This window comes from Nansenia antarctica, assembly GCF_963989245.1.
Source record: "Nansenia antarctica genome assembly, chromosome: 1".
Taxonomy (NCBI): Eukaryota; Metazoa; Chordata; class Actinopteri; order Argentiniformes; family Microstomatidae; genus Nansenia; species Nansenia antarctica.
The window spans coordinates 54,663,060-54,951,417 of NC_137674.1; the positions used below are offsets into that span (position 1 = coordinate 54,663,060).

A 288,358-nucleotide genomic window follows, 5' to 3' on the forward strand; every position below is an offset into this window, starting at 1 on the left:
TAGATAATAAACCAAGGCACTTTCACCACTGTTCAATTTTAGAAAAATATAATACCTTGAGCTGGAACAACTTAATAAGGTATGCAAATATATGCCTTGTTTATAAAGTCACTCATGACATGGCTCCACCTCCATTTGTTGGCCAGCGAGCGGGAACATCTCGCATCATGAGGGAGGTCACCAGTCTGCCTGGTCACAGTCACAGGGTCACGAGAGTGGAACTTAATTCCAACCCACCTCAAAGAACTGAACACCTACAGGTCGTACAGTTCAGCCATCAGTTAAAACAATGGATGATTAACACACAAACCTGTCAGAACTGAAATGTTACATGTTCTATGTTTCTGTGCCATGTCCGTTGTTGTCTATGCTGAACGCTATAATATATTACAGACATATTATGTCTGTACTGTGTTTCTGTGTGTTACTGTGTTGTCGCTACTGCTTGCTTATACTGTGTTGTTATTGTATGGGGTTATCCATTTATCTTTTTTTAAATGACCTGTCTTGTATTTGATGATTTATTATTTCATGTAGAGTATTACCTTTGCTATGTATGCTTTTAAAAAAAAAAAAAAAATGTTTTTAAGATTTTATCCCTTTTTCACCCAATTTAGTATCCAATTGAACCCAACCTAGCATCCAATTATCCCCTGCCTATTGCGAGGGATCCGCCGCACGACTCCGTGGCCGGCAGCCCCAGAGGAGGCCGCCAGGCAGACTAGCTGACTGGCTCCTCGAGCCCAGCACCGTTATTCCGGCACCGCTGTTGCGCGACGGATCCTTGTCCGGAAATATTCCTATACCGCCCTCGGGAGCGGCCGCTCAATATGCCGCTCCCTGTGTGTGCCCCGGCCATATCCGGATCTGGCGAGCTGGGATTCGATCCCAGTCCCCGGTGGGCAGCTTGCACTAGTGGCTAGTGCTTAGACCGCTACACCACCGCGGGGCTGCTATGTATGCTTTTACTGTGTAATGTTATTTTTTATAATTGGCGTGGGACTATGGATGAAAATTTGCCTTCTGGGTAAATCTGGTGTATTTACATTTTTTAATGTTCATTAATATGCATTGTCCCTTTACAAATAAAATAAACATAAACATAAATATTGCATCACAATCAAAGAATATCATGACAACGAAAATATCTGGAGACAAACATAGCAAGCATGTATAGAAAGCTTCATAAGATACGGTAAATACAGCTATTTTGGCTCAGCTAGATAGCTCTTGAATGTTAATTAAACACTGCCAGACTGCCAGCATTGAACATAATAAAACCTCGCTCTATTGAAATGTTTGCTCTTAATGTTTGTTGCTTTCACCACTACACCACCTGTTTGGCTGACCTTTCTGTTGTGTGTGAAGGAGTTTAGTATCAGTCTTGTTTGTGACATCATCATCTAACGATCATGGACCACCACCTTCATATTACCATCCAGGATTGTCACAATCTATTGGCAACATTTAGCTAGGTATGTAGTGTACCTCCAGCCCGAATACTAGCTCCAGCCCTGACGGCCAGCTCCAGTCCAAACCCTAACAGTCCAAACTCTAGCTCCAGCCCTAAGGGTGGCTCCAGCCCTAACTCTATCTCAAATGTCTGACCATGTGTCAATCCTCCTGATCCCAGCCTACACTACCATGAGGAAAAGTGCTCCCATCACCACTAAGACTGTCAGAACCTGGCCAGAAGGGTCCGCTCCACTGCAGATCTGCCTAAATGACACCTCATGGCAGGAATATGAGCATGAGGACCTCGAACAGTTCACGTCTTTGGTTCTGAACCACATAGTGAACTGCACCAACTCAGTCACCGTGGACAAACGGGTCCGGGTCTACCCCAACACGAAGCCATGGATGACTGGGAAGGTCCAAAAACTGATCAATGAGAGGGACAACGCCTTCTTCGCAGGGAAGGGCACACTGCTGTACAGCACCACCAGGGCTAACCTAAATCGCGGCATCCGAGAGGCCAAGGCAGACCACAGAGAGAAGATTGAGGAATGCTTCCTGAGCAACGACTCCAGGCGGATGTGGCAGGGGGTTCAGCACATGACAAACTTCAGAGCCAACAGGCTCACAGCCGCAGAGGACGACCCCCTGCTGGCGGAAAAGCTGAACTCCTTCTACACCCGGTTCGACGAGGGGCGAACGGAGGTAACCACAACACAAACACCACTCTCTCCAGCTCTCAGCAGCCTCACCCTCACAGAGCATAAAGTGAGACGCGTGCTGAAGGCGGTGGACCCCAGGAAAGCCTCTGGGCCGGATGGCGTCCTGGGACGGGTGCTGAGGGACTGCGCCGAGCAGCTGGCCGGGGTTTTTACCAACATCTTCAACCAGTCCCTGTCCCAGGCCACCATCCCACCCTGCCTGAAAACCTCAACTATCATCCCAGTCCCGAAGAAAAGCACGGTGAGCTGCCTAAACGACTACCGCCCGGTGGCACTCACACCAATCATCATGAAGTGCTTCGAGAAACTAGTCCGGGCCCACATACTCACACGCCTCCCGCCCAACCTGGATCCATACCAGTTCGCCTACAGAGCCCACAGGTCCACAGAGGACGCCATCTCGACGACTTTCCACGCCACTCTATCCCACCTGGAGAGGGGAAACAGCTACGCGAGACTGCTCTTTGTGGACTTCAGCTCTGCCTTCAACACCATCCTTCCAGACAGGCTAGTGACCAAACTACTAGACCTGGGACTATCACACTCTATATGTGCATGGATCAAGGACTTCCTGTCCGGGTGGGCTCCCACACCTCCACAGCCCTCAGACTCAGCACTGGGTCCCCCCAGGGGTGCGTGCTAAGCCCCATCCTCTACAACCTCTACACCTACGACTTCACCCCCGTCCACCCCAGCAACTCTATCGCAAAGTTTGCAGACGACACCACCGTGGTGGGCTGCATCTCGGGGGGGGGACGAGGCGGCGTACAGGGATGAGGTAGAGCAGCTGAGCAAGCTGTGCAAGGTTAACAACCTGCTGCTGAACAAGTCAAAGACCCAGGAAATCATCGTGGACTTCAGGAGGAAAAAATCTGAGGTCCAGCCCCTGCTCATCGACGGAGAGAGCGTGGAGAGAGTCTCAGCCCTCCGATTCCTGGGGGTGCACATACAGGATGACCTGTCCTGGAAGAACAACACAGCAGCCACCATCAAGAAGGCACAACAGCGGCTCTACTTCCTGAGAGTCCTCAGGAAGGAACACAACAAGCAGGAGATACTGGTGGCCTTCTACCGCGGCGGAGTGGAGAGCATCCTCACCTACAGCATCTGCAACTGGTTCTCCAGCTGCACAACCGCGGAGAGAAATGCGCTACAGAGAGTCGTGAGAACAGCCCAGAAGATCACCGGCGCCCCCCTCCCAAGAGCTGTACAACACACGCTGTCTCAGGAAGGCCTCCAAGATCTCCAGAGACCCAACCCACCCTGGGTACGAACACTTTGCCCGGCTGCCCTCGAAAAGGCGGTACAGGACCATGGCCGCAAGGACAAACAGACTGAAGCACAGCTTCTACCCCAGGGCCATCCAGGCCCTGAACACAGCAAAGACCTAGGTTCTGGGCCCTGGACAGTCTGGACGGATTGATGGCAGCTGCTGGATTGAAAAAATCAGGTGTAGTGCTGAGGCACAAATATGTACATTTCAAGCCTGCAAACTGCGACACTTTAAATTAATGTGCAATAACACTATGTGCAATATGACAACCCTAGTCGTCTATCTGTACAGTATAGTATAGTGGAAAGCGTACATAGCCTTTATTTATGTAAACCAGCTCCTTTACCTTCTTGTTTTTTTCGTTTTTTTTTCTTTCCTAGCACCAGGGGAGCCCCCCCTCCCAAATGTCGTTGTTTGGTACCTGTACTATAGCAATGACAATAAAGACCATTCATTCATTCATTCATTCATCTCCAGCCCTGACTGCAGCTCCAGCCCTAACCCTATCTCCAGCCCTGGCTGCAGCTCCAGCCCTAACCCTATCTCCAGCACTAACTCCAGCTCTAACCCTAACTCCAACCTTAATCCTAGGTCCAACCCAAAGCCTAGCTAACCCTAAGAGAAGGTCCACCCCTAATCCTAGCTCCAACCCTAACCCTAACTCCAGCCCTAACCCTCCGACAACACCACCAACAGGATTAAATGAACTATTTTATCAAACACATCATTGCAATCACAGACATACCTTGAGTGCTTTTGAGTTTTAATCAAATGTTGAAAATGACATGAATCATATACGGTATATATAAATATATAAATGTGAAAAAGATAGGACACCCCATGAAAACCATGTCATGTTGAGAGATGGATGTAATTTAACTAAACAAATACAATTGTAAAATGTCATTAATAGAAAAGTTAGGACACCCCCACATTTATTACTACTTAAAATGCCTAAAATTAGAATCAAGTGCACCAAATCAGGTGAAAATGATTAGAACAGATTTTACAGGAGCATTTAGTTTGATATGCTCTTGGTTGTTGAGTGAGTATCACCATGTCGTGATCAAAAGAGCTCTCTGAGGCCTTCAGAATGAAGGTTATATGCGTATGAGTTTGCGAAGGGATTTAAACAGGTGATGAAGCAGCTTTCATGCAATGTGTGCCGAAACAGTTTGGTGTCTGATGGTGTACCAGCATAATTTTCTGAAAGTTACCACCAATTGACCTTGAAGAACAATGGAGGTGTGATGATTCCATCCGTAGGTAGTGTCAAGGTGATCCACTCAGCAGAGTGCTGCATTTAAGTAACCACAAACATTTCATAAGCAGCTCATCAATGCAGTATGTCCCTTGTAAACCACATGGTCTGACATCGGTTCAGAGGATGTGTTTAATTTTTATGACCATAATATTGAAACTCAGGACAGCATTGACATTCATCACTTTGGCATCCTGTCATTAGTTGTCAGCAAGTTCCACAAGTTGTATATTAACCCTAACATTTTTATTTTATTTTTTTATTTTACCTTTATTTTACCAGGCGAGACAATTAAGAACAAAATTCTTATTTACAATGCCGGCCTGCCTCATAAGGGGAAAGGGGAAGAGGGCTGAAAGATAAAACATGTTAAAAACAAAGCACTTAAAACCACAATTAAATCGACAATTGAATGAGATGCCACAAAACAACAATAAGCATTTAACACATGTTTAACACATGCATGTAACACAAACAATACAACAAAAGCACTAACGGACATCAAGAATGGAATACAACAGTAAGCACAAAAAGCAGACAGGCAACACAAGACAATACAATACAACAAAACGCACTGGGACACAGCCAAGCAAACACAACAATACAGCAATAAGCACTGATACGCAGTCAGGAAAGACAATAATACAACAATAAGCGCTGGGACACGACCAATCAACACAGCGATACAACAGACACTAAGACAGCCAGTAAACAAACCAATACAACAATACACACTGAGACAGTCAAGCAAACATAAATACAGTACAACCATGGGCGTCACCACCATATATTTGGGGGGGGACGTGTCCCCCCCACCTTTGAAACAAGGTCGTTTGGACCCCCCCACATTTGCCATCAAAAATATGTTGCATGACTGGTCAGCGTTATTTTCATTGCTTCACAATCAAATCCGTTCCACTTTATGAGTAGGGGATTGCCCATATCCAGAAGTCCACTCCGCGTTTTACTTCTGTTTTTAACACGGCAGCAGCAGCATCAGACACGGAAAAAAATTTCTAAGAAGAGAAAAGTAAGTCATAGTCATCCAAGTTTTCCCGTGAGTGGCCAAACAGCAACATTGCGTTCTCCCAAGGTCAAACACAGCCAGCTTTTCTGATAAGAATGTTAGCACCTTATGAGACATTCTCTGTATTAGCAATAGAATTAGCATAGCCTACTAGCAACCAAATACGAGCTAGATCAGCTATATGGCACTAGCAGTTTTGTTAGGCATTACTAGTGCGGTTAGACATGTTTAAATGCAGAACAGACACAGGCGAAATGTCATCAAAAGCACAGAATGGCGACAAACACCTCACAGTGCTTACCTGTCCTGTCATTATTGCATCTCCTGCCCGTGTTCATTGCCCTGAGCATTTGCACTATTTAATTTGGCCATTGCACCCACCCAAAGAATCAATTTTGCATCTGATTGCTTGAGCTAGGGTTAAAAAATAAGAAGAAAACACCTGTTCCATTTATTTTTCTATTTCTAAAATGCTTGTGATTGTATTTTTTGTATTGATGATTGTATTTCTATGTCAAATGTTCTATTAGAGAAAAACAATATGAACAAGTGCTCAATGCATCCCCATTTCTCCTGATATAGGTGGTTGAGAGTGAGAGTGAGTCAGAGGCAGGGGCAGCAGGCAGGGGCAGTGGAGACAGCTCTAATTCACTCTTTGATTTTTGTTTGTTTGTTATAGTTGTATGTTCTGCAATGCACTGAAGAGGGCTACGTTTGATTGTAATAGGCTCTGAGTAGCCTAGGTACATATTTTATGTTTCCTCATAACTTTTTATTCAATTTGTTGACTCAAAGTTACCTCATTCTTTTCTAATTCACTCTTTGATTCTTTTTGAATCTTCATATTTAATAAAGTACCCAAGTGTCAGTGTCAGGCCTCTGTGAGTTAAACCAAAACATAATAGTAGTCAGTAATTGCAGACCATGCCAGCTCCAAGGGAAAACAAAGAAAGAGGGAGATTATTTTGGGTGTAAAACGCACCAGAATGCAGGAAATTGAATCTACTATTTAAAAATTTTCGGGGGGGGGACCCCCAGACCCCCCGAAAAATAAGTGTCCCCCCCACATTCAAAAAGCTGCTGACGCCCATGAGTACAACAATAACCACTGAGACACAGCCACCAAATACAACAACAGCGATAAGCACTTACGAAACAGGCCAACAAACATTAGAAAACAGTATTAACATTAACACAGAAAAGCTTAAAAGCAGAGAATGAGCAGACATGAGCGTATGGGGGCATAAAAACAAGTGCAGGTGGACAGAGGGGGTGTGTAAAGGGAGTGATACAAGTGCTGCCCTACAGAGAAGAGAAGCATGTGCAAACATTAATCCTTAGAACAAAAAGTGTTCACATGTTGCTGAAAAGTGTGTAACGAACCAGACTAATAGAACCCAAGTGCAGACACAGACAGGAGGTAGATAAAGTGTAAAACCCAAACTGGATGTATTTATTAGGAGAAGGGAGTGGGCCAGAGCTTCGACAGAAGCAGGCAGGTAAGGAGGGCAGCAGGCAGGTAATTGATTGATTGATTGAAAACCTTTATTGTCCCCAATGGGGAAATTTTGTTGTCAAACAGCTCAGTTAGGGCAGAAAACATTACGAGGGCAGGCAGGCAGGGCAGGGCAGGCAGGTAGGTAACGAGGGCAGCAGGCAGGTAACGAGGGCAGGCAGGCAGGCAGGCAGGGCAGGGCAGGCAGGTAGGTAACAAGGGCAGGAAGGCAGGGCAGGCAGGTAACAAGGGCAGGCAGGCAGGGCAGAAGGTAGCCTGGTGGGCAGGTAGAGCAGGCAGGGGTGTCGGCCAGGACGACAGGTGGACAAGGCTGGTAGGGCAGGCAGGCAGGCGGTCAGGACTGGTAGGGCAGGCAAGCAGGAGGGCAGTTCTGGTAGGGCAGGCAGGCAGGTGGACAGGAGACTGGAGTAGGCAGCAGGAATCAGGCTGGGGTTCTATAGGCACTGGGAAACAAGGATGAATAGGTAGCAAATACTGGCAGAACAGTATCTTGAGTAGAGGGCTAGAAACGCGACTGACTGTGTAATAGAAGCTACGATCTGGCAGAGTGGTGAAGGCTGGACCGGGTCTTTATGGAGGGCTAACGATGTGTAATGATGAACAGCCGGACACCTGACTCCACTCCTGCCAATTAGAGGCCCTGTCCACACCTATATGTTTTTTTGATAAACGTTTTTCGTATATAAAAATATTACCATCCACACCAGCATGTTTATAAACAATGTCTGTGTCCACATGCATACGCATGAACGCAATATAAACGCTGTCATTGAGCATTCCACACCAGTAGTTGGCGATATAATATTATCCCCATAGCCCCGCTGGCCAATCAGACGCCTCTGTCTCTCAATGTTCTCGATCATTTACTGTGCAGTTATCTGTAAACAGGTTAAAAGTCCAGTTAACAGTGAAAGAACTAGAAGCACTTTGTTCACATCCATTTTCCTCGCGTGTGTAGCCTCGAACACCGTTGCCTGTTGTAAACATAGTAGTTACTGGTGCCAGGATATGACGTTGGAGGGAACAGCAAACAGCTGCAGTGCGCATGATCATAGAAATCTACGCGCATGATGACGTAACGAATACAAAAAGCTCCGTCTATCTCGTCCACACGTCGAAAATATACGGCGAATATACAGCGTTTTTAAACATCTTCACTCTGGCAGGCGTTTTTAAACATCTTCGTTTTCAGAGGGCAAAAACTCGTTTGCGTCTGGACGAACCCCCCAAAACGAATATAAAAATCCACGTTTTTCAAAAAGAACATATAGGTGTGGACAGGGCCAGAGAGAGAGATTGAGGCCCTGTCCACACCTATACGTTTTTTTTGATAAACGTGGATTTTTATATTCGTTTTGGGGGGTTCGTCCAGACGCAAGCGAGTTTTTGCCCCCTGAAAACAAAGATGTTTAAAAACGCCTGCCAGAGTGAAGATGTTTAAAAACGCTGTATATTCAACGTATATTTTTGATGTGCTGCACAGTGCTGGGCTTCAGGCGGTTTCTTTTTTTGTTGTTGACGATTTCACCTGCTTTTGAAAAGATCCTTTCACAGGGCACAGATGAAGCTGGGGTACATAGAAAAACAACGGCAAGTTTATACAAATGTCCCGAATCGGTCACGTGGTACGGCCGGCAGGCGAAGCTTCGCTCTTACCATACGTCATCAACACATGCCTCGATACGCGCACCACAAAAATCTGCCTCGGTTACTCGACACACGCTACGAAGCGTCGGCACGGAAGGACACATCACTACCTTCAGGCGTTGTTTTTATTCTTTGTAGTTGTTTTTGTTTGGGGTTTATTTGGGATTTATGGATTTAGTTTAGGATTAAGTTTTGTTAGGTAGAATTTAGATTAGTTAATATCACAGGGTGCTGAGTATGTTTGTTTCCTCCTTTGATTTAGGTTTATAGCATTCCTTTTGTTTACTTAGTAGGTTAGCTTAATTACCTTGTTTAATGCTATCTTAGTTTCTCTTAGTCTTTTTCTGCCACCCTGTGTTTGTTTAGGTTAGTATTAGTATTAGGCATGTATATGGGTATGGGTATTTATGGGTGTGTATTTTGTAGTGGCCCACTAGTTATTGTAAATAAAGAACCTTCTTGTACTGGCATCCAGCCACTCTGTCCTCTTTAAAGTGGCTTCTTGGTTTATGGCTTTGCAGCAGAGCTTTTGTTATGACATTGAGACGTCGTAGAACTTCAGCCGTAACACAAGGCACACCAAGGGTGATCAATTATTGCCTTGCAGCACACAAGCCTCAACACTGTTATTCTATTCTAGATTGTGAGATTTATTGTCTTTTTTTATAAGTCTTTCCCCTCAGATTATGTATGTTTTTCCTTATGTATTTTATGCCTTGTTTGATAATAACTAGCTTTTGTCATACATTCTGTAGGAAAAGATGAGGGCAATGGAAAAGCTGCTGTGCAGGAGGTGGGTATTTCATTGGATGTAAATATTAACTCGTGTTCATTGCTGATAGGGTTAGAAGAAAGAAAAAAAAATGAATTTTGAGTGTCACTTGTTTGAATATCCTTGTTTTGTGAGAAAAAAAAATCTTCTGATCCAGCCATCCAATGTGATGGAGTCAGTGCAGGAGCCCATGCCTGCCTCTCTCCCACCCAGTGCAGAGGAACAGGATGTTGGAGGACCCTGCTCCTGCCTCCTTTGCCACCGAGGTCTTTGTGTTCCGGGTCCTTCAAGCCCGTCCCCTCACTCCCCAGTCGGCAAACATCTTCCTCACCCGAGGCGTGTGTTTCTCCTCTTCCTTCGTCTCATCCGGCTCTAACTGTTATGTGTTTTACTAGAAGCCTTTGTCAGTTATGGTTGAATCAGGTTAACTTCCATCAATCTGAACTTAAGAGTATGCCAACTCTAAGGAGGTCTGAGTTGATGAGCAACAAGCCACAGCTTTAGGACTGTTTCTCACCTGTGCTTATGTTGTGTGGTCCTTTCCTTTGTGCTAACTCAACTTCTCCCTCCCAGCTTTGTGTTGCCCTCTGTTCCTCTTTTCGCCACTGACCTGAAGTCCATAGCTGAACCTAGTGGCCCTTCACCCCCCAAGTCTCCTTCACTCCCTGCCTCGTCCATCTCCCACTCTGGCCCCTCCAGCTCCAGCCAGTCCACAGGAGACATGACATGAGACATACTTCAGGTGAGATGAGGCTGCCAACTGAAGCCCCCCCTCACCATTTAGTGGTTCTGACCTGTAGTGGTTTTATTGTGATGTGCTACATTAATGACTGTCCATGTGCCCTTCAGATCAGTGAGACAGCCTGGTGCAGCTGTGTAATCAGTGGTTCCCCAGGGTGGAGGACACCTCCATCCCAGAAGAGAATGAGTGACTCCCCACTTAACCTGGGTGGTGTTCAATAGGCACATATAGGATGAACTGTTTTGAAACAAAGTTCTTATAGGACAATGTCAAAGGCAGTTCCTTGCAAAAGTTTGCCTGCTGAACTCAACCACACCTATACTGGGTATATTTGTCTCCTCCCCGGTCAAACTCCACATTGTCGTCATCTATCGCCCCCCAGGCCAGCTCGGTGACTTCCTAGGCGAGATGGATGGCCTTCTCAGCTCCTTCCCTGATGATGGCACTCCGCTCGTACTATTAGGTGACTTCAATTTCCAATCTGAGAAGCTTCTCTCATCTGGAGTACTTGACCTTCTCCTCTCCTTCGGCCTTACCCTGTCCCCCTCTCCTCCGACTCATAAGGCAGGCAATCAGCTCGACCTTGTCTTCACCAGATCTTCCCACACTTCCAACCTTACCGTTACCCCTCTCCCAGTTTCTGATCACCACTTTATATCCTTCTCCCTTCCCCTCAAAACGTCCTCTTCCCTCTCAGCCTCTAACCACTTAAGACCCTCTCGTCGTAACCTACGTACCCTGTCCCCCATCACCCTCTCTTCTTCTGTCCTATCCTCCCTACCCTCTGTCGAATCCTTCTCCCTTCTATCCACTGATGCGGCATCCTCAACCCTCCTGTCCGCTCTCACCTCATCCTTCGACACCCTCTGTCCACTAACCTTGAAGCCAGCTCGATCCTCTCCTCGAGCTCCCTGGCTCTCTGAAACGCTACATGCTTGTAGACTAGAGCTCAGAGCAGCTGAGAGGAAATGGAGAAAAACTGGCCTTTCTGATGACCTTAACCTCTATCACTCTCTCCTTGCCAACTACGCCTCCTCGGCATCAGCTGCTAAAACATCCTACTATCATTCAAAAATACATTCTTCTGCCTCTAATCCTAGAAAACTGTTCTCCACTTTCTCTTCACTCCTTAATCCACCTCCTCCCCCTCCTCCTTCCTCCCTGTCCGCCGATGACTTTGTCACCTACTTTGAAAAAAAGGTGGACGACATCAGCAGCACCTTTGCCCCCCCCACCGCTCCCTCCTCCCACTAACAATGTTAACACTGTTCCCACTCGACACTCGATCTCTGGCTTGTCATCTTTTTCCCCCCTCTCCCCCGATGAGATTCTCACACTTATCACATCAAAGCGGGCAACCACATGCCCTCTTGACCCCATCCCCACCCCCCTTCTCCAATCCATTTCCGCCGACATCCTTCCTTACCTTACCACCCTAATCAACTCCTCCCTATCCACAGGATCTGTCCCAGCGGCCTTCAAAATAGCCAGAGTCAAGCCTCTCCTCAAGAAACCTACCCTTGACCCATCATCTGTCCACAACTACAGACCTGTATCCCTTCTCTCCTTCCCTTCCAAAACCCTTGAACGCGCGGCATCTAAACAACTGACTGACTATCTCCGGAAGATGGATCACTTAGACCCCCACCAATCCGGCTTCAAGGCTGGGCATTCCACTGAGACTGCGCTCCTTGCTGTCACGGAAGCCCTCCACTCTGCCCAAGCTTCCTCCCTCTCCTCTGTTCTCGTTCTCCTTGACCTGTCTGCTGCCTTCGACACAGTCAATCACCAGATCCTTCTCTCCATCCTCTCAGACCTGGGCATCTCTGGCACCGCACACTCCTGGTTTTCTTCCTACCTGGCGGGCCGCTCCTACCAGGTGACCTGGAGAGAATCGCTATCTTCTCCACGAACCCTCTCCACTGGAGTACCCCAGGGTTCCGTCCTAGGGCCCCTACTCTTCTCCCTCTACACCAAGTCTCTTGGCTCGGTAATCTCTTCACATGGGCTCTCCTACCACAGCTACGCAGACGACACTCAACTCTTCCTGTCCTTCCCCCCGTCTGATGTACACGTGGCAACCCGTATCTCAGCATGTCTCGCTGACATTTCAACTTGGATGGCTGACCACCATCTCAAGCTCAATCTTAACAAGACCGAGCTCCTCTTCATTCCCGGGAAAGCCTGCCCTCTCCAAGACTTCTCCATCACAGTGGAGAACTCTACTGTAACCCCCTCCCTGACAGCCAAGAACCTTGGAGTGATCCTGGATAACCGACTTTCCTGTGCGGAGAACATTGCAGCAACGGCTCGCTCCTGCAGATTCTTCCTCTACAACATCAGAAGGATACGACCATTCCTTACCAGAGAGGCAGCGCAACTCTTGACCCAGGCACTGGTCATCTCCCGCCTGGATTACTGCAATGTACTCCTGGCTGGGCTCCCCGCTTCAGCCATTAGACCTCTGCAGCTCATCCAGAATGCTGCTGCCCGGCTGGTATTCAACCTCCCCAAATACTCGCATGTCACCCCTCTCCTTCGCACCCTGCACTGGCTCCCGATAGCAGCTCGCATCAGATTCAAGGCCCTGGTGCTTGCATACCAGGCAGCTAAAGGGACAGCCCCTGCCTACCTGAAGGAAATGGTAACCCCCCAAACCCCTGCCCGCTCACTCCGCTCCTCCACCTCGGCTGGCCGACTGGCCCCACCTCCTCTACACAGCAGTCGGGCTGCCCGATCACGTCTCTTCACAACACTGGCTCCCCGCTGGTGGAATGAGCTCCCAACGGCTGTCAGAACGGCAGAGTCACTACCCATCTTCCGTCGTAGACTGAAGACCCATCTCTTCAGGTTACATCTTAACTGCTCCTCCTGAGACATCTTCTGACCCTCACCACTACGTCTCCTAAAGACACCCGCTTTCCCCTCTACTGTGTCCCTAAGAACTTCTATTGCCCCCCTTGTACTGTTTCTCAGTTTCTCCAGAAAAATAATAATAAAATAAAATAAAATAAAAAGTTTTAGTAGAAGGCGATAATAGGGAGAAGGTTTTTCCTTCTATCAGTGGCCCCGGGCCCGAGCTAGAGTACTCTTCCTGCAACGAATGGTGGACTGCTGATTCACATGCTTAGGATTCAAATGTATTGATTGTAAGTCGCTTTGGAATAAGGCGTCTGCTAAATGCCAAAAATGAAAATGTAAATGTAAATTTGGTAGTTGAACACCTTTCCTAACTCCCGGTAGCAGCTTGGAGAAGATTCAAGACCCTGGTGCTAGCCTACCGGACAGTAAAGGGAACAGCCCCTCCCTACTTGCAAGCAATGGCCAGCCCCCAAACACCTGCCTGGTCACTCCATTCTTCCACCTCAGCTGGTCACCTGGCACCACCGCCTCTGCGAAGATGCAGCCGTCGTGCTGTTCAGTCACGGTTATTCCACTGTCTTGGCGCCCCGGAGGTGGAACAAGCTTCCCACTGCTGTCAGGACTAGTCACTACCCATCTCTTCAGGCTCTATCTTGACAGACCTCTTCACCCCCCACCTCTTCAATACCTCTTCACCCCCCACTAGTCCGCTGTACAGTTCCTTTACTGTTCTTCTAGCATTTGACTGACAATGGCACCTGGTCCTATAGCATAGATTTTTGCTTATGATGGCTGATGTATAGATGATTCACTTACTTTAGACAAATGTACTTGTAAGTAGCTTCGGATAAAAGCGTCTGCTTAATGTCAAAAATGTTAATATCAAAATGTAGATAATTCATAATACTTTATTTCATTGATTTCTTTGCATTTAATTAAATTCTTATATTATTATATGATCTCTTTTGCAACCAAACATGTCACAATACAATTGCAATATTCAACGTATTGTTGTTTTTAGTATTTCTAATACTACGATTAGGATTACTATTACCCACAGTGTTTTACTACAATGAATGTCATGCCAATAAAGCAAATTAAATTTAAAGACAGAATATGACCATTTACTCATTTCTGCCAGCAGGGGCCACTGTAGCAGGCCTTTTAGTATTCTGAGATACATGAGCAGACTGTCTGTCACAGGAAGGACAACAACGAATAGTTAAAGGCGAATGAGGTTTACTAAATTAGCCACACAAGCACACACACTCTTGAACAATCACTGCCCTTGCCTCCAAACATGCACTTTTGCCAGTGTGTGTGTGTGTGTCTGTGTGTCTGTGTGTCTGTGTGCATGTTTTAATAAAATGATAGAAAAGCATTCAGCTCTGACAAGCAAAGTCAATTAACGGAGTGTCAGTCACTGTGATCTCCCGTGGATAGAGAAAGGTTGCCCGTCGCCACCTGACATGTCTCCACACTAATGGTGTGGGTCTGTCTGTCTTTCTGTAATTCTCTCCATCTGACTGCATCATTATGTCTCTCTCTCTCTCTCTCCTTCTCTCTCTATCTCGCTCTCTCCCTCTCTACCATTCCTCATTGCATTCAATGCATAGAAATGAGCCTTGCCCTCTGTTTTCTACCTCCACTAGCCTCCCCTGACTCAGGGAGAGAGAGTAGGTGCGTTTCCATAAAACATTCAGATTCGCATTTCGAGGTGATTCGCATCAGTTTGAGATGATTTGCACGTGACTCAGCTGTTTCTGCTGTCTGCGTCTCCCTGGGTATTCCCTTATATTACGCATGTTGAAAACATCTCTGCTAAACTTGTATTAGATGGCAAACAGCAAAGAAATGCCACAATATGCCAGGCAAACGAGATGCCCAACAAAGGATTTGACAAACCCTGGCCCATTTTGCACAACAAGTGGAAGAGTCTGAAGCAGCGGAGACAGGGTTGCCAGATGGGCTGGGTTTTTTGGTGGATTTGGCGTTTTTTAGACTGGTTAGGCTGGAAATTGTCAATCCCATCTGGTAAACCTGAGAGGAGAGTCTACAGATAGTATGTTTACAGATATCGCACTCCTGGAGATGCACCCCACAAAAAAATAAAGCTTTATTGTACTACATTTTGTATGTGTTTTTTGCATTGCAGTTGGGAGAGTTCTTTACATCAAACTATGTATATACATGTAAATCCTGACGAAATTACGTTTTACGTAGCCTAGCTTATTCGCTCCAACCAAGTTAATGGAAACGCTCCACATTTCAGAGAGAGAGAAACAAAGACATAAAGATTGCACAGTCACATGGAAAGAATTGCAGAAAGACAAACAGGGTATGGGTTTGGACCTGACATGAAATAACACATTTTTTCCAACTCAAAGGGTTAGCAACTCAAGACATACTTAGCAGAGGATGGCTTCAATCAATGAACCTCTGGATTATGAGCCCAGCAAGCTTCATCTGCACCACTCTGCTTTCAACACCTGAGGTGGGACTTGAGCCCACAATTCCTAGCCTAGCAGGCCAGCGCCTTATCCATTACTCCATCAGTGGTTTGGGCTATGATACATGAGCGTTGCTATGCAATATGACTGGTGGAGGGCCTTGGACCTGACATGAAATAATCCCTTTTTTCAACTCAAAGCCAACTCAAGACATACTTAGCAGAGGATGGTTTCGATATATTGACCTCTGGGTTACGGGCCTAATACGCTTCCGCTGCGCCACTGTGCTTCTCCTAAGATATACATTTACATTTACATTTTTTGCATTTAGCAGACGCCTTATTCCAAAGCGACTTACAATCAATACATTTGACTAAGTGAATCATTAATCCACCAGTCGTAGCAGGAAAAGTAATCTAGCTAAGGCCAGCAGCCATAGGCAGTCGTCGTGAAGGGTGCGAAGGAGGGGGATAGTTCTACATGTAGAATTCCAAAGGGTGGCACATGCCAAAAACCTTGATGTACGGGGTAACCGTCTGCCACAAACGTATTCCGTTGGATTAGCATGGCCCCTGCGAAAGGATGACACGCAAATTCGTGAAGCGCTCCATCTTTTGCTTGGACAATGATGCCACAAGGTTAAAGAGCGGAGTGAAAACTGAACAAAAAACATGATGTGGTGCAGTTGGCCTTCAGGGATTAATGTGATGATAAAAGACCCATTCTGTCTTTTTACAGACAAACAAACATGTGCAAACATGTTTTTTAAGGAATGAAAATGCAGGCTGCACGAAAAAAATGCTTTGTCTCCACCTTTTTTCTCTACATGTAGACTTCCACAGGGTGGCACATGCCAAAAACCTTGATGTACGGGGTAACCGTCTGCCACAAACGTATAAAAAATTCTTACCAATAGCTTTTTCCACCAATATGTTCATATAGGTGTCTAGTAATACCTCTCAAAAGATGCAAACTCAAATCCACTGGGAGCTGCCTAAACGACTACCGCCCGGTGGCACTCACACCAATCATCATGAAGTGCTTAGAGAAACTAGTCCGGGCCCACATAGTCACACGCCTCCCGCCCAACCTGGATCCATACCAGTTCGTCTACAGAGCCCACAGGTCCACAGAGGACGCCATCGCGACGACTCTCCACTCCACTCCTGGAGAGGGGAAACAGCTATGCGAGACTGCTCTTTATGGACTTCAGCTCTGCCTTCAACACCATCCTTCCAGACAGGCTAGTGACCAAACTACTAGACCTGGGACTATCACACTCTATATGTGCATGGATCAAGGACTTCCTGTCCGACCGCCCCCAGAGGGTGCGGGTGGGCTCCCACACCTCCACAGCCCTCAGACTCAGCACTGGGTCCCCCCAGGGCTGCGTGCTAAGCCCCATCCTCTACAACCTCTACACCTACGACTTCACCCCCGTCCACCCCAGCAACTCCATCGTAACGTTTGCAGACGACACCACCGTGGTGGGCTGCATCTCGGGGGGGGACGAGGCGGTGTACAGGGATGAGGTAGAGCAGCTGAGCAAGCTGTGCAAGGTCAACAACCTGCTGCTGAACCAGTCAAAGACCCAGGAAATCATCGTGGACTTCAGGAGGAAAAAATCTGAGGTCCAGCCCCTGCTCATCGACGGAGAGAGCGTGGAGAGAGTCTCAACCCTCCGATTCCTGGGGGTGCACATACAGGATGACCTGTCCTGGAAGAACAACACAGCAGCCATCATCAAGAAGGCACAACAGCGGCTCTTCTTCCTGAGAGTCCTCAGGAAAGACCACATCGGACAGGAGATGCTGGTGGCTTTCTACCGCTGCGCAGTGGAGAGCATCCTCACCTACTGCATCTGCAACTGGTTCTCCAGCTGCACAGCCGCAGAGAGGAATGCGCTACAGAGAGTCGTGAGAACGGCCCAGAAGATCACCGGCGCCCCCCTCCCCTCTCTGGAAGAGCTGTACAACACACGCTGCCTCAGGAAGGCCTCCAAGATCTCCAGAGACCCATCCCACCCTGGGTACGAACACTTTGCTCGGCTGCCCTCGAACAGGCGGTTCAGGACCATGTTCGCAAGGACAAACAGACTGAAGCTCAGCTTCTACCCCAGGGCCATTCAGGCCCTGAACACAGCAAAGACCTAGGTTCTGGGCCCTGGACAGTCTGGACGGATTGATGGCAGCTGCTGGATTGAAATCAGGTGTAGTGCTGAGGCACAAATGTGTACATTTGAAGCCTGCAAACTGCGACACTTTAAATGAATGTGCAATAAAACTATGTGCAATATGACAACCCTAATAAGGTTGCAGAGAATAGGAAATGTTAGAATAGGTATAGCATAGCATAGAGTACAGCACAGTGTTTTATTTGTATAGTATAGTGTACATAGCCTTTATTTATGTAAACCAGCTCCTTTCCCTTCTTGTTTTTTAGTTATTTTTCTTTCCTGGCACCAGGGGAGCCCCCCCTCCCAAATTTCGTTGTTTGGTACCTCTACTATATCAATGACAATAAAGACCATTCATTCATTCATTCAAAATCCAGGAGAACCAATCCCAGTGGGCCTGGACGAAAAACATGAAAAATGCAAATGCTTCAATATTAGCTTGTGAGATGTCAAACTAGGGGTTTATTGAGGTGCTGAATCTATTACAACCACTATTTTTGAGAAATGTACACATGATCACAAAATGTTACATTCATAGGCTTATGTCGCCCTGAGGCTTTCAGGGTGTCATCTACAGTAGGGGTAATAAATGATTCCAATCATTCAGTTTGAATTAAACTTGTTCAAAAATATTTCACAAAAGAATACAACATTGGATGTTTGTACACTGCAGATAGCACAGAACAAAGCAGCTAGACTTGCACTCTGTTTCACAATACACACAAATATTCTGGGCATGCACAAGAAACTCTCATGGCTAACCGTGGAAAAAGGGCTCAAATCCAGTATACTGATTTTCTTTAGGAATGCAATGTATGCAAATAAACCACAATACTTATCAGAACAGACAATAACATTGTAGTTATAGAATATTAGGACGATTTGGTTACCATCTTCCAAATTTTTTATTTACACCATCAAATCCTTGATTTGTCCTGTTTTGAAGTTCACCCTACTCATCCACCACCTGAGCATCTTCCTCATCCCTCTTTTCATCTGTCTGGTTGATGTTCTGGCAAGAGTTGCCATGACAATTGCCACAAGCTGAGATCCACCTGACTCCTTGCTTTTTACAGCTGCACCGGAGTGTGCTACAGTCCCCTATACAGTTGCAGCTAACACACTTTAGGAGATAGTTCAGTGCAATGGGGTCTGTGGAAGGGACTGGTGCATAACCTTCCTTTCCCAGTTTCCATCCGTACTCCATGACATCCAGTGATGGACTTTGAAGCATTTGCCAGTCTCTTGTTTGAAGGTTAGCCCGGAGAGAGTGCTGTGATGCAGCTCCTGTAGTAGAGGCAGTTTCTCTGTTTTGATGTTCCCAGCAGCAGCCCGCTTGCTGAAGATGTCAAACCTCAAGTTGTCCAAGTCTTCAGATGGTTTCCCGTGGAACAGAAGCTTGAAGAGCTGGCTTTGATGATTTTATATTTCTCGGCTCGGGTGTCCAGGAACACATCCATGGCCCTCTCCGCTTTGTCGGTCTTACAGAGCTTGTTGAGCAAAGTTGGTTTGCTAAACCCTGAAATTGAGGACACTGTATCACAGCCAAAAAAGCAGTGCAGGAAGATCAGACACTTTCTGTGTTTCTCTGGTAGGGCCTCCCGGATCTTTCCGACATCGTAAGATGTGTCTTTGGCTGTTGTAAGGAAGATTGGATGGTCTGCAGCATGATGGACCAGCATAACCATGACATCTGTGTCCTCAGCCCTCACCTCAACAGCCGACTCTCTTGCCTCATCTAGAGCTGCCTGGACGATAGAGGTGTCTGCATCATCGGAGCATTGCTGTACTCTGATCCCATTCCCTGGGAACGTCTCAGCAAGTAGCGAAATAAGCTGGGATTTGCTGCCTTTGTTGTCACGGAACTTTTCTCTTGGGATGATGCTTTTGATGTCTGGACAAATCAGAATGTCACAACATGCATTCTTTGTTCTTCTTAGGTGATCATGGTCCTTGGTGGAGCTGCCATATCCATCAAAGACCACTGTGATCCGGAGTCGCTGGCTCCCCATGGACTTAACAAATCGGAGGTAGCTTTCGCAATGAGGTTTGGTGAGGTTTGCCTCCCACTATGCAGGAGCCACCCACCATCAATCACAAGACTTGTGCTGCAGGGAGGTTTTTCAACAGGTTCCACAGTGGCTTTCAGGAACCTTCCGAGGGCAGCCTTGTCTGGCTTTTGCATCTTCTGGTTCTTGTCAAAGAGATACATAGGCTTGACTTTGCGCTCACTAATGATGATGATGAGCCGGTTGTGAGAGCTTGAGTGAGTCAATGACCAGCTTCTCCCCATTGACCTTGAGTCCAGATCTGAGGCTTGCTTGGTTTCCATTGTATCCAAGGCAGTCTTTCATCCATAATGGCCTGTATGGCTCTGCCAACCTCCTCTGCCTGGTCAGCGTTGACGGGGTCTCCGGGAGTGCTGCTGGAGCCTGTGGAGAAGGATACTAGGGTCTTCCTGTCCCGTGTTGCATCATGGGGTTGACTTCTTCCAACCATCTAACTATGGCGTCAACAGTTTTGTTGTCCTTCTTTATCTGGGCTCTTGTGAGTCTGTGTGGATGGGCACTGCACGTTTGTTCATTCCTCTTTCCAGCTGGTGAATGAATGAGAAGTGGTTCAGGGTCTGAACCCAAGACTTGTGTGCAGATTCATTCCTGAAACGGCCTCTGCCACCGGAGGATTTGGCCTCACACATTAGTGTGGTTACGATTTTGATGTCAGTCCATGTGCCTGACCGTTCATGGTCTGAGAACCTGACTGCATGGTTGCTGTACATAGTGAACTTGGCAAGAGTCTCCTGTAACATGGGACTATCCTGTTGCTGCTGCATTAGCTGTACACACAGCCTTTCTCCCTTGGCATACTGATGGTGGCCTGCTGCTGCAAAGGTGTTGAGCATTCCAATGATGCAGCTGAGATTACCTGCATGGTCTGGGACACGCTCACTCCTGATGAACAACTTGATGAAGTCAATTCTGCCATAGTACCAAACCCAGAGTGCTGGTGTCCTTCCTCCTTCAGCCAAGGTCTTCAACCTCTCCGCCATCCTCTCCTCAAACACTGTCACTATCCTTGGTGTGATTGTTGAGCCTGTTTTCTCATCTTTTGTCATCTCGATGAAGTCCTCCATGTCTTTGTACTCCTGCTCGCCTAACACAACATCCCTCAGCACAAACATGGTAATTGCAGCAGATGCAAGAAAGTGAAACCGGATGTGAGGATGTGGTCTGCTATGTTGCTGCTTGGGTAAACAGGCTGTATTATCTCTTGCAGACCCGAGTCTGCCATGATCACTCCGATGGAACCCAGGAAGCTTTTCAGGAGGTGAAACCCATCTAATCTTGTGATGATTGGCAGGTTACACTGGAGGACTGTCTGAGTTGCTTTCAGCCATATTGGCAGGTCAAACGTGATGACGGCAGGAGACACCGGCTTAGGCACTGTATTAGAGTAGTGTTGGACGACATAAACCTATGAATGTAACATTTTGTGGTCAGGTGTGCATTTTTACAAAAAGAATAATGGTTGTAATAGATTCAGCACCTCAATAAAGCCCTAGTTTGACATCTCACAAGCTAATATTGAAACATTTGCATTTTTCATGTTTTTCCAAATTAAATTAATGGTTGAATATTCAAAACACTACAGCTCGGCCTCTGGTTGACATACAGACACGCGGATTTCGCTGGGGGGGGGCAGGGTGATGACACACACACTCACACACACAAAAAACGTCAACTCGGCCCCTGGGGGACGTAGAGACACAGGGTCTTCGCTGGGGGTCGTAAGGGGGTGACCCAGACACACGCACACACACATACACACACAAAAAGGACAACTTGGCCCCTGGGGGACATAGAGACGCCGCACACACACACACACACACCCCAACCCCACAACTTGGCCTCTGGTTGGGCTAGAGAAACGCGGTCCTCGCTGATGGGTGCAGGGGAGTTAGCTAGTTAGCTAGCGCTAGTTAATTAGCACTGGTTATCTAGTGCTGGTTAGCTCGGCCCCTGGCCACTGACCTGCCCCCTACTGGCTGTGAGGGGCAAGCACACTTCACAATTTCCACAGGAATTGTCTCAGTCTAGTTATGTGTAGTTATGTGTTTTTAGCATGTTGATGTTCTATCAGCATGTTGTGATGTTATAAAAACGCAGTTAGACGTTTGTAGCGATGTGCCAACAGCCGGTAGCTGTTAGCAGCATTTGTTTGCTGTTTCATTGGTCACTTTTCTCCCACTGTTTGAGGTGGACCAACATTCAAATACGCGATTTCAATGTATGACATCATTTGAAAGCTTACAATCTGTAGTTTCAGAATATGTAAAACGTTCGGACCCCGGGAAGACTAGCTAATGTCATGGCATTAGCTAATGGGGATCCTAATAAACAAACAAACAAACAAACATTGCACTGGCTTTGCTGACAGTCTTCGGATCAACCTATCTGTGTGAGCAGATATTCTCACGCATGAAGAGCGTGCTGAGCCTCTCCCGCTCCCGCAGCCGTTTGACAACTGACCACTCTGAAGCTTGTGTGCAACTTAAAGTGACCAAGTACCACCACCAGATAATGGAGCTGAGCAAAGGAAAACAGGGCCAGGGGTCACATTGACTGGTAGGCCTGTTTATTCTTTAGCATACATGGCTTTGCGTATAGCTCTTTGCTGAACATTTTTGTTTATGTAGTGGTTTGAATAAAATTGCAGGGGGGTATTCCATCAACGTCACTAAAGGAAAATCCAGGCTTATATTTGGTAACTCATGAGATTTATCAAAATAAGCCTGGATTTTCCTTTAGCAATGTTGATGGAATACCCCCCAGATCTGTTGGTCTGTTTGGTTTGGTTTGATGTCGAGTCATAATTAATGTTGATATTGTGGTTGGCACACTGATTAACAAGAACATTTATAAATGGCACTTCATATCAAAAAGGTTGCCTAACCTGCCCCAGAGGGTGACTTATTGTCCAAAGCTTCACTCTCCTCAGACCTTGATTCCTATTTGCCATTTCTAACTGATGGGTTTGTGTCTATTGTGGACAGTGAAAAAAAGGTGCCTGTGAAAGTCCTGCGGGATACTGCTGTGTTTGACTCATTCATTTTAGCCTCGGCTTTGCCCTTTTCTGATAAGTCAGGGACTGCATATTGTTGCTCATAAAATACGGGGATAAATAGTAGCCTATAATGAAAAATAACATGGATCAAAATCACCTTTCTAAATTGATTAAAGGCAAGAATATAGCTATATTTCCTGATTTTGAAGTATTACATAATTTATGCAAAGTATGCTAATGAGAAAAGGTTGCATGACAGCACCATGGTACTCTTAGATCACCCTTTTAAGTTAACTTCGAATTGCTCATTAGAAGAGCTGTACAACACACGCTGCCTCAGGAAGGCCTCCAAGATCTCCAGAGACCCATCCCACCCTGGGTACGAACACTTTGCCCGGCTGCCCTCGAAAAGGCGGTACAGGACCATGGCCGCAAGGACAAACAGACTGAAGCTCAGCTTCTACCCCCAGGGCCATCCAGGCCCTGAACACAGCAAAGACCTAGGTTCTGGGCCCTGGACATCAATCTGGACGGATTGATGGCAGCTGCTGGATTGAAAAATCAGGTGTAGTGCTGAGGCACAAATGTGTACATTTCAAGCCTGCAAACGGCGACACTTTAAATGAATGTGCAATAACACTATGTGCAATATGACAACCCTAGTCGTTTTATCTGTACAGTATAGTATAGTGGATAGTGTACATAGCCTTTATTTATGTAAACCAGCTCCTTTCCCTTCTTTTTTTTTTCTTCTTTTTTTTCTTTCCTAGCACCAGGGGAGCCACCCCTCCCAAATTTCGTTGTTTGGTACCTGTACTATAGCAATGACAATAAAGACCATTCATTCATTCATTCATTATGGATGGATGGATGACAGCAGAGACTGAACCCAGAACAATTTATAATGAAGTGAAATTAAACATTATATTATTGACGAACATTATCGAAGGCAAACTCAATGTACAAAGATAGGGCTGGCAATAGCTCCGCAGTAGAGCCGTAACAGAAACGCTGTCAGTAGGGAAGACGTGACCAAAAGCCAGCAATTCCGCCACGCACCCGCGCCGCTGAAGTAACGTTGTTGGTGAATTGAAATTGAGTGGAAATGACATTAAAAAAAAAAGATACTTTGTTTGTACTTTTTATAAAAGGTTGTGCATATATTTACCATTTACATATAATGGCATCCAACTGTAAGTGTGTGAGCCTGGTCGCTGTAGCTGTGTGTTTTGTTCTTTAAACAAGCAGCACGACATTTCTAACATTCCACGTCAACGTGTGACATCATCATTTACTACACGGCAGTGCGCGAGTGGAGAGATAGGCTACTGTAGCCATCCTTGCTATTCATTCTCCTCAATTTGTCGTTTTTCAAACCAGAAAATATCACATACTTTGTGTTAGTGTATGGAAATTGCTTATTTTAAGCAATATTGTCAGATTGCTCGTCAACGTGAAAGGGTGGTAGGCGGGCTGTTGCGTGCGTGGTGTCATCTATTTGTATTTCCCTGCACTCGCTGGCCAAGAGGGTAGCTAGCTAGCTAACTAACTAAGTTGTCGTTTGCTTGGATTGTCTGGTCTCTGCAAGCAAGAATTGGTTGGCTTACTGCTAACATCATGAACTCGCTTTAACGTGTAAGTAAAGACTTGCTTTGTATTGTTAGCCAGGTAGCCGATTGTATCGTCAACACACTTTATCTGACGGTTATGTGCTTGTATTCATATAGCTGTCCTCATATCCCACTCAACCAGGCTTGGGAATCACTGTCGACGCTAAACTATCTATCAGGTTTCCAAATGTGCCTAGCTAGCTTTCGTAGATAATTCAGAAAATGAATTATGAACACACAAACACACAACTTTTCGTTTGTATGTTTTGATACCGATATGATACTGAACGTCGTTCTACATTACTGGCATCCAATTCCAGCAGTTAGACTGATCCCACCCAAGAAAACATAACCAGCTGGCTTTAGCTTCGTAGCTAAGCCCCTCTTTGCTAAGGCCCATCTGGATTGGGGTAGCTAGCTGTACTACTAGTCAGAAAAACAAGGTTTCTTTTACTTGGTTGTCACTGAATTCCGAAGTGACAACGCTTAATTCAGATCCAAGATACCTAGCTAATGAATCATGATGCCTACATTTCATTTGTTTTTCGTCTAGCTTGTTAGCTAACGCCCAAATAGCTAAGAGTTAACTAGCTATTAACAACAGCTGGATGGAATAAGCTGATACTTGTCAGTGAATGTGTGTGTGTTATCTAGCTGACTAACGTGCCGATAAGACTTCCACTTGACACTGTCAGCTAACGTGAGCTATGTATTGACACACATGCCCCATGTTTATCACAACGATAGCTATGTTCTAGCTTTCATAGGCAGGATACCCAATGAGTTGCTTCTCTCAGTTTACCAAGTTAAAGGCCGTGTCAACTTACATCACATTTCCCCGTTGGTACACTAGATAACTAGAAGAAGATTGATGAAATTGACTATTTGGTATTCTTAATCAGTGTAATGCTTTAAATGCCATTACTTATTATAGAAGTAGCAAGATAACCTAGACTTGGTCCACTAGCTATATTACAGACGATCATCAGTCTCCTTGTCTTATATTGCAGATGACCGAGGCCTGGGTTGGCCCACTTGAAATCACAAGATTGTTGTTGAGTGCTCCAGCTAGCATCCCTTTGGATAATAGAGCAACTGAAAGACACCACAGCCTCTGTTGCAAGTCGGATGTTCCTCTGATGCCCATCTCATTCTGACACCGACAGAGTTGCCAACATGATGCCGGTGAGTATCTACCTTTTTCCCATGCCCTGCTTGTTGTTGACACTGATGTTTATCCAAGAAATTAGAACAGAGTAACGGTCTTTGCACACTGATGTGTTTTATTACGTCTGTTTAAAAATAAATAAAATAGAACTCATGTTGTGTCAATCATGCTTGCACACACACACGTTTTTTCCACGTCCGTCAAAAGCCTTTTGAAAGTTGTTTTTGACCACTCCACCATGGTGAAGTTAGAACTGCACAACAGTTGGATTAATGCTTACAGAAGTACATGTCTCAAGTATTATCTCGGCGGTTAGTCAAGTGAAAGAAAAACAACATACAGGTGATGATTCACACAATATAATACCACGAAAGCGTAGGGCACTAAACAATAACAGTCATTTGGATAGCATCATAGTCAAATTCAGGCAGAAGGGCAAGGTCCGGGCAGAGGCACACACTGTCACAGACTGCAGTGCCAATGCATCATATAGGTACATAATTCAGCATGGTTATAGGTGTTTCTTTTTCTATTCTCAAGTAGTGACAGGAGCACAAAATCATCCTCACTGCTTGATGACTCCATTCTGCATATTGTGAAATTTTGCAACATCAATGTAACAAAAACAACAACATTGGACTCTAATAAAACGCATCGGAGGGCACTGTGCAAGGTCTCTGTGCTAACGTATTTTTTTTTCGGATGACGGATTATGCATACAAAAAAAATGCATCAGTGTGCAAAGACCTTAAGACTCATTTATAAACTATAGTGCAGGTGTCTTGCTTTCTTACTCAATACAATTTTACCCATCATCTATTCTCCTGCTCTGCCTTGCACTGTTTAAGGGTCTCCAGAAAAGCCACATATTAACTGACATAAGACAACCAATTTAAAACCCGTCGTGTGACGCAAAGAGGATGGTGATACAGCTTGCCTGTAAGATCCTGCACCCCCCTCTCTCATCTTTAAAGCAGTGTTCCATCTCTGATCTCAGTTGTTAAAAAATAAACATTAGCGCAATGGAGATATTATTTTTTCTGTCATTTAGAATTTCTATATCATCATTCTGTTAAGTACTGATACTGTTAAGTAATCCAATTTGTTAGTCTCTGGGGATACCCTTTAAGCGTGCGATTAAGGTGGAGAAAGTTGGGATAATCCTATGGCTCAATGTAGGAGGGGCAGCACTCCCACCATCCAGGCAGTTTGTTACTTTAAAGCAGTCAATATGCTGAAAGTTTGCTTTGGTAAGACAGGATACACTAGTGGTGCAACTAGTCAATTCGATTAGATAAGCAGATTTTTGTACTTCGGAGCTAAGATGTGTGATGTTCACTTTCATTCAGATTAATTTCTGGAGAGCTTTTGGGTTTCATCATTCAGCTTGTAATAGCAATACATTGTTTGCATTTACAGCCATGGCTTAAAACAAAGGTGTTTTCATAACCAAATGTGGATTTTCTCCTGATGATACAAATCAAGAGTGTAGAGAATAAAATGACATAGGCCTAATTGTGTAATGTTACTGCCACATTGTCTATTGGTATTAAAAAGGTATAAATAATAAGGTGAACAGTAGGACACATTTCATTGAAACTCATTCCGTTGTCGATGCACATAGATATTATGTAAGTATATATTATCTATGGTCTGGCAGACTAGAGAAGAGTTTAATATTGTTATGACATGTTCGTTGCGCAGAAATTGACTGAATGAAATTAATTTTCTTCGCCCTTCTGTTGGGGGTTTCACTGACCATTTATAGGCAACTATGGGTGTTAAAAAGGGTGGGACAAGATGCTCGTTCATGTGTGCAAAATGTACAGTTTGATTGTGATTTATAAAGGGAAGCGGGTGTCGTGCGCACCGTTTTATAAATCCGAATGTTGGAGTGCGTAAATGTTTTTGCTTTGCGTACGTACCCAAGCTGTTTACGCCAATTCTACGCAAAGCTTTCTAAATGCGGCCCCTGAAGAGTAGCTCATGAGTTGTTTCATTTTGGAAAAGGACAAAATGTGTCTGGTTGGAGAAATTCAAAATGATGTCCTTGGATAAACCTTAATCTCGAACAAATCATGTCTTCATGGACACTTCATAAAATGATGTTAGACAGGGAAATGTGTGATAGAAATTGCATAGAAATTAACTCCTAGCGATATTATGTTTCTCAGTTGGTTCCACGCATTTCAGCAGTAGGCTATACGGACATACAGTGCCTTCAGGGGTATTCAGACCTCTTCACTTTTTTCGCATTTTGTTGTGTTATAGTGGATTGTAGTAATTTATAATGGATTAAATTAAAATAATTTGCCATCAATTCACAATACACCAGAATGACGAAGTGAAAACACATTTTTAGAAATCTTAATTTATAAAAATTCAAATACATACCGTATTTTCCGGAGTATAAGTCGCATCAGTCAAAAAAATGCGTCATGAAGAGGAAAAAAACAAGTCGCATTTATTTAGAAATTGATTTAACAAAATCCAAGACCAAGAACAGACATTTAATCTGGAAAGGCAAGTTTATTCAACTACACAATAGCACACAGAACAACAGGCTGAACAGGTGTCCGGTATGTTAACGTAACACATTAACAGTTATTCAGCTACAGAATAGCATAAAGAACATACCTGGGAGGCTGAATAGGCTAATTTAACATAACAAGCCAGCGAGTCCAACAAGCAAGTTACCGGTAAGCAAGTTCACCAAGCTCCCGATCTCATTCCACATCACTGAATATGATATATGAATATGATATATAAGTGAATTTGATATATAAGTCGCAGGACCAGCCAAACTATGAAAAAAAGTGTGACTTATAGTCCGGAAAATACGGTAAATGACTCGTATATTAGTATTCAGACCCTTTGCTATGACACTCTTAACATTAGCTAAAATACAAAAATGGCATCAACAAATCACTCATAGGGCTTTCACACACCGCCAAGGCTCCATGCCGGTTCCGGTACCCGAACCTAATCTTGAACCGGCCGGTGCATTGAGATTGAAAATAAATTGGTTCGGAACAAAAGTTCCAGAAAAGGAACCAGAAAATAGTGGTTCTCAAGCGGGAACCAAAAACTAGAACCGTGACGTTGTCAGTGGGTGTGTCATATGACACATTCTACACAAAAATGTCACAACAAGATGGCAACTACTTCACTGGAACTGAGGATGTCTTCCGCTACAGTATCTGAATTAAACACTATTTTGTATGAAAAAAACAAGACACTTTCTAAACACGTTCCAGTGTTTCTTCCAGGATTTTTCACATTAGTGGCGGAGCGGTTATCTTTCGCGCGCGCAAATTGTTTTCCGCGTGCACGCGCATAAAACGCGCACTGGCGCTCAAAACTAAGACGTAGTTTCACCAAAAACTATAGGGTGGCAACAATTATAATTTCTTAAATAGCGGTTAAGTCATTAAAGCCGAGCAGGTGATTTTATATAGAAGGTGATCAAATACCAATATATCCTACTAGAGATGCTCCGATCAGGGTTTTTGGTGCCGATCACCGATCACCGATCACTGGAATCAGTGATCTGCCGATCCGATATCACCGATCACCGATCACAGCGTCGAAAATGGCAATTGAAGCATTCTATTTATTGTGTAGCATTATTTATGTTTTTAATTATTCTTAACACCATTGACATTGTATATTAAGTATTCAAATGAAATTAGGAGATGAGAAAGTATCATGAATTGACGACCATCTGTTTTATTGAATTCACAACCACCTGTAGCTTACTTCAGGAAAAACAAATAAAATGTGAAAATAAAAATCATAATAAATAAAATGTACACTGTCACATCAAATGTGCAACATTCCACTCGAATGAGAGGAACTAGGGGCTCTTAGAGAACTTGCTTATACTGTAGCTTTCCTGAGGAACAATAAACATACCCAAACTAAACTGCAACATAAACAGGCTATAGCCAAATATAAAATACTGTTTCAAGTCAGTCAGTTTCAAGTCATATTTAGGAGGAGATAAGACAGCAAGTCAGCAATAATCAATAAAACAAAAAACCAAAACATTGCACCTAAGGAGATTTCAGACTCAAACCTTACTTCTGATTAAGCAGCATCACTGGCAGATTAGCCTTGAGAAATACAAGCATCTCAGCGTTTTTGGCACTCAGCCTGTTCCTCTTATCATCTAAAATATGTCCTGCTATGCTGAAAAGTCGCTCGCTATCTACACTTGTGCAAGGTGCACAGAGGAAGACCTAAAACTCACGCGCTAATAGTTGTTGCTATGGGCCAAGTGACTTCCTGCTCGCGGGGTCACATGACGTCGCTGAACACTACCTACACTACGCTCGTGAAGTCGCGCTGGAACTCTGACCAGCACTCGTGGAACGCCTCTCGTCCAATCAAAGCACTCGGTCCCTTTATGACGTCGAGCCCAGTGTGCGCTTCGGCGCTCTCTGAGCGAATCGACGAACGCAGCAAATGCCGTATGATATTCGTGGTATTGAAAGACCTTGCGTGCGTCCCTCCGCGAGGTATTTCTTTTGAGCAGACATTACAAACGGCATATTTGTTGTCTCTTTCCGACACTGTGTAATATTTCCAGACTGGCGACGCTATTTTGTAAACTGATCGGTCGTGTTTGATCGGCCGTTTTGAGAACTCCGATCAAAACCGATCAAGGCCATATCGGCCGATACCGATCGGCGCCGATCAGATCGGAGCATCACTATATCCTACAGCTGCAGCGGAACATGCGGAACGCGCATTACACACACACACACACACACACACACAGAAAGATCAATACGAAGTAGGCCTACATGAGAGTACACGTACACACACAAAACCGGCTAACGTTACTCATTAACTGTTTACACAAGTACAATCACAGTGTGACAGTCAGACGGAGCATTCGGTAAACAACAACAGCAAGGTAATGCTATCAGTTGAGTTAAAGAGAACCAACCCCGCGCATATTGCTATGAATAGTTCGAAGCTAGGTGCTTGCACGTTAGGTGCGAGAATGCTCGGTTAACCCATTAGCGGGAACATTATTTGTTTCACAAAATAGGCTGATTTAATTGACCATGAACATCAGAGACATACATTACGAATGTTCATTTAAAATACTCTAGGCACGTGCCGTGAGCTTTTAGATTGCGTAAGCATAAGATATAGACAGTTTCAAGGAAATGCAATTGTGATGCCCTAGAACCCGCTAATAAACTGTAGTGTCACTTTGTGATCAGATTACCAAAAACAAAAAAAAACAGTTGCCCGTTTCGACTATATCAGGGGTGCTCATTGTTCAATCTTTTTTGAACCAAGATCTTTTCAAAAAAGTCAAGTCAAGTCAAAAGTCACTTTATTGTCCCATCACTGGGAAATTTGTATTGGGCTTACACCCCACAGCAGCCAACAAAGAGCAACAGACAATACAGAATGGCTAAAAACACAATAAAACAAACAAACGAGGCAGCAGCGAGGCAGCCCGGGTCGCTACAGAGCAGCGCCACCGGAAGTCAGAGGTTGGTGGGGTGGTGTCTCTTTCGAGTAGCCAGCCTGCAGAAATCTACAAGTCCAGTTTCAACATCGCAAACGCACACATGCACAACACAGACACACACCGTTTCCATCCTCCATAGTAAACTCACAACACACTTTCTTTTCACACTTTGTCACATAGGCACTTGACATCACATCACAAACCCTCCCTCTCTATCTCTCTCAAACACTTTTGGTCCAGAAGGCACGGACAGCGACATTAGGCCTATCTCAGCGATTGATTAAGCAGCTCTCTGATTGATTGATTAAGCAGAGGAAGTCTTAAATAAGAAACCATAACCAGCAGCACAGCAGTACTCAAACCATATAAACAAGCACAGATCGCCACCAGCCTCGCGAATCATATAAATCATATAAACCGCTCATACCAGGCTTGCTGTAGCCCCGAGCGACTCTCCCTTTCTGGGTGTGAAGATCGGTGAGCACTGGCTTCGGCTGGCTTTTTCCAGTCCAGTCTACGAAATCCCTTTAGGTCGCTGACAGTAATGTCCATATTCACAAAATCAAGCAAGTTATCCTTATTGATTATTATTATTATTTAGATCGTTTGAGCTAGGTAGCATAAGCTATTCTGCCGGGCGAGAGAAAGTAGTGTGAAACTTAAGTGAACTTGAAAGTGATAAGAGCCAATCAGTAGCTCTTATCGGAATGAAAGACCTAACTGTGTTTTGCCACTGTCCTGTCTCTCATGCATCATAGTTGCTATCATCACAATAATTCTGGTGTATTTTACGTAATCATAGCTGTAGCCTTGGACAGTTTTTGATGTCAAATGATCTGTAGATTTGGTTTTGCTGCAGCACCGTCAGCTCCGCTTATAACAAGCTCAGATCGTTTCCCATTAACTAACATTAGTGTGACAATCTGTCTAGACACTTCCCCTCGCCCTATAATTGGCAAGAGATGAAATTTGATTTCTGAGTGTAGTCCAGGCCCACTACTCCCCTAGAACAGTTTCATTAGTTCCTGCATAGAAGATTGACAAAAATAGATTTGCAAAAATAGATTTTACTATAGCCAAATTGTTAGAACTTTACTCAGTTGTATTTTTTCCGTACAGTGGTCTGTGGTTTTTCTCAAGGTGGTGAAAAAGGTTTGTTGTGTTTCCATTCTTCGTCCCGACTATGCGGAGGCACGTCCTACATAAGACATCGTTCTGGTTCACGTCCTCCTTCCTGAATCCAAAATATCTCCAAACAATGGAGGTGGACTTATTTTTAGGTATGAGATTTGCAATCGTGTTGTCAAGGACATTCATATTTATTTTGTTTTCGCGCCGCTGTGCGTCACTGTTGCGTGACAGCAGCACGTTTTTTGCCTCGCTCACGGCCAAGCTCGCTTATTGGTTGGCATTGCTGTCGATCTAAGGAAACCATGAAATGAGGTTTGTGGTTGGCTGTACGTTTAGGGAAAGTGTAAAAACGTATGTTTTGATTGACTGAGCTGTACATGCTGGGGGAGATTTATATCGTCAATATTGTTGCCTTTCACAATATTCATATTGCGCATGCGAACATCGCGATGACGATACGATAACGATATATCGTGCAGCCCTAGCGGTTAATGTAGAGACTTTTTTCAGAGTGGTTTCACCATTTAGAAAATACATTTAAATATACTCTCGCTATTTCGGGGCTCCAAAGGTATTGGAAAATTAATATTATTTTTGCCTCATGTTCCCTCTTCAGCAAATTAAAATGAATGTTCAATTGGATTTATATCTGGGGATTGATCTGGCCAATCTAGACCTGTCCTTCTCGGCCCTGAAAAACTCCCTAATTGCTATAGCTGTATGTTTGGAGCAACTTCTGACCCAATTCCCACGAGAAAAACATGTCTACAATCTTACTCCATTAATTTAAGACAGAGCATGTTGTCTTTGCCCAAAACAAGGTGACAGTTACAACAAGAGGGAGCCCATACATTTGATTCTATTCATACCACCATACCAATCCGGAAAATGTATTGTCGATGAGGACTTTTTCAGTTAATTAAATTCTTTAGAATGAATAGCCAGGTTTTCAACCCTGAGGCAGACACATTCCTTGCTTTAGAAATAGTTTTCATAGGCCAACACACAAGGCTGACCAAATTAAAACATAATCATAATACAGTAGTTGCATGGCAAAATATATTCAAGGGTGGATATTTTACTGGTTCACTCCAGTGCTATCAGCCCCCAAATGGCCTTATAAACCTTTTTGTTTCTTTGTGGGTCCTACACACACACACACACACACACACACACACACTAGGGATATGATGTGATTGGAGTGGTCAGTAGTGATGACCATGTGAATCACTCAACCAGGAAGCAGGCATTGCACACGTCTCTTTCTCCCTTTCTTATTGTTCCCTCTCTATCCACGGCCTATGTAGCATGATATTGGACTTTCTTTCTCTCTCTCACTTCTTCACAAATAGGATTGCTTTCTTGAAACAGTGGGGAAAACGATCGAAGTCCCACTTTAGTCACTGTTTTATGGTCGAGGCTCCGATGGGGTTGGCCTCGCCAGCTGTCCGTCTCTGCCCCAGCCCGCCCACTCTCATTAGTGGTGTGTCATAGCTACTACTGTCACCAGCGTGGCCCCGGGGTTCCTCCTTCAGGAGGGGGGCTCGCTGACGCACCTCTCCCTTTCTCTCAGTGTTTCTCTGTCTCTCTCTCTCTCCCTCTCTCTCTCTTTCTCTTTCTCTCTCTTTTTCTCTCTCCCTCCCTCTCTCTCTCTCTTCACTCTGTCCCTCCCTGGGTGATCACACAGCAAGCCTCCCTCCCTCCGCAGGGCTCTGTATTGCTGCTGCGTGCCCCAGCACTGTGCTTTAGTGTGCCCCAGTGCATTCTTGTGAATCTCACCAGTGGTGGCGGAGCACTAACTCTCAGGCGGGCTACAATGAAGAAGTTTGTGACCATAGTGCTCCGTGGCCTCGTTAGCCTGTCGAAGGACCACACCACCCGGGCCAAGGAACGCCACCGACTGCTGAAGAAGGAGGGCAAGAGGAGACGGGCAGTGGTCAAAGAGGCAAAGCCAATGGGCAGGGGCCACTCTGGGAGGGGGACTAGTATTCCTTTCGAGGTGAGATCACTCACTTGCTCCAGTCTTGATTCCGGGGCTGCACTTGGATACCATCCAAGATTCCTAGTGTGTGTAGTCTTGTCTGTTTTAGTATTGATACATGATGACCAGATGACACTTATATTTTATGTCTCGTATCTTTTCATTTTTTCCATCCTCCATCCTGATGCATAGGTCCCTATGTTTTGGAAGATGGTTTTACTGTTTTGCATGTCTAGGAACACAAACAATGACAGGTGGCAGATCACTAGTACCTCAGAAGCCTTGTGCTTAGTGGATCTGGAGAGGAGAGGAGAGCTACTGGGCTCAGCGGTTGAGTGATCGCACTAATTGGTAGCCTAAGCGCTGTTTTGCATGGGTGAGAACTCACATAGAGTTACACAGAATTAGTACCGGTACTACTATTTCAAGACTACCCAGACTAACTAGCCATGTAGCTCACTAGCAATGGCTAGATGTTATGACTCGTTAGCCAGGCTAGACCACAACAAAGGCATTGCATAATAGCCCCATGATATGAAATTACTTCATGCTGTCAGACTGGGCTGTTTTTAGACTTTTTTTGCATCTTCTGTAAAGAATTTGCTATATGTTTTTAAGCAAACATTTTTGTTTGCACAAGTTGTTGGAGGGCTGCATTTCCTTTGCCTGCTCCTAGATTTGTTGTGCCTCAACTAGCCTAATTCCTCTGTCGTCATTATGACAAACATGACAATGATTTTTTGTCTTTTTGTCTTTTTTTTTAAAGAAGAAGAAATGTTTCACGTTTCACCAGCATTGCATGTCTTGGAAAGATGTGGATTCAATAGCCAGGGTCAAAGTAGCACAGTATCATTCTTTCAACACTATAGTCACCAATAAGCTTCCTTGTGTTGTCACCGCTGGTCTATTTGTGTATGATATAATCTGGAACAGAATGAGTTGGTCAGTAGCCATGATATGACTAGCCTTCTTTATGTTTGTGACTAGCAGCATGTTTTTATTTTTTATTGATGCTACCCATATCAGGGCTAGGTTTTAAGATGCTATCCATATCAGGGCTAGGTTTTAACTGTTCAGAGACAAGCCCTACCCTCTACTCCCTAGACACCGAATGTATATTTGAGAAGATTACACAGGTTTAAGCATCTGGGCTTTTGCCAAGATCATCAGTTACTTGCATTTGCCATAGGCTCTGTTTTATTGCACTTAGGCTAATACAATTGGGATTATGATTTCATCTGATATATTGATGTGGAGAGAGGTGGATCTGCAGGGAGAAGCTGCATTAGAAGCACTGAGTTTGCTCTTGTCCTGTGCCAGTGGTAATCTTTATCATCACGGTTGTTCCGGTTAATCTCATCCGTGTGAGTGAGAGGCAGCGCGAGAGGTGACAAAACTCTAGACCATATCTATACAAACATAGCCGATAGCTATAGAGCCATTCCCCTCCCCCACCTATGGCAATCAGACAGGGCTAGTCTGAAGAGGGCATCAAGGAGGCCAAGCTCAACCACAAGCTGCGGATCGAGGAGCACTTCCAGAGCACCTCAGACCCCCGTCCTATGTGGCAAGGCATCCAGTCCATCACTGACTACAAACCCCGAAACACAGCCCCCACCAGCACAGCGTTCCCACCCGACGAGCTAAACCACTTCTACGCTCGCTTCGACCGGGACAACAAAGAAACAGCCACCAGAACCACATCTACAGTCTGTCACTGGCTCAGGGAGTCGTCAAGGCAACAACCACCATGCCTGTGCCAAAGAACTCTGCTGCAGTGAACCTGAAGGACTTCCGCCCTGCTGCGCTCACGTCCGGCCCCATGAAGGTCTTCGAGAAGGCGCTCCTGGTCCGTGTAAAAACCCAGCTTCCCCCTGGACTAGACCCCACACCTACCGCAAGAACAGGTCGACGGAGGACGCCCCCCCCCCCCCTTGGTGATGATAACTCAGCATTAAGGGTTGGATTGGGGGTAAGACCCTGCGACATACCAACGTCATGTCCAGGGGGTGTACATAAAGTCGCCTCACGCTACGGAAACAGAGAGATAGGCTCCTGCCCTATGGGCCATTAGGCTCAGGAATCATCGGTTCTCAAGGCTACCTCTATGCCTGGTTCTTGCTCTCTCTCTCTCTCTGGTGTGCTGACACCATCCTGCTCTCTCTCCTTATCTCCCTCTCTATCCTCCTCTCTCCCTCTTTTGCTGTCAACCAAAAGGCAAACATAACAACCAGAGTATTTATAATTTAATAAGAGGTATAAATTGATCCATATCAATTTATAACATAATTTTAATTGAATATTGGGTTGCCGTGGGCAATGCAGTCAGATAATGTCATTTTGACCATACTCTCTCACCTGAAAAAATTGTCCATCTATAAAAAAGACAATTCCAATGAGTGAGGGTTTGTTCCAATGCTTCAATCCACTGTCCATGTACTGTAAATATACCATTATGGTATTACCATAAAGCCCATTTCTAGCAGAATAAGAAATATTGTATATCTTATAAAATATATAAAATAATAAAAGTGCATCCAGTTAGCTCTTTAGCTGGTAAGTGTGCAGGTAGACTAGCTCATCTCATCACCTCTGAGCTAGCTAGCTACCTTGCTAGTTCTTTGACACTATTCACATCATGGAATTATAGTCAGACTCTTTCTAGTCAGAATAATAACGACCAATTTGAACCAACTTTCTCTGTCAGAACACTCAGCAATTATATTTGCTAATGTGTCAACTTGCTTACTTTCATCTGCAGACATCTCACCCTGCAAAAACTCTCACTTCTTGCGCGCGTGCACCCGCGCAAAAACAACAACAACTATTCTCCAGCACTGGCACAGCGCGAAGCGAAGTGTGGAGATAGGTCTGGCTATGCGAGACTACTGGCAGACTAATGTTACCAACGGGTTTGCCACTCACTGTCGCTACACTGCCTTGCTAACACCGAACTCTGCTTTAGCTCAGTAGCTAACTTTACCTCAGATACAGTAGTAGTCTACACTACAGCGTATCACGTGACGACGTGTTGACAGACGGTAGCAATTTGATTGACAGCTGATATACATTTTTTTGTGTTGGAGGGGGTGGGACATCAGTATTGGATTGAAATTGGAGAAGGTTTCCACTGTGAATTTATTTGTCGTTGTTTTTTTTGTACTCTACATACCGGTAGCGTGTACGTGTTGGAGACCCATGGGCTAGGGCCTACTCTGTTAGGAGTGAGATGACAGGAAGAGCCTATTGACACCAGACTGGTGTTGGTCACTGATGTTGTATCCTGCTGTGAATGATCAGGTTTTTCCACGACCACCGCTGTGAGAATGTAGGCTAACAGTTTCTCTCTCACACAACCCCCGCTGTGCTCTCTTGAAGGATTCTAGCACCCAATACTCAGCAGGGGTGTAGTGCTGTTTTTTGTGTGCCGGTGCGCTCCTCTCAAATAAATGTTATCATTGTAAAAGCATCCCCTCCACCCTGTTCTGTCGTTTCAGGTATGGCAGAATCATTGGTGCTAAAATTCATAATCCTAATTTGGATGAAGGCAGTAGGTTTGGGAAGGAAAAAGTGCCTTTCAGTTTTCAGCAACTTTTTTAATCAGCAGTTTGCTGGCTCCCGAGCCACAACATGGACAACCCGCTATCCTGCGCCAATTTAGTGCCACGTGTAAAGGATGGAGCTTAGATACGCTGTGGCTGGCACAATGGACAATGTAGGAGGTCGTCGTTCAGACATATTACTTCCTAGTCAGATAAAAGCCTTTTTTCTTGCTTATTTTTTAGTTCCTGGCTATTTAGACAACAAAGATTACTAAAAACTTGCTGTTGCTGTTGTGGTTTCCTTTTTATGTTGTTTTTGTAAAAAAAAAAAAAAAAAATTCCCACGGTATCTTTTTGATTATTTTTCTTTGGCTGCCAGGAACATTCATTGCTTCAGTAAACGATCCATAGGTTATGCGACGTAAGGAAATATATTACAAGGTTCAACAAACTGCTATGTGATGTTATTTATTGTCGAAATCATCACAATGCAATACAAAACTCTGACTATCTAATGCCTACATTTATGGTTTTCCATCCCTGGTATATAATGACTAATAACCTGAATTGTAACCTATTCCTGCCTTACTGTATACGACAACATAAGTAAAAAAGTAGACGGCTGGCCTACGCTTCCCAGCTAGTTGGTTAAAGAAAAATAAATGAATAATTCTGGATGTTAATATCCATACATCCATTCATATTCCAACCCTGATTCTCACCCCTCTCCCTCATTTGGGAGACTCTGACTCAGACTGCTGTTTCTCTGCTACCTTTCCCTGGCTCTCTCCTCCTCCAGAGCCTCTGGCTTTCCTGCTGCTTAGCCCTAACTTGCTGCTGACTACAGTGATTTGATTGTGCCAAATTTAACACAAGTAAAAAAAACGACATAAATCTGGTAAATTAATATTATGAAATTCCGTAGCTGTGTGTGCTTTGAAAGCTACTCTTGACCTTGTTTCATAAAGTCTGGCTCTTTTGCTAAATGTTCAAACTATTAAAAAAACAAATATACATTTATGTTATCACACACCTCCAGCTTTTCAACCTAACTTTTTAATTTGTAGTTAAATGATCTACTGCAACTCTCCTCAATACTCCCCACCTCCCTCAATACTCCCACCTCCCTCAATACTCCCCACCTCCCTCAATACCCACTACAGCTGTCTTACTGTTTGCTACAACATTTGTTCTCCTGTTCTTTCTAATACTACGCTGCAAAGAGACTCCAACTGCGTAATCGCGAATTGCATGGAAATGTGTCTTCAAGGGCGTATTTAGCAAACTACACCGTCCTATCCTGTGTTTGTAGCACACTTACCTTGAAGCATAAAGTGTTAGTCAGAACGTGACATCGCAAACACCAAAGCACACAGTGTCGTACATAAGTCGCATGCTCATTAACATAAACGAGCCACTCTCCATGGAAAGACTCTAAGAATGAGTTGGCTCACGTTGTTTGCGTCATTGATCGGTTGTCGTGATCGGCGACTAGAAAGCATTATCGGATTTCCCCAATCTCATATTTTTACTCAGTATTGGCCGATTCCGATTGCTCACCGATCGATCGGGGCATCCGTAATTTGCGGCATTCACCATGTAAAAAGATTGTTGGTAGTTCAGGGCTCTACGCTAACCTTTTTCACTAAAATGTTAGGGGCACACAAAGAAATTTAGGAGCACAGTGAAAAATGTAATTATAACACATTTTTATTAGTGATTTTGCAATTTTTGCACCAAAATCACACATTGGCCCATGCCTACAGCCCTACTAGACGCAGAGTTGATGGCATTGTATTATGGTAACTAGCTGTGTCAAGTTCTCCTGGTTAGCAGCATGTTCATTCATTCATCCATGTCATGCCTGTCAGCTAGCAGCTAGCAGCCCAGCCAGGCTTTAGGGCTAGGTCTGTCAGCTAGCAGCCCAGCCAGGCCATGCAGAGGTCTGTCTCCATGCTGCCCACCTCCCTGCTGCTGGGTCAGGCTACATCAGTCACACACGGTGGCCAGACAACTCCACATCTAGGGGTATTAAACTACCCCACATCCAGATGACCAGTCCCCAGCCCCATGCTGCCCGGGGTGGTGACATGTGGAGGTGGCCAGCCCAGCACGGTGCCTCTGCGGCGGCTAGCTGTTAGCACACCACCATCCCCGGGGGTCCCACCTCTCTGCCACACTCAAGTACAACATGTTGCATTTTCATGCCATTAGGCAACTTGCTTCCTAGGGTTTCCTAGGATTAGAGATGCATTTGGACTTCTGGAGTACCTCCACTACTTTCAATGGGTTCTGAAGGTCTGAGAGCTTTCTACTTTCTACCCTGGGTAGTTAACCCTGGTTGTAACCTTGGGTTCAAATCTGGAGTGTGTGGGACCAAATCTGTAGATGTGGTGAGCTAATGAAGCTAATGAAGCTTGAGATGAGAAAAGGGCGCTTGTCTCTTTAAGGCCCAGGAGGGAGTTAGCGATTAGCGATGTTAGCTTAGCGCCAGTTTAACAGAAGTAACTTCACTTTTAACATGACTTCCCGTGGTCGTAGCGGGCTGGCTGACGGCCTAAAATGTGGCCACACGGTTCGCGCAGATTTACTTTTAGAATAAAAAAAAATAAAATAAAAAAAAATAATCGGTACTCGCACGTGTGCTCGTGAATTTATTTCTCTAGTCGCACAGATGTATTTTTAGTCGCAAATGCGAGTGAAAAGGTCGCACTGTAGAGCCCTGTGAAAGAAAGTGAGTTATTATTATGTAAGTAAAGTTTAAGATGGGATGGATGAATGGTTGGTTGGTTGGTTTGTTGGTTGAATGGATGGATGAATTGCTAGAGGATGGATAGATAAAGAGATCGAGATAGGGGGGGGTTGTGAGGCACTGAGTGAGGAGACACCTTTTGCTTACCTTGCGTATGCCTGGTCCAGTTTGTTAGGTTGTTTCCAGGGCTATTCCACGAGGCAGGTGAAATGGACAGGTGTGAAACAGGGTCGACGGGCTCCAACTCCTACTGTTGTCAGGGTTACCTGCCACATTGACTGCGTTGGCAGCAACACCATACAGCAATGTTTTACACTTGGAAGTCTGTTTCAACAAATCCACACATGGGAGATAAACACCCAACCCAGAGATACCCTATTTATCAAGACAGTGGAAAGTCACTTATTTTATCTAGTACACCGAAATGTGTTGTGTGTGTACCATGCATTAATGTTATATTTTTGGAGGGTTTATGACCATCGTTATAAAGATTAATCATGGAAAGAAAAGTCAGTAGGATTTCCGTTTTTCAGCTGATGGGGGGGGGAAAGTAATGAATTCATGAATTAATAAAGTAGATTGGTCAGTGGCTGTCCGTGCCCGCCCAGGTTTGCTCGTGTGGTGGCTGTGGCTCTGGAGGTAGAGCCGGCGTAGGCGGTTCGATCCCTGGCTCCTCCTGTCCACGTGTCGAGGTGTCCTTGGGCAAGACACTGAACCCCAAACACATGAAGCGCATCAGACACTGAAAGGCGTAGGGCGGCGGTGTACTGACACATGTTGATGCTACGCCAAGAGTCCAATCAAATCAAAATCTAATCAAGTCAGCTCTAGATGTACTTTTGTTTTTAAGCATTGGCTCCCAGGGAAAGCCCATCAAACCAATGCATACACAAGCTGTGGCGTCAAGTTGACAAGCTATCTACAGTGTGCTAGCAAGAGAGCTAGTAAAACCTAATGCAAGGCTATATATATATATCTTTTAGCTAGCAACCTAACCTGATGCACTCTTTATCAAGCTAGCTTCCAGTTCTCAACAGAGAATATGTATGTATTCTGGGACACTTGCGAGAGGTGCTTCCTCTCCTAAATGTACAACTTCCATAGTGTTGTTATTATGTACCCTCATAATAGAATAGATACAAAAAAAGGCATTATTCAAGATTAATATTATCGATTAGAAATAATTCTAGACCTGAAAACCCACCAGGCCCCTCACCCCACTCACCACATCACATGTACCATATACCCCACACACACAACTCCTGACCATGTCTCCCTCCCTCTTCCAGATGATCCTGACGGTGTACCTCAGTGACGGGGAGCAGGCGCTGACTGAGGTGCCCATCACTCCAGAAACGTCATGCCGTGATGTGGTTGAATTCTGTAAAGAGCCTGGCGAGAGCGGCTGCCACCTGGCTGAAATGTGGCGAGGCAACGGTAAGAGAGACATTTTATATGGGCCTATAGTGCCTTGGAAAAGCACCCTTTTACAGCATATGTTTTTTCTAATATCGTTAGATGACGACAGTCCTTAGTTTAATACATAATTGGCCAAAATAAGCTTTTGCTCATGGTAATAGGGATGTGTGCCCCTCTGTCCAATCAGGTAATTTCTTGACAATTTCTTTGGGGCCCGTTTATTTTTTATTTGTTTTAGTAGTGACTAGGAATACAGTTGCAAGAAAAAGTATGTGAACCCTTTGGAATTACCTGGATTTCTGCATAAATTGGTCATAAAATGTGTTCTGATCTTCATCTATGTCACAACAATAGACAAACACACTCTAAACTAATACCACACAAAAATGATATGTTTTCATGTTTTTATTGAACACACCATAACAGGTTCACATACTTTTTACATAGATCCATCTCTTTAAAGCACCATGTCCAAACAGATGTGGAAAAACTGGTGACCCATTTTTTTCGTCTACAGGTTGTATATTTAGAATTGCAGTGATTTTAAAAAAAGGGCAAATGTCAGGCCTCAATTTGTGATTGTGAGTGTGTCTACAACTAAAACGTCTCAATCACAACATGACAAATAGGGAACATCCAGCAATCATGGAGAATTCTTTCATCCAGCAATCATGGAGAAACTGGGTCTGATAAACACGCTGGCTGGATGCTTTCCTCAGGAGTGGTCTCCCGTAGCCAAACAGTGATGACAGAGACAGAGCGTGGCCCCCATCCACATTCAATCTCTGAAGAGATGTAGACTGATGAACCCTGCTTCAGAACAGCCCAGCCTCAAACAGAAACTCCTGTTGTTGACTCCAGCTTGTAGAAAGAGACAAGCAAGCGAGGAAGGCATCCAGAGCTGCCTTTTTCTTTCTGCCTCATTACATTGTGTGTGCGTGCCAGGAGTCAGCTTGAGCTGAGTAGATGAGCTAGCTTATTACTTTTTAAAGCTTTCATGCCAGTCTGTTGAGTGGAGAGATGCTGTTCACCCCCACTAGTACCCTTGTCAAACTAGATAGCAGCAGGTTTTCAACAAGTGATGGAAAAGATGAGGAAGTAAACGGTTATGCTAAGTGCTTGTAAACATGTTTGCCATCTCAGTTTCTCTCTGTTACTGTCTTTGTTTTTGCCAGTGGCTATTCCATATTTGCTTTCACTCTTTCACCATCCCTCCTACCCACTCTCGGCTCTTTCTCTCTTTCCCTGTGTACGACAGTGTTTCCCCTCTGCCTTGGGGGGGGGGGGGTGGCATGGACTGTGGCATGGACCCCCCCCCCCCCCCCCCCGTGAAGATAACTCAGAATTAAGGGTTGGATTGGGGGTAAGACCCTGCGACATACTAGTGTCATGTCCAGGGGGTGTACTTGTACATCAAGCCGCCTCACGCTACGGAAACAGGAGATAGGCTCCTGCCCTATGGGCCATTAGGCTCGAGAACCATCGGTTCTCAAGGCTACTTATGTGGTCTTGACTACCTGTCCACTTTCTCACCTGGTTCTTGCTCTCTCTCTCTGGTGTGCCGACACCATCCTGCTCTCTATCCTTCTCTCTCCCTGTTTTGCTGTCAACCAAAAGGCAAACATAACCAGACTATTTATTATAGAGGTATAAATTGATTCATATCAATTCCTAACATTATTCTAATTGAATATTGGGTTGATGTAGTCATTTTGACCATACTCTCTCACCTGAAAAATAAATTGTATGTCCATCTATAAAAAGCAGACATTTCCAATGAGTGAGGGTTTGTTCCAATGCTTCAATCAATTGTCCATGTACTGTAAATATACCATTATGGTGTTACTATAAAGCTTTAAACCAACTTTCTCTGTCAGAACACTCAGCAATTATATTTGCTAATTTGCTAAATTTGCTCATTTGAACTTGCTTACTTTCATCTGCAGACATCTCACCCTGCAAAAACTCTCTCGCATCATGGGCGCGCAAAACAAAGACAATTTCTCCAGCCAAAGTGAAGTGTGGAGATAGGTCTGGCTATGCGAGACTACTGGTGGACTAATGTTACCAACGAGCCCATGGGCTTGCCACTCTCGCCAGATTCAGCCTGTACCCGTAGCCTGTACCCATTAAGCCCATGCCAGGCTTTGAGTATATTTCCTTAAATTAAATAATAAAAACATAGTATAAAAAAAGTAGTATAAATGAAAAGTAGTATAAATGAATTATTAACTAGTGTAGTATCAATCAATCAATCGATAGACATTGGCCATATCATTGGATACATCAGATTTAATGTTTTTTCATATGGTGTTTTGAAATTGGATTTAACTTTATTTAAGGAGATATCGCATGAACACTATTGTTGCACAAAATGGAACCTCCTGGAATCCACAGCCTTAAACATGAAGCATTGGTATACTATGTTTAAAGTGTGACCATTTTGTTTCTTTCTACCCTAAACCTAACCCTTTCTGTATTTGGCCTCATCCCAGTCGATCTCTTTTCCTCCCTCTTTGTCTCACTTAAGGTTACAGTGTTTTGTCCAGCACTTAGCCCAGATAATAGAGAAAGCAGAGGGGGAACCACTTGACAAAGCCCATGCTGGTTTCTTTTTAGGTTACTACAGGTTCTGTTTGTAACTATTGTACCGAAACCTTCTGCTTTTAGTGCAGATAAAATAAAGTGGTTCTGTTCCCCAGGTAGTGAAAAGGTTTTAACCACTCTTGCCTCTTTTTTTTTTTGTCTCTCCCTTTCTTTCCCCCTCCCACAGAGCGAGCTATCCCCTTTGAGCACATGATGTACGAGCATCTGCAGAAATGGGGCCCACGGAAACAGGAAGTCAAGTTCTTCCTCAGGCATGAAGACTCACCCACTGAGAGCAGTGATCAAGGTGGCCTTTCTCTCTGTGTCTGACTGTCTGTCTGTCTCTCCTTCTGCTCTCTGTCGCTTGTGCCTTCCTGCTCTCTCTTTTTTCTTTTTCTTTTTGAGTATTTCCCTTTGATAATGCAGCCTTTTTCAAACACAAGATTGTTTATGTCTTTCAGTTAACAGGGATGCAAGCAACTTGCTTTTTGGCGCTTATGTGAATCGTGGATTTGGGGGGGGGGCGGGAGGTGGTGACAGACGAATCTCCTTAACTATTCCTACAGTATACTGTATTCCTACAGCCTGAATGGATTGCGCCTCAGTGGTCAGGACTTGCTGTGAACCGGTAACGTTACTCCGTTTAGCGCAGTTTGATTGGACCGTCAATACTAGCTCTGTAGTTTTTTTTTTCCTAACGTTATTGTATTCCGTGTCAGAGCAGCTTCTCTTAGCTACACCGAGTCTATATTAACGTAAGCTATTAAGCTAGCTAGCTTAGCTACGTTAGCTTAACTGGACCTCAAGGTTTTCAGCAGGTTCGAGCAGTTCAGCATTATAGCGTTAGCTAGCTGGCTACATAAGTTAACTCAGGCTGTGTCCACCAATGAGCTGTATATTTAGCTAAACGGCACCAAGCTAAGGTAAATAGCTAGCTAGTGTTAGCTAGTGCTAACGTTCACCATCTCTGTAGTCAGCTCTAAAATACTGCGAGCCAGTGGACACGCACCTAATGTCATAATTCCGTTTATAACAGCAGTTAACGTTACACTGCTTTCATTTTCAGAATGAGGGAATTTGATGAGAGCGATGCAGTTCATGTGCCACAACTGGATGCAGGGAGCAAGTGTAGTTGGAAGTAGGGATGCACCCAAAGTTCGGCCACCGAATGTATTGGGCCGAAAGTAGCACGAAAAGAAGCACATTCGGTGTGAAGGCTATTGAAAGAGCTATTGACTGATGCCTGCCTACTGCCAAGTCATATAATTACAGCAAACATGTCGGCAGTTTGGCATCTGTCCTCTGAACGACAACGAGAGGCACATTCCGACATTGACTTCCATTTTCGCGATTTCAAAATAAAAGCGCGAGCTAAGCGTTGTTGAAAATCAATGACACATCGCTATTCAACTAACACAGCTTGTTTTGTGAGCCTGCTAACAATGTAAAGTAGTGTTATAGTTAACTAGGTAGAGTGGGGATTACTCACCGAATTCAATGCATTGCAATATGTTGGCTAAGATAAATGCCACAATTCAGGTTAAGTCAGTGAACCATAGGTTCCCACTGTCTGACCAAAAAAAAAAAAAAGAGATAAAAATGGACATGCTAGATGTGTATTATGCACAAAAGAGATTAATTATGGAGGAAAGGGTGTGCTTATCACACTGTCAGATAGAGCTCCACAGACAGAAGGTGACCACTATCATAACAACACAAAGATGAAACAGCTCCTCGGAATTAAGTCATAACCGCTTTTTAACACTATAACACTAGCCCCTGCCGTACCGCTCCTCCGCCTGCAGTGTAGTTCTCTCTTTTTTCACTATAGTTGTGTTTGCATCCCTGAGTTAAGGAGGAACACATTGCGCACACACACACACACACACACACACACTACACACACACACTCATACCCTGCCTCTTCAATAGCTGAACATTCAGCTTGAGTACATTCAAATGCCTTCTGTTTATACAGTAATCAGAACGTATGGATATGGACTGGCCCTAACTCTTTCATGAGGTGAAGTCTCAACCTGGATTTTACAAGCCATTTTTCTGCCTTTCAGTGACCTACATTACCATTTCTCTCGCCAATCATATACAGTGGGGTGCAAACATTTGGCCACCCCTGGTTTAAATGTCTGTTACAATTAATCTCCTAGTGATTAAAAGAAAACCTGAACACTAAATGCTACAAAGTTAAACATGACTCCTTTCTGCAAATGTTAAAGTAAGGTTTCTTTTTATTAAAATTTTTCTGAGTATTTAAATGATAAAAAAGGAAAAGGGCCCTGAGCAAAAGTTTGGGAACCCTTTTGGATTATTCTTTGTTACCTTTTGAGAAGATGATTACTAAGGCCCAGACCAAGGTGATTTACTCGTTAGGGCTTTAATGAGTCAGGTGAATATAAATCCAACTAGGCTATATATTCTGAAGTAACTCCATGCCTTCTAAAGTATCCAACTGCGGTAGCTGTTATGTCTGGTGTTAAAAACCATGGATTCCTCTAAGCAGTTGTCCAAGGATGTCAGAATCAAGATAGTTCACTTCCACCAGCAAGGAGAAGGCTCTAAAAAAACTCTCGCAACATTTCAAACTACCCTAATTGAAGTCAAGGCAAGATCTGGAAGACCAAGAACAATTTCAGATAATAGCCCGAGATCTGGTGAGAAATGCTCAGAAGAACCCACACATCACTGCAAAAGAGCAGCAAAAAAGAGTAGCAGACACCGGTGTAGTTGTTCACAGGACAACAATACAGCGTACCTTAAACAACAAAGACCTACATGCCATGACCTCAACACCAAAATAGGCGTTTGAAGTATTCAAAAGAAAACCTTGAGAAACCTCAAGCCTATTGGAACAATGTGCTTTGGACTGACGAAACCAAAATTGAACTTTGAAGATATGTTTGGAGAAAAAAGGGAGAAGCATTTGTAGAGAAGAACACCTTGAAAAAAATATGATTAAATTAAAATAATAAAAAAAATATATATAATCTTGCTTTAAAATGTGATAAATGTAATGTTTAACTTTGTACCATTTAGAGGTTAGGTTGGGGTTTTCGACTTTTATTTTTTTTGGTGGGGGGGCGCCTTGACAGACGTTGACACCCCCAGTCCCTTTTCCGCTCAACTTCATCTAACACTGCGGAATGGGTTTCTTGTGAACAATAAATCTGATAATCTTTCTCCTTCAACCATGTAAAAACTGCTCTTCTATTCTTATAATCTACTAAACAATTCCAGTTATTGCTAGCTATACTTATTTCACCAATTGCTGTAATAATATACAGGTTTCTAGAATAATTACCACTAATCCTGCTAGATTTCTACCAAAAAGTACCATGATAATCATCCTGGTGTCCCTGACATCTACTAAGTGCCTAACTGTCCTGTTGTCCCTCCCCTAAAAATCGCTTCCCTTTCCTGAAACATGCGCTAAAACCTCCCATCTTGGATTGCCACTCTTATGTCGTCACTTTCCAACCACTAACTGCGTGATACTCCAATAGGAAGCTCATCTTCTCTATGGTCACTCATCTTAAAAGGCTGATAAAACATTATCTCACACTATGAGATCATTTTACTTGTCAATAACTTAACAACAATAGAAAAGGTCAATGAACAGAAAAAAAATAAATAACCAAGAAATAAAACAAAATAAATAAATAAGAAAACAAAGAAAAACACGCAAGAAAAAGACAGTAACAACATCAACAACAAACATACTAATAAATATAGCCACAAGTGGCAATTAAGGGCGCAAAGGTTAACCTCAAATTTGCTACACATCTCTGTTACGGCACTCTCTGGTTGTCGGTTGTGCTTCTGAAGAAGGCCCCCAATATCTTAGGCCCTAAGCCAAAGTTTTTCAGCCGCCTGAGATGAAAGAGGTGACATTTTAGGTGCTTTTTTCACCACTTGGTTAGTGTGTTCATGTGAGCAGGTGAGGTCATTGGTGATGTGAACCGCCAAGAACTTTATGCTGTTAATTCTCTCCGCAGCACTCGTTGATGGTGATGGGGTCTTGTGCCTGCCTCTTTTTCCTGAAGTCCACCACCAGCTCCTTGGTCTTGTCAGCGTTGAGAGCGAGGTTATTTGCCTGGCTATACTGAGCCAGGCAGTAAACCTCAGTTCTGTAGGCCGTCTCGTCACCGTCGGTGATCAGGCCAATCACTGTTGTGTCGTTGATGAACTTGATTACCGTGTTAGAGCTGTGAGTGGCCGCACAGTTGTGGGTGTACAGGGAGTAGAGGAGGGGGCTTAGTACACAGCCTTGGGGGGATTCCAGTGCTGATGGACAGAGAGGCGGAGGTCTTAGAGCCTATCTTCACCACTTGTTTTTGGTCCGACAGGAAGTCCAGGATCCAGTTGCATAGGCTGGGATTGATGTCTCGGTCCCTGAGCTTGCTGTAGAGTCTGAAGGGGACTATGGTGTTGAATGCTGAACAATAGTCTACAAACAGCATCCTCACATAGAAGTTTCTCTTATCAAGGTGGATGAGGGCTGTGTGTAATGCCGTGGCAATGGCGTCATCTGTCTTATCTGTTTCCTCGAGGCAAATTGGTGAGGGTCTAGGAAGGGTGGCAGCTCTCTGTAGATCAGGATCTTGATAATCTTGTCAAAGCATTTTCATACTATGGGGATGAGAGCAACAGGGCACCAGTCGTTAAGGCATGTCACCTTACCCTTTTTCCGTACCAGGATGATGGCAGATGACTTGAAGCAGAAGGGCACTATGCCCGTGGAGAGTGAGAGGTTGAATATGACGGTAAAGATACCAGCCAGCTGTTCTGTGCACGCTTTAAGCACCCGGCCTGGGATTCCATCCGGTCCAGCTGCTTTGGCTATATTAATGCACTTGAAAACCTCACGCATGTCTTCCTCAGTGATGATCGGAGCTTCTGTTGTGCCATCTGTGTTGTGAGTTGTCTCTAGACAGCTTCAGCTTGTGCTTGTAGGCGGACATAAGGAGGATAGCAGAGTGATTCCCAGAACAGAGTGTCCACTTGATCCAGGCATTTATTTCCCTGTGTGTTTACATTCATATGTTGAAAGAACTTGGGTAAAACGTTTCCCAGCAACGCTTGATTGAAGTCTCCTACCACTATTAGAGCAGCCTCTCGGTGTCTGTTCTCTATGTTGCTAATAGTCCCATACAGTTCCGCTACATTCATGTCGGTGTGTGGCGGTATGTACACTGCTATGCACACAACAGCAGTGAATTCTCTCGGTAGCCAACATCGACATCATATGGTATTAATTTTCCGGGGAGCAGAAAGACTTTAGAGCATTAACATTACCTGTTTTGCACCAGACGTTGTTAGTCACGAAACATACTCCACCTCCTTTGCTTTTCCCCGAAAGTTCCTTTGTTCTATCCTCGTGGTACACAGAGAAGCCTGCGGAAGATACAGTGTGGTCCGGTATAGATTTGCATAACCACGTCTCCGGAAGGCAGATAATATGGCAGTCCCTTGTTTCTCTCTGGAAGGAAATCCTCGCCCTTAGGTCATCCAGCTTGTTGTCCAGGGATTGTACATTGGCTAACAGGATACTGAGGAGTGGAGTTTTACCTTCTCGCTGCATAGCTCTGACCAGTAAGCCGGCCCGACGAGACCGTGTCTCCGGCGTCTCTTTTTTTCCGGTGGATAGCTATCAGTCCTTCCTCAGCGACCCGGGCAAGCTGGGGCTCCCAGTGAAAAAACTCTGGTTTCTCGAGTAATATCCCAGTCTCTTATGTTCAGAAGTGTCTCTCTGTCATTACAAGTTAAAAACACAATTAAAAACAATAAAATAGAAAAACTGCTGCATGTTTCTGTCGAACGCATCCAAACACAGCTGCCTTCCACAGCGCCTACTTGGTTACATTGTGTCTCTAGGACAAACGGTTCCAAAGTTATCGCCTCCCAAAGTTGAAAAAACTCAACATGTTAATATAGCGCCCCCTTATGGAATTTTTCTGAATTGTTGTGAGGGTGTGGCCTGGGGTCCTCTACGTGCCTACCAAAAAGCTAAAAAGTGACCAATATTTGTGAGTCATGGCCCTTTTTCATGAAAACGGCAGAAGGCTGAATAATCGAAATGACATTGAAGACCATTTTTAAAAATACTTTTTGTTATTCAAAATAGAGAAAAATCTATTACGGCAAATAATAGAAGACTTGCGCCCTAAAAATAAGTAAACACCATCCAACAACACCACTATCTTGATACACTAACAATAGCTACATTGACCTCAACACCAACAGCCACGGTACATCACACAACCAGTTTCCTTTGTAACTTAGAATTGTCACTTGTGAAAAGTTTTATTATCTAGTGTCCACCAAAATATATATAGATAATGAAGTGTACACAGTGGTCCGTTAGTGCTTCTTTGCCTGTCTGTGTGCGGCTCTTTAATCCGTTCATTAAAAGTGTTGGTGTGGCGCTCCGAGGCCGCGTTCATAAATTCGCTCTGAGAACGCCGGAGCGTCCACGTGACCGCCTCTTGTCCAATCAAATGACTTGGTCCCATTATGACCCAGTGTGCGTTCCGACGAATTTAAGAACGCGGCTTCTGTGTGTTGCTGCACGCTTCTGTAACCCGACACAACAGGTGCAGCGCACTCTGTGTGTGTGTGTGTGTGTTTAGCGGATGTTTGTGTTTCTGGCTTCTTGCGTACTGAGACACAGTTCACACCAGGGGAGTATTCCATCAACGTCGCTAAAGGAAAATCCAGGCATATTTTTGTATAAATCTCGTAAGACTTATCAAAGCGAGGCTTTTTTTTTTCATCACCCTCGAGGTAGGCTAACAAAACAAAAACAAAAATTGTCGCTTTGTTGTTGGTGGTGGTCAGCAAATTTGCACAAAAAAATCAAATGGCAGCGAAGAAAAGTACTGCTAAGCGCAAATTAGAAGATGAACACGGGAGGTTTTTAGCAGAGTGGGAGAGTGAATATTTATTTGTGGAACATAATGGAAAGCCATTCTGCCTGATTTGCCAAACATCATTGGCACATTGCAAAGCTTAAAATTTCCAGGGCCTTTTCAGCACACCGCATGGTAACATTGACAAGGAATTCCCAAAAGGTACTGAACTTCGCAAGCACAAATGAAACAGCTTGAAAAGTCAGACACAAAAACAGATCAAGTTGTTCCAAAGATTTACCAATCAATCATAGACAGTGACACTTGTGTCCTATTTAGTGGCCTGGAACATTGCATGTGCTAAAAAGCCATATAATGAAGGAGTGTTTGTGAAGAAATGCATCACTGATGTAGAAATATTTTCTCCAGTAAATGACACACTGAAAAAGATGGCCTCAGACATCCAACTGTCACGCCACACTGTTGAACACAGAATATCGGACATAAAGTCTGCCATTGAAACAGAATTACATTCTGATTTCAGAAATGTGAATATTTCAATGTCGCATTGAATGAGTCTTGTCTGTCTGTCTGTCTGTCTGTCTGTCTGTCTGTCTGTCTGTCTGTCTGTCTGTCTGCTAACACACTACAAGCCAGTAATACATTACATTCCAACAATTACTGTGGATCTACGTGCACGACAGAGAACCTTTGTTTAAAGTAAAGTGGTCATGCCACTTAATTAATGTGTGCTCTGCCAGCATTAATATTTTGCTTCAAAGACATGATTTGGCAGATTCTCCAGGCATGATTGTTTTAAATTTGGGTTATTTAATGAAGTTGAATTTGGTTTTGGAATTTGAATTATAATTATATTCAATATTCACAATGAATTAGTTTTGTTCTTATTTGTTGATAATTCAATGTGACAACTTGCCTGACGTAGTGTAACAATTTACCCGCTGATGGGGCAAATTGTCACAAATGAACACTGTCTATTTAAAGGTCTACAGCTCCGTACTGAAATAAGATATGAAGATATAATCAATACAAAATATGTGCCCAAGACTTCATTCTTTCATTTGGTATGACATTTATACCATTGTGATGTATTGTGCCCAGTAAATGTTGGACAGCGTGTGACAACATATACTAGGGATGCACCGAAATGAAAATTCTTGGCCGAGGCCGAAGCCGAATTTAAGGAAACACTTGGCCGAATACCGAATACCGAATGTGTATCGGCAGTTTTTAATTTTATCATTGCATAAACTAAATACATTTTGCTTTTTATTCATGCTTCTCAAAGAAAGAAATTGAGATTTAAAAAAAATAACTTTTATTGAACATTCCAGCAGACATCAGTCTATACCAACAAAGCACAATAAATAAAATAAATCAGTCAAATTAAATGTTTTTGTTTTCCCTGAATAGCTGCTGAAAGAAAATCTTTGTAGGCCTACAACAAAAAAGTGCATTGGGATAAAAGTGCTTTGAGCCTACTTTTTACTAGGCTACTTCTTTTCGTAAAAGACCATATTTAACATTTTAACAAAATGTTTTAAACATTAGAAAACAAACAAACAACATTATGCCTATACTTGACTGACTGCTCAAATTAAATCTGTCTGTATAACGTATGTATATAACTTATGTATGTGTAGCTTGTCAGCTATGGCATGTCAGTTACACAATATATAACAAAAATGTGCATAGGGATAAATAAAACAAATGAATAACTGGCTGCCCTTTAAAACAATATAAGCCTACTTATTCAGGAAAAGTGGCAGGTTCATCGATGCCCAAACTGCTGAAGGCTCTGGCCAAGGAACGGGCTGCAAATCTAACGTTGGTATTAACTCAAACAATCCAGACAAAAAATCTAAATATTTAAGTCCATGGTGTAGTGACTACATTATGGGTTCATGTTCTCCTCTTACTGTTGGTTGTGTAGTGGGAGGGAACCAGTTCTGGCACTAGGGGCAGAGGGGAGGATTATTAACGTTGCAACTTCCTGTTTAGACACAACAGTTTTGGTGATCTATTTTCTGGTCCTGTACTGAGAGTACAAGTTGTTATTTTGATTAAACAGTTATCATTACGTTGCCTACGTCTTTCCTTTTTCCTCCGGCACTACACTGGTGACCCCGACGTGGATTTTTGTTAACGTAATTGTGTACAAAAACCAGCGAACGAACATTACAATCCTGCAAAATGTCCGGGCGAGGAAGACGTTCAAACCAGCGGCAGCCATCACCATCCCCTGTCAGGGTAACGCGTGGTGCGCACACTCCCACTCTCAAGCTACCAGAGTTCTGGGACTCAACGCCTGCTGCATGGTTTGCTATTGTAGAGGCACATTTCAACAAAAGTGACATCGATGACGACGACGACCGGTACAACCATGCTGTGGCAATGTTGGGCAGCTCCACCGCAGCTCGAGTGGTAGGTTTTTTGTCTGCTCCCCCGACGACGAACAAATATGAGCGCCTCAAGGCCCTGCTTCTAGAGACATTTGAACTGTCCACTGCGGAGAGGGTGCGTCGCCTATTTGCCATGTCGGACTTGGGTGACGAGAGGCCTTCTGCGCGCATGGAGAGGATGCTAAACCTGCTCGGTACAGAAGACCCCATGATCCTCTTCACAGAGCTGTTCATGCGCACATTGCCAGCTCAAGTTAGGATGGCGCTGGCCAACACCGCCATCATGGAGCCCCGCGCCCTGGCCAGGGAGGCGGACCGGTTCGTCTTGGCCATGCCTCAACGGTCCCCCGACCTGCTCGCTCCCGCGGCCGCCCCGCCACCCGACCGTCGCAGGAGAGCGAAGGATGACGCCAGACCTTCTGGCCAGCAGGGTAACGCTGCGGGCCATTGTTTCTACCACGCCACTTTTGGCGCCAAGGCCAAACGGTGCCGCTCACCCTGCACCTTCGGACCGACGGGAAACGGCGGGGCCGGCACTCAGTAGTGGCCCTGAGCGCTGGCGTCACCAACAGGCTGCTCTTCATACAAGACACCGCCTCTGGTCGCAGTTTCCTTTGTGACACAGGTGCCCAGTGGAGCATCATTCCGGCAGAGAGATCGGATGTGGCGAAGGAGGAGCGTGGTCCGCAGTTGGCAGGCGCGGACGGCACACCTATCTGCTCTTATGGCACTAGGGCGGTGGACGTGTGCTTCGGAGGGCAATGCTTTTCGTGGGATTTTGTCATAGCGGCTGTCACATTTCCCCTCCTTGGTGCGGATTTTCTGTGCGCCCACAACCTGTTGGTGGACGTGGGGAACAGGCGCCTGGTCAACTCACAGACTTTCGCTTCCTTCGCCTGTACGCAGGGGGAGGCGGTCTACAGCGGGTGGTCCAATACGCTCGCCGAAAGTGACCAGTACCTTCGGCTGCTCGCCGAATTCCCCGACCTTACCAAGCCCACCTTCTCCGCGCCCACGGTGAAACACGGAGTGGAGCACCACATCGAGACCGAGGGGCCTCCCCTCCACGCCAGGGCCAGGCGCCTCAACCCGGAGAAGCTGGCCATCGCCAGGGCGGAGTTTGCGCATATGGAGCAGGTGGGCATCGTTCGGCGCTCGAGCAGCCCCTGGGCGTCTCCCCTGCACATCGTCCCTAAGTCAGACGGCGGGTGGCGCCCATGTGGGGACTACCGCCGCCTCAACGACGCGTCCAAGCCTGACCGCTACCCGGTCCCACATGTCCAGGACTTTTCAGCGAACCTGGCAGGCAAACGCTTCTTCTCCAAAGTGGACCTGGTACGGGGGTACCATCAGGTGCCGGTGCACCCCGAGGACGTCCCTAAGACGGCCGTAATCACGCCATTTGGACTCTTCGAGTTTCTGCGGATGCCGTTCGGCCTGAAGAACGCGGCGCAGACCTTCCAACGCCTCATGCACTCGGTGCTCCGGGACCTACCATTCCTCTTCGTCTACTTGGATGACATCCTCGTCGCAAGCACCACGGAGGAGGAGCACCTGTCCCACCTCCGGGCCCTTTTCACACGGCTCAGCCAACATGGGCTGATTGTCAATCCGGCGAAGTGTGAGTTCGGACGGAACACCATCGACTTTCTCGGGCACCGGGTCTCCGCAGAGGGGGTGACCCCCCTCCCCTCGAAGGTGGAAGCTGTCGCTGCTTTCCCGCGCCCCAGCACAATCAGCGAGCTCAAGGGGTTCATCGGGATGGTAACCTTCTACTATCGCTTCCTCCACCACATCGCTCACATCCTGCGGCCTCTGTACGATGCCCAGAAGGGCAAGACTCTGAAGCAGCCGGTGGACTGGACGGCGGAGCGTGTCAAAGCCTTTCAGGACACCAAGGCGGCCCTGGCCCGCGCTGCCATGTTGGCCCACCCCTCGCCCTCGGCACCCACTGCTCTCACCACGGACGCCTCTGACTTTGCTGTGGGAGCGGTGTACGAACAGTGGGTTGGGGACGCCTGGCAGCCTCTTGCATTCTTCAGCCGCCAGCTGTCTCCCAGAGAGCAAAGGTACAGCACATTCGACAGGGAGCTCCTCGGGCTGTGGCTTGCTGTCAGACACTTCCGTTTTTTACTGGAGGGCCGCGAGTTTACGGCCTACGTGGACCACAAGCCACTCACGCACGCCATGTCCAAGGTGGCGGAGCCGTGGTCCGACCGCCAACAGCGCCAGCTCGCCTACATATCCGAGTTCACCACAGACATCCAGCACGTTGCTGGGAAGTCCAACCAGGTCGCGGATTGTCTCTCCAGGGCGGTGGTTGGTGCGGTCCAACTGGGTTTGGACTACGCGCGCATGGCTGCAGACCAGGCCGCCGACCCCGCCGTCCAGGCTCTCAAGTTGTCGGACACAGGACTGCGCCTAGAAGAGGTGGTTTTCGGTGACGCAGGGGCCACGCTCCTGTGCGACGTCTCCATGGGTCAGCCACGACCGGTGGTCCCCGCCAACTGGAGGCGCCCCGCCTTCGAGGCGATACACGGCTTGTCTCACCCTGGTAGGAAACCGTCCTCACGGCTGGTGTCAGAGAAATTCGTCTGGCATGGGCTCAAGAGGGATGTGAGGGCCTGGGTAGACACGTGCATCGCCTGCCAGCGCGCCAAGGTGCATCGACACGTCAAGGCCCCCCTGGAGCAGTTCTCTGTGCCTGAGCGGAGGTTCGATCATGTAAACGTGGACCTGGTAGGGCCGCTGCCCCCCTCGCACGGATACACCTATCTCTTTACCATGGTGGACAGGACGACTCGCTGGCCGGAGGCAGTTCCGCTCTCCTCAACGACAGCCCCCGACCTGGCCCGGGCGTTCATCGCGGTGTGGGTCTCCCGCTACGGCACCCCTGCTGATCTCTCCTCTGACCGTGGCTCACAGTTTACTTCAGAGCTGTGGGCAGCGGTGGCGGAGAATCTGGGGGTCAAGCTCCACCGCACAACCGCCTATCACCCGCAGGCGAACGGGCTCTGTGAGCGTTTCCATCGATCCATGAAGGCCGCCCTTCGAGCCAGCCTCACGGACAGCGACTGGCTTGACAAGCTGCCGTGGGTCATGCTGGGGCTCAGGACAGCGCCTAAGGAGGACCTCCAGTCGTCGTCCGCTGAGCTGGTGTTTGGACAGCCGCTGCGGGTCCCCGGTGACTTCATTCCCAAGTCAACGGAGCCCTGGTCCGCCGCCGCTCAGCGCGCCTCCCTGCTGGACAGCGCCAGGACCTTCGTCCCGGTCCCGACTACGCAGCATGGTGTCCCTACTTCGAGGGTGCCCCCGGAGCTGCACTCAGCGAGGTTCGTTTTCATTCGTCATGATGGCCACAGGACTCCACTACGTCCTCCTTATGACGGGCCTTTCCGTGTCATCGAGGCCGGAGCCAAGAACTTCATGGTTGACATGGGGGGTAGGCCTGAGTGTGTGTCCGTTGATCGCCTCAAACCGGCCCACTTGGACCTTGAACTGCCCCTGGACTTGGCCCTGCCACCGCGCAGAGGCCGGCCTCCAGTCCTACCTCCCCTGCCGCGCCCTGGCCATTCCCCCCTCCGACCCCGACAACCCCCCGCAGCTCGCGAGCCCCCGGTCGTCACTGCCCCCCGTCCTTCCCTGCAGGAGGACGTGATGGGCGATGTCACACCTCCTCCCGCACCTCCTGACTTTACCTACGATCGTAGGGGCCGGGCCATACGCCCTCCTCGCCGTGAGGATTTCCAATATTGAGGTGAACACTGGGGGGGCTGGTGTAGTGACTACATTATGGGTTCATGTTCTCCTCTTACTGTTGGTTGTGTAGTGGGAGGGAACCAGTTCTGGCACTAGGGGCAGAGGGGAGGATTATTAACGTTGCAACTTCCTGTTTAGACACAACAGTTTTGGTGATCTATTTTCTGGTCCTGTACTGAGAGTACAAGTTGTTATTTTGATTAAACAGTTATCATTACGTTGCCTACGTCTTTCCTTTTTCCTCCGGCACTACAATATGTAAATAAAGTTATGTGTAATAAAGTGGAATGAAACAGGGAAAAAGTATTGAACACTAGATGAAAAAAGGGCGCTTGTGACTTTAAGAAGTAATGGCGATTAGCGATGTTTAGCTTAGCCAGTTGAACAGAAGTAACTTCACTTTTAACATCACTTCCCGGGGTCGTAGAGGGCTGGTTGACGGCTTAAAATGACCGTGATGACATAAGGACCTTATCCAGCATAGTCTTGTGTTTCTACCCCGGGCATAGCCGGTGTTATTCACGGACAAACAACTCGTTATACGTTCGATTTGGGCTCTTCGTCTCATTCGCTGAGCAGCATGGGATGCTTACACTGTTTGATTGCGTCATCAAAACACGCCCACTATTCGGTGGTAAACATTCGGTGTTTTCACACATTCGGCCGAATACCGAATGTGCTTTATTTTGCGATATTCGGCCGAATACATTCGGTGGCCGAATGTTCAGTGCATCCCTAACATATACCATGCTCCCCTACGCAGCGGACATACTGTAGATCTTTTTGACAAGGCAGCATACATTGGCAGAACACCGGCAATGGTGCTGGTGTTTCGTCCGATGACATTTTGCATTTCCCCGCTTTTATTATTATAGCAAAATTTGCCCCGGCTACTTGTCCCACAGTTTTGGCACTATGAGAGGTGTCAAAACGTGTGGCTCGTTCGTACTCGCGTTGCTTATACAGGGTTTATGCGGTTTACATACGGTTTACCCACAATGCCCCGTTTTGAGGACAAAAAAACCCATAGACAAAGAATGGTGCAATATTCAAAACGCCACAGCTCGGCCTCTGGATTTTGCCGGGGGGGGCATCGTGGTGACGCACACACACACACAGACATTTTGTGGAGAAAAAAACCCATAGGAAATGAATGGTGGAACTTTGAGAATAGAGTGAGAACAAAGTTCTTTTTGAAAATGTTTTATGAATGGTGGAACTTTGAGAATAGAGTGAGAACAAAGTTTTTTTGAAAATGTTTTACACATTTTGACCAGATTTAGGTGCTTGAAGGAACATTGTGCTTCCTGACTTGGGTAACGTGTCGGTTTCTTTCACTACGGACTTAACATTTTCACAAGCCAACTCGTGGTCAAGAAGGTTGGCACTTTCGCAGGCAGTGGGGTTAATAATGGTCACGCGCACACAATGAATTTCTGATACAAGCTACACCGCGCCTCATAGAGAATGAGGTGCGGCATAGCTCGTTGATACATGTATTACCTTTACGATGAAGGAGGAATACTTTTGCGAATATTAATAATATTTATTTATTTATTTTCCTCTTTGTTTTGACTTGTTCGTCGGACAAGTGCAAGAGGAAGTCCACTTGTCCTAAAATAAAATGTACTTGTCCTAACATAAAATGTCCCGGACAAGCAAACAAGCCTTAATGTCGAGCCCTGATGGGTAAGCATTGCAACAATCTTCAGTTGTTTACTTTGTTTTATGTCGCATGTAATCCTCCTGTTGTCCTTCAACTCCCATTATGACAATGTTGTGATGCAAACTTAATCATTCAGTGAGCCAAAACATACTGCCATAGCATCTAGGAAGTTTTTCAGGGCCAAAAGGTTTCAAGTTTATTGTTACGTCACATTACGCATTGCAGCACAAAACAATAAAGCAAATGGTGAGGCAATTGGCAATTGGAAAGGTGAGTAGAGTTAAATAAAAAGCAAAATGTAATCCTGATACTCTCACAACCGCTGTACAAAGTCAGTTTGTTTTGTTTTTGGGGGATGTTTGTCTCTGTATGTGGGCAGGGATGTTTTGGTAGAAGGAGAAAAGGCTAAAGCCTATTTTGTGCTGGTCTTGTGTGGTGGTGAAGAAGACTGAATCAACTTAAGCACTTGGACTGTACATGAATGCGTGTGTGTGTGTGTGCGTGCGTCTGTTCATTCTGCTCAGACTTCATTCACCTGCTTCTTCGTTCATCTCCAGGCAGCCAACAGTCTCAAGACCAGGCCAACCGGAGGAGTGGAGGCGGTGGGGAGAAGCACAACGAGAACGGGGTAAGAACTGTGTAACACATCATGTACAATAGTTGAAATGTCTTGTCAGGAGTTTTTCCTGACTGCATGCCAGAGGCTGCTCTTATCAGGGTGCCATCCTCATCCGTCCACTGGCCTTCCTCAGTCCCAATCCCAGTTCCATCCCCCCTCATAAAGGCTATGCTGGGAGCATCAGTCCCAATCCCAGTTCCATTCCCCCTCATAAAGGCGGTACTGGGAGCGTCAGTCCCAATCCCAGTTTCATCCCCCCTCATAAAGGGCACAGTGCTGTTTGTGGTAGGCCCGCTGGCTGTAGGAAGGCCAGTGGATGGATGAGGCTGGTACACTGATAAGAGCAGCCTCTGGCATGCCACCCCCCCTCCTCTCCTTCTCTCTTACCATCTGTCCCAGATTCCAGAATGGGAAAAGCCGTGGTTGAGGAAGCAGAACTAATTTAACCTTAACAGGGTGGGAACAAACGATCACGGCACGCAATAATGGCGGATGAGTTGTTTATGTGTTGATATATTCATATATTTAGGTATCTATTTATTTGTGAGACGACAGCATTGCGACACTCCAAACTGGATTTCTTTTCAGGGATTCCTTCCCCTGATACAGGTGTGGTTATGGGTGGGTGGCTGCATATTGGTGTGCAAGAAGATGGCATTGTGTGTTCATGTGTGCCGTGAGTGCGGGTGAAAGGCCAGTGTTTGAGTGAAGGGAGCCAGGTGGGAAGGGGACCTCACAGAGACAGAGCGGTCTTTAAGTGGGCTCTAACGCAGTGTGCTTGCCTCTTGCCAGGCGGGAGTCCCAGAGAAAGTGCTGTTAGAACAGAATCCACCAGTCTGACTAAAGATGCTAACATCCTCCTAACTCTGTCTAGACTACTGTGGCTATTGTCATGAATAGAGAAAATCTCCATTTAACATGTCTAAGTCGTATTTTCAGTTTAGCAAGGAGAAGTATTTTTGCATGCTAATGCTCGCTAGCTACGAGGGGCTGCTCTCCGCCCGGTGTAGGCCTGCTCAGCCCCTGCGTGGGATGCTGTCAGAGAAAACTCACTCACACACACACACACACACACACACACACAAACACAATGTCTCTGTAAGACGCACACACAAACATACACGGAAAGTGCACAAACATACATGGAAAAACATTTAGATATGCACATGTCTCACACGCACACACACACAGGAAAACAAGGACTCACATGCACAAGCATTATGCACACAGAGAAATGTCTGGACGTAAGGAGATCTGTGCAGAGCAAGGGAGGGTAATCCTCAGGGGACACGTGTCTGTCAGGAGGGAAAAACCCATGTCTCCTATTATCTCCCTCCTCCATCATTGTGGTGGCTCTCTCTCTCGGGGATGTGTGTGTGTTTTCTTCCTTTAGTCCTAGTCACTGTCTTGCCTGGGTGCATTCAAGCGTTTCTGTTTGTGCCAATGGCTCTCTCTCTGTCCCCCTCTCCGTGAAGCGCATTTAGTTGATTCCCCCCTAGTTGACTCCCTTGTCGCCCATTCCAACTTGTTATTCTTCCACTCTCGTCACGGTAGATCCTACACACAAACACACACACACACACACACACACACAAACACAGCCAGGATTCACTCACTGCTGTCGGGGTAGGACTGTGAGCAAGGTAAGGAGCGTTGTAATTTTCAACACTTCAATGTTGACAGTACCTTCTCGCTGTATCGTAGTAGCCCATGTGAAGCTTTTAGGTAGTAGATTTTTTCGGAAGTTGAATGTCACATGAGTATCGCAAGGGCAGAGTTTAACTTTGACTGAGTGGGTGATTGTCGGTGGACTGTGGTGGTTTCTGTCAGGGATTTCATGTGCATGTACCTAGATGTGCCTGTGCTGTGAGGTTCTGGGTGAAGGAAGGGGACCATAGACATTTTAGTCACATTACAAACGGTTCATTGAACTTCTGCAGTTAATGCTGTCTCCCGCCAGTGGAGACCTGGGGCTCAATTCCAAATGTGTACAGTGAGGCAGGATTTAGTTTTTGAGACGTGAAAGACTCAACCTCTCATCTCAACCTCAACCATTGCATGTACCAAGTGTCTGCTGTAAAATCATCAAGCATAACTTGGGCACAGATGAAGTTCACAAACTCCAGGAAAATCCAGGAGCATATCCATCGTCAGAGGAAAGCTCGTAGACCAGAGATTCCACATCAATGAAACACTTATCCTGATGGTGTCAGAGCTGCCAGTCAAGAGCTTCGGGCGGTGGTACAACGCTAGCCTCACACTCAGACCAGAGTGACCAATTGATAGAAGAAACCATCAAAAGCCTTGTTAGCATCGACAAGACCTTGCTCCTTGGCAAGTTGAAACTGCATTTCGGATTGCTCCCCCATCTGATGTTGCCAAAGTCAGTCAGTTCATACATGAAGTGGCCTCACTGAAGAGTACAAATGCACCAAAGTGAGGTTGGACATGACCCTGACCGAGTCTCAAGACTGATATGAGCAGGTGCTCCGAGCTGGCAACTGGGAGGAAGTGGACCTCGTCTGAGGCCGTACAGCAAGCAAAATCTGTTATCAGACATGGAGACATCGTAGGACAACTGCAGCAGGGAAGAGGTGGTTTTGGACTCGGGACAAGTCAACCCACATGGCACAAGGCAACATCCACCCAGAGAAGATAGCTGGTGGTAGCCAAGGTCCAATGGACTAACTGGGAATACCTGGAGCATCGTAAGCTCACCCGGAAGGATCTTTGGGAGATGGAAGGAAGCAGACTTAGTTTCATCATCAGAGACACCTACGATGTTCTTCCCACAACCTAACCAGTGGGTTGGAGAAGATCCATCTTGTCCTCTTTGCCAAACCCCAGCAACATTAAGGCACATCCTCACCAGCTGCAAAACCAGTCTTTCCCAAGGCCGCTACACCTAGAGGCACAACCAGGTCCTGCAACAACTGGCGATTACTCTGGAAGGAAGGAGAACCACCACCAATGCCCTCTCTTCCCCAATGCCCAGATTCTCAAACACCACCACCTTCGTAAGAGCAGGACAACTTCCAGTGAAGCCATCTGCAAGAATGGGATCGACCCTGCTGGACACAGTGCAGGACTGTAAAATGCAGGTTGATCTAGACCAGAAGTTAATCTTTCTGCAAGAGATCATTACAATTACGGTAATCTCAAGCCAGACCTGATCTTGTGGTCAGCCTCGTAGAAGTCCCTGGACATCGTGGAACTAACTGTGCCATGGGAGACTGCAGTTGGTGAAGCGGATGAACGCAAAAGGTTGAAGTGTTCAGATATAGAAGCTGAGGCAGTGCAACAGGGCTGGCGAACCCAGGTGCTCCCCGTAGAGGTTGGTTGCAGAGGTTTGGTTGCCACATCAACAACCAGACTGCTGAAGGGGGACTGCTGTCATGTCTCTGTCAGAGGCTGCTGAGCATAGCAGCAACTGGATTTGGCTGAAAAGAAAGGAAAATGGAATATGAAAAAAGGGAAAATGCAAAATGACCAGCAAGATGGGTAAAAACAGATGGGAGTGAGTGCACCTGGGACACCAGGTGTAGCTGTTGAGCCCTCTGGAGGTGCCGTGGGTCTATCAACGAAACACCAAAGAAGGAGAGTGCCCATCTGATGACCCCGACAAAGTGATTCCCCCTACCCCCACTCAAGACATCAAGAAAGTGCCGATTATTCTAAGGACTTGATTAATAATATTAAAGTCTTATTAGCTCAACTCACACACACACACTTGATAAGCTCCACCAGTGTCTTCCAGTTGAATGAGAGAGGGAGTGTGTGGTGGAGGAGCTTTTAAGCCTTCCCAACAGGTGCCACTCAATTAGGCAATTAGCCCCAGCAACCTCCATTCTACCTGCAAGACAAAGGTAAAAGCACCACACATGGATATAACAAGAACTCAGTGGCCTTTCCTCAGGGGTTACAGACAGAACATCTCTCCTCTTCATCCTATAGCTCCCTCATTAGTCCACCTTTTCACAATGTTCTTTCTCTTCCCTGCAAAACTCCATCCATCTCTGAGGGAGAGAAACGGATAGTGCACAGTGAGTAGTGGAACAGGAGGCCACCCGGTGTTTGTTGGCAGCGTGTGTAAGTCGACTTCGGTTTAGATTTGTTTTCTGTAGTCTGTCTTTTTAAGCAGGATTTCCAGTGGATGGACCCTTGTTTAATCTAAAAGGCAGTCGTCAATCTTCCATCGAGCAATTTAGTAGAGCGACTGGTCTGCGAGGCATTCCCAGTTTTTACACATGCACACACACACACACACACACACACACACACACACACACACACACACACACACACACACACACTTTGTACAGTGCTTCCCACAGGATTTTGTGAGGCTGACGGGTGGACCATGTATGGATAAAAAAAAAAAATTTGTATGTATGTAAAAAAATTGTCGGGGGTTCTGCTAAAACCCCCCAAACCAAAAAAACTATACTAAAAATACTTTCAGTTTGTTATGAGACTATGACGGCTCTCCACAGTCTCGTCTATGTATGGGAAACGCTGTAGTCTTATTGAGCACTCAGACCGGTCTCAAACCTGGGTTGCCATCATTGCAGTTTATATTACGTAACATTATGATACGTTACATTATGATGCGTTACATTATGATACGTTACATTACGATATGATACCCCCTCCCCCCTCCAATCAATCAGGAGCTGGACTGAACTAAAAAGATACCATACATGCTTTGCTTTTCTTCTTTTTTTCCTTTATAGCTGTGCATCGAGAGTAACAAACAGACATAATTTTGTCAGTCCTGACGTGTGCAGTTGGTATTTGTACCCTGGCTGTGTGATTGTTTTTGTCAGGTTCCTCATATGGCAGATTTATGGATGAGGACGATTGTCACCAAGTAGTGGTGGACTAATGCACAGTTGCAGGCGGATTTATTTCTGTCATTAAAACGGCAGTTCATATTAGTAAAATTAATATACATTTATTATTTTTGTTTATCACAACAACTTTATCTTCATCAGCAAAAAAAAAAACATGATTAAAAACCAAGCCATTGCAGCAGGCTTCCAACTCAGTTGAGGATTTTAGCTTGAGGCTTTTCCAAGTGATGACAGAGAGGAGAGGTACTGTGTCTCATAGTACCACCCTCCTTCAGTCTGCCTGCTTCTGCCAGCTCTCACACATGCATAGACACTAGGCTAGGGTGTGAGCCTGTACTAATCCATTACAAAATTGTGTAATAAAAGATACACTCAGAGAAAGAGAGTATATTTGCAGTGGTTGGAGAAGTGAAATGTTTGAGACAAGTTGATGGGATTTTGCAGTTTGTTCGAGATCTTCAAATGTGTCATTCAAGTGAGGTGGTTGAAGTCACTGGTGAACTGGTCCTTGGTTGTTTCATTTTAGTTTAGCAGGGCTGCCAAGTTTCACCAAAAGTTTGGAGTGAGATTTTTTGGCGGTGGAGCGACCCAAAACTGTGCACGTTTTGGCAGCGGCGGCCCCTCTCTCCCACCCAATTATTTGTGCTAGTTTCCTGCAATTTTACATGTTGTTCATAATAAACCAGCACAAGAAATGAAAATAATAAATAATAACATTTTATAAAACAAGAAAAAAAATCAGACAATATATCATATTTATGAAATCTTAATAAACAAATACAGTAGCCTGCCCTACAGACTCTAAAAGAAAAATTGACCCCATCAACAGGACTCAGCCCCTTGGTCAGCAGCAGAAAGACCCGTGGTCATCATCTTATATACAGTGCATTGCTCATAGATGGCTATCATGTTATACAGTACATACCAGGGTTTTTCCTGGGTCAGGGACCCCCAATTGTTGTATTTGTATTGTAAATTGTAATTATTAATAATAATAATAATTCTTATTAATGTACCTGGTTATGTTACAGTAGAGACACAAAAAACAGTTACCAAAACTGAGTATTTACTAGCTAAGATTGGCAAAAGATTGGTGTGGTGCAACCGAAATTAGTAAACAACTAGTTTGAAACTAACTAGTAACAACTAGGGGTTTAGTAACTACTAAATGCCTGCATTTAGTAATGACTTACGCCATATTGGTGCAACCCAGTCCAGTAGGCTACCAGATACGATGTTGTAATGTATGCACATATTTTGCTACCCCGGTTGCCAGACGGAATTGACAATGTCCAGCCCAACCGGTCTAAAAGCTGCCGAATCCACCCGTCCAGTGTGACCAAAAGTAGCCCAATCTGGCAACCCTGCTTGCTACGTTCTTGCAGTTCGCGTGAACACAGGTTCTTCCATCAGCGCTCGCCTGCCGCTTCGATTGCAGACTCAAGTTAACGCGCGTGCAGAAAGATGCCACGAAACTCATGTCCGGTAGCTTTCTTTCAAGGAATTTCAAAAATAAAAGTCCCGTGAAACAATTGTTATTTCTCGCCGTGAGAAATAGAGATGCGGCGTGAGAGCGTGAGAACTGGTTGAAATGCGGTGATTGCGTGAGACTTGGCAGCTCTGGTTTAGTTTATTTAGCACACATGAAACGGTGCAAGGAGGGAATGAAGCCCAGAAGTAGGTACAGTATATCTCAAAAGTGAGTACACCCTTTAGATTTTTGCAAATATTCTGTTATATCCTTTCAGGGGATAACACTATCCTACTGAAACTTTGATATAACTTAAAGTAGTCAGTGTGCTGCTTGAATAACAGTATAGATTTATTGTCCTTTGAAAATTACTCAGTACACAGCTGTTAATGTCTAAACAGCTGGCAACAAAAGTGAATACACCCCATAGTGAACATGTCCTAATTGTGCCCAATGATGTTGTTTTCCCGCCCTGGTGTCATGTGACTCGTTAGTGTTACAAGTAGTTACAGGCAGTTTGGCATCTGTTATCTGAACGACAACGAGAGGCACATTCCGACATTAACTTCGTTTTCGTGACGTCAAAATAAAAGCGAGAGCTAAGCGATCACTGGAAACTGATGGGATCACAGTATTATGTGACAGCTGCTGGTGAAAGATGTTGCCTCTCCTGTCCACCTGTTGTCTATTTTATTTGCACCAAAGCAGGGGAAATGTATTAACCATGCTTATGCTTCCTAACTGGACAGATCGATATCCCAGAAGTTTAATTGACTTGGTGTTATACTATGATGAAGTGTTCCCTTAATTTTTTGGAGCAGTGGTTATACATACAAAACTGACAGAGTTGTTGACACGTGTCTGTGTTTGTGTGTAGGTGGGGAACCCCCGTGTGGAGCTCACGCTGTCTGAGCTGCAGGAGATGGCCACGCGGCAGCAACAGCAGATCGAGGCCCAGCAGCAGATGCTCGTCGCCAAGGTAACAGACCCTCACCCTGATGTTTGTGACTGTGTCGGCTGTACTGCTGTCTCTACGCTTGATTGGTTGGTTTCACTTCGCCTCTGTAAGACACTGTAACGGTCAGGTGTGCGTATGTGTGTGGGTGTCTTGAGGCCACTTCAAGTGGGGGGGGGTGGACAGAGTCGAATGGGGATAGAAACAGGTTGATATCACAGAATGGCCATTGATTATCACTGTACAGCATGGATCACCAACTGGCGGCCCACGGGCCAGATGCAGCCCGCCAAAGCTTCCCGTCCTGCCCGCGGAATATTTATGTTTTTTTTTTCTTCCGTTTTTTTATATTAATGAATTAAGAAAATGTGAGGAAGGAAATACCGTATTTAGAATAAATACCATAGATTCATATAGTTCCTCCAATGCAGGAGGAGTCAGACCTACCTCATTCACAAAGCTGCAACCTTGCTTCTGGTTGTGCACTGAATAGAAGTAGCGAAGCTGAAACTAATTCCCGTCTTTTATGAAATGGAATGCGGCAGACGTAGCGCCTTTTCTCATGCAAGCATGGGAACAAACTCATAGCTCTCATTTAACATTTTGTTGTATTTATTTTATTTTGTTCACATGCTCTTGTTTAACATTTCACTGCATAGTGGACATATTCTCTTGCCGGAGGATCTTTTGCAGTTAAGTAGCCCGGTTTGGTCTCAGATACGTTTGCAGAAGGCCGGCAAATTGCGTTAGCATTAGCTAACGTCAGTCTTAGAAGCTAATGTTATCCAGCCTGTAGACAGTATGCTGTACTCTTACAAATGCTTGTGAGTCTGTTGTACCCTTCCAGTGAACACCTAAACTGTCCCAACAGGTGTGACATGCTACTGAGGATGTTCAAAAGTGAAATAAAGCTGATGCTTGTGACATATTGCATGTTTTTTGCTGTCCCTTGATTACATGTTTTTGTAGGACACAAGTATGCCATGCTCTGAATGCAGACAGCCTAATACTGTGTGGGGTGACAACTGTTAAAGCAATGTTAATGTAAGACAATCTAGAAAGACAACATGTTATAAATTGCACAATGTTGATTTATTCAACTATAGACAATGGGGATTGATGGGTGAACTGATACCTGTGAGAGGACAGGGGGAGCAGACAGAAGGCTACACATTTCTGCTGCTTGATCATAATAAATATGTAGGTGATAGGCATACTGTTTGCTTTACTTACTTATACTGTTTGCTAGGTGAAGCCTATCTGTTCACACTGATAGGCTAATAATCATTAATAACATTAATTATAAGAAAGAAAGTGAAAATATTATACAATAATATGATAATTATGCCTAAATAAAATAAATAAATATATATTTTAAAGTCTGGCCCCCACAGTGTATGCTTCGAATAATTCTGGCCCTTGGACAAATGTAGTTGGTGACCCCTGCTGTACAGTATAAGCTCAGGAACAGTACAGGATCCTCTCATGTCACTATATAGCACACACACACACTTATTTCTGGTCCAACGGTGCTTGTTGGCGCACACGGTTCCTTCTCCTCTGGTCAACTTTATTGCCATGCCTTAACTGCAATGTGTCTTCATGGTTCATGGTGCTGTTAGCGTAAGTCAAATCTCATTGTGGGGCCATATCAGAAGGGTTATGCTAATGCTAAAGTTCATTGATGAAGAGCAGCAGTAGTTACACTTTTGATGTGGGTGCTGTTGGGAGTCACAGAGAAGCCACCACTGTTCAAGCTATTGATGGCTTCTGTTTACGATACACGCACACACACACACACACACACACACACACACACACACACACACACACACACACACACACACATATTATGGGGTTCTATTGGGAGCATGCATGTGACAGTGGTGTGTGTGTGTGTGTGTGTGTGTGTGTGTGTGTGTGTGTTGCTGTCATTGTCTTCCAAGTTATTGTTTGTTCTATTGTAGTGTGTGTACGTCCACACCCCATTATAAAGTTCGTTTTTTGTGATGAAGTCAGTCCAAATCGCCCTCCAGTATATTCATGGCCGGCCTGAAACATTGTACACTCACATGTGTACAGCCAGCCCAAGCCCTTCAAATGGCCAAGTCAGCATTCCCACGGACACGCATGCATCTCTGTTAAAAGCAGTCTGACATACACTTCATTAACCTCAAGCTAGGTACTCTCAATGTAACTCTAGATAGCATCCACATATTTGAGCTAGTTTAGCTAGTGCATTGTTAGAATGTTTCAAATCTTTTTGCAGGAATGTTTTGAAGAGGAACATTTCTGCTCTCATGACTGTTGACAAGTTGAGCACACATATTCTCTTCTTTTAATTTGCCCAAGTTGATTGACTGAGCTGATAATAAATGATTAAAAGTAGGTGTCATTCATTTTTGCATGCAGGGTCACCAACAAAATGGATTTGAACATGCCTACCTCTGTTGTTCTCAAGGAATTCCTTAACGGCTTTTTACTTTTTAAAGTTACTTAAAAAAAGAAAGAAAGGTTTCAAGCTATACATCATGTTTGATAATGATGAGGCACTACTACTACTCTCATACAAATATAGATTTATATCAGTGATGAAACTTCCTTTTTTAATTATCACTCATGGCTTCAACAACAAGTAACATTACCTAAAAAATGCTATAATCACTGGACAAGTAATTAATGTTTGATTTCATACTGTAGCCCAGGTCCTAAGACGTTCAGACACCAGAATAACTAAGACAGAGCATTTTTAGAATACCTCGAGTGTACTTAGTGCCAGAGAACGCTTCTGGAAGTAGGCCTACTTGATGCCCTGCAGTCATTCTGGAAACCTGAGCTTGTCCGATCTCATCTAGGAAGTGAACTGGAGCAACACACAGTTGGATACCCAGCGAGAGAGATGACGTCATCCCACCCTCCTCTCCTCCTCTAGACAGTCACTAATGTATTCATTAGCCATGCCATGTGGATAGAAGTAAATTACATGTTTAGTGATGGGATATTCTGCAAGATGGGGGGGGGGGGGGCGGGGGGGGGGGGGGGCGTCCGTGCAAAAAAAGTGATGTTACATAAGCCTTTGATTTTTCAACATTAGCAATTGCTTTTACTTAATATTAACCCCCCCCACCCAGGAGCAGCGTCTGCGCTACCTGAAGCAGCAGGAACGGCGGCAGCAGCAGTCGGTGTCGGAGACCGAGAAGCTCCAGAGGCTGAAGGACCGTGTGGAGAGCCAGGAGGCCAAGCTCAAGAAGATACGAGCCTTGAGGGGCCAGGTGGACTACAGCAAGGTCATCAACGGCAACCTGTGTATGTACACACACACACACACCCTCTTGGACAGGAACAGTGTAGCATCTCCCCAAGATCACTACCTCTCTCTGTCCATCCACCTCCCCACACTCTGTCTATTTTAGTTCATCAAAGTGGCTCTTTAGTTTTCTCTTCAGGGTGTTTGAACAATGTGTTCATGCTGGATAGAATTATCAAAACCCAGTTGTGTTGTTCATGTCAAAATGGGCAAAACATTGTGCTTAAATGCTGAATTAGGAACGTGAGGAACAATTAGGAACATAACACTTTCAACAATGAGGTCATTGGAGATCAAAAATAGTTACTGTTGTACCTCATAGGTCATACTTATAATGAGATGTAAAATCATGAATATTGAATTATTATTTCCAGGGATGCAAACAACTCGCTTTTCTGCGCTTATCGTTTTTTTCACGTCAATTTGGGTGACTTGTGTGAATCATGGAGACGTTAGCTTAACTGGACCTCAAGGTTTTCAGCAGGTTTGAGCAGTTCAGCGTTATAGCGTTAGCTAGCTGGCTAGATAAGTTAACTTAGGCGTCCACCAATGAGCTGTTTATTTAGCTAAATGGCACCAAGCTAAGCTAAAATCAATGACACATCGATATTCAACTAACACAGCTTGTTTTGTGAGCCTGCTAACAATGTAAAGTAGTGTTATAGTTAACTAGGTAGAGTGGGGATTACTCACCAAATCCAATGCATTGCAATATTTTGGCAAAGATAGATGCCACAATTCAGGTTAAGTCAGTGAACCATAATTTACCACTGTCTGACTTTAAAAAAAATATTATGGAGGAAAGGGCGTGCATATCACACTGTCAGACGGAGCTCCACAGACAGAAGGTGACCACTATCATAACAACACAATGTGTGAAACAGCTCCTCGGAAAGGAGACCCCACTGCCAGCAGCTGAGAAGATCAGGCAAAGTGCTGCACCTAAACTGCCAGTACCTATGTGTGATCCCCCATATCCAATGCAGAGGTGGGTTGTGTGAGTGTAGAGAAGAGTAGCCAGTTTTGTGAGAGGAGCTTCTTCAGAGCAAACGATTGAATTAAGTCATAACCGCTTTTTATAACACTAGCTCCCGCCCGCAACGACTTCGGGTAGTTCTCTCTTTTTTCACCATATGTGTGTTTGCTGACAGATGGGGGTGTAATGGGGGAGTGGTTGGGGGTGTAGTTACCCACCCACTACCTGCCCATTACCTGCCTGTGAAAAGTGTGAAACCTTTGAGAGGCATTTTCTCTCTTAGTTGATTTGAGGTGTACCAACATTCAAATATGCATATCTTCTTCAACTTTTTTTCAATTTCAATATATGACACATCATTTGAAAGCTTAAAATCTGCTATTTCATAATCTGTCAAAAACTGAAAAATGACATCAGTGTTAGGTGTGTGTAAAATGTCCCGTCCTGCTCCCAGCTGCAGAGATCGAGCAGGTGAGCGGCCTGTTCCATGAGAAGCAGACGGAGCTGCAGTCAGCGGTGCTGCGGGTGGAGCAGCTGAGCTTGCAGCTGGAGGACCTGCGCAGGGGGAAGCTGAACGGCCTGCAGGCCACCCTAGGAGGACAGGTCACCGGGACCGCCGCTCTGGAGCTGCGCAAACTGTACCAGGAGCTCCAGGTATACCGCATCACCTGCTGTTATATATATAACTCGCTACCATAATATATTGTCACACTCGCTACCATGTTCTCTTTTATGTATGTTAAAAGATCAATGTTCTATGTTTCACTGTATTTAAGTGTAGCTGTTAGTATTCACCTACAGTGCCCCTCTATAAGTATTGGAAAAAGGAAGTATTTTGTCTTATATTAGCTCTATACTCCCAACAGTTTGGATTTGGAAAAGTATTGGGAAAAAATATATATAATGTCAGAATAAAGTACTCATATTTAGTGTTTGTCTGCGACCCATTGACCCAGCCAGGCGCTTGGGTATATTCTCTGGTGATGCTCTGCCAGGACTGTACTGCAGCAATCTTAGTACCCACAAACAATGAAAAAGCATAATCATTGATGGTTATAGTTGGGGATGTGCATAACTACATTTTTTCATATTCAAATAATCGTTGGTGCTATGAACGAATAATCGATTATTCGATGTGTGCCGACATTCACAAATGTGCACGAGCACATTAGAGCGGTGCGCGCATGTATAGCTGTCCGGCCATTTCCAATTGCAATGTTTACCAATGGTCTAGCTATAGCCTACCCGAAATCAAACGGCCAAATACACACACACAAAAAAAAAGTTTTGGCTAAAGCATTGCGAACGGGCTTGGCGCATTCACCACCATGCATCTTTGAGACGCGAGGTGATAAGAGTACACGGTTCCATTCATAATAACTGTCTCTATGTATACCATTCGTTCTCTAAACCCTCTGAATACTTAAATTAGGCTAACATAACAATATTGCAGAACATAAAAATGTATGCCGCTAATACCGACGTTTGCATTAGAGCGATGCCGATTTTGTACTATCGCTGTCCAGCCTCAGACTCTCGGAAAACAGGGACCAATAAAATGTTTTTACTCGCATCAAAACCTGGGAAACACTGCCCACCAGCGTTAGATCCCATCGCTATTTCACTTCAACTTTACGTTTTGACGCCCCTTAATAGCCATGTCTGCCTCCAATCTCTTCAGCTTCAACTGATACTCTCACTCTTTCTCCTTTCAGACTTTCAGCATGCAATCTACCCAGTGGAGGCTCCTCCATAGAGGTGGAGGAGGCCTGGCCTCCCCAATAATTTGAGAGAAGAGAGAGAGATTTAAAAAAGCAATAATTATATATATTTTTATTTATTTATTTAACAAAAAACATATTTTATTTTATTTTATATTAATATCATTTATTAATATTATTTCCGTTTTGTTCATAAATCTTTTCCATGGCTAAAACCCAATATTGGAATTGTAAAGCACCAGCACTCATACACGCGTGTGGCGGAAAAAGGTACTACACGGAGGCCAGGCCTCCTCTAGGAAAGTGGTTTCTCATAGAAGTCAATGTAATGCAATTTTTTTCATGGCAATATGTGATTGGCCAAATCACTGAAAATGGGTGGGCAGAGGAGGCCTGGCCTCCGTGTAGTACCCTTTTCCGCCACACGCGTGTATGAGTGCTGTTCTGCAGGATAAATATTAGAAATGGATGAAGTATTGTTCTGAATTGTATGTTGTGTGTCTGATTGACATAGTGTTTGAGTGCTTTTAACATGTCATTGATTGTATGTAGTATGTTGTGGTGAATGTTGTGAGCCTGAGCAGAAGGGACAATAGCTGCTGCAGGCGGACCAGAGATTCATGCCTATTGTTTTGTTTATTTGATGACCCATTGTGCAGGCAATAAAAGCTGCTTCATCCACCATCCTGAGAGTGTCCCAATCCCTTCAGTACCGCCAAACACAAATTAATAATTTTTAACAAAGACAGTTAAGAAGAACAGGGAACATTCCATCGCGAGTGAAGCGAGCAAGCGGAAAAAATGTTGGCCTCCTCAATTCTGGAAGTCACCAGCCTCCACTGAATCTACCATAGAGCCATGAGATGTAAACACTGCTATTTTTTACAAAGAGACCAACAAAACGTGCATATTCCTACACTAGCAACGTACTAGCCCTCACAAGGCTAGGCTAGGCTAAAATCAAGTAGCCCAACTGTAAACACAAGTTGAATGACGCGAGCAGTTGAATGACGCGAGCAGTTGAATGACGTCATACTCTTGTCCTGTTCCACACTATAGTAATAATAATTACTGAACTATATTAATAGTATGCTTGTGTATTGTGTATATTGTTTTTCTGTGCATGGTTAATTCAAAAACAACAACAAATAGTGCTACAGAACCGACATTAGTTCAGTCCTTTAATTTGCGTTTATTTGAATGGAAAAGAATGTTAACGGTCCTAATGTAAAAAATCTTTTTTAGGGACTTTGACCCTTGGAAACGATTATTCGAATAATCGACTATTCTGTCCCATCCCTAGTTATAGATATAATATCTGTGCATCCATCCAATATTTTTATTTATTTAATACAGTTACTTACTAGCCTACTTATATTTATTCGATTAAAAAAAAAGTCTAATCATTGTATTAAATGTCTGGCCCCTGATGTTATTCACAAACCTCAACCTGGCCCTCAGTACGTTGGAATTTGACACCCCTGTCCTAGAGAGTGTTCCTGATCTGACTTTTCCACTTTCTTTTGGATGATGTTGATTTTGGCAAGAATAATGTTTTGGCTATGTTTCTGAAATAGGGGGACATACAACTTCCAAGATTCCCCTCTCTAGAGGTCCTTCTGTTGAACAATGCAAGAGCTAGCACGTGCTTCTCTATGGGAATCACTGGCGTAGCAGAGCAGGGTTGGAGTGCAAAAAACTTTTTTTTAGGAAGTAAACGCAGACCTCGCGTTTTGATACCATCAATGCAGCTGCTCGTGAAATTATGATAGTTTGAGGTGGTATGGGTTGATTAGAAATACACATGAAAATAGATTTTGGGTAAACTTCCCACTAAAGTCTAGATGTCTTCAAAGTCATCTCCCAGGACAATTGATTGATTTGTCTGTCTCCCTCACTGTCTCACCCTTAGATTCGGAACAAGCTGAACCAGGACCAGAACAACAAGCTACAGCACCAGAAGGAGCTGTTGAACAAGCGCAACATGGAGGTGACTCTGATGGACAAGCGCATTGGAGAGCTGCGGGAGCGCCTCTATAAGAAAAAAGCTGAGGCACGTCAAAAAGAGAACATGCCTGTAAGGCTAGGAGCGCACAACACACAACAAACAAACAAACAAACAAACACACACACACACACACACACACACACACACACACACACAGGCAGACATACGCACTCTAAATCTTACATACCCCTTCATGATAAGCGTAGACATATACGGTAGAAGTTGAGACCTTGTCTTTAAGGCTACAAGTTAGCGGTGTAACGGTACACGTATTCGTACCACAAATGTTCGGTATGGGTCCTTCGGTTCGGTACACATTCTTTTACGGCTGCAGAACGTTTTTGTGTGCTGAAGTAATCTCAGCCAGTACGCATGCACACACACGCACAGAGAGATTGTCAGTAGTTTAGCTTTTAGTTTAAACTAGAGCTTCCTCGAAGTTCCTCCTGTTTGGGAAAATTACGGTTTCTCAGTTACCTACAATGACGATGGACAATGACAGGTGGATTGGACCAAAGCTATATGCCGGCATTGTTCAACTACGATCGGGATTGGGGCTAGCTGTACATTGAATTTGCTCGCTCATTTGAGACGGCATCACCCGAATGTGAACATCACAGGTACAAGAAAAACATAGTGAAGTGCAAACCCATCTCCACAGCCTCTCGCTAACAAATCAGACCGGGCCAAAGCAATAACAAATGCCATAGGTGTTTTTATAGCAGCAGACCATACTCAAAAACATAGGTATTAAACATGATGTTGAAAGTAATCGAGCCTCGTTACGTAGTTCCCTCTCGTCTGCATTTCATCCAGCAAATCATACCAGACCTTTATAAACAAGCACAAACTACAGTTGTCCACGACTTATCCAAGGCACCTGATTTCTTAATTAAGAAAGAAAGACCTACTGTTCTGTAAACCACTGTTTAATTTATTTTTTACCCTGCTGTACCAAAAATGTTCCGAACCGTGACTTCAAAACCGCGGTACATACTGAACCGAAATGTTGTGTACCGTTACAACCCTCCTACAAGTGTATACTGCTGTTCAACAGCCCCACACTTTCTCACATGCACACCAACACACACTGGGACAGTCTTCTGAAACCCCTTAACACACAGAAAGAAGCCCATATTTGAAACACAAACTATCGCTGATCTCCCCCCACCCTCCCTCCCTCTCTCGCTCACTCACTCTCCCCACAGCTGAACAGAACCAACGGGCCCCCCTCTCCACAACCCGCCACTGGAACTCTGGGCCGCGTGGCCGCCGTGGGTCCCTACATCCAAGTCCCGGTGCCGGGCCGACAGGAGGGCTACAACCTTCCCCCGGACCCCCTCAAGCCTCAGACGCTGGGGGTCAACGCTTCCACCAACCACGCCCGCTCAAAATCAGGTCGGTCTCTCCTTCACAAGGCCACTGTTCCTAAGGTCTTCAACTGGATGTTTTCTTCTTCTTGCTGCGTACCCATCCTAGTTAATGGAATTCACCAGTCTCCTCAGTCTCCTCAGTACCTAACTCTCTCTTTACTCCTATGGAAGTCTACACCTGGCTAGGGATGGTGCGGTCTGGAATCCCCTGCCTACGCTTATGATGTTAAAATGGGGTAACAGCTTAGGAAACAGCTATATGAAGTTGTTCTATTTATTCTTTGACCAAGCTTTGCAGAGACGGTATATTTTAGCAATGATGGAAATAATCGGTGCCATTTCTGCAGGGAAAAGAGGAAAGGATTACGTGGCAATCCTTTACTTACAGCTCTCTACACACTGCATATAGCCAAAGGGATATGTTATTTACACAGTCATTCTAAGCATTTGTTTTACATTTACATTTTTGCCATTTAGCAGACGCCTTTATCCAAAGTGACTTACAACAAATACATTTGTCTGAGTAAGTGAATCATCTACAGTATCCATCGATCATCGCAAGAAAAAGTAATCCATGCTCGGGCCTGAGGCCATAGAAAAAGGGTTAGATTTTTAAATAGTTTTTGTTACAGTAGAGAAACTCTACGGTGGGGACAGAGAGGTTTCAGGAGAGACAGGTTTCAGGTTTTGCGTTCATAGTAGGTGTTATCAGTTATTGATCACAGTAATTGCTTATTTTTTATACAAGAGATGTTTCCTACCTCAACTAGCAAGTTCATCTAACCAGGGCACAAATAGAAGCCAATAAAGCAATATATAATACGGTCATAGCCTTCATGTTAACTCATCTGCAAACTTCAAGCTTATATAAGTGCAAACAACCATAAAATAATGTAAAGCAATAATAACAAGATATAGACACGTAAATTGGGGGGGAATCAATGTTCTAGTTACTTGGTGGTACATTGTTGGTGTATTTGTAATTTTGTAATTCTAACAATGCTAAAATAAAAACAAAACAAAACAGGCAGGATAACAGAGGTTATGTTTATTAATTCAAGTCTACATCGATGCTGTTGGAGCGGCTCTGTGACCGTTGACCATTGTGATGGATGGGGAGTCATTGCCACGCGCGTCTTGCAATATTCATTAGTGTCGACTTAGCTGAAAAGTTGGGAGGTGTACCACGGGACACAACCATGTTCTCCCCTCTGAAGGGGGTCCCTGAGCTGCAGTGACACAACCATGTTCACCCCACTGGAGAGGGTCCCTAAGCTGCAGTCCTGCTGTTCAGTTCTCCCTCTCTGCCTTCGTTGAGCAGTTCCTGCCACTGAGGTCCTAGAGAGAGTCGGCACACAGCTGGTTTAAATCAGTTGATATAAAAAGATACTCTGGAACAAATAACAGCAAGGGGCGATATATTCTATTTATTTATTTATTTCCCTCCTGCTCTAACCTCCTTATCTCCCTTTTTTATTCTGTGGTATTTCTCGTTTCCCTCCCTCCTCTCCTGTCCTATTCCTGTGGTTGTGTCATCTTTATTCCACTGGGGGGCAACAACGCTCCTCCTACCAGGGACGGACACTGTGCCAAAGCCCCCCGGCCCGTGGAAGGTGTCAGATTTAGACATCCTAGTGAACCCGGTGCCCCCGTCCCCTTCAGAGGCACGGCTCGGCCCCGGGCCCCCCACCGGCTTGGACACGGCGTCTCGTGAGTGCGCAGGTCGCCTGAACGGAGGGACTGGGTTTGCTCTGAACCTTTTATCTCACCGTAATGGCCAGGATCCTCAGCATGTGACTTGTGACCTCCACACACACACACACACACACAGACACACCTCGCTTTTGCTTTTAGTCACACCAGCACCATGGAACTACAGGTACAGCATCACTACCACAGCTATTATGCGTGAGTTCTCACGCTCGCTGTTTAGATACACAGCATTCATACAGTGGGGGAAATAAGTATTCAACATTTAATTCATCATATTTCCATTGCAGCTATTCACATGAAATGTAGACATTGGTATTGACTCAATAAAACTACACAGCTAAAGAAATTGTAACATTCCAATTCATAAAAAAAAGCCATGTGCAATAAAATGGAATGACACAGAAAAACTGATTACCGATTTCTCAATTCCTAAATGTTCCTATAAGCACAATTGGGGCCATTGTCCGCAAACACTACTCGGCCATCTACCGGCCACACAGGAACTCCTTGCAAGATTTCTGACCGGGCAGTCAGAAAGTTATTCAGGTAAGAAGCCCAAGAGCCAAGGACCACTCGAGCAGAGCTCCAGAAAGACCAGGAAGCTGGTCCACCGCCATGGTGTCCTTTCGCGATCACCCAGGAAGACTCCATTACTGAAGAAAAGGCATGTTGAAGCTCGTTTGACGTTTGCTACAGAACATTTGGAAAATCCTGTTGATTACTGGGAGAATGTAGTCTGGTCAGACGAGACAAAATGCGAACTTTCAGCAACAATACGACGTGCGATGTTGGAGGACAAATGGCTCTGCATATGATCTTAAAAATACCATACTTACAGTGAAATTCGGAGGTGGAAGTACCTCTGTTTCTCTTAACATGGTACTGGTACAATCCTCATTATTGAATGGAAGGTGAATGTAGCTACATACCAGGAAATTCTTGAGAAGAATCTTTTGCCATCTACCAGGATGATGAGGATGAGACGCGGGTGGATCCAGTAGGACAACAATTCAAAACATACTGCAAAGGAGACTCAATCAAAAATAACGGTGTTTTTCACCTTTAGGCCTAGTCAATTGCTAGACTTAAATCCAATAGAACATTTGTCAAAGGAACTGATCAAGATTCACCAGCGGGCCCCCGGAATCTTCAAGATTTAAAGACTGTCTTTCTAGAAAAAAAATAGAAAAAAAGGGCATTCCACCTGATCACTGTGAGAGATTAGTTTTTTCGTACAGGAAGCGTCTTCAAGCTGTCATTGGGAACAACGGCGTCTCCACCAAGTATTAAATACAGCGTGTTCAATACTTTTTTCCTGTGTCTTTCCCCTTTATTTCACATAACGTTTTTTATGGATTGGAGTGTTACAATTTCTTTAGCTGTGTAGTTTTATTGAGTTAATACTAATGTCACATTTCATGTGAATAGCTGCAATAAATTAAAAATGTTTTGAATTGTATTGTTGAATACTTATTTCTGTCGCCAGCTTCCCTTCTCTTTAAAGTACCCTGAATTAGCCTACATAAACTTAATAAATGACACACACCCATTATACTACTCAAGTCTGTGTTTCTCCAACTTACTATAAACATAATATAGGTTGAATACAAAGATTAAATCCAATCCCCATTTTTCCAAGTCAGGATTCTGTCCTGGTGTGCATGTAGAATCAGCATTGATCTTTTTAGAGAATTCTTAACTATAGTCTAAAACCATGGTACTTTATGAATACATATTTACCCCTCATACAACCAAAGCAAACATCAGAAGTCGGACAGGGGAGACCAACCTGACAGACTTAAGGTATAAGGGTTGTACATTAGCTCCCTCTTCAGGGTGTTTGTGCTAGTGCAGGGAGAGGAAAAAACATTGATCACAAGTGGGGCACAAGTGATAGAGCTATGCTGATCGTATGTGTGAGTGAGAAGGTTTACTGTGCTCCAATACCCTCGATAGGTGGATCAGTGCCTAAGTCAAATTTACGTTTATGCCACCTGCTATGCCACCCTAGTAAATTTGAGCTCTGATCTGTCATAACCTCCACTGTCCACCTAACCATTCACCTTACGTGTAGCTGAGATACAGCCTTGACATCATTGTTATACTATTCTTGGATCAAAATCCACTGTCCCAGCGGAGTGACCAAGATAGATCATTCGGTTACACTTTTAACAAGTATATAAAGGTTTAATGAAGCCATCCCAAACCCTGACGGGTTTGAAAGAGTGTTTCGGCTTCATGCCTTTAACTGGCATGCCTTGTTTAAAGTGTGACTGATTTGTTTTCTCTATGCATGAAGATGTCTTACTGTAGTTCTCTTGGGCACTTTGTAGGATGACTATAAACCATGCTAGATAAGATATCCTCATCTCAGTTTTTACGTAGTCAGTGGTTGATATTTAGTTTAAATGCATACTAAAACACTTACGGTCTTAACTGACCGTTTTTCTCTCAGACTATTCGGTCATGAATGTTTTATTTGTTTACCTTGAAATGGACACGAGAATTGGACCTATTGTGTATGTTTGCGTCTGTATTGGCAGTTTTTTGTGCATTGATGGGTCAGTAGTATACCGTGCTGTTTGAAAGTATGTGAACCCCTTGTGCTATTATAGATTTTTTATGTTTTTACCATGAAATCTGTATTAAATCAGAACCAGTCTTTTTTATCTGACACAACAGGTTTATATTTACCAATTCCATATGTTGGGTTGGAGGCAATCATGCGTGTAGTAGAAAAATGTAATTCTAAAGAAATTAGTGTAGGTGTAAAAAAACGTGAACCCCAAGTTGCATTGGTTAAATCAAGTAGGTAAGTAGAATCCGGTGGGTAAATAATTGGGTACCAAATGAACCAGTTGAAGGAGAGATCTTTAGGAAAGAGTTTGGGTGGGACTCTGATAAATAGAGATAAGAAACCTGGTCAATGTTGTGTTATCCATACAGGTGAATGCAAAACACACAATGCCGAGAGGAAAGGAGATCTCAGAGGACATCAGGAAGAGGTTAGAAAGAGCACATCTGTCTGCGGACAATATAAGATTTGGATCCCATTAGTCCACTGTGAAGCAAATCATGTACAAATGGAGAGCAATTAACATGACAGCAACTTGGCCTAGAAGTGGACACCCTTCCAAAATATCCCCAAGATCCGCAAGAAAAATAACAAATCAGGCAAAAACAAACCCAAACCTAATATTTAGAGATTTGCAGACCTCCCTTGCTGCATCTCAGGTAACTGTGCATGCTTCAACAATAAGAAGAACAGTGAATCAAAATGGCATTCGTGGGAGGGTTGCTAGGAAGAAGCCTCTGCTGTCAAAAAATAACCAAACTGCCCTTCTTAACTTTGCCGGAGACCATCTGGACATGCCTGAAGATTTCTGGAAGTCCATTCTCTGGACAGATGAGTCCAAAATTGACCTTTTTGGTCACAATCAAATCCACTACGTTTGGTGAAAACCAAACACTGCCTACCACCAAAAGAATCTTATCCCAACAGTCAAGCATGGTGGTGGGAATGTCACGATCTGGGGCTGCTTTTCCTCCTCTGGACCTCCCCGACTCCACATCATTAAGGGAACCATGAATTTTGAGGTAGACCAGGAGAATTTTGAACAGAACTTCAAGCCATCAGTCAAGGCCTGGTGCCTCACTGGGCTGAAAATCAGTGCTTCACTGGGCTGAAAATGGGTCTTTCAACAAGACAACGACCCAAAGCATTCAAACAAATCTACCAGAATGGCTCAGGATAAAGAAGATTTGTGTATTGAATTGGCCAAGTCAAATTCTGACCTAAATCCAATTGAGAGGCTGTGGCAGGACCTGAAGCGGCCAGTTCATGCCAGACACCCAATAAACCTCACTCAATTGGCTCACTTCTGTAAGATTCTAATTAGTGGCTATACAATACTTTTACTCCAAGTTACCGCTGCTAATGGAGGTGCCACAAGCTATTGACTGAAGGGGTTCACTTATTTTTGCACCTGCACTAATTTCTTTATAATTTAGTTTTCCTACTACATGCATTCCCTCTAAACCAACATATGGAATTGGTCAATATAAACCTGTTATATCAGATAGAAAGGACTGATTCTGATTAAATAAAGATTTCATGGTAAAAAAAAAAAAAAAATGCACAAGGGGTTCACAAAATGCACAAGGGGGTCAAGCAGCACTGTATGTTTTGGGGCTCCTTTGAATTAGCATCAATTGAACGCTGAGTCAAGGCTGTGAGGTTGCAGGTCAAATCATTGATTGGGTAGATCTCGGACAATCCTTTGCTCGATGAGGGACTTTTTACGATATTTATTTTCTCTTTCTCTACTGCTTGACTGAGCAAGCTACATATGTTTGTTGTGTGAAAATCTTACATGTCCTCCTGTATCAAAACACACCATTATGTGGGGCACGGACACTGGATTTGATTGAAAAGGGAGACATGAAAAGCAGCTTTACTTGGCCATAACCATAGTTCCTGCTGTCATTTGATTAACATGCTAGCTCGCTACCTCTTTACCCTGAATTAACTCCCAGCTAATAGAATAATCCACAACTGCAGGACTGGACTGGCCCTGTGTAGCCAAGTGTAGGCATCAATTTCATCCATTACCCGTGGCAGACATCTTTGTAGACTTCAGAATTTGATTGAAATGGTATTATTTAGTTTGCTTTCAAATACTTATTTTCCTCAAATAACGTGCGCTTGACTTATTTTTGCCTGAAGTGCAGGGTGAGGTTTACATGTTTAGGATTATTCCATTGGCTAAACCAGGCGTCCCTGAAGTATTTGAAAGAAAACTAATACTACTTCGATCCACTTCTCATAGACATGCTAAATCCATACCTAATGAGGCCTAAAACAGTCCTAGCTTTGATAACACTTCTGCCCTGTGACTCTCTCTTCAACCACACACTCATCCAACATTCCCTTCTCTCCCCTTCGCCGGCAGCCAATGACTCCAGCTGGCCGACCCTGGGGAAGAGCAACGCCTCGCTCAAACCTCCTGACTGGAGGGATTCTGGGACGACCCCCCCTCTGGCCTCCCCCGCCTCAGCTCCTGCAGATAAGGTCAGTCTGGTTCACTGTATAGACTGGTCTGGTTCACTGTTAGGGCTTTCACACCACCAAGGAACCGTTCCGGTTCGCATTCCTGAATCTAGTCTGGACCCTGCAGGCGCGTTCAGAAAAAAGAAATTTGGTTCGGAGTCTGAAAAGTTGGTTCGCAGCTGGAACCAGAGAACTAGAACCGTGATGTCGTTGTGGGTGTGTCATATTCTAGGCTGCGAAGACTAGCAAGAAGGAAGGAGACAAAATATAATCAAAATCTAATATTAGTGGTTAAAAAAAAAATATCCAAAAGTTTTGTCATTCTCTCTATCTTATTCACATGCTCAGCAAACGCGAACTTCGTAAGCCATTTCTATTCCAGTAACGGACCAGCTGGCTCATAAGAGAACGTGTTTAGAAAGTGTCTTTTGTTTTGTTTCATAGAAAAAAGTGTTTATTTCAGATACTGTAGTGGAAGATATTATCCTCATTTCCAGTGAAGTAGCTGCCATCTTTTTTTTTTTTTTTTTTTTTTTTTATCCCGCCCATTCGTCACACAACGTTGATGACGCTTATGGTTCCGGTTACACTGGTATGAACGCACGCTGTTTGCCAGACGGAGGTTCCAGAACGGGAACGGTTCCTTGGTGGTGTGAAAGCCCTATGTCTAGACTGGTGTGGTTCACTGTTTCGACTGATCTGGTTCACTGTCTAGACTGGTCTGGTTCACTGTCTAAACTGGTCTGGTTCACTGACTAGACTGGTCTGGTTCACTGACTGGTTACCTTTCTAGACTGCTTAGGTTCACTATCTATACTGGTCTGGTTCACTATCTAGACTGGTTAACTACAGTATGTAGACTGTTCTGGTTCACTGTCTAGACAGCTCTGTTTAACTATCTAGACATGTCTGTTTCACTGTCTAGACTGGCCTAACTATCTAGACTGGTCTGGTTCACTGTCTAGACTGGTCTGATAAACAATCTAGACAGGTCTATTTAACTATCGAGACATGTCTGGTTAACTATCTAGACTGGTTAGCTATCTAGACTGGTTAACTTAGGTCATAGGTAGGATGTCTACAAGATACAGCCCACAGTGACAAAAGTGTACTCATTTGTCTTTGGAGTTCCATTCAGGATTGACCTGGTTTCTATATTACTGTGTTGTGCCTCCCCTCCCGCAAGGTTATCTGCTTCCAAGGTCAAAAACCAATTGAGCTGCAGCCTCATTCATTTCCTACGACTATATAATGAATGAACACTGAACAAACATAACGAGACACAGTTAAATCCTAGACAAGCCTGATTTTGGCCTTTAAGGGTTATTTGCTGTGGATGAGTTGTGTGTTACACATGTTGGGTTGAATGTCGTATGCATGGTGTAGTTGTAAGTTATTTGTTAAATGCTTTTAATTGTGCAAGACAACTTCCCTCTTGAGGCTAATAAAGTTTATATTTGTATTATTATTATTATTTGAAGGTGGTCGACTCCAACAAGATGGCGGTGTCCTCCCCTGCTGTACCCAAGCCTCAGCCCCCTCCCTACGGCTCCCACCTTTCCTCCATGAGCTCCGGCAGCTCCCTGGAGCGCCGCAAGGACGTCCCCCCTCCCCGGCCACTCCCCAACCCCCCAGCCCAGGTCTGGCCCCGCGTCACCCCCTCCACCGGCTCCTCCTCCCAGCAGATACAGCAGCGCATCTCCGTGCCCCCCAGCCCCACCTTCCAGCCCAACGCGCCCCTCTTCCCCGTGGGTACGGGGGAGCGGCCAGACCCCCCCCTCGCCGTGGCTGTCAGGCCCTTTGTGGCAGACAGAGGCTCCAGACCCCAGTCCCCCCGCAAGGGCCCGGCCACCATGAACTCCAGCTCCATCTACCACATGTACCTCCAGCAGGCGGCGCCCAAGAGCTACCCCCTCAAGCCGGCGCTTAAAGCAGGTAGATATCGTAAGCAACCCCCTTTATTCCCCATGTTACATTTCTCCATGAAAATAAGTCATATTCCAGTGACCGAAAGCCCTAATTTCCAATTTGGGTTGAGAGATTTGGGTTGACAGAGTGAATAAAAATGGACCCTACCCTGGTTTTGAGGACAAAGTGCAGTTATGTGTGGTCATGATGACTATTAATGAGAAAAATTAATGGGACTTTATTCTTTGTCTTAACTTTGTCTGTTTTCTTTTGTGTGTGTCTCTGTGTGTGTGTCTCTGTGTGTGTCTTTCTGTGTGTGTCTCTCTGTGTGTGTCTCTGTGTGTGTCTCTGTGTGTGCACGTGTGTGTGTGTCCTCTGTTAGTGTACGGGAAGCCTGTCCTCCCCTCCAGCTCCACGTCCCCCTCCCCCCTGCCCTTCATACTGTCGGGGGGGGCCTTCCCTGCGCTCCAGGACTCCGTGGACGGCGAGGTCCCAGACCAGGAACCCAGCCAGGCCCCCGAGTCCTCCGCGGCTCTGCCCAACGTAGAGAACATCCCCCGGCCCCTCAGCCCCACCAAGCTGACCCCCATGGTGCACTCCCCACTGCGCTACCAGAGCGACGCTGACCTGGAGGCCCTGCGCAAGAAGCTGGCCAATGCCCCGCGGCCGCTCAAGAAACGCAGTTCCATCACCGAGCCGGAGGGCCCCGCGGGCCCCAACATCCAGAAGCTGCTGTACCAGCGCTTCAACACCCTGGCAGGGGGGATGGAGGGGGGTGGAGGAGGGGGAGGAGGAGGAGGGGTGGGGGCAGGGGGCGGGATGCCCTTCTACCAGCCCGCCAACCCGCCCGAGTACCCCGGCGTTAGCGGTAGCGGCGATCCCTCGGTCGACGCAGACAACGGAAACCTGCCGTCGGAGACGCCGCATCATCCACCGCCTCCGGCCACGGACCCCCTCCCGCCCCCGACCGACGACAATGACAACCTGCCACCGCCCCCCGCCCCTGAAGGGCTCCTCAGCCCCCCGGAACCAGAGGCCCTGGAGGACAACAACAACAACAGCCTGGGGGACTCGGCCCCCACCCTGCCCAGCCCTGTGCCCGAGGTCAGCTCCCCAGAGGAGGCCGGAAGCACACTTTCGCAACTGGTGGTGAGGGACACACACACACACACACACACACACACACAACGAGGTGGTTGTAAGGTCTTTATATATATATGTCTTTGGTGCAGAGATTTGTAACTCGATTCAACTCTACTATGCAATGACAGACTAATGACTGAATGACTAAAACGATCCAGTCCCATCATGCCGTCTACTTCTCACCTCCCCCCCCACCCTTCCTGTCCGTCTCCAGGAGAAGCGGACCAACCTGAAGAAGCCCAACTCTGAGCGCACAGGCCACGGCCTCAGGGTGAAGTTCAACCCCCTGGCCCTGCTGCTCGACGCCTCCCTGGAGGGAGAGTTTGACCTGGTGCAGAGAATCATCTATGAGGTGAGGATGCAACTGTGTTTATGGTGGTGTGTGTCTGTCTGTCTGTCTGTCTCAGGGTTTCCGTTACAAAAAATTGGTGCCGGTCAACGTGTCCGGGAACATTTCAATGTCATTTCAACGTTAAAAATGTTTTCCCATTCAAATAAACGAAAATTAACGGACAGAACTAATGTTGGTTCTGTAGCACTATTAGTTGTTGTTTTTGTTTTAATCATGCACAGAAAAACAATATACATACACAAGCATAATATTAATATATTTCAGTAATTGTAATAATTACTTATTATTACTATTGAGTGTGGAACGGGACGAGAGTCTGACGTCATTCAACTTCGCTTTGTATAAGTTAGCTTACTGTTGGATGTGCTGTTGGAATAGGCTAACAATGTCAAAGTCCAGCAAAAGCTCTGCCTGGGCACACTTCAATAAAATAGACAATATTCCAGTGTTTCCTCCAGGATTTTTCACATTAGTGGCGGAGCGTTCATTTGTCGCGCGATTTGTTTTTTTTGCGTGCACAAAACAAAGACGTAATTTCACCAAAAACTAGAGGGTGGCAACAACTTTTATTTATAGCGGTTAAGTCATTAAAGCCGAGCAGGTGATTTTATATAGAAGGTGATCAAATACCAATATATCCTACAGTGTTTCCTCCAGGAATTTTTACATTAGTGGCGGAGAGCCCTGTCCGCATGAAACGCGCACGCGCGCTCAAAACAACGACCTAATTTCAACCAAAACTAGAGGGAGGATGGCAAAAAAAAAAAATAGCTTAAAAAAATCTTCCCAGAACCTGATTTGCACGACCAGCTGTCGCTGTAGGACACGTTCGATTGCAAAATTCATTTATCCTTTATGTTCCCAGTTGAGGGCGTGTAGCTGTCGTTAGTTGGCCTGCTTTTATTTAGTTATGCGTACGTTTGAGTTAGTCATCTCTAGGATTGTTGTTTGATATTAGCCTATACTTTACAAGCCTAAACTGTACAAGACCCAACAACACAACTCTGATACAGGACTAATGTTACCTAGCTGCTATAGCTAACCCAACCCTACTACAAGACCCAACAACACAACTCTGATACAGGACTAATGTTACCTAGCTGCTATAGCTAACCCAACCCTGCTACAAGACCCAACAACACAACTCTGATACAGGACTAATGTTACCTAGCTGCTATAGCTAACCCAACCCTGCTACAAGACCCAACAACGCAACTCTGATACAGGACTAATGTTACCTAGCTGCTATAGCTAACCCAACCCTGCTACAAGACCCAACAACACAACTCTGATACAGGACTAATGTTACCTAGCTGCTATAGACCCATTTGTACTAAACAACTACAATGTTGTATTGGACACATTTTTTTCGAACTAATCCACAGACAGCAGTCTTATTAACGGGCCCCTGTGGTGCCAGGTGTGGAGGCGACCCAGCACAGTGGGGATATACACTATCAAGCCAAGCTCTACTGTCAATATTTGCGTGTGTGTGTGTGTTTTACTTTGAACGCAATTTCAATTGCAATGTCCCAAGTATTACCTACATCTCCTCTGTGGAAAACTCTAATCCCGACGCAGCAGTTATTGTGCTCGGCGATTTTAATCACACCAACCTGCACACCGAACTTCCCAATTACAAACAACAGGTGTCATGCCCCAGCAGAGGAGCTAACATACTAGACCACTGCTACGTTACAATCAACGAGGCTTACCGTTCGTTCCCGAGGGCACCGCTGGGAAGGTCCGACCATGCCATGCTGCTCCTCGTCCCGAAATATAGACAGAAACTTAAATCCTGCAATACGACACCCAAACCCGTTAAGTCCTGGACTGCAACTGCCACTGATACTCTGAGAGGCTGTTTCGAGTGCACAAATTAAGACATATTTGGTGCAGGTGCGAACAGCCTCGATGAACTCGCCCGCCATAAACGTTGTTAGCTGATCCACCACCTAGCTCCTTTGCTCCTGCCAGCCATGCAGTTTCGGATCGCTCATAGCCACTGCTAGCTTCAGCAATGTTTGAAGTGTCTGGGACATCTTTTTTCTTGAAAAAGCCATCCATCTGTCGCTGTTTTCGTTTAATTTTTCGAAGTTATTTAATGTGATATCTTATTTGTGCACCTAGCTAGCTAGATCAGCTTTTTGTATCTTAGATGGTTCACATTTAGACCAATCAGGAGTAGCCCTTGTGTCACGTCGTCAACTGAATGTTTAATGTCATTAATCTGATTTTGGATCAGCGGTTAGAGAGAGATGGCCGTGGATTTAGGTGCACTTTTAGTCAACATCCATTATAGCGCTGATCTAGGATCAGATATATTTTAATCAGCTAAAATGTTCAGAGGTGTATTATTTATTTTTTTGAGAAATCGTGCACTTAGTGGACTGAATCAATTAGTGGCGGAGGAAATTCATTCGTGGCGGCCCGCCACCAATAAATGCATATAGAGGAAACACTGTCCTACAGCTGCAGCGGATCATCAGCTCATCGAATATGAAGTACACGAGAGATAATCAGCTCATCGAATATGAAGTACACAAGAGTAGAGTACACATGGAACCGGGAACGCGCATACAGCACTGAACAACATCCGTAGAATATAAACTTGTGACTGACAGTCACATACATACATACATACATACATACACACACACACACACACACACACACACACACACACACACACACACAATGAAAGATCATCAGCTCATCAATACGAAGTAGGCCTACATGAGAGTACACGCACAAAACCGGCTAACGTTACTCATTAACTGTTTACACAAGTAAAATCACAGTGTGACAGTCAGATGGAGCATTCGGTAAACAACAACAGCAAGGTAATGCTTTCAGTTGAGTTAAAGAAAACCAACTCTTACCTTTGAGGACACCAACATGAGCCCTGCTTACCCGTACCTCCGCCGTTCTGTTCATGGTGATTTTAGAGGCAATAGATTATTTTTGCCCCGCGCATATTGCTATGAATAGTTCGAAGCTAGCGTTAGGTGCGAGAATGCTCGGTTAACCCATTAGCGGGAACATTATTTGTTTCACAAAATAGGCTGATTTAATTGACCATGAACATTAGAGACATACATTACGAATGTTCATTTAAAATACTCTATACTGAGCACTGGTATAAGAACATGAACCAGAGAACAGCAGTAAATGCAATAACCCACAGTCGTCGTTGATAATGTTGCATTTTCGATTAGGATAAGTTTACGGGATTAAAGGGACCGGCGACGGGCGAAGAGAGAGAGAGGAGAGTGATTTCCTGAAATCCAAATGTCCCGCTAAATTCGGACCAATCACAAAACTGTTTTGAAAGCGCGTCGCCTTGCGCCGCGCGCCTGTTGAGAGCGATTCAGTCTCGATTGCAGTGCGAACATTAACGACGAGGTTAATTGCAACATTGTAACATATTGTGACTACCGTATTTTCCGGACTATAAATCGCACCGGAGTATAAGTCGCACTGGATAAGTCGCATTTATTTAGAAATGTATTTCACAAAATCCAAGACCAAGAACAGACATTTAATCTGGAAAAGCAAGTTATTCAACTACACAATAGCACACAGAACAACAGGCTGAATAGGCTAAATTAACATAACAAGCCACATTAACAGTTATTCAGCTACACAATAGCATAAAGAACATACCTGGGAGGCTGAATAGGCTAAATTAACATAACAAACCAGCTAGTCCAACAAGCAAGTTACCAGTAAACAAGTTCACCAAGCTCCCGTTAATGTTTCAGTTAATTCTTTAGTGGTACAGGAGCAGCATATAGTTGTGACAAGCCCAGAGCGCCCTCTGGCGGCTGTAGACGGCAATGTAAAACTATGAAAAAAAGCGCGACTTATAGTCCGGAAAATACGGTAACTACGCCTTAAATCGTAACGAAATGTAGGTCTGGAAGCGGCCTAAATCTAGCTTCAATCTGCTTTTTTTCTGTTCTCCGGTCATAATAACTCGCTGCCTTTCTGCGCAGCCTGAATCAAAGTGGACTGTCTGAATCAATTAGTGGCGGAGGAAATTCATTCGTGGCGGCCCGCCACGAATAAATGCATATAGAGGAAACACTGTATTCAGTGTGGGGTTTGTGGAACAAAAAGAACTTACCATGGCTCCACCGTAACGTAAACGAAGGTGAGGGACCATGGCGTGGCGAGTGTGACAGAACCTGCAGCTAAAAAACTACTGCCCTAATTGCCAACATGGTGGCTAAGTAATAGTATTAGTAGAGGGGGAGGGGGTTTCAAGAATTAATGGCATACATTATGTACTCACGACAGAGTACACGGTTACATAAAAAAAAAAAAGCACCTTGCATCTCAAATAGATGCATGCTGACTGCTCAAAGTCCGTTCACAATGCTTTAGCCCGAACTGACCCAAGTAGCTATTACCACGCTTTGATTTTGGGTAGGCTATAGCTAGACAATTGGTAAACATTGTAATTGGAAATGGCTGGACAGCAATACAAGATGCGCACACCGCTCTAATGCGTGCGCAGGGTATTAGCGGCATGCCTTTTTTCAGAAATTAATGAGATAATTAATGAGGATTAATACCAGAATAAATTTACATTTTTCCATGGCTCTCTTTGTGAATGTCGGCACACATAAAAAATCTATTCATCGTTCATACCACCCACTGATTAATCAATCATAAAAAATGTTAGTTATGCACATCGTGTGTGTGTGTGTGTGTGTGTGTGTGTGTGTGTGTGTGTGTGTGTGTGTGTGTGTGTGTGTGTACGTCTCTCTCTGTGCGTGTGTTGTGCTGTGACAGGCCAACACTATGGTCTTGTTCCTGATGGCAGTGATCTAACTGGCCCCTCTGTCCCAGGTGGAGAACCCCAGCACGGCCAACGATGAGGGTATCACCCCCCTCCACAACGCTGTGTGTGCCGGCCACCACCACATCGTCAAGTTCCTGCTGGACTTCGGGGTCAACGTCAACGCTGCTGACAGTGACGGCTGGTGAGCCACAATGAACATACTCACCTGCACCCGGTGGCCCTATTCACCTGCACCCAGGGGCCCTATTCACCTGCACCCGGGGGTCCTATTTACCTGCACCCAGGGGCCCTATTCACCTGCACCCCGGGGGCCTATTCACCAGCACCCAGGGGCCCTATTCACCTGCACCCGGGGGTCCTATTTACCTGTACCCGGGGGCCCTATTCACCTGCACCCGGGGGCCCTATTCACCTGCACCCGGGGGCCCTATTCACCTGCATCCGGGGTCCCTATTCACCTGCCACAACCGGGAGCCCTTATTCACCTGCACCCAGGAGCCCTATTCACCTACACCTTGTGTTGCCCCGATCTAGATAGAGAGAGAACCGTAGGGCGATTCCATTCCTTTGGAGGCAAGGGAAGGGGGAATTCTATCCCCTTCACCAAGTCAACAAAAAACGTCCCTTCAGCCCAAAGGGTTTGCACAACAGCCGTTAGTGGTGGCTGATTCATACCTGACTTTTGACGTACCCAGACAGGTATGAAACAGCCACCACTAACCTCTGTTCAGGTTATCGCTCAATCCCCTTCATTCAGGTCGAGTTCACTGGCAGAGATGTCATTCATACATCACTGAAGGGCTCACTCGATACACTGCAAACAATCGAAATCTAAGTAATATGAAATATCTTAAATCAAGGCAATATATGCTTGTTTTTTGTCTGACTGCACTAGTTTTAAGATATCTTTTACTTGTTTTAAAAAATCTTGGCAAGTGAAATTATCCTGTTCTCTTGGCAAATAATATTGCTTATTTTTTGTACTATTATTTCCTCCATTTTATAGATTTTTTTTCCCTCTTGTTTTTGAGAGTTGCATTTTGCAGTGTAGGAGGGAGTAAGGGTAGGGGTGTAGACATTTAGAATGGAAAGGACCCTTGCATAAGGCACTATCAACATTCACCTACACACAGGGTCCTTACCATTGCACAGCAACCTAAAGCAAATTGACCAAAAGCAGAGAGGCCATACTCAAACAGAATGGACAGTTTACAGTTTTGGATTGACAAAAAAAGAAGTAGTAGCTCTCCATTATATTTTTGTATGCAAACCCCACAACTTTCTGTACAAATGTATTCACTGGTTAGTGTATTCACATACCCCGACTATAGCTTATATACCCCAACTATATATTGCTGGGTTAAAATAATCAAGTTCCCAAAAATTGTTCTTAATTTGTGTACAGTACACACACAATTTCTCAAAATCTTTCTTAATTTGAATGAGTGGTTATCGATTCATGAATCCCAAGATCAATCTTTTATGCAAGAATTGGTCAGATCTTGCGCAACGAGATCTCTCAATGCGGTTGAATCTAAAAGCATGGCGGTGGCTGCTTCACTCAATTTGACGAGGCTTCGAAAGCCAGCATTTTCAACAATGCGTATATACTTGCATATGAAACTTGCGACAGCCTTGGTTATTTTTTGGGCACGCAGAGAATTGGATTGTAACTTGCAAACAAGCGTCTTCTTCAGCGAGGCTTGTTTTGGATCCACTTTTGCATGTCACATCTGGGTGATGTCTCAGTAAGTGGTTTCATAGATTTGTGGTATTTCCACAATATTTCACCTCCACTTTGCACAGCTGACGATATCGCTACTGCACAGAGAAGCTGCCTCACTCCGCAACATGTAAATCAGCTCCTTTTCTTGCTGAAAAATCTAACCATCTCCAAAAAGTGAGAAAGCGGTCATGAAGAAGCAGACATGAAGGGCTTTAGTTTCATGGACTTTCATGGACAGTGTCGTTTTGGGAAATCAGTGGCGGTACCCTGTCCTACAACTATAGCTTTTCAATCTATACTGAGCTGGTCAAGCATTGTTGGGTCTTCTGGGATCAGGACTCATAGCCTCCTTACACATGTCCTGTCATATGATGTCATAAGCTTTGGCTAAGGTGAAGGTTCTGTGTGCATCCACTGACCACTCTTCGTCTTGTTTGTTTTGTGTTGTGCTGTGTGTGGTGGGCAGGACACCCTTGCACTGCGCAGCTTCCTGTAACAGCGTCCACCTCTGCAAGGTGCTGGTGGAGTCGGGGGCAGCCATCTTTGCCAGCACCATCAGCGACGTGGAGACTGCAGCGGACAAGTGTGAGGAGATGGAGGAGGGCTTCATCCAGTGCTCCCAGTTCCTCTATGGTGAGTCCCCCATATTGGCCATACTGGAAAAGAGCTGCTGCACCTTGGATTGTTGGTGTCATTATCTGATGTTTTTTCCCCTTTCATCCAAAAACTAGACTAAAATAGCTTTTTTCATAAATCAGGATCAGAAGACACTGATCCACCGTGATGTTGAGTTAAAGCAATACCCGTCCCTCTCTCCTTTGCAGATAGGGCTGTAACATTGGGACTTGTGTCAGTGTGTCATAAATTCTTTCTGCATATATTTCATGGATCTGAACAGTGATAGTCATATATTCATAGCGATCCCCATCCTCCTCTCTACCAGATATAGAAGTCATACTGTATGTGTACTAGGAACTCTACCAGATATATAGAAGTCATACTGTAGTGGACTAAGACTATACTGTCCTTGTCCATTCCATGATCATCAAGTGCCAACATCTAAACAGCTCAAACTGCCCCCACTAAATACTAAGGAATAAATAATCAAATAAAAATATAATACAAGTATTCAAATGTAGTAGAGGATAGAGGATACAGTGGTTGTCATGAATACAGTGGTTGTCATGAATAAGAGGATACAGTGGTTGTCATGGATACCGGATACAGTGGTTGTCATGGATACAGTGGTTGTCATGGATAGAGGATACAGTCATTGTAATGGATAGAGGATACAGTTGTTGGGATGGATCTAATGGTTGTAATGGATACAGGATACAGTGGTTGTCATGGATACAGTGGTTGTAATTGATAGAGGATAGTGGTTGTCATGGATACAGTGGTTATAATGGATAGAGGGTACAGTGGTTGTCATGGATACAGTGGCTGTAATGGATAGAGGTTACAGTGGTTGTCATGGATAGAGGATACAGTGGTTGTCATGGATACAGTCATTGTATTGGATAGAGGATACAGTGGCTGTAATGGATAGAGGATACAGTGGTTGTCATGGCTACAGTGGTTGTCATGGAGAGTATAAATAGCTAGTATTTATACATCTGTACATAGCTCATAACTGTATCTCTAACTACCATACTTGCCATACTGTACCTATCACTATCATGTTTTATATCACTTTTTGCACTTCTGGTTAGATAAACTTACATGACAATAAAGTTGAATCTAATGTAAAGTAAATTAATGTCTAGTGTTTGGGTAGTGTGTTGAGAGCTCCTCTCCTGTGTGCAGGGGTCCAGGAGAAGTTGGGGGTGATGAACAAGGGGGCGGTGTTCGCCCTATGGGAGTATGAGGCCCAGGGCCCTGACGAGCTGTCTCTGGGGGAGGGAGACCCCATCACCATCCTGAGGAGGCAGGACGACCACGAGACTGACTGGTGGTGGGCCCGCCTGGACCACAAGGAGGGCTACGTACCCCGCAACCTGCTGGGGGTGAGGCTGTACACACATACACACACACACACACACCAACACCAACACCAACCTGCTGGGGTTGAGGGCTGCTCTACACACACACACACACACACCCCAACCTCCTGGGGGTGAGGACTTCTATACACACACTCACACTAACACACTGCTCCCCTACACTCACGTCGCTTTGGAATAAGGCGTCTGCTAAATGCCAAAAATGTCCATGTAAATGTCATACCTGAGTCTGAAGTGTTTTCAACTGCAAAAGGTGGCCTGCACTTTGGATTTCTGCTTCTGGTGTAGCATACTAAACACAATTCTAACGGAAGCTAAAAAACACTTGAGTGTGGAACGCTCACTTTCCTGTGGTGTATAAATCTGTTTGCCTCTCTCTGCAGCTCTACCCCAGGATAAAGCCTCGTCAGCGCTCCCTGGCGTAGCCCGCCTTCTCTGGATGTGCGACAGGCGCTCCCCTCTCCCCCTCTGCCGTGGTTCCCTACGCATCCCGCTTTTCCAACATCCTGATTATAAAGGCAACGGACTTCATTCAAAACCTCAAACGCACACAAACACACATTAAGGAGGAGAGGATCCTTCCGGCTTGTCAGAGCCACCTTGCTCTCTCCACCCCTTTCTCCTTCCAACTTAATTTATCCCCTGGCTCAGTGAAGAATAAAGCACTAACCAGGTTATCCCCTGGCTCAGTGAAGAATAAAGCACTAATCAGGTTGCCAGAGTATCGCTGGACACTGCTCACCTTGGCCAGGCTAATTACCACTGATGCTTCAGGTTGCAATCACGACATGAAGCAACCGCAGAGTGCGTGTTTAAAGACAGTTTAGACATGAGGCCTGTGTGTATGAGTGGTTTGTGTGTAAGGTCTAAAAGAGGGCTTGTGTATGTGTGGAATTGATATGTTTTAACAGATTCGGGTGGTGTATGTGCTTTGTGTATAAGTGAGGTTTGACTGTGTTACATGCAGTGAAAAGGAATGAAAGAGTGATTCTGTATGGAGTGAAATGCGTTTTTAGTAGATCCAGAATGTTTGCTGTGTAGCAGGATAATAGAAAGAGATGATGAGGTCTATGTACAGGAGTGTGCTACGTTTGATGTGAATGTGTTATGTACAATCAAAGCCCATTATTAATTTGTGGAACACTAAAATGAAGAGTATCCATTTTGATTCTATCGGTGCTCCAGAAGACCACTGAATAGGCCTGTATTTAGCTTTGTATCACAACTTCACTCCTTTTGAAATGATTGGATTCCACAACATTCCTCCCTTTTCCCCCCTTCCCCACAATAAAACATGCTGGATGCTGCTGACTTTTGGGAGCTTGCCTTTCTGACCATGTAGGCTTTGGGATTTACATCTGAGGGTAAGCACTGTCAATGAAGGTTATTGTAATGTTGATATTTAATTTAAAAGATCTGTCGACATGTTGAGAACAAATATTGTAGTTAGAAAATCTGATCTTCCCACAATCGGAACCTCTACCCTGGTTCCTTTGCTATGCCATTGAAACATGTCCACCCTTCACAGTTTATCACCTCGCCCTCTAGATTTGATGTAGCGTTTAGAATAACCCTCACCATTTATCAGCTGCTCCAGAGAGCTTCCCAACAAACTCTAATGGAGACTCCTTTGAGATGGAGAGAGTTGCTATGCTGCTCCCTTTTCAACTTTGCTGTAGTGCAAAATCCTTCAGACAAAATTCTGGGGGCCAGCTTTTTCGAAACATTTCTTATAAGATTTCAGCTATTCGATTGAATTTGATCTCAAAACTAGGTTTTTCAAAACAATAGAATGAGACTGAAATCATTCAGATTTTGATTCAGATGTGGTAATCCTTGAATCAGGATTACATTTTGTTTTTGTGTTTTTCTGAACTCAATGGGAGCAGTTGAGAGTTTTGAAGTCAACATTCAGGATCACCTTGGAAGAGTGGATTTAGAAGTTGAAAGGCAGTAAGGACAATACATCTTGAAACCAAAGGTTACTAATTGTATGTACTATTGTCAATATTTGAATTAACAAAAAGATTGCTTTGAAAATTGTTTGAGAGGTTACATATAGGTAAATGTACAAGTGATACTCAGAATCTCTTTTTGTCTTATTTACTCATACTGATGCTGCTCAATCATCCATAACTCTGAATGGCAGTTGAGAGGAACAAAAAGCTGTCCTATTAGATGGCAACATACTGAAATCTTATTTTGGATTAGAATGATCCAATCCTGTCTTGTTCTGGCTCAAAATTAGACAGATTGATGTGATCTGAGATTATCAGTCATCCCGATTAAAAAAAGCCTCAAGCCTCACTCACCATTAAACCATTATCAGGAGGAGACTTCACTGTGTGTGTGTGTGTGCGTGCGCGCGCGCGCGCGTGCGTGCGCGCGAGAGAGAGAACATGTTAACCAATCAAATCCAAGAGCTTTTTCCACTCTTGCAGATCCTCGGGGTCTGTGACCTGGAGCAGAAAGATGTCTTACTGTCACATTATGGTGTGTTGTTTTACCTGGAGGAGAGTGATGTCTTACTGTCACATTATGGTGTTTGCATTCCCCCCAGTTCAGCCCACCTTCCCGTTCACATCATTGTTTGACTCTCTGCTGTATGATAACTACATTGAACCGAGGAGGTTGTTTATAGTGTAAGGATGCAGTGCCCACACATCGTGTTCTGGAAATGTGCACAATTAAAAGAAGTCCCGGCATGACGTAAGATCTGTTTCCTTTATTTGGTTTCAGTTTGCTTGACTCACGGTTGTAATAACAGCAGGTGGTGCAGGAACACAGCAGGGGACCAGGGTGGAGGTAAGCATGCCTCCCCATTTTGTTTAAAAACAAACAACTGTGTAGTTTAATAAGGCAAGACATTTATTTATATTATATCATAGGAGTATGAGAACCATACAGTCAATACTTCAGACTTGCACATTGTTCCTTTAGGGTGAAAAATAAAATTCTGAACAGGATAACCATAAGATGGTCTCTTGTTAAATCAGGTGTGAAAGAGATGATCATAATTGCAACCAAGATTCCCTATGTGACAGAGGATCAAAAGTATACACCTAGGGCTTCTCTTCTTATTAAACAATCCAGTAGCTACAAAATATTTGCAAGTGACATGCTGCCTCCAGAGGATGCTTTAACAGGCCTGAATGGAAATATTTGGGTGGCGATGTGTAACCCTCGTTCCTGTTTCTGTTGGCCTTGTATAACCTCTTAACAAGCCCTAACCCTAACCCAAGCTTTGTGGGATACTTCAAACTCCTATATATTTTTTTATTATATCAAACACCTGTATGTACAGATGACAGGAAATAACATTTAAGATAACATTTTAATATATGAATCAGCTTGAGGGCAGAGAAGAGTGTCAGTGCTGGGGCAGTATGGGCTGCAGCCTGGCTGAGAGAGGGAGAGGTCCGAACCTCTGGAGCCACCAGCCACAACAGATCCTCCTCCAGAGGTTTACACTGCAACAAGCAAATATGGTTAACCTTCAAGGTAAACAGCATTACCTTGTAACATGTCATTAACCTTCAGGTCTGACCTCTTCACCCTCTCCACAAAGGTATCCCATTCCACAATAACACCATGCTCTTTGAGCCTGGGGAAGTATTTGGCTAGAACATACATCTGTCTCCAATAGTCTGGGTCAGTGTTGGCAGCTATGAGCCTGGGGGTAAAGGCAGAGAAATTACCCAAATGAACCATGTTTGGGAAACAGCTCAACCAACCAACACTTCTACCCACTTCACCTATCTCACTTTCTTCCAACTACCCAGAACATCTTCATCAACCTTAAGCTTTCTGATAAAAGCCTACAATAGTAGTTAAACTATTAGGATTTTTGTATCTCCAAAAACTCTTGTCCGGTAAACTCTACCACTCTCAATCATTCAACCACCAAACTACCCCAGGCTCGTCCTACATTCTATCCAACCAACCAACCAAACCATCTCTAGCTTTATTCGCAACAACTACCCAGCAAATCTATCGAAATATCTTTTACACTACAAAAATAAGACTTTGCAAGCCCACAAAGTTTTTTCTGGAACTTCTTTGTGTCATCATGTTGTTATGACTTTTGGTTTTGATAACTATTCAAGTTGTTAAACTATGCAAACTTGAAAGTGCACTTTTTAACATGGAAACTGGAAACCGCAATATGCCATTTTTTAACCACTTCTGCTCACCTTTTAAGCTATTCACACCATTTACAATGTGAAATGTGCCAAAAACTCACTCCGTATTTTAAGCATGACACAACATTCAACTTTCAAATGTGTAGACTGACTACACTTAAATAACTTTCATTCAGATGTTTTACTATATTCAGACTTTTTCAACTTTAAGCCTTTTTAAGTCGCATAACTTCAAATCAGTGGTGCCAATGAAGAATGTTCTGTTTCTATGGTCAATACTATACTCAAAACGCTGTTCCTCTTTCATCTAACTATCCAACTTTAAACTGTATACACTGCCATCTATCTATCTATATATCTATACAGTGTCCTATAGTATTGGAAAGAGGAAGGATTTTGTCTTCTTTTAGCTCTATACTCCAACAGTTTGGATCGAACAATTACTTTAATGAATGGGTTCAAATAAGAGCTTCTCAGCTTTAATTCAATGTTTATTTTTTTATTTCAGATTGGTTTCACCATTTAGAAAGTATAACATGTATTATCATACTCCAAAAGTATTGGAAAAAAACATTTCCTTGCTACATTCACACTACATTCCACTAGACCATTTTCCAGAACTCAATGACTTCAAAAGGTATCTGAAGTTGATTTCAACTTCTCCTGCACTATTAGGACGCCCTTCAAAATGGTGACACGAAAAATGTATTTCTGGGTCAAGAGGAGGTAGTGGTAGTGGAAAGGAGATATTTCTCAGAGTAATGGAACACACATATTAATGTGTACAGCTGATTTGACTCTTCCAAGAGTATTTTAAGGGGTTGTGTCCACTGAACATGTTTTTCAATCCACCATATTTTCCAGAATAATAATAATTATATGCCGGTTAGGCTAGATAGGTATGGTCCTCTCATAACATAGGCCTAGACCACTGTGTTGGTACCCTGGCTTAAACAGACATTGAATAGGTATGCACCTAGCTGGCTATAGTATGTTATATTAGGTGTAGTAAATTGATCTTTACATTTATTTTACAATAAAAGACAGAAAGAAGTGTAAATATTTGCAAGATACGTATATTAAGGAGCAGAGAAGTGAGAGGGGAAAAAAGAGTTTGGCAGAGGGAGGCCAACAGAAGAGGTGGACGTTTATGTGCATACTGTTTTTTGGAGCCATACAGTAGTTTAAAATAAAAATATGCATGTTGTCATCACAGCGGGGTGGACTACCTCAACACTGCTGTCAAAAACCACCACCAGGTGGAGGCAAGAGCTGTGAAGGATGCTTGAAAAGATCAATCCCTCTGTGGTAGAAATGACTGACAGTGCTGATATTTGTGTTCTTTCTTCTTTCTCAATAGTCATGAGCCTTGATTAATCATCTTGCAACATAGATTAACTCCTTGCACGAATCACAGAATATCTCCTATATTTGGCCTAACAGTTGATTCCCAGATCAGGTCATGAATTACAGGGACTGAAGAGTGGAATTATTTAAATAAGTTATCTTAACATTGACCAACTTGTGTTTTTACAAATATCTGTATCTACTCTCATACTGTTTGTTGAAGCCATCACACATTCTCTCATATGTGCAGCACATGACAGCATGGAGTAGCAGGGGGACATTTTACATTAATAAGTGTGAGTCTGCTTTCATAATGCAACCTAAATAAAAACATATAAATAAACTTTTATTTGATTCTATGAATTACAGAATAAAGTTAGGAATTTCCAAAAGTAGATAGGCTGGACAGCGATTTTTTTAGTTGAATGGATGTTGAATTCCCCCTTCTTTAAATAAATGTGCAATAACACTATGTGCAATATGACAACCCTAGTCGTCTATCTGTACAGTATAGTATAGTGGATAGTGTACATAGCCTTTATTTATGTAAACCAGCTCCTTCCCTTCTTGTGTTTTTTTAACGTTTTTTTTTATTTATTTTTTTACGTTTTTTTTTCTTCTTTCCTAACACCAGGGGAGCCACCCCTCCTAAATTTCGTTGTTTGGTACCTGTACTATAGCAATGACAATAAAGACCATTCATTCATTCATTCATTCATTCATCTTCCCCCACCCACAACAACATGGTGCGAACAGTCTAACAACCCGCTTCAGGTTTTCACCACCTAGCCCATCTAGATGGGGTGCAATGGGGGAAATCCTGCATGTAGGTTTCTTTATAGTCCACAATCATCCTCTTGTAGATAACTGCTCATGTTCAGTTTGTAAACATTCCTAAATAATTAGTATAGGCCCTTTTAGATTATCAAAAACTGAAACCATTGTCAATTTCAAGCTCAATGACAATTAATCCTTGTTTGGAATCTCGCATGTGGCCATATTTACAAAGCAAATGTCCACATTTCTGCCTCTTTACCAATGTATTTGATAGGCTATGCATTAACCCTAACCTAAAAATGTATTAATAATACTGTCCTTGGGTAGCACTGTCACTGATGAATCAAATACAAATGGGCCAACTGGCAACAATCGTGTATAGCAATCGTGAAAGATGTGACAAATGTTATGCTATTCAATTTAATTAATCAGATCAAATAACATAGATGGGAAGTCTAATAGCCTACTACTAAAGAATGTAAGAAATCATTGCAAAGCATCCCCAAAAAATGTCAGTTGTGCATCACAGCGGTGGTCTACCTTAATGCCGCTGCTGCAACAGACCCCAGGTGTGAAGTGCTGCTTAAGAGTTGTGATGGTTGTTTGAAAAGAAAACGGTTGGCAAAATCAAGTTTATTATAGCAGCTCATGAATTACAGAGATGAAGATTGGAAATGATTTTAATATCAGGTTATTCCTATCTATTCAGTAGTAGATAGACCCTACTTAGTAACACTCAGGAATGTGAGTTTTGATGGATGGTGATCTTTTATCCCAAAGGTCAAAAGGTCATCCACCACATGTATGATTCTATTAATTAACGGCATATGGTATATGAGCTAATATATTACAACAACAAGTGTTCTGTGTATGTGTGTGTGTGTGTGTGTGTGTGTGTGTGTGTGTGTGTGTGTGTGTGAGAGAGAGAAGCTTAGACCCCCTGCTGATAAAAAAAAAAAACAGGGTTTCCCCCCCTGGTCTACTAATGATATAAACTTAAGGTCCCCCTGGGAAAAAGTGTATCAACCTTAAGGGTATCAAAGCCTCTATACCGCCCCCTACCTCATGCATAGTCACTACAGACGCCTCCCCCACAGTGCTGAGTGAATTCACACCTATTTCCATGGATAATTTGCTTGACATTGTGTCACATATGCACTTATCCTCTTGTGGCCATGACACTATACCTCCCAGATTCTTCAAAGAGGTATTAAAAGTAATTGCCCCATGTCTTCTCTCCATTCTTATTGAGTCTCTGTCCTCCGGTTTGTTCCCAGACTATTTCAAACAAGCCTTCTGAAGAAACCTAGTCTTGATCCAACACTCCCTCAAAATTATAGGCCAATCTCAAAACTACCATTTGTCTCAAAAATAATTGAAAAGGTTGTTGCTAACAAATGACATTCTGAGCCATTTCAATCTGGGTTTCGTAGGCTGCATAGCACTGAAACTGGTAAGTCACTAACGACATACTTATGAATACAGACTCTGGTCATCACTCCATTTTAATATTGTTGGATTTGTCTGCCGCCTTTGACACTGTTGATCATACTGTAACGGACTGAGTTCTAGTTGTTTAACATTACTGTTGCTTTTAGGAGTTGTCATAGAAGTGACTATGATGCTTTAGTCGGGGCATTAAAGAGCCGTTTTGGACAATGTTCAGCGGCCAGCTTGCTTCGCTCTGAACTGTGCAGTCGGAAGAGGCGGCCCGGGGTGCCGTTGAGAGATCTCGCTAATGAAGTGGAAAGGCTCGTTCACCGTGCCTATGCTCACATGCCCCCGTCCATCCTGAGTGAATTAGCTCGAGACCACTTCCTGCAGGCACTGCTGCCGAGTGACCTGCGTGTCCAGACTCTGCTGGCTCATCCTAAATCTCTCCTGGAGGCATTGGAGCTAGCTTCGGAGAGGGAGATGCTGGGCGCTGGCACCCCCGCCGCTACGTTGGAGGACGCACCGAGGGTGAGGGCTGCTGGCGTGTCGGAGAGGAGTGAAGCGGCGCCGGCCTGGGCGGTGGAGCTAACACAACTGGTGCGGGCTGCCTCGCTGAGTGGGCAACAGCAGCCACAGATGGGACCGAGGCTCTGCTGGGCATGCGGAAAACCCGGCCACCTGGCCAGAGAGTGCCCCAACACGGCTGAGAAGCCGGGAAACGGGATGGGGAACGCATAACCGGGACGGTGCGACTCCCCGGGGCGGCGTCCCGACCCCGCACAGGCGGGGAGACAACACGACACGACCAGGTGGGGACATTACAAACAGGGGAGGGTGGGGGCGGCCAGCAGGTGCAGGTCGTTATGCTGGGCCGGACGGGGACAGGAAACTGCTGGTACGCCCCGGTGACATTTGGGGGGATATGCTGCTCCGCACTCGTCGACACGGGTTCATCAGCCACCCTGGGGAAACGGGATGGGGAACGCATAACCGGGATGGTGCGACTCCCCGGGGCGGCGTCCCGACCCCGCACAGGCGGGGAGACAACACGACACGACCAGGTGGGGACATTACAAACAGGGGAGGGTGGGGGCGGCCAGCAGGTGCAGGTCGTTATGCTGGGCCGGACGGGGACAGGAAACTGCTGGTACGCCCCGGTGACATTTGGGGGGATATGCTGCTTCGCACTCGTCGACACGGGTTCATCAGCCACCCTGGTGAGACCCGACGCGGTGGGGAGCGGGACCACAGTTTTACCCACCACGGTGAGATTACAGACAGTAACTGGGGACCGGGCACCCATGGTGGGGGAGGCATTGGAGACTGTGGGGGTCGGGAGGGAGAGAGTTCACTGCCCAGTATGGGTAGCGGAACTAGAAGACTGCATATTGGGACTGGACGTACTCGAAAAACTGAACTGTGTGATTAGCACCAAGAGGGGGACGCTCACATTCCCAGACGGACACGTAGTGCAAATGACTAGACAACCCACCCAGCCGAAACGTTCCCCGACCCCAACCGTTGCAGTACTGTACAACCGAGACAGCGGCCAACACGACTTCCGGCGGCGTCCCGGATAGACACCCGATACTGCCCCATGCCCCACCCACCACCACAGAGGCGCAACCGCACCCCACACCCGCTGCGCCCACTGGTAGGGGGGGGGAGAAGACGGAGAGAGGGTCTCGGTCGTGAGGGAGGTGTGGCAGGGGAATTGTGATGGACTGTCGCATGTTGAACAGGGCCTGCTGTGGCAGCTGTTATTGGAGTTTAAGGACAGTTTTTCCCTGTCAGAGGATGACGTGAGACAGACCCACCTAGCCCAACACAGCATCGATACGAGGGATGTTCCGCCCATCAGGATGAGACCCCGACGATGGCTCGACAGGCAGCGGCGGAGAAGGCGTTACAGAACATGCAGCGTGCTGGACTCATTGAACCCTCCACCAGCTCCTGGGCCGCTCCAATCGTCATGGTCCCCAAGAAAACAAAGGACGACTGGCGCTTCTGCGTGGACTTCAGACGCCTCAACGGCGTGACCAAAAGGGACGCCTACCCCTTTCCACGAGTCGACGAGTCCCTCGACGCGGTGGCGGGGTCCTCCTGGTTCATGTCGTTGGATCTACGCAGCGGATACTGGCAGGTCCCCCTCACCCCCGACGCCAGACCCAAAACCGCCTTCGTCACACACAGGGGCCTGTGGCAGTTCAAAGTTCTTCCCTTCGGCCTCTGCAATGCACCCGCCACGTTCGAGAGACTGATGGACAACGTGCTCGCTGGGATCCCCCGCCAGGAGTGCGTCGTATATCTGGACGACATCCTGGCCCATGGAGAATCATTCGAGACGGCCCTCAGGGCGCTCAGACGCGTGCTGGAGAGGGTGGCTGCAGCGGGTCTGAAGTTAAACCCCCAGAAATGCCACTTCATGAGACGGGAGGTCAGATTTCTGGGGCACAAGCTGGGGTCTGGCGGTATCGGCACCACGCAGGAGAAGGTGCAAGCGGTGGAAGACTGGCCTACCCCCAGCTCCAGTTCCGAAGTGAAAAGTTTCACAGGACTAGCCTCCTACTACAGGAGATTTGTGAGGGGCTTCTCCACCATAGCCGCGCCCCTGTTCCTGCTACAACGGCCCAGGGAGAAGTTCATCTGGACAGACGAGTGCCAGAGAGCATTCATGCTGTCGAACACTTCAAGTATTACCTCGGGGGCCTCCACTTCACAGTCAGGAGTGACCACTCCGCCTTGCAGTGGCTCATGACCTTCAGAGTGCCAGAGGGCCAGCTGGCACGCTGGATCGAGGAACTACAGGCGTACGCCTTCAACGTGATCCACCGGGCGGGTAGACAGCATGGAAACGCGGACGCGCTTTCCCGCCGGCCCTGCGCCGCTGACGGCTGTAGCTACTGTGAAAGAAGAGAGGTGCGGGAGGAGGTGCAGCTGCGACAAGGGGTGAGATGCGCCGCAGCGGCCCTAACAGCTATCGACTCTGGAGAGTGGAGACGCAAGCAGGAAGAGGATGCTGACATCGGGCCCGTGCTCAAGTGGGTAGCGGCGCAACACCAACCCCGGTTGGAAGAAATCGGCCTGTGTTCAAGGGCTACAAAGGGGCTGTGGAGTATGTTTCCTAACCTGCGCCTGTGTGACGGGGTACTGCAGAGGGGGTGGAAAGACGCGGCCACAGGAGAGACTCTGTGGCAGGTGGTCGTACCCAGGACCCTGCGGGAAACGGTGCTACAATCAGTCCACGGAGCCCCTGGATCTGGTCATTTCGGGGTCAGCAAAACGCTCCGCCGCCTTCGTCAGGGGTTCTACTGGGGCCAACATGGGCGGGACGTGGGGGACGTGGGGGACGTGGGGGACTACGAGAGACTGAGCTGCACAGCACGTAAAGGCCCCATGGGCACATCTCACGCCCAACTCCAGCAGTTTCCGACAGGCTGTCCCATGGAGAGAGTGGGGATTGACGTGCTCGGGCCGTTTCCTCACTCAGACAAAGGTCACCGCTACATCCTAACTGCCACGGATTATTTCACCAAGTGGCCGGAGGCGTACTGCCTGCCGGACCAAGAAACAGTGGATGCACTGGTGGAGGGGATGTTCAGCAGACTGGGGGTCCCTGAGGTCATTCACACCGACCAAGGCAGAAACTTTGAATCTCGCGTGTTTGCGGCCATGTGCGAAAAGCTTGGCTGACCATCACATAAAGAAATTGGTTCAGTCTTGTTTTTTCCAACTCAGAAACATTGCCAAAATCAGATCAGCACTGCCTAAGAATTATAGAGCAAATCATCCATGCTTTTATCTCTTCTCGTTTGGATTACTGTAACTCTTTCTTGCTTAGGTGATTCCGCAATTGCTCGACTCCAACTGTTTCAGAACGCAGCTGCGAGGCTTTTGACATACCAAACGAAGAGAGCATATTACACCCATTCTAGCCCACTTACATTGGCTTCCCGTACGTTTCAGGATTCAATTCAAGATCCTCCTGATCACATTTAAGGCCCTCCATGGCATGGCACCCTCCTATATTTCCGATCTTTTAAAGCAGACGGTCTAAAACCTAGATGTCCTCCTCCATCGCCCCCTTCACTTTGACTTTTAACATGGGAGCCCCCCAGGTTGTGTGCTCAGTCCCCTGCTGTACTTCCTGTTCACCATGACTGTGCCACGCACAGCTCCACAGCTCCATCATCAAGTTCAATCATGACACACCACTGTGGTTGTTCTGATCACTAAAATGATGAGTCAGCCTACAACGATGAAGTAAAACCTGGCGGAAGTGGAGAGAGTCAACAGCTTCAAGCACTACCGCACCAACAGGTTCCGGAGCAGTTTCTACCCGCAAGCCATAATATTCTCAAGTTGCGCAAATGTCCAAAAAGCTTCTTTAAAAAAAAAAGTGTTTTCCATTGTTTTCATATTACGAAAGTTTAAGTGTTGAAGAGCCCTCTCAATATAACAAACAACAGTTTTAGGATCACTAAATCATTTGTGAATTGGATTCAATGTATCGCCTGCTGTCCTCCTTCAGGCTACTGGGTAAGTGATACCTGGCTTGTAAACAAACTTACATTTTAGCTGCTAGCTAGCTACCAATGTGATGTAACTGTCTGTTATGATTCAGAGCAATTTTCTCCGGTATTTGGTTTGAGGTGTACCAACATTAAAATAAGCATATCTTCAACTATTTTCAGATTTCAATGTATGACACATCATTTGAAAGCTTACAATCTGCACCTTCATAATCTAAAAAATGATCTTGGACTACTTGGGGACTTTTTCACCAGACTCTGTCACATATTGTGTAAATAACCATTACAATTGTATTTGATTTTTTTCATTTGATTTCTCTATTTCAAACATTTTCTAAATGTTCAATTTAGGCAAGAGCCATGTGTGTGTCTGTTTCAGACACTTCAATGATTAAACATCTGAGGCAAACGTTTTAATTCAATTGAGCACTGGCAATACAATGTATGTGTATATGATGGCAATAGAAACAATCTATTTCATTTGAAAAGTAGTCACATAGCAAGTGACCATTGCTAAACAGAAAGTTAACATGTTGGAAATAGAAGCTGCATGCACCCACAAGAAAATATGTTTTAATCTTCAAATATATTCTGCTAATATATCTTGAGTCATTTATAATTACGAATTGCATTGTGATTTAATTGCATGTGTTATTCCCCTGGGGCTGAACCTTGAATGTGTTTCCTAGAAATACTGTGTCCAACTCACTGATGTAGACCATTTCTGACTGCCTTGATGGCGAGTGATGTGTTTTGTTTGACTGTGGTTCCACTGACGTGGATCTGAGTGTTTTGAGTGGCCCACCAACATTTTGGCGTTAACAAATGTCACTGAGTGTACTTACGTGAGGTTATTGTAAATTGTTTGATTTTTGTTTGAAACATTGTTACGTTTTCTTTTGTATTTCACTTTTACAGTATGTTATGTAGTCTGCCTGCAAATCACATTTCCCTCTGGAATAATACATATTCAACTGAATAACTGAACTGGTAATGTTTCATCTGATACAAACATCAGGAGGAGAAGGAGAGGCTGAGTAACACCAGGAGGACAGGCTGAGTAACACCAGGAGGACACACTGAGTAACAGTATTATAATAAATACTGCACACTACTGGATTACTTGCATACCTCTGGACTAATTTACTACCATACTGTATTGTATTATATTGCATTTCATATCATCGTACTCTGCACAGCATCTTTGCACTACTGAAGCCACTGTAAAATCCATCACTTAATTACTTTGTTGGGTCACTTTTTTTCCTTTTTTTGTTTTTTCCTTACTTATTATTATTATTGTGTTATTATGTGACCATGTAGGGTCCATCCCACTTACAGTTATCAACCTACTGCAAAGAGTATCAGTATCACACTACTAGATGACCCTATAATGTGATATAGAGCTCACACACTGTGATAACCGACGAATATAGCCTTAGCAGACGGTCTAAAACCTAGATGTCCTCCATCGCGCCCTTCACTTTGACTCTTAACACGGGAGCCCCCCAGGTTGTGTGCTCAGTCCCCTACTATACTTCCTGTTGAAGTACACCATGACTGTGCCACGCACAGCTCCACAACTCCATCATCAAGTTGAATCATGACACCACAGGGTTGTTCTGATCACTAAAAACGATGAGTCAGCTAACAAGGATGAGTTGAATCCTGGCGGAAGTGGAGAGAGTCAACAGCTTCAAGCACTACCGCACCAACAGGTTCCGGAGAAGTTTCTGCCCGCAGGATATATAAGACTACACAACTGCCCCTGTTTGCTATTATTATTATTATTATTATTATTATTATTATTATTATTATTATTATTATTATTATTATTATTATTATTGTTGTTGTTATTATTATTAGTGTTATTGTTATTATTATTATTGTTATTATTGTTATTATTGTTATTATTATGACCATTACCATTTTATTATATTTTTTCATTTGATTTCTCTACTTCTATTTTTTTCTAAATGTTCAATTCAGGCAAGGGCCATGTGAGTGGCTGTTCCAGACAATGATTAAACATCTGAGGCAAACTTGTAAAGAGTTTAAATTCAATTGAGCACTGGCAATACAATGTATATGCATACGATGAAACTGTATTCAATCTATTTCATTTGAACACTGGCAATGTATACAATGTTGATATAGAACATCGTAGAAACGCTGTTGATTGGATATATTCAGTGGCAGAAGAATCTTAACATTGAACATAATTGACATTGAAATACTCTTGTCGCTGTTTTGTTATATCTGTGGTTTGTGACAGCCAGATCCGTGCGCTGCGTGATATCATCGCATTGAACATCAGATCATTCCCAGAGTTTGGATCAGCCAGAGCGCAGGCGCACAGGGACCAGTTGGCAGGTTCCTCAGCTTCCAGAGTCAGTACAGAGCCTACGACAAGCCATGCTCGCCGCATCGTTATCAGCTGCTTCACTCAACAGAGTCTGTTGAACAGACACATACCTATTTTAACAATCTCACTTCCTCGACCAGCTTCCACAGAGCTTGCAACAACTAACGACACTTGCCGAACAAAGAATGCACGGGGGAAAGAGAGGCTTGGTGGCACCACAGAACACTTTTTTGGAGAACATTGTCAGGCGCTCGAGTGGTAAGTTGTCTTCAATTATAGAGACCGGCAATATGATCCCTGAAAATGCTTCAACAGTAATTACACATGGACATTCCAGTGTCATTGTGAAAATGCCGATGGCCATTGGTTTGATGAGCTTCTTTAATTCATGCAATATCGAAAATTGAGATCCTGCGGCGTTATCGTAACAGAGGATAGTCGGTTTGTCATAAGATACGGTCCTGTGAATAACGGAGGTAGTTTATTATTCTCTGGAAAAACTCAAATTTACAGGGGCAATATTATAGAACCAACAACTTATGTGACGCTTTGCGCTTTCTACTGTTGATAGGACATTACATTTTGGCTCAACATTTGTATTGTTAAATTCTTCTTTGATTAGGCTATTCAGTCAATATGTGTATTCTCATATGCTATGTATTCACATGTTTATAATTATTTGTATTTATTTTGTGCTCGCTAATGTGAATAATATTATCAACTGAATTGGCTTGAAAAGCACTGAGGTTGTTTGGTTAATTTTGCCTGGTTGTTGTAGCCCACATTATAGGCTACCGATTAAGTTATGTTCCCTAGTGCTCGACTATGGTGGCAGCATCAGCAGTGTATTCTACAGTATTGGGGAAGCTACTCTGAAAATGTATTTAACTAAATTAGCAATTACTTTACAAGTGAAGAAATTCAACTAGGGGGTTTGACCACTGTGGAACTTCACTCTGTGGTGGCCTATCACATCTTCCCACATAGCAAAATTGGTGTGGCCCAGTGACGGGCCACACAGCCCACTTACACTCAGCCCATATACAGCAATTAATCACCGTCCACGTGGTCCAGAGCTGGTAGCCAGAACAGGGGCATATATGGCCCACAGGTGGTCCAGATCTGGTAGCCAGAACAGAGCCACATTATGGTCCAGATCTGATAGCCAGAACATGGGCCACATATGGCACATGATATAGCCATCTCAGCCAACTGTATGACGATAGCTGGCCCTTATCTGGAACAGACAAATTGGTTCCAGTTGTCAGCCTCAACTATGAATGAATGAATGAATGAATGAATGAATGAATGAATGAATGAATGAATGGATGAATGAATTAAACCTTAACCAAGCGGCAAGCCACTTCATTAATACACACACTTGCCATATTTGGCCCAGATGAAAAATGCAACGACAACAGTATTCTGAATAAATATCAATCAAATACAACAAATCAATAAGAAATCAATAGAACAATGTACAATCAGTCCACACAGTCACAAAATCACTATCACAAAAACAAAACTGAAAACTAATGAAAATTCTTGGCCGAAGCCAAATTTAATCAAACACTCGGAAATCACTGAATACCGAATGCGTACCGGCGGTTTTTCATTTATTTAGCCAATTTTTGTACCTTGCATAAATTAAATAAATATAGCTTTTTATTCATGCTTTTCAAATACTTTTATTGAACATTCCAGCATTCGGTTTCATTGCTGTATATGGGCAGAGTGTAAGTAGGCTGTGTGGCCCCAGACCAATTTTGCTATGTGGGTTACTGTTGGCAAATCAATTTATTTGTTAAAAAGTTGGGATCATAGTATGCAGTGTTGCTTTGACAGATTTTCCTATAGTATAGAAGCTATAAAATGTGTCCATAACTGCTTTTGCGACTTGCTGGCTACTTCAGTGCTACTCTTAGTGGGGCTGTTCCCTCTCAGTCAATGAAACGCTACAAGAGGGGAAGATGCACATGCAATGCACATGCAATGCACAATGCAATGCACATGCTCAACATAATATTGCATTCCATTGAGGCCCCACAGTCAGCCTAGTGGTTGAAAAAAGTATTGCCAGAATGAAATGCCTTGACTTTACACAGGTTGCCAACTTCCAACTTGAGTAAAGTTAAGATATGAGTTATTTGTTCAACATCTGGCCGTTTGATATTAAAACTAAGCCATACAATTTAATTTACCACAACGGGACTCCAAAACAGTTATAATGTCACTATCCACAATCCACTTGACTTGTAGTGCATACCAACATTTCATTGAACTTCAGAGAAAATAGTGTGTAATAACACAAAACGGATGATCGGTGGACAGAAGCTAAAATGGTTCAGGTATACAAACTTCTGAACTGGTCGTATATTATGAAAGGTAGTATTTACTGCATTATATGACAGGTATATGTTTTGTTTTGACTGTTACTACCAGAACGTTGGTGTTAAAAGAGTAACAGATGAAGTAACAGCACTTTTATTTGTGATATTTCAAATGACACATCATTTATTACCCTAAATGCTTGATGACCCACAGTAACTTGTGATACTCACCATTGTGATGTTGCAACCCAAAAATATGTTATATAAAAAATCTAACAGAACCAGTAATGGGACATAGCTTTGCAGTTTAGTGGGATAGTCTCTTTAGCAAGTTTAGAGCTGTGCTTTGCAGTAAGAACGACTCACTTGTGTTATATTCAAAGAAATGCAACACTGTTTACACATAGTGATAAAAAAATCACTCAATTTGTACTCAAAGGACAGATACACACAACACATTGAGTACAAATCTGCAATAAGTCTCAGCACCCCTCCCTAGATGGACACTTCTGTGTGTGTGAATGGGTTTCATAGTTCAAAATACACACACACATTCCACCATCTCCTTTTTGCCCCTGGGTGGCAGAATATGATGTTTGGTTGGGAAACTGTGGGGGTGGGGGGAGCGTCATGGCATGTTAATGCACCTTCTGCTCCTTTTTCTGTGATCACAGTTTCCCAGATTGCTGTAGAAGCTGCAGCTGATTGTGACTTTTCTGCTCTCCCCTACTACTTACTACCATAATCTATCAAATAAGCACATTTTCATTATATTGAAACCAATATGTATGAATTCTTTATGAGGATGATTATCTGGATCATATATATGCCTGAATTTAACCTAATAAAATTATGAATTTGTTGTTTTGGGACAAACATTTAACCTAACGTTTGCTGCCTTTGCACTTGTGATGTTCATTGTTAATGTTAATGTTAATGTTAATGTTAATTTTATTTATAATGCGCCCCCCATCCAACTTTTACATCGGCCCGGGGCGCAGCCCGGGTAAAGGAACAGATAAAGACAAGGACAAGGACAAGGAACAAAGAAAGCAAACAGACACAGACTACTTAAACAAACAACTCAAGGGATACAATTTACAACAAATAGGGAGTAGACTTAGGGAACATCATTGACGAAGAGGTGGGTTTTTAACTTGGCTTTAAAGGAGTCCAGAGTGGGGGCAGACTTGATGGCGAAAGGGAGCGCGTTCCACAGGGTCGGTGCTATCACCGCAAAGGCGCGGTCACCCTTCCTCTTGAGGTTGGTGCGGGGGACCCTCAGGCTGAGATGGGCGTCGGACCTGAGCCTGGGCCTTGAGGTGGAAGACAGTTCCAGGAGGTCCTTGATGTAGGGTGGGGCGAGACTGTTGAGTTGAATGCCACACAAGGATACAGATGAAGTGCAGAGACAAAGTTAAATGAAGTTGATTTAAGCTTTTCCCTTGAACTTCCAAAGCAATTTGTGTGCACTCTCGATTTCTGTCACATGTTTATTTAAAAGAGAGCAATCACTACATTGTGTCTAGGCGATCTTGGCATCCAAACCAGACGATGCTATTGTCAGGTGTATCGATCCAGTCCAGTCTATTGGAGAGGGATTAGCGAGGATGCGTTCAGTAATGGACTATTAGTGGTACCTAACTCAGGGTAACATGTTTTTTCACCTAATCATGAAATAGGCTGAACCATCCCCTTTAAGTCAAAATAAATTCAGGGGCAACAAGATCTCTCTCGCTCTTAGGACAAATAAAAGCTTCCACAGTGAGGTAATGAATGTGCTTTTTGTGCACTCTGACAGCTGTTTATTCCACCCTCCACACCCACCCACAGATGCCTTGGGGCACTGACTGATTTGGTTTTTGGATAGTTGGTTGTTTCGTGTGGGTTCAGTGTAAAGCTGTATTTTTGCCTGACTGGACATCTCTCTCCTCCACCACAGGAGCACAGGTCCAGTTTCTTCAGGCTTATGCAACAGCACACGCAACAGCCCTCACCATAGTTGTAGGCAATACATAGCATGGACCACATCACTACAATACAGAAAAGGGGCCGTTGAGATTTTAAAAAGATGTTGGAGAATGTAATAGGCGACAGGGGACAATGCAGTAGAACACAAAGAAACAGAGAGATGGGGATGAGAAGGAATGTGGAGAAAGGACAGACAGTATGAGGGTACAGAAATAAAAATATATATGGTACTGTATTAATTCAATTGATTTTGTGACAACGATGTGTGGCAGACGAAGAGAAAATAAGTAGGAAAGCATGTATACATCTATATACAGTGCTGCTTGTGCAATTCTAGATTATTATTTTTTTTTACCATGAAATCTTTATTCCGAATTTTTAAAATCTTTTTTATCTGACATAACAGGTTTATATTCACCAATTCCATATGTTGGTTCAGAGGGAATCATGTGTGTAAAAAAAAAAAAGAAGATATATATAAAGACATTAGTGCAGGTGCAAAAATATATAGCTTGTGGCACCTCCATTAGCAGCGATAACTTGGAGTAAACGTCTCGTATAGCCACTAATCAGTCTCTGACATCTGTTTTGAGATATTTTGCCTACTCCTCCTTACATAAGTGAGCCAATTGAGTGAAGTTTGAGGGGTGTCTGGCATGAACTGTCCACTTCAGGTCCTGCCACAGCATCTCAAATGGATTTAGGTCAGAATTTGACTTGGCCAATCCAAAACACAAATCTTCTTTATCCTGAGCCATTCTTTGGTAGATTTGTTTGAATGCTTTGGGTCAGTGTCTTGTTGAAAGACCCATTTTCGGCTAAGCTTTAGCTCCTTGACTGATGGCTTGAAGTTATGTTCAAAAATCTTCTGGTATACCTCAAAATTCTTAGTTCCCTTAATGATGTGGAGTTGGCCAGGTCTAGAGGAGGAAATGCAGCCCCAGCGAATATGGTCTTAAAGTGCAGACTCTCAGCTTTAGGGTAAAGGTATTCACATCCAAATTGAAGGAAGGGTTTAGGAATTACAGCTCTTTAATATGTAGCTCCCTCTTTTTCAAGGGACCATTTGACTCAAAAGCTGTTTCATGGGCCAGTGTGGGCTATTCCTTAATTATTTCTTTATCAATTAAGCAGGTAAAACCTCTGAGTTGATTCCAAGTGTGGCATTTGCATTTGGAAGCTGTTGCTGTACGCATTACATGTGGTCAACAGAGCCCTCAATGCAAGTGAAATAGGCCATCCGTAGGCTGCAAAACCAACCAAAAAGTACATCAGAGAGATAGCGGGAACATCAGTAGTGGCCAAATTAACAGTTTGGTACATTCTGAGAAAGAAAGAATGCACTGGTGTGCTCGGCACCGCAAAAAGGTCTGGGGCCTCATTTATAGAACGTGCTTAGATCAATTTTGATCTTACCCGTGTCGTACGTAGAAAACCACGTCAACGTAGTGATTTATACAATTTCAACGTGAGTCAATTTGACCGTGGAAACGATCGTAGCTCTACGTCGAGTATTCATTTGCTTACGCACATTACCCACTGGTTATGCGGAGTTATTACAGGCATGTGAGCCGCACTGGAAAAACGTTGAAGTGGCTCGTAATAAAATTAACGATGTTGTTATCTGCCGAGAAAATGAGTTTAATTCCAGATTTAAAGGGAACTTATGTTTATGATTGTATTTCAGTCTTCCTTTATATCCCTCCGGAGCTGCCTATCTCCCCTTCAACATGCCTAGTGCCTTCCACAACGGACCTTGCCCGGCCACGCGCTAAATCAATTTATACTGGTTTCTCCGGTGTCTGGGAGTTCGCAAAGGGAGTTCGCAATCATGTTTTCAATGTCACCTGATAAGAATAAGACCATTATATTATTACAGTATAAGCAGCACTCGAGTTGAGGCGGGATGAAAACAGTCAAAATCGTCCCCCTTCTAAAACTGCCCTCCCCTCTTTCCATACGTTATGTCATTTATCAATGAACGTGGTATTACTGCTATTTCAAGGTGCGAGGGGGCACGCACATAAGCAATGACATTTTTACTGACACTGAAGTCACTGACGCTGAGGGGATGCTAAAATTGTCCTCATATGATCAAATCCACCATCCCCCCTGATTTTCTTTTACAACTTGAGTAGCCTACTGAGTATAAGCATTTGCCTGGTTAGTTGTCATGATCAAACGTTACAAACGCAACTTACAGAGAAGCCACTCTTCTCTGCCCTCTCCCGCTTCCAGACAAACGCCTACCCTATATTATAGCGCTTGTCTTAATTAAGCTATAATTGAGCCTCTATCACAGGGCATTAATACAAACATCATTCACCTGCGTTCAATTCCAAGTATATTTGGTATTTATAGAAGGAAGCACGTACGCAACTTTAAACCATCTCAGCCCGTTTTATAAATAATGCTTACGTCCGTTTAGAAAAATGTGCTTACGTGAAAGTCAAAGATGACGTTCAAGTACTTTTTTATAAATGAGGCCCATGGACATCCATGGAGGACAATAGTGGTGGATGATCACAGGATCCTTTACATGGTAAAGAAAAACCCCTTCACAACATCCAGTCAAGTGAAGGAACAGTCTCCAGGAGGTAGGCATATCATTATCCAAGTGTACCATAAAGGGAAGACTTCACATTAACAAATACAGAGGGTTCACCACAAGGTGCAAGCTATTCATAAGCCCCAAGAATAGAAAGGCCAGATTAGACTTTGCCAAAAAACATCTTAAAAAGCCAGCCCAGTTCTGGAACAGCAGTCTTTGGACAGATGAAATTAAGATCAACCTGGAAGAAAAAAGTATGTAGAAGGCTCTGAACGGATACCGAAGCATACCACATCATCTGTAAAAAAACGGTGGAGGCAGTGTGATGGCATGAGCATGCATGGCTTCCAATGGCACTGGGTCACTAGAGTTTATTGATGACAAAGACAGAAGACAGAAGCAGACGGATGAATTCTGAAGTGGTTAGGGATATACTGTTTTGATCTTACCCGTGTCGTACGTAGAAAACCACGTCAACGTAGTGATTTATACAATTTCAACATGAGTCAATTTGACCGTGGAAACGATCGTAGCTCTACATCGAGTATTCAACTTGCTTACGCACATTACCTACTGGTTATGCAGAGTTATTACAGGCATGTGAGCCGCACTGCCTAGTGTAATTCATGCAAGTGGCTCGTAATAAAATTAACGATGTTGTTATCAGCCGAGAAAATGAGTTTAATTCAAGATTGAAAAGGAACTGATGTTTATGATTGTATTTCAGTCTTCCTTTATATCCCTCCGTAGCTGTCTATCTCCCCTTCAACATGCCTAGTGCGTTCCACAACGGACCTTGCCCGGCCATGCGCTAAATTATACTGGATTTTCTCCGGTGTCAGGGAGTGAGCAGCCATATAAGAATAAGACCACCTGATAAGAATAAGACCATTATATTATTACAGTATAAGCAGCACTCGAGTTGAGGGGGGATGGCATCCCCCCTGAAATAAAAACAGTCAAAATCGCCCCCCTCTTTCCATACTTTATGTCATTTAATCAATGAACGTGGTATTACTGCTAGTTCAAGGTGCGAGGGGGCACGCACACATGCAATGAAATGTTTACCAAGTTACTGACACTGAAGTCACTGACGCTGAGGGGATGCTAAAATTGTCCTCTTATGATAAAATCCACCACCTGCCCTGATTTTCTTTTACAACTTGAGTAGAGTATAAGCATGTGCCTGGTTAGTTGTCATGATCAAACGTTACAAATGCAACTTACCGAGAAGCCACCCTACTCTGCCCTCTCCCACTTCCAGACGAACGCCTACCCTATATTATAGCACTTGTCTTAATTCAGCCGCTATAATTGAGCCGCTATCACAGGGCGTTAATACAAGCCTTATTCACCTGCGTTCATTTTACTTGCGTTGGTATTTATAGAAGGAAGCACGTACGCAACTTTAAACCATCTCAGCCCGTTTTATAAATAATGCTTACGTCCGTTTAGAAAAATGTGCTTACGTGAAAGTCAAAGATGACGTTCAAGTACTTTTTTATAAATGAGGCCCCTGATCTCAACCTGATCAAACATGCATTTCACTTGCTGAAGACAAAACTAAAGGCAGAAAGACCCACGAGCAAACAACAACTGAAGACAGCTGCAGTAAAGGCCTGGCAAAGCATCAGGAGGAAGCCCAAAATTTGGTGATGTTCATGGGTTCCAGACTTCAGGCAGTTATTCCCTGCAAAGGATTCTCGACAAAGTATTACAAATGTACATTTTATTCATGATAATGTTAATTTGTCCAATTACATTTGAGCTCCTGAAAATAGAGGACTATGTATAAAAATGGTTGCAATTCCTAAACGTTTCATACAATATTTTTGTTCAACCCCTTGAATTAAAGCTGAAAGTCTGCACTTCAATTCCATCTCGATTGTTTCATTTCAAATCCATTGTGGTGGCATACAGAGCCAAAATTATGGAAATTGTGTCACTGTCCAAATATATCCGGACCTAACTGTACCTACTTGATTTAACCAATGCAACTTGGGGTTCACTTATTTTTGCACCTGCACTAATTTCTTTATAATTTAGTTTTCCTACTACACGCATGATTCCCTCTAAACCAACATATGGAATTGGTAAATATAAACCTGTTATGTCAGATAAAAAAGATTGGTTCTGAATAACTAAATATTTCATGATAAACAAACGAAAAAATCTATAATTGTACAAGGGGTTCACATACGTTCAAGCAGCACTGTACTGTATGTCTACGGCATTGTGCTCTGGGAGGAAGCCAGTTGTCACTTCCTCTTAAGGCCCTGTTGGAGCTGACTCTTCTATTTGTTGTTTAGACCACCGAGGCATGGCAACCAAATTGTTTGCTCTGGCAACTTTTCCTCAGATCCCATGAATATTACAGTGGCATTTTAATATTAATTATGAATGAGCATACTGTATATCCATAGCAAGTATGCACCCGCTTTATAATCAAATTAATTAAAACATACCGTTGATGCAAATTGGCAGACATATTGTTATTTATTTCAGTAGTGACCAAATGTTTTGAATAATTACATTAGATTAGATTAAACTTAATTGCCATTAGTGCAAATAGTGATATAAAAGCATAATATAATAAGTAGGTAAATAACACTATTCTAGTCAGACGCGAGGCACCGCATATCTACGCACTGCAGTCACCACACTCTTTCTCTTTTCTCTAATCTCTTTTATTACTACTTTCATGTAGCCATTCCAGCCCATAGGGAAATACGAGTTCAGATGTACATTTTCTATACGACTCCACAAGAGTCAGGAGGAACACATACTCCAGGGAGGGCTGATCTTCTGGCTGGAGACCCCGGCCCCTACAGGTGAAAGACCAAGCTCTACTCTCCTCTCTCCTGCCAGCCACACTCTCGATTCCTCCACTCCGGGGAACGCAATGCAGAGCTAGTACTGGCGGTTCTCAAAGGCTGCGTAAGTCTTGAGATTACCCTTCAGAGAAAACATCAGGTCATGTCTGACTTCTACTTCCACTTTTACTATTACTACTGTATTCCTTTGATTAACACTGGGGTCTCTTCAACTCCTGTAAAACCTGATCACCAGACTTGACAGAGAACTGGAGAACAGCCTGGCAGCTGCACACAGAAGGGGAAAGCGTGGTGCTGTATCTTTCATCTGCAGCAATATGCCTCCTATTCATCAACCACATCATAAGCCATCACCAGCATAGCATAAGCTGACATATATGCTGAGTGAGTGTCTTTGTCACATTTTTCACAGCCTGTGACAATATTTGCATCAACATATTTTTTCAGCACTGCAAGTCATAGAAATAGGCTGGAAATAGGCTGGCAATAAGAGACAGCGAAGCATGTTTTCTTCTTTTGACTCTACACATTTGAAATCACAACAGTTACTATGAGGTTAAAGTAAAGATTCTTAGCAATATGTAACACGTTCTCGTGTTTTGGTCCACATGTCGGCATCCGATGTAATGTTAAAACTTTTCTTTCGAAAAAATGTGAATACATACATTTGTATATGTTACGGTACATGTGGGAAATCGGTACATGTGGGAAAACTAGGGTTAGGGTTAGGTGCTAGGGTGCTACGGTTAAGGTTAGGGTTAGGGGTAGGGGTAGGGTTAGGGTTAGGATTAGGGTTAGGGTTAGACATGCCAGGCTGTACCAAGTCGACATAGCACCTAACCCTAACCCTAGTTTTCCCCACATGTACCGATTTCCCACATGTACCGTAACATATATATAAAATAACTGATAATTCATTTTATATATATCTATATATAAAATATATATCTTATATTTATATATACGCTTGGACCTCAGCCATGACCTCCTTGTTGCAAGTTTCAGAGTTTAAATTAGGGTTACGGTTTAGGCTGCGAGTAATGTACAAGCAGCGCCATCCAGCAATCTTTGTGCGTCCAGCAATAGACTACCATTGTGTAGAGTAGGGCGCACTAAAAGTAGGTGAAACAACGTCACGCTCAAAGTGTTAAATCTGGAGATTGACTTGACCAGTCAACAACATACCACTTTCTGGTCCAGAATATGTTTTGCTTCATTGTCCTGCTGTATGATGAGCCATTTGCAACAACAAAGCCATTGCTGACTCCATCAACCAAAGGCTGTCCCAAGTAAGCCTATCATTACCACCCCTTGATATCACAGCTTTACCCACATTCCTGCCAGCCCCAAACCTCTCTCAATACAACCATGCGACCTGAGGAGGGTCGTCCTCATGCTAATCTCATCCAGGCTCGACTACTGCAACTCACTATATGCTGGACTTCCTGATAAGACCATCTACCGCCTGCAGCTAGTCCAAAATGCCGCTGCCAGGCTGGTGTCAGGCACCAAAATGAGGGACCACATCTCCCCTGTCCTCATCTCCCTTCACTGGCTCCCAGTGAAGAAGAGAGTGAAGTTCAAAATCTGCACCTTTGTTTTTAAAGCTCTCAACAGTCTCGCGCCACCCTACATCAAGGACCTCCTGGACCAGTCTACCTCCTCAAGGCCCAGACCCAGGCTCAGGTCCGACGCCCAACTCAGCCTGAGGGTCCCACGTACCAACCTCAAGAGGAAGGGTGACCGTGCCTTTGCGATGATAGCACCGACCCTGTGGAACGCGCTCCCTTCTGCCATCAAGTTTGCCCCCACTCTGGACTCCTTTAGAGCCAAGTTAAAAACCCACCTCTTCCTAAATGACATTCCCTAAATCTACTCCCTATTTGTTGTGAATTGTATGCCTGAGATTTACGTTTAAGTCGTCTGTGTCTGATTGCTTTCTGTGTTCCTTGTCTTTGTCTTTATCTGTTCCTTTACCCGGGCCGATGTAAAAGTTGGATGGGGGGCGCATTATAAATAAAATTAACATAACATAACATAACATAACATGGGAGGTGTATGACAAATTGAGGAAGATCAAATCTAACAAAGCCCCTGGCCTTGATCAAGTACCCTAGAGAGTGTTAAAGAACTTTGCCTGTGAACTAAGTAGCCCTGTGTGTATCATCCTGAACACATCATTCCATGAAGGAATCATAATTTCCTTAGTGGAAAGAGGCAACTGTCATTTCCGTCCCGAAACTCAACCCCCCTCAACAACTTCGACCAAATATCACTAACACCTCAGCTCAGCAAGATAGCAGAGGGGTTTGTAGCAAATTGACATCTCCGCTCACCTTGACCCTGCCCAATTTGGCAGCAGACCAGGAAGATCATCTACTCACGCTCTTGTAAGCATTCTAGACACACTATACAAAGCCTCCGACACATCAGCTACTATCAGTACCCTCATCACAACCGATTTCTCAAAAGCATTCGACAAAGTGGACCTGAATGTCGCTATGGAACGACTCCTGAAGCTGGACGTCAGACCTGCCCTAATGCCCTGGTTATGTAGTTTCGTGTCCGACTGCAGGCAAGCTGTACGGTACCAGGACTGAGCTCACAGGGGGCATGGCCGATCCCTCTCTTCCTGTGTGGTAAGCAGCTACCAACATGTAAAAGTGTCAAGGTGCTTGGAGTCCAGATTCAGTCAGACCTGAAATGGAACGAACATACTGATGCCATGGTTAAAAAAGCCAACACAAAACTGTACTTCCTGAGGTGGTTGAGAAGGTCAGGGGTGCCAAAATCAAACCTGGCAACAATATACACAGGATACATCCGCCCCACTCTGGAGTACGCCTGCCCAGCGCGGCATGGGGGCCTGACGCAGGCTCTCTCAGACCAGATAGAGCGTGTCCAGAAACGGGCCTGTTGAATCATCATTGGCAGAGCATACTCCAGTTACCACAACGCACTCCAAATCCTGTCACTACCTACCCTCCAAGACAGAAAAAACACACGGCAAGGACTTTGCCTTGGGTCTTCTAAATTCCCCTTTCAGAGCCTGGTTGCCACCTACCAGGGGCCTCATTCATAACGGGTGCTTAGATCAAATGTTGATCTTACCCGTGTCGTACGTAGAAAACCACGTCAACGTAGTGATTTATAAAATTTCAACGTGAGTCAATTTGATCGTGGAAACGATCGTAGCTCGACGTCGAGTATTCAACTTGCTTACGTACATTACCTACTGGTTATGCGGAGTTATTACAGGCATGTGAGCTGCACTGGAAAAACGTTGCCTACTGTAATTCATGCAAGTGGCTCGTAATAAAATTAACGATGTTGTTATCAGCCGAGAAAATGAGTTTAATTCAAGATTGAAAGGGAACTAATGTTTATGATTGTATTTCAGTCTTTCTTTATATCCCTCCGGAGCTGTCTATCTCTCTTCAACATGCCTATGCCTTGCCCGGCCACGCGCTAAATGATACTGGATTTCGAGTTGAGTCGGGATGAGGGGGAATGGCATCCCCCCTGAAATAAAAACAGTCCAAATCATCCCCCGTCTAAAACTGCCATCCCCCCTTTCCATCCCTTATGTCATTTTATCAATGAACGTGGTATTACTGCCCTCTCCCCTTCCAGACGCACGCCTACATAATATAGTATTAACGCCCTGTGATAGCGGCTCAAATAGCGGCTGAATGAAGCCAAGTGCTATAATATAATATAATACAGACAGTATATAATATTGTCAGTATTGTCTGTCTGTATTATATTATAGCACTTGGCTTCATTCAGCCGCTATAATTGAGCCTCTATCACAGGGCGTTAATACAAACCTCATTCACCTGCGTTCAATTCCAAGTATGTTTGGTATTTATAGAAGGAAGCACGTACGCAACTTTAAACCATCTCAGCCCGTTTTATAAATAATGCTCACGTCCGTTTAGAAAAATGTGCTTACGTGAAAGTCAAAGATGACGTTCAAGTATTTCTTTATGAATGAGGCCCCAGAGCTGAAATATCAAATCGCCAAACCAGAAACAGTACCCAACTCAAGATCCCCAAAACAAGAACAACAAGATATAAAACATCACCCATCCCATTCTTTACAGGTCTCCTGAATGCCAAATAACAGGATGAACGTTTTAGCCTTACCCATCACTGCCATAGACTGTGTTGATAAATACTCAAGATTCACTAAGTTATTATCACAGTTTTTATAAAAAAATGTTTTTATATTTTTATGTTGTATTTCATTGATGTTGATGTGATTGTAAATATTCTTGTATTTCAGTTTCACAAACTGCTAAAAAAAATATTCAATAACGAAACTTGAACTTGCTTGTACTTACTGACAAGATGCTTCTATAAACTTCAGAATTCCTCCTGCCGCTGCTGTCAGCAGTTACATCATCATTAAGACAAGTTAGCCAGTTCTAGTAGCAGCATATAGTAGTTCTAGTAGTATACATATCCTAACTTTAACAGCCATCCACCATGTTCACAGATGAGGTGGTACAGTATGCTGTGGATATTGGGTAATCCTTTTTTTCTACACACTTTAATATTGCCATCACTCTGGTACATGTTAATCTTTGTCTCATCAGTCCACAAGTGCCTTTATCTAGAAGTTCACAGGCTCTTTTAGGTACTTTTTAGCCAACCGTAACAGGCCATCCTGTCTTTGTGGCTAACTAGTGTTTTGCACCTTGCAGTGTAGCCTCTGTACTTCTGCTGGTGAAGTCTTCTGCAGATGGTAGTCTCTGACATTTATACCTACCTCCTGGAGAGTGTTCCTGATCTATGGGACAGTCATTTTGGGGGTTTTCTTAATCATGGTGAGCATTCTTCAGTCATCCATTAGCCTTCCTTGGCCTACCAGGTGGTTTGTGATTTTTTTTAATCTCACCAGTGCTTTCTTTCCTTTAAATGATGTTCGAAACTGTTGATTCTGATTTTCTTTACAAAAATGACAGCCTCCTAATGGCTTTCCTGACTTTCTCTTTGGACTTCGTATTGACAGACTCCAAAGCCTAGATCCATACTAGACATTGAGAGTACTCTTATGACTGCACAAATTCTGCGACAAAGCATGTCCGAAATAAGAAGTCATGTTTAGTACATATTTACACACTTGACGAATCTGTCAAGCCAATTGTCCCATCACTTTTGGGTACCCTGGATTAGGGGGACTATCCCTAAAAAGTGTAATTTCTGAATGGCGAAAGCATAAAATCCAAACTTTTGGAGTGTAGAGCCAAAAGAAGAAAACATGTTTTTTTATACAGAGCACTGTATATCATTGTTGATGATTGTATTATTAGCCAGGCTGTAGAGTAGAGTTGTCTACGGGTTAATTTATGCTTCTGCACCCTAAAGTTCTTATGCTGCTGAGGCCATCATAGATTGTCTATGAAAAGACGAACAACACTTTGACAATATGTTGATCGACACATATGTGACAGCAGCTGGTGAAACCGGGAACAAGTCGCCAACCAATCAAAATATCAGACTTTTATTCCGAAAAATTTAAATAAATGTCAACGTTGTTGAAAATGACTCACTCGCTAGTCAAGTCAAAACATTGCAATGCAATGGATTCGGTGAGTAATCCCCACTGCTACCTAGTTAACTATAACATTACCATACCATAACTTTACATTGTTAGAAGGCTCACAAAACAAGCTGTGTTAGTTGACTAGTGAGTGTGCCATTGATTTTCAACAACGCTGAAATGTATTTACATTTTTCAGAATAAAAGTCTGAACATTAAATCGGCTGCCGACTTCTTCCCGGTTTCACCAGGTGCTGTCACATTAGAAAGCATAAAACAGCCTTAAGGCTTTTGAACTACTCTCTACTACTACTCTAGACTGTACCAGTGCGTTTGCTCTTCCTTAGTGAACTGGGTGGATTTATCACCAGTGACAGTGGGCAACATAATTAGTGCATATGAACACTGAGCTCAGGGCAGGAGGTGAGTGGCGTCCACCCTTGGAAGTCCCTTCTACAGAGTCACACACCCCTGGCCCCCAAGGCCACAGGCGATCAGCTCCTATAATGAGTCCTAGAGAGGGAGAGAGAGAGAGAGAGAATGTGTGCTGCTGCCTCATTTAATGTCTGTGTCAAGTGCTGCCCTTTCCATCTTTGCACTTCTCTCTTTCAGTCTTTGTCTTTCTATGCATATCTGCAGTGCAGAGCATTGTAATGTGTCCGTTCTTTAACTCAAAACAAAATGAGGGTTTGTGTTAGAATTCAATGCAAAAGAACAATGTTCTTAGTAACATATTTGTATTTGTTGATAGACGAAAAAAGAAATCTAGTTTAGCCCCACAAATCGAAATAGTTTTATGCAGTTAAACAAATGTTATAGCACCCTCAGCTTTGACTTTTGCAATACAGTAGCTTTGTTTGTCCACTGAAATACGCTCACCACTTTGGTTAGGTTGTTTCGAATTCACTGTTCCAGGTTGTTTAATATGTTATATATATATATTTTATCCAAATAAGTAAGTTAATCATCTATTGGGGCGGCTGTGGCGCAGGAGGTAGAGTTTATATATCAAATTAATTATTTACAGTACAGAAACTGTACAGGGGGTAGAGTGAATGAAGAAGTCTCTGCGAGCTGCTACCGGGAGCCAGTAGAGAATGTGAAGGATAGGGGAGACATGGGAGAATTTGGGGAGGTTAAACACCAGACAGGCGGCAGCATTCTGTATGAGCTGCAGAGGTCTAATGGCGGAGGCGGGGAGCCCAGCCAGGAGTGTGTTGCAGTAGTCAAGACAGGAGATGACAAGTGTCTGGAGTTGTGCTGCTTCTCTGGTGAGGAATAGACATATCCTTCTGATGTTGTAGAGGAATGGACATATCCTTCTGATGTTGTAGAGGAATGGACGTATCCTTCTGATGTTGTAGAGGAATGGACGTATCCTTCTGATGTTGTAGAGGAATAGACATATCCTTCTGATGTTGTAGAGGAATAGACATATCCTTCTGATGTTGCAGAGGAAGAATCTGCAGGAGTGTGCTCTCACTATGATGTTTGCCGTGCAGCATAAGTGGTTGTCAAGGATCACCCCAAGGTTCTTGGCAGTCTGGGAGGTGGTCACCGTACTGTTCACTACTGTGATGGAGAAATTTGGGGAGGGCAGGCTTTCCCAGGGGGGAAGCGTAGCTCAGTCTTGTTAAGGTTGAGTTGGTGGGATCACATCCAAGCAGAAATGTCTGCAAGATATGCATCAAAAGCTAAAGCTATGGCATAGCGCACGCGAATCATGAAAGCCTATATTATTATATAGCTCGCATCTAATCGTATCGGATAAGAGATATAGACATTAAATGGCATATATAGGCAACACAACAGCTAATCACTGCGACAAACACCTATATTATATTGTAATATGATGACCGGAATTTCTCCCGTTTGTCCGACACATTGAAATCTTCCCGGACACTTTGACCGGCACCAATTTTTTCTAACGGAAACCCTGGCAGAGACACATGTTGCCACCTGTGAGTGAGAGGAGGGGAAAGAGAGGAGGAGTTGAGTGTCGTCTGTGTAGCAGTGGTAGGAGAAGCCATGTGAGGAAATGACTGAGCCAGGTGATTTGGTATAGAGGGAGAACAGTAAGGACCCTTGGACGGAGCTTGAAAAGTGTCTGCTAAATGGTTAAAATGTGAAATGTGTTCACACTTAAGCAGTACAGTCACATGTGCACAGGACAGGGCCGTATAAGTGGTCAGGTTAACACACCCCCATAGCTTTGTGTTCTGTTGGTTGTTACTGGCTATGAGAGCATTGTTAGTGTGGTCGTACTGGTGTTTTAATTAACAGGCAAAACAGACTTTTCCATGCAAAGTCGTGCAATACAATTACCAGCAACTCAATAACACTGTAGCTACGTATATTGTAATATCTTAAATGAATGCCCTAATTTCACTGCAAAGGTATGCCACAGGTGCCCTGTTTAGATTTCTATTTTTGGTCTTTTGTGAAGCAACTGAGTTATTTGCTGACTCTGGGTTCATTTGGGGAGAGACGAAAAGAACACAGAAAAGTTGATAAATTGTGAATAAACGAAGTGTCACTAAAAGACCATTAGATATTGTGTCTTACTTACACTCTAATACTGTACCTAGGGACCTCTCCTTTATAATCAGTATAGAATTGTAATTTACTTATTAAGTTATTTAAAAATCAAGTGCTACCCTGAAACGCCACTGCAAGTGAAAACTAAGTAGGGTGGTTGTCAGGCAGATGGCACTGTACAATCTAGGGCAAGGAACCTTGTTTCTGCCACACAATAACATTGTGTACCATTTTGGTGCCCTCAGGACCAATAATGGGAGACTATTTTACCATCCTCCAAATGAACATGAACTACTTTTACACTTACCTTGCAGGACAATGATAACCTAGGATGAAGATTATTTGTATATGAGGGTTTTATAGGATAAGATTACAATCACAAGGAGAAACAAAACAATATTTATTTGTTTAAATAAAAGGACCCACATGCTGTGCAACCCCCCCCCCCCCCCTTTTGTTCTTGATTGATTGATTGAAAACTTTATTTGAATGTTTGTAGAAGTAGGTACATGAAAGTACATATTACATACAAGGTCAACTAAAAGGATAAAAACCCAAGAAAGCCACTGGCTTATTTCAATTGGGGTCCTTGATTTTCAATTCATCGTTAACTATGATGACCTCTTTCTGTTTCGTGTTTGTTTCAGAAACTAGTTTCCTGTTGGGAAATGCCCAGATAGTGGAGTGGCCAGTAGTGTACAGTAACGACGGGTTCTGTCAGCTGTCTGGTTACCACCGGGCGGAGATCATGCAGAGGAGCAGTACATGCAGGTAAGAGAGGGTCATCCCTAGGGGGTACATGCAGGTAAGAGAGGGTCATCCCTAGGGGGGACATGCAGGTAAGAGAGGGTCATCCCTAGGGGGTACATGCAGGTAAGAGAGGGTCATCCCTAGGGGGGACATGCAGGTAAGAGAGGGTCATCCCTAGGGGGTACATGCAGGTAAGAGAGGGTCATCCCTAGGGGGTACATGCAGGTAAGAGAGGGTCATCCCTAGGGGGTACATGCAGGTAAGAGAGGGTCATCCCTAGGGGGGACATGCAGGTAAGAGAGGGTCATCCCTAGGGGGGACATGCAGGTAAGAGAGGGTCATCCCTAGGGGGTACATGCAGGTAAGAGAGGGTCATCCCTAGGGGGGACATGCAGGTAAGAGAGGGTCATCCCTAGGGGGGACATGCAGGTAAGAGAGGGTCATCCCTAGGGGGTACATGCAGGTAAGAGAGGGTCATCCCTAGGGGGGACATGCAGGTAAGAGAGGGTCATCCCTAGGGGGTACATGCAGGTAAGAGAGGGTCATCCCTAGGGGGTACATGGAGGTAAGAGAGGGTCATCCCTAGGGGGTACATGCAGGTAAGAGAGGGTCATCCCTAGGGGGTACATGCAGGTAAGAGAGGGTCATCCCTAGGGGGTACATGCAGGTAAGAGAGGGTCATCCCTAGGGGGGACATGCAGGTAAGAGAGGGTCATCCCTAGGGGGTACATGCAGGTAAGAGAGGGTCATCCCTAGGCGGTACATGCAGGTAAGAGAGGGTCATCCCTAGGGGGGACATGCAGGTAAGAGAGGGTCATCCCTAGGGGGTACATGCAGGTAAGAGAGGGTCATCCCTAGGGGGTACATGCAGGTAAGAGAGGGTCATCCCTAGGGGGTACATGCAGGTAAGAGAGGGTCATCCCTAGGGGGGACATGCAGGTAAGAGAGGGTCATCCCTAGGGGGTACATGCAGGTAAGAGAGGGTCATCCCTAGGGGGTACATGCAGGTAAGAGAGGGTCATCCCTAGGGGGTACATGCAGGTAAGAGAGGGTCATCCCTAGGGGGTACATGCAGGTAAGAGAGGGTCATCCCTAGGGGGTACATGCAGGTAAGAGAGGGTCATCCCTAGGGGGGATGTCAATGTCTGGTATTGATTCTAGGCTTTGTGTTTGACTTTGGAGTCCGCTGTAGGTTTCTATCAAGGAGGACAAAGCAATGTCAATGAATGTCAAGGAAGCCTTTTATTAGGCTGAAAATCAGAAAACAACAGCCAACATCTTTGAACATTGTTAAAAATAAAATAAAATATTGGTGAGCTCAGCAATTACAAATTGGCTAATAGGCCAAGAAAGACTTCTACAGTGGATGATGAAAGAATGGTCACTATAATTAAGAAAACCCCCTAAACAACTGTCCCACAGGAACACTCTCTAGGAGGTAGGCGTGAATGTGTCAGAGACTACCATCGCTGAACCAGTCGAACTACAGAGGATTCACTGCAAGGTGCAAACCACTAGTTATCCTCAAAAAGGATGTTCAGGTTACAGTTTGCTAAAAAAAAGTACCTACAAAGCCTGCAGAGGTCTGAAAGGGTATTTTGGACAGATAAGATGAATATAATCATGTACCTGAGTGCAAGTGGAAAGTTTGAAGGGAAAATGATCTGCCCAGATTTTCATCTGTGAAACATGGTGGAGGGAATGCTATAGTGTGTGTTTATTTAATTGTGTTGTAGCTATGTAAAACCATAGGATCACATTGCATATCGAATGCGTTTTTGTAATGATGCATCCACAAACAGTAGGAGAAAGTGCAGGTTACACTATTAGTGCAAGTTATGTAATTGAGCTATGTCAGAACTGTTAATGCTTATAATATGCAACTCAAACGTCAATGACATTAATTCTGGAAATTTGTATTGTGTGGTTATTTGTGTTGTGTATGAAAGTACTATGTTTTTAGGACTAACAATGGCAGACGGAAAAACTGATATGTTTCAGACAGTTTGTGAGGATGTAGGCCCTAAAACAGTGTTTGGTATTGTGCCAGGTACTGTGCCATGTCTTGAGTGAACAGTTATTTTCTGATGATGGTGAGTGTTCAATGGAAATGTTCAATGGAAATCAGATTATGGTAGAATCTCAAGATCTCAGATTATGGTAGAATCTCAAGTATGAGCAATATTATTATTATTTTTTTTATTCCATAAGATGTTTTAAGTTCAATCATCATATAAACTTTTTTCAACAATCCATCTTCCAGTACATTATATACACCACAAATACATCACAACATCTAAGTATGACAATTTGCTGTGTCTTTGGCTGTGGAAGTCTATGAGACATTATTCGGATACTGCAACAGACTCCCCGACCAATCTCCCAGGCTTAAGTAATTAGGTGTTTTAATAACAGAGTTGGGGAAACACACTGGTGAGTCTGTTACAGCCAGACCGATGTCTGATAGGGAATACACACATCTCCTACACAGAGATGTACCAGTGAGAGCAGCAATGCACAGCAGGCACACTGCACTACTACCGTGGACCTATCTCAGCAAAATGTAGCTGTCAAATAAGACTCGAGATGGAGCTGGAAATTGTTCTGTCCATGAGTGGGTTGATCATATCTGATCAAGAAGAATATCCGTGCCGCTGGCCAGTCTGATGAGGTCATGAGGATGCTGATGGGGAGAGACAAAGATGTGGTTAGAATAGGATTATGCAGTGACCCATCTCCCGATGTTGTACAGTACCCCGAAACAATTTATGCTATCCTCAAGCAACACTTCAGTGACCTCTCATATATGTCTCCAATGTAAAGGGGGAGGAATGGAAAACTTAAGGTGGCAATGTTGTTTGTGAGGAACTGCCCTGACCCGTATCTGTCTATTTTGTTTAAGAGCAAGTTTGTGGGCAGCTGGACAGCAAAGGAGGTGCAAGAAACAATCAATGAATATTAACAAGAGTTGAAATCCAAGCACAGTAAGCACTCATTCGACCACCAAGATAGGCAGGCAATTGCAGTGGTGAGTGACAGCACACAGGCAGATGCTTCGTGTGACCCTGGGACACTGTTGCAGGCATGTCAACAAAACATCCAGCTGCCCAAGAGAAGTGATGAGAATGCCTCAATGCAGAGCAGTGGCAGACGTGCTGAGTCAAGTCCTGAATAGCCTGTCTCCTCCTAACGTGGCCTCACCCACAGCAGAGAAGGTTCACAGAACGAATATGTAATGAATTCCCACACCACCATATGAACCACCTCTGTTTCATCTCTCATGAGCCAGGCCACTTGAGGGATCAATGCCAGTAGCGGACTGGCCATCTGGAGCACCGGTAGAATTGGAGTGGAGAAGATGCGCATTGATGCTCCCTGGACTGTAAATCTGCAGCAGAATACAGATGTAATTGTTGTTTAACATGGAGTGAAGAGAATATATCGAGTATATATGACTTACAGTTTGAAGTATATGGATGCAAGATCACTGTGCCCATGCTAGTCATTCCTGGTCAAGTGAATGGAAGTCATCACTGGAACCAATATAAACAAATATCTCACTCACAGATTCAAGGAATCAAACATATAATAGGAGATGGTTTCTGAGCCAGGAAACCCTGATGATGAAGGGTGTGAGGACAGGAAACCCTGATGATGGAGGGTGTGATGACTTCCTTGCCATGCTTGATGGTGTCCATCGCTGGAAAGGTGAGGAGGAGCCTGACACCGTGGGGACCACAGGATTCTGACATAGCTGAAGCATTGAAGCCGCAAGCCTTGGGCAACTTGGATCTTGACTCCTGTGTATCTGACCTTTGGAAGAACGAAATGTAAAAAACTCACCTTGAAATATGTGACAGGATCTGATGAAAATGTCCCCAAGTAGGGCAATGCCGTTTTCCAGTTTTTAGAAATTCGGCCTCAAAGTATTCGCAGCCACTTTTCACAGGTAGGTAATGGGTGGGAACAATAGCCACTCTCTCAAGACAACCACTCCCCCATTACACTACCTGTCATTATCTACCTGTCATCTGTCAGTGGGGTTGTCAGCTAACCCTCAGAAAACAAACTTGCTGGGCTGACATGTTTGAATTGCTAAATAATAATAATAATTCAAGATTCATGATTTCATGATTATTGCCATGCTAACAAACTAACACGTTTGGCTATGCCATGTAACTCACTGTCGGTGTGTCAGCAATAAACAAACTTGTACTACATACACACAGCTTAGTAAACAATGCATGTAACTCACTTACCCAAAAACAAAGCAGAAGGTGTATTGACAGACCACAGTCCCGTGAATAGTATGTTCATCTACAAAACCTTCTCTGTGGATAGTCCTTGATGGCAGCAGTCTTGTCAACAAACCGGCGCCCCCCTCCCCTCTCTGGAGGAGCTGTACAACACACGCTGTCTCAGGAGGGCCTCCAAGATCTCCAAGGACCCGACCCACCCTGGGCACGTACACTTTGTCAAGCTGCCCTCGAACAGGAGGTACAGGACCCCGGCCGCTAAGACAAACAGACTGAAAGTTCTGGGCCCAGGACAGTCCGGACTGATTCTATGGCAGCTAGTGCTGAGGCACAAACATGTACATTTTCAAGCCTGCAAACTGTGACACTTTAAAATAATGTGAAAAAATACTCTTTGTGCAATATGACAACCCTAGTTGACTATCTGTGCAGTATAGTACAGTGGATTGTGTACATAGCCTTTATTGATGTAAACCAGCTCCTTACCTTCTTGTGATTTTATGCATCTATGCTTTTTCTAAAATGTGTTTTCTTTTTCCTTTCCTAACACCAGGGGAGCCACCCCTCCTAAATTTCGTTGTTTGGTACCTGTACTGTAGCAATGACAAATAAAGTCCATTCCATTCCATTCCAAACAGACACGCGCACATGGCTATTTATGAGGATGTGGGTCAGGAGTACCAAAAGGGACACGCCCACTAAACATTTAATAGAAATACTACCCCCACCCAAGTTTGCTAACAAACTGTATGTATTTAGTGAATGTGAAATTGTTGGTTATGATATCGAGTGGGTTCTTCATCAGTTCAATTTTCTTCCTATGCCAAAAACTGGAAAACATTGTTTTTTCACAACAAGACTTGTTTGGCTCGATTGCGAGGTTTCACAATTCCCGACATGCGGACCTTTTCACCAGGCCGTGAGACATATTTATTCTGTATCCATAATGATTATGGCGAAGATGGTACGTAGGAAGTTGTGCTCTGCTTTTTTTCTCATATTATATGTCACAATCCTTGTGCAAGTCTAGTCTACATGTATGAAGTGACTTAGGAATGTACGCATCTCATATATCATCCCAGGGGCCTCATTCATAACGGGTGCTTAGATCAAATGTTGATCTTACCCGTGTCGTACGTAGAAAACCACGTCAACGTAGTGATTTATACAATTTCAACGTGAGTCAATTTGATCGTGGAAACGATCGTAGCTCGACGTCGAGTATTCAACTTGCTTACGCACATTACCTACTGGTTATGCGGAGTTATTACAGGCATGTGAGCCGCACTGCCTAGTGTAATTCATGCAAGTGGCTCGTAATAAAATTAACGATGTTGTTATCAGCCGAGGAAATGAGTTTAATTCAAGATTTAAAAGGAACTGATGTTTCTGATTGTATTTCAGTCTTCCTTTATATCCCTCCGGAGCTGTCTATCTCCCCTTCAACATGCCTAGTGCGTTCCACAACGGACCTTGCCCGGCCAAGCTCTAAATTATACTGGATTTTCTCCGGTGTCAGGGAGTGAGCAGCCATATAAGAATAAGACCACCTGATAAGAATAAGACCATTATATTATTAAAGTATAAGCAGCACTCGAGTTGAGGGGGGATGGCATCCCCCCTGAAATAAAAACAGTCAAAATCGCCCCCCTCTTTCCATACTTAATGTCATTTTATCAATGAACGTGGTATTACTGCTATTTCAAGGTGCGAGGGGGCACGCACACATGCAATGACAGTTACTGACACTGAAGTCACTGGCGAGGGGATGCTAAAATTGTCCTCTTATGATAAAATCCACCACCTCCCCTGATTTTCTTTTACAACTTGAGTAGAGTATAAGCATGTGCCTGTGTGCCTGGTTAGTTGTCATGATCAAACGTTACAAATGCAACTTACCGAGAAGCCACCCTTCTCTGCCCTCTCCCACTTCCAGACGAACGCCTACCCTATATTATAGCACTTGTCTTAATTCAGCCGCTATAATTCAGCCTCTATCACAGGGCGTTAATACAAACCTCATTCACCTGCGTTCATTTTTACCTGCGTTGGTATTTATAGAAGGAAGCACGTACGCAACTTTAAACCATCTCAGTCCGTTTTATAAATAATGCTTACGTCCGTTTAGAAAACTGTGCTTACGTGAAAGTCAAAGATGACGTTCAAGTACTTCTTTATGAATGAGGCCCCAGATCAGACTCTGTCAGATAATCTATCTTGTATCTTGATGCTAGTTACTTGGTGCTAGACAAACCTTCTGGAATGTTTACTTTGCTAGTTGATGAGGCGTAAAATGGCTGCCATGAGCAGTCTAGACAAGCTTGACTACCAACTTTGTTTGCTTTATTGACAGCTAATAAATGGGACACTCGGCACACAAGTACAAGCAAATGCCTCCAAATTCATCGATTTGTTGAATCAAAACCTACTTCCATACCAACTAGGGAGTTTCTTAGGGCCAACAATCCTAATTAACATGCATTTAATTTCCTGATGGTAAGATTTTAGACAAAAAGACCTGGGGCCTCATTTATAGAAAGTACTTTGGATCAAATTTGATCTTACCTGTGTCGTACGTAGAAAACCACGTCAAAGTAGTGATTTATACAATTTCAATGTGAGTCAATTTGACCGTGGAAACTATCTTAGCTCTACGTCAGGTATTGACTTGACGTACGCACATTACCTACTGGTTATGCTGAGTTATTACAGGCATGTGAGCCGCACTGCCTACTGTAATTCATGCAAAGGCTCGTAATAAAATTAACAATGTTGTTATCAGCCGAGAAAATTAGTTTCATTCGAGATTTAAAGGGAACTGATGTTTATGATTGTATTTCAGTCTTCCTTTATATGCCAATAGGTTATTGTATGGTGTTGTATGGTGTAATCATTCTAGATTGAGGTGTGATAAAGGCGGTCGGGTATATCCCAGCCCTCCTTCAGCCGCATCCTGCCTGATGTGATCGGGGGAATTCGGGGGCGAGCGTTTGCGACCGCGTGTCTATTTCTGATAAAAGACTGTCGATCTCCTCCTCAGTAGTTTTTCTTCTTTCGTTTGTCTACCATCGTGTGAACTCGTCAAGGGTGCTGCACAACACCTCAATCAAGCCTATTTATAGCACATGGCTTAATTCAGCCGCTATAATTGAGCCGCTATCACAGGGCATAAATACAAAGCTCATTCACCTGCGTTCAATTTCAAGTATATTTGTTATTTATAGAAGGAAGTACGTACACAATTTTAAACAAGCGCAGCCGGGGCCTCATTTATAAAAAAGTACTTGAACGTCATCTTTGACTTTCACGTAAGCACATTTTTCTAAACAGACGTAAGCATTATTTATAAAACGGGCTGAGATGGTTTAAAGTTGCGTACGTGCTTCCTTCTATAAATACCAAATATACTTGGAATTGAACGCAGGTGAATGAGGTTTGTATTAACGCCCTATGATAGAGGCTCAATTATAGCGGCTGAATTAAGACAAGTGCTATAATATAGGGTAGGCGCAGGGTTCGAGTTATAAGCTGATCTCTGTGGGGGTCTCCAAAATAACAGTGCGAAATGTTCTCATGCACGCGCGAATCATGCCCACACAGCGATGGGACTTACAAGTTTTAATTAGCTATAGGCAGTAGCGGATTAAGGTGGTCAGTGGCCCTAGGCTACTCCTTTGTGTGAGGACCCCCCGCCCCCATACACAAGCCTCCCCCCTCCCCAAAATATACAACTCACGAGCACCCTGCACACACACCACTCATAATGCTTTACCATAAAACACTTAAACACTTTAATAACACAATAACACAACAGTGTTAATAATGCAAAGAATTTAAAAAAAAGTTCAGTGCATTCAGTTCTGTCTCTATTGCTCTCCTCTCCCGTTGTCTCTCTGTTACTGTCCTGTTGTCCGTCTCTCTGTTGATCCCCTCAGCTCTAAATGACAGAAATGAATTAGCTAATTAGTTGGCATGTAAACATATAGTTAGGGTTGGGTACAGTTTGGGTTTTATTCGATACCGGTGACAAATCGATACAAATCGAAACGGTACCGGTACCGAAACATCATCCTCATCCTCATCCTCCTCCTCAAATACCAACATATCCTGACGCTACAGCTGCAGGCTACTCATTTCACCACATCAACAGCCCCACATGAAACAACAGCTATAAAAGCGATAGTCACACATGTATCTCGGCCAATAATTGTGTTATTTTTGCTATACAGAAGGAGCGAAAAATACATGTACACTAGGTTAGTAAAAAGTAAAAGCCACCTTACCTTTACGGAGACAAGATAGACCTGTTTGGTCTGTTTTCAGTAGGCTGCGGTCGCGGTCCTGGAACCCATGATGCTGACGTCCGATGTTCTTTCTTTATCCAAGATTGGATGAACGGGAGAGGGTCAAACAATTGCCTTTTTTTGGGCGGCATGGTAGCTACTGTATGTATATACTCCTGTATAGCTAATGAATGAATGTTTGCTTCTCAATAATAGGCTAGGTGCACGATCTCACTACTTCCTGAAAGGCAACTGGTATGAACATATCCTGTCTCACTCTATTGGTTTAATTGATTAATCAGCTGTGCACTGTGTGTTCCAACGGTTTACCGCACAGCTGATTAATCAACCTTTTGCTGTTGCACAATATTCTACTGCGCCCCATGGTGTCTTGGTGGTGAAGTGCAGGCAGTCAAAGGCCTACTGTCATTCACAGGAGATTAATGGTGCGCGTAGCTCTTTTGGAAAACGTGTTTATTTTACAATATTTATAATATAAATTAAATAATATTCATTACATTGACATTTTGATCAAATAATAGTTGTGGTAATGTATTATTAGCGACCCCCACAGATTTTTGATTTTACTGCCTTCATGGGAGCTCAGAGAGTCTCAGACCATCTCTATGGGAGCTCAGCTCCCATTGGCTCCCACATAACTCGAACCCTGGGTAGGCGTTCGTCTGGAAGAGGGCAGAGAAGAGTGGCTTGTCGGTAAGTTGCGTTTGTAACGTTTGATCATGACAACTAACCAGGCAAATGCTTATACTCAGTAGGCTACTCAAGTTGTAAAAGAAAATCAGGGGGGATGGTGGATTTTATCATATGAGGACAATTTTTGCATCGGCTCAGCGTCAGTGACTTCAGTGTCAGTAAAAAATGTCATTGCATATGTGCGTGCCCCCTCGCACCTTGAAATAGCAGTAATACCACGTTCATTGATAAATGACATAACGTATGGAAAGAGGGGAGGGCAGTTTTAGAAGGGGGACGATTTTGACTGTTTTCATCCCGCCTCAACTCGAGTGCTGCTTATACTGTAATAATATAATGGTCTTATTCTTATCAGGTGACATTGAAAACATGATTGCGAACTCCCTTTGCGAACTCCCAGATACCGGAGAAACTCCAGTATAATTTAGCGCGTGGCCGGGCAAGGTCCGTTGTGGATGTTGAAGGGGAGATAGGCAGCTCCGGAGGGATATAAAGAAAGACTGAAATACAATCATAAACATCAGTTCCCTTTAAATCTTGAATTAAACTCATTTTCTCGGCAGATGAACAACATCGTTAATTTTATTACAAGCCACTTAAACTTCGCATTAATTACAGTAGGCAACATTTTTCCAGTGCGGCTCACATGCCTGTAATAACTCCGCATAACCAGTAGGTAATGTGCATAAGCAAATGAATACTCGACGTCGAGCTCCGATCGTTTCCACGGTCAAATTGACTCACGTTGAATTTGATCTAAGCACGTTCTATAAATGAGGCCCCCGGATTTATAAATAATGGTTGCGACCATTTAGAAAAATGTGCTTACGTGCAAGTCAAAGATGACGTTCAAGTACATTTTTATAAATGAGGCCCCTGAAAACTACTGAAGATGGCTTTTACAGACCTGGCAGAGCATCACCAGAGAAGATACCCAGCATCTGGTGGGGTCAATGGGTCACAGACTTCAGGCAGTTATTGCATGCTAATATACTAAAAGCTAAACATGACTGCTTAATTTGGACATTATATGAACATACCAGAGATGGGGGACTCGAGTCACATGACTTGACTCGAGTTGGACACGAGTCGCAAATTTGAGGAATTGAGACTTGCTTGACTAACATTGATGAAAGACTCAAAGAGAAGCTTCGAGTTACCAAGCGCCAGCCTCGAAACCTTAAGAATTTGGAGAGGATCTGCAAAGAGGAGTGGACCAAAATCCCTCCTGAGATGTGCGCAAACCTGGTGACCAACTACACAAAACTTCTGACCTCTGTGCTTGCCAACAAGGGTTTCTCCTCCAAGTTCTAAGTCATGTTTTGGATCAAATACTTATTTCCCTCGATCAAATGCAAATCAATTTATGACTTTTATATAATGTGGTTTTCTGGATTCTTTTGTTGATATCCAGTCTCTCACTGTTAAAATAAACCTACCATTAACATTATAGACCGTTCATTTCTTTGTAAGTGGGCAAACTTACAAAATCAGCAGGGGATTAAATACTTATTTCCCCCACTGTATATGCAATTGAATACAGTACAAAGACAAGATATTTAATGTTCAAATTGATCAACTTTATTTTCTTTCTGTAAATAATACACTCATTCTGAATTTAATGCCTGCAACATGTTACCAAAAAAGTTGGGACAGGGGCATGTTTACCACTGTGTTACATCACCTTTCCTTTTAACAACTTTAACAACAAGTTTTGAAAGCGAAATTCTTTCCCATTCTTGCTTGATGTACGACTTCAGTTGCTCAACAGTCCGGGGTCTCCGTTGTTGTATTATGCACTTCATAATGCACCACACATTTTCAATGGGAAACAGGTCTGGACTGTAGGCAGGCCAGTCTAGTACCAGCAATCTTTTACTACGAAGCCACACTGTTGTAACACGTGCAGAATGTGGCTTGGCATTGTCTTGCTGAAATAAGCAGGGACGTCCCTGAAAAAGCCGTCGCCTGGATGGCAGCATATGTTGCTCCAAAACCTGTATATACCATGGACTGACTGACATATAGTGCCTTATTCCAAAGCGCTTTACAATGGCCTCTCATTCACACACACATTCACACACCAATGGTGGCAAGCTACCATGCAAGGCGCCGACCCGCACATTGGGAGCAATTTGGGGTTCAGTGTCTTGCCCAAGGACACTTCGACACATGGCCAGCCGGGGCTTGAACCGCCGATCCGCCAACCTTGCGACCACCCCCGTCCACCCCAGCAACTCCATCGTAAAGTTTGCAGACGACACCACCGTGGTGGGATGTATCTCGGGGGGGGACGAGGCGGCGTACAGGGATGAGGTAGAGCAACTGAGCAAGCTGTGCAAGGTTAACAACCTGCTGCTGAACAAGTCAAAGACCCAGGAAATCATCGTAGACTTCAGGAGGAAAAAGTCCGAGATCCAGCCCCTGCTCATCGACGGAGAGAGCGTGGAGAGAGTCTCAACCCTCCGTTTCCTGGGACATCACATGCGGGATGACCTGACCTGGAAGGACAACACAAAAGGCACCATCAAGAGGGCACAACAGCGGCTATACACCCTGAGATGCCTCAGGAAGGAACACAGCAAGCAGGAGATACTGGTGACCTTTTACCGCGGCGCAGTGGAGAGCATCCTCACCTACGGCATCTGCAACTGGTTCTCCAGCTGCACAACAGCGGAGAGAAATGCGCTACAGAGAGTCGTGAGAACAGCACAGAAGATCACCGGCGCCCCCCTCCCCTCTCTGGAAGAGCTGTACAACACACGCTGTCTCAGGAAGGCCTCCAAGATCTCCAGGGACCCGACCCACCCTGGGTACGTACACTTTACCAGGCTGCCCTCGAAAAGGCGGTTCAGGACCCTGGCCGCTAAGACAAACAGACTGAAGAACAGCTTCTACCACAGGGCCGTCCAGGCCCTGAACACAGCAAAGACCTAAGTTCTGGGCCCTGGACAGTCTGGACGGATTGTATGGCAGCTGCTGGACTGAAAAAATCAAGTGTAGTGCTGAGGCACAAACATGTACATTTCAAGCCTGCAAACTGTGACACTTTAAATAACGTGAAACAATACTATTGTGCAATATGACAACCCTAGTCGTCTATCTGTACAGTACAGTACAGTGGATTGTGTACATAGCCTTTATTTATGTAAACCAGCTCCTTCCCTTCTTGTGATTTTTTTAAAAGTTTTTTTTTTTTCCCTTTCCTAACACCAGGGGAGCCACCCCTCCTAAATTTCGTTGTTTGGTACCTGTACTGTAGCAATGACAATAAAGTCCATTCATTCATCCATTCATTAGACGGCGGCTCTGCCTCCTGCGCCACAGCCGCCCCATGCAGCATTAATGGAGCCTTCAAGTTTTACACAATGTCCCAACTTCTTTGGAATTTGGCTTGTACATGCTTGAATACCAAGATATACCCATTTGTGGAACTCAAGTAGTTAACATAGCTAGAATGTGCTTGAGTGGTGTGCCCTATGTACCTGTGCACCAGACGGATCCTCCATGGTTCACTTTGGGTTGGGTTGGGAAGTTTTCTCTTGTTGACTCAAGCGCTGCTTTTGTTCAACACAAAGCTGTGTTCCTAGGATCTGACAGAACATGTCATCACATTCCCATGAGCAAAATGAATACAATGACTGGTCAGATGTAGCCTGTTGTGCAGATGTTTGTGCCACACAGGTCTGCATGCACTACTAACCCCCTCTCTTTTCGTCTCCTTCATCTGTCTTTTACTCTTTTCTTCTACCATCCTACCCTTGCCTACTCTGCCTTCTCTCCTTTCTCCTATTTTTGCTCTCACAGTTTCATGTATGGAGAGCTGACAGACAAGAAGACAATAGACAAAGTCAGGCAGACTTTCGATAACTATGAATCCAATTGCTTTGAAGTGCTGCTCTATAAGAAGAACAGTGAGTATTCTCTTAAGATGCCACCAGCAATCATCGTCTCTTTAAAGGATGGACTCTAATTACTAATCATCTAATTCATCATATAGTTTATAGCAGATTTATTTTTATGGCGTTCCAAAATACGATGGGAGAAACTGCCGCTGTTCACGGCATTAGTTGGCTACATGCTCACATCCAGTCTCCCGCTCACCCATCTCCATCAAAAATGGCACATCCATCAATAATATTATGTAATAACAACTGCTCGGATTAGATTGCGGGTAGTTTTGGTTTAATAAGTGCCGCTATACAGCTATAGCGTCATCAACGGGGGTAAATGCAACATGGAAATAGGTCAAAATGCACGCCTGTCATGCACAAATCAGCCTAATGTTAGACAGATAACTTTACATTAAATATGTCTACCATCATCCGCTGTCAAACGCTATAGGTAATAATTTATTTCTAAATAAACAGGACTGTGTACATCTTGTTCTGGAGTGGAAATGTGTATCGCGCACCGATGGTGTATTTCTATGGGAAGGCTGTTCCATTGGACTGCCCGGGACGCCAGGGCACTCATACAATCAGCTAATCAGATATGACTGCTCCGGTGTCTTGCTTTGGGTAGTCTAATGGAAGTGCCCAGGTAACAGTTTTGCGATTATATTGTCCTCTACTGCTGAGCACCAAAACTCTCGGATCTTAAATTTGACTGAAGCGCACTGGACTTTGGAACGGTGTATGTTGGCACTTGTAAGCATTTAAGCACAGCGGCATAATAGTGATTTTTTTGGGTTATGCTTGTTAAAAGCAAATGTCTATAATGTATTGAAATGACATTAAACTAAGATAATAAGATGGTTATCATAATTTTTCAAATCTTTATTAACAAGTAATTACAGAAAAAGTAATGACATTTGTAGTTGTCTTCCACATTGCCTAGAGCGAAATCAGATTTCTGTCGCAATACATTCTGGGAGGTAGGGCTATGGTTCCGAATCGAACGTGGTCTTGAAAAATCTCCAAACGGAGCCGTGGAAAGCCCTCCTCCTTGCCCCCACCCTCAATGAAAACATGAATTGAGACACCCCTACCCTAAACGTGAACACGCAAAACGGAGCTGTAGGGGTGAAACGGATCCGTAGGGGTGAATTGGGATTGGGCCCTAGAGACATAGGACATAGACATATACTGTAATAGTGACGTCAGAAGCTCTTTAATTGTTCCATGTAGATCCTCCTTTTCTTGTCAACAGGTGCTTGGTTTGATGTTCCTTTCAGTCAATCCTTCTTTACACTTCCTACAATCTTTCAGTTATTTTGTTTCGGTTCCCTCCTTCTTCACCTGTTTATTGTTCTGTTGCATTACTCTCCTTCCTTTCTTCTCCCTCTTCTTTCACTCTGGCAGGGACACCAATATGGCTCTATATGCAGGTAGCCCCCATCAGGAACGAAAATGACAAGGTGGTCCTGTTCCTCTGCACCTTCAAAGATATAACTGTATTCAAACAGCCCATTGAGGACGAAACCACCAAGGGTGAGCTAACTTATCAAAATTATGTTTTAATGTATATGTTCATTCATCATTAGCTAAAGTTAACTACTACATATGTTAGTGTTTAAGTACTACACTCACTTGTACAGTAGATCAGTGTTTTAAAGGTTCATGGTTAAGGAGGTACCGCGACAATCAACTGGCCTTTTCTCCCACATACCTCAAATATTTAATATTTGAGGTATTTCACCCCAGCTATAACTCCACCAGGGGCCATTGTTGAGCAATTCTAATGGATGGGCTTGTTGTGAAACAGTAGCATATATCTGCGCCCTCACTTGCCTATTTTGCGAGCTGATATTTTTTATTTTAATTTTAATAAAATGTGTATTATTGTAAAAAAAATAAAATAAAAAAATAACATGGATGTAGACTCAATTTAATAAACATTTACCGTCTCTTCTCTGTTATCCTGCCTGTTACTTTTTCTAGAACTTTTAAAATTAAAACATTACAAAGAGACCGCCTACGTACCATAAGTAAATCTAACATTGATTTCCCCCAAGCTCAAATCTGTCCCTCCTTACTTATGATAATGCCATCGAAATTTTGCCAAACCAAATCAAGTCATATTTATTTATATAGCACATTTAAAAACAACTTTCTCTGACCAAAGTGCTGTACATGTATTTAGATCACAATGAAAGGCAGTAAAATCACAATATACACAATTCCACAAAGCACGCACAAAGGCACACATAAAAAGTACATGTGTGTCTGAAAATCAATTTAAGGAAACGCTAAAGAATATGAATACGTTTTAAGTCAGGATTTAGATGAGTCGATGGAGGGGGCAGATCTAATTGAGAGGGGGATGCTATTCCAGAGTCTAGGGCCTGCAACAGAAAAGGCACGGTCACCCCTGAGCTTGAGCCCTGATCTCGGGACAGCCAGGAGCCATAAACTAGATGACCTAAGGGATCTGGAGGTGGAATACGGGATTAAAAAGTCTCCAATATAGGAGACTGCCCATTTAGAGCTTTAAAAACAATAATAATAGATTTATTCCATCATAGCTAAAATATGTTCCCATTTTCGTTTGGTCAAAGAATAATAGGGTATTTTGTACATGTTATCAAGTGCACTTCTAATGTGCCCTGGTCGGGTTGAGGAAGAAACCATTTGGAGTACAATTACTGCGATCAATAACTGATAACGACACCTAGATAAGACCTAACCCTAACCCTAACCTGATAACAACATTCCTTCACAGCTCTTGTGACCACCTTAGGGTGGCTTCAGCAACATTTAACACATCTTCAGAACTCATGTCTGCTGCAACAGTGGCATTGAGGTAGACCACCATTGCTATGGCAGTGTAAACCTTTTAATCACTGGCCTGCTGCACTTTGAGTGATGTTTTTAACCATGTTGAGAGAGATTTTCAGAGATCATGTGGTGAGCACTTGGAGCCACAAACTAAAGCATTGATCAAATTGCGAGATGGATGAGCTGTCAGCTTGTATTTGACCACGCTCCATCTAGAGAGAGGTCGGCTGAGTGACAGAGCTCATCTCTAATGTGTGAGTGATAGGCAGTGTCAGATCTTTTCCTTCCTCCTATGATCTTTTACTTGCCCTCAGCTGCATTGAGCTGCAGAGTCTGTCCATTACTATGGAGTTATGAAATATGAATACATATTTTAATATTTGAAAACATGAGGTCAGCTTGATATCCTTGTCAGGCATAATAGAAGCGCTGGAATAGTCTCAGAAGTGCAAACACTGCATGCAAGGCAAGCTAAATTAAGCACGCCTCAAGTTATTTAAATATTTGAAACCATTTCTAATATATATTTTTCCCAGGTCTACTAGAACAATGCAGGGCCCTGAACACATACACACAGTAACTCTCAAGCACAACAATGAAATAGACTTATATATATAATATATTATAGACTTTGAAAGTGAAGATTGTGAAGAGTGTCATCATCACAACAAGATGTTTTTCAGGGCAGTTCTGTGTAAAAAGACCCATGAGGATCTAAGAATAGTGATAAGCAAAAGTGTTGACTTCAGAAAACATCTTCCAGAAAAAGTCTTTAAAGGTGTTCAGAAAAACATAAAACCTTATTAATGTTTAGACCCTGGTAAATGGACTGACTGATATAGTGCCTTATTCCAAAGCACTTTACAATGGCCTCTCATTCACCCATACACACATCACGGTGCCATGCTACCATGCAAGGCACCGGGCCGCTCATTGAGAGCAATTTGGGGTTCAGTGTCTTGGCCAAGGACACCTCGACATGTGGTCAGCTGAGGTTTGAACCGCCATTCTGCCAACCCTGCGATCATTAGATACCGGCTCTTTCTTTTTTTTGTCTTATTTTAATTACAATCATAGCTATACATATTCACACAAGTTAATTTTATAGCCTTCATTGTATTATGATTCAAATCAAATAAATTAAAAACAATACATAAAACAAAATCACCCATACCATTTCTGTATGAGATAAATCCATCTATTATTCAGTCAGTCCTTCATAACCAAAATAATATAAATCAATAACAAAAGAATGCAACAACAACAACAACAACAACAACAACAACAAAAAACACCTTCAAAAATCAAAATCAAACTCCAACCCTCCATCCACCCCCACCCTTATAAACCCACAATCCCTAATAAACAACTTTCCACACAGTTATCCACTTTCCCTCAAATCTTGTTAAATTTCTCCTCAAATAAATTGCATACCTCGCCTGTGATAATACATAATTTAAACACCATATATTCACTCCCCTCCTCTTTCCCTCCACCCCAAATACCACCAACCTCCTCCACTCCTGCATCCCAACCACCTCCACCCCCCACTAGTCTTTTCAACCTTTCTTCAAATCCCTTAATTTCTCTACATTCAAAAAGCATATGCATTAAATTCTCATCCTGTATCCCACACACATCACACTCCCTCGAAACTGTTCTGTCCACCTGATGCAACACCACCTTAGTATAAACCCTGTTATGTCTGAGCATAAAATCTAAATGTGTGCATTCTAAACTATTATTTTTCAAAAATAAATTCCTCCATATATACTTCACCTCCAATCCTGGGAACACCTGCCTCCACACCTTCTCTGCCGCAGACTCCTTCACTCTACTCTCCAACAGTGCCCAGTAGCACTCCCTCACCTTAACCGCCGAGAAGTCCCACACTGTTTCCCCTTTCCCTATTCTTAACCTAGGTCATTCTGTGTGTTCCTTCCCTTTTAACTCCCTATCTTACCTCCTCACCCACTCCCCAGGGATACTCTGTGTTATTTTATTAAACATGCTCACTATTTCTCCCCTTCTCATCTCCTTATCTATTTCCCTAACAACGTCAATGATTGCCTACTCTGAACCCTGGCACTACCTCATACCTAAAATCCCTTACTCTAATCAGTCCTGCCCTTCCAAAACCCCTAGACTCTAACATTTTGCCCTCTCTTCTTATTAATGGGTTCAATAAAACTGGAACATTTAGTATCTCCCCTCTCTTCTCACAGTCATGTTCTACCCCAGGCAAAAAACTACTCCAGGCCTTAAACACCTCTTTATAGAATTCCGGAACGCTTTTATACATCCGTGCCTTAAAGCACATCAACAAACCATAACCCCCACACCTATGTACCCATTCCCTATAAGTAAGTATCCTTTCCATCCATGTCCTTCCTCCCCATACAAAAACCTTTTGACTGTTCTAACTCTCATTGCCCTCACCTCCAGATCTACCAGCCTCAAACCTCCTTTATCATAATCTGCTACTAATACATCATACGCTATTTTAACATCGTGCTTTCTTTTAGAACCCACTCTGGTACATTCAATAACACCTAACACATAAACATATTTTGACATTAACAGTGCATTAACAATTACAACGTTTCCTTTCAGTTTCATGTTCCTTTGCTTCCAATAATTCAATGTTGTTTTTATTTTATTCAAAACCCCTGTCCATGTGTAATCAACAGCCTCCCTGTCATCCTCTCCAAGATATATCCCCAACACTTTTATCACAACACAGTTGTCTGTATTCACTTCCCCTATACACAACATTTCAGACTTGTCAACATTCACTTTAGCACCAGAAGCCTTTCCATATATGTTTACACACCCCATTATTTTGTTCACACTATTTACATCCCTTACAGTACATGTCGTGTCATCTGCATATTGATGGATTATGCGGACTCCTCCCCCCGGCGTATTTATTCCTTTAATTTCTTTCTCCTGCTTAATATAAGGTGCCAATGGCTCCATGCTATAAAACAATGCTGACAATGGACACCCTTGTCTTATTGATCTACCTAAAGGGAAGGAGTCAGTCAATAATCCATCAATCTTTACTTTACTTCTAGCATTCTTATACAATAATTCAGTCCAATCTCTCATAACAGTCCCAATCCCAAAATGTTCCATTGTTTACAACAAAAATACATGTTCCACCCTGTCAAAAGCCTTGTTTAAATCCAAAGATAACAATAAACCCCCTCCCTCATGTCCTTCACAACATCCCTTAATATATTATTCTTAAATATACATATTCTCTGCCACATCCCTCCCTGGGACTCCATAGGCCTGGGTAGGTGCACATTTTTTTTTTTTTTACTTCATTCAATCTATTAGCTAATACTTTTGTGCTAATCACAATTCAGTAACGATAAAGCTCTATAATTCTGTAATTTGTTCCTGTCCCCTTTACCCTTATACAATAAAGTAAGCAACCCCAAGCCCATAGAGTCCGGAACCACCCTTGTATTCCCCATACACATATACACTCTGCACAATATAGGAGCCAGAATGTCAACAAACGCTTTATAAAATTCAGCCGTTAACCCGTCCGAACCTGGACTCTTATTTAGGTTTAACCCCATGACAGCTGTCTTAACCTCCTCCACCCTTAGGTCTGCATCACACATTTTTTCCTCTTCTGCTGTCACCCTGGCTTCCACTGCTTCTAATACTGTATTCATACATTCCTCATTCACACCCCCAGATGTATATAGACACGTCTGTATAAAATGTACAGTATCTTATTCCCACTAAGTCTGTTATTTTTTCCCACTAAGTCTGTTATTTTTTCCCCTTTATCATTCTCTAATTCCACAATTTTCCCTTTCTCTTTCTGCCTCTTCTCTAAATCTAAAAAGAATGCTGTACTCCTTTCTCCCTCAACGACATACCTCGCTCTACTCCTTACTAGAGCACCTTCACACTTTCTCTTCTCTAATTCCCTCATATCTTCCCTCACCCTCAAATACTCAAATACTAAATCAAGCCCTGGAATACTATCCACTCTCTCCTTTTCTATTGCTAACCTTTTCTGCAAATCCCTTTCCTCCCTCACCCTCTCTTTCCCTATCCATTTAGCAAATGCTATGATTACTGCTTTTAATTTATCCTTCATCCCTTCCCACCACACACACACATCACTCTCATACTGTACATCTGGTCTTCCATACTCTTACCATCACCCCAAGCAAAGTCAGCAAATCACACATATACACTCTATACTCCAAATGTTTGGAGTTGAATTCAAACACTTAATATGAGATTAAAATATAGACTGTCAGCTTTTAAATAGACCAGTGACCATGTACAAAAATACTCTCACTGGTCTTCTTGTTTATTGTAAATAGGGCCTATGAAGACACTGTGTCTGTGAGGGTGTCTCAACATCATTTTGTAGATGGCATACCTTTGTCCTTTCTTCTCTGTGCAAAAATACTATATTGACATACTGCGCCTCCTGAGTGCATACTGCAACAGCTCTCAGACTCATAGGGGCATAAATGGATGAACTGGATGGTCTCCATGGCAACAGTGTCTTTTGCAGGATGACTGTTCTGTTCCCACCTGCCTCCAAATAGTTTCAGCTGCTGTCCAGAGGAGAGTGGCCCCACTATCTATTTAAGTTAGGTCTGATTTATGCTTTGACAATGATTAAGTAGCACACAGTGATAAAGAAAATAAGAACAGAAAGATCAACTTGAATCTAATCTCATTTGACCAGTAGTAAACTAATGGACTGTGACAACATATTTTATCAGTGGGGAATGAGGAGTTCTGTGTGTGTGTGTGTGTGTGTGTGTGTGTGTGTGTGTGTGTGTGTGTGTGTGTGTGTGTGGTGTGTGGTGTGTGTGTGTGTGTGTGTGTGTGTCCCTCAGGGACCACACAGGCACATCTCTGGGGATCATGTGACGAGCAGCGTGACAGTCTGTAATGACAAGCAGTTAGCAAATTGCGTATACGTTTTTTTTTTTATGGATAGGAGTGTAACAATTTCTTTAGCTGTGTAGTTTTATAGTTAGTTTTATAGTTAGAGTTAATGCGAATGGAACCATTATTTTCCCCACTGTACGCCCATGGAGCATGGTTGATTTCACCTTTAAACGTTAAATGAGTGAATGTGTCGGTGCTTCCAAAGTGCTGCGATTTTTTATTTACCAATCAAAGATATGCTGTCAGCATTCCTTTGGGAGAACATTCTGGTCACAATGCATTCTGTGGTTCTCCCTTACCCCCAACAATGCAATCTGTATCGTAGAGCCATGGGAGAGCGCCTTGAAAGTAAACCGCTTACTGTTAAAACATTTATGATAGGGCTTGCTTTCATGCCTCACTTCATACTATTGCCATTCAGTTTGAAGTCCTGCGGAGACGTTGTATCCTTATGAGGTCCTCCAGGGCATTACGATCTACTTAAAAGCTCTTGAAAAAATAATGGCTATACAATAACTTATTGTATAACTTGTTGACAAGGGAATACAGTAATGTCACAGCTGGAGTGCTGGTGCGCACATGCCATTTGAATTCTAGAATTAGAATTAGAGCCCAAACCCTAACCCTAAAGCCCAATGCACACGGCATGCGATTTTGTCGCAGGACAACATTCGATTCTCCATTCACACCCACTCACTTCGGTGGTGTGAATGGAGAATCGAATGTTGCCGTGCGACAAAATCGCACGCCATGTGCATTGGGCTTAACCCTAGATGAATATTTAGGAAGTAAGGAAACGGATAAACCAACAATGGAGTAGAAGCGGGCTCAATGAAGAGCAGTGAAACTCTATGCTCATTCAATTTACTGGCACAGAATGGATGGCAAAAGCATTTATATTTAAATTGTTGGCATTTAAGCACCTTTTCGACCATTCCATTGGCTCTAAAAGTGTGTGAGTGTGTATGTGAGTGTGAGTGTGAGTGTGTCTGTGTGTGTGTGTGTGTGTGTGTGTGTGTGCATAGATTAGTGATTTTGCTGGTCTTCTGCTCACCTTCGGCAGGATGGACCAAGTTTGCCCGGCTGGCACGGGCCCTGACCAACACCCGCACCTCCCACCAGCAGCTGACGCCCATGAATACCACAGAGGTCAGCCACAAGCACTCCAGACTGGCTGAGGTGAGCAACACCCAGAAGCAGGCACATGCACTTGTAAAACTGTGTATATAGACTGATCTACATCTGATCATGTTTTGGAGTGTTTACACCATTTTCCTTGAGCAAAAACGTGCCAAGAAGTAAGCAACACTGGCCATAATAACCAAACTATTTCTAAGAGCTGTTGTAGAGTGTAGTACTCACAACCTTTGCATTTCATTATTTAACCCTTTGGGTTCCTTGCACCAACACACCTGTCAAGTAGAACATATGGCCAATACTTTATATTATTATAATTTGAATCAGTTGTGTTGAGCTGAAACAAAAGCCTGCACACCTATTAGCTCTCCTGAAGTTGGAGAACCCTGTTCAAGTTTCAGATTTAAAGTATTCCTGTCTTTGTTTATGTCTGGTCCTCAGGCTCTCCAGCTGGGCTCTGACATCCTCCCACAGTACAAACAGGAGGCACCAAAGACCCCCCAACACATCATCCTCCACTACTGCGCCTTCAAGACCACCTGGGACTGGGTCATCCTCATCCTCACCTTTTACACGGCCATCATGGTTCCCTACAACGTCTCCTTCAAGACCAAGCAGAACAACTTGGCCTGGCTGGTGCTAGACAGTGTAGTAGATGTCATCTTCCTTGTGGACATCGTGCTGAACTTCCACACCACCTTCGTGGGGCCCAGTGGAGAGGTAATTTCGGACCCAAAGCTGATTCGAATGAACTACTTGAAGACCTGGTTCGTCATTGACCTGCTGTCCTGCCTGCCCTACGACATCATCAATGCTTTTGAAAACGATGATGAGGTAGGTTTGGTTCACCAAGATTAGCTATTTTTTACCCATAATAACCAATTGGGTTTGATGAAAAACTGGTTATTTCAATTGGTTATCAGGTAATGGTCATCTTCCATATATAGGTCATAGTGCCATAATGTTCTTCCATCTTTTGCCCTGTGAATTTCTCCTAGTGATTTTCACAATGGAGTTATTTATTATATTTAATCAAAGAACAGCAGCCTCTGTAAAGATATTGCAATTTCTTGAAGATCTTGAGGTATTTGTAGAATCATAAGATTACCGTAACTGATTAACATAAGATTACGGTAAACTGCATTAATATGTTACATTATGGGTTCAACCAGAAAGGGGATAATGTAATTGGAATAAAGCCAAACTGCTTCATAATAGGCTAGATGGCTCTTGCTGTTCTCAACCATTTATTACATACTCCATCAGTATGCTTTTTAACTTTATATGTCCACAGCAATATTGATCTAAATCATGTTCCCTCTTTCAAGACAAAATTGGTGGGAGGCTCAAGATGGTGTATACGTGTATGAGAAGCACAGGGATATCTTTCCTCTCTGCCAGCTTATTTGTTTCCTTGGCAACACATGTAATTTCCCCCCTGGTACTGTAACTACTGTTTGGTAAATCCTCAGTATGGGTGGAAAGTAATAAAGCATTAAAATTACACCAAGCCAAGATTTCAATAAAAAGGTCTCAGTATTATCTGGCGATCTGCATATTGTTTAATCAATTCTGATGTAATAGAGTGTTTTAATATGCAAGGATATGCATGGATGTGCAACTCATAACATTGTCCGAATCAGAATTAATTTTATTCCATCCAATGTACAAGTACACAAGAGTAAAAATCTTTGGCTTATGGCGCTTCTCCACTACAGTCCCGTACTGTACCAGAACCCGCGCTCCCGGGCCGTAGTACCCGTACTGATTTTAGCTACCCATCCTGACTCGGAGCGAAAGGTACCATCCGTGCTACGATATGACGATGCAGACCGTTGATTGGTTTGATTGATAATTGACACGTCATACAGCTGTTGTTTACAAAGGTCAGAGAGCCTTGAGACCGAAAGCTCGCAATATACATCGTTCTTTGCACAGTTTTGAGTGTGCAAATGCTGCTTTTTTGCACTCTATTTGATACTCTTCAGCTGCAGCACCCCAGCTAAGTCTGTATTTTCACTATATTGGACATTTATGTGGTGAAATGCATTCTTAGACATGACTACGTCGTCATGATTACAAAGATGCCACTTGAAATTCATGAACCCCAATTTATTTGTGTCTTACACACACATTCGCCTAGTATTTGACTGCCTGTAGCAGTATTTTATTTTATTTCTATCCTGTTCTTTTACCAACTGCTAAGACCACAATATAGTAAGCTAGTTACTTTAGTTAGCTAAAGATATTGGCCCCCAAATCATTTTACAACTTGTTTAGCAATTATGTTACAATGTTTCTGTCGAACCCCACAGTGAAGGTATCTAAGCAACGTAATGTAGCTAGCGAACAGAAGTGGGGAAAAAACGTCAGATCAGATATATAAACAGGTTATTTTGATAAACTGGACACCTTTTGGGAATATATATGGTTACTTTCAAGCCCGAAAACAAATTAAAACTTCATAAAATGACATGTTAACACTTTTTCACAAAATTACAGCTTTTAGCCAATGGAGGTTTAAAATGGAGGATTTAAAATCCCCGCTGTCGGCCGGTGCAAAATGCATTCTGGGAGGCAGGTCTGTGTATAATGGAGAAGCGTTTCTGAAAATACGGTACGGGTAAGATACAAATGCGTGCCGTCCTGTACCGTCCCGGTCTGGTCAATGGAGAAGCGCCATTAGGTTCTTCAACATTGGCATTGCAGCAAGATACAAAATCACAATAATAGAGTAAAGTAAAATAAGGAAAGTAAGTAATAATAAAGTAGTAATAAGGTGATAAAGTGATGGTAGTCGTACTACAGCGGAACCAGTTGTGCTACAGTGGAATCAATTGTGAAAATTACAAAGTACAATAAGATGAAATGCAATATGATACAGTAGTAGTCAAGTAGTAGTGTGCAAGTAGTCATATAATATATAATTGTTGTAGTGTGAGTGTGGTTGGTTTGGGGGGGACAGTCTTGTGTTTTCTTCCAGTGCATTTCTCCAGGAGCCTGATTGCTTGAGGGAAAAAGTTGTTTGACATCTTCTGGGTTTCAGCCCGGAGGCTCCGGTACCGTTTCCCCGACGGCAGTAGCTCGAACAGTTTCAGATTGGGGTGGCTGGGGTCACTAATAATCCTGAGGGCGTTTCTGTCACACCGGTCACTGTAGGTGTCCTGGATGGAGGGAAGCTCACATCCGCTGAATATTTCTTCTTCATTCTTCGTCATTCTTTGAAGTATTTACGGTTTGAATAACAAAAAGGGGACTTTAGACATTGGGAGATGAGCCTCATGGATAAGCAGACATGTATTGAGCAGTTCTGTTTCAATGCTTTATCTATCTAAGATGCCACAAAGTAGGTTTTGATAGGTGTTGAGTGAGAAGTATTCTTACACAAAAGCTTAAAGGAATCCCTGCTCGGTAACCAAGGTAATTTATACCTCAGAACTAACCTAGTCTGTACCAGGCTAGCTGTCAAGATTAATTTAATTGTGTTTTTTTTCCAACAGGCGGAAACAAAACCCCAAAAGACAGTTCTGTCAAGTGTCTTTTCCTTTCCTTCCGGCTGCCCATTGTGTTGTTTCACTTTCTCATTCACTCATTCACTCACTCACTCATTATGAATTGATTACCTGCACCTGTGTTTAATTGTCATCTATGCCTTTTTATGCCCTCACTCCCCGCTCAGTCTTTACTGTGTGTTTGTTTGTTCGATCAATTGAGAAAAGCTCCCACTCAGGGAGTTACCTTTGATATTTTAGAGTTTGAGTTTATTGACTTTATTTTTCGTCTGTTGCCTTTCGTTATCTACTATTTCAGTTTTGGAGACTTTGTTTTCTCCCATTTTATTTTCGTGTTAAGTTTGTGTTTGTATCTTGTGTTATCAAGAACATCATATTCATGTAAAGAAAACTTTTATTTAAGGTGTGTTCTCACTAGAACATTTGCTTCACTTGGAATCAGAGTTTAGGATCAAATTTGCTTTGCTCTGTGTCGTTTGGAGCTGTGAGAACGCGCATTCGAAGTTACTCCCGGAGCAAACAACCGACGCATGCTCCGCTTGAAAAGGGTGGTTTCGCTCTGGTTAGAAACATTGCATCGAGGCTGTCCATAGGAAAACAACAGCGCATGCGTGTTGATTTGGATAAGAGCGGGACGAATGGGCAGATCTATCTACCTATCTATGTATTGATCTAGCGATCTATCCATCTATCGATCGATCGTTCGTTCATCCTAATCTGTAGCCTACATTGCTCTTCAAAAAACCTATAAGACCATTCCCCTGTTATGTTGGCCGTGCACCTCTCGAATTCAATGCAGCTATATAGACTAGGCCTACTTTACGTACGTCCCAGGACAGTCCCAAGGCAGTCAACGTGTCGGTGGGCATTCAGTCGGCGTGTGTGTGTGTGTGTGTGTCACAAGCTTGCTGCATGTGGAGACCCCCGGTAAATGAAAGCTCGCAGCTGTCTCTAGATCAAGAGCGTGTGTTCTCCACTCTCTGCCGTTCATAAGAACAGCCCATCACTTGTTTGTTTGTTTGTATGTAGGCCTATTTATTTATTTATAAATGGTGGTGAAGATCTATTTCCCGCTCATGCTCGTATTGATCTTGATTTGCCATTATCTGGCACCAAAAACCAAAACGCCATATGTTGTTGTGGGTCCATCATTCATGTCTCTGTTGAATTCCCTCTACAGGCAAAGTTTTTTCCAATCTTCCAATCTTCTATCTTCCAATTTGGGTGGGCCCGTGCAAATTGCAGCCTGTTTCCTGTTCTTAGCTGACGAGAGGCACACAGTGTGGTCTTCTGCTGCTGTTGCCCATCTGCTTCAAGATACGATGTGTTCTTCTGCATACCTTGGTTGTAACAATTGTAACAATAACATTCTATCAGCTCCAACCAGTCTGGCCATTCTCCTCTGACCTCTGCCATCAACAAGGCATTTCGCCCAGAGAACTGCCGCTCACTGGATATTTTCTCTTTTTCTGACCATTCTCTGTTACCCCTAGAGATGGTTGTGTGGGAAAATCCCAGTAGATCAGCACTTTCTGAAATATTCAAACCAGCCCGCCTGGCACCAACAACCATGCCACATTCAAAGTCCCTTAAATCACCCCTCTTTCCCATTCTGATGCTTGGTTTGAACTTCAGCAGATCGTTGCTGCGTTAACGAGCAGTTGAAATGGTGTACCTAATGAAGTAGCCGGTGAGTGGAGAAGTCTGAGACAGGGTGTGCTCTGTTGATTTTATTCTTTATTTGTTCCCATGTACTTGTGTAGATTTATGCATGGTTGTGTTTTCCCCTGAACAGAGGCATTTCCTCCAGCCTACATATATTGTCCATCAATACTTATGGCATTATAATGATGCAAGAGATTTAGTTGTTAGAATATGAGGGTATACCGACAATGTATCATCCCTTCCTCCCAATGAAAGAGCTCTTTTCATCAGAGACTATGTCAACAATGCTTCATTATGGCGACACGTGACAGAGTGCCTTTGACATTGCATTGGAAAACAGTGTTTGTACTGTCTGCCCTCTTGTCTGCATGTCTCTGTGAAGGAACCCATCTTGGACGGGGTAGGGCATTTACGAGAATCAAGTTTGCAGAGGAATGCCACACGGGCAGAGGACTCAGTTCTTCCGGTAAGCAGATTTGGGTAATGCTCTATCTTGCAGTCTGGTTATTACCTGATATTTCCCTATTTTCATATCATAACAATATCATAACAATTACATAAATTATGATACCATTTACAGTAGTTTATTTGGGATTCATTGAAAAAAGAAACACTGATGCACCATTTAGCGCCCCAGTGGTTACAATTCATTGTGGAATTCTTGGAAGTGGAAAGTGCTAAGTATTGTTACCACATGATTTCTATGAAAATACCAGGTAGATACATATGCCAGATCTTGGTCATAATAACGATAAAGATGGGCCAGATCTAGTAGTCACAACAGATCTTGTCAATTTCTGGACCACACTTCTGAGTAGTAAGTGGGATGCATCCAGGTGCCAGGTCTGGCCTGTTTATGGTAATGTCTGGCTTTAGTATGGAAACCAGATCTGTTCCACTGCTGAACCGTAATTCAAAAAGGTAACTGGGCTGCACCCAGGTGCCAGCTCTGGTCTGGCCACTTATGGCCACTGGCCACAGACTTATCGGGTCTGGCACATCTGCCTTGGACATGGAAACCAGATCCAGTCTAATTTCAAGTGGTAATTGAGCCACATTCACTTGGTGTAAGTGGGCCAATTATTTTTTTTATATTTGTTTTTATTTAAGGGGCACTTAAGTACTTTTTAACCTCATTTTCATAAAACAACAACTAATAAAACTAAAACGTTAGTATGCTTTAAACCCAGTTGCTGAGAATACAGCTATCTCCTTTGCCTTACGAATGCACTCAACAAAATGAAAACAAAAATTATTTTTGTTGGTTGGATGGCTGTATTTTGTTGATGTAATAGATCTTTTTGCATTTTATGATAAGTAAACCACATTTATGTAGATTTGTGCTGTGTAAGAATTGCTGCTGCCAGCACATGCTTTTGGAGCTTGAGGTTTGGGGCTTAGTAAATCTCAGCACTCCATGGTACTTAATTGTAACTGCACACAGAAAGGTTAGCTCAGCTCACCAGCTCAGTGGCCCTGAGATTGGGAGGTCGTGAATTCGATCCCCGGCCGAGTCATACCAAAGACTATAAAAAATGGTACCTGATGCCTCCCTGCTTGGCACTCAGCATTGAGGGTTGGATTGGGGGTAAGACCCTGCAACATACCAGCGTCATGTCCATGGGCTGTACTTGTATATCAAGCTGCCTCACGCTACTGAAACAGGAGATAGGCTCCTGCTCCTATGGGCCATTAGGCTCAAGAACCCCCGGTTCTCATGGCTACTTACTTACACAGAAAGGTTGAGGGGGGAAGATGGTAGATGAGGAACTGTGGAACATGAACAAAGATACACAATACTGAAACCAACACCAAAATTCTCCTTGTAAGATATGCTTCAAAATTAAGCCAAACATGACATGACTATGAAACAAATAGGGGCTGGTGAAAGGAGTAGCAGGTCCTCAAGGGTTAAGTCCAGCAAATGACGATTAAAAATATTTTTGATTAAAAATGTTCTAATGTATTTTTCGGGGTTTTTCATATTACGTTGTTTCCGATACTCAATTCACAACACTCGTCGTCTGCCGTAACACGTTCTGCTCTTTGTACTCAGGTGAGTGTTTGTGATACATGTCTTGTTATGTTTAGGGACTGTGATCATCTAGTTATGTGTAGTTAAGTGTTTTAGCATGTTCGTGTTCTATCAGTATGTTGTGCTAAACATGCAGAGCAGCTATTTAGAGTGCAATGTTCTTTGTTGTTAGCTAGCTAGCTAGCGTGATGGAGCACAGTCTGAAACCAGTTTGTTTGTTTGTTTGTTTTGGTTCAGGGTGATTTTCTCTGCTAATTGATTTGAGGTGTACCAACATTCAAATAAGCATATCTTCTTTAACTATTTTCACCAATTTCAATATATGACACACCATTTGAAAGCTTACAGTCTGCATGTATAATAATAATCTGTAAAAAACTGACCTTAGCGACTTGTTACTCCTTTCACCAGCCCCAGTCACAAATCATTCAAATGTCATAATGACATAATGTCTTTCCTGAGAAATGTTTGAACTTGCTCCTTACTGACTTCTGTCCACACTTTTAATTTCCTTCGCCCCCAGAATCTCAATATAGAGAAAAGTTTGTAATTGAGCTCTCCTATCTTTCCTCTATTTCCCTCTCTCCCCCTCTCCTTCACTTTCCATATGTCTACACTCTCCCCTCACTACTCTATCTCCAGGGTCTCAGTAGTCTGTTCAGCTCCCTGAAGGTGATTCGGCTGCTGCGTCTGGGTCGCGTGGCCCGGAAGTTAGACCACTACCTGGAGTATGGAGCGGCCGTCTTGGTCCTGTTAGTGTGCGTGTTTGGCCTGGTGGCCCACTGGCTGGCCTGCATCTGGTACAGCATCGGGGACTATGAGGTCATCGATGAGGCCACCAACACCATCAAGACAAACAGCTGGCTCTACCAGCTGGCCGCCAGCATCGGGTCACCCTATCGCTACAACACCAGTGGCTCTGGCCAGTGGGAGGGCGGCCCCAGCAAGGACACGCTATACATCTCCTCCCTCTACTTCACCATGACGAGTCTCACCACCATTGGCTTCGGTAACATTGCCCCCACCACAGACGGCGAGAAGATCTTCTCTGTCGCGATGATGATGGTGGGCTGTAAGTATTCTAAGAGTCTGCAATGAAATTAGATGTGTATATGGTTTATGCAGTAGCTCAGAGTATCTGTGCTCCCATCTCTATTGAGAAAGAAGAACTTTGCAAACTTGTGTGCTTCGAGCTTAGGTCTCTCCTCTCAAGAGATGGTTTGTGCATGATGATAGAGACTCAAGATGACCCAGATGAAGGGCGCATTCAACCATACGTCTTGTAACCAATGAAGCTAATTGTTTTCCTATGAGGCTCACTATTATTAGATAAAAAAGGCAGCTGGGTTGTGTCATCAAGGCAAAAGGCATTGGTGGAATGCCTGAAGCACCAGCATAATTGAAGTAATAATAATCAAGCTTTTGATTGGAGTTGTTGTTTTGAGGAGTTTTGCTTGGTTACAGTGACAAGATTTTGTGAGGCACCAAAACTAGCAACAGTGACAACAATTTGTGAGGCACCAAAACTAGCAACGAGGTGCAAGGACAATGTTGGGTTTTAACTTACGCCCCAATGTCCCACCATTATATAAAATAAACTTTTTCTGTTGCCAAGTGCCAACAATAATAATACATAACTACAATATTGGCCAATATGGCCGCCAGATGGGACATGATTTCCAAGATTTCTCAAGTTCTCCTTATCCTAAACCTGAGTCACTTTCTTGGAGGCCATATTGGGCAACAGTTCTGTATTATTATTGTAGGCACGCTATTGAAATCTGAGGAAAGTTGTCTGTAAATAGGTAAGAGGGTAAGAGGGTTAGTCAGCATCCAATCACAGCGTGAGAGTCTGTGACCATACGAATAGAAGAATGAATGATGGGAATCATTGGAGCTATAGTAATAATAAGAATAATCATTGGGGCGACAGTAACTTGTGATTTCTTCTTCTCTCTTACACTTGAGCGTTTGTACATTACCTTATACTGTGTGTGTGCGTGTTTGTATATGGAGTGCTGCTTGAAAGTATGTGAACCCCTTGTGCAATTATATATTTATCTATTTTTTACCATGAAATCTTTATTTAATCATAACCAGTCTTTTTTATCTGACATAACAGGTTTATATTTACCAACTCCATATGTGAGGGAATCATGCATGTAGTAGGAAAACTAAATTATAAAGAAATTAGTGCAGGTGATTACGTAGTATGTTTTCGGTCATTATCCATCTGTATTGTGAAGCGCCATCCAATCAATTTTGCTGAATTTGTCTGAATCTGAGCAGACAGAATATCCCTAAACACTTCAGTATTCATCCGTCTGCTTCTGTCTTCTGTCACATCATCAATAAACACTAGTGACCCAGTGCCATTGGATGCCATGCATGCCCATGCCATCACATTGCCTCCACCGTTTTTTACAGATGATGTGGTATGCGGCAGACTATGAGCTGTTCCAAGCCTTCTCCATACTTTTTTCTTCCCATCATTCTGATACAGGTTGATCTTAGTTTCATCTGTCCAAAGAATGCTGTTCCAGAACTGGGGTGGATTTTTTAGATGTTTTTTTGGCAAAGTCTGGCCTTTCTATGGCCTTTCTATTCTTGAGGCTTATGAATAGCTTGCACCTTGTGGTGAATCCTCTGTATTTGTTCATGTGAAGTCTTCCCTTTATGGTACACTTGGATAATGATATGCCTACCTCCTGGAGACTGTTCTTCACTTGCATGGATGTTGTGAAGGGGTTTTTCTTTACCATGTAAAGGATCTTGTGATCATCCACCACTGTAGTCTTCCATGGATGTCCAGACCTTTTTGTGGTGCCGAGCTCACCAGTGCGTTCTTTTTTTCTCTGAATGTACCAAACGGTTAATTTGGCCACTCCTAATTTTCCTGCTATCTCTCTGATGGATTTTTTGGTTGTTTCTGCAGCCTAAGGAGGGCATGGTTCACTGGCATTGAGAGCTCCGTTGACCACATGTTGTGCGTACACAGCAACAGCTTCCAAATGCAAATGCCACACTTGGAATCAACTCAGATTTTTTACCTGCTTAATTGATAAAGAAATAATGCAGGAATAGCCCACACTGGCCCATGAAACAGCCTTTGAGTCAATTGTCCAATTACTTTTGGTCCCTTGAAAAAGAGGGAGCTACATATTAAAGAGCTGTAATTCCTAAACCCTTCCTTCAATTTGGATGTGAATACCCTTACCCTAAAGCTGAGAGTCTGCACGTTAAGCCCATGTTCATTATATAACTGTAACTTGAAGATGTTTTGGTAAACAGCTAAAATAACAAAGATTCTGTCTGTGTCCAAATATATATGGACCTATCTGTATGGTTTCAACCATAAATATAAAAATACCTTTTTTGAAATGAGGACACTCACTGGCAAGTTACACAACAAAAGTATTAACACATAAACAGTGTTTTCCACAGGAACATCAGCCAGGTCCAACACTTGGGGTGTGACTCTATTTACATTACCAATGAGCTCATTGGCCATTTGGCTGGGTTTCTGTGGAAAGTCATTAAAAAGACACAACAAAATACTGGAAAGAAACATCACACAATAATGAAAATTACATCAACATACTACTCATAAAACATACATTAAAATAAGATGATATATTAAATCACTGAAAAATACAACAACTATGTTTTTACAGACGTAAAACAAAAAGGTTGTACAGCCCTCAGCTCTTCCTTGGCACTATGGCTTTGACACAAGCTGTGTAAAACATCTTGAACTGTCCTCCACTCTTCAGGGGTGAGTTCCTAGAGTTCCTGCTTTAGGTAGCTAAGATATCTATTCTAATGACTGGTGTGTTTTCAATTGTGATAGGGTTAGAAGGATCAATCAGACAGAGATGATGTTCTTTGTAAGTGTCTGTGGAAGATCCAAATATTGACCTGTGTGTGTGTGTGTGTGTGTGTGTGTGTGTGTGTGTGTGTGTGTGTGTGAGAGAGAAAGGGAGCAAGAGTGAATACCATGGGGCCAAGGATGTAGCTCAGGAGGCCTGTCCCATGCAATTTATAGTACACACATTCTCTTACGTAACAATCTGCCCCACTTGCTTCCACACACAGACACAGACACACACACACACGCACACACACACACACACACACACACACACACACACACACACACACACACACAGACACACTGAACAGAAGCCGATTGGCTGTTGTCCAGTAGTACACCTCTGGAGACTGGCCAGTATTTCATTTTAATTTGACCAGAGGCGATAGAGTATGCTGACTTGGCGAGTCATATTTTGAGCCCGGGGGCTCCTCCTGGTGCAGTGGAGTCTCACCCACAGACACGGCATACCCTGGGTCCTGCTGGGACCAGGCCTCCTGTCTGCTGATGCTCTAACTCACCCAGCCTCTCTCCAGCCTGCAGCTATGGAATCTGTTACACTACTCCAATAACTTTTCTAAAATCATTATAAAACTCTGCGGCATGGAGAGGGCGTAAGTCTTTGTAGCAATTGTTAGATTTATACAAATTATATGTAGGCCTCAGGTAGCCTATTAAATCACATTTATGATTGAGGACAGGGTTTCTGAAGCAGTCAAATACACTCCTATTTGATTTCAAATTCATACACGGTTGCATGGTTTCATTTGTCTGAGGTGGTAATTGATAAGATAAGATCAACAATTTTCTCAACCACACAGCACATCGGTGTATACAATTAACATCTACATTGGCTGTAAACAACACAGTTGTACACTCCATTCAATATAACATGTGAATTAAACACATCTCATTGCACAATACCCGTTCATACTAAATAATTCATTCATTTACCTTGCATGATGCGTGCATACATCCCACATTGCCCACTGCCCATTAATACACTTCAGATACAGTAGATCTCATATACGTACATTGCACTAGACAAGTTTAGCAGTAATCTTTTTCTCGCAGTGGTGGTAAGCCTATAGCAGTGGTGGTATGCCTGATGAGTTCTGAATTTTTGGGATCCCGGGTAATACAGTAATACAGCTGTTAGAAGGTCTCTAGTATTTAATTTTTACAGCAATATTAAGTGTGGGGAATGTAATCAACAGCAGCTAAACATATAAAATGAATCTCAACCCATTTTGGGTCCCATCCAGTTGGCCTGTGGTTCTCAGCAACCTCTCCTCCCCTTCTCTCTCTTTCATTTATTCCTTCATTCTGCCCTCCTGGCTCTGCTCCACTCGCCTCTCCTATCCATAGACCGATGCATCATTGCTCCTATCCCTACGTCTGGATTCTGTCTATGGAGCTATTTCAGTGCCAGCAGAAATTGAATTGTATTTGACAGATTGAATTGAATATGAGCACAAATTGAATTATATTTGACAGATCTGAATTGTATTTGACAGATCTGAATTGTATTTGACAGATTGAATTGTATTCAATTCAGTTTTCATTATTTTAATTCAGTTTTCAAATTCAGTTTCTCTAAATACAATTCGTTTTTTCTCAAAATACAATTCAGTTTTTCTCAAAATACAATTCAGTTCTTCTGACAGAAAATTGTATTTAGAGAAACTGAATTTGAAAACTGAATTAAAATAATGAAAACTGAATTGAATACAATTCAATCTGTCAAATACAATTCAGTTTGTGCTCAGATTCAATTCAATCTGTCAAATACAATTCAGATCTGTCAAATACAATTGAATTTCTGCTGGCATTAAAATAGCTCCATATCTGTCTCCCTGTCTAGTAAAGTAAACCAATATACTTCATAACAACAATCTTCTATTGATTTTCTTTATCATTCTCACACAAGTAATTCTTTTGGCAACCTGCAGGTGGCTATAGTTATTATTTTAGATCCTGTAGCTACCCAGCAGGATCAGGTATCTGCAGCTTGCTAGCTGCCTGACACACCTCTGCATCTGGCTCTCTCTTCTTCAAGAAATACCTTAACAAACAGAAAAATATGATTGAAAATGTGATTTTTATTTTGTAAGTTTTATTTGAGTTCATTCCCCATCAGGGCAGGAAAAAGTGCTTGAGGGAGCGTAGCGAGGGCCTCACATTGACCACTACTTCCTCAGAGGTAGGGCAAATCAGTCGAATGAAGTCCAGTGGCAGGACAACCACCACAGTCCACAGGATATCAGAACCCCAGACGAAGCTCAACCGAATACAGATCCACCAAGGGATATGAGCCCAGAGCTCATCCTGCCCGAGCCCAGAAAGCTCTTGAAAAAACAGTGGAAGAAGGCCACAGAAGTGGAAAGGATGGGTGTTGAGGCACTACAGGACGACATCAAGCAGCGCTTGGAAACGCTGCGAAGAACAGAATGCTAGAGGAAGCAACGTAAGAAGAAAGAGCAAATGAGGACCGCCTTCTATAAAAATCCCTACAAAAGCCTCTTTGTCAAGGAGAAAACCAGGACCCTGAAAGTACCTGTAAGGGAATTGGAGGAGCACCTGAGGAAGACCTATTCTGACAATCAGAGGCACATGCCAGCCACAATCCCAGACGATATGCCACAGATTCTACCACCTGAACACCAGATGGACACAAGACCCCCTACATGGAGCGAAGTTGAGAACACAGTAAAGCGGGCAAGAACAGCATCAGCCCCTGGGCCCAACAGCGTTCCATATAGGCTCTTTATTATAGAACACAATAAGAACACTCCTTGAAGCACCTCTGGAAGCTAATGAAAGTGGCATGGGAAAAAGGAATTATACCAAAGGCATGGCGAAGGGCGAATATGTCTGGAACATGCAAACATCATCTGGCACCAGATATAGACGGCCAAGAAGGAAAAAGAATACATTACATGTGCTTTTCCTAGATCTTGCCAATGCCTTGGGGTCGGTCCCTCACGAGATACTGTGAACAGCTTTAAACTTCTTCCATGTCCCAGAGGGCATCACAGAGCTGGTCAAAGCCTATTTTCAGGACCTCCAGTTCTGCGTCAGAGTTCATGACAGTACCACCACCTGGCAACACCTTGAGATAGGCATAATGGCGGGCTGCACCATTTCTCCCCTGGCCTTCACCATGGCAATGGAGCTCAGGGCGTACATGGCCGATATGACGATAATAACAACAACAAAAACATGCACCAAACGCCTGCTGGAGAAACTCCAGGGAAACATCAAATGGGCACGAATGGAGATCAAACCCAGCAAATCTCGCAGCATCTCCATTGCCAAAGGCCGGCTCACCAACGAGAGTTTCTGCATTAATGGCGAGCTAATACCAACAGTCCAGGAGATGCCCATCAAAAGCCTTGGACGATGGTACAATGCAGAGCTCATAGACGCCGAACAGGTGGAACAACTCATACATACAATCAGTGGCCTGAAGTAAATCAACAACACTGCTCTCCCAGGGAATCTGAAACTGTGGTGCTTTCAGTTTGGGCTGCTGCCCCATCTCATGTGGCCAATACCATCTACGAGGTCACTCTATTCCATGCTAAGCGACTGAAGAGACTGGTGGATGCACAAGTGAGGAAGTGGCTTGGGCTACCAAGATGCCTCAGCAGCGTTGGGCTGTATAAGAACGGAGCCCTCTCTCTGCCAATCTCAAGCATGGTGGAGGAGTACAAATGTGCCAAAACAAGGCTGAACATGACACTCACGGAGTCCCGGGATCCTTTCGTAAGAGGTGCTGCCCCCACCCTAGCAACAGGGAGGAAATGGAAGACAGCTGTAGCAGTAGCAGAGGCAAAGGCCGCCCTCAGACAACAGGACATAGTGGGCCACGTCCAACATGACAGAGGGGGCCTCGGATTGGGAGCAACAACACCCACATGGCAAAAGGCCACTCCAACTGAACGCCAGCAACTGGTGGTGGAGAAGGTGCGCCACCAGGAAGAAGCAGACAGGTGTGCCAGAGCAGTCTCCCAAGTCCAGCAAGGCCACTGGATGAGGTGGAATGGTGTAGAGAGGAGGAAAATCTGAAATATGGAGTGAAATATGGAACATGGATTCTAACAGAGCAGAAACCTCAATGTCCCACTCCACTACAGCGCCTGGCTGGTGGGGTGAGATGGAGCCGGGAGGATTTTGAGTTACCGTTGTGTGGAGTGGATAAAATCACAAAAATGAATGGATTTAAGAGCCGCACACAGACAGGCAAAGAGCCGCGGGTTGACCACCCCTGCCATAGGTTGACACTCGGTACTTAACGGGTTAGCATGGATTTAGGCGGGATTCACTCCTGGGAGTAGTGCATGGTTGGGCTGTTAGAGTTATTCCATAATCGCCACCTTCATTATGAGATCCGACCACAATGAATGGATTGTTGCTAATAGAGTCTTCTCTATTAGCATTGTGGTTACCCATAGGAGCCGGACGCCGCTTCAGGGTCAGCTAGAGTTGCATGTTATATTCCCTGTTCGCTACAATATCTATATTCCAGCACAGTGCTACTATCATACCATGTCCAGGTAATCAGGGGCTTGGATGGTTAAGTGTGGCTGATGAATTTGCCTATACAGGGCACATACACATAGCTCACATAGCTCTATTACGACCTTTGTGGTGCTGGGACAGTCATTTAGGAGCCTTTGGGAGTTTGATGCTGTTACATAAACATAAATAATGTTTAATAAACAATCAATAATAAACAATATAATGTACAATATAATGATCATAACAGTACCATCTGTCTAGCAAAAAGGATTCTGCCCTGTCAATTAAAAGCACAGAATGGGGAACTCGAACAACTCTTTGCTTGTTTAACAGGTTTAAAATGTGTTATTGAAGTCGCCGACTCAAAATATGTTAGACCCTACATAACCCTAAAATGGAGACAAACCCACAGCTGTCCCTTTTGAATTAAAACAGTTCCAGCTTTATGCTGTCTAGACATGTGTAACAAGGTGAAGACCGTAACATAAACAGTTGTAGTAATCTCCACTTCTTATGGTCCTTGCAGATGGCCCACATAGTTATGAGTTATTGTACTAACTGCATTGCTGTAACTTCTAGACAGATGTAGTTAATTAAGCAGCTAACGTGCTAATGGTGTAGCAAGTGGCCAGTAAATCCACCAGCCTCAGAGCTCCAATTGGCTTCCACTAAAGAGCACCACTAAGTTTTAGCTGACATGGCTGGTTTCAGTTTGCATAGAGGCAGAGGGCAAGTCTCCAGCAATGAGTGGGTGGGGATAATTGAATATGATGTGAAGATGTCTAATGTTTAAGATATTCTCCTATTTGATTTTATACAATCTTTTATATCAAAGACACGCACGGTTCCATTACTTAATTGGTAATTGGCACAGAGAGTGGTGGCGATCGTATCCAACATTGGTCATTAAATGTGTTAGGCTTACAGAATGTAGCACACATGGGCTACTTCCACATAGAGATGTACTGGTGGTGTGAGGGATTATCCCAGACAGGCAACAACTGCTGCCCTTTATGATCAAATAAATGTCTACTTTCCCCTATTGTTGTTGGCCTATTGGGGACGTGCAACGTCATAGGTGTTTGAATTGTCCAACTCCCATTTGCCGCTGCACCTATACTGGTGCTAAGTTTGTGTTGGTCGGAGCAGACTCACTTGGCTGTGACATCAATTACCAAAATGTTTTTTGCACATGGTTTTAGTGCACACTCTTTAGCGGAAGAACATTGGTGCACAAAGACTCCACGCAACGTTGTTGTAAGTGGGGGCACTATTTGTTGGAGTATAATCTTGATATGCGTATGACCCTCCTGTCCTCCATAAAGAGAGATGTTATTCCAGATAAGTGCATTACCCGACACTGCTTTGCACTCGTCTTTTCAAGTGTCTCCGTACCTCTTGTCAAGCAGGGTTTGAATGAGGGCCAGCCCCAAGCAATCGATGGGGGCTCTGTGCTGATTAAGTGCTGTAGAGTCATGCGAGAATATCCTCGGATTCTGGGGCTGCTGATCCTTTATGCTGACTATTCAGTGAGCTGCGGAGAGGGAGACAGAGAGAGTGAGGGTGGAGAAAGCGGGATGAGTGTTAACGAGAGTGGATTCGCTAATCTGATGTTTTCTGTCCCATGCTCGAGGCGATGAGCCGAGACCTAAAATGCGCTGTGATCCTCCTCCGTTGACCTGTGTCGCAATTCTGTTAGTTCTGCGAAGGATCTTGCACAGTGCTCTGTTTCCCTTTTCTCTCTGTATCATTCTCACGTTGCATTGCCCTTTTCAACCATCACTGTGCATTTATCTGCAATTTCTTTCACTTTGTCTTCTCTGTTTCTCTATGAGCACCCCCCCCCCCCCTCCATCAAGGCATGTTGCTCTAAGGCATTGATAACACTACGAGAGTGCTCTGTACCTGTGCACTAGCTGATGATCACAATCACCAGTAGTCCCCTTGTGTCCCTTGTGCCACATTCCAACCCCTAGTGGAATGATTAAGTTTGTGCTTCATGTCTGATGGGGTGCAATAAGACAGTTATGTAGTTACTACCATCAGTTAAAGGACATGGGGCAGTTCAATGAAGGGCCAGACAGAAGGGCCAGAGGGCTGTCTGAGGCTGGAGTGAGTGTTCCGTCATGTTCTATTTGCATGATATGGAAATTGGATAGTCTAGAGACCATAGTCTAGACCTCTCATCAAAGAGTAAAACCCCTAAAGGACAGTAGGATGAGCTGAGCAATTACACAGAGCTCCCTCCACAATCAATAGCCTGTCCTAATCATAATAATACACTCTAAAAAAAGAATAGTTGAGAATATTAAAAAATTCAAGGCAACCTTATGCACTGAGAATTTTGAGTTTGTTGTTCCAACTAAGAATTTTGAGTTTGTTGTTCCAACTAATATTAGAATGTTGGTCCAACTCATATTAGATAGTTGGTCCAACTATTAGATCGTTGGTCCAACTCATATTAGATCGTTGGTCCAACTAATATTAGATCGTTGGTCCAACTAATATTAGATTGTTGGTCCAACTCATATTAGATTGTTGGTCCAACTAATATTAGAATGTTGGTCCAACTCATATTAGATTGTTGGTCCAACTCATATTAGAATGTTGGTCCAACTAATATTAGTTTGTTCTGTCAATGGTCATCACGTTTAATTCTTCATTCTGCCAATGCAGATTTGTTTGTTCAATAAATGGTGTTGTTCACAGAACTACAAAAAGCTAATCGAGAATATAATCATCTTTCTTTCCACCCCATTCACTTTTTTTCATTAGCCAAAATAATTAAATAACGTAAATTCTTAAATGAATCAATAATACTGTAGCGTGGATATGAATTGGACTCTGCACACTAAGTGTAATCACGCAAGCTTTTATTGACCGTTGCACGCCATCGAACACTGACACAGTCACAATTCAAGGCACGGTCATAGCTTGGGATATCCCCTTGAACTCGAACTACCCTATACTTCCCCCTGTACGACTCAGCTACGGTTTGACCCATAAAACTTACATAGAATGTGCCCATAATCTTTTGGGGCCGCTAATATGCAAATCAGTTGTGGCCAAGCGGCCAATCAATGAACAACAACAACGCAGTGAACAACAGTAGTGAACATAACAGTAGCCGTGACTAGCTAGCTGGCTGTAACGCGTAACCAGGCGATAACATTCGCCACAATACTGAATTTCATCAATATTAATCAACTTTTATTCAGTGAGAATAATGCTCCTGATTTGTATTGTAGCGTGGATATTTATTGGACTCGCACACAATCTAATTATGAGAGCTTTTATTGGACGTCGACCGCCATTAGAACATTGACACAGCCAAACTTTCAAAGGGATGACTGTAGCTTGACTTAACCCCTTGAACTTGGAACTAACCGATACTTTCCCCTGTACAACACAGCGTGACTGTGTTGTACAGGGGAAAGTATCGGTGACCCACAAAACTCACATAAATTGGGCCCAGAATCCTTTGGGGCCGCTAATATGCAAATCAGTTGTGGCCAAGCGGCCAATCAAAAAAATGCGTTGAGGTCTGAGCTGCCTTGTGCGCATGCGCTGCTGTTATACCAACGAACCAGATGTGCCAACAACGAATTGCAATTTCAGTTTATTCACAATTGTATGTTTAGAACTTATTGGGGTCCATTCCATTCCTCTGATGTACATTTTTACGTTCACTCATAGTAATTGAAATGTTCCTTTCTGAACAATTCAGAATACTAACTCTACTGAATAAAGCGTAGTTTTTACAGTGTAGAGGGGTATGTCATGAAGTAAGATAAAAGAGTTAGCAAGCATCAAATTCAGCCTCAAATCGGGATAACCCATGTGACTATGTTCAGTATGTTCGTTATTTGAATGTAAACCCAATAGAAATGTTATGATACACTGAATATGATTGAACACACCGTTACAATGCAACAAAACACCCAAAGTGGTTGTGGTGGATTTAATTTATTCTTAGCAGATTGAGTAGTACTTATAAAGCACAACGAGCTTAAATCAATTGGCTCAAATGAGGCCTCTTTTTATTACAGTTTTTCCCAATTGCTAAAACACAAAAGCCAATTCTCTAAACCAAATGACCAGTTCTCTAAACACATTTAATAAAACTTGCCCCCATTTGCCAAAACCATAAACACATTTCACATGAAGACACAATTCACAAAACACAATCCTCCTTTTCTCCTAAATCTAAACACATTTTGTCTTGCTAAAACACAAGTTGCAAAAAACTCTTCTCAAATTCTCAAATTAAAGCTCATGTGATGCAAAATGCTTGCCACAGTCAGCAAAATTTGAACACAATGAACATACCTGGCTTCATTCATTAAACATAACAACTCAAAATTTAAGACACTTGTTGCAAATGATTGTGGTGTGTGTGTGTGTGTGTGTGTGTGTGTGTGTGTGTGTGTGTGTGGTATAGTTCCATAAATAAATAAATAAACATCACACCCTGAACATTGTTTTCAGTGAGTATTGTTGTGTGTAATGGATCCTCTGTAGTGTTTGCATTGAGTTGTGATACAGTACAGTAGTGTACATGTTACAGTACATGTGGGAATACGGTACATGTGGGAAAACTAGGGTTAGGGTTAGGTGCTAGGGTGCTAGGGTTAAGGTTATGGTTAGGATTAGGGGTAGGGTTAGGGTTAGGGTTAAGGTTAGGGTTAGGGTTAGACATGCCAGCATGTACCAAGTCACCCTAGCACCTAACCCTAACCCTAGTTTTCCCACTGTATTCCGTACCGTACCGTATTCCCACATGTACCGTAACATACATACTGTATTTTCTGTAGATTTACATACTGTTCATATGAAACACACAGATCTATGAATGCCCAATACTCTACAGTGATATATTCTGAGAACAGATACTGTAAGGTTTCTAAAAATGTGCTTTGGCAGTTGTGAAAAAAAAGAACATTCTCACACACTGAACATTGTGTTTTCAGTTGTTTTGTTGTAGTCTGTAATGATGCGTATAGTGTTTAGAGTTTTGCAGGCTTTGAGCAGCTGTTTTGGTGAGAAAGTTTGAGTTTTGAAGAGAGAAGGTGTGGTTTTGTTTATGTAGCTTTAGAAAAGTGTGTTGTGTTTAGAGTTTTGGGAAAATGGAGGAAAGTTTTGTGAAATGTGTTTTAGCAATTGAGAAAAACTGTAAGCAAAGTTACATGAGCTCAGAGAGAAAATAGCAGTCAAAAAGCCCCCTGTGAGGAGAGATAAACATATTTATAGAGGTTTACTCCCTTATGAGGTCACTACTCTTGGTAACCAATCATATGAATCTGCGTAACAAGTTATTGGCACTGTCCACAGGATGAATTAATTGTTAGCTATGCCACAGTTATTGGCACATCTCTTACAGGAAGGGAAGGGCCTTCCTTTAGTGCTCGATTCCACAGAATGTAGAGAGACGTCTAATGGCGCTTTTCCATTGACCAGACTGGTACGACTCGGTACGGCACGCATTTGTATCCTACCCATACCGTACTTTCAGAAACGCTTCTCCATTATACACAACAGACCTGGAGCGAGCCGGGACAGTAGGAGGAGTTAAGTGTCATAAGAGCACTTCACTTTCACTTCACTTCACTTTAATATGTATACAGCTCAACGGGGGGAAATGCGATAAGAATGCAAAATGCAGCACTATCATGCACAGATCAACATAGCGCAGAGCGCATAATTATGTCTAATTGAGTCAACTCGTATTATGCTTATCACCAAGTTCTCCCATACTGTGCTTATGGACTAGTATAGTATGTTTATATCAACGGTAATCAAGTGCTTTAGTTGGAGAGCGCATTTGGTGATGGTAAGCACTCGTAATACGAGTTGACTCGCTGGAACGAGACAGGCGCGCGAGACCACCACACATCTGCCATATCATACCTCCGTCCCACATGTATTTATAATCATATTTTTCAATATAAAACAGAGGTGTGATATGGCAGATATATGGTACATGGCAGTCCCACACGCCCGTCCCACTCCAGTTCTAGTAGATCGCGAACCAGGGAATCGCCGACATGTGTGAAAGGGAGCGACCTGGAGTGCGCTGGACTGTGGAACGGTCTAGCATAGGCACAGCACATCGCCATAATAGCGATTTTTAAAAAAAAATGCTTTTTGTAAAGAAAAGTTCTATGATGCATTGAAATGACATTAAACTAAGATAATGAGATGGTTATAATAATTTTTCAAATCTTTATTAATAAGTAATTACAGAAAAAGTAAATGACATTTTCAGAGAACGAAATCTGTTGTGGTATTTAAAAATGGCGGTTAGCGGTGAACTCTATGAACATGGGGTGGCGATGTTGTGACGATTTCCATTGACTAATCAACGGTCTGCAGCATCACACGTCACACAGCCTAGCATGGATAGTACCTTTCGCTACCCCTTTCGAAGGGTAGCTAAAATCGGCCCGGGTAGGTGCGGCTCGGTATGGCTCGGTTGGCAGTGGAGAAAGCAAAACAAACCGGGCTCACACGGTACGGTATGGTACGGTAGTGGAAAAGCGCCATTTATGGACACAAGTTATAAACTCATTATTCTCAACCATGTCTACGTCCTCAGATCTTTTAATTGACCATACAGCAAACATATTTTCTCCAACATGGTGCTTAAATTAGAATGTTGGTGTAGAGAGACTGCAAGAGAGTGCATTGGAGATACATTTTGTTTTTTGTGGAACACTTAAAAGCAACATCCAAACACAAAAAACATGGTTTGTATGGTAATGTATCTTTCACCAGGCTGTGTCATCCATTTAAACATTTGCTTAATGTGAATCTTGTGTGCATTGACTCTGCTCTCTCCAAGTATGTCATTGATATGACTTCATGCACTGACTTCATACTTCAATATTTCTTGTATGAAAAGATCTTTAAATTTCACTGGCTCAAGACCAACCCACCAAAAAAGCAAGGTTCCAATCATAAAAACACAAGATAATTACTGTAGACACTTTCAACCCCCTTTTGCAGTGTTAACTTTAATACAACATAATACATACATACTTTGATCTCAGGCTGGCCACGTGTCAAGGTGTCATTGCGCAAGACACTGAACCCCAAATTGCTCCCAATGAGCGGGCCAGTGCCTTGCATGGTAGGTTGCCGTCATGGTGTGTGAATGTGTGTGTGAATGTGTGAATGAAAGGCCATTGTAAAGCGCTTTGGAATAAGGCACTATATAAGTGCAGTCCATTTCCACTCACCTTTTGAATGTGAGAAATAAAAGCAGGTAATTATGTCAGAGTATTGTAAAACTGGATTGCACATTCTCTGAAGCTTCACAGTCATGGAACCGTGACAACATTTCTAGGATTGTACTGTATCCTATATATGAATGTCATACATATTAGAATTAGTCTGGGTATAGGATTGCTTAACGATATCTCCTGGTGGTTGTTTTGCCACGGTGAATTAACTGAAATAAAACATGTCAAATTGTCGAGTTGACTCCCTACTGCCGTCACGGTTGTCCCATCCACCGCCCCTGCCTCCACCCACTCAGTTGTTCAGTATTCAGCCTACCTACGGGGTTTGATAAGTCATAGGCTCCCTGCCATATTGGTATTTTGTATTTTATGTTGTTAACACCTGACTTAACAGAAACACCTCTCAAGCCAATACGTTGGTGCCCTGAAAAAAGGTTAACCCTTACCCTAACCCTAAATAGGGAAATCAATCTGGAAAAAATAGAACATTGAATTAAATCTGAGCATCTCATCATAGTACATATTTGAATATAGAGCTAAACGAAGAAAAATGTATCCTCTTTCCAAAACGTATTGTTAAGGCAAATATCAGTGTGCAGATAGATCTGCAATTCAGATTGTTTGGGGATCTGAGGGACCAGGCCCATTCATTGGGAAATATGATCATACTTAAGGGGAGCGTTACAGTTAAGCCGAAGGACGTTACAGTAAAAAAAACAGTGGAACAATTTTCTCCATATCACCATATCATCAATCCCCCAATATCATACCTCCTGAAAAGTAGGCTCATCATCCCCTGGTGGCTCAGCTGATATGTGGGGGAGCTTTCTGTCACAATGAATCACAATCAAGTGAGTTCTACACATTGTTAGTGAATGCCATGACTGGTCATCAACTTGGTTAGGTGAATCGTGTTGGTCTCATCCAAAGAATAGAGTACAAGCCCCCCCCCCCCCCCCCCCCGAGTGGATACACTATAAGTGATACTAACTGACTCTTTTGGGTCATTACGTCTTCCAGCACTGAGTACTCCTGCTGAGCAAATGTGCATTCCAAATTAGAACTTGACTCTACTACTCTGAGAGCTGTGTGTGCATGTGTGGTCGTGCATGCGTGTGTAAACTTAAAAGGTTTCACAGGGGCGTGCATAGAGGCGATTCTAATTGTTGTTTCCTTGAAATACAGCTCCCAAAGGGATTTCGCCTAAGGATTGCAAATGCACCATTGGCTCATTAGGCCACTTAATTGGATGCAATTTGTTATCGTGTGTTCTTCTTCTTCTTAATTAGGCAGATATGTCAAGTGGGTTACAAGAGAATCATTGTTTATCCATCTTATATAAAACAATTCTTTTTTGACAAAAAGCTACATATGTATGAATGTTAGTCAAGTTACATGGCTTAGATCAAAGCAATGTTCTGCAATGTCTTTTTTACCCCTTCTATTCTTCAAAGGAATCTTCTACAGTAGATATTCTTGGGACATGACGACCAGGCATTGAAGCAGGTTGGGGAACTTGTTTAGGTACTGATGAATCAGGAACAACCCAGAATGATGTGTGTTAGTGGAGGGTTGCAGCAATTGTCACATCCTGCTGGTTTTAAATTTCATCCAAACTAAGTATTTGTTTTGCTGTTCGATGTGCCACCATTGAGATGGAATTGGATGGAATGGATTGATACACGTTACCTGGGGATGTAATCTGTATAGTGTCCTTGAGTCTAGGGCTGGGCGGTGTCTATATTGTCACACCTTTATACCATCCTCGATCGATATATCCACGTTCCTGGGATATATAAAGTATTACCATGGTTAATAAAAGATTACGGCCGTCACACATTAACATAGTTATAAAATATACAATACTTCAACCATATGAAGCTAAAATCACTTCAACATATGACTCTCTAGCATTTAATTGTAAAACAGGTTGTCATAAAAAAACATTAGAATGTTTTTTTATGAAATGACGATACTGCATTAAGCGTTAATTCCCTGGTCAGATTTGTGTACATTTCGGCTGTCGCGCCTATCATCCTGTTTTTTCAACGTCTCAAAAAGTTCAAAAACTAAAATGAATAACAGATAAGCAATATGAAAAAGTGACTAAACCATTTGTTTAGTTGGCAGTTTAATAGTTAATGGAGTAGAAATGTTATGACGGTATTAAAAAGCTAACCATGGACATTTTCACATCCGTGAAACCGTGTTACCTTTATACCGCCGAACCCTATGGGCAGAGGTAGAAGTAAAAGTTGTTGTCCAGAACTTACCGTAAGTAAGAATTTCCATTACTTTTGGGCTGAAGAAGAAAAACAAATGTGATTATAAGGTTGCCAGGCAACATTTTGAAATATGTTCAAAACTATTTCTTCATTTCTCAAACAGATAGAACTGCTGCATACCCAAATATATACTGTATATGTATCTATTTTTTCATACTGGATTTTGTGCAACATTGTTGTTCCACTGAGAAAATGTGGATGCATAATACAGTCATGTAATGTTAGTCCAACTTTAAAGAGCGATGGGATATCACAACAATGTATAGTTTGTACAAATCTAATCTATGATTTTAATCACTGTTTTCACTCATCCAGCCACAGAATCCCTAGTTTATCAGCTTTGACTTTTGAAACAGCAGTACTGTTAAGTTTCACTTTGATGTATAGAGCACTTGGGGCATTGGGCTGCAAGGTAGAAATCGGAGGACGGCTCATTATTTTGATTCTCAAAGAATATGACTTATAAATGCCTTATGTGCTTGTTTTTCTTGATTTAGCAACACATGTCAAAACCCACCTCACAATTTACTCATTTACTGTATCTGATATGAATACAATATGTGATGTGCAGTTCATGAACAAATCGTTCATTTCGCCTTTTGAAAGGCTTTTCCTTTTAGTGATTTGAGTGAGTCGATTCGCCTTTCTGAGTGAATTAGTCCTTTTTTTCATGCTGAAATTAATGGCATTAATGGCCTTAATGGCCTACCTCAATATGCCATGACAATCAGGTAATTGAGATGTCATGATTTGTAGAGATGATTTTTGTCAGAAAATGGCAAGTGCTTCAATAAACAATCTGATTATTTCAATTGAATGAATTCAACCAATTGAGTAAAAATAACCAGACTTCCCATCACTATAGCACAGCTTGCACCTAGAATACAGCAGAAATTGAAGACCAAATGCATTGCAACCAAGGTGCACAGTGCTTCTATTCTATATGCTCTAGTAATCCATCAAGTAACAGCAACACCTTGACCTATGATAAGATAAACAGCCCAACACATAACCTTTAAACTGCTATTGGAATACTATACAGCTCTGGAACAAATTAAGAGACCACTCAAAACATTTCTTAAATCAGCATACATGTTTTCTGTTGAACACAGGCACACCTCATTCTACCTAGTGAGGTACTGATTAGTTAGTTCACCTGAACCGAATCTTTTATTTAACAAGGAAAAGTATAATCATCATCACTGTGATCATCACTATCCCATTGCAATAGAACCAGCTGGATGGCAAAAACAGTAGTACCTCAAAAGTAATTGAAATTTAAAAAAAAAAACTATTGACCATGCCAACTGGATGGTCACAAGCCATCAAACAAAGCTTGCTGCTTGAAATTTTAAGTGGCATACAATTACCAAATAGCAATGTGAAAGACTGGTGCATGGAGCATGCCAAGATGTCTTAAAGCTGTGATTGAAAATCAGGGTAATTCCACCAAATATTGATTTCTGAACTCTTTGTAAGTTAAAACATTAGTATTGTGTTGTTTAAAAATGAATATTAACTTGTTTTCTTTGCATTATTCAAGGTATGTTTTTGGTTATTTTCACCAGTTGTCCTTTTCTGCAAATAAATGCTCTAAATGACAATATTTTATTCTTTTTGGCAGAAATGTTTTCAGTAGTTTACTGTTTTTTTTTTTTTTTTTCATTTTACTCAAACACATACCTATAAATAGTAAAACCAGAGAAATGTCTTCCAGAGCTGTAGCACTATCACTGCAGTATTTTTATTTAGCTTTCTCTCTCTCTTGCTCTCTCTTTCTCTCTCTCTCTCTCTCTAGGAATCAGTGATTTTTTTTAATGCTCAGCTTTAGTAAAGCTGCAGCACATTGCTCACAAAATATTTATTTGGCCTTTCTGTGTTCAGGGGCTGCACTGAAACCACTGAAAGCCTGTCTAATCGATTACTATCGAGCACACAATAATCCCATCATAATTACAAAGCTTATTGGGTAGATATGAAATGTTGTCTGAAGCGATTATGTCCATTCATATGGTGTACTATAATTGCCTCTATGTTTATGTTGTAATGAAAGTCAGGACCATTACATAAACTTAGCTTAAGTGTAGGTTCAACCAGGACGATCTGAACGTAATTTCACCTTGTTAACTAATATCCAACAGGCTCACAACATGACGTCATTGTACAATGTAAAACCACTGTATAGCTTCAAAACAAGGTTAAAACTAATCAGTTAGTCCTTGCAGCCGTAGCTCCGTCTAAGGTTTAGAGTATTTACATTTCTCCAGCCCCATCCCTCAGCTCCTTCCCAAAACAAGTGGTGGGAAAAATGCTTTGTTGTTGTTTGAATCCCTGATTGCCCCTTTAAAACTGTCATTGAATTGCAGCATTTGCTTCGTCTCCCCATATAATATCTCCCCATTTTCTTATTGGGAGCAAAATGACAATTACAGTATTTTAGGAAACTATTTTGGTAAAGGGTTCCCATGGCAACATGGCTTGGTGTGCTGTGATGGGGTGGAAGAGGGAGGGGGAAAGACCAGCATTTTATTGTAAACAGGGAGAGAGGACAGAGGCGTAAAATGCTGAAGCGGACAGAGGCTTTCAGTCTACAAAGCATTTCTTTGGAAAGATATTTTTCTCCAAGAAATGCCAGCACATGGCTACTTTGCAGTCTGATATGTTACACATTTTAAACTCAATAAACAGACTTGGTTGTGCTGCGTACATGCTTCATGAGTGTTGTTTCGCAATGCTAAAAGCTAGAGACACAGCTCATTGACACCACATCCACCACACAACATTGAGCATTTCACAAATTGTTTTGTGTAATGACATTCCTGCTATCTGTGTCACCAATAACCCTACTCTCTACCTATCTTGTCTTCCAGCTTTACTGTATGCCACCATTTTTGGGAATGTCACCACCATCTTCCAGCAGATGTACACCAACACTAATCGCTACCACGAGATACTCAACAATGTTCGCGACTTTCTCAAGCTCTACCAGGTGCCCAAAGGACTGAGCGAAAGGGTCATGGACTACATTGTTTCTACCTGGGCTATGTCCAAAGGCATTGACACAGACAGGGTAAGTTGATATACTGTAATTATTATAATGCTGATAATGATTAGTGTTAGGCTATGCCGATAAATCCATTAATCAGAGAGATTAATCAACAAATTCTTTATAGCATGGGTCGGCAACAGGCGGCCCACGGGCCATTGTTGGCCCACCAGCAATAATATTTGGCCCGGAAGATTATTTCGATATATATATATATGTTACGGTACATGTGGGAATACGGTACATGTGGGAAAACTAGGGTTAGGGTTAGGTGCTAGGGTGCTACGGTTAGGGTTAGGGGTAGGGTTAGGGTTAGGGTTAGGGTTAGACATGCCAGCATGTACCAAGTCGACGTAGCCCCTAACCCTAGTTTTCCCACATATATATGTTACGGTACATGTGGGAAAACGGTTTATGTCGGCATTTCCCGGGACATGCCAGCATAAACCGTCGACTTGGTACATGCTAGCAAGTCGACGGTTTATGCTGGCATGTCCCGGGAAATGCCGACATAAACCGTCCCGGGAAATGGTTCACCATCAGGATGATTCATGTGGGAAATACATTCTTACTTTTAGCACCATGGACAGCGCCATGGACAGCGCCAGCGGCACGGACGGGATTTGCTTCACACTGTATTTAATAATAATAATAATAATAATAATTCATTACATTTATATAGCGCTTTTCCGAGGCTCAAAGACGCTGACAATACAGGAGATACGGAAAACACAAAAACAGCAAGCAACATGGACACATGGAACACAGAATCAGCGAACGGGGAGGGGGGGGGGGGGGTGGTAGGGGGGGGGGAGGTGGTTAGGGGTAGGGGAGGCTGTAGGCATGGGAGAACAGGTAGGTTTTGAGGTGGGATTTAAAAGTGAGGAGTGAGGGTGAGTCTCTGAGTGGTTGAGGGAGAGAGTTCCAGAGGCGGGGTGCAGCTCGTGAAAAGGCACGGTGACCGAAGCCTTTGAGTTTTGAGGGTGGGACAGTGAGGGGAACAATGGATGAGGATCGGAGGGTACGGGTAGGGCGGTGGGGGAGAAGGAGGTCAGTCAGGTAAGGGGGGGCCAGGCTATGGAGGGCTTTGTATGTGAGGATGAGGACTTTGAATTGTATACGTTCTTTAATGGGGAGCCAGTGGAGAGAGTGGAGGACAGGAGTGATGTGGTCACGGGAGCGGGTGTTTGAGAGGACTTAACTAAATAGCCTACGACTAAAGCAGCCTATATTACATCAATCAAAACATGGCTACTGCGACTAAAGCAGCCTATATTACAACAACCAAAAAATGTCTAGCCTACATGCAGTGAACTCTAAAAGTAGGACCAACACATTTGTAAATGGGGAATGCGGAGTCTGCTATGTAAAGGATAAAGTATGGCCAGCCGGTCAAATCCCTTCAGTGCTTTACGAAACCTCTCGGCTTCGCCTCGGGGTTCCGAACGCACTGTCGGGCTCTTATTTTTCGATAATGACCGACATTATCCCGCTTATTACACGGCTACTTACCAACGACATGAATAATTAATCTTGTGAGAGGCGACATGGTGGCTGCTCTCTGTGTCAGATGAATCTTCTCGACGTCTGACCTTTTGACCATCATTATCAAAGCTAATATCTCCTCATATCCTTCTCAGTATCATACATGTTCTTTGCAATGGTGGAAATAAAAAGAAAGAATCAAGCTCAACAACAGCTCAACTGTGTGTCAACAAGTTCCCGAAATGCGCTCCTCTGACTTTGATGCACGCACGCCTAAAGGCTCCCTGTGGCGCGGGAGCACTGGCGTTGTTTTGTGAACATTATGGTCTAAACTTTAAGCAACTGTTGAAAATAAACACAATAAACTATTTCTTGTTTAGGGGGGGGGTAGAAAACGACCGGGCCAAAGGAGAAATAATTCACCGGTAGCTCGTTCACAACGAGCGATTGTCCAATCAGAATCGAGTATTTTAGAGCCGTGTAATAGCCTAAATAATAAAGAGAGCATTACAGTGCTCTCTGAATCCATGACATAAAAATAAAAAATATATAATTTTTTCTAATGGGATAAATGCTTGTCAAATATGATTATGTGTTTATTCTGCTTAAAACAGTTGATAGGGCAGGTTATGTCATGGATTCAGAGATCACTTTGACCTTTGATTATGTTGTGGCCCACTATCTAGTGGCTCAGAAAAATTTGGCCCGAGGCCAAACTTAGTTGCCGACCCCTGCTTTATAGTGTTGGGGCCAAACCATTTGACAAGGAGATTGGGAGACACCTTTCTTGGTCTCCTGTATATTGGAATAATCACAGCACATGATCATAGTTATAATATCACATTGACAATTACATACATGATCTGAAGAAATGTGAAGGTCAATACATAATGAAATTGCTGTTTAAACTTACAACGCATTATAATGTCTCAGGCCGAGATCACAGAGACATATAGTGTAGTTTGTGCAGACTAATACTGTAAATGCGTAGCTTGTTGGAATTGGCTTTGATTGTGGCCTCTGTGGTAAAATCATTGTTTTTTGCGATGAAACTTAAATGACATAACTAAACAAAGCTGTTTGTTTAACATGCTCTTATTAAACGTAATTGTAGCAGTCAGAATGTCTTGATCCATCGTCTCGATCTACTGTCTACGCTGAGGAGGTGTATATCAAACAGAATGACCATTATCGATTCATTGGACATAAAGCTTTGTCCCGTTGACGTTCTCATTCGACTCCATTAGGTTTGCAGACTGCTGATGGACTGGGAGGAATATCCGGTAGAGATCAATAAATCCAGTGGGTGATTAAGTGTGGGGGTTTTAATAGCTGTTTGGATTCACTCCCAAACACTTTTTCTGGAGAAAAACTAAACAAATGTGGAACCTCTACTGTGGAATTGTTTAACGTCTCTAGCTCTATCTGGATCCAATTAGAAGTGACTGTGATGATGATTCATCTAGGGTCCTCAGACACTATACTGTATGACAGACATGCCTTGAGCATGTTTGGTTCATCATTAATCTAAGCTCTCTAATGATATTTATAGGGATTTTTCACTATTACTAAAACATTTTTTATATATATATATCTGCACTGTCAATGATCGGTTTCAACCATCCAGTTCAGATAATCATTTTACTCCACTTTTAAGGTGTGACCACATTGTGCTCATGTTCCCATTGTTGCCCCCCCTCAGGTCCTGTCCATCTGTCCCAAAGACATGCGAGCAGACATTTGTGTCCACCTCAACAGACAGGTCTTCAATGAGCACCCAGCGTTTCGGCTGGCCAGTGACGGCTGTCTGCGCTCCTTGGCCGTTGAGTTTCAGACCACACATTGCGCCCCAGGAGACCTCATATACCACGCTGGCGAAAGCGTGGACACCCTTTGCTTTGTAGTATCCGGGTCACTGGAGGTCATTCAGGACGATGAGGTCATAGCCATACTGGGTAAGCACCTATTGGTCGACATTTTTCCTTCTCAGGGCCTGATTCCTATTTAAATATTTTTTTTCAATATAGGATAAAACACCAAGAACAAAACTTTCAATGTTTATTTACATTTCTCCTTCTCTTTCTTAACATTTTATTATAATATATTTTTTATATGCTTAATTTCTTTTGGGGAAAAAAATGCTTAATGAATCAGACCCTCAATGCACAAAAGAAAACCTAGTCACTTACAAAACTTAAAGACTTTGCTGCCATCTTTGGCTACTCTGAACATTTGAAAACATACATATTCTATGTTTTCTAATAGCAGCAAATACATGGACATTTTTGTAAATAAACAAAACTGTAAATAGGTAGGTAAAGGCGTGCTCCACCTCCACACTAGATATTGTGTTTGGAAACAAACACGGTGCTCTTCACTAAACGTTCTTCATCATGTGATCTGTTCCTCTACTGAGCCATTTACAACTAACAACAATACATTTATATTTACATTTTTGGCATTTAGCAGATGCCTTTATCCAAAGTGACTTACAACAAATACATTTGAATCATCTATCCATCAGTCATAGCAGGAAAAAGTAATCTATGCTCAGGCCTGGGGCCATTGGCAGTCATTGTGCTAGAAAAAAAGGTTGACACTGGGGAAACAGTACAGAGGGGTAGAAGATGTCTCAGGAGGGACAGTTATGGTGTAGCCTGAAGAGATGGATCTTCAGTCTACGGCAGAAGATAGGGAGTAACTCTGTAACTCTCATCGTTTTAGATGAATTGCCACAACATGTCTATTTATATGTTGAAATGCTTTTTCAAAGTAACTATTCCCCAGGTTGTTGTAAATTAAAATATATTCCCAATCAAATGACCTAAAAGCTAAAATGCATGTAACAAATGTGCCACATTGCACATTGTAAAAGAATATTACAACATCATAAAGCTAAAGTAGATGTGATTTCCATTTTCTTCAATACAACTCTGCATTTTTGTTTCTGAGCAAGCCAAATAGTGTAGAGGTAAGACAAACAATCGCTTTTTTGGCATTCTCAGACAAACAACACTGGTGTCTTATTCTCAAGACCGTCTCGCATTTTCTATAATGTAGGTTATAATTTCTCAGTCTTTAAGGTAAATCATATTCTTGGAACTTGTTGGTGGAGAAGAGTTATGGAAAATGACTTAATTAATGGTCGTTAGACTCCCACAAGGTGCTTCTTAGAGACAACTATGAGTGAGTTCCAGAGACTGCAGACATAACAAACAGCATCATGAGTTACACTGACTGTCTCCCATGCTTGCTTAAACCTGACTTTGATGACTGCATTTAATGAGTCACCATAAAAACTTGCTGCAATGTTATCCCAGATTTTAGATCTAGAACAACTTGTGCTAGAGGACATTTGTTGTGTTGCGTGACAGGCATTGTGCTAAAGTTTCGAGGTTGAAAGGGTGAGAAAGCAACTAACTTGCCTTAAGTCAGGTCAGTTAGTCTATGGATGACACCAAGACAGCTGTTCTTTTACTATTTTAAATCATTATTGCTGATGACAGCTGGGGGAGAGGTATAGTGGGCCAGTGTTTGCCTGACTGCCCTAGACCACATTACATCAGGTAATAGTGGTTAGACAGATTGTCACACTTTTGTTAATGGGAAACGATTTGAGCTTGTGTAGGCTGAACTCAAGCAAGCACACACAAGAGCTGCGGCAAAATATGTTGCCTACAGATCATGATTGTCACACATATCAAGAACTGTTCAAGGCTACAGCAATGCTATGCCACTTACAGTATATGAAAGTTATTCTTTGTAGCCAACGTGATACATGATATGACGGATAGGGGCAAAAAAGAACAGTGAAATACAGACAGTTAGGCAATTACAAATGACTCGGATACAATTTGTTTATAGATTAACAGTTGTGAGTTTTGTATGTTAGGCTGTAGCCTACATAACTATATGAATAAAAACATGTCAACAGGACATACTTTCACATGGCTTACTTTCACTGGTCACAAAGAAGGGCTGATCTGCTATAGGCCTACTCTTCCTGCTGTCCCTCAGTCTAGTTGAAGTTGAAGTTCTTTATTTATCCCCGAGAGGAAATTACTTTCTCACAGCAGCAAGATTTAAAAGAGTATGGGGGATAAAAGACACATAATAGATCATGAATAAAAATAGGGAATAAATAGAAATAGAATAGAAATAGGGAATAAAGAGAATGGACACAACAGTATGGCACAGACTAAAAGAGAAATACAGCTACCCATATTAAGAGCGTTGTTAAAAAAAAAAAAAAAGATTGTCTGAAGCACTCCTTCAAGCACTTTGGCGGGATGAGGTGGCCACTAAAGGTGCTTTTAAGGTTGATCACCTCCTCATGCAGGGGGTGGGATGGGTTCCCCAGGATGTTACAGATCTTGGACCTCATCCTCCTCTCCACCACCTCCTCCAGGCTGTCCAGACACACTCCTACAACAGAGGCCGCCTTCCTAATCAACTTATTTAGTTTGTTGGCATCACCTGCAGCAATGCCTCCGCCCCAGCCCCCAACAGCAATGAATGTTGCACTAGCCACCACTGTTTCGTAGAACATGCGCAGCAGTCTGCTATAGGATCTAAGCCGCCTCAGGAAGTACAGCCTGCTTTGCCCCTTCCTGTAGAGAGTCCTCCTCTAGCCCAGCTGCTATAGGCCTACTCTCCCTGTTGTCCCTCAGTCTAGCCCCAGCTGCTATACTCTCCCTGCTATACTCTCCCTACTCTCCCTGCCTTCTCTCCCTGCTGCCCCAGCTGCTATACTCTCCCTACTCTCCCTGCCTACTCTCCCTGCTAATCCTCAGTCTAGCCCCAGCTGCTATAGGCCTACTCTCCCGATGGGACTTTGACGTACGCCACTGAAATGTCGGCCTGTACCCCTTAAACCCCTACCTACCGTACTGTTTCACAACAAGTCTAACCATTATAATTACTGCCCCCTGGTGGTTTTAATGCCGAGTTGAAACACCTAAAATAAAATGTTTGGACAAGACCAGTTTACTGCCATGGTACTCCAGCGATATTGTCGCACAGGCATGAACCTTTAACTCTTTAACTGACCTACTGTATGACCTAAGCTCTTTCAAACAATTTCAAGGCATCGTTAAGTGTGTTTCTAACCAAATAAACCCTTTCCTCTCACCTTTCCCTTTCAGGTAAAGGAGACGTGTTTGGGGATGTCTTCTGGAAGGAAGCCACACTGGCACACGCTTGTGCTAACGTGCGCGCTCTCACTTACTGCGACCTTCATGTCATCCGGAGAGATGCTCTGCTCAAGGTGCTGGAGTTTTACACAGCATTTGCCAACTCCTTCTCCCGCAACTTGTACCTCACCTGCAATCTGCGCAAACGGGTAAGGAGTATGCACACACACACACACACACACACACACACACGCATACGCACACAAACACACACACACACACACACACACACACACACACACAAACAGTCTAGGAACTGCATCACATTTCTACCAAACTTGTGAGCCTGCTAACAATGTTAAGTAGTGTTGTAGTTAACTACGTAGTAGTGGGGATTACTCACCGAATCCATTGCAATGCAATATTTTTGGCTTGACTAGCGAGCATGTCATTGATTTTCAACATATTTTTCGGAATAAAAGTCAGTTGCCCCCTGTCACCAGCTGCCGTCACATAACGGCAACCACTTTTCAGTTTCTGGATCAGAAAGGGTAGGAGGATGCCATTTCTAACAATTGAGAGAGGGGCCATCATCTCAGGTTCACAGGGTGCTTAGTGGCGTAGCACACTAAGCACGTACATACTGTATATTGCATGTCATCCCTCCCCTCTCTCGCCCATCCTTCCTGTCAATCTCTCTACTGTATCTATCCCAATAAAGCAGAAATGGCATGACAAAAAACTTGGGGGGTTAAAGAGGGTTAAAGCCAGCCTTGGGCGGACGGATTGTGCCTGTTACATACACACACTAGGAGTTGGGAACACAAAATCAGACTCAGATCACAGTCGGATTTCCGGTTGCTATGGAGAAAGCCTAGAATGAAAGGAAAGTGGACATAGAGGATGGCTATGGTATGTTTGTTTGGTTCTCTGGAATGTGTAGCTACCGGTTGGTGAAGTCATCACTCCAAAATGAATACAGTGCTTTTGAAGTGGAACAACTTCAAAGAACAATTCTTTAATGAGATTTTGCGTCTCAGAAATAGGTAACAATGACATTTCCACCTAGAAACTCATTGTACAGGTTGCTCATATGCCACCCAGGTTTTCTACTTCTCTGGGAGAAAACCAACCAGTAGGATGCAATTTCAGGAGCTCTCCGGGAGGTTCAATTCAGAAAACCCCAATTCAATCAATGCAGGATAATAATATTATTATTAATAGATAATAATACTATTATTTGTGTATGGATTAATGTCCTCAACACAATGTTTACAGTGTGAAACTGACGGGGCATCTTAATTGAACTGGGTTTCTAAATATGTATATATTTTTATTATCTTTATTATAAAGACCCATAAATCCTGCATGAGTGAGCCATGGTAGACAGCTCTGGGTAATTATGTATTCTAAAGTCCCTTGTATTCCCGGAAATTACTTCGAAACTACATGGAAACAGTTTAATTGCTTGTGTTCATTGTATAGAACTACATAGAATGCCAATTGTTACCAAGACGATAAAGATTTAGCTGAATAATGTCATGAAAAAAAACAATTGTTACCAAATAATTACACAGTATTAAGACTGTTAAATGCAGTACACTTTTGTACCAGGTACAGGGGCAGTAGACAGGACAGAGATTTGAAGTCGGAAGGTAGCTGGTTTGAATCCTGGGCAAAGGGCTATAAGAAAGTGGGACTGAGCTACCAGAGGACTGCCAGGCTCAGATCACAGGTTCAACTTCCTACCATTGTGCCCTTGTGCCCAAGACACTCAACCCTCAAAACGTTGGTTCTCTCAAAGTGTGTGTGTGTGTGTGTGTGTGTGTGTGTGTGTGTGTGTGTGTGTGTGTGTGTGTGTGTCAGAGAGCTTTGAGAGCAGAATAAGAATGTTCCTATTCCCCCCAGGCAAACCCGCCAAGGCTAAGATTGAGACTGACGAGCTGTGTTTGTGATGTGGTAACAATTATGTGTTTAACCATCATGCTTTGTCTTTTAGCACTATACGCATGATGTGTGTGTGTGTTTTCTGTGTGATCAATGGTCTGCTGCTGATAAGTAATATAATCTTATGGTCGTTTTGAGTTGATTCAGTCCTTTTCTATAGATCAGGAGGATGGACCTTTCGAGGAATGCACTTGATGGAATCCATTTCAGGATGCTAGAGGCTAGGTTAGGTTAGGCAGTACTATTTAATGCATGTGTATTGCAAACTGCTCAGGTGGCTTTGCTCAGATGTTCCTTGATGTTCACACCAATTGTGTTTCACTCTCTCAACCTCTGAAGCAGTGGCAAAAAAAGTGGCAGTTGAATAATTTGAAGTGCTAGAGGACTGGGTGTATTCTGTACATGAGGCGATGAGAGGTGACATGTGACTGCAGTGCATGGGGGTGGTGGGGGGGGGGGAGGTGCTGCGCATTGCTCTATTTTTACCTGTCGAGTGACTAAATGCCTCACAAAGATGATGTCTGTTGACCAGCACAGTTGTAGTGACCTCAGTGCAGATAAACCTACCCTACCGTCAAGTCGCTTTGGAATAAGGCGTCTGCTAAATGCCAAAAATATAAATGTAATGTAAATGGTGTAGTGGCCTCCATGTTTAGATGAATACACTGGGAAACACAACTCTTTAACATGAATTAACATAGTGATATGCCTCAGGTTTCTATTGTGGCAAGATTTAAATAAACAGGACGGAAATCCCAAATGGTTTCTAGAGCTTTTTTTGTTTTAAACCTAAGAGCCAACTACCGGTGCATGTCCGTTGCAGTTCATCAAGCTGGGCTGCCCATGGCATTGAGCAAAGGGCCTGGGGCCTCATTTATAGAAAGTACTTAGATCAAATTTGACCGTGGAAACGATCGTAGCTCTACGTCGTGTATTGACCTTGCGTACTACGCACATTACCTACTGGTTATGCAGAGTTATTACAGGCATGTGAGCCGCACTGCCTAAACTGTAATTCATGCAAAGTGAACGTGACTCGTAATAAAATTAACGATGTTGTTATCAGCCGAGAAAATGAGTTTAATTCAAGATTTAAAGGGAACTGATGTTTATGATTGTATTTCAGTCTTCCTTTATATTCCTCCGGAGCTGTCATGCCCTTCAACATGCCTAATGCGCTAAATTATACTGGATTTTTCTCCGGTGTCTCCGGTGTCTGGGAGTGAGCAGCCATATTTTCAATGTCACCTGATAAGAATAAGACCATTATATTATTACAGTATAAGCATTTGCCTGGTTAGTCATCAGCACTAAAGTTGGCATCCCCCCTGAAATAAGAACGGTCAACACCATCCCCCTTCTAAAACTGCCATCCCCCCTTTCCATCCCGTATGTCATTTTATCAATGAACGTGGTATTACTGCTATTTCAACATTTAGTTTTGCGCATATTGAGTAAAATGCTATGGGCGAGGGGGCACGCACACATGCAATGACATTTTTACCAAGTCACTGACACTGAAGTCACTGACGCTGAGGGGATGCTAAAATTGTCCTCATATGATAAAATCCACCATCCCCCCTGATTTTCTTTTACAACTTGAGTACTGAGTATAAGCATTTGCCTAGTTAGTTGTCTTGATCAAACGTTACAAATGCAACTTACCGAGAAGCCACCCTTCTCTGCCCTCTCCCGCTCACTTGGCTTAATTCAGCCGCTATAATTGAGCCGCTATCACAGGGCGTAAATACAAAGTTCATTCTCAAGTATATTTGGTATTTATAGACTTTAGTACGTACCCAATTCTAAACGAGCGCAGCCCGTTTTATAAATAATGCTTACGTCCGTTTAGAAAAATTTGCTTACGTGCAAGTCAAAGATGACGTTCAAGTACTTTTTTATAAATGAGGCCCCTGGACCACTAATTAACACCATCTAATTAATACTGTATATGATCAAAGCTTTACCAGGCAGTGCGCTAATGCCGAGTCAAAGGAGGTCAAGGTAGAAGGAGAGAAAGGGTATGCGTTGGGAATGCATTACGCCTTACGGCCAAATTGTATCTGTTTTTCTCATGGCCCATTAGCCGCAGTTGGAACAAACTCACTGTCGTCAAGAAGACATGCTACACCGTCGTGGAACAGGAATGTCAGTGAGGCAAGCTCCTGCAGTAGAAGCATATTTCAAGTGCGTCTCGTGTGTCTGAAGCATTCTCAATTGAAAAAGTGCTGTTGATTTCTACCTCAGTTTTGCCACTTCTGGTGGCATTCTGACAACAACACTCTCTGTTATTATTGTCCAGCTGGAATGTAGCTTGCTTTGTGTGGCCAATCCTAACCTGAGATCCATGTGCATAATAAATTAAAATAAAAACAAAAGTAACATTACAATCTGCAGGAGTGACAATTGTTCAATGGTCATTTCAATTAAAGTTGGACTGAAATGACTTGTATTATCGCAGAGGAACAACAATATTGCACATGATCAATTATTTGTCTTTCAGGAAGGAAATATAAACTTGTCTTTAGGATATCTATGAGGATTGTGAATGAAAGGTTGTCTATCACAGTTTTAGAGTTTGGGGAGGTTTTATGGTATAACATTTGTTTTTTTACAAGCCATACACAAAATGAGGAATAGGACATGAGGACATAATAGTGTGCATCACAACAGCTGCTGTTATCAACTGTCACAATGCTTGGGTCATAAAATCCAGCAATGTGTCATGATGTTTCTGATGTTGTTACGAAGGCATCATGAGTGGGTTGTAAAGTAAAATAAAGCTTTTCCTAGTGATACAATTCCAGTCCTTGAGTCCATTCATTGTGGATGTAGATGTAGATTTACCAGACTGTTCACATGCACAGATATGTCTCAACTTCTCAATATCTCCACAGATAATCTTCAGAAAGATCTCTGACGTGAAGAAGGAGGAGGAGGATCGCCGACGCCAGAAGAATGAAGTGACGCTATCTATTCCTGTCGACCACCCAGTCCGCAAGCTCTTCCAGAAGTTCAAGCAGCAGAAGGACAGTCGCATGCAGCCTAGTCTGGACCACAGCAGGCTACAGGTGGAATCCCTCCACTACCCTCACCCACAGTGCCAGACCCACCCCTTGCAGCTCCAGCATGGCACCCCTATGCAAAATGGCACACCCAGCATGGGTGGAGGGAGTGCTGGCAGTGAGTTCAGTGTGGTTACCGTCTCTGAGATCACCCCCTTGCCGAGCCCCCTGGCCTTTGTCCATTCTGGCAATGAAGAGGACATGGACCTCAAATCCAGCTTTGGTGTGGTGGACCAGAACTGTCTGACCGTTACAAGCCCAGTACAGCCCAGGGGTGGTGGCAGAAGGGCTGGTCGAGGGTGGATGCGGTTTAGAAATGCCTCTACAGTGCCACTGCCATCAGGCCCCATGGAGCAAGAAAGGCAGCTACAGAAAGAAGAAGAAGAATGGGGAGACGGGTCCCAGTCCTCGGAACAGTTGACTGAGGACAGCAAAAGTCAAGATGCGGAAGGTGGGGATATGAGCGGGGGTGGTGGCAGCAGCAGCAGTGCAGGAGAGGGCGGAGAAGAAGATAGCACTCTACACAAGACAGACTCGTGTGACAGTGGCATTACAAAGAGTGATCTGCGGATCGACAGGGCGGGAGACACACGCAGCCCCTATGAGAGGAGTCCCATGGAGAGGAGCCCGATAGGCAGAGGCTCATTCGAACCCGGTGCCGGGGTCGGCAGCGAGGGAAAGCTGGGTCACACCTTCCAGCCCCAGGCCGAACAGGCCCTGCTCCACGCCACACTCCAGGATGCCAAACTGGAGCTGAAGGGGGATATCCAGATGTTGAGTGGCCGTTTGTTGGCACTTGAGGTCCAGGTGAGCGAGATACTGAAATTGCTCTCAGAGAAGAGGAGGCCCTCACTGCCACTGACCTCCACCCCCAAGATGAGAATCAAATGCCAGGATATTTTCACGGTGTCCAGGCCTGTCACCCCGGACACAGATATAGACAATGGGCCATTTTGAATGGGAGCGGAAAAACATTGATATGTATTTATTTGGTCTTATTTCAGTTCTCATGTCTTCTTCTTAAAAGGAAAACTATGTTTGAAGGAAAATAGTCTCCATGTAAATACACACTTGCATGTCCAGCTGGATTCTGGCCTGCCAAGGAAACCTGGATTGTAATTGCTTTTATTACATGAATGCAGTTGACTGCATGCAGAAAATATTTTAAGATATACTTTTCACAGTACCTCCAGTACAGTAGCCCAGGGATTTGACAGTTTTTGACTTGTTAATGCACATTCAGGGTTGTGAGTCTGTTAAGCCTTTTCCTCTGGAGTCCAGACTATGGGCTCTCTATACTGAGCACAAACAGCTAATGCGAGTGAAGAGCTTTAATTTAAAATAATATGTACTTCCTACAAGGCCTAGAATCAGCCAACATGTGTGTCTAATTTTGGCTAAAATATCCATAATTCATCTCTACTTGGATTTAGGGTTCACTATTGGAAAGGATTGGGGCATTGTTACTTCCCTTAATATAAGTTGGGCAAAGTAGCCTCCCAGCCATGGTTGCCTTGCTCCATTGCCCCCCCCCCCCCCCAAAACAAAGAAAAAGTTGACTTGTGTTAGCAGCACTTGTTGTTGGTTCACCTGTCTTTGTGACCTATGTTTTTGCGAGAGACTACATGCATTTATTGAATTTATTTAAAGTTTAAGTTATTGGACGTTATTGGTTGATTAAATCTGTGCCTTAGTTTCTTGAATAGCACTTCAAAAACAATTATGATTAGTTATGCTTCCAGACCAAACATTGGTGTTCTAAACTCGCTTAGCTGGTCAGTGTAGTTTTTTATTACAATGAGAGTGCCAACCACACATTCCCCCTCAGTTTCATATACTATAATAATATTTTATACAAAATGTTTACAAAGATACAGAGCCTATGTGGAGTATGTATATAGAGGACTTGCATGCATCTGCTGGAGTTCAAGGGAGACAAATGGAATGGTCCTCATTTATTTAACCAAGTTATATCAAGGGGAAAAGGTGTTTGGATGCTTTTGGATGTTTCTTGTTAGTATCTAAATTGTTAGTTTGATCCTACGTAAATATTTCCTGTTACCACTGAAAGATGGCAATTTTCTGGGGCCTCATTTATAAAAAAGTACTTGAACGTCATCTTTGACTTTCACGTAAGCAAATGTTTCTAAACGGACGTAAGCATTATTTATAAAACGGGCTGAGAAGGTTTAAAGTTGCGTACGTGCTTCCTTCTATAAATACCAACGCAGGTAAAATGAAAGCAGGTGAATGAGGTTTGTATTAACGCCTGTGATAGCGGCTCAATTATAGCGGCTGAATTAAGACAAGTGCTATAATATAGGGTAGGCGTTCGTCTGGAAGTGGGAGAGGGCAGAGAAGGGTGGCTTCTCGGTAAGTTGCATTTGTAACGTTTGATCATGACAACTAACCAGGCACATGCTTATACTCAGTACTCAAGTTGTAAAAGAAAATCAGGGGAGGTGGTGGATTTTATCATATGAGGACAATTTTAGCATCCCCTCAGCGTCAGTGACTTCAGTGTCAGTAACTTGGTAAAAATGTCGTTGCATGTGTGCGTGCCCCCCCGCACCTTGAAATAGCAGTAATACCACGTTCATTGATAAAATGACAAAGTATGGAAAGAGGGCAGCGATTTTGACTGTTTTTATTTACTCGAGTGCTGCTTATACTGTAATAATATAATGGTCTTATTCTTATCAGGTGGTCTTATTCTTATATGGCTGCTCACACCCTTTGCGAACTCCCAGACACCGGAGAAAATCCAGTATAATTTAGCGCGTGGCCGGGCAAGGTCCGTTGTGGTAACGCACTAGGCATGTTGAAGAGGAGATAGACAGCTCCGGAGGGATATAAAGGAAGACTGAAATACAATCATTAACATCACTTCCTTTTAAATCTTGAATTAAACTCATTTTCTCGGCTGGTAACAACATTGTTAATTTTATTACGAGCCACTTGCATTTACAGTAGGCAGTGGGCTCACATGCCTGTAATAACTCCGCATAACCAGTCGGTAATGTGCGTACGCAAGGTCAATACTCGACGTAGAGCTACGATCGTTTCCACAGTCAAATTGACTCACGTTGAAATTGTATAAATCACTACGTTGACGTGGTTTTCTACGTACAACACGGGACGGGTAAGATCAAAATTTGATCTGAGTACTTTCTATAAATGAGGCCCCTGATCTATTCAACCCGTTTGCATTGACATGGCAGGGACATCATTAATGGAGGTGTTTTCTGATGAAAATCAGCTGGCACATTGCTAGTTTGTTAAACAAAGGCAAACACAAGCAAGAGATTTACACCCTCCAAAACCAAACGTGGATTGGATTGCATTGGTCAATTGATAAATAAAACTATTTTTCATGCATGCCATTCATTCATTGGTCATACAGTTGTGATAACATTGTTCATCTATGCAAGCCCACTAATAATATATATTAATACTCACACACACAATGGAGATACAAGGCTACCTTAAATAAAAGCCAGACTGAAAGTGTTCTCAATGTTCTTTTTGAAATATCTGGTCGGCTGTTCCAAAACCTGGTTCCACAGACTATGAAAGCATCTTCTTCGTCTTTGTTTTTTGTTGTTATAAATACACTATGGAAGTTAAGTTGCTAATTGTTTACCTCAAATTCTTTGCATGAGTATTAGACTGTATGGTTACCATAGTCATATGATACATATCAATACATTTCTTGCATCATGAAACCACACATTCCTTATTTTGACAAAATACTGTATGTGTATGCTCTTGGGCATGTAGCCAAATAGCATCTTGATATTATTTCAGACTATTAAAGGATGGTTCATTATTTTCAGATTTTCAGACAAACAGTTTTTTCTGTTGTTGGCATTGATGTAGGACCATTCATATACGTATCATAGATATTTGTAATGTTCATATCTTTGTTAATAGGCAAGTATAGCTGCCTCTGCCCAAGGCAAGGAGACTCACTAAATGTCCTTTTAGAAACTGTGGTTAATAATATACTATAGATATAAGTATAAGATAATATAAGTATATAGGTTGTACGTTTGAATGTCGGCACATAATTATTTGTAACTGACGCTTACTCTTATGCTTATTTTTTCTTTTTCTGAAGCAGTATTTGTGCTCATCCACCCTCATCCACGCGTAGCTTGTATAAATGAGAGCAGTCATGTCACCTCCCTGTCACCAGAATAACCATGGCCCCTTTTGGGTGAGTGTCACCATGCCTAAAAGCTGCTGCATTGTATTTTGCACATCAAACAATTTAAAAAATCCTGTTTACTTCCCCAAAGAGCGAAGGCCAGTAAAAGAAGATATCTGTGGCTTCAGGCCATCCGCAGAGAGGATGGAAATGGTAAACTGTGGGACCGTTCCAGTCAATACGTGTACGGCTGTGGCAAACACTTGGTGTAGAACGTAATGTGCTTCCAGGGATTTGTAGTTCCTTCATTTGACTTGGTGTGTAAATCCCTATTTGAGAGTGTTATATTTATATTTATATAGTATACAAAGAGGTTATAGCTAGCTAGCTACAATTTATCATCAACATAATGAACAGCAAGCTATAGCCAAAACTAGGGCCGGTGGAGGGGGGCAAGTGAGCTAGTCACGTTGACCAAAACATCAAAATAAAGTGTCTTAATTACCTGGAGATTCAATATGGTAGTTGTACTGTATATGTCAGGATATGACACCTCAGGCCAATGGGTGGGGTCGTTCGTCCACTTTGATGGAGGCAGACTGAAAAGGACACTCATCAACCCCTATTTCGTTATTTCTTTCTCTATATTACATACACATTACATAATTGTTTACATAATTGCCATCGGATTTGGGCTCCTAGTAGCTAAAACCAATACCGTTTTCTTATTTTATGCTAATACATTGGCAAAGGCCTCGATTTTGAATTGACCGCCAGTCAAACGAAAGGGACTGTTTTCACCTAAAAAGGGGCAGGGGCATAACGCAAGGGCAAAATACCTAGATGCGTTGCTCTCATCTATGCGCTACAACACTACTACAGTACTGTACACTACAGTGACGTTGTTAGGCCTAGGCATCCGGGGCTCGATGAAAAAAAAAAAAGAAGAAGAAGAAATCGCCATTTACTGCATTGCCATCGATTTAGTGCATCACTGTCGATTTAGCTCAACCACCCGTCAATCAAAAACTCTGCTATATCCGAAATGTATACATTTTAGCTTTATATAGTGAGATCCTACTTGCTCCATTGGCTATCATTACAGTGAGCTGGGGCCTCGTTCCCCAATAGCGATGCTTTTGCAAGACTTTTAATGGAGCATCGTTCCTTAAGAACGGCAACATAACATATGTTTACCAAAACACCTTGGAGAGGAAACAGTGACTCTTAAGAGCATGGTAAGAGCAGAGGGACATCAATACTTTTATTTACTTTGAATACCTTGCATATGGTAAATACTGTATGGGGTGGATTGGAAATGCTTCAAAACGAAAACAGTGTTGTGTACATTTTAACATGTACAGGTTATAGCATGCTATTTTCTGTCTATACAGTGATTTCTTAATTATGGTGAGCATTCTTCGGTCATCCACTGTAGTCTTTCTTGGCCTACCAGACTGTTTGCGATTTCTGAGCTCTCCAGTTTTTGGATGATGTTCCAAACTGTACATTTTTGCAAGCCTAAGGTTTTGGCCGTTTCTCATATTTCAGCCGAATAATGGCTTCCTTGACTTGAAGTAATAACTCTTTGGTCTTCATGTTGGCAGACACCAAAGGAAAACATAAAGGCTAGAATCAATGCTAGACATGCCAGCACAACAACAAAAAACAGTAAAAATGTGGTGACTGCTTTGACGCTTTGTTTTACACATTTGCAATTGATAGAATACAACACACACATAACTAAACAACTCTTTCAGACATTACTCACATAATTTTACCATTGACTGCTTTGCTGATTGATCCAACCTATAATTACTGAAACATTTGGTCCTAATTCTACAGTAACTAAATGCTAGATGGTTGATGCAAACTGATGCATACAATTCTAGACGTTTAGATCATACAAGTAAATATCACATAGTTTAAGACATTAATTGACATCTTTAAAAGATCAACAACTACATAAAATCACACATTTGTATGATCATGGTTGTAATACTACAGCATCATTCCACTGAACATTAGCCATAGATACCCAGGTCAAAGTGCAAAAAGAACAACTATTTGTGAAACCACATGAAATAATGCTGTAGTGCACAATGCAGTGTTACAATACTATTGGTTGTCTGGATTTCTTCGGTGTATATAACTCTGCTGTTTTGGTCAAACAGATAAATACAGTCAAGTAGGTGATAGCATTATGGTACTGGTCACACACAGTATTGCAATAGGTGGCCTTACTAAATATGGTTGGGTTAAATAGCATCAAAACAAAAATGATACACCAATAGTATTTACGTAGTGCTGTAAACCTCTTGTCACAATGTCTGAGGATTTCTTCAAAACTGTTACTGGAAAACTGGCTTTGGATGATCAGCATTAGCTGAGCCTAGTTATCTCAAAAGTAAATCTGAGGTGCCGGTACTCTGTGCTGGTGTGTGTACCTGCCCAACTCCAGCACTGAGTGAGAACTCCCCTCCCAAATCCAGAGTCAGATATGAGCTTAAGGGACTGTAGATCCCCTGGAGGTTTTTATACAAACAGCAGTATGGCTCCTGCCAGGCTGAACCGGACAACATGTTGACCTGTGCTTTAGAAAATACAGATGATGTACCCAAAACAAAAGATTTTGTTAAACCATCAAATGAATAATTTAGTAGGGATACGGTGTGTGTGTGTGTGTGTGTGTGTGTGTGTGTGTGTGTGTGTGTGTGTGTGCGCACGTTTGTTCCTCATTGCATATGTTCTTTTAAACTACGACCTAGGTGGGCGCTTAGGTGGCGTAGCGGGTTAAGCGTCGACCATGTAACCGCAGGGTCCCCGGTTCGAATCCGGCCGGGGACATATCCTGCATGTCTTCCCTCCTCCCTCTCTCACCTGTCTAATTCTCCACTTTATCTATCAATACAAATTATATATATGAGTGAGACTGCCCCACTCAGAAAAAATTACTTTAAAAAAAAACAAAAAAACTATGACCTCCTTTTGAAAACTGAATGAGTTTTTATAAATATGTTTTTAGGGCATTTCTGCTTCATTGGGATAGAGACAATAGAGATTGACAGGAAGGATGGGTGAGAGAGAGGAGGGATGACATGCAGGATATGTCGATGGCCGGAATCAAACGAGGGACCTTGCGATTATGCGGTATGTGCATTAGTGTGCTACCCCACTAAGCGCCCCCAACACACTTTATTTAAAGTGTCTATTAGTTGGATGTGAGGTAATGTCAGGATTATAGAGGATAACACAAAACTACAAAACATCTCTGACTGGATAGATGCAGAATTTGCAAAATTCTGTTAAGTAAATTTGACTATATCCACCCCTATGTGCATTAAGACACATACATGAATTAACCATGCACGTTAATGGTAATGCACCTTGTACACATCAACAAATGTATATGAAACAACAAGTGAAATTACATTAAATTGTATGTTCAAGTTACCAGCCAAAGGATACAATAAAGTTGGGAGTGAGAGAAAGAGAGAGAGAGAGAGAGGGATATAGAGAGCGAGGGAGAAAGAAAGAGAGAGAGAGGGATAGAGATATATAGAGAAAGGAACAGGGACACCTAGTGGACGAGGTTCCTTGTACTGTTGATTGTATTGTACAGTATCGTCATATATCCTATCCTGATTTGATTCATTGTGATGTATTATTTATATGTAAAGAACTTTGGGTTTTTGAGAAAGCAATCTAAAATGCATTACTATAATAATTATTATTGTTATTCATGAATTAGCTAACTACAGAATACAATCCCTTTATAACTAATGGTAAGTGTAGTGGCTATCGTTGGTCCAAAACAAAGTTGTTATAGCCACTACTGCATGAAGGTACAAAAGTGTTATTGACAAGAGATTCCAATATCCAGTCATAGATCCATCTTTGGGTGTTGTGGTTCCCATTTAAGAATGATCTTGGTGGTATAAAAACAAACAAAGTGCAAGATGGTTCTAATAATTGTGTTGTCATGTATGTGGTGGTGGTGTTGATGAGTTTCTTGCATATTGCACAAAAAACCATATGCCTCTCATCCTCCATGCATTACTCACTTCCCAAATATCTGTGAAAACAGGAAACAGACACTTTGGTACACGCCAAACACTAGCATGCACAGAGAGCACCGTAAGTGTGTGGGAGAGACGACCGGAAGGCAGTGTAGGTGACTACCAGAGCAGAAACAGAAGGTGGATGAGAGGTGGCCAGATGTACAGGCGATGGTGGTGTGAAGTGGACAATTTAGTCTCAGATAATTTCCAGTGTTTATATTGGTTCTAAATATTGTCAGAATAGTGTACTATCTATTGTGTTTGTAATATTAAACACACGACACAGTCAGACACAGTCAGACAGTTGACAGAGTCAACTCAATGTGCCTTTACTTTATATCAGACAGAACAGAGCAATACATCACACAGGCATAACAATCAGGCAAACACTACTAATCGAACTCTGATGCATCACTGCTAACCCAGTGTGCAGAAATAACACTATCCATTTAAGAATGCTTTATCCAATCCTGATTTATTACAGTAGATTCATGTGCAGTCATGCTATAGGATTGTTTCTTCCTATTTTGCTCTAGTCGTTTTTCTAATTTCGCCATGGGTGCACCTGTAACATTCGTAACATTGGAATCAGAACTAGTGATTTATGACTTATTCATGACTTATTATTATCTGATTTGTAAACATGATTTATAAACATGAGGACTAACCAAAGTCAGAATAATGGTGCATTTTAACATCCAACGTATCACTTCGAAACAGATTGGACAGATTTATCATGATAAGCTTGTGCGCAATAATTAATGCTGTCATAACACCTCAATACATACAATTCCATATATAAACAAAGTGAAAATATGCCTACCAGAATATATGCCTACCAGAATTCACTCGCAATCCTTGTTTGAAGACAACTTTAACCTCTTAGATTTTTTATAATTTCCGAGATCAAATGCACATTTTACAGCTTGACCTTGGCCAAAGGCCTACTCCAACCCTATCCCTTCACCTCAGCATATAGGCCTACTCTTGTGTGGTCATGGAACTGTAGGTTTAACTCTCTCATCCCCCAGGACTTTGATTGACTTCAGCTGTGGTTTATAGCTTAATGCTAGAACAGCCATGGGTGGGGTCATTTGACCAAGTGAGTAAAAGAAAATGTATACCTTTGCACTCGACCACCCAGTATCCCTACATTTTCAAAATCACACAGACTATCTTAGAAGCAAGTGGGAGATCATTTGTAAAAATCTAGAAGAGTAGTGGTCCAAGTGAAGAGCCCTGCGGAATCCCACACTACATTGCATTTGAGAGGCAGAGAACCTTCTGTGTTCTATTAGTCAGGTAGCTTTCTATCCATGCTAAGGCAGATGGAGTAAAGCCATAACACTTGAGTTTCCTTAATAGCAAATTATGATCAATGACATCAAAGGCAGCAGTGAAGTCTAGTATAACTGCTCCTACAATATTCTGTTGATCAATATCTTTTAGCCAATCATCTGTCATTTGAGTGAGCGCTGTGCAGGTTGAGTGCCCTTTCCTATAAGCGTGCTGGTAGTGGCTTGTTAAGTCGTTCATAGAGAAATAGCATTGTATCTGGTCAAACACATTTTTTGCAACAGTTCGCTAATAACAGGTAGCAAGCTGATTGGTCTGCTGTTAGAGCCAGAAAATTCAGCACAACAATTTTTTTGGTAGAGGGATTACCATAGCCTCTTTCCAGGTTTGTGGGCACGTATTACAGTCAAGACTAAGGTTGAATATGTGGCATATGGGAGTGGCAATGGTCCGCTACCATCCTCAATAGCTTTCCATCCAGGTTGTCAATACCAGGGGCCTCATTTATAAAAAAAACTACTTGAACGTCATCTTTGACTTGCACGTAAGCACATTTTTCTAAACGGATGTAAGCATTATTTATGTTGTTGTTTAAAATTGCGTACGTACTTCCGTCTATAAATACCAATACTTGAAATTGAACGCAGGTGAATGAGCTTTGTATTTACACCCTGTGATAGCGGCTCAATTATAGCGGCTTCTATAGTGAGCGGGAGAGGGCAGAGAAGGGTGGCTTCTCTGTATTTGTAACGTTTGATCATGACAACTAACCAGGCAAATGCTTATACTGTAATAATATAATGGTCTTCTTATCAGGTTACATTGAAAACATGGCGAACCCTCAGACACCGGAGGAAATCCAGTATAATTTAGCGCATGGCCGGGCAAGGTCCGTTGTGGAGCGCACTATAGTCATGTTGAAGGGGAGATAGCGTTGCCTTGACAGCTCCGGACTCGGAGGGATATAAAGGAAGACTGAAATACAATCATAAACATAATTTCCCTTTAAATCTTGAATTAAACTCATTTTCTCGGCTGATAACAACATCGTTAATTTTATTACGAGCCACTTTAGTTTCAGGTCATACATTTGGAAACCTAGCAGTGAAGTCATCTCTCTCTCCACTCTGAGTAAGTAGACTATCTAGTAAGCTGGACTTCTGATAAGTTGATACCTGTCTTGTTATTAGTAATAGAGTAAATAACTGTCTGTTTTAAGGCTATCTAGTTAAAATTGGACTACTGATACCTGTCTGTTCATTAGTAATAGTGATAGGGAAAGTAATAGGGTGATTGCTGTCTGTTTTAAGATTATCTAGTTAAGCTGTCTGTTTTCAAAACAAAGGCTTCAGAGTCATTCTGCTAGTCCTAGTTCTGTTGGTTCCTTAGCCCTCTTCCCCTCTACAGACTTTTGCCACAATGTGCTTTCTCCCTATCCCTGTTCTTCTGACACTCAGGAGGACACCTAGATGCTACATCCCCCCTCGCAAACCTTCCAATCTCATCTACCCACCTCTTTCTACTGACCATGACTTTATCGCCGCAGGCGGTCTCTGGAATTGCCAGTCGGCGGTCCGGAAAGCTGACGCTATCTCAGCTTATGCATCTCTTATGGCCCTCAATTTCCTTGCTCTCACTGAGACCTGGATCACACCAGAAAACACAGCTACACCGGCAGCCCTCTCTGCCGCCTACTCCTTTTCTCATTCCCCTAGACCCTCTGGTCGAGGGGGAGGTACAGGACTCCTCATCTCGCCCAAGTGGTCACACACTGTCCTTCCCCTGGCACACTTGTCTACATCCTCCTTTGAATTTCATGCTGCTTTTGTCTCTTCCCCGGTCAAACTCCACATTGTCGTCATCTATCGCCCCCCAGGCCAACTCGGTGACTTCCTAGGCGAGATGGATGGCCTTCTCAGCTCTTTCCCTGATGATGGCACTCCGCTCGTACTACTAGGTGACTTCAATTTCCAATCTGAGAAGCTTCTCTCATCTGGAGTACTTGACCTTCTCCTCTCCTTCGGCCTTACCCTGTCCCCCTCTCCTCCGACTCATAAGGCAGGCAATCAGCTCGACCTTGTCTTCACCAGATCTTCCCACACTTCCAACCTTACCGTTACCCCTCTTCCAGTTTCTGATCACCACTTTATATCCTTCTCCCTTCCCCTCAAAACTTCCTCTTCCCTCTCAGCCTCTAACCACTTAAGACCCTCTCGTCGTAACCTACGTACCCTGTCCCCCAGCGCCCTCTCTTCTTCTGTCCTATCCTCCCTACCCTCTGTCGAATCCTTCTCCCTTCTATCCACTGATGCGGCATCCTCAACCCTTCTGTCCGCTCTCACCTCATCCTTCGACACCCTCTGTCCACTAACCTTGAAGCCAGCTCGATCCTCTCCTCGAGCTCCCTGGCTCTCTGAAACGCTACATGCTTGTAGACTAGAGCTCAGAGCAGCTGAGAGGAAATGGAGAAAAACTGGCCTTTCTGATGACCTTAACCTCTATCACTCTCTCCTTGCCAACTACGCCTCCTCGGCATCAGCTGCTAAAACATCCTACTATCATTCAAAAATACATTCTTCTGCCTCTAATCCTAGAAAACTGTTCTCCACTTTCTCTTCACTCCTTAATCCACCTCCTCCCCCTCCTCCTTCCTCCCTGTCCGCCGATGACTGTCACCTACTTTGAAAAAAAGGTGGATGACATCAGCAGCACCTTTCTCCCCTCACCGCTCCCTCCTCCCACTAACAATGCTAACACTGTTCCCACTAACAATGCTAACACCCCTTCCAAACTCCCTACTCGACACTCGATCTCTGGATTGTCATCTTTTTCCCCCCTCTCCCCCGATGAGATTCTCACACTTATCACATCAAAGCGGGCAACCACATGCCCTCTTGACCCCATCCCCTCCCCTCTTCTCCAATCCATTTCCGCCGACATCCTTCCTTACCTTACCACCCTAATCAACTCCTCCCTATCCACTGGATCTGTCCCAGCGGCCTTCAAAATAGCCAGAGTCAAGCCTCTCCTCAAGAAACCTACCCTTGACCCATCATCTGTCCACAATTACAGACCGGTATCCCTTCTCTCCTTCCCTTCCAAAACCCTTGAACGCGCGGCATCTAAACAACTGATTGACTATCTCCGGAAGATGGATCACTTAGACCCCCACCAATCCGGCTTCAAGGCTGGGCATTCCACTGAGACTGCGCTCCTTGCTGTCACGGAAGCCCTCCACTCTGCCCAAGCTTCCTCCCTCTCCTCTGTTCTCATTCTCCTTGACCTGTCTGCTGCCTTCGACACAGTCAATCACCAGATCCTTCTCTCCATCCTCTCAGACCTGGGCATCTCTGGCACCGCACACTCCTGGTTTTCTTCCTACCTGGCGGGCCGCTCCTACCAGGTGACCTGGAGAGAATCGCTATCTTCTCCACGAACCCTCTCCACTGGAGTTCCCCAGGGTTCCGTCCTAGGGCCCCTACTCTTCTCCCTCTACACCAAGTCTCTTGGCTCGGTAATCTCTTCACATGGGCTCTCCTACCACAGCTACGCAGACGACACTCAACTCTTCCTGTCCTTCCCCCCGTCTGATGTACACGTGGCAACCCGTATCTCAGCATGTCTAGCTGACATTTCAACTTGGATGGCTGACCACCATCTCAAGCTCAATCTTAACAAGACTGAGCTCCTCTTCATCCCCGGGAAAGCCTGCCCTCTCCAAGACTTCTCCATCACAGTGGAGAACTCTACTGTAACCCCCTCCCTGACAGCCAAGAACCTTGGAGTGATCCTGGATAACCGACTATCCTGTGTGGAGAACATTGCAGCAACGGCTCGCTCCTGCAGATTCCTCCTCTACAACATCAGAAGGATACGACCATTCCTTACCAGAGAGGCAGCGCAACTCTTGATCCAGGCACTGGTCATCTCCCGCCTGGATTACTGCAATGCACTCCTGGCGGGGCTCCCCGCTTCAGCCATTAGACCTCTGCAGCTCATCCAGAATGCTGCTGCCCGGCTGGTATTCAACCTCCCCAAATACTCGCATGTCACCCCTCTCCTTCGCACCCTGCACTGGCTCCCGATAGCAGCTCGCATCAGATTCAAGACCCTGGTGCTTGCATACCAGGCAGCTAAAGGGACAGCCCCTGCCTACCTGAAGGAAATGGTAACCCTCCAAACCCCTGCCCGCTCACTCCGGTCCTCCACCTCGGCTGGCCGACTGGCCCCTCCTCCTCTACACAGCAGTCGGGCTGCCCGATCACGTCTCTTCACAACACTGGCTCCCCGCTGGTGGAATGAGCTCCCCACGGCTGTCAGAACGGCAGAGTCATTACCCATCTTCCGTCGTAGACTGAAGACCCATCTCTTCAGGTTACATCTTAACTGCTCCTCCTGAGACATCTTCCGACCCTCACCTCTACGTCTCCTAAAGACACCCGCTTTACCCTCTACTGTGTCCCTAGAACTTCTATTGCCCCCCTTGTACTGTTTCTCAGTTTCTCCAGTAAAAATAAATAAAAAATAAATAAAAAATAAAATAAAAAAGGTTTTAGTAGAAGGCGATAATAGGGAGAAGGTTTTTCCTTCTATCAGTGGCCCCCGGCCCGAGCTAGAGTACTCTTCCTGCAACGAATGGTGGACTGCTGATTCACATGCTTAGTATTCAAATGTATTGATTGTAAGTCGCTTTGGAATAAGGCGTCTGCTAAATGCCAAAAATGTAAATGTAAATGTAAAGTTTCACTTCGCAATCGCATGAATTACAGTAGGCAGTGTGCGAATTAAATCACGGTGTGCGGGGGAGCCGCACATCATGCGAGGGCGACGCAACGCCACATACCAAGCCTAAACACTGCCCTACTACACAACACAACCATGCACATAGCCCTTCTCGTTATAACACAGCAATCCATAGGCCTACAACACAGCAGAAGCCAAGTCTATAAAAGCGGGTCTTACCTTAACACAGAAGCGACCACAGAGGCCTGGGTTCAGCTGCCTTTGCTCTACGTCCAGGAGCCCATGATGTGGACAGGCGATTTAAGCCAAGATGTGACGAAAGGCATTGGATCGAATCTCTCCAATGGAGGTCCATTAAGGTCCACAAAAAGTAGTGATGAGAGGCTAAGCAACTATTCTTTGAGAACAGCCACGGGAGACGTCTGGCCCAGTCACTCCACTGTTCGCTGGTCCAGCCAGCCAGAGGGACCCCAGCATCTTCGCACCCCCCATCTCCAGCAACAGGCGGGTGGTCATCAGCATCATCATCATCATCCTCTTCCTCATCTCCTCCGACCTCTTTTTTTGTTGTCTTCCTAACATTAGTTTCCATGTTAGCTTCTTCTCTTGGCTTGTCTTGTTGTGTCTCTTCAGCCCCCACAGTAACGTTAACGTTAGCTGTCAAGTTAGCATTAGCACTAACGTTAGCTGTCAAATTAGCATTAGCACTAACGTTAGCTGTCAAGTTAGCATTAGCACTAACGTTAGCTGCCTCTTCTCTCGGCTCTGTTGTAGCAGCATCAGATGTGCTACCACCACCAGCTACAGATGGATTTTCCTCTTCATCATTTTGTTTAGACTTCTTTGGATAGAAATCGCCCAAGGTGAGTTGCTTTCTTCTTTTCGACATCTTTTCTTCTTCTTTTCACTGTCATCAACAATGGCGCGCAGGCGACAGTTTTTGTTTTTTTTACGCACGTAGTAAACAAGCTCGTGAGTGGGTAGTGGATGGCTGCAGACAGTACCCCCACGCTCCGAGCGGCTCTAGGCTAGCGCGGTAAAATCATTTTTTTCATGAATCATATGAATCATTTTTTAAAAAATATATATTATTTTTTCCCCTTATTTTACACCTTTGAGAAAAACCATGACCAAAATAGCATTTATTTGGCTATCATGTCAATATTTTAGAGCTCCCCCCAAATTTCACAAACCATGTTTCCAGGGGGCGAATTTGCGAAACCTAGGATGGTAGGGGAAGGCAGGGCAATACCGCTACCTGATTGGTTGGCGAAGCACTGGTGATGAGGTAGACTACTGAAGGAGAAGTGAGAGAGGGAAAAGACGAGCGAGAGAGGGAAAAGATCGAGGCAGCCATGAAAATTAAGTGGTGTCATATTTGTGGAAAGCAGGATGACTTGGGGATACCGGAGCATCTTGAGGTTAGGCTTAGTTTGGACGGTTAAGTTTAGGCACAGGTATCGAATGGTTAGGTGTTCGTTGTGTTGATCGGATCTAGCCTCTACCCATATCAACAGCCATTTTACAGTCCAAATACAGGTGTAACGGATCAAATGAACTATGGTCCAGACGGTTTATTTAGTGGGTGTATGTCTGTTCTTAAATCTACTTAAATCTATATAATAAATATTAAATCTACGCAATAAATCTGTCCAGAATGCTAGCCTCGGCATAGCAAGGCCGTCGAAAGACCTGATGACAAATTGTGGCCACCCGGACAGTATTTGTCATGACAGCCGCATTAGCTCCCACTACATAGCAGAGTTGGAGCAGATAGGTGTACTACAAAGCAAGCTAGTTAACTCATCAAATATAGCTCCTACTCAGGATAACCCATGTCACAAGGTGGCTCACCCTTTAGCCAGGTTTCCTATCGCTATTTATTTTGAAGCTAACCTACTCCGGGGCTAACTGCACATTATCCTGAATCTGTGGCCAAATGCCACATGCCCAGTCTTTCCCCCTCTCACAAATAATTGCATCATTTCATTAAAAGTCATATCAGAGGTTTATTGCACAAAAGACGACTGATACAAATATATTCATCAAATGTTATCATGTGCTAAAACATTGTCAAAATGATCAGATACATGTAGACTGACAGGGTAAAATAGCATAAGAATGCAATTTATACGTTTTTTAAAAAGAAAAACATTTGAGTTAGATGACGCAACAATGAAAATGTGGCAAACTCACTGTTTTCTCCTTTGAAATCAGTGTTTGAATCGCTGAACGTAGCCTGTTGACTGAGGCAGCACTACCGGTACTCAAGTCTGGATTGAATTAGAGGCAAGGGGGTATTCCATCAACGTCGCTAAAGGAAAATCCAGGATTATTTTGATACATTTCAGAATTTATCAAAATAAGCCTGGACTTTCCTTTAGCGACGTTGATGGAATACCCCCCAGATGTTGAATCAGGATCTGTGTTCATGACATTGTGGAAGCCTGAACCTGAATTTGGCGATAACTCAAGCCCGCTAACGCTGGATAATCCTGAATACGTATAGCTCAGATCAATCGACAACACCACACATTCATTTTTTGATAAATCTAAGTGTCAAAATAGCAAACCATCCTTTTTATGCCTTTAACTATTGATGTTTGAAAAAACTTAAACAAACTCACACCCTCCAGGAAAAGTGTGGAAAATTGGAACACAAATATTAAACAAACAAAAGAATTACTGAAAACAGACCAGCTTGACTTTCATTACATGTTGCACTCTGCTCCAACAATTTTTGTGCAAAATCTGAATTTAATAACACCCCCAACACCCCTGAAAAGCTGATATATATTCACATTTATTCACTTACTATAATGCATGTTAAGAAACGAAAATCAGATCAATATGGAGACAATTTCAACTAGTGGTAGAAGACACATTTTAAGTGGTCAACATGAACTCAACTTTCATCTGAATGGTCGATTCAGGCCACCAGTTACAGTGCTTGTGACACTAAAGCAGAATTACAACAGAAATCAATTAATCAAGTAGGGTGGGTTATGGTTTCAAAGCAGTACACTGGGGCATGCACCTTGGGCACTAGCCGCATAGCATCCTCCTCTATGCAGTCCTAAGGACAGATAGTCAGAGACTTTGTCATGTATTGAAATAGAAGAAATACTAGTGGTTGTTGTCTTTGGCAGGCCTTCCAAAAAAAATCACTTTTCAACTATTCAATAATAGGTATACTAGAAAGCAAGCTAAGGGAGTTAACCAGCTAACTTTAGATCCAACTCTGGATTTGGTCAAAGTTAGTGAGATAAATGGCATCCCTTTACTTGCTATTAAATTACTTTGCAAGAGAAGAGTCAGTGTAAGAAGGATTTTATTATAAACTGTGTGTTGGCGGGGTCATTTTTAAAATACATGACAAAGTCTCTGACTATTATCTGAGGATGTTGTCCAGCTACTCTGGCACGGATGCTGCCGAGGCCATTTTAGTTGTATTTATTAAGCTGACATCAAACTTTTGGGGTACATAAGACATGCTCACCCAGCTGAATTAGTCTTTGCCCAAGGTACTTCCTCAAGGTTAGGTACTTCATCAAGTCTCTCCTGCCTGTTTTATCTCCACTTGTGCTGCCTCCTACCAACATTCTTTCACTACATCGTCTGTTCTGTAGGTCCCCCCATAATTTAGAATATTCTCTAAAATGCCAGACCATGTTGTATTCAAAGGATAATTGTCTTAGCCTGGCTAGTTAGCCATACTGTTAGCGAGCTACATGGCTAAATCGTTTTGGTACCCGGTACTCCTTCTCAAAATGAACCAAGTGAGTTGTAGTTTTGCTCATCAAGGTGAAAGGCCCCCTTCAATGCAAATGTTGTGTGCGATCAGTGGGATCTCTCCCCCACCCAAGACCATGTAGAGCTTAGTATACAGCATGGTCTGGCATGCCAGGCTACAGTTACTAACTAACTCCAACAGAGCCAGTAGATTTCTCTGGAGTCTAGATCCTTTCATGGTTTCTTCCTGCAAAGGGGAGTTTTATTGTCCTTCTGATGTGGGTTTAGGTCTACAAACAAAATTACTTAAAACATTCCAGTTCAGCTTTGATACAATAACTCAACCCCAAAAGAAAACATGATAAAGAACATTTTGAGACTATAGGTTTTCGGCAAAATACCCCAATAATCTCATCATAAAATCTATTTTACATAACCAATCAACGGCCGAGGACAGATCTCCAACATGACTAATGATAGTCTCTAAACACTTTATTTGAACGGGTATGTTTTTATTTATTCTACCTGTAAATGTCAAGCGGATTGTATTGCATTTTGGTAAAGAATATTCGTACACCTGTACCTGATGTAAATCATGCCAAATATAATAACATTAAGACATGAAAAACTCACCATCATTATCATTAGGAGAGGTGCCATAACATACTAAGGTGAGAGGTTACGTGTCAGTCTTTGTCCTCTGACATTGGGTGACGTCAACCTGACAATTGAAAGACTTAACAAAACGAATTACACTTCATGACAGCTTCAATAAACATTTATAAATATATGTTCATATTTATCTTGGGTGTCAAGTAGTCCTTGTAGACATCATGTCTACCTTATGCATACCCCTTTGAATAAAGTGTAACCCCTGTTATCCATTCGTCTGCACTCTACCATGCCCTAGCCCTGCCCGATCTGTGACAGACCTTTAAACACCTCCTCTTCCCCCTGTACTCCAGCTGCCTCACGCCTTCCTTCCATAAGCTCCAAATGTCAAATAAATGTTTCTGAATGTCCAATGTTTTCGAAACAGCTTTCCAAGATGCAGGCTTGGTCCAACTGGTATAACATAGTGGTTTTGCTGATGTCTTCATTCATGAGGCTGATGTGGTCTATGACCACCAAAACAATGGAAGAGATGGGTCACGAAATACAGTACACTTTGATTAGGAAAGCAGCTGAGAGGGGTTAGATAGAGTCTATGTAGGAATGGTCCTGTGTAGGTATGCTTTTCTGTGGCATTCCAAAGCAAAACAACAAAAAATAAAATAAAATAAGAAACTCAAGACAAAGGATAGTTGAAATGACGTCAATCGGGTATTGGTATATCAGCGGGAATAAGTCCCGCTTATTGTTTCCAGGAGAACCAGTTTATTGTCTAAAGAGGAAGTAATGTTGACATAGTCGTAGTGGTCAGCAGGAGAGAGTTGGAAGGGGAGGGGAGGGAAGGAGGGGGGTTAGCGGGTGCAAATGAAAGTCATGGGGTTCGAAAGTGGCTCTGCTGAATGGTGAGAACAGTCAGGCCTTGGAGAAAACCCATCTCTGCCCACTCACCCTCAGCTCCCTCCACGGGACCTGCTATGCAGAGGACCACTCCCACTGGAAGGGAGACCATGTGAGAATTTGGCTGTTTCAAAATCAGAACTTATATAGCGCCTTATTCCAATGTGCTTTACAATGGCCTCTCATTCACCCATTCACACACACATTCACTCACATACCAATGGCGGCAAGCTACCATGCAAGGCGCCGTCCCTCTCATTGGGAGCAATTTGTGGTTCAGTGTTTTGCCCAAGGACACCTCGACACGTGGACAGGAGGAGCCGGGGATCGAATCGCCGACCTTGCGATTATTAGACGCCGGCTCTACCTCCTGAACCACAGCCGCCCCACTTTACTTTTGATGGCACAGACAGCAAGAAAAACTGACAGCAGAGATGAAAATCTAAGTTTGTGGATGAATTTAGAGTTGCCAATATGTTTTGTTTCAAAAAAATAAAAAAAGGTGTGTGTGTGTATGTGTGTGTCAAGTGTTGAGGGTGCTCAGGAGAGGTTCAGGTAGCTGAAGAGCAAGGGCACCAGACAGACGCAGCTGAAGCCCACTGAGCCATAGACGATGTAGCGGTACGGCAGCTCCACCTCCATGTGCTGCCGCGCCAGCCGCACATCCTCAGATGGCAGCCCAAACACGCGGCAAGCCAGCGGGATGGTGACGGCCTTCATGGCAGCCCGCGTGGCCAGGAGGACAGCCACCCCGACCAGGAGGCGCAGCAAGGTGCGGACCAGCAGGGCAGAGCTGAGGTCAGGCCAGACCAGGGGCAGGGTGGACAGCGGTGGGTCGGCCAGCAGGCCCAACTGGTGATTGATGTGGGAGCCCAGGGCGGCCCCGGCCCCGGTACCAAGAGCCTGGGCCGTGTCCCAGCGGGAGGTGCTCCACGAGTCTAGGGTGAAGGCCAGGAGGCCCAGGCCCACATGCAGGCTCACAATGACCAGAGACGCATGGCTGTGTGTCAGGTAAAACCCATCGATGTGGTCCAGCACTGGCTTGAAGAAAGCCAGGATCAGCAGGCTGTATAGGAACCCTGTGATGACCTCCTGTAAGAGAGGGGAGTAGTACTGCTTTAGTAATGTAAACACGCAGTAAAACACATTCACATTATAATATTATTATTACATTATATTATATATTTGTATTATATTGTACTGCAACACCTGCTTGGTGTATTTTTAGTTTGCACAGGTCAATTTGAGGCAAGAAAACAATGACATTGACATTAGGGTTGGACGGCAACGGTTTTTAGCATTATCACAACGTCATGAATTGCTATATGTGTGGCGGCCTGGGAAAACCCTTCACATGGTGGCATTTTGACATTTTAATTGTTTTATATTTCCATAAATTAGAAGTTCTCAGCTATTCATAATTGTTTGAATGACTGAGATAGCCCTTTATTAATACAAATTATGAGCATTTTAAAGTGAAAAGTGGGAAAAATGGCTTCCAACATTCCATTTGTTCCAGTACCATTCTGCAACATTCTACAATCATTCAGCTTCAGCACTTGGCTTGATGTGTGTGTGTGTGTGTGTGTGTGTGTGTGTGTGTGTGTGTGTGTGTGTGTGTGTGTTAGGGCTGCAACAACGAATCGATTCGTCGGGTCTTGTTCCATAACAAACCTACTTCCTGTTGACGCACGCCACGCTGTCTTGCGGAGCCGGCGCTATTGTATTTTTAGCTTGCTATTTGCATTCTATGCCTTCAGCACGGGAGTATGCTCATAGTCACTTGTATTAGTAAGGAGATGCACTTGTGAGTTCTGGCGAAGCGTCAGCTAAATGACTGTAATGTAATGCGATAGCCAGTGAGTGTTTGCTCGCATTCATGAATTCAATATTGCATGACAAGTGTATTTAGCTAGCTGGCTAGAGTCAGTGGTAGAGCAGAGGTGATAAGCTAAAGGCTAGCTAGTGGTAGCCTACCAAGCTACCCGTGAGTTAGAGTGAGGCACTGACTGTAGCCTAGCCTATTGTATGGAGTGAGAGGACAGATTGCATTGTTTTGGAGCATATCTGTTATATAAAAACATTAGTGTCTTGTCTGTAGCCTATATTGCACTTTGGGTTACTGACCTTTACATTAAGCAAAGTTATTACCTAAAACAATGCATGTATTGAGCTAGAGTTCAATTACTTTATTGAAACAATCTACCGCCATAGTCCATGGCCTGTTGTTAAACCTATTTGATGTAGCAAAGCCTTTTTTATTTATATTATTTATAATTTTTTATTAATACTTATTCATTTTGCACATGTATATGTATAGGCCTGGCTGATTTAGAAAACATAAAATAAAATTTGCAAAAGAAATCTGTTTTTTCCATTTGTATCCGATTAATCGGAAAAATAATCGGCAGATTAATTAGTTGCAGCCCTAGTGTGTGTGTGTGTGTGTGTGTGTGTGTGTGTGTGTACACGTCACAGCCAGTCTCTTGTCTTACTCCATCCCTATTGGATAGGTGAAAAGTAAACAGGAAATGTTTTAGTAACAGGTGGGAGTATCTTTCAGTGTTTCCTCTATATGCATTTATTGGTGGCGGGCCGCCACACATGAATTTCCTCCGCCACTAATTGATTCAGTCCACTAAAAAATTTAAAAAAAAAATCCACCTCTGAACATTTTAGCTGATTAAAATATATCTGATCCTAGATCAGCGCTATAATGGATGTTGACTAAAAGTGCACCTAAATCCACGCCCATCTCTCTCTAACCGCTGATCCAAAATCAGATTAATGACATTAAACATTCAGTTGACGACGTGACACAAGGGCTACTCCTGATTGGTCTAAATGTGAACCGGCATGAGAACCGTGCAGACTCAACCATCCCTGCTCAACAGTCTTAACTGCCGAAATGCTCGGGCGCCTGTGTTTTCTCCTCGCAAATAACGGGCTAAAAGTCACCGGTAGTACCATCTAAAAGATACAAAAAGCTGATCTAGCTAGCTAGGTGCACAAATAAGATATCACGTTAAATAACTTCGAAAAATTAAACGAAAACAGCGACAGATGGATGGATTTTTAAAGAAAAAAGATGTCCCAGACACTTCAAACATTGCTGAAGCTAGCAGTGGCTATGAGCGATCCGAAACTGCATGGCTGGCAGGAGCAAAGGAGCTAGTTGGTGGATCAGCTAACAACGTTTATGGCGGGGTACCACCACCACCACCAGCTACAACTACAGCGGGAGAACAAGCAGCAGCTACTGCGCGCTGTGGTATGTACACCAACATATATTACTTTCGTTTGTTACTTTTATTTGGACTTTGGATTTTAAGACCACTTTAATTCATGAAAAGGTCCAGAGTTTCTTGTTGCAAACGGAGGAAGGACAAACAACAGGTGCGTTGAAACCAACACCCAATCATGCCAGGACGATGGCTAATTTGATTTCTTATAGTTAGCCTAAGACTTTTTAAAGAATCTCGCCGGGGAATAACAAGCAGTGTTTCCTCTATATGCATTTATTGGTGGCGGGCCGCCACGAATGAATTTGCTCCGCCACCAAATGATTCAGACAGTCCACTTTGATTCAGGCTGCGCAGAAAGGCAGCGAGTTATTATCACCGGAGAACTGAAAAAAAAGAATGTGTCCCTGAACGCTCCGCCAATCACTGTGAGTAAACTGACTCTGAGAATGTCCTCACGTCACATTTTACCGTAATACCCTATATGTTGGTTGAAGTGCAACATCTCAGCTTTCAGGGACAGTTGGATTTTTTTCGATAGCACAAACCGTTTAGAAATTACGGTAATTACAATGTCGGGTGCGGATTTGTGCAGGTGGCGGTACATTCGGCGCAGAAGTGGTATCTATACCAGATAAATAATAACCATTTGCGTACGTAATTTTTCGTTTGTTTACATAGTCTGAAACTACAGATGGTAAGCTTTCAAATGATGCGTCATACATTGAAATCGAAAAAAAAATCAAGACGACGCGAGTATTTGAATGTTTGTTTGTATCATGTTTTGCTCAAGAATGGTGACTGCTAAAAACACTGCTAGCGGCTAACGTTTCGTTCTAAAACGAAAGTATTGTAACGTCCCCACTTGGACAGTGGTTGAAATAATGACAGATAGCTTCTCTCATGTAATCTGTGCGTTTAATTGTAAACTATCTCATACACAACTTTCTTAGTTCACCCGAGCTCTCTCTCCCAACGGTCTCAATAACACACACAGCATCACAAGGGTGCATTGGCACACAACACAGTAACAGTGCGAACATGAACTCAAGCATTAATGAACATTAATGAACAGGGTTGTTCTATCTAATTTATTATGTTTGTGTTATGCTAATAAATGTAGATCCACACAGGTATACAAACTGAGCTCCGTTTACTGTCAAGTGCCATTCATTCTGACAACACACACACACAGTCGTAAAGCTCTAACAGAACGTGACGTCGTAAAGTGCAACAAAGTGCTGCAATGACATACTGTCGTACATAACAATATTGGTATTTGATCACCTTCTATATAAAATCACCTGCTCGGCTTTAATGACTTAACCGCTATTTAAGAAATTATATTTGTTTTCCTGGAGGAAACACTGACAAGTGATAACAAGGCGATAATTTTCCAATTGATTTGTGGATGGATAGCTGACCAGATCGACAGCTAAGTGTAACGTTAACTAACTTCAGTCATAGTAAGTGACGATCTCCTACAGTCTTGATGCAACACGGCTGTTCAGCCGTCATTAGCCTGCTATGGTTGGTTGGACTGCTTGTGATGCGGTGTTTAACTCGAGCTAACATTAGTCTGCTTGCTTAGTTAAGATTTTATTAGCCTACTTTATGCTTATGTTGTGAGCATCAGTAAACTGGGAATAACACAGGTGGAAGTATCGTCTCTCCTTTCGCTTGTTGCTTAACTGAGAATGAGACACGTTCAATGTGACGTTGTTTTGCTAGCAAACTACCCGCCACAAAAACATAAAAATAAGTACTTTTCCTTTTGTTTTCTTAAAATGTTTATTCACCATAATGTAGTACGGAGTTCAAAGTACTAAAATACCAAATCGCCGAAATAGTAAATTTCCATCTATTTTTGCTCTTTGCCACAAACGAACGCCAGCGACATCCAACTGGTTTTCCCAGGCCGCCATACATAGTCAATAAATTAACTGTCTAAAAAGACTTCTCAGAACGGAGAATCAGGGAAGCGAGTTGGTCCCTGAAAAAAAGCTATTTCTGCAATTGGGACACATTTCGGTTGCCAGCAAATGTTGACAAGGCTGTGTGTAGGATTTGCATGAAAAAAGGTGATAGCCAAAGATGGAAATACTTCAAATTTAAGTCGCCATCTCGGCTGCTGTAACCCACTGATAAGTACTTGTGCGTGTGTCTCAAGCAGGCAAAGTTAAGTGCCCTGCTTAAGACTGAAAAAGTGAACATGCTTGTTTTTCTGGCCCAAAAAATTGTCTAATGGACTAAATAGACTAATCTTGAAGCAACTTTCAGGCCCACTGTGATGGGGTACATTGCAGACCGCTACAGTAGGATACAATACGAATTGTTTTGGTAGTGCGTCAGACAACCTCTCAGTGACTTTACGTTTGTTTCCAGTTAGTTGCTACATTTTGTCAACAAAAAAACACATTACAAGAAACAACATTGCACATTGGATCAAAGATCATATGGAAGTAGATTAACTAAGTGACTATCAGAGATAAATCATGGAACCTGTCAACTATTACTAATCTTGTCTAACCTGTCAACTATTACTACTTACTTACTATTAATCTTCGCTTTGTCTCTTTGAAAATGCCGCTGCGCTGCTGATATGAATGATGTTTGCTGGTTGAATTTCCTTTCGGTCTGTGGATGTGTCTTAAATGCACAAATAATGTATTGAAAAGAAATCGCATTCTACCGACCACTAAACTATAAAGTAGCCTAATTATGTTGCAAATGTGCTTCCGGTGTTTTCGACATGTATTGTAGTATAGTATAGGGCTCCATTATTTGAAATTGGCGGCTCAACAATGTCATTTTGAATCCCGGTTAACCAAAAAAAACGGGTCTTTCTCAGGGACGATTTAACGGTAGCCAATAAAAAATTGGAAACCGTCCTACCCTAGTATGTATGCAGTTTACAATATAAAAGACCAACGACTAAGGCTATAACAAAGACTTTACTGGCCCTCAAGCATTTTTAAATCAGATTAGAGGGTTTTAACCTGAATATCTCAACATGTTTGCAAATTAGCAATGAGCCCAAAACCTTGTGACCACTGAACTGATCCACCTATCAAGTGAACTTTGGACTGCCACAACCCACACACAATCAGCCCTGACACTGATTAACCCTAACCCCCCCGCCCCCAGTGTATGCAAATGCTGTAAATGTCATCATCAGTTCACTTGTCTTCTGTACTAGTTTGCCTGGCTTGTGGATTATTATTAGCAAAAATCATCAACTCGGATGAACAAACTATTCAATAATGGGTACATTTCTATGATACAATTTTTTTTAGGACAGAACGTATTGTATGATGAAAATGTCCTCAGGAATCTTTTGTGGAGCATCTTATTTACATTTTTACCATTTAGCAGAGGCTTTTATCCAAAGCGACTTACAAGTGGCTTACAAATTACTCTCTCTGGAGTAATTTAGGGCTAAGTGCCTTACTCAATTGCACACTAGTGGTGGTGTTCCTAGGTGGGATTTGAACTCATGGCATTCTCATCACCAACTCACTATCCACTAGGTCACCACTACACTACCCCTATCTTATCAGGCTTTACTACCGCGCGTGTCATATCAACCGCATGTTCAAGGTTCTCAACAGATTAGAGGAAACACTGAGCGACATGGTTGCCAGGCATGGTTGACATGCCTTGGAATATGACATGGAATGTCTTGGGTGGTAAAACGTGAAAAATATGGCCTAGATAAGAGGCCAACGTGGAGAGGTTACAACAAGATAACTTTTTCAAGGTTTCCTAGATAAACATCATTCCCAGGAGGCGAATCCATCTTTTGATTCTATGTTTGCCTTGTTCTGAGTGTAAAAGAGACTCGGATGAGCGTCGTTGCTGCACAAGCAGTCTGAGGTGCTCATTAATTTATAAGCATTTTATAGTGCTTTGATATAGTTGTAGTGGTTTGTTAGCAATGTCAAATAATGTTTTACATAGTTCTTGCGCCCCATGCCAAAGTCAACATGTAAGCTCATACCCTAGAAGTAATGTTTCAATTTCTGAAACTGCATCGCAGTTTTCATATTTTTAAAAGCTGCTGTCATGGAAAGTAGTTGTCTTCCTAATTAAATGGGGTAGCTTTTTTTGTGATGAAAACAAATTTCAAACTTTGCCGATAAAAACAATAATGCAGTCTACAATGCAATATCTGAAATGATGTCATACCTGTAGTCAGGGTTCGACAGTGCGACTGTTTTGGTCGCATTTGCGAGTGAATATATTTCTGTGCGACTTGGAAATACATTCAATCGCACCAGTGCGACAAAAAAAATCAAGTTTTTTTTTTTTTTAACTAACACCAGGGGAGCCACCCCTCCTAAATTTCGTTGTTTGGTACCTGTACTATAGCAATGACAATAAAGACCATTCATTCATTCATACTGTGAGAGCCTCTGTGTCCCTGAGTAAGAGATCATGGGGATCATGTCCCTCATGATCACAAGTGACCATAGGAGATAAATCACTGAACTTGTCAACATATTAACTTCGGGACCTGCAGCCAAAGACAATCACAGAAGCCAGGTAGGCTTACCTGTGTATGCTGCATATTAATGGCTGCTATACGGTTTGCATATTCACTGCTGTTTGGCTGATTGATTACTGAGTTGGTTTTGGAGTGCTGGCATTAACCTGGTTGGGCAGACTCGGAGCTGTGTTGTCTAGATGCTGTCAAATAAGGAATCTCCGCTTTGTCTCTTTGATTGATTGATTGATTGATTGAGTTTATTCATGGTTCGACAGTAAGCAGTAATCCAAGGGATGACATGTGAAAGTGTGAACACCTATTTCCAACATGGTCCTTTGATATTAACATACAAAGTCTATCTCCGTTTAGAATGATAAGGTTCTATCTCCGTTTAGAATGAGAAGGTTCTATCTCCGTTTAGAATGAGAAGGTTCTATCTCCGTTTAGAATGAGAAGGTTCTATCTCCGTTTAGAATGATAAGGTTCTATCTCCGTTTAGAATGATATGGTTCTATCTCCGTTTAGAATGATAAGGTTCTATCTCCGTTTAGAATGATAAGGTTCTATCTCCGTTTAGAATGATAAGGTTCTATCTCCGTTTAGAATGATAAGGTTCTATCTCCGTTTAGAATGATAAGGTTCTATCTCCGCTTAGAATGATAAGGTTCTATCTCCGCTTAGGGCAGTTCAGAGATATTGAGCGTCAAAGTTTTTACATTCCATTATGTTCTGTGAGATGGAACCTTTGTATTTTATGAATTACTAACTCAAAAATGTAAACATTTAAAAATAACACCACACAGGCATTAATAAACACCTACAGTGTCAAGAGCCGGTTATGATCATTCTGATATGTTATGATTATGATAATTTGTTGTCGTCATACGAAAATTGCGCAATTTTCATTGTGCTACTGAAATTCTTGGTGTGCTACTAAATTTTTTGACATGGTAGCACAGTGCTACCTGGCGAAAAGGTAAGCGTCAAACCCTGCCTGTATTGTATGTTAGTGTTTTGCCATATTTCTCAATAACATGTATTAGCAGTTGATGAGACTGCAGCCTATTGAGCTCACATGACCGCAATACAGTTAGGCTACCCTACTCATGTTCCAAGAAAGTAGACATTTGAAGTACTAATTTAGTTTGAAGTACTAAAAGTACTAATTTGAGCTCCTGACCCCCCAAATTGGAGAATTTGAGAACCCCTGTCTATTGGCTGTAATGTAGTTCATGATGTTGGAATTACATTTTTTGTCAATAATGTCAATTGAATCACCAGCTGAAAAAAAGAAACACACTGGTGAGCTCGGCACCACAAAAAAGTCTGAACGTCCATGGAAGACAAGAGTGGTGGATGATCACAGAATCCTTTACATGGTAAAGAAAAACCCCTTCACAACATCCAGCCAAGTGAAGAACAGTCTCCAGGAGGTAGGCATATCATTATCCAAGTGTACCATAAAGGGAAGACTTCACATGAACAAATACAGAGGGTTCACCACAAGGTGCAAGCCATTCATAAGCCTCAAGAATAGAAAGGCCAGATTAGACTTATAAAAAAAACATAAAAACGCCAGCCCTGTTCTGGAAGAGCATTCTTTGGACAGATGAAACTCAGATTAACCTGTACCAGAATGATGGGAAGAAAAAAGTATGGATAAGTCTTGGAACGGCTCATGATCCGACGCTTACTACATCATCTGTAAAAAACAGTGGAGGCAGTGTGATGACATGGGCATGCCTGGCTTCCAATGGCACTGGACTAGTGTTTATTGATGATGTGACAGAAGACAGAAGCAGACAGATGAATTCGTAAGTGTTTAGGGATATTCTGTCTGCTCAGATTCAGACAAATTCAGCAAAGTTGATTGGATGGTGCTTCACAATACAGATGGACAATGACCCAAAACATACTGCGTAAGCAACCCAGGAGTTTTTTAAGGCAAAGAAGTGGAATATTCTGCAATGGCCGAGTCAATCACCTGATCTCAACCTGATCTCAATATATATAATGTTGAATTAGATTCAGTGAATAAGATTGATATTTGTACCATAAACACATCTTATTCACTTCTTATGATATGGAAGAGAATTTTAGCCTTGGAAAAAAAAGATGCCAGCCAAATACTAGCAGAAACACACAGATACTGCAAAATCGCTTTATACTAACTAGACTTTGAAAATGTAAGGATACTGGGTGGTAGAACGCACATATCTAAGAAAAGTCATGAAAGGTGGGTCCTGAAATTTGATCGAGTACAAAGGTAGATTTTTTCTTTCTTTTGTACTCACAGTAAAAGCCACCGATGACTGTTCTACTGTTAAATAGGGGGACTATGTATACCCTCAAATAAAAGCTGATACTCTATACTTTAACATCATATTGTGATTTGAAATCCAAACATTTGCTGATTACACAACTTTCTGCTGTTGAGAAATTTCCTCTGGTCTGATGAAATAAACATTTTACTTTTTGGCCATAATGACCATTGTTATGTCCGAAGGAAAAAGGGGAAGGCTTGCAAGCCTAAAAACCATCCCAACTGTGAAGCACGGGGGTGGCAGCATCATGTTGTGGGGGTCCTTTGCTGCAGAAGGGGCTGATGCACTTTACAAAACAGATGGCATCATGAGGAAGGAAAATTAAGTACAGTGCACCTCTGGTAAAGATGAGTAAAAAGGGTTCTAACAAATTCACCTTTTGATGAATTAGATTAATGTCACACTGAAAAAAAAATCTGCACAAAAAAACATCCAACCTTTAACTGAATTTATTCTGAGAAAGAAAAATCAACTTCGGGTCCTCTTCTAGGCAAGTTTGTAACAGTTCCAGTTGCTTTGAACTTTTTATGTATTGCCCTAACTGTAGATTTTCATGTGAGTAGCAATTTTGTTATCACCATTCCCTGATATAGGAAGCTCAACACACTTTTCCCTCATTTGATTTGTGTGTTCTCTTATCTTTCCCATGTTGATGTAAGGGAATATGGCCTTTGTGTCACCTCATATTTATACCCCAGTGAAACAGGAAGTCATGGATTACTGATTGAAATTTCCTAAACACTCATATCAACTTAAAAAAGTAAAACATGAATGGAAAAAATGCTTCAGTTACACTTTGTTAATAAGAATTTCTAGGGGTGCCAATAATTATGTCACATTTATAATTAAAGTGTGATAAGGTGACATTTTTATAACCCTTTTTTCTCATCTTTACCAATAATTGTGGAGGGCACTGTATATATTGAAGCAATATCATAAGACATCAGCCTGGAAGTTAAAGCTTGGTCACAAATGCGTCTTCCAAATGGACAAAGAATCCAAGCATACGCGCTCTCTTCGAAATGCTGCAGTAATAATAATAATTCATTATATTTGTATAGCACTTTTCCGAGGTTCAAAGACGCTGACAATATGGGAAAAACTGGAAAGTGCTGTCCCTTGTTGTATGAATAGTATGAACAGTATGAACTGTCATTCTACCGCTTTAGTACACTGGTACTCTGGTGCGGGGATTTTGCTAAACGTCACGCCACGTCACGTTGGCGTCACGTTGTTAAGTCAGACTTAACAACCGAATTGGGAGTTGAGATAAATATTTGGCATTTATAAAGCTGACATCATATCAGTTTTCCATCACTTTTCATTCTCATCTGCTCATTCATTCTTTTGTAGATTTTTCCTTCTTTTAAGTTTTTCCTCTGCTTTTAAATTTGTTGAAATAGTGCGATTGTCTGTCTATGTTTCTTTTATCCCCATGTCGGTAAAATAGACTCTGGTCTCAATAAGACCTCCCTGTATGAATTTAAAAATAAATATTATTATTATTTGTTTTAGTCCTACTGACTGAAAATGATGAAGCAAGTCACATGAGAGGGGATGTTTGGCATGACTTCTTAATCAGCAGTTTGGTAAGGGTTAACCTGTGAAATGTTCTGACTTTTTTTACATGCTGTTGCTCATTGTCTCCTGCTACTGCATCATCGCAGGACCTTGTTTTATTTGACCAATCACATTGAACCATTTATTAGAATAGCCACCCAGATTCCCTGCACTAATGAGTTTGCAGGATAAATACATCTTTGCATGTACTTCCTAGAGACGCAAATCTGTGCAAGACTTGGATAGAATGAGTTTTTCAGTCCCTATCTTCCAGTGCACTGAACATTTTTCAGCTGACTCCATTACGAACGTGTCAAGATACAATTCTGGATTTGCACCAAGGCTGGAGTTGATCCTGGGAGAAATTGCATCTATCCAGGGTGCCTGTCTGTGCTTGCATAGGTAACTTAGACTGTTTTGCAAGTCTGGTTGTCAGACAGCTAACTAGCTTGTTGTCAAATCACAAATTGGAAAGAACTAGGATAGGATTTAGTCAGTATGATTTCAAGCATGCCTGCTGTGGTAGAATAATATGCCTGATAAGATATTTTATTTATTGATAAGAACATTCATTTACCTGACTGAATTCACAAGAGTAAATAGACAGTCAGACTGTCTGAGTGAAATCCACACACTAACGACCCCAGTCTATAGAAACTGATTTCCTTTATATCCTATACAATGAAAGCAGTTCCTCTGCTTGAGACTTGGCTGTGGCCAGACAATTTGTTCTTTTTTTTTTAACCTTTATTTTACCAGGCGAGACAATTAAGAACAAAATTCTTATTTACAATGCCGGCCTAAATTATTACAAAGACCTAATTGCTCTCTTTTCTCTTAAACCTGCATTTTGAGAGACTGAGCAAGCGAGAGCAGTTCTGGGCCTTTGTTTTCCCTAGGTCCAGTGCTCTGAAACTAGACCAGACCAGTTTGTGGCCTTTGTGTTCCTTTTTCACCTTTATTCACAAAATGCAGCACTATCATGCACAGATCAGCCTTAAAACATGTAACGTTAGATATATAACTTTAGACAGGGAGCGATGTATTTCTACGGAAAGGCTGTGCTTGACCCTTCCATTGGACTGACACGGGCTCACACAATCTCTGCGTTTGTTATAGATACGAGTGCTCCGGTGTCTTGCTGGTAGTCAAATATATTTATTTATACAGCATATGGATGTTACGTGCCTGTTACTTTCCGCTTTCAGTTCTAGTAGATCGCGCAACCAGGGAAACGCAGACATGTGTTAAAGGGAGCAAGACGCCAATCTACCGGCATTTGGCTCATGAGTGAACGCGAAAATGCCTGGTCAGCACAGCTTGGGATTCCATGGAAATTATAGGGAACTATGTGTGAAAGAGGCTTAAATTTTGAAATAACAGTAATACCATGTTCATTGATAAAATGACATAAGGGATGAAAAGGGGGGATGGCAGTTTTAGAAGGGGGATGAATCGCGCTGGACTGAGGAACGGTCTAGCATAGGTACAGCACATCGCCATAATAGTGAATAATAGCAAAAAGAAATTGTTATGCTTGTTGTAAATAAAGGTTTTATGATGCATTGAAATGACATTAAAGTAAAGTACCGAAAGTACCCCTCTCGAACTAGACCAAAAAAGGCACAGGAACTTCGGCCCGGCCTGGTTCGGTTGGCAGTGGAGAAAGCAAAACAAACCGGTACGGTACGGTAGTGGAAAAATGCCATAAGTCTCCTCTACCACCCTGGTCCTTATGAGACCAACTAGGGCTAGGTGCACGGGTTAGAGTGAGGGCAGTATATCATCAAATGCTTTCGTTGGCTGAAGAACTTGGTGGGTGGCAAGCATTATCCAAGCTCACTGTAACCACACAATCAAATGGATTTGAATCGCATATTTTACAAATACAATTGTCAAAAAGTGCTTAAGTTACCAGAACCTGTTGGGAATTTGATGTGTTTCTAGTGTCTCCATAGTTCGCCACCTTACGAACTGCAGAACTGAAACAAACTGGAGATCATACCGGCAAGACTAGAGAGCCCAACTGTGGACATCCAAACAGGCTTGTTCTCTAAGCTCAGAGCACTAGCTGACAACTAGTAAGGGCCAATCCCAATTCACCCCTACGGCTTCGTTTTCACCCCTATGGCTTCGTTTTGCGCGTTCACGTTTAGGGGTAGGGCTATCACAATTAATATTTCATCGAGCCATGGCTTCATTTCGAGGCCTAACTATGGCTTCATTTCGAGCGATTCCAGGACCAGACTAGCTTTGAAGCCATAGGGGTACGCTACCCCTTGATTCCAGGATGCATTGCGAATCATCTACAGAAATGTTATGTCGCTCTATTCAATGCGGAAATGTCATTTTACTTTCTCTGTAATTACTGATTAATAAAGATTTGAAAAATTATGATAACCATCTTATTATCTTAGTTTAATGTCATTACAATACATTAGACCTTTTCTTTATAACAAGCATAACCAAAAAAATCGCTTTTATGTCGAGGTCTAACGTTACAGGCTGATTTGTGGACAGTCGCGCATATGACATATTTCCATGTCTGATGTCTAATGTCTGATGTACTAATGTCATTTCAATGCATTATAGACCTTTTCTATACAACAAGCATAACAACAAAAAATCTCTGTTATGCCGAGGTGCCTATGCTTAACATAGAAAGTTCCACAGTCCAGCGCGCTCGGGTTTAACAGTAGAGGACTGGTAGCAGGGTTTCCGTTAGAAAAAATTGCCGCCGGTCATCGTGTCCGGGAAGATTTCAATTTACCGGACAAACGTGAGATATTCCGGTCATCCTATTAAAATATAATATAGCTGTTTGTCGCGGTGATTACTGTTGTGTAGCCTAGCCTATATATGCCGTTTAATGTCTATTTCTCATCCGATACGACTAGATGCAAGCTATATAATATATAATAATATAACATGATTCGCATGCGCGCTATGCCATTATGTCCAGCGCTGAACGCGCGCCACACTGGGAAATGAACAGACTGCATCGATCAATGAACGGACTCCACATTACGTTAACTGAAGTCTGTTAAATTGTTTGGGATTAATGTGAGTTTTCTATTTTCTCTTTCCAGTTTTACCCTTTTTTTTATCAATAAAACAACGTCATTTCTATAACCACGTCTCGCTGGTTGGGAAGGCATTTAGTTTAACTGCCTGTCAAATCATACTTAATCGGACTCGGGAGTACAACTCCTCCTCCGCCTTCACTGTGAGTAAACTGACTCTGAGAATGTCGTCACGTCACATTTTACCGTAATACCCTATATGTTGGTTGAAGTGCAACATCTCAGCTTTCAGGGACAGTTGGATTTTTTTCGATAGCACAAACCGTTTAGAAATTACGGTAATTACAATGTTGGGTGCGGATTTGTGCCGGCGGAGGTACATTTCGGCGCAGAAGGGTTTTAAGAGGGAATTATTTTCACCGGACATTATGACCGAAGAGTTTTAAATTTGTCGGACTTCAACAAATTTTACCGGACAAAGACCGGTAATTACCGGTTAACGGAAACCCTGACTGGTAGCCTACCTGACCACTTCCATTAGACTACCAAAGCAGGACACCGGAGCACTCATATCTGCGCGTTTGTCACAGGGTGACAGTCCCTGTTCCTCTGCCCGGCGTCAGTCCAATGGAATCGTCAAGCACAGCCTTCCCCATAGAAATACATCGGTGCGCGATTACAGAGATGTACAATCATGTTTATTTAGAAATAAATTGTGGTGTTTGACAGCGGATGATGGTAGACATATTTAATGTAAAGTTATCTATCTAAAGTTATCTATCCACAGGCTGATATGTGCATGATAGGCGCACATTCTCTCCCCCCCCCCCCCCCTTGGTGGTATATGACGCAATCTGTATTGCGGCACTTATTATACCAAAACAACTCGCATCCGAGCAGTTGTTATTATGTAATATTATCGATGGATGTGCCATTTTTGGCACATATTATCGATGGATGTGCCATTTCCGATGGAGGGCAGTGAGCGGTATAAAAGGGCATCGGGATTGGGCCTAAGTCTTGGCATGCTAGGGTTGGACAGTTTAAACCGAAAGCCGGGGTCTCTGAAGATAACAACGTTTTTTTGGTCAAAACCATCATAAATTGCTATATTGTAGTGGTTGCTGCTACTGTGAGACACTAATAAATCACCAGTATGTTTGGGCGAGGGCCCTTAAAGGCTGAGTCACAGTTGTGACATATGGGGGTTTCAGACGGATGTTTTGATCAATGACCATAGTATGTAGTAGTAGTAGACCATAGTAGTAGAATATCTATGGTTTTGACTGTTGTTAAACTAGTTTGCTAAAAAAAAAGAAAAAAACACTGAATCAAAACTTTTCACTGCAAACGAAGTCTCTGTATCCTTTGTTCTCTCAGACTCCTAGTGTTCACCCTGACTCAGGGCTCGACAGTGCGACTGTTTTGGTCGCATTTGCGAGTGAATATATTTCTGTGCGACTTGGAAATACATTCAATAGCACCAGTGCGACTAAAAGACTGCTGAACTACTGTCATGCGCAGTCAAACGTATGTGTATAAGCGATGAGGGAATGAAAACAGTGAACAGAAACGCGTGTCGCAGAAATGCTTCACGCGAGTCCTATATGCGCTTAAAATGCGCATTATGGGTATATGGGATACAGCTCTCATAGTTCGTAGCGCTGTGTTTTGTTAGCCGCTAGCTGCTAGCTGCTAGCAGCGTTTGCTTCCGGTTTCATTACAAAGAGGTTAACCCTCAATATATTTGTCTGCCTGACGTCTAACAACATTCAAATGACTCTAACTTCATATTTTTTCGGATTTCAATGTATGACACATCATTTGAAAGCTTATGATCCGTAGTACCAATCCACAACACGTCACATTTGAAAGTGTTTATGTAATTTTTTTACATTTGAAAGTGTTTTTTGTTTATATATATTTATATTATACAATATACCAGTCATATTCTGGAATGTGTCTAAATGTTAAAGTTCCATAAGTATAAGCAAAATAAAGTAACAGTTAGTACTTTATAGTAGTAGCATAAAAAAAATAAAAAACACGAACCATAAACCGTGACCTAAAAACCGAGGTTCATACCGAACCGTGGGCCAACTGAAATTAATATTCTTACTTCCCCTTTACATTGTGTGAGTCTCCATTTTTATTACGGCCAAGAGCCGGTTATGGTAATTTTGATATGTTATGATTATTATAATTTGTTGTCGTTGACGAAAATTGCGCAATTTTCATTGTGCTACTGAAATTCTTGGTGTGCTACTAAATGTTTCAACATGGTAGCACAGTGCTACCTGGGGAAAAGGTAAGCGTCAAGCCCTGCCCTGACTCATTCTATTTTTTCAACTATCCATAAAGGGGTTCTCTCATTGACTCTGGGACTTCCACTCCCCCCCAGCCCTCTGTCACACTGATAGTATAATTTATAGCCTATTAGTTTTACATTACTCTAATTACAGCCTACTTAATTATTGTTCTATTGCTTTTTTATGTCCTGTGTACCAACATTACCAAGTCAATTTCCTGTATGTGCAAATATACTAGAATAAAAATAATTGTGATTCTGATTGAGTGATGTTGAAACAACATTAACTCACCAGAACAGAGTGCATTCCCATGTAGACTCTGCTGACGCAGACCAGAACACTCCAGCAGATGGCCACACTCAAGCCAAACAGGAACGGATACTGTAGGGAGAGACGAAACAAGTTAGAAAGGTAAAGGGTGAAAAGGAAAGAGGAAGATAAAGAAAGGGAGAAGGTTGTTATTTCTGAATCAGCACTTGGCTGTGCTGGGGTTTGCTTATCATCCCAATGTCGATCAATCAAGTTTATGATGTGTTCTATTTCAGTGTGTCCCTCATAAAAGCATAGTAATGCGAGGTAGACGGGCATGATGACCCTATCTGGGAAGAGGGCTGGCAACATGTTTGTCATAGCGGTTTACAATGAATGCAAAATGACACGGTTGTGACTTGACATTCTTCTTGAAAGACTGATTTCATTACTTCATATTCATGACAGTCCAAATAGTGTCCAAATCAGTTTAACCCGTTTGGTAAATGTACTCTTCTTCACACTTTGGGCCATGTTATCATCATGTTACCATCATGTCATTTTTTCAACAGTAGGTGCGTGCGGGCTATACTTCAAAAAGACAGTATAAAATATCAAGAGCAACATTTAAATACCCTGTTCAATACATGTTGTTCCATGTATGTAAAAAGCATTATGTGTGCCAAAACAAAGCTGTCCAGTGTATGGACTCACATCAGAAAAACAGGCACAGACTATCTGTTTGAAATACGTGGTTGAATCATCAGAGGGGCGAAGGTGACTAATGGAGAGGCAGTGACTGACTGAGCCTAGCCACCACATCACATGGACTATCTTTAACCTATTAGCGGCAGGCTAGGGAAGCTAGCCTCTCTTAGCTGGGACACAACACATTCTCGTTCAACCTGCTGAACCAAGCCTGATGGCTCTTTTACCCAAAAGATAAGAAAGATAACAGGTCGTGTTTGTTATCACATTGTCTCCTGGTCCCCCCTGATGGGGTCAACCCCTAGCAGCATAATGCACGTTCAGACTTGAGTAACGGAATGTGCACACTGATATGGAACTGAAAATAGTCCTGATTTCCTCATAGGCCAACGCTAATTTGGTGAGGGTGAGTTTCTGAAATTGAATGGATACAAAATGCTCATGAGATTTTTTTCATGAAGGTATAATCACTTGAAATGTGAACATTGCTTATACCCAACATCAGGTGTTAAGGCCTGTAACATTTGTTGAAATTTTATATTTCCCCCCAGAAATGTGTTATTGGGGTCTCCTTAGGCAGTCACAATCACTGCTTGTTTTTTCATGCAAGGAAAACTGGGTCCGGGAATCTACGTGGTTAAGATACAACGCCTGTTGGGACATTGCATTTGAAATTGTACATGCATTGCGGCAGAATCCCCAGAATGGTTGGATTTTTTAGGTTCTTTTGGTTTGTTATGTGGTTTACAAAATGTATCTCCAAAATCTGGCTTTATATAAGGTGTCTATTTCACCAATACATTCAGCGGTTGCATCGGGGGCGGCTGTGGCTCATGATCGCAAGGTCGGTGGTTCGATCCCCGCTGTCAAGGTGTCCTTTGGGAACCCCAAATTGCTCCCAATGAGCGGCCCGGTGCCTTGGACGGTAGCTTGCCGCTATTGGTGTATGAATATGTGTGTGAATGAGAGGCCATTGTAAAGTGCTTTGGAATACAGCGCAATATAAGTCAGACCATTTATCAGTTCTACGTGTTTGGTGTACTGTAGGTACAGGACCTTTGTATTATGTAGCCTCACTAATTGCAGTGCTTTTCCTACTTTGGATAGATTTGTTACGAGCTACAGAGGGCACCCGGCCTACACTGAGGTAGGGCATCATAAACAGTACGCAGCATTGTATACAGGACAAAGCCTACAATAAAACAACTAAGTTATGCATAAGCCTGGATATGTCTGTATTTAAGTTATCACCACCCACTTTCCCAGTACACTTTCCCAGTGTAAATTGGATGAACCGGGTAAATCATGGTAAATCAAGGTCTGTGTAAACGGGGGTGTAGGTCAGATACAGTCCTCTGAAGAAGTAATGTCAAAATCTCCAGTTCAAAACCATAGTGTAACTCTATGATGGGCTATTCATTATTTAAATATACTTTTTGGCAATCAGCAGTGACTGACTGACTTTGGCAATCAGCAGTGACTGACTGAGCCCAACACTATTTGCATCTGGTTAAATGCCTAACTGCTTTTCATTGTCTTTTAGGCTACTTGTACGTTAATGACAATAAAGTTGAATCTAATCTAATCTACAACTATGAAATTGGAGAACATCTTGGTTCACAAGAGCTCAAAATGTCACAGTTGTGATTGTGTGTCAGTCTCCAGGACATGGGGTAGCCTGGAGGGGCAGAGATTATCAGTAAAGGCCGACACAAAACTGTGTGACAACCGTTAGGAAGATGACCATCCATTGATAAAATGATGGCAATTGAACATTTAACTGTAATGTTTTCAGTATTAAGTCATACTTTTTAATTATTTGACCATTAATCTCTTTTATTATTATTATTGATACTGACATTACTACATTGTTGAAACAATATTATGGTATTGGTACATAGAGCAGTGTGGCCACCCCTGATAGAGGCATGTGGGAGAGGGACCTTGGAAGGTAACATACAATGAAATTGTAAAACACATTCTCCCATCGCTCCATCCAGTTCAAAGCAAACCAGATCGGTTCATTAAAAATGTCCAGACCTACAAATGGTTGTGTGAAGACAACGTGATTTGGAAACTAGCATCTCCTAAACACACCTGTGTATTCAGGCCCTGGAACCTATAGGCCTAACTACAGCAAAACAATTTAACAAACATAGAAACGTAATTAAGCAACTTTTACTTGGCACGTGGCCATAGAATCTCCATCGAAAAGCAAACCGTACGGTAATTTGTCGTTGTTGGATAGTTTATTCTGACAATGCTGTGAGGCTACATTGAGAACCCAGGTTAAACTGCTAGCCGAAGCTACATGGCTGGCTGCTGTGGCAAATGAAATAACAGGCGCTTCACAGACGGTGTCGCTACTTATATATATAAAACATACATGGTATGTGAAAGAGTATGGCATTATGTATGGCATTATTATTATTATTTTGGAGGAAACCATCCCTAAAAAAAAATACCAACAATATAGATTGTTGGTGAGCATCAGTGGTACCTGCCAGCGGCCGTACGTCAGTACGAAGAGAGAGAAGGGGATGGCGGTGCCGGACATGGCGTGTGTAGAGGGCATGCTGTACTCCGTGTTGTAGAACACCTCCACCTTCACCACCGGCGGAGAGGCCGGCCGCGTCCACCGCACCAGGTCCTTCGTCGACTGGCCGAAGAACAGGTTCCAGACCCACACCACGATGAGGCGGCGACTCACCCAGGCGTCCACGTTCCAGATCAGGAACGGGAAGAACACGATGAAAAACATCTCGTTGCCCAGCTCAGTTCCGAACGTGAACAGATAGAACAGAAACTTATTCTGGATGAGGAACTCCTGGCCTCCATCACCAGTCAGTGAGTTCTTGCGCAGAGGTTTGAACCTTCCCCTGGACTGTCCATGGTCGCTGCTCTCTGGAGGACTGTCCACCACTTGTCCGGTTGTTGCCGCCGCTCCCGGTACGGTCGCAGCCCCGTTAAGCAGGCCGTTAGAACGGTCATTCTGTTGTACTCTTCCCGCAGCCATCGTTTTTCTTTGCCGGGTAGCTTCGGTTCTCTGTCCGCCGACATCCTCCTCGCAGTCACTGTCGCCCCCCTGGCAGTGCTTCACCCAGGCGCCGTTGGACAACAACACCTCGTCCTTTTCCTGGCTCGGTTTAACTGGGAACGTCCCTTTGACGCCACAGAGCTTCTGAAATGTGGCTACATGGTGCGGGTCTTGCAAATATCTACAAAGCCTTATGAATGTCCGTTTTAGATCTTTCGCCATCGCGACGTCTAATGAAAAAACTAACCAACCTCCAAATCACATACACATACTGTAGATGCGATGCCTGGCCCGCTGACGACGCGAGACGGAAACACGGCAGTTTAACGCGTGAAGAAAATCTGTTGGAACCATGAGATACGGAGTATAACGTACTACCTTGCTTCACAAACCAGAGAAGACTGTGAAGGACATAAGTAGAAGCATTGTAGATCCAGGGAAGGTTTCGACGCGGTCACAAGACAGTCCGTTATACACACTGGGAACGTGCACGCGCAGTAGGTTGGAATATTTCCGAGGGCGCGCAAGACTGATGACGCAAGAGCGAGGCCAGCGCCTGCTCAAAAGACACTACCAGAATTGTTTTCATTATTGTGTTTTCAGCTTGCCCTTGGAATAAGAAACATACTGAATGCGTAGGTTCCTTAATCATTTTGGATACATTGTTGTGTTCTATATCGAAATGAAACTGCGTAGCAGCGCTGGTTACCGTGAGCGCGTACGTAGAGAGCGCGCACGTCCCTGATGTTCGTGTATATTCTGTGTTTCTGTACGGTGGCGCAGTGCTACCAAGCACAAAACTACATCCCATCATTTTTCTATGCGACACTACGAGATAATCATCACGTCGCCATACCCAAATAACACTCCCGACATTCCACATTATGCATTTTCGTCATCGAGTAGACGCTCTTAATTCTGAGTGATACTACTAGACTTCTCGGTGAGCCCTTGTCTCCCACTCATCACCACTGGCTCTCCCAGTGTCAGGGACAGGGATGAGTACTCTCCCGTGTCAGCAACACTGTGGGGTTGTTTGAGGTTTGTTTGTTGATTGGGGATCTACATCTCATCTCATCCAAGTCACATGATGCCCGAGCTAACATCTTCCTGTCTGCTAAACTCTGCTTGAGTTGAAATAAAACGTCTTATAAAGGTCTTAAGATGGAAGTAGAAACATAAGTCATACAATAAAATAACATAAAAGTTATTTCTATGTTGCGATAACTTCTCAACAGGATTTTACAGGGTTCGTTCAAACTATCGTAATTCTTGAACTATATGTGCAATCGAAACAAATCCAACCGTTTCTGAAAGCAGAGACGTTGCACTTTCTAACCATTTAGGGTTACTACGGTAGTTCACCAAAAAAAACAAATGCATTGACCTCAGAGGAGCTAGAGCAGGGGTCCCCAAACTACGGCCCGCGGACCGGACACGGCCCACCCCCACACTTGGACCGGCCCTTTGAACAACGTCGCCCCCACACACTCTCAACAATGCCAGAAACATATTTTGAAAAAAATGAAATATATGTTTTAATCATATCATATCTGTATTTGATATTAAAGGTTGGCTTTCAAATTAAAATGTCCCTTAGTTATAAACTATTTTCATTAATAACATTATTAGTTAGTTTCACCCGCCCACAGAATGCGGTACATTCAACGTAACGTTCCATAGTGAACGAGCACGGATCTGTAGCAGGTGCACGCGAGCTAGAACGAACATTCAGAGAGATGAACAATGGCCAAACGGTTGGTAAAGAGAAAAGTTGATTCAGAATGCAGGGTTTTTAACCAACAGTGCACAAGTGATTATTATTGTTAAATGCAAAGAAAAGGCTCATCTGTCAAGAAGCGGTGTCTGTGTTCAAAGAATACAATCTGCGCCGACACTATGAAGCCCGCCACAAAGACAAGTATGCTAGTTTACAAGACCAAATGAGAGCAGACAAGTGTCGAAGCTAAAATCAGCTCAGCAGAATACGTTTGTACCCGAAACCCAGTTATACCAGTCATCCGTTCGGGCCAGTGCTGATGAGTTTGTCAATAAATGTATGAATGTGATCGCGGAGGAGCTGTGTCCCGCGGTGAGTCTGTCCGCAAGTAGGCACCAGATGAATTGAAACAATTGGGGGATTAGATAATGTAAATGCCCAGCTGCAGGAGAAAACAAAATAATTTTACCAATATGTTCATGATCTGTGCAGGGCCGCTTTAAGGGGGGGCTAGCTGGGGCGGTGGCACAGGGCCTCGCGCTTTGGAGGGCCTCGCGTGAGGCAGGGTAAAAAATAAAAATAAAAACATTTTTATTTTTTGTTATTTTTTGTACCCTGGCTGGCGAGGCCCTCCAAAGCACCAGGCAAGGGACCATATTATTATTTTTGCCTTTAATACATTTCTAAATGTTCACACATGTGATAATCATAGTCAATCATACATCTAAAATCTAGCATACCTGTAGGACAGGGAGATTCTTAGCAACAGAAAAAAGTAATTTCCCCCTATGACACCTTACGTGAAACGTGAAAAGAATTTTTGGCCGCGCGTTGACACTTGTTGTGCATAGTGACTGCTTAGTGCAACGGACAAAATGCAGAGGGAACGAGACCGAGGAAGAAAATGTTAATCGGGTGCTGAAAAAAGAAATACAAATAAAAGAAAGGAAGGCTTCAGGGCCTCGCTTAGAGGTTCGTTCGAAACATTTCTAAAAACAAGTGAGGCTCCCGTTAGCACCGAAGAAGCTAACGTTACTGCTAGCACTAGCAATGCTAGTAGTAGCACGGCACAGCCCCCCCTGAGAGGCAAAGATGATGTCTCTGAGGTGGAGGAGGACAACTGCTACACCGGCAGCAGTGGGGCTGCCCAGCCCCAGGTGATGATGGTCAGGAGTGGCGAAGTAGAGGATACGGAGGCGGAAGATGGAGCTACTCAGAGCAGCAGCAGGGCTGAGAGTGATGGAACGCAAGACGAGCCTACGGTGTTAGATATGTCATGTATGATGATCCTGGTAAATTGGCCGGTACATATGGACTCTACAGTTACAGAAGTGATCATTAGAAGAGGTCCCCCAAAGATGAAACCTGGATTTAGTTATCCTAAAAATAATGAGAACAGGAACTTTAGTGAAACTTTATTTCTCCGAAAACTACCAAATGGGGAAAAAATAGAAAGAAAGTGGCTTGTGTACTCTCAAAAACGGGACATGTCTTTTTGCTTTTGCTGTAAGCTTTTCAACATAAAGGATAGGTCTACATGGTGGTGAGTAACATCTCTATTCATGTCAATAATGGCTTGTGCGTATTTAATGTTGGGTATGATGACTGCTTTATCCTAAATCCTAATCCTTTACGAGTATAAAAGGTTTGAAATGAAACAAACATGGTTGTAAACTATCTAAATAAGTAGATATGCTATTGTCTATCAGCACAGCATGTGAGCGCATTTCTTGCAATATATCGGTGCGTGCGTGTCGCGCGGTTATAACAGTAGCCTACATCATTATAAAAGGCCTCGGATACATATGTATTGTGTATCTAAATGTAATTTAAAAAATAATAATAATAAAAATAAAAAAAATCCTCCAAAAAAAATAAAAAATAAAAAGGCCTCGCAAATCTGACTTCGCACAGGGCCTCGCATATCTCCCAAGCGGCCCTGGATCTGTGTCAAGCAGGGGTTTTCCGCCTCCAGCTCTCAACAAAACTCTGACGGTCGTATTTTCTACAAGCGTTGCACTCGGTTGATTTGTCATTTCTAACTGCAATTGCGGCATTGCGCCGAGGTGGTGGCGGGGGCGCTGTTTCGCAAATAAGTTAGCTTTCGTGTTTGCTAGCGAAATAGCTGATATAGTCCAGTCAATCTAACAAAAAAAAAGGCCCAACCCAGGAGAAATTGCAATAGTAATGTTTCATAGTTTTTATTGTTCCTAATACCCTCCTGCATCATATATTAAAAGTCTTACTTGATTAATTTATTGGATCATACTTTTTTCAAGGTCAAAAGAGGTTAAACAATGTTTTAGAGTGACGCCATCTGGGTAAAATGGTGTTAATATTGGAGGGCCTATGTATACCTATCCAACATATTTGATGTCTTTTCCTATGTTTTGGGGGTCAATCTTCCCAATAAAACACTTTTTCAGAGGATATTCTTAAGTCTTATACCTGTATTAGGGGTACAACTACCCCAACACCCACTTGTTTGCCAAATGTGACGCCAGACAATGTTTTCATCAATCAGTTGCCTACATAAACTCTCCGTTTTTTACATATTCTGAAACTACAGATTGTAAGCTTTCAAATGATGTGTCATACATTGAAATCGGACAGAAATTGAAGACGACACAAGTATTTGAATGTTGGTACACCTCAAACACAGAATGGGAGAAAAGTCACAACAAACGCTGCTAACAGCTAGCGGCTAAGAATGGCACATAGCTACGAACATCTAACTGCATTTTTATAACATCACAACATGCTGAGAGAACATCAACATGCTAAAAACACATAACTACACATAATTAGATGATCACACAGTCCTTGCTTTTGAACACGAACAAAAAAGAGAGTATAGGCCAATGCACACGGCGTGCGATTTTGTCGCACGACAACATTTGATTCTCAATTCACACCACCGAAGTGTGTGGGTGTGAATGGAGAATCGAATGTTGTCGTGCGACAAAATCGCATCGCACGCCGTGTGCATTGTCTCATTCAAAACAATGGAATTGAATTCGGCGGTGCGACAAAATCGCGCCGTGTGCATTGGCCTTATGTTTACAAGTCAAGTCTCCCTTACCAGTAGCCTAAGGCAGAGGAGAACAGTGAATTCAATCCACACGTTATAAGTATTTAGTGATCGTTAAACTTTATTAGGCCTATATTGAGTGGTTACTTTAAAACTTAAAGTTGAGTGTTATGAGAAAAAAAAAAGAAAACCAAATATTGTTGACACAATAAGTTTCACTTTAATTTTCTGTGACTAGTTTATCCCTAGACTGGCTTGCGTCACAAATGTTCCTTATCATGTGTCACGCCCCACCCCCATCCTGTGAAAGATATTATTGGTCCCCCACAATATATCACTGTAAACACAACTTGATGCATCATTGATGTAATTTCAATAAAAATACACAATGAAAACACCACTCTCAGTCTGTCATTGGTAAGTAGTTCAAACACAGATGTTAGACATTTCTCAAAATCAAAATGTCTAGTGCTGCAGTAGCTGAGAAACTTGAGGTACATGGATTCACACCTGGGCACTTCATGCAATATGTTGCTGATAATGCTGACCATAATATCTGAACAATTGATGGCCATGGAACGTTCTATGGCATGGGAATTATTGTATGCATCACCCGCAGAATTGAACAAGCTTCCATCATTCCACGTATCAAGTTGACAGCAAAGGACCTAACAGATGTCGGACGCATTAACATTGTTCCATATGTACAGAAGTCTGGGGGCCTAGTGTACACACCAAATACGGTGCCCAAAATGCTCGAAGGAAAAGCAGTTGCCAGGGCCATACGAGGTCATTTCCTGGTTGATGGAGCACTGAACACCCTACTGGCAGCGAAAACTTTTCATGTCAAACTGCCTGTCCCAAACAAAGCAAACTATGCTGTGGACTCAGAGGATGTGTCAGAGTTGACTCAAGATGGTACCGTTGCTGATGACAGCGAGGACACAGTTTCTGATCAGCCAGATGGAGAATCCACAGACCATGCCAAAGTACCAGAGGAACTAGCAGAAGCCTCAGATCTGTATGACAGTGTTATGGCTGCCACCGCAACCGGGACAAATGCAAGTGCACTACTCCAGATCATAGCTCAGCGTTTGGGGGCAGAGAAGACAACCATGGTAGATGACCGGCAGCAGCACTGTGGCTACAGTACATGGAGATGATCGACCTAGTCCGTGCATTCATTGGATCGGAGAGAACTGGAAATTGGGATCAGCACCTTGATACCCTGACAGACATGATGCCATTCATGGCTGCCTCCGGACATAACTTGTATGTAAAATCATTGACCATATACCTCCAGAAAATGCACCAACTAGAAGACACACATCCCCAAGTTTACAAACGATCTCAGGAAGATGGTCTGCAAGTTGTTCGTTGATCAAACGAATACTGGGCCGGACTATCCCCCGACCTTGTAATAGAACAAGCCCTCATGCGAAGTATGAAAACAACCGGAGGACTGACACAGGGAAGGAGTATGTCTGAAACACAACGTTTGGTCTGGGTTCTTTCCAACCCTGCAACATCTGAAATCAACAATGCAATGAAAGTGACAGGGGTAAACTATGAAACTAGTGAACAGCACAAGGACCTTTCTGCATCAAGACAGGCACGAGACAATGCTGACACTATCAAAATACTTAAAAAATTGTAAATATAAAATTGTTGGAGTCACAAAATCCGTTTGCCGGGTATGAACATCTTCAGCACCTAATCACTGGTGTGACAGCCCATAATGCGGTGAATGTGGACCATTCAAAAGAGGTTGGTAGAAGGGTCTTAAAAGACATGGTAGGGAAAAAGGTGACAGAATATACCTTCAAGAGGAAAGCACATGCAGTCACCATGGATTGATTCCAAATCCACAGTCAAACTGAACAAAGAAGAAGTTGTCCATATTGATCATCAAGTTACAGGTTGTTTGCAACAACATCTTATTCGCGCATGCCATGCTTGGCTGTGATACAACATCCAGACTCTTTGGTGTTGGGAAAGGGGTATCTCTGTGTCTGGTTAGAGAAAGCGACTCATTCAGAGTACAGGCCAGCATTTTTCAAAAACAATCTGCTACCAAGGAAGAAATTGCTGCTGCAGGGGAAAGGGCAATGAACTAATATACCAATATACTAATACTAATCTACAAAGGTGCCGAAATGGATTCTCCCAATGACCTCAGGCTGAAAAGTTTCTATACTAAAGTGACTGACAGCAAAACGGCTATCCACCCTTGCAACTTGCCACCAACATGGTCGTCTGCCATGCTTCACAGCTTCAGAGTGTACCATCAGGTTCAGGAATGGATGGGAAACTCGCATCAGAGGAATGGGGCTGGAGGATCCAAGACTCATGCCTCATTCCCATCCATTCCGATCAGGACCCTGCTCCTCAATTCTTGTTGGAGCGTGTGCACTGTAATTGCAAGTCAGGTTGTGGCACTATGCGCTGCAAATGCCGTTGTCAAGGACTTGATTGCTCTGTAGCCTGTTCAGAATGCAGAGGTGTATGCGCGAATATGTCGGCACAACATTTTGATGAGGACATGGAGTGAAGGTTACATGTAGGCCTACGGTAAAGGCATATTTCAAGCTTGGTCTAAAAACAGTTTTTAATAGGTTTATAGGTGTATATGGTTCATTTCTCATTTAAGGGTTTAATCTGTATATGATATGCAACATGGTTTTCATGGAAAAACATTAACATTTCTGTATGTTCAGAAATGTCAATGATAATAAATGTGTTAAACTAAAACTAATTTGATTGACTTTGTTTGAATAAAATAAAATAAAACTATAAAATAAAACTATATCATTTTGGGTTAAGGGTACCCCCAAGGGGGTAATGGCCGTTTTCTCAAAAATAGTTTTTTCTCATACTCTGAGCCAGAAATCTCCACTTCAGTAGCACTTACATACACCAAACTTTCCAGTTGTATTCCTATCTACATTCCGAGGTCTGCTATAGAGGGGTTTGTTAATATATCATTCATAGCCTGATTTAATGTAACATTTACTCCTAAAAACATGGCAAAATGTTATAGAGGACCTTGACTCTAATATGACAACAAGATGAAACAAGAATTTTTTACCTGGCTTTATCCAATGTTCAGATTTCTGATTTTGAATGTTATGCAAATTAGCATATATTTCATTAGATAATGCCTAATTTGCATATTTAAACATAATATTTCAGAAAACTTGTAATACAAAAAATGTTAGTCTTAATGTAAGTGATTAACTGGTGAAGTTTCATGGTGATATCTATTAGTTAATTGTGTTATCCTATGAACTGGCTGTGTTGCGCCTGGCACAAAAACCCACATTTTCAACCCCTGAATTTACCTTGATCCAATAAATATTAAGACTAAGACTTTTAATATGTTATTTGGTTGTCCCTAGGGATCACAAAAAAACTTGAATGATTACTATTGCAATTTCCCCTGGGTTAAACCACAGATTGACTGGACTAATAGTATGTTGACTGCTCAAGGAGAATACATATTTGAAAGTACAGAATGCCTGAGAGCCTTATATTGCATTATATTACATTACATTTTGAATGATCATCTGGTGCCTGAATATTGTGTTTTCCTTTACATAAATAATGACATTTCCACCATAAATTGATGCAGAAAGGGCACAAATTGGTGCATCTAAATTCACCAGAATGAAAGAAATTAAGTGTTTGATGTTTAAGGACCCCCAGACAGCCCTGCTTCATGGGTCCCCCTGTGTATGATGAGGGTCCTCCCTCATGTATCAGACTGTAAAACTGATTATATTTCATTGACATATCACTATAGGTATAAATTCCATCCAAATTCAACTGTTTAGACTTTGTTTGCATCCACCAGTGCTCTCCTGCGCGCAATTGCTTTGCACAACCGCCTCCATTTCACACCGTTCCACTCTGTTCCATATTATTTTATGTTATGGCACTTTTCCATCTGGGTCCCGCTTTAGCGCGGTACGCATCACTTCGGGGTCAGGTCGGGTCACTTTTGATCTGTTCTGGTTTCCATTATACACAAACCGACCCGGACTAGTAGGAGGAGTAGAGGATAGTAGGCGGAGTTACGCGTCACACGCAGCCTGGCAAAAAGCTTCCGGTGTACACAGCAACAGCAGTGATTTTTTTGGAGAGAAAGAGAAAGAGAGAGAGGAAGCTATGTACACATAATAAAGTCATGTTTTTTGAACCCTTAAAACCACTGCCTTCACTTGTCTGCTTTATGAACTGTAGTATCATCATCGGGAAACGCCGACAAGACGCGAATCTACCGGATTTTGACTCATGACCCAGCTGGTGTTATTCACAGACAAACACGGTGCCGTTTGCGGGTTTATAACTTCGGTTTACCGGGGGTTAGGATAACAATTCAAACGTGTCCGGAAAGAGGAGAAGCCAGGGAATTCAAACGTTTTTGAATGGAGTCGATCCTCCACTCCTATCACCGTGGACACAGCGCGGAGCGAATTCCCTGTTAAAACCGGCATTTGACTCATGAGTGAATGGTGAAAATGGCTGGACGGCTGCGCGAACTCCAGGTTCATCGAGTTTACGGTTAAAAGCATAACTTATCGGGGTGTCAGCGCGGTGGTTAAGTACTCAAAATGACCGTAGACAGATGGTGAAGTTAGCAAAGGAGTATTGTGTTTTTTTACCACCTCCACAGCCGGTGTTATTCACGGACAAACACGGTGCATAATAGCGATTTTTGTGTTGTGCTTGTTGTAAATAAAAGTTATATGAATCATTGAAATGACATTAAACTAAGATAATACGATGGTCAGCATAATTTTCCGAATCTTTATTAATAAGCTATTACAGAAAATGTAGTGACATTTTCCTAGTGAATGTGGTATTTTCAAGATGGCGGTTGTGAAGAAATAATATGGGATGGGACATGGGATGACGATTGTCCATTGACCAATCAACGGTGTGCAGCGTCACACGTCACACGCAGCCTGGCAAAGACACCCGGATAGGAAATTAAAAGACCCTGCTCGGATGTGGTACCTGGGACCTGGGACTAAAGCGACCTGGACCGACGAATGGAAAAGGGGACCGAAGCGGGCTGACCTGGGTCAGCACCAGGTCAGCACCAGGTCTGCAACGTAGTGGAAAAGTGCCATTATAGAGACCGACCCAGGCCCCCCATCACAGAAAGGAAAAATGATGTGGCCCTCACAGAAAAAAGTTTGGGGACCCCTGAGCTAGAGAGTGATTTGAAGAGAAGCGGTATATTTAGCGGTGTTTTATACTTTAGTGAGTTTCTGTACATATATGTTTGTGATTGTGAAATGTCACGAAGACCATCTAGGTAGGATAACCAAACCACCTAAAAGGTTCACCGAGGACGACGATGGAAGTGACGAAGGACTGATTTCTTCTTCTGAACCAGGGTATGTAGGTTAGTTCTAGCGAATTTACCTAACATTAGCTTGTAAACTGAAGTTTGTATTGCAAATAAACCCAGATAGATTTGGTAATAGTCTGAGCCCTCGGGGAGTTAAAGGGAAGCCTTGTTTTGAAATCTAATCGTTCCAGACTTAGATGTCGTATTTGTTTTTCCCCGCTTTGCGCCATTTCAGCCATTCATCTTCTTAATTGTTATAACATCACAACATTCTGATAGAACATCGACATGCTAGAAACAAATAACTACACATAATTAGATGATCATACAGCCCCAAACACGAAAGTATTAGCAAAAGTATCCCTTACCATTAGCCTATGGCAAACGAGAATAGTGAATCCAATCCACAAATTATAAGTATTTAGTGATCGTTAAACAGTTGTTTATTATATCGAGTGGGTACTTTACAACTTCAAGTTTCGTGTTATGAAAAAAAGAGTGCGAGTGGTTTAGCTCCGTTCTAGGCTGCGTCTAGGCTGCATTCGTAAATTCGCTCCGGAAATCTGATCAGCAGTCATGGAATGCCTCGTCCAATCAAATTACTTGGTCCCTTTGTGACGTTGAGCCCACTGTGCCCTCCGGCGCTCTCAGAGCGAATTTACAAACGCAGCCCTAGACTGTCTCGCGTACTTTGTAGCCCTTTACCTAGATTCTACCCTGCTGCTACAGTGCTTCTATAACATCAGGATCAGACGCAGGGTGAGACCTTCAAAATAACTTGCATAGAATCGATTTTATTTTTATTTAAACATTCTGACCGGAAAATCTCTTATTGTCGCCAGAGTCAGTCTGGAGAGTCGGTGTGGGAATACGACACGTGCGGATGAGACAACATATTTTAAAAAAACTTGCACACTTATTGCTCGCGTGACAGCTGCCGCCAAAACCCCCCGATATTTTCCCATGTGAAACGATAAGACAAGAGGCCACGATACGATAATCGCCGGATCGATATGTTGTCCCCCCCCCCCTGTGTGTGTGTGTGTGTGTGTGTGTGTGTGTGTGTGTGTGTGTGTGTGTGTATCTATAGCTCAGTATGTAGGCTATGCAAATAAGCTTGAACCTTGACACTTTTGAGTGTAAGTAAGTGTGTGAGTTTATCCTGTTATTTATGCTATTATATCTAGTATTGTGTTGAGAAGCAATGGAAATGAATCAAGAAATTGATAGAGTAGGATAACTTACAAGTTCTATATGCAACAGAACAGATCACCCAGCATTGCTAATGAAAACGAATGTAATGAACGAATCAACAAATCTAATACCAATACTTGCTCAATAAAATACATTTAAGGTCTTAAATTATCTTAAAAGTGGTCTTGTTTTCGGGCAAAAACCATGGACCATGACCAGTTTGCACCCCTGATATGCTGGCGTTATCCCTGGCTCCGCGGGTCCACACTGCCTGCTCTTCCGTGGTCCCCCGTGACTGCCAAAACAAAGGAACAACTGGCCAGTGCAATGCTCACACAACAATCATAGAAAGCAACCCATAGCAAAACAGGGCCGTATCAAGGCTAGGTGGAAACGTGAGCCCTTCTGGGGCCTACTGCTTCCGCTCTGGACCAGGGCACGAGACGCGCAAAGCCAACATGTTCTCTTCCTCAGTACACCCATACAACACACGAGACACGGAAGTGCGCCTACTTACAATCTGCCTGGGAGTAAGCGGCTGCCTACTTCCCAGGTGTGTGTCGAGGAGCCTTGTGGGTGTACACTCGTGCTGTGTCTCTCGTCCCTCTGCAGCAGTGGTCAGGCACTCTGTCAGCGTCCAGACCTGAAGCCACCTATATTCTGAGACATTTCCAAACCCCCAGCACACTCCCATAAGTCTAGCTGGGCACGTCTTCCATAGGCTGATCACACTGTTGCTCAGAGTTCATGCAGAATAGTGAGGCGGGGTGAAGATGCACAGCTGTCAACAATCAAATCAAATCAAATCATAGCAAGAAAACCACACTGACACAATCACAACAAAGCACACAATAAAAAATGAAAAATATCACTGTAACACAAATACAGCAAAATAGAAAAAGGTAGAAATCTACAAACCACTGCTACATAAGAGATACACAGCGAACAAAGTCACACCACACAAACACAAACCAGTTCCCGAGTCCAGCCTGTGACACATGTCTACAAAGCCTTCGACAAGAGCACAGAGATGAGAGTCTCCTAGAACCAGGACAGACTGTGAGAACGTTGTATTTTCTCACGGCAAGTTTACAATGACGAAGGAAGTGTGCCAACAATACCACAGTCATTATTGTGTAATTCTCACCTTTTTATCCAGGGCCTCAGTTGGCAGAGCTAGTGATAATGGCCGGGAACACAAGGCCACTTCAGAACCTTATGGTGGCGACCAAAAGACATTAAATAAATAGAAGGTAAGGTAAGTGTAATAACATTTTGACCAGAACTTTTCAGCAGGCTCTGACCTACACGTTAGCTGTCCATGGTCCTGAACCAGATATCCCCCAATGTACAATATAGCCTCAGGGTATTTAGTCTATTTTCAGGCCACAGTATTTTGTTTCATCTGGATCAGAATTATTTTTTGCTATCCCGGATCAGACCGAGCTGGCTGATATCCCCCTATACTACTCAACATCTGCCAGATAAATTTGATCCTGATAGCAAAAAAGAATCCACAAAAACTACCCATCTGTCTGTTGACAGTTTAGCATCATGAACAAATTAAGTCAAACAATGAAGTTTAACTCACCTGAGATTGAAGCAATAGAATTCTCTCCAGAGATACAGTATTCAAGAAGACATGAGCCGTATACTGAAGATTCAACAGAGGACTCGACTTGGCCCAACACCTATTTATACAGGTGAAGATGAGTGACATACCACATTGCAGGGTAAGTAATGCAAATGGTATTGCATGACGAACAGCTAGGCTACTAGGTCATAAATACAGTTCCTAAGTAATGAGACAGTGACATTTTTTCTTCTTTTGTCTCTACACTCTAAATGTTTGGATTTTAAATCATACAATTACTATGAGGTTAAAGCAGGGATACTCAGCTTTTATCTTGGTTTCACTATAAAAAAAAATACAACATGTTTTATGTATAGTCCCCCGATTTTAGAGTACCCAAAAGTGACGGGACAATTGGCCTTACAGGTGTTTCAGCTTCATTAGGTGTGTTCCATAATTTTGGCAGTCGTAAGAGAGCTCTCAATGTGTAGTATTGATTCTAGGCTTTTCATTTGCCTTTGGAGTCTGCTTTTGGTGTCTGTCAAGATGAGGACCAAAGAGACATCAATGAAAGTCAGGAAAGTGAGGCTGAAATATCAGAAGAAAAAAAACACTCCAGGAGGTAGACGTGAATGCGTCAGAGACTACCATCCACAGATGACTTTACCAGTGTAACGACTGTCAATCAGCCGATGGATGGACAGGCAACAACTTAGGCTATTTCAATCAATTTATTCACTGTGTGGAAGACATACAAAACACAAGTTGTCTTCCTGGTGTCTGCAATTCTTTTAAATATCCTCGGATGGTAGTCTATTCTAATAGAATAATAATAATTTCTATTCTTTCTGTAAACAAGTTATCTTGATTCTATTTTTCATATCAGGATAATTTGTTTCACAGAAAGAATACACATTTTCTTCAAACATTACAAATACATATGTGGAGCAACATACCTGTGTGGAAGACATACAAAACATGAGTTGTCTTCCTGAAGGCTGTTCCACTAACGTTGATTAGTATATCGGCGATAAAAATAAATCCTGCGATCAGGCAACTCGGGATTGGAATTCAAGCCTCAGGTGATTCCTCGAACGAGGATCAGGCTTGTGTCATGAGTGTTCACAGAACACCGGCTTAGAAATCCTCAATATGGGCGCGTGCACGCAGACATAAAGAGCCCCGAAGAGTCAAACTGTCGAAATGAAGATTGATCTTTATGAAGACGACAAATAAGATGTAAAATAGTGTAATACTGCCGCAATTAACAAGGCGTGGGAAATGGTTTGGCAAGAAATTGCTGACCGATTAAATGCGTAGGTCATACTAGCCCCAGTTATTGTTATGTTCATATTTTAATAAATGAATATTTACTACTGTGGTGATATCAGCAGCAGGATACAACCTGTCTTATCGTTATGATGGCCTAGTGGTAATGACCGCTGCCATGGTATTTATTCGTCATTTTAAGACGGTGGTTCAAATCCCTCTTCAGACACACTTTTTATTGCATTTCGTTGTCTGAATCTAATCTAAAATCTCATCTAAAGAAGTATATAGGCTATAAAATGCAGGCTAATTTACAAGAACTGACACGATTACAATGGTATTTGAAGCCTTTCTGAGTAAATTATGTTCTTCTAACTGGACCCTGGATTTGGCATAGATTATTTTTTCTTATGATTACTGATGGATAGATGATTCACTTAGACAGATATATATATATTGTAAATCGAATTGCATGAAGGCTTCGGTTAAATGTATTTTAAAAATTAAACCTTCAGAACTCTAGCTGGCTGCCTTAACCACTGCGCCAGCCACACCACTGTGATTACAGCAATGCAAAGTTGACAGACAAAACTTTTTTTTTTTTACACATCTATCGATCTATCTATCACACTTTCAAAATATCAAGTTATCTATCTATCGATCGATCACACTTTCAAAATATCAAATTATCTATCACACAGTCAAACTATCTATCTATCTATCTCATAAAAAGTGGGAACTAATATTTCCTAAAAGACACTTGTGGAACTGTCGTTCGGGATGTAGTTTCCGCCTGTGAGAGATTTTTTGACGCACGCATTACCTAAACCAGCCTGTAAGTCTGCTCGGGACCAGAATTACTCAGAAGGAATTATTTGAGCCACATTGATTGAACCGAACGCAAGATGAAATTATCGCCGATTAGAAGATAATCTCTCTTAGTGGAACGGGCCCCAGGTGTCTGCAACCACTTCTTATCCACGCCCCCACCAAGGGAGCTATAATTGGGTCTATGTTTAATATAACAGATATAAAGAGCTTACCTTTATCAATAATGTTCATCGATATCGCAAACGATTCATTAGATTCCATTCTAAACGACCATATCGTTTTTTTCCTTGCCCGGTAAATACAATGTGAGTCACAAGCCCTTGTTTACAGCCACGTCACATAGCAAAACTGAGCATGCTTGGTTTCAACCCCCGAATTTCCATATCATTGGTCCTCGAAAGTAATTTTTCCCGCCTCTGCTCGATTCTATTGGCTCTGACGCTTCAAATGAGTGGTCAATCATGAAATTTGACCAATGGGTTCGGGAGAAAATCCACTGCATAACCGGCACGTCACGAAGCTGGTGTGAAAACGAGGCGGTTGCGCAAGAGAGGCGCGCAGAAAACCGCGCAGGAGGGCCCTGCTGGATGGAAACAGAGTCTAAACAGTTGGATTTGGATGGAATGTATACCTATAGTGATATGTCAATGAAATATAATCAATTTTACAGTCTTGATACATGAGAAAGTCTGATACAGATGGTGCCAAAATGTCTCCAAATGGCACAATCATTTGGTTGTCCGCCTAAACAGGTACAACGTTGCATTGGCTCACATTACTAGCACCTAATTTGGCACAAGTACTCATCAGACCCTGGAGTACTGATTCCTAGATGATTTGGGCTATAAGGTCAGGTTTCCAAGCTGATATTCACTCTAAAAGCTGTTCTTTTGTGAATTAGAAATGTGAAAATGTTCACAATGTTCTAGCTCTATTTACTCTGACACAGTAACATATATTTTGATTCTGACACTTCCACAGTCACCCCACAGGTGTTAGCTTTCATTTGATACCAAGATCATTATGAAGGCCCTTGTGATTGTGGAGATATTCTATATTCACTGTGGGCATGTGATTTCGAGCAAAAAACCTGAAGAATAGCATCGATAAGAACAGGTTAAATCTGCGTTTGAAAAATAAAAGACAATAACATTTTTGGACATCGTCTGAGCTAGCAACCAAAACGCGGTAACTGGAATGTGAAACATTGCTAGCCAGAACCAGCCAGAATTGCTACAGAACCCTGGTATAGTGCAAAATGTTCATAAACTATTCTAACGCACCACAAGGACAAAAGAACACGCAGACCTGCAGTACACCACAACTCCAAAAGGGGCTCTACAACTACTAATACTGGCTAGGGCTGCTCAAACACAGCGAAACTCATTACATTTCTAACTCTGTTACACCAGCAGAACTACAGAGGCTTCACTGCAAGGTGCAAACTACTAGTTAGCCACAAAAACAGGACGGCCATTTTTGCTGCAGAATAAAAACTGACACACACACACACACACACACACACACACACACACACACACACACGCACACACACACACACACACACACACGAAAGACTAGCAGAACATGACACAGGGCGGGACAATTTCACACCAATCTTGAAAATTGGGGGTGGGGGGGGAGTCGTGTCAGTACGGCTGAAGCCTGTTCATTTGGACAGTCTTGGTTGTGGAGCATCCCTCCTTTGTTTGTCTGTTTACTGCAGAGGCTTTAGAACTTTGTCATGCTATGAAATTCAGACCTCTACATAAAACATGCGTCAGAACTTTAATCATAAAATGTAACATCACATTAATAACATAACTCCATCAATAAGTGCTCTAACAAGTGCTCTAACAGCTCAAGACTGTCCTGTACAGACAGGCTTTTGGCTAACCCCAAAAGCCTGTCTTTCTGTCTTGTTATTATTTGTTGTACACTTGTTATTTGTTTCTTGTTTACCTATTTCTTTTAACCTGCTATTACCGTTGCTCTTTAATTATGTTTGTATAGCCTATGTAAAGCACTTTGTGACCGCTGGTCTGTGATAGGTGCTATATAAATAAACTTGACTTACTTACAACAATAATGATATATATATATACTACATGGTATATGTACTACATATATCCTACACAGTATGTATATATCAGCTCGTAAACAAAATAGGAAGCAGAAACAAACTTTTTTTAAGAAAAGTTGTTGTTTCTTAACTTGAAAAAAGAAGGAAAAAATACTGTGGTCAAAAAAGGCAAAAGGCACCAAACAGCCATAGCTCAAACTATCTGCATTCTCTTCACCGCTCGAGTCTAGCTGGGTTCGTCGTTTGTCGTTCGTGCACTGAAACCAAATAAAAGAAGAAATGATGGTTTAGTCATTGGTAATCCCAGTATCCCCCAGCCTAGTCTGTTCCACCCCTGTCCTTACATGCAACCTAGTCTGCAATGCATACATCTCCAAATGTAATGCACACATCTAAAAATACAATATAGCTGTACTGATTTCATTTTGGCACAAATATTCCGTATTTTTGCATTGTATTTAGTGTTACACATGTATTGCACCCCTGCCCTTACAGCCTAGTCTGTTCCACCCCCGTCCTTACAGCCTAGTCTGTTCCACCCCCGTCCTTACAGCCTAGTCTGTTCCACCCCCGTCCTTACAGACTAGTCTGTTCCACCCCCGTCCTTACAGACTAGTCTGTTCCACCCCCGTCCTTACAGACTAGTCTGTTCCACCCCTGTCCTTACATGCAGAGGTATTCTCCCCACGTATCCTTCTCTGGAACAGTGAGCAGCCAGCCACGTTTCTGCGGCACCTCCCCTAGTGTTGACAGTAAAATACACAACAGCTGTTTTAAGATCAGTAGAAAATCAAGTGCCAAGTGTTTTATGTGGAATATACCTACCTAGCAACAATGCTTTAATAGGCTACAAAATGAAGTATCATAATTTATGCATTTTTGGTGAATAAAGTCATGCTTGGCACTCTGGAGTATTGAGCTTTTTGTCTTAGGTGATGTTGTTTAATTGTCCTCAAGGTTTCCTCTGGGAGCGCAACAGCCCAATAATGTACTGATCTGAGTTATCATCCAACCAATGGGGATTTACCTTCCCCACCCAGCTTCTTCCAGGTTCGGGCTCTGAGTGACGGAGGCTTCTTCTTGGTGTCGTCAGGGTGGTCCGTCCCAGAGGCAGACGTATCCATCTTCAGTTGACGATGCCGCCTTGACTTAGAGGCCTACTGACAAACACTGAACATTACTAAATGATTATGCACATTGCATAATAGCTTTTTTACTTAAATAATATAGATTGCATAATATAGATAGCAATACTCAATGCAGACAGCCATATAAGAGAATTAATGAAATTAGACTACGGTAGTTAATGGATGACTGACTATACGTTTTAAAGCATTAAATGTACAATTTGTAACTATCAAAAACTGAATACTTTACTGAATCTGAACACATGCATTGCCATTTAAAATAAGCTACTTTGGTATCCAGACACAACAACCTAAAGTATACCACCAGTACGGTATATCTTATTTCAGGGGTTTGTATAGTATTATCTCAGGGGTTTGTACAGTATTATCTCTGTGGTATGTACAGTATTATCTCAGGTATGTACAGTACAGTATTGATTACAGACCTCTGAGAGGCTCCCAAAGGACTTGGTCTTGATGGATGCCAGAAGCTGAGCCCTTTTGACAGACTGGGGAAAAGAAGACCGTTTTTTAAGTGAGGGCAAAGACACTCACACCTTCGTACTTCCACTGCCACTATCTGGCCAACTCTGCTACTCAGGATTTCGACAGGTCTTTGTCACCTCAGACAAGAAAATGGTACTAACCAGACCTGGGGGAGGTACATTCTGATATATTTTTAAGATGACATTAGATTAGATTAAACTTTGCCATTGCACAGAAAACAAGTACTGAGACAAGAAATATAGTTTGGCATCTTTGGCATCTAAACAGTGCAAATAGTGGCATAGTGCACTATGACATGATAAAAAAAGACATGATATGTAGACAGTGCATGGTATGACAGTATACAGTATTACAGTTAATATAAATAAATGATGAGGAAATTGCTATATTAGGAATAACCCCCTTGAGATATGATATCTCGTTTTTGAGGGGGTCCAAATGAGTACAAATTGAATATACGTGAGGTTAACCTGGGTAAATTATGCTTTATATGAAATAATAATTGAGCCCCTCAACCAGGTCTCTGGGTGGTAAAAGGGTAGCCCCTCTGCCCCGAGCCTGGTGAAGAGGAGAGGAAAACAACAACCCATACGCCGAAGAAGAAGAATGATATGTACAGGTCTTGAGGTATGTAACTAAATTGAAGTCATGAGTGTGCAGCCAGTAGAGGTATGGAGGAAGTCAATGTTCAACCTGTTTGGGGGTGGAGGGGGGGCTCGGGGGTGGCTAGGCTACGGCCAGGATTTTGAGTTCAGCAGAGTGACAGCTGCAGGGAAGAAGCTGTTTGTGAGCTGGCTGGTGCGGGAACCATCTACTTCAAAGTCTGTTTGATACATGCATTTGACTATTAGTTGTGCTAGAACCACCACCTTTAAGAGAAGTGCAAAATCCAGCAAGTACAGCTGAGCACAAGGCTTTCTCCTATGTTTCATGAACCACGTTTCACAGACTGTTCATGGCTGGTGGTGTTCATCACTGTAGTTTAAAACACTGAACTCACCTCATCCTGCTGGGACTGTTCTTCACTAGCATCAGAGTCCTTATCTCCAGAACCCTAAACACCACAACAGGTTGTGTTCACTCACACACGATTAGCATTCCAGATAAATCAAATAACAATAACTTTATTAGTCCAGCTGTTCAAACAGAAATTTGTATTTTGCTCTCTCTCCCTCTAAAGGGTCTAATACCTTTGCATTTAAGAATTTGTTTGTAAAATTGACAACAATTGTATTTGATCATTTGAAACATTAAATAAACAGACAAAAACAACTACTTCTATTCTGTTTTAAGACTACATGAAATAATAATAAAATAGCATTTCAAATACATTCCTAAGATGTTAATTCTAACTATTTTAAAATATGCTTTGCCCCAAATAGACACTTTGAAACGCTCATATGTTTTAGTGAAATTAGAAACAAATAGGAGCAATTCAAAAGAAATTATGCTTTATATGAAATAATAACTAATTAAATTCAATTATAAATTATGCATAGTGCTATGCTCGCATATTAACAGACACCAACAAAACCTTCAGCCCCCAACAAGATTTCAAACAAGATCAACACTGGCTACAAATAACGCAAGTAAGATGGTTGCTGACTTGCTCATTTTGAAGACGATTCACCTGAACAAAATGTGCATCCTGTAAATTCTTGTTAAGTTTATTATCCCCAGTATGAAAGGGGCTTTGCTCACACAATTCAGCTTACCATTAAAGATGGCCCAAAATCTCATCGGGTTTTTAATAAATCCCTTGCTATTATTTATTGTGTATGAATAAAAAAATGTAAATAATGTTGATGGATTGATTACTTGATGTCGGCCAGCCCTGGTGGAGAGGCTCCGCCTATGCTTGTCCTGCCAGTGGAGGAAGCCCAGAACACAGCCCTGCAGACGGGCCGGCAGGTCCGGTATGGTCACAGACACGGATAACCTCTTCTCCAAGACGGTCTCTTTCATCCGCTCATAGTGACGCTGAATGTTGGTTACCTCCTGCATGCATTACAAAACACACAAAAAATAAAGACTTAGCCTCCAGGTTCACAAGTGATAGCACAATAGCATAATGCAGGTAAGGCAGCATCCTGGCATCAAAAGTTGCTGGAACAGAGGGGCTCACTTTTGCAGCCACATCTTAAGTTCAAAAGCTTTGGCAAACTCTGGTAAGAGTGTCCACAAAGGAAACCAAACATCATTGGTTTTAGGCCATCCAAATCGTTCTAGTAAAGGTGCAGATAGAAGAGCGTTCAGGCTTGTTGACCAAATGCTTGATTTGAATGCTGCAGTAGTACAGCCTGTGCTGGGGGAATATTTTCAATTGTGACAAATGAAATGAATGATAAATTCAGTCAGCTTACAAGGATGAGGTAAGAGTCCTGGGGGGTATTCCACGTACGTTGGATTAGTATATTCGCGATTAAAAGGAAAGCCTCGTTCAGGCAACTCCTGATTGGGATTCAAGCCTCAAGTGATTCCTCAAATGAGAATCAGGCTTGTGTCATCAATGTTCACACAAGCCCGAATTGGAAATTCTTGATATGGGCGCGTGCTCGCAGGCAGAAGGAGCCCAGAAGAGCCGATTGTCGAAAAGAAGATACTAGAATGGAAAGTGATAGCGCAGCGGTCCTACTTGATCTTTATGAAGATGTAAAATAGTGCAATTACTGCCGCAATTAACAAGGCGAGGGAAATAGTTTGGCAAGAAATTGCTGACCAATTAAATGCGTAGGTCATACTAGCCCCTACTTATTGTTTTATGTTCATATTTGATAATGAACATAAAATTAATAAATTAATACTCACTACTGTGGTGATATCAGCAGCAGGCTATACACGGTCAGATAATTATGATAGCATAGTGGTATTAACCGCTGCCATAGTATCAACTCGTCCTTTTAAGACAGGGGTTCAAATCCCTCTTCTGACACTTTTATTTTTTGCTCCCGGAAAATGCAACAAAGCCAAAGTTCAGGAAACTCTGACAATTTCCAACATTTTGTTCTCGCGAGCATATGTTCAGAGGAAGACGTTTTGATCGATTTGTTATTTTTATTCAATCTTTATTTTATTCACATGAAGCACTAGATAGGTTGAACATTTGTTTAGTTGAATAGTGGTTTCCATCGCTATTTTTAAAAATGTTTTTCTGTAAACATTCGCAGCCACCTCAGGGCCCCCCTGGCAGCTCTCTAGGGCCCCCTAGTGGACCACGACCCCCCTGTCGAGAACCGCTGATCTACACCACTGTGTCACCTACTCCACTGTGTCACCTACTCCACTGTGTCACCTAGTCCACTGTGTCACCTAGTCCACTGTGTCACCCCTACACCACTGTGACAACAGAGAACAGCAGGGAAGGTCATCTGCATATGACAACAGAGAACAGCAGGGAAGGTCATCTGCATATGACAACAGAGAACAGAAGGGGTCACCTAGTCCACTGTCTACCCTAGTCCTAGTGTTGTGCTTTATATATAAAAAAGAAAAAGCTGTGCTTTATAAAACGCTACATAACATACAAAACACGATTTCAAACAATATTTTGTTTGAAATCGTGTTTTGTATGTATATATTTGCTGTCCACTGACCACAGGGTTAGTTTGGGAGTGAGGATGAACGGGAGCTAACCTGTTTGACAAATTGTCATATGATATACAGTGCACATGACAAGATTTCTAAACACAGACTTGGTGAAAAAAGTGATCAGAGGAAAAGCCACACCTCCAGCATCTCCGTGGTGATGAGGTCCTTCACCCTGTCCGGCCGGTGACGGAACTCCTCACACACAACCTCTCGCTGTGGATTCTTCTTCACACGGAAGGTCAACTGCATATAAGTAAGTAAGTAAAGCTTTATTTATATAGCACCTTTCATACAAGAAATGCAAAGTGCTTTACAACAGGATAAAAACATATACAAGCATAAAATGAATATAAAAGCAGGGGAAGTATATAAAACAGTAAAAAGAAGGTAAAGAGATAAGTCCCTTGACTTGAACATATTTAAGACTTCACTTGCCTTGAAAATGTTTAAGACTTGACTTTGTGGTACCAATGTTATGCCCCCACACTATGTGAGGTTAAAGACCATGTGCATTACTGTGTAAGAAACATAAGAAATAAATAGATAAAACTTTTAAAGTGCAGCAGCTGGCAAATGAGCAGCAGGCAGGTGCAGATGAGCTAGTTAAAGGCTACATTTAAGAAGTACGTTTTTAGCTTTCTTTTAAAAATATTTAGTGAGCTGGCTTCCCTGATCTCTAAAGGTAATGTGTTCCAGACTGTTGCTGGGAACCTCTAATAAACTTGCAATAGATGATCTTAGTATTCTTGAGGGCACATAGTTGACAAGGGAATTAGCAATGTACTTTGGCCCTCTTCCATTAAGGGCTTTGTATATAAGGAGGAGGACCTTAAAGTCAACCCTACATGTTACTGGCAGCCAGTGCAGAGTAGCTAGGACCGGAGTAATGTGCTCTCTTCTCTTGGTTCTGGTTAAAAGTCGAGTTTTGAATGAGCTGAAGTCTAGCAGTAGTTTTTTTAGGAAGGCCAGTAAAAAGTGCATTACAGTAATCGAGCTGGCATGAAACAAAGGCATGAATCAGTTTTGTTTTTCAGCATCTTTTTGGTTTAAGTGGTCTTACTTTAGCAATGTTCCTAAGGTGGAAGAATTATGTTTGTCACCTTGTTAATATGGGACTTGAAGCTTAGATCTGAGTCGAAAATAACACCTAGACTTGTAACCTCAGGTTTAATCCATGATGTCAGTTTCCCCAGATTATTAAACAGCATTTCCATTTTTGCTTTAGGGCCGATCAGTAGGACTTCAGTTTTGTCCTCGTTTAGCGTCAAGAAGTTATTGCTCATCCATTTATTTATTGCTAGATGACAGTTCTTAATGGAGTTTATAGCTGCTGAAGTATCATTTGGTTCAGCAGAAATGTACAGTTGCGTGTCATCGGCATAACTGTGGAAACATACGTTGTGCTCTCTAATGATGTCCCCGAGTGGTAACATGTATAGTGAGAATAGTAGTGGACCAAGGCAGCTCCCTTGTGCAACTCCAAAGCCGCTGTCAAATTTCTCAGACACATGATCTCCAAGCTTGACATAGAACTTTCTCCCTGTAATGTATGTTCTGAACAAATTTAGCACACAGCCAGAAAGACCAACCAGCTCTTCAAGACGATTGATTAGGATATTATGGTCGATCGTATCAAACACTGCACTTAGATCTAATAGGATGAGAATTGAGACCTTATTTGCATCAGAGTTTAGTCTGAGATCACTCACTATTTTAGTAAGAGCAGTTTCAGTGCTGTGATGTGTTCTAAAACCTGATTGAAATTCCTCCATGACATTGTTTTCTTTGAGAAAGGAGTTTATTTGTAGTGAAACTTCTTTCTCGAGTATCTTACTAATGAACGTGAGGTTAAATATCGGTCTGTAGTTTTTCAGTGCATTGGCGTCGAGGTTGGGTTTCTTTAATAGCGGTCTTACAACAGCTGTTTTGTAGGCATCTGGGAAGATGCCTGTTTGAAGCGACGTATTTATGATCTTCAGGACATGATTTGAGACACTATCAAACACCCGCTTGAAGAATGCTGTGAGGGAGGGAGGGGGGCGGCAGTGTTGATTAGCTAGTCAATAGTAGAGAATAACACTAGAGTTACCAGCGTTTTCTGTAATAATCATGGCGAAGTAATCCTTTCTAGCAAGACGTATTGTTTTGTTGTAGGCAGTTATTGCATCACATGGGGGGGGAATAAAAACAGTACTGAAAACTAGCTGAAATTAAACTAGTTAGAAAAACCTTTAACGTGATAGCAAGGTATTAGGAGTCTCTCATTGTTTGTATATATTTGCCATTACAGGCATGGCAGTGTAGAAGACAGTTATTTACCATGACAGGCATGAGTGTAGAAGACAGTTATTTACCATGACAGGCATGGCAGTGTAGAAGACAGCCTTCACAGCTATGAGCTTCCTGAGGATGTACACCACATCGTAGTGCTGCGAACTGAAAGACTCTCTGTAGAACTGCTGGACATGCGGCCAGTCCTTCAAGGCAATTCTAATCTGGGAGGAGGATAGAGAGCACACCCACACACACACACTTCAACGTCAAAATGCAACCAACAAATGTATACAATCTGTCAACCTTTTATAAAAGTCATAGCTGACTTAATGTTGTTCAGTTTTACAAGTGGAATAAGGTAGACATGAATAGTTCATAGATTACACTGAAAAAGGCAACAGGGATTGCATTACTGGGGTTGACTGTTAATCACTGTGTGGTAAGGCACCTTCTGTTTGGGTGCAGCCAGCTGTGTGTGGTACAGGGCGTAGAGGAGGTACAGCCCTCCCACTCTGATCTGATAGCTATATGGGGGCAGGAAGTACTTGAAGGCTATGGTCAGGGCTAGGTAGCAAAACTTCCTCATCTCATTGCCGGCCAGTGAACCGCTAAAATGGAGATCAAAGCAAATATTTAGAACCAGCAGTCAGCACCACCATCCATTGCACAGCAGAATATTTCATTTTCTAAAGACATGTTACATGATTTTCCACAAACTTGGGACGCTCATGTCAGTTAACCTAGATGTAAATCCAAGTGCATATTTCACCTATTTAGCTCATCAGCAGCTTCTGGCTCCTGAGCACCTTGATTAATTATAATGTTAATGCTACACATACCATTTACACCTTGAAAATGTCACAACTTACGATAATTGTCACGATAATTGACTCAAAATACACATTAACTACAGTACCTCCTTACATGACAGCCATCTATGTGTTTTATTAGTATCACCATCCAGAATACCTTGCTGAGTGTAAGTGAGTTATTGCTCATTATTGCCACCAACTGGCACATACGGGTGTATGTACAGGTTTCTTTCTCTACTACATATTAATTCATACTGATAATATTGCAACTGAAATTTAGGCAAAAGTAGCACATTTGCAGATAGTACTGAACGTTTTTTATTTTATATTAGGACAACGAAATCTCAGCGCATCGCCAGTAGAGGACATCAAAAATCAATATATATATTTACATTGTAAGTTATGAGTATATCGAGGAGCTGGGCTATGGATTTTGAATGGCAAGACCAATATTTCCCAGCACAGAGACAGTCCTGTGTTCCCCATATTTCAGATGTCCTGACTTATTTGTAAAAAAAAGTTATATTGTCCTGTATTTCAGACCTCCTATTCAATGAGAACATCACAACTGTGATTGCAGAACCTGTGTTTCTCAATTGCATGAGTGTGTAAACAACCGTATGGTTTAGAGGAAAATCAGTTTACTGAATGTCTCTGGACTAATAGAATGAAAATATATCAAAACCTCCATATTTTTCACCATATCCTGGGTACTTACAACAATTCAAAAGATTCACCAATACTTAGGCCCACCTTGTTCATCACATTATCCAATGTAGTTTGATGTAGTATTCCATTAAGTCATCACAGTTGAAGCAATTGTCAACTTAATTTGTGCCAGGCTGTCTACTTGTAAGTTTCACAACTGTATCGAAGAGACATTTTGCGTTTTGCTTGTTTTGCTCAATCAGGTTTGAGAATAATACTAAGACTTAATCAATATCAATAATATGCAATAGAACTAAATCCAGGGTATGGTGTTGACAGTGGGTAGGTCAAGATACATGTTGTGAAAAACCAAGTGAGTCAATTAAGTGCAAAAAAAAAAAAAGTCAACATCATCTCCATCAATGTTGAAATCTCTGAGTATCACAATCCTGTCAGCCTGAGTCACCACATCAGACAGGAGCTGATTAAGGAATGTTGAGTACGACCCAAGGTGTCCATACAGAGTAAACAGGGTATAAAGTATAAATGGTATGACAAATAGAGAAGGTTATATGATAGATAGATAGAGATGGATGAATCGATGACAAGTATAGATAGATAAACATTTGGAGGCCATTCAATATCGGTTACAAGGCTAGTTAGATAGAACATTCTATGTTGGGTAAACTGGGTAGAGAGATGGTCGGTTGAGTGGTAGAGTAGGTTGGTTAAGCGAATCAGAGTTTTTGGAGTTACAAAAAGCTTAATAGTTTAAAAAGTTCATTAGGTATTAGAAAGTTTTTCAGTGTAGTTGAAAGAAAGTGAGTCTCATTAAAGACATTTTGATTGGTTGGATGGATGGATGTTTGGTTGTATGTTCAAAGCAGGTATCCAAACCAACACAAGTATTAAAGCAAATGGCGTGTCAAATGGCATGTCATGCACAACGACCAGAGCTACCTCAGAGACTGTTCACCGAGTTGATCACAATGAAAAAAAGGATGGCACGGAAACTGGAACGAGAAAGGTAAACCAATCGAACTGATGGAAAGTGTTATAGATGTGGAAATTCTGATCACATTGGCCGAGATAAAAAAAATGCCCCACACGTGGCGTGACAAGTGTCAGGGTAAAGATCATTTTGCAAAGATGTGCCACACTAAAGGCGAGAAAGTGAAACAAAAAGTGAACAATGTTGACGAACAGAAAGACTTTGCATTTGCCATTTATGACAATCACATGTTAGAGAGACTAGACTTCTGTGTGGGGGGAGTGACTATGAAAATGCTCATTGACTCTGGCACAACAATCAATGTGATGGGAGAAAATGTGAAAGCAGAACACATTAAGTGTCATTCCTATGTCCCTAAGACAGAGAGGAAATTGTACTCATATTGTTCCAGTGAACCATTAACTGTCAAGGGTGCAATTACATGTGCAATTACATATGATGTGTCAATAGGAAACAAAACTGAACGTGCAGAATTCATTGTAATCAGGGGGAAAGGTGAACCACTGCTGGGAAAAGGAACAGCGATGCGACTGGGCGTCCTGAGAATAGGTGCCGACATTGCTGCTGTCACAGAGACAAAGCAAACACTCCAACAGCAATACCCTGAAGTGTTCAGTGGAGTCGGGAAACTAAAAACGAGACAAGTTAGTCTACTCATTAACCCAGAGGTTAAACCAGTAGCCCAGCCACTCGGGCGAATTCCATTTCACCTCCGGGGGCAGTAGAGTACAGAATAAAAGAACTTGAGAATTTGGACATTATTGAACCAGTGAATGGGCCCACCCCGTGGGTGAATCCAGTCGTGATTGTACCAAAACCTGGAAATTATGTCCGACTTTGCCCGGATATGAGACGGGCCAACGAGGCCATAGTGAGGGAACGCTTCCCAATCCCCACTGTGGGTGCAAGCTGTGACAGACGCACAGGAGCCAGAGAGTGATAGAGGTGCGTAGTTTCTTGGGGATGTTCGGATACAGCAGCAGATTTATCCCTAAGTTTGCTACAATGTCAGAGCTACTGAGATGCCTGACAAGTAAGGACACGCCATTCACATTCGGGCTAGACCAGAAGCAAGCATTCAGTGCTCTGAAAGCAGCGTTCACCAAAGCGACCACCCTTGCTTATTTCGACAAGGACGTGCCGACGCAGGTAATAGCCGATGCAAGCCCTGTAGGATTAAGAGCAGTCCTGGTGCAGAACCAGAAAGGAATCAACGTGTCTGTGTGCTATGTGAGCCGCAGCCTGACAAACTGTGAACGGAGATACTCGCAGACAGAGCGAGAGGTCTAGTTTGGGCCTGCAAGAGAGGTCTAGGTTGGGCCTGCAAGAGACTCCATCCATAGCTGTATGGAAGACAGTTTGATCTAGTTACAGATCACAAACCACTAGTAAGTAAGTAAAGCTTTATTTATATAGCACCTTTGCTCGAAAAACTACGAATATGACGTCATGACCACAACCACATCAGAAAAGGTCAGACAGTCTGGAGTCAATATTCAGTCAACATGGACTGCCAGTCACAATCACAAAGTCTGACAATGGACCCTAGTTCAGATCTGAACAATTTAGACTGTACTGTGAAGAAAACGGCATCACACACATCAAAACCACACCACAATACGCCCAGGCCAACGGAGAGTTTGAGCGTCAGAACGCGTCGCTGATGAAGAGGATTCAGATTGCTCAATCAGAGGGACTGGATTGGAAAAAGGAAGCCCTGCTGACCTGCTTTTCAACCGAAAGATGAGGAAAGCTACCTGAACTGATTGAAGTGAACACAGATCAGGAAGTGTGTGACCGTGACACTGAGCAGAAGGCGAAGAGTAAGCTGTATGCTGACACACACAGAGGAGCACAGCAGTCAGAGATCAGTGACGGTGATACTGTTCTCCCGAGACAGGACAAAACTGACATGTTCTCTACCACATTCAACGCGACACCACACAAGATCATCAGTAGGACCGGAAAACAAAGAGGTAGTGGAATCGCCAACAGGAGCTTGGTATTCGAGGAACACCACCTTTGTTCAAAGATACGAAGGAAAAGGACTGAAACAAGGGACATTTCAAGAAGAGGGGGAAACACAGGAAACCGAGGACACAGAAATCGGAGAGGCAACAGAAGAACACACACACGCCACTGATACTCAGAGTCCACAAGCCGAGCATGACTGACACACAAATACAGACAGGCGTGCCAGACAGGCCGCAAAGGATCAAGCGAACACCCAGTAGACTGACTATATTTTGAAGTGAGGAGTGTTTCTCAATGTGTAAAAAAAAAAAAAAAAAAAAAGAGTTGTACAGTGTGCGTTTTTGATTTGAAAATACTGTAAGGATACACTGATTTTGAATTTACAGGAAATAATTTGGAAGATACAGTGATTTATAATGTCTTAAAAACAAAAGTTACCTGATGTTATACCAGCTGACCGTTTAAGGGGTGTCAAAGGATATTTAGATAATTACTGAAATATATTAGGCAATAGCTACATTAAGGTTAGTATAATCATCAGCTGTGTTTGTTGGTTAATACAAGTTTAATGCCAAGAAAAGGGGGGATGTCATGTCTATGATTACCACGGCCCTCAGGCAAGTTCATTCTCTAATAAAGCGTGCCCAGTATGAGACCGCAAGTTCGATGTGTCGTCCAAATTATTGAGATGAGATTCTGCAAAGTCTAGTAGAGATTCAACAACTCCTTACTCAAATGAAGAGCAGATTACTTACTGAAACAAGTTGGAGAAGCCCATTCCTCTCCAAATGGACGTGAAGTCCTGATATCGTACAGAATCTAGTTGCTGGAAGCGACACAACAGGTCCTCACAGTCGGCTGCAAGTGTCCCAGCCCAGTAATCCGTGCTTTTAGCTGAGAAAGGAAACTATTTAAATTACCTCTCCATCCAACTAGTATTCAGGATTTAAACCCACCATGTTTACTCACGGTTATGCATTTTTGAAGATTCGATTCAAGTCCGCGTGATATGGGTCGTTCTATCTGAACGGCTGTTTTAAGTGAATGACTGGACCCGGGGGTATTCCACGTACGTTGATTCGCGATTAAAAGGCAAGTCTCGATGGGGATTCAAGAATCAAGTGAATGAGAATCAGCCTTGTGTCATCAATGTTCACGCAAGTCCGGATTGGAAAGTCTCGATTTCAGAAGAGCCGATTGTCGAAAACCTATACAGGTTCGTTACAGAACATACTATGGAAAATGACAGTGAAAAGTAAAAGAGGGCAATAGCCTACTGCCGCAATTAACAAGGCGAGGGGAATGGTTTGGCAAGAAATTGCTGATAGATTAAATGCGTAGGTCATATACCAGCCCCTACTTTTGTTTTATGTTCATTTTTAAATAAATGAACATTCACTACTGTCAGGGCTGCCAAGTCTCACGCAATCACCGTGAGACTCACGCATTTCAACCAGTTCTCACGCTCTCACGCCGCATCTCTATTTCTCACGGCGAGAAATATATATTATTATTTTTTTACGGGACTTTTATTTTTGAAATTCCTTGAAAGAAAGCTACCGGACATGAGTTTCGTGGCATCTTTCTGCACGCGCGTTAACTTGAGTCTGCAATCGAAGCGGCAGGCGAGCGCTGATGGAAGAACCTGTGTTCACGCGAGCTGCAAGAACGTAGCAAGCAGGGTTGCCAGATTGGGCTACTTTTGGTCACACTGGACGGGTGGATTCGGCAGCTTTTAGACCGGTTGGGCTGGACATTGTCAATTCCATCTGGCAACCGTGGTAGCAAAATATGTGCATACATTACAACATCGTATCTGGTAGCCTACTGGACTGGGTTGCACCAATATGGCGTAAGCAGGGCTGGACTGGGACAAAAATTAGGCCCTGCCATGTGGCTCAGACCGGCCCAACACAATCGGTCCGACACCGCCGATCAACATGCTGGCAGTCTGTTGAATATACCATTTGTAAAAACCCCTATAGAGCGGAGACATGGACAGCAAGTATACCAATGCAAGTGTGAACCAGTGTACTCACTCACTGTTGACGTACTCCACGGTGATGAGACATGGCTGCTGTGCTGAGCAAACAATACCCTTAATCAATACTGTTAAGTAGTTGTATAACAAAAAGCTCGGCAGTTATAGGAATAATTACAATTATTTATTAACATTCTAATACTGTTAAGTAGTACAATTATTTATTAACATTTTAAATACAAACAATATCAAATATCACTCAATATAACACCACTGTAAAAAATTTGCAGACAATGCAATAGGGAAGAGAGAGAAAGACACACACACACAGACACACACACACACACACACACACACACACACACACACACACAAGAGAAATGTGAGACATGGTACAGCAACACATGTAAAAGATGGCTATAGCTGAAAAGATTGGATACTCACCCAGTTCCGAAAGGCTCAGCCCTTTCAATCTCCACCTGGACAATTAATGGCCATATCCGAAAAGATAGTGAGAGGAACAGAGTAGAGGGAGTTGCAGAGATAAAGAGACAAGGAGTGAGAAGACATGATAAGTGATGATTACATAACTGATTCAGATCAGAATCTTCTGGGAATCAAAAAACTGATTTGCAGCATGTCTATATAGTGTATACTCACCAAGTCAAAACGCTGCCTGTGAACTCCAGATCAACCAACACAAACGGAAAAAAGTGAGGGACCCTCTACCTTTTGTTCCACTGGATGCATGCAATTCTTTGCTCTTTTTAATGCACTCCTCAAGATGCTCTTTGAGGCTAACATTGCACTTTCCTATTATAAGGATGAGCTCCAAAAAGTTGCCATGATCCAGGGTACTGTCGTCCCACTTGTATGCTGCCTCGTTCTCCACATGCCTGTAGCTCAAGCCCCTCTTGCCTATCACCTTCACCACATCCACAACACACTCCAAAACCTGGCGTTTCTTTCTTACTTGCTGCCTATGAGCAGACATCTGACTGCCAGCAAACTTGCTTTGGATATCTCCTTTTCTACTTCTTAGAAAATAGGCTTCAGCACACTTTCGGTGTGTAGCACTCTTTTCATGCTCCTCCACATTCTGTTGCGCACGTCTCCATCCTGTCATTCCAGTACTACATTTTCTGGGGTCAGTGCTATTGCCAAATGCCATACAGACAAAACAAAACAATGTATGCTGTTCTTCGCAATATGTGAGCCACTTCCTACTGGTGCCATCTGCACATGTGAAATACTTTTGTGCCGCTGTATTTTTGGTTCTCTGCTGAGGGTGGTAATCTAAAAAGTGATCTAGCATGGAAGGCTCAGGACAGGCAAAGTAATTGAAGTCCTGAACGTGGCACTCTGTTTCCTCTGTTTCATCTTTTTCTCTCTCCTTTTCCTCTCTTTCCCTGACACTCTGCTTTTCTGGGGAGGGCAGCAGCAGCTCAACCTGGTTCAACAAGACATGGACAGAGAAGTAAACTAACTGGTTGTCAAAATCAGCAAAGTTCTCATTTACATGTACACACAGGCTGCATGATTGCATTATGTTACACCAGAAGCCCAGTCATTTCAAATGGAAGGTTGCAAGACAACATTATTGGGTTGCAGACTGCATGAGTTTTATTTCTCCATGCAATAAAAAGCATCCATTAGTTCTGAACTAGGCTAGTGTAGATTTAAAAATATATATATTTTATTTTCAAATAAAAAGTATTATTAACACCCATTGTTGGTATTGCATTTATGTCAGTGACAGTGATACCTCAACTTGCTAGCTAGCAACAAAATAGAAAGTCACAAAATGCAGAATGGAATGGAATGGAATGGAATGGAATGGACTTTATTTGTCATTGCTACAGTACAGGTACCAAACAACGAAATTTAGGAGGGGTGGCTCCCCTGGTGTTAGGAAAGGGATTATTTTTTTATTTTTTTTAGAAAAAGCATAAATGCATAGAATCACAAGAAGGTAAGGAGCAGGTTTACATCAATAAAGGCTATGTACACAATCCACTGTACTATACTGCACAGATAGTCAACTAGGGTTGTCATATTGCACAAAGAGTATTTTTTTCACATTATTTTAAAGTGTCACAGTTTGCAGGCTTGAAAATGTACATGTTTGTGCCTCAGCACTAGCTGCCATACAATCCGTCCGGACTGTCCTGGGACCAGAACTTAGGCCTTTTCTGTGTTCAGGGCCTTGACGGCCCTGTGGTAGAAGCAGTCCTTCAGTCTGTTTGAACAGAACACCCCCATCTAACGTTAGCTATAGAGTCCACAGCCAAGCAGCACTAACGTTACACCACGAGAGAGATCACTGTGTGTGCATGAATTCCAGCCAAGTCCTGGTGAAGCGCAATGCAATCATGCTGCCTGTACGGGTTAGCATAAGTCATAAGACATTCAAATCAAATCAAATTTTATTTGTATAGCGCATTTCTTACAAGATGCAACTCAATGCGCTTCACACAATGAAAATGTTCAGTCAATCAGTCAATCAATCAATCAATACTGACAGAGCCGCGAGCAGGCAAAAGTAAAAAAAAACTGTATACTATGTAGCCAGGAAAAATTCCCTTGCAGCCCTCTACCAATAGAGCGACTACTAGCCAGTTTGCTTACCAGTACCCAGCGGTCCCCCAGGGGAGGCCAGGACCACCGGCACAAAGCAAGCAAGCAAGGGCAAAAACCTGTACACCATGTATCCAGGAAAAATTCCTTGCATATTATCGGCGTACACACTGTCCATAAATTTTGTGTTGTATTTGCATCGTTCTGCATCCAGTATGGTCACAGGTCCTGCCAAAAGAGAAACTTAAGCACAGTTATGATGCAACAACACAATAGAGACAGTAAAGATGACAGCAATACAACCTGATGGTGGTCCTGGTACACCCTTGTACCGGTTCCAGTACTGCTCTAGGTGCTATTTGGAGCTGACAGTGCCTCATCAGCACCCGGGTCCATTTTCCTGTCAATACAAATCTCAAAAACACGAGTATGGTGTAATGGCCTAGTGATCCTAGTTCTATAATGTCCAATGTCTCCCTTAGTATCAAAAGGCGACATTGAATAAGTAGGTTTTGAGGTCACGCTTAAAAATGTCCTGAGTTTTAGACAACCTCAGGCCCTCAGGTAGGGTGTTCCACAATCTAGGAGCATATATGCTAAAAGCTGATCCTCCAAATCTCTTTGTCCTAGCCTCTGGCACTATTAAAAGTTCCGTGCCACTAGACCGTAGGGGTCTAGCTGGTGTGTATCTTATGAGCATGTCCACCATGTAATTGGGTGCATCACAGTGAAGTGATTTATAAACTAGTAAAAGGATCTTAAAGTCTATTCTATGACTGACAGGGAGCCAGTGTAGTGATCTCAAGACAGGTGTGATGCTGCTGCTCCCTTAATCTGGCCAATGCAAGCGACTAACATAACTTTGCTTTTGTAAAACCAAGTAACAACATTGCTTACCTCTCTAGCTGTGTCCTCTGTCTCCTCCTCAATTGCTAACGGCACATCAGTGCTAACGTTAGTTAGCGGTAAAGATGTTGCTGTGGCAGCCGCAGCTGTAGTAGGCCTAGCCCCCACAGTCGATGCAGAGAACATATCTGTCAGTTTCTGACATTTTGAGGCATCCTCTGCTAGCTTCTTACTTTTTTTCTCCCTAATTTTCTGGGCACCCCCTTTCACTATCTTATCTACGAACATGACACTGTACTTGGGTTGTCGGCCGAGGGATCAGAGTGGGGGAGGGGGCCGATGGACAGCAGGGCCTAAGCATGTGATTGGGCCAGCCCATGTGTTAGTATAAACGGGGGCCGCCGCTTGATTCAGCGCTAGTTGATGCCGCGCTATTTTGGGCCGCGTTAGTTTTTGTTTGTTTTTGTTTTGTTTTTGGGGGGTGGGGGGGGGGGGTCAGGCGGCCCGACCGGCCCAAAACTAGCGCGGCCCATCTGCCAGCGGGCAGAAAGATTGTATGGCCAGTCCAGCGGTGGGCGTAAGTCATTACTAAATGCAGGCATTTAGTAGTTACTAAACCCCTAGTTGTTACTAGTTAGTTTCAAACTAGTTGTTTACTAATTTCGGTTGCACCACGCCAATCTTTTGCCAATCTTAGCTAGTAAATACTCAGTTTTGGTAACTGTTTTTTGTTTCTCTACTGTAACATAACCAGGTACATTAATAATAATTATTATTAATAATTACAATTTACAATACAAATACAACAATTGGGTCAATTGGGTCAAAATCACCCACCAAGCCCTCATTCTGACCCAGGAAAAACCCTGGTATGTACTGTATAACATGATGGCCATCTATGAGCAATACACTGTATCCTTTTAAGCGTCATTCCTATGTCCCTAAGACAGAGAGGAAATTGTACTCCTATTGTTCCAGTGAACCATTAACTGTCAAGGGTGCAATTACATGTGCAATTAGTCCTGTTGATGGGGGCCATTTTTGTTTTAGAGTCTGTAGGCTACTGTATTTGTTTATTAAGATTTCATAAATATGATATATTGTCTGATTTTTTTCCTTGTTTTATAAAATGTTATTATTTATTATTTTCATTTCTTGTGCTGGTTTATTATGAACAACATGTAAAATTGCAGGAAACTAGCACAAATAATTGGGTGGGAGAGAGGGGCCGCCGCTGCCAAAACGTGCCCAGTTTTGGGTCGCTCCACCGCCAAAAAATCTCACTCCAAACTTTTGGTGAAACTTGGCAGCCCTGGCAACGTGACATTTGGACACCTAGACCATTCAGATTTGTGGTGCAATGAAAAAAATGTGTTTTCCTCAAAATGTCATAAAATTGTGCCCTCTAGTGGTTAAATCTACTAAAACTCTAGACCAGTCAGACTTCAATCATCTTGTCCCAGTAAGCGGCTATTCCGATCTCCTATAAGGCTAGGTGCACGATCTCCACTACTTCCTGAAAGGCACCTTGCATGAACATATCCTGTCTCACTCTATTGGTTTAATTTATTACTACATGAATCATGTAGATGTTCAGTAGATCAGTCAAAACTATCTTTTTGGGAGTTTACAAATATTAACAAACAAAAAAGTAACCCTACATTATGCTGGCTGGCTGTTGATGTCATAATGGTTGATCATAGTGGAGTTAGAGTCTTGGGTGTGCCAACATTCTGGAAGACAGGCAGTTGCAGAAAGATGGCACCTTGGTAAGTACTGCATCAACTTGTCTTCCTTATATATATATATATATATATATATATATATATATATATATATATATATTATAACGTCTGTGACCAAGCCATTGATTGGATGTTTTTGGGGAAAAAATACAATTCTATCTATTTTGACACTAAACAGAGAATATTCAAGTTGTTCTGTCGGTGTAAATTAACATTCCCAAGACCAAATAATTGGTAAACATGAGTTTCTCATGAGACTTTCCTTAACTTAGGTGGCTGATAAGGTTCAAATGGATAGCTATGTTTTTAGGTTATTTATTATCTGATATGGCCCATACGCAACATTTAGTTTTACTTTGGGCTGACTAGGTAGGATAAGGAGAAGTTTGTATAATTGTTTGGTTACACATGAGTGGATTACTTGAATACTCTTGTTGGCCTCTAATAGTATTTTTTCAACACTGAAAATGTTTATGTATGTAAAGCCTACTGTAGTTGTACTACATAAGCGTCTTTGAGTGTCTAGAAAAGGGCTATTTAAGTCTAATGTATTATTATTATTATTATTATTATTATTATTATTATCAAGTCAAGTCAAGTCAAGTCAAAAGTCACTTTATTGTCCTATCACTGGGAAATTTGTATTGGGCTTGCACCCCAAAGCAGCCAACAAAGAGCAACAGACAATACAGAATGTTAACACACAAACAGAAGGCAGTCCTGATTAAAACAAGAGTGGAAATAAAACGATAAGCAAGATATGTTCACATTCATCTGGTGCAGTTTAAAAGTTTAACAGAAACGGGAATAAAATAATTTTTAAATCTATTTAATCTAGCGCGGGGGACTCTGAACCTCCTCCCAGAAGGCAGCAGTTCATACTCTGCATGTAGGACATGGGAGGGATTCATGAGAATTCTATTAGCCTGTCTGAGAGTAGCCTGTTCAAAAATAGACTGCAGGGATGAGTGGTCTTTCACCCCTATGATCTTCCATGCAGTCTGTATCAGTCGGACCAGTTTGGACCTTAGTTGTACAGATAGGTTACCAAACCAAGATGTAGTGCCGTATCTGATGAGACTCTCTAAGACAGACTGGTAGAAGAGTAGCATACATTTTTGGTCAACACCATGAACTCTAAGGCGGCGTAGGAAGTGTAGTCGTTGTTGTAATCTGCTACAAAGGCTGTCTACATGAGTGCTCCAGGTGAGTGAGTTGTCAATGAAAACCCCAAGATACTTGTAAGAGGCGACCTGAGAGATGGATTGTTTGTGGATGACCACAGGCCTGTGGTCCCCAACACCTCTGGGGTCGAACACCATCTCCTCAGTCTTCTTAACATTTAAAACCAGGCAGTTAACATCACACCATTTAACAAACCTCTGGATTTCAGAATAATAGTCAATTAGGTCACTGTCCTTTTTAATTAAAGCAAGGATGGCAGTGTCATCCGAAAATGTTATGATGCGATTGCTAGGGTAGGTGCTTCTGCACTCGTTTGTGTATAAAGTAAAGAGCACAGGGGAACTGACTACACCCTGTGGAGCACCAGTGCTTATGGTTCTGGGTTCCGAAAGAGTGCCATTAACACTGACCCGCTGTGTGCGGTTAGTTAAAAAGGAGTGATACCATTTTATAATGAGGGGGGGGACATTAAGCCCATTTAACTTCTCAATTAAAAGGTGCGGCTCTATCGTGTTAAAAGCAGATCTGAAATCAACAAATAGGAGTTAGACATAGGAGGTAGGGTCCTCTAAGTGCTTAGATATGAAGTAGATAGATATTATTATTACAATGAATTTGAGGAACTTGTTGCAGTTATGACACTTCCTCCATCTTTTAGCAATAATAACCATGTCATTTTGACAACCCAGAAAATATAAATTGTGTTTACATTTTGCTGGGTTGTCATGGTAACATTAGGCTACATGTCAGAGTGACATCATTGGAGGGTTCCAAGGGTGCATTGGGTGCAGGAAGGTCCTGACAGAGTGATGATGTCATAATGGGGTTGCCAGGTGATATTCTAGAAGGTGAGAGTAGAACAACAGATGGTTTTAGCAGTTAGTACAGAGACACTGAAGAGGTTACGTGAGTACGATATCTTTGGATAATGATTATGTAACAGGTTATAAATAGGCGAACTAGTTTGGTGATGGTGAAATTCCTGCTAAAAATGTGAATGTTAGTCTCAGGAATGTGTGGAGAGTGACAAGGCAGCAGCTGAGGAGGCTCTGGTGCGTTGCAGGGAGGAGGTGAAGGAGGAGAGCGGGCTCCAAGAGACTGAGGGGAGCCTGGCTGAGGTCAGGGCGACCCTCGCCAACACCACCAGGGAGGCAGAGGACACGATTAGGGTCCTGGAGAGTGAGGCCCTGGTGGCCAAGGCAGCAGCTGAGGAGGCTCTGGAGCTTTGCAGGGAGGAGGTGAAGGAGGTACAGGTGAAGGAGAGCGACCTTCACCAAAAGCTCCATGATATGGAGCAGGAGAAGAAGAGCCTCCTCCACGACAACTCCAACCTGGAGAAGGAGAGGCGCCAGGCCCTCGCTACACAGGGAGAAAGGGAGGGGAGCCTGGCCGAGGTCAGGGCGACCCTCGCCAACGCCACCAGGGAGGCAGAGGACAAGATCAGGGTCCTGGAGAGTGAGGCCCTGGTGGCCAAGGCAGCAGCTGAGGAGGCTCTGGAGCTTTGCAGGGAGGAGGTGAAGGAGGTACAGGTGAAGGAGAGCGACCTTCACCAAAAGCTCCATGATATGGAGCAGGAGAAGAAGAGCCTCCTCCACGACCTGGAGAAGGAGAGGTACCAGGCCCTCGCTGCACAGGGAGAAACGGAGGGGAGCCTGGCTGAGGTCAGGGCGACCCTCCTGGACCTGGAGAAGAGCAGGGACGAGGCCCGCACCAAGCTCCAGGAGGACAAAGACCAGTGGGGGAAGGAGAAGGCCTCCCTCACAGCCGCCCATCTGCAGGCCCTAGCTGACGCCAAGAAGCTGGAGGAGAAGGAGAGAGCTTTCGCCCTAAACTCCCATCAGGTGCAGATGGAGCAGCGCACCGCTGAGGCTGAGGAGAGAAGCAGGGCGGAGGTGGAGGTGCAGAAGATGGTCACCATCGACCTGGTCACCTGTCGTCAGCAGCTCTCCCTCTCCCAGACCAAGCTGCAGCAGGAGGAGGTCCAGAGCACGGAGCTGAAGCTGCAGTTGGAGGTCATGAGGGAAGAGTCAGAAAAGAAAGAGGAGAAGAAGAAATCCATAGTTCCCTACTTTAAGTGGTTAGGGTTAGGGTTAGGGTTAGGGTTAGGGTTAGGGTTTGGGTTAGCACATTTACACCGTGTTTGAAAAAAGAAAGAAAAAGACTCAGAAAAGAGAGGAGAAGTTCCCTACTAAAGGGTTTGGGTTAGCACATTTACACCGTGTTTGAAAAAGAAAGAAAAAGACTCAGAAAAGAGAGGAGAAGTTCCCTACTAAAGGGTTTGGGTTAGCACATTTACACCGTGTTTGAAAAAAGAGAGAAAAAGACTCAGAAAAGAGAGGAGAAAAAAATTAAAAATAAATCAAATTCAAATAAAATGTTTCTTTTATTTGTATAGCGCATTTCTTACAAGATGCAACTCAATGCGCTTCACATAATGAACATTCTCAGTCAATCAATCAATCAATACTGACAGAGCCGCAAGCAGGCAAAAGTAAAAACCTTAAATCCATTATTAATAATAATAATAATAATAATAATAATAATTACAATTTACAATACAAATACAACAATTGGGGGTCCCTCAAAAAAAGGTGTACTGTATAACATGATAGCCATCTATGAGCAATGCACTGTATATAAGATGATGACCAAGGGTCTTTCTGCTGCTGACCAAGGGGCTGAGTCCTGTTGATGGGGCCCAATTTTCTTTTAGAGTCTGTAGGCTACTGTGTTTGTTTATTAACATTCATAAATATGATATATTGTCTGAATGTTTGTCTTCTTTTATAAAATGTAAATTATTTTAATTTCTTGTGCTGGTTTATTATGAACAACATGTAAAATTGCAGGAAACTAGTACAAATAATTGGGTGGGAGAGAGGGGCCGCCGCTGCCAAAACGTGTACAGTTTTGGGTCGCTCCACCGCTAAAAAATCTCACTCCAAACTTTTGGTGAAACTTGGCAGCCCTGACTACTGTGGTGATATTAGCAGCAGGTTACATACTATTAGGTCATCAGGATAGCAGAGTGGAATTAGCTGCTACCTAAGATCATTAGTGTGGTTTAAAAAAAACTTTTAAAAAAATGAAGGTGTAGGCTAATTTACAACTGACATAATTACAATGGTGTTTGAAGCCTTTCGGACTTATTGATGTTCTTCTAGCATTGTAACTGGACCCTGTATTTGGCATAGATTATAATTTCTTATGATTACTGATGGATAGATGATTCACTTACTTAGACAGATGTATTTATTGTAAATTGATTTGCATGAAGGCTTCTGTTAAATGTAAAAATAAATAAACATTCAATTAAAGTCAACCACAGTCTCCCAAGGTAAGGATCGAACCAGCAGCCTTCTGATTGTAGGCCAGCTGCCTTAACCCCTGTGCCAAAGACCACTCTGCTTTTGAGATGGAAGCTGATACACATACCTATGTTTTTACACCTTTTTATCTATCTATCTATCTATCTATCTATCTATCTATCTATCTATCTAGCACACTATCAAACTATTTCGTAACAGGTGGGAACTAATATTTCCAAAAAGACACTTATTATCAAAACTAGTCTGAATTAGCTCTAGAACCTTCTTATGGCGCTTTTCCATTGACCGGCTCGGCTCGGCTCACCTCAGCACGCTTTTGAACAGTTCTGGGTACGAGACGTTTTCCACTATACAGGAAGGACCCGGGACTGTAGGAGGAGTTACGTGTCATAAGATTCCCCCCGCTATACAGATCAGCGGGGGGGTAATGCGATAAGAATTATGTCAAAATGCAGCACTATCGTGCACAGATCAGCCTTACAACATGTAACGTTAAGTGCCTGTTACTTGCCGCTTTCAGTTCTAGTAGACTAGTTTAGATCTCGCAACCAGGGAAATGCCGACATGATTCAATTTTTATTTCTCCTGACACTTTGAGCACTGTGCTTTTTTTTGTTGGTGAACTACCGTAATAAGCCTAAAAAAGTTAAACTGTTCAAAAAGTGCAACTTCTCTGCTTTCAGAAACTGTTTGAATTTTTTGGGCATATAGTTCATGAATTACGATAGTTTGAAGGAACGCTGTAGAATCCGCTGTAGACAGCTCCGGTTTCGGAGCAAGACGCGAATCTATAGGCATTAGTCAAATACATGCTCACATCCAGTCATCCGCTCACTGCTCTCCATCAAAAATGGCACATCCATCAATAATATTACACAATAACAACTGCTCTGATTAGATTGCTTAGATTGTTTAATACATCAACGGGGGAAAAGCGAGATGAACTCTGAGCGAGTATCATGCTTCCTCCATTGAACGGAAAGTCCTATCTATTCCATTCAAAGTGTTTTAGCCTCCACCCTTTCCACTGGTAATAAGGAATTGGCAAGAATAGATCGATATAAATAGATCAACATAATGCAGCACTATCATGCACAGATCAGCCTTAAAACATGTAACATTAGATATATAACGGTGCGATGTATTTCTACGGAAAGGCTGACTGACGCGGGGCTCATACAATCTCCGCGTTCGTTATAGATACAAGTGCTCCGGTGTCTTGCTGGTAGTCAAATATATTTCTTTATATATACAGCATAGGGATTTTGCGTGCCTGTTACCTGCCGCTTTCAGTTCTAGTAGTTTAGATCTCGCAACCAGGCGACGAAACGCCGACATGTGTTAAAGGGAGCAAGACGCGAATCTACCGGCATTTGACTGCCGCTGGACTGAGGAACAGCATAGGCACAGGACATCGCCATAATATTAAAAAATAACATTTTTGTTATGCTTGTTGTAAATAAAAGTTCTGTGATGCATTGAAATGACATTAAACTAAGATAATACGATGGTTAGCATAATTTTTCTAATCTTTATTAATACATCATTACAGAAACAGTAAGTGACATTTTCCGAGAGCGAAATCTGTTGTGGTATTTAAAGATGGCGGTTAGCGAAGAAATCTATGAACATGGGATGACGATTTCCATTGACCAATCAACGGTGTGCAGCGTCACACGTCACACGCAGCCTGGCAAAAAGGTACCTTTCGGCCCTGTAGTTCCTGCTCGTGAAGGGTAGCTAAAGAACCGAGCCGAGCCGAGCCGAGCCGACCCGGGCCGACAAATGGAAAAGTGCCAAAGAAGCAGGCCAGCCCGGGCTGACCCGGGCTGGCCCTGTAGTGGAAAAGCGCCATTAGAACCTTCAGGACTAGTGGCTAGTCAGCAGAATCAACATGGATGTTGAAATCACCCAGCAGTAGAATTGATGGTGATAGAGACGAGAACTCAGTCAGGACAGTGGACAGGTCAGAGAGGAATGCAGGGTCAGGCTTTGGGAGGTATAGACAACAACCAGAGGTTTACGCCCAGGTAGCTTGATGGCAAGGCATTAAAAATATGTCCCGATGATTGAAAATGTCAATTCCAACACTGCGAGCCTCTGGGCGTGGTTTGTCCATGTGAGCATAACCGGCATTGGGAGTTGTCTCATTCCATTCAGGGGAAAATATGAATACGGTTTCTGCAAATCAGGATAGTTGTCCATAATGAACTCACTGAGGATGGGACCCTTGTTGTTAATCTGATGTTAAACAGTGCCATCCTCAGGTGTGATGGCGTACTGGTTGCAGGATGGGGTTGTGGGGAAGCAGCAGTGGCAGGACACAGTGTCTGTCTGGACCCAGGGTTTCTCCCCTCAGCAGTGGTTACATGAGAGACGGCATCTCTGTATGTTGATGGATTTCTGCCTCCCGCTCTCTTTGTATGTTTTTCACCGTAGTAATTAAAAGGAGAAATAATACAATTTAACAATCAAATAAAACATGCTTTTTATAATAGCTTGATGATCTTATGACATGAGACAATGAGAGCACTATGAGTAAACAATAAGGAGAGGGTCCATTACCTTTTACTTTTGGCTGCCTACAATTTAACACCTAAAAATCCAGCAATCGATATGCTTTGGATCAAACAATATGAATTAAAATCATTGAGTCAACAAATACATAACTTGAGTTTCTCATCATACCGTACTCCTATACAGTACTTTTATGATTGGACCTCGAGAATAAAATCAGATGTAGTAGGCTAGATGGGATTGACAATAATGTCGATGATGAAGGCAGATTAGGATCTTCTCATTAAATAATAATAAGAAAGAATTTGCACGGAATTAAAATAAATGACACTACAGGTATTCAATAGGTCAATTAATAAACATCAGAACAAAATAAACACAATGACTACAACTACAATTCCCATAGAACTGCGTCTTATGAGCATGTGCGTTGGCTGTTTTATGTAGTCAAAGAGGATGATGTCACGGGCGTCCACGACAGTTGGGTCGCACACTGTTAAGATGAACCAGGTTGTTTGCTGTATGCTGAGATGGACGTCATTATAGATGTGCAGCCGTACGAGGTAAGGGCTCTTGAGCATTTCTTTCATGAGTAAATGAGGGATACAAGTACATCCGTGCAGCATCTCTAATACGGACAGTTCTATTGTGCAGTGTTTTGCGAAAAGACTGGTTCATTTGAGCACTGTATAATACAATACATTAATATATAAATAAACCTACTTAGAATGGTCCTCCTTAAACTCGTAATTGTTGTTGATGCTTGTTGTTTTACTAATGTCTACAACTGGTACAGTATCATATGAAACAGTTTCCTTCACTAAACCTTGCAAGTGTTTGGGATGCCAATTCTTGACATCATCAAAGTCATTTGCACCTTCTTTGCAAATCCAGTATGCTTGTGTTGTGAATGCCCAACGGACTTACGTGGATGAAGTACGATTGTTGTATTCAATTATACTAGAATTATTTATTACTGTCATTGGCAACTGCTTCCAATGTGACACGACTCGATGCAGTATCATCGCAATCGTGTTGATGCCGGTGTTCCCTTAGATAGTGATCCTTTGTCAGCTTGTTTTTAACAGTAATCTAATTACACTTATTGTAGGTAAAGTGGCTTTGTAACTTCTCAAGTAATGTATTCAAACATTCAAGTAATGTATTCAAAGACGGAATCCAAGGCACTGGCGTTGACGGGGTCTGGTGAACTTGCGAACAACATGCTCACTCGAAACGTATCTATTTTTCTTTTTTTTTCATAACACCAACTTGAAATTTTTAAGTACCCACTCAGACTCAATATAATAAACAACAGTTTACCGATCACGAATACTTATAATTTGTGGATTGGATTCACTAGACACTAGACATAGTTTCGTTTTAGGTCGTGTTCAAAAGCAAGAACTGTGTGTTTATGTGTTTTTAGCATGTCGATGTCAGTCAAACGTTCACCGCGGCATCCTGGTATCGCCTGGCATCTGTAGCCTATATCAAATAAAACGGTAATAACCAGGTCATTAAATTATACTTTAACAATGAATAAACCATGCCATTTAACATAGCAAAAATAAAATCCTATGTCTGCAATACTCACATTTTGTTAATGAGAGAACTGACATCTCCCCTCTGACGCCAACTTCTTAAAATCAGGCTGGACAGTTGTTAGGCTTATGCGCAAGCAGTCCTCCAAAGACTCGTTTGACAGGCTGTTCCTCTCATGCGTCTTGATAGCGTTCATCTTTGAGAACGCAGATTCGCACGTATAAGTTGACCCGAACATGGTGAGCACATAGCCAACGTCTTCAGTGTGCCATAGTCTTGGGGACAAGCCACCCAAAAAGTGCTCACGCTTTCAGCACCACGGAGAGCAGCTTTCATTTCGCTGGAGGCCTGGATGTCAACTAGTTCACTTTGAATTGCGGCATCGTCCAGCAGCATCACCTCTTTCGCATTAGCGGAGAATTCTCTGCCTGGGCTGATCGTGAATGGGTCACGCACAAACTTGATGATATCCCTGGAAATGCCAAAGTCATCAAATCTGTGAGAGAAATTCTCCCGCAGCTGTGTGATGAAGTCCTTCATACTCTCTGTGTCTGTGACGTCGCTCACACCCACTGTCTTCAGTGTTTTGAAGTGCAACAACTTCCCTGATAACAAATCCGCGCGGAATAGATGCAGTTTGTTCCCAAAGGCATCAAGCCTTTCCACCATATCCAGCACGGATTTTCCTTTCCCCTGTAGTTGCAGATTTAGTGCATTTAAATGTGAAAATATGTCTGCTAAAAATGCAACGTTGCCCATGTATTCTTTGTCTTGAATGATGTGCAGGTGGCCAGCTGCTCCTTTTGATTTGCTCTGCTTCAGAAAATCCACAACCTGATCCCTGAATAGAATAGAATAGAATAGAATAGAACGTTTATTTCGCCATATAGAACCAGTAGTAGGCTACGGGATTCTTGTTATCGCTTGTCATTGGCTTATCAGTTATAATTAATTCCTAATTTCAGTTCCTAGGTTCACATCTAAACAGCATAAAGTTCACAATCTGGTAGTTTACTATAGTTCACTACTGAGTTCAATTAAGTGCTCCAAGCAGTGGCTTGGAACATTTTGGGTGGGGCACAGCAGTGTTTCGTCCAGGATTTTTCACATTAGTGGCGGGGGGGTCTTCTTTTTTTTCCCGTGCACGATTTTTTTTTCGCGTGCACGCGCATAAAACGCGCACTGGCGCTCAAAACAAAGACGTAATTTCACTTTACCCACGCAATACCCACTTAAACATGTGTGAGGATACGTAACGGCGTTTTGTGACAGAACTTTCACTTTCATTCATGAAATTCACCCCGTCTGTGTTACTGTTTACACAAGTACAATCACAGTGTGACAGTCAGATGGAGCATTCGGTAAACAACAACAGCAAGGTAATGCTATCAGTTGAGTTAAAGAAAAACAGCTCTTACCTTTGAGGACACCAACATGATCCCTGCTTACCCGTACCTCCGCCGTTCTGTTCGTGGTGATTTTAGAGGCAATAGATTATTTTTGCCCCGCGCATATTGCTATGAATAGTTCGAAGCTAGGTGCTTGCACGTTAGGTGCGAGGCTGCTCGGTTAACCCATTAGCGGGAACATTATTAGTTGCACAAAATAGGCTGATTTAATTGACCATGAACATCAGAGACAGACATTACGAATGTTCATTTAAAATACTCCGGAAGCCCGGAAGTCCGGAAAAACCGGAAGTCGGAAGTCCTCAGCATAATGCATTGTCTGCAATACAACCGGATATTCAGGACGCAACTTTTTGCGCCCCGGCCGAGAAATAGACACAGCCAATTGGAGCGCTGCTACAGCTCACGTGTAAGCGAAAAGTATTTGGCCTGCTATAGACTTGCATTCGATCTGCGACCCGACTCCTCCCCCTATGTATTTTAACAGTGAATTTTACACACACACACAGATAAAATGTTTATTGTATTGGAGGATTTTTAATGAATGCTGATAGGCGGCGACAGAATATCAGCCGCATTTTGTGAATAAACAATGTTTATTTAAAAAAAAAACTTTTACAAATCGCAACTAGGAAGTGAAGGTGGGGAACTAGGAAGTGAAGGTGGGGGCGGCGCCCCAGCGCCCTCTATCGGCCAGCCGCCACTGGCTCCAAGGCTTTGCCCTTACTCAGCCAGCCCACGTCACTGTGGAGTAAGAGGTCCTCGTGAATGGCTTCAGATTCCAGCACAAACTTGCGGAACAGGCGATGCTGCGTACTGGAAGTTCCTCTGATGAAGTTAATTATTTTCATTGTTTTGTCCATAACCTCTTTCAGATCCCCACTTAGTTTGGCACACAGCACGCGTTGGTGAATGAGACAGTGAAGTGCATTCATTTTGGGAGCGACATTCTTAATTCTGCTAACCAGACCCCTGTTTCTGCCGACCATGGCAGGAGCACCATCTGTGACGATTAGGTTGACTTTTTCGAATGACAAGCCATGCTTTTTAAATAGCTCCTCCAATTTTCCAAAAAGGATCTCACCAGTGGTATTACCTTCCAGCGGAATCAAAGCCAAAAGTTCTTCTTTGAAATCTTTCCCATCAAAATATCTGACAAAAACGCACAACTGGGAAATGTCAGTGTTGTCAGTGGACTCGTCAATAGCCAGGGATATGTGTTGCGCTTCCTTGACCCCATCAAGTACACATTGTTCGACGTCCTCTGCCAAGACGTGGACACGGCGGGCGGTAGTTGTGGTAGACAGAGGTATTTGCTTAACAGAGGCGATTATCCTGTCCGTCGATTTGTCGGTGGCAAGTTCCTCCAAAACAGTGACCATGCACTCCTTAAAAACCTCAGCATCAGTAAATGGCTTGTTATGCTTGGAGAGAACCCAGACAGCCCGAAGAGATGCACTAGTTGCCCTCTCTTGTTCAGTTGACGTTCTGTTAATAATTCCACTAGCATGTCCATATGCAGCTTTTAAGCTCGCAATCTTTCTGTGACGGGCCTCTGACTTTTCAGGGTATGACTCTCTGAAGGCTGCATGCCTTGTGTAATTGTGATGGCGAATATTGTATTCTTTTTCTACAGCTACCGTTTCATTGCAAATGAGGCATACCGGTTTTGCGTTATAAAAAGTGGGCAAGATGAATGCGTACTTTTCAGTCCATTCCTCATTAAAGCTGCGGTTTTCCACGTACATTTTACGTTTCAGCTTCTTTGAGAGTGACATTTTGTCTGTCCTCACAATTGTGTTCGGAGCCGTTGGTTAGACAGATAGTTAACAGAATGAGATAGCTAACAGATAACAGAATGAAGCTCCAATTACCAAAGGCAATGAATAAGAACTGCAGGTGGAACACTGGAGTCAGAACAATCATTGAAAATTAGGTATGAAGTGAAGCCAAAATATCTCGATTGCCCCCTGGTGGCTGGTTGGATAATAGGTGTCAGGAGTCTGTTCACACTGATAATAGGCTAATAATCATTAATAACATTAATTTAGTAAGAAAATGGAAATATTAAACAGTAATATGCTAATAGTACTGTATACAATAGTATGCCTAAATAAAATAATTATATATATATTAAAGTCCGGCCCCCACAGTGTATGCTTTGAAAAGTTCTGGCACTTGGACAAATATAGTTGGTGACCCCTGGTCTAGGGGAATGAGAAAAGGAGTAGGCATCAGAGAGGGCTGCTGGTGTAGCTGTGTTTTCAGGTGAGATCCAGGTCTCAGTGAGAGCGAGGAAGTTGAGGGACATGAACGAAGCATAAACTGAGATAGGCTCAGCTTTCCGGACTGCTGACTGGCTGTTCCAAAGACCTCCCGCGGCAATGAAGTCATGATCAGTTGAAGAAGGTGGATAGATGAGATTGGAAGGGTTGCGGGGGCGGATGTAACATCTGTGTCCTCCTGAGTGTCAGAAGAACAGGAATAAGGAGAAAGCACAATGTGATATTAGTCAGTAGAGGGGTAGAGGGTTAATGGAAAACAGAAGTTGGAATTGCTAAGTACACATAAAGTAGACAAATATGACAAGAGAACAAACAAAATGGAAGAGATGAGAAGATACTTACTATTCTTAGTGCCCTGGCCTTCCTCGATGGACTCCCACAGATAGACTCCCTTGTCTTGTTGTCACAAGTTTTTGTGTCGAGGAGGCTGTTGCCTCTGGGAGTCCGGATATAAATGAAGATTTCAGTAGTTGCTGAAGACTGGCAGGCTTATAGCCCCTCCCCACTAACGAGCACTAACAACCGGGCAGGTGTACTCACTAGTCACAATATATGAGCCAAGTACCCCCTGGTCTAGAGTCTAGACTATATAGCTGGAGAGATACGTTTCCTCCCACTTTCAAATTAACACCTACTTAGGTCTCAGAAACTGGTGGTTTAACTAGAAAGTACTTAGTAGGCTAACAGCTTTTTAAAAACAAGACAGCTATCACACTATCAGTACCCCAAGCTTAAAACTAGATACTCTTTAATTACTCAGGCTGGAAAGAGGTGAGTTCACTGCTAAGTCCACAAATGTATTTGTCTGTAAAATGTTGCTGATGCTTGCTATGAGATATTATTGATTGCATCTGTAATCTTATGTCAATCAAGTGAAAACAAATGGTTATTCATGTTGTTGTTAAATTTACATTGCGATAACACCGGTGTGTGGCAGCTGACACTGCCAATAAATGCATTTTAGGGAGAAGATGAAGGGTTATCTATAACCAGTGTCCAGTATTTCAAAAATTGTATCTGGATAAGAATTATCCAGATTTTCTTGCTAGTATAGATGATCAGATCGAGCCGGCTGATACCAATACTACTCAAAATCTGCCAGATAGATCTGATCCTGGATAGCCGATTCTTAGATTCTTATCTAGATTAAACGTTTGGAAATGGTCTCAGGTTAGCCACGTTTGGAAATTGGTCTCAGGTTAGCCACGAACCTCGCCTTATTTCATGAGATGGAGTGTTTTACTATCGGCTTGGAGGAGTTCGTGACTTAATTCAACCATGAGTTCCATTAGGCCTACCTGTTTCGCCATCACTTAACCCCATTTTGAAAGTGAATAAGTACTGTCCATCATCTGACATTTTCATCGGCCCTGAAATGACACAACATGAACCACAACAGTTTTTGTAGGGACCAGTCTCAGCTGGGATCATGTCTGCCAATACAAACTACAAAGAGAAAATGGAGAATGTTGGGCATGTGGCAGGCAAGTCATAATTATTTCCGCTGGTGTTGGTGTTTGTCCAAGTGCATCTGAGCCCTGAGACCAGCACACGTCCCGGGTGGCTGCCAGAGCAGAGCCCCTGCTGGGATCAATGAATAGATGGAGAGATGCACATGGGCTGTTATCGCTCCTCTGAAAGCTGGGGCCTCAAATGAAACATCAGCAAGTTATTTTCAAGCCTATGAATACTTTGATAAATGCCACATGTAACTGGCCTATTTGTTTTTGTGTAGAAGTAGATTGGAAGAGTGACATGGATGCAGATTGCTAGTCTGACTTGCTTTAAAATGTTAAGGTGTGCCCTGATAGACATCCACCATTTTTCTTTTACCCTCCTATGTTTTAGGTCAGTGCAGCTGAAGGAAGAAAGGAGAACTATTGATGTCTATCATTTTCACCCACGGCAACTTTAATTCTGGTCTCAAAGAGGGTGACATCAACACACAGTGGCTGCTAGATTATACACGTCACTACCTCGTACTACAAATGCACACACAAGAAAACACAGACACAACGCTGAGTGTTAAAATATGTCTGATCCCCTTCCTTGCTGAGAGTCGTCCAGTCTTCATTGATTTCCGCTTCCGACAGAAGGCTCGTTGGAGATTCTCTCGTTCAGATCAGGGGCTATAGAGAGCCTGACCTCTCTGGGCTGAGGCCTAGTGCAGTGGTCTTCAACCGGGGGTCCGCGACCCCTAGGGGGTCCGCAGAGGTACTGCAGGGGGTCCGCCAATTTCTGTCATAATAATTGACAACTTTCACCAAAATAATCAGTGAGAATTAAAAAATATTTAAAAAATGATATTGAGTAAGGTACAAGCATTAATAGGCAATAATAAGCTACTTTTGACAAAAACAATGTACAAAATAAATGATGCCCATGATTCTAGAGTCTAACATAACGTCAGCTGGGAAAAAAAACACATCATAAGAAAAATAAATTGACTAGTACTATGTTAGGATCAGGAGCCATTGGCAGTCACAATGGTAGAAGAAGGAAGAATTCACTGCTGTGACTAAACAGATGGCATGAGAGTAGCACTGTGCCAACAACATCGACAAGGCAGGGTTCTCTCCGCAAAACATCTAAGAGCGTAATAGTCAAGATAAGAGTCCGATAATCGGACTCCTCTCTCAGGTGCTATCCCCAAGGTTTGGAAGGCAGCACATATGGTCCCTCTCCATAAAGGTGGTGACCTCTCCAATCTAGATAAGTACTGCCCAATAACCAACCAATCTTGCCTTTCCACACTGGTCAACTCCCACCTAAGAACCTTTTATCTTCTCATTCTATTCTAAATGTGCACCAGTCTGGCTTTATACCTGGTCTCAGCAGCTGCTCTTGTCTTAGATTACCTTGTCAAAGTCCTGTAGATCTCTTTATTACTCCTTTGTTGTGTGTGAAGCCCTACTGTATAATTATTATTCCCTTTCTTTATATAAAGTCCTAAGGGTCAAAGACAGATAAGGTTTTCAGAAGTGCCAAAAGTTTAAACGTTTAAATAATTCATTTTAAAAGTACTCTTCATCTTAATGTTACCTATGCAATTATGTAGTTTGATGCAATAAAATAATTACTATACTGTATTTTAAAACAAGATAAGCAAATGTAGGCTCCAAAATAGTCATTCGGAGCAACCATAAACATTTAAGAAATAATGTACCTTCTGTGCATTATTATGAATAAAACTGGTTAAATATTAATGTTTAGTTTGTCTTTAATGTATACCACTGCACACATTTAAAATTATAGTACAATGGATGTCATAATGTTGAGCTTTTCCCCAGATGGCTCTATTTTGTACACCTTTTAATGGAGACATGTTTTTTATGCCTGACACAGAAGAACTAATGCCTTGTCTAATGGTTTCTATTTTATTGTTAAAAAAGGATGCAAGCTCATTGCATTTCCTACTCGAGTGAAATTCTTGAGCAATGGGTGTTTGGGGATTTGTTAGTCTGTCAACAGTTTTGAAAATGATGCGGGCGTTATTGATATTGTTGTTTATGATCTTAGAGAAAAATGATTGTCCGGCACTTCTTATTTCTACGTTATAGTTTTGAAGATTCTCTTTATACAGTATATATCATAGTGGACTTAAAGGTTTGTTTTTCTCCATCTGTGCTCTGCTTTACGACATTCTCTTTTTTGGGTCTTTACCAGTGGCGGCTGGTGATAAACATTTTGGGTGGTGCACAGGTTATGGGGGCATGCTCCACGGGGAAGAATATCAACTTTAAAATCTGGATTTCCAGTCGATTTTAGCACGAGAATATACTGTATATAGTACTGTCCAGACAGTTGTCTTGTTTAGCCATTCAACTATGCATTATTTATTCAATGGAGAAAGACATGGAACACAATGCAATTGTGATAATAAATGTGTTCTTTGTTACTTCTTTAATTAAATTAAAGTGTACCTTTCTATTATCATACAATATTTCCTTGAACATGTAAACTCTATAATCATACAGTTGTCTTTCTATTAGTTGTCTCTGTCATACTGAACTGTTTGTTATCACCTCAGTTCTGTCTCTATTGCTCTCCTCTCCTGTTATCGTTTCCGGGTCCAAAGTTGGCTGAGGCGCTGTCTTCGAAATGCCGCAATAATAATAATAATAAATTATATTTATATAGCGCTTTTCCAAGGCTCAAATACCCTGACAATATGGGGACAACGGGAAAGTGCTGCTGTGTCCCTTGTTGTATGAATAGATCAGAGTCTAAAAAACGATTGAACTGTCATTCTACCTCTGTAGTACACTGGTATTCTGGTGCGGAGAATTTCTGGTTTGGAGCCGGAAATTGCAAAACGTCACGTTTGACGTCAGACTTAACAACCGGATATTCTGGGATATTCAGGGCATTTTTTAATTTTTACTACCCCTAGTGGTAGTGGCCCTAGGCTACAGCCTAGGTAAGCCTATAATCTGCGCATGCTCGGGGCGCAATTTTCCCCTATGTATTTTAACAGTGAATTTTACACACACACAGATAACATGTTTATTGTATTGGAGGATTTTTAATGAATGCTGATAGGCGCCGACAGAATATCAGCCGCATTTTGTGAATAAACAATGTTTATTTTTTAAAAACTTTTACAAGTCGCAACTAGGAAGTGAAGGTGGGGGCGGCGCCCCAGCGCCCTCTATTGGCCAGCCGCCACTGGTCTTTACGGATGGGGAAGTTCTCCAGGGAGCTTTTTGCTTACCAGAGATGCATTTGGATCTAATGGGTGCAATATCATCAATTTTATTTGTGATTTTTAAGTTGAAATCATGTAGAAAGTCATTTACTGAGGTTGAAATAGAAGTTTTGGGGGGGCTAAGGAAAAGGCCTGTGTGAACAGTGCATTGGTGTTTTCATTGATATATCGTTTGGAAATATTGGTAGGACAATGTCAGTTACAACAACATTTGAAATATCTAGGCCTTTGGTGATGATAATGTCCAGAGTGTGACCTCGATTATGAGTAGGGAGGTTCACAAACATCTAACAGAACAGCAGAACAGAGAGTTCTTTGGCTTTGTTATCCTTTGAGTTATCTACATGAATATTGAAATCACCAGCAATGATCAGACCATTAAATTCACTAGTAATGATGGAGAGAAGCTCCGTAAGTTCATTGAAGAAGATAGTAGAGTATTGGGGTGGTCTATATACAGTTATGAAAATAATTAGAGTGGAACACTGGAAACAACTGAAAGATATTCAAATGCTAGAAATTCTCAGAAGGATGCCTGTTTGCATTTAAAACGGTGTATGAACGGGTGACCTGGGATTAACCGTTCTGTTACTGATATGAACAGGGATAGCAAGATTGAGAGTCCCAGCTTTATATCAGGAAGGTCAAAGGTATCAACTCTATGGAAGCAAGGACTGTCAGACTGTCAAAGTGTCAACTGGTTATGGGTGACATCAGGGGTTGGAGTTGTTGATGAGGCTGGCACCTTCCTGTGGTGTTGAGGTGGGGCGATGGGGGTCCTTGATGAGGCTAGCTTCTTCTTGCGGTGTCAAGGTGGGGAGGTGGGTGCTATGAGGCTAGCATCTCAGGGAAAGTGGGGCCAGGTGTTCTAGGGTTGAGGGTCATGCCTCTCTTCACCATGTTCTCCAAATCAGCTGAGAATGGCAGGAATAGCGCGATGGGGGAGGGGAGAGTGACTCGGTGAAGGAGTGTCCTGGGAAGTTAGGGGTTGAGTGGAGTTGTGGGATGAGGGCAGGGAGGGGGGGGGGGGGTGAGGGGAGAGAACGGGTAATGAGGAGAGGAGTGGTATTGATGTCCTTCAGTGTTGAGTATCCAGACTTGTCCCGTGTTGAGTCTGAGGAATCCTGCGCTGTAGGCCGTTCAGTTGGCTCAAGTACAGCGAGGGTTGGGGGAGCAGAGTTTATGAGGTTGAAGAGTATATTGCTTGTTAGGTGATATTCTCCCGATCTGTTTAAGTGGAGGCCGTCTCTTCTGAATAACTCTGTCTCCAGAAAATGTTCCAGTGGTCAATATATTTCAGCCCTTTAAGTTTTCATGCTCCAGCGAGCCAAGTATTAAGGCTTAGGAGTCGGCTAAATTCGAAGTCACCTCTGCCTACCAAGGGGAGGACTCCTAAGATGAATGTTTCAATCTCAAGCTTGCCAAGTTTATTGAAAAGTTATATAAAATCACGTCTCAAGTCTTGTGAGCCCATTTTACCAGAATCGATTGTTCCCACATGCAATATCAATCGCTTTGTATCTGGGTGATCAGACAGTGTCTGCTATTGTAAAAGAAAGAAAATCCTATTTTTCAGAAGTACAGTCTACTCAGGACTCGTGGAATAATAGCTAGTTTATTAGAATATGACTCAGAGTATGATATTGTCTGCCTATAGTTATGCCAATAGCTTGTAGTGCTCCCACAGTATACCACAGACAAAACCACAGAGTATGGCACTATAGCTAATGCCGTAGCAGTAAGAGAGACCCTACATGGCCCTATCATACCCTGTGAGATAGGATACTGTTAGGCTACAACAATAGGCCTGTGTGACCGTTTGAATGTCCCAGTCTGTGCGGTGTGCTTCACTTGGGCCAGACAATAGCTTCATTTAGCGCCACTCACACCCTGAGGCCCAGCCTGTCACCGTGGCGTTCCTGCAACACCCCGTCCTCGCTCTGTCTGGGGGACTGTGGGATCAAGCCCTGCCCACATCTTACCTTGTATGGGAGAACACAGCATTGTAAACAAGGGTTAGGTTGTGGTTCCTGCCACATTGTACTAGAATTCACAACACCTAAGGTTAGTAACATTTTATATTTTTACATGTACGGTTTATATACCCAATTGTCTGATAACCTTTCTTTTCAATGTTATCTTTTCTATCTGTTTATGTTCTCTGTATTATAACCAGCTGATAACAATTATGTCAAAACTGCTCCCTTAACATGTCCTGAGAAACAGACATGTAGACATATCTATTGTCTGACACTTCTGTAAATAGAGTAGATGTGGGAGGCCATCGTCACGCGGGTTCAGTTTGTTTGTTTGTTTTTGTTTTTCTCCCTGCTGTCTGTCCTTCATCACTGCTGAAAGAAGATTATGCACCACGCCGGGTGACTGTAATTACCTCTCTTCTCCGGTCCGCCTCACACTCCCTCTCTCCCTCATATTTTTTTTCTCCTTCATTCCTCTGCAAGCTCCCCCCCCCTTGTTTTACCTCCCTCCACTAGATTAGATTCAACCTTTTGTCATTGCACAGAGTACAATTAAATTTATTTATTTTGTTATGTGCCTTGCTCAAGGGCACAACAGCAGTGGTAGGCACCTTAGATATTATGCCAGCAACCCTCCTTCACCAGCTCACATGCAGCTCCCTCCTGAGGGGGGGATCGATGGCTAGCAGGCCTCTCTAACCTCTAGGCTGCTGCTGCCCCTGTGCCCCACACTAGTGTGTTGGCTCATTTTCTCTAGAGGAGCCAGGCCTGCTATAGGCCAAGCATTGTTCAATCATTTTATGCAGTACATTTATTAATGCTTTGCTTGAATAAGCAGTAACACAGTCAGCTATATTTAGATAGCTAGCGATTAGAATTAGCATTGTTGCAAGCGTGAATTTACCAACATACCTGAACAATAAGCACGCTAGCTAGCAATAGTCCAAGAAAAAATACACTTACTCAGAGTTTTTGAGTATAACTAAAAATGTTAGATTTATTTCCATTTTTGCTGGTGTGACACACTGAAAAAAAATATTGTCTGGTCAGAGGAATTCAAAATTATGTTCTTGAATAAATCTTTATTTAATACAATCATGTCTTCATGGACACTTCATAAAATGATGTCAGACATGGAATATGTGTGCCTGTGAATTTGCATATTATTAACTCATATAAGCCATATAATGTTTCTCAGATGATTCTGTGCTTTTCAGCACACAGGCTCACAAAGCAAAGAGTGAAATTCATGTCAATAGTTTGCTCTGACACTGCAAGCTCATGTTGAACGTATTTCACGTGATTAAAATGAGAGCTTTCATGAATCAATCCAAAATGTTTACATGCCATGTGCAATGACGAGAATAAAACAAATGATATTTTCACAGTTTTACCACCTGTATCCAGCAAGTCATTTGTTGTTGCCTACTGTCTGTATTTGATTGTTCTATTTCGCCGCTGTCCGTCATACAGTACTGTACCGTCATCAGAGAGGGTCATTGTAGTGGGGGAAGGTGAGCGAATTGTCGTGAATTTGGCATTGCCAACCTCTGCTGCATCTCATATACAACGAGTCAATTTGTAGTTGCCTACTGTATTTGACTGTTCTTTTTCACCCCAGTCCGTCATATCATGTATCATTGTACAACATACAAATTAAGTAGGCTACTTTCATATAGGTGTCATGTAATCGCTGTAGCTTTGGACAGTTGTGGATATGTGACATTCATGATCTGCAGTGCCTTCCCGTGGCCCGATGTCCAAGAACCCCCCCCCCCCCCCCCACCAAATAACATTATAGTATACTTTAACTACTCCTGGTAGTCTAGATATCACACTGGTTAGGCTACTCCTCAAGCATACAATCACTTTGTGTAGTAGTGTGGTTGGCATCTATGACTCCTTCTACATTTACATTTACTTTTTTTGGCATTTAGCAGACGACTTATTCCACTTACAATCGATACATTTGACTAAGTGAATCATCAATTCACCAGTCGTAGCAGGAAGAGTAATCTAGCTCAGGTCAGGCGCCATTAGCAGTCGTTGTGATAGAAAGAATTATTATTAGTAGTTTTTTTTATAGACACTGGAGAAACAGTACAACAGGGAAGTAGAAATCTTAGGACACACAGTATAGGGCAAAAACTCCAATGGTGTCAGGGCCATTCTCATGCACATGTCTAGGTGCTCATTGGTGAGCCTGGAACGATATTTAGTTTTAATTACGTTCATAGTGGAGAAAGCTGCCTCACAGCTGTATGTAGAGCCAAACATGGTAAAGATATACAAGGCAACTTTCCTCAGACCTGGGAAAGCTGTCTCTGAGACCATTTGGAGCCAGAAAGTGGCAGGGTCAGTTCCTCCCAAATTCTCTTTCAGGGCCACATCTGCTTGGAGATCGACCAGTTGCATCTGGAGAGGCCCAGCATTTGCCCACACATCCTTTGAGAACCCCCTGACATCTGTGATGAGGAATGGGTTCTGAATGA

General features: G+C 43.0%; 4 protein-coding genes across 4 annotated transcripts; 2 read left to right on the forward strand and 2 right to left on the reverse strand.

Moving 5' to 3' along the window:
* The first annotated feature begins 24,489 nt into the window (after positions 1–24,489).
* Positions 24,490–96,629, forward strand: ppp1r13bb (protein phosphatase 1, regulatory subunit 13Bb). Its single transcript, XM_080538794.1, has 19 exons — positions 24,490–24,602; positions 25,588–25,762; positions 41,935–42,082; positions 44,838–44,957; positions 59,919–59,989; positions 67,182–67,283; positions 70,391–70,565; positions 71,997–72,196; positions 75,176–75,340; positions 76,480–76,669; positions 78,220–78,354; positions 83,310–83,428; positions 84,889–85,342; positions 85,698–86,464; positions 86,673–86,810; positions 91,668–91,801; positions 93,813–93,979; positions 95,153–95,352; positions 95,733–96,629. Exons 2-19 carry the CDS (start codon positions 25,754–25,756, stop codon positions 95,772–95,774), a joined length of 3,336 nt encoding a protein of 1,111 aa, XP_080394920.1. The 5' UTR covers positions 24,490–24,602; positions 25,588–25,753; the 3' UTR covers positions 95,775–96,629.
* Positions 96,630–110,131: 13,502 nt separating this feature from the next.
* On the forward strand, positions 110,132–191,283 carry LOC308151308 (voltage-gated delayed rectifier potassium channel KCNH5-like; the record flags this gene model as incomplete). The annotated part of the gene is made up of 12 exons (XM_080524156.1): positions 110,132–110,204; positions 128,366–128,489; positions 141,529–141,635; positions 143,025–143,153; positions 150,445–150,560; positions 150,960–151,352; positions 156,078–156,161; positions 158,373–158,802; positions 178,522–178,721; positions 181,885–182,137; positions 185,327–185,523; positions 190,159–191,283. 12 exons carry the CDS (start codon positions 110,132–110,134, stop codon positions 191,281–191,283), a joined length of 3,231 nt encoding a protein of 1,076 aa, XP_080380282.1.
* A 15,681-nt stretch (positions 191,284–206,964) lies between these two features.
* Positions 206,965–231,036, reverse strand: LOC308160643 (sphingosine-1-phosphate phosphatase 1-like). The gene is made up of 3 exons (XM_080534587.1): positions 230,222–231,036; positions 227,056–227,145; positions 206,965–210,909 (listed from the first exon to the last, which is right to left on the reverse strand). The coding sequence occupies exons 1-3, from the start codon at positions 230,978–230,980 to the stop codon at positions 210,358–210,360; spliced, it is 1,401 nt and encodes a 466-aa protein (XP_080390713.1). The 5' UTR covers positions 230,981–231,036; the 3' UTR covers positions 206,965–210,357.
* Positions 231,037–248,481: 17,445 nt separating this feature from the next.
* Positions 248,482–260,739, reverse strand: LOC308151317 (snRNA-activating protein complex subunit 1-like; the record flags this gene model as incomplete). The annotated part of the gene is made up of 10 exons (XM_080524163.1): positions 248,482–248,558; positions 248,846–248,975; positions 249,392–249,454; positions 250,453–250,506; positions 251,271–251,450; positions 253,179–253,283; positions 255,395–255,535; positions 255,763–255,922; positions 260,516–260,654; positions 260,730–260,739. 10 exons carry the CDS (start codon positions 260,737–260,739, stop codon positions 248,482–248,484), a joined length of 1,059 nt encoding a protein of 352 aa, XP_080380289.1.
* Positions 260,740–288,358: the final 27,619 nt, after the last annotated feature.

Excerpts from the sequence above, each read along its gene's own strand:
- LOC308160643 (XM_080534587.1), bottom strand. The coding sequence starts at position 230,980 with ATGGCGAAAGATCTAAAACGGACATTCATAAGGCTTTGTAGATATTTG. Across the intron at positions 227,146-230,221 it reads TGACGTACGGCCGCTGGCAG|TATCCGTTCCTGTTTGGCTT; the intron begins GTACCACTGATG and ends CTCTCCCTACAG. Across the intron at positions 210,910-227,055 it reads TGGGAATGCACTCTGTTCTG|GAGGTCATCACAGGGTTCCT; the intron begins GTGAGTTAATGT and ends CCTCTCTTACAG.
- ppp1r13bb (XM_080538794.1), top strand. Across the intron at positions 75,341-76,479 it reads GTCAAAAAGAGAACATGCCT|CTGAACAGAACCAACGGGCC; the intron begins GTAAGGCTAGGA and ends CTCTCCCCACAG. Across the intron at positions 83,429-84,888 it reads CCTCAGCTCCTGCAGATAAG|GTGGTCGACTCCAACAAGAT; the intron begins GTCAGTCTGGTT and ends TATTATTTGAAG.